At 57.3% G+C, this 214,593-nt stretch overlaps 74 protein-coding genes and 1 non-coding gene across 75 annotated transcripts; 38 read left to right on the top strand and 37 right to left on the bottom strand.

Annotated features, from left to right (window-relative positions):
- Window positions 1-632: 632 nt before the first annotated feature.
- MYCTH_2130688 (uncharacterized protein) lies at window positions 633-1,106 on the top strand (the record flags this gene model as incomplete). The annotated part of the gene is made up of 1 exon (XM_003666722.1): window positions 633-1,106. One exon carries the CDS (start codon window positions 633-635, stop codon window positions 1,104-1,106), a length of 474 nt encoding a protein of 157 aa, XP_003666770.1.
- A 625-nt stretch (window positions 1,107-1,731) lies between these two features.
- Window positions 1,732-3,407, top strand: MYCTH_2311755 (uncharacterized protein). The gene has a single exon (XM_003666721.1). The coding sequence runs from the start codon at window positions 1,910-1,912 to the stop codon at window positions 3,134-3,136; it is 1,227 nt and encodes a 408-aa protein (XP_003666769.1). The 5' UTR covers window positions 1,732-1,909; the 3' UTR covers window positions 3,137-3,407.
- A 317-nt stretch (window positions 3,408-3,724) lies between these two features.
- MYCTH_2311754 (uncharacterized protein) lies at window positions 3,725-6,219 on the bottom strand. The gene is made up of 2 exons (XM_003666720.1): window positions 5,998-6,219; window positions 3,725-5,941 (listed from the first exon to the last, which is right to left on the bottom strand). The coding sequence occupies exons 1-2, from the start codon at window positions 6,177-6,179 to the stop codon at window positions 3,955-3,957; spliced, it is 2,169 nt and encodes a 722-aa protein (XP_003666768.1). The 5' UTR covers window positions 6,180-6,219; the 3' UTR covers window positions 3,725-3,954.
- Window positions 6,220-6,548: 329 nt separating this feature from the next.
- MYCTH_2311751 (uncharacterized protein) lies at window positions 6,549-7,610 on the top strand. Its single transcript, XM_003666719.1, has one exon. The coding sequence runs from the start codon at window positions 6,687-6,689 to the stop codon at window positions 7,494-7,496; it is 810 nt and encodes a 269-aa protein (XP_003666767.1). The 5' UTR covers window positions 6,549-6,686; the 3' UTR covers window positions 7,497-7,610.
- Window positions 7,611-9,876: 2,266 nt separating this feature from the next.
- Window positions 9,877-11,048, top strand: MYCTH_2316512 (uncharacterized protein). Its single transcript, XM_003666718.1, has one exon. The coding sequence runs from the start codon at window positions 9,914-9,916 to the stop codon at window positions 10,574-10,576; it is 663 nt and encodes a 220-aa protein (XP_003666766.1). The 5' UTR covers window positions 9,877-9,913; the 3' UTR covers window positions 10,577-11,048.
- A 2,906-nt stretch (window positions 11,049-13,954) lies between these two features.
- MYCTH_2316511 (uncharacterized protein) lies at window positions 13,955-16,350 on the bottom strand. The gene is made up of 3 exons (XM_003666717.1): window positions 15,776-16,350; window positions 14,633-15,567; window positions 13,955-14,526 (listed from the first exon to the last, which is right to left on the bottom strand). The coding sequence occupies exons 1-3, from the start codon at window positions 16,311-16,313 to the stop codon at window positions 14,269-14,271; spliced, it is 1,731 nt and encodes a 576-aa protein (XP_003666765.1). The 5' UTR covers window positions 16,314-16,350; the 3' UTR covers window positions 13,955-14,268.
- Window positions 16,351-22,540: 6,190 nt separating this feature from the next.
- MYCTH_2113426 (uncharacterized protein) lies at window positions 22,541-23,376 on the bottom strand (the record flags this gene model as incomplete). Its single annotated transcript, XM_003666716.1, has 5 exons — window positions 22,541-22,851; window positions 23,010-23,040; window positions 23,176-23,180; window positions 23,250-23,271; window positions 23,323-23,376. 5 exons carry the CDS (start codon window positions 23,374-23,376, stop codon window positions 22,541-22,543), a joined length of 423 nt encoding a protein of 140 aa, XP_003666764.1.
- A 9-nt stretch (window positions 23,377-23,385) lies between these two features.
- On the bottom strand, window positions 23,386-28,602 carry MYCTH_2311744 (uncharacterized protein). The gene is made up of 3 exons (XM_003666715.1): window positions 25,824-28,602; window positions 24,739-25,767; window positions 23,386-24,657 (listed from the first exon to the last, which is right to left on the bottom strand). The coding sequence occupies exons 1-3, from the start codon at window positions 28,346-28,348 to the stop codon at window positions 23,571-23,573; spliced, it is 4,641 nt and encodes a 1,546-aa protein (XP_003666763.1). The 5' UTR covers window positions 28,349-28,602; the 3' UTR covers window positions 23,386-23,570.
- Window positions 28,603-29,931: 1,329 nt separating this feature from the next.
- On the bottom strand, window positions 29,932-32,393 carry MYCTH_2311737 (uncharacterized protein). The gene is made up of 4 exons (XM_003666714.1): window positions 31,996-32,393; window positions 31,574-31,790; window positions 30,220-31,496; window positions 29,932-30,144 (listed from the first exon to the last, which is right to left on the bottom strand). Exons 1-4 carry the CDS (start codon window positions 32,123-32,125, stop codon window positions 30,062-30,064), a joined length of 1,707 nt encoding a protein of 568 aa, XP_003666762.1. The 5' UTR covers window positions 32,126-32,393; the 3' UTR covers window positions 29,932-30,061.
- Window positions 32,394-32,792: 399 nt separating this feature from the next.
- MYCTH_2311736 (uncharacterized protein) lies at window positions 32,793-34,078 on the top strand. The gene is made up of 4 exons (XM_003666713.1): window positions 32,793-33,105; window positions 33,236-33,485; window positions 33,554-33,646; window positions 33,893-34,078. Exons 1-4 carry the CDS (start codon window positions 32,842-32,844, stop codon window positions 34,042-34,044), a joined length of 759 nt encoding a protein of 252 aa, XP_003666761.1. The 5' UTR covers window positions 32,793-32,841; the 3' UTR covers window positions 34,045-34,078.
- On the bottom strand, window positions 34,022-36,466 carry MYCTH_2311735 (uncharacterized protein). The gene is made up of 4 exons (XM_003666712.1): window positions 36,020-36,466; window positions 34,694-35,960; window positions 34,546-34,630; window positions 34,022-34,492 (listed from the first exon to the last, which is right to left on the bottom strand). Exons 1-4 carry the CDS (start codon window positions 36,230-36,232, stop codon window positions 34,183-34,185), a joined length of 1,875 nt encoding a protein of 624 aa, XP_003666760.1. The 5' UTR covers window positions 36,233-36,466; the 3' UTR covers window positions 34,022-34,182.
- A 957-nt stretch (window positions 36,467-37,423) lies between these two features.
- On the top strand, window positions 37,424-39,197 carry MYCTH_2311732 (uncharacterized protein). The gene is made up of 4 exons (XM_003666711.1): window positions 37,424-38,076; window positions 38,231-38,385; window positions 38,496-38,856; window positions 38,910-39,197. The coding sequence occupies exons 1-4, from the start codon at window positions 37,656-37,658 to the stop codon at window positions 39,080-39,082; spliced, it is 1,110 nt and encodes a 369-aa protein (XP_003666759.1). The 5' UTR covers window positions 37,424-37,655; the 3' UTR covers window positions 39,083-39,197.
- A 114-nt stretch (window positions 39,198-39,311) lies between these two features.
- Window positions 39,312-40,053, bottom strand: MYCTH_2121306 (uncharacterized protein; the record flags this gene model as incomplete). The annotated part of the gene is made up of 2 exons (XM_003666710.1): window positions 39,312-39,491; window positions 39,607-40,053. 2 exons carry the CDS (start codon window positions 40,051-40,053, stop codon window positions 39,312-39,314), a joined length of 627 nt encoding a protein of 208 aa, XP_003666758.1.
- A 1,541-nt stretch (window positions 40,054-41,594) lies between these two features.
- On the bottom strand, window positions 41,595-43,115 carry MYCTH_2311727 (uncharacterized protein). Its single transcript, XM_003666709.1, has 4 exons — window positions 42,949-43,115; window positions 42,856-42,892; window positions 42,167-42,778; window positions 41,595-42,063 (listed from the first exon to the last, which is right to left on the bottom strand). The coding sequence occupies exons 1-4, from the start codon at window positions 42,949-42,951 to the stop codon at window positions 41,660-41,662; spliced, it is 1,056 nt and encodes a 351-aa protein (XP_003666757.1). The 5' UTR covers window positions 42,952-43,115; the 3' UTR covers window positions 41,595-41,659.
- Window position 43,116: 1 nt separating this feature from the next.
- Window positions 43,117-44,162, bottom strand: MYCTH_2311726 (uncharacterized protein). The gene is made up of 2 exons (XM_003666708.1): window positions 43,565-44,162; window positions 43,117-43,504 (listed from the first exon to the last, which is right to left on the bottom strand). Exons 1-2 carry the CDS (start codon window positions 43,932-43,934, stop codon window positions 43,458-43,460), a joined length of 417 nt encoding a protein of 138 aa, XP_003666756.1. The 5' UTR covers window positions 43,935-44,162; the 3' UTR covers window positions 43,117-43,457.
- A 179-nt stretch (window positions 44,163-44,341) lies between these two features.
- Window positions 44,342-46,055, top strand: MYCTH_2311723 (uncharacterized protein). Its single transcript, XM_003666707.1, has 3 exons — window positions 44,342-44,711; window positions 44,795-45,357; window positions 45,421-46,055. Exons 1-3 carry the CDS (start codon window positions 44,591-44,593, stop codon window positions 45,748-45,750), a joined length of 1,014 nt encoding a protein of 337 aa, XP_003666755.1. The 5' UTR covers window positions 44,342-44,590; the 3' UTR covers window positions 45,751-46,055.
- A 497-nt stretch (window positions 46,056-46,552) lies between these two features.
- MYCTH_2071899 (uncharacterized protein) lies at window positions 46,553-48,316 on the top strand (the record flags this gene model as incomplete). Its single annotated transcript, XM_003666706.1, has 3 exons — window positions 46,553-46,978; window positions 47,114-47,323; window positions 47,468-48,316. The coding sequence occupies 3 exons, from the start codon at window positions 46,553-46,555 to the stop codon at window positions 48,314-48,316; spliced, it is 1,485 nt and encodes a 494-aa protein (XP_003666754.1).
- Window positions 48,317-48,700: 384 nt separating this feature from the next.
- MYCTH_2071270 (uncharacterized protein) lies at window positions 48,701-50,011 on the top strand (the record flags this gene model as incomplete). The annotated part of the gene is made up of 3 exons (XM_003666705.1): window positions 48,701-49,193; window positions 49,296-49,471; window positions 49,676-50,011. Coding segments are annotated over 3 exons (1,005 nt in total), but the record flags the coding sequence as incomplete, so codon positions are not given.
- A 1,743-nt stretch (window positions 50,012-51,754) lies between these two features.
- Window positions 51,755-54,910, bottom strand: MYCTH_18938 (uncharacterized protein; the record flags this gene model as incomplete). The annotated part of the gene is made up of 1 exon (XM_003666704.1): window positions 51,755-54,910. A coding segment is annotated over one exon (3,156 nt), but the record flags the coding sequence as incomplete, so codon positions are not given.
- A 1,198-nt stretch (window positions 54,911-56,108) lies between these two features.
- MYCTH_2113417 (uncharacterized protein) lies at window positions 56,109-58,731 on the bottom strand (the record flags this gene model as incomplete). The annotated part of the gene is made up of 4 exons (XM_003666703.1): window positions 56,109-56,567; window positions 56,801-58,295; window positions 58,352-58,385; window positions 58,437-58,731. 4 exons carry the CDS (start codon window positions 58,729-58,731, stop codon window positions 56,109-56,111), a joined length of 2,283 nt encoding a protein of 760 aa, XP_003666751.1.
- Window positions 58,732-59,007: 276 nt separating this feature from the next.
- MYCTH_2130669 (uncharacterized protein) lies at window positions 59,008-59,852 on the top strand (the record flags this gene model as incomplete). Its single annotated transcript, XM_003666702.1, has 4 exons — window positions 59,008-59,062; window positions 59,185-59,318; window positions 59,488-59,735; window positions 59,789-59,852. 4 exons carry the CDS (start codon window positions 59,008-59,010, stop codon window positions 59,850-59,852), a joined length of 501 nt encoding a protein of 166 aa, XP_003666750.1.
- Window positions 59,853-62,334: 2,482 nt separating this feature from the next.
- MYCTH_2311719 (uncharacterized protein) lies at window positions 62,335-63,768 on the top strand. The gene is made up of 3 exons (XM_003666701.1): window positions 62,335-62,574; window positions 62,661-62,991; window positions 63,135-63,768. Exons 1-3 carry the CDS (start codon window positions 62,448-62,450, stop codon window positions 63,589-63,591), a joined length of 915 nt encoding a protein of 304 aa, XP_003666749.1. The 5' UTR covers window positions 62,335-62,447; the 3' UTR covers window positions 63,592-63,768.
- A 2,334-nt stretch (window positions 63,769-66,102) lies between these two features.
- MYCTH_2311715 (uncharacterized protein) lies at window positions 66,103-67,172 on the top strand. The gene is made up of 2 exons (XM_003666700.1): window positions 66,103-66,806; window positions 66,863-67,172. Exons 1-2 carry the CDS (start codon window positions 66,340-66,342, stop codon window positions 67,071-67,073), a joined length of 678 nt encoding a protein of 225 aa, XP_003666748.1. The 5' UTR covers window positions 66,103-66,339; the 3' UTR covers window positions 67,074-67,172.
- A 950-nt stretch (window positions 67,173-68,122) lies between these two features.
- On the bottom strand, window positions 68,123-69,085 carry MYCTH_2311713 (uncharacterized protein). The gene is made up of 2 exons (XM_003666699.1): window positions 68,867-69,085; window positions 68,123-68,620 (listed from the first exon to the last, which is right to left on the bottom strand). Exons 1-2 carry the CDS (start codon window positions 68,931-68,933, stop codon window positions 68,253-68,255), a joined length of 435 nt encoding a protein of 144 aa, XP_003666747.1. The 5' UTR covers window positions 68,934-69,085; the 3' UTR covers window positions 68,123-68,252.
- A 153-nt stretch (window positions 69,086-69,238) lies between these two features.
- On the top strand, window positions 69,239-70,951 carry MYCTH_2311711 (uncharacterized protein). The gene is made up of 2 exons (XM_003666698.1): window positions 69,239-70,209; window positions 70,284-70,951. The coding sequence occupies exons 1-2, from the start codon at window positions 69,669-69,671 to the stop codon at window positions 70,820-70,822; spliced, it is 1,080 nt and encodes a 359-aa protein (XP_003666746.1). The 5' UTR covers window positions 69,239-69,668; the 3' UTR covers window positions 70,823-70,951.
- An 851-nt stretch (window positions 70,952-71,802) lies between these two features.
- Window positions 71,803-75,699, top strand: MYCTH_2311710 (uncharacterized protein). Its single transcript, XM_003666697.1, has one exon. It carries the CDS (start codon window positions 72,303-72,305, stop codon window positions 75,303-75,305), a length of 3,003 nt encoding a protein of 1,000 aa, XP_003666745.1. The 5' UTR covers window positions 71,803-72,302; the 3' UTR covers window positions 75,306-75,699.
- A 1-nt stretch (window position 75,700) lies between these two features.
- Window positions 75,701-77,459, top strand: MYCTH_2311708 (uncharacterized protein). The gene is made up of 2 exons (XM_003666696.1): window positions 75,701-76,299; window positions 76,513-77,459. Exons 1-2 carry the CDS (start codon window positions 76,204-76,206, stop codon window positions 77,350-77,352), a joined length of 936 nt encoding a protein of 311 aa, XP_003666744.1. The 5' UTR covers window positions 75,701-76,203; the 3' UTR covers window positions 77,353-77,459.
- A 335-nt stretch (window positions 77,460-77,794) lies between these two features.
- On the bottom strand, window positions 77,795-80,706 carry MYCTH_2311706 (uncharacterized protein). Its single transcript, XM_003666695.1, has 4 exons — window positions 80,602-80,706; window positions 79,881-80,532; window positions 78,385-79,811; window positions 77,795-78,311 (listed from the first exon to the last, which is right to left on the bottom strand). The coding sequence occupies exons 2-4, from the start codon at window positions 80,191-80,193 to the stop codon at window positions 77,811-77,813; spliced, it is 2,241 nt and encodes a 746-aa protein (XP_003666743.1). The 5' UTR covers window positions 80,194-80,532; window positions 80,602-80,706; the 3' UTR covers window positions 77,795-77,810.
- A 413-nt stretch (window positions 80,707-81,119) lies between these two features.
- MYCTH_2071028 (uncharacterized protein) lies at window positions 81,120-82,385 on the top strand (the record flags this gene model as incomplete). The annotated part of the gene is made up of 2 exons (XM_003666694.1): window positions 81,120-81,922; window positions 82,064-82,385. 2 exons carry the CDS (start codon window positions 81,120-81,122, stop codon window positions 82,383-82,385), a joined length of 1,125 nt encoding a protein of 374 aa, XP_003666742.1.
- Window positions 82,386-82,450: 65 nt separating this feature from the next.
- On the bottom strand, window positions 82,451-84,127 carry MYCTH_2311703 (uncharacterized protein). Its single transcript, XM_003666693.1, has 4 exons — window positions 83,876-84,127; window positions 83,787-83,807; window positions 83,433-83,663; window positions 82,451-83,276 (listed from the first exon to the last, which is right to left on the bottom strand). The coding sequence occupies exons 1-4, from the start codon at window positions 83,895-83,897 to the stop codon at window positions 82,516-82,518; spliced, it is 1,035 nt and encodes a 344-aa protein (XP_003666741.1). The 5' UTR covers window positions 83,898-84,127; the 3' UTR covers window positions 82,451-82,515.
- A 969-nt stretch (window positions 84,128-85,096) lies between these two features.
- Window positions 85,097-89,148, bottom strand: MYCTH_2311698 (uncharacterized protein). The gene is made up of 4 exons (XM_003666692.1): window positions 88,101-89,148; window positions 87,829-88,042; window positions 86,378-87,777; window positions 85,097-86,317 (listed from the first exon to the last, which is right to left on the bottom strand). The coding sequence occupies exons 1-4, from the start codon at window positions 88,907-88,909 to the stop codon at window positions 85,438-85,440; spliced, it is 3,303 nt and encodes a 1,100-aa protein (XP_003666740.1). The 5' UTR covers window positions 88,910-89,148; the 3' UTR covers window positions 85,097-85,437.
- Window positions 89,149-89,623: 475 nt separating this feature from the next.
- On the bottom strand, window positions 89,624-91,369 carry MYCTH_2311696 (uncharacterized protein). The gene has a single exon (XM_003666691.1). The coding sequence runs from the start codon at window positions 91,125-91,127 to the stop codon at window positions 89,694-89,696; it is 1,434 nt and encodes a 477-aa protein (XP_003666739.1). The 5' UTR covers window positions 91,128-91,369; the 3' UTR covers window positions 89,624-89,693.
- A 2,956-nt stretch (window positions 91,370-94,325) lies between these two features.
- On the top strand, window positions 94,326-100,582 carry MYCTH_117495 (uncharacterized protein; the record flags this gene model as incomplete). The annotated part of the gene is made up of 13 exons (XM_003666690.1): window positions 94,326-94,476; window positions 94,581-94,603; window positions 94,986-95,328; window positions 95,393-96,123; window positions 96,182-96,369; window positions 97,040-97,089; window positions 97,359-97,825; window positions 97,896-98,036; window positions 98,088-98,795; window positions 98,858-98,985; window positions 99,068-99,450; window positions 100,119-100,294; window positions 100,370-100,582. The coding sequence occupies 13 exons, from the start codon at window positions 94,326-94,328 to the stop codon at window positions 100,580-100,582; spliced, it is 3,702 nt and encodes a 1,233-aa protein (XP_003666738.1).
- A 20-nt stretch (window positions 100,583-100,602) lies between these two features.
- MYCTH_2311689 (uncharacterized protein) lies at window positions 100,603-105,591 on the bottom strand. The gene is made up of 3 exons (XM_003666689.1): window positions 105,055-105,591; window positions 102,771-104,975; window positions 100,603-102,719 (listed from the first exon to the last, which is right to left on the bottom strand). The coding sequence occupies exons 1-3, from the start codon at window positions 105,234-105,236 to the stop codon at window positions 100,985-100,987; spliced, it is 4,122 nt and encodes a 1,373-aa protein (XP_003666737.1). The 5' UTR covers window positions 105,237-105,591; the 3' UTR covers window positions 100,603-100,984.
- Window positions 105,592-106,480: 889 nt separating this feature from the next.
- Window positions 106,481-108,630, top strand: MYCTH_2097168 (uncharacterized protein; the record flags this gene model as incomplete). Its single annotated transcript, XM_003666688.1, has 3 exons — window positions 106,481-107,311; window positions 107,395-108,195; window positions 108,347-108,630. Exons 1-3 carry the CDS (start codon window positions 106,978-106,980, stop codon window positions 108,628-108,630), a joined length of 1,419 nt encoding a protein of 472 aa, XP_003666736.1. The 5' UTR covers window positions 106,481-106,977.
- Window positions 108,631-109,345: 715 nt separating this feature from the next.
- On the top strand, window positions 109,346-110,751 carry MYCTH_2311687 (uncharacterized protein). The gene is made up of 3 exons (XM_003666687.1): window positions 109,346-109,663; window positions 109,989-110,372; window positions 110,493-110,751. Exons 1-3 carry the CDS (start codon window positions 109,489-109,491, stop codon window positions 110,627-110,629), a joined length of 696 nt encoding a protein of 231 aa, XP_003666735.1. The 5' UTR covers window positions 109,346-109,488; the 3' UTR covers window positions 110,630-110,751.
- Window positions 110,752-111,410: 659 nt separating this feature from the next.
- On the top strand, window positions 111,411-113,139 carry MYCTH_2311684 (uncharacterized protein). Its single transcript, XM_003666686.1, has 2 exons — window positions 111,411-112,057; window positions 112,155-113,139. The coding sequence occupies exons 1-2, from the start codon at window positions 111,564-111,566 to the stop codon at window positions 113,050-113,052; spliced, it is 1,392 nt and encodes a 463-aa protein (XP_003666734.1). The 5' UTR covers window positions 111,411-111,563; the 3' UTR covers window positions 113,053-113,139.
- Window positions 113,140-114,761: 1,622 nt separating this feature from the next.
- Window positions 114,762-115,371, top strand: MYCTH_2071219 (uncharacterized protein; the record flags this gene model as incomplete). The annotated part of the gene is made up of 2 exons (XM_003666685.1): window positions 114,762-114,923; window positions 114,988-115,371. 2 exons carry the CDS (start codon window positions 114,762-114,764, stop codon window positions 115,369-115,371), a joined length of 546 nt encoding a protein of 181 aa, XP_003666733.1.
- Window positions 115,372-117,494: 2,123 nt separating this feature from the next.
- Window positions 117,495-119,863, bottom strand: MYCTH_2311680 (uncharacterized protein). Its single transcript, XM_003666684.1, has one exon. It carries the CDS (start codon window positions 119,617-119,619, stop codon window positions 117,619-117,621), a length of 2,001 nt encoding a protein of 666 aa, XP_003666732.1. The 5' UTR covers window positions 119,620-119,863; the 3' UTR covers window positions 117,495-117,618.
- Window positions 119,864-120,409: 546 nt separating this feature from the next.
- MYCTH_2311679 (uncharacterized protein) lies at window positions 120,410-121,608 on the top strand. Its single transcript, XM_003666683.1, has 2 exons — window positions 120,410-120,835; window positions 120,956-121,608. Exons 1-2 carry the CDS (start codon window positions 120,444-120,446, stop codon window positions 121,284-121,286), a joined length of 723 nt encoding a protein of 240 aa, XP_003666731.1. The 5' UTR covers window positions 120,410-120,443; the 3' UTR covers window positions 121,287-121,608.
- Window positions 121,609-121,684: 76 nt separating this feature from the next.
- MYCTH_2311677 (glycosyltransferase family 1 protein) lies at window positions 121,685-123,502 on the bottom strand. The gene is made up of 3 exons (XM_003666682.1): window positions 123,381-123,502; window positions 122,731-123,142; window positions 121,685-122,642 (listed from the first exon to the last, which is right to left on the bottom strand). Exons 2-3 carry the CDS (start codon window positions 122,896-122,898, stop codon window positions 121,905-121,907), a joined length of 906 nt encoding a protein of 301 aa, XP_003666730.1. The 5' UTR covers window positions 122,899-123,142; window positions 123,381-123,502; the 3' UTR covers window positions 121,685-121,904.
- An 842-nt stretch (window positions 123,503-124,344) lies between these two features.
- Window positions 124,345-126,575, top strand: MYCTH_2031268 (uncharacterized protein; the record flags this gene model as incomplete). The annotated part of the gene is made up of 5 exons (XM_003666681.1): window positions 124,345-124,473; window positions 124,559-125,383; window positions 125,463-125,926; window positions 125,984-126,306; window positions 126,421-126,575. Coding segments are annotated over 5 exons (1,896 nt in total), but the record flags the coding sequence as incomplete, so codon positions are not given.
- Window positions 126,576-127,557: 982 nt separating this feature from the next.
- MYCTH_2311673 (uncharacterized protein) lies at window positions 127,558-130,185 on the bottom strand. The gene has a single exon (XM_003666680.1). The coding sequence runs from the start codon at window positions 129,983-129,985 to the stop codon at window positions 127,730-127,732; it is 2,256 nt and encodes a 751-aa protein (XP_003666728.1). The 5' UTR covers window positions 129,986-130,185; the 3' UTR covers window positions 127,558-127,729.
- Window positions 130,186-130,372: 187 nt separating this feature from the next.
- MYCTH_2316497 (uncharacterized protein) lies at window positions 130,373-131,502 on the bottom strand. Its single transcript, XM_003666679.1, has 3 exons — window positions 131,412-131,502; window positions 130,998-131,223; window positions 130,373-130,742 (listed from the first exon to the last, which is right to left on the bottom strand). Exons 2-3 carry the CDS (start codon window positions 131,221-131,223, stop codon window positions 130,714-130,716), a joined length of 255 nt encoding a protein of 84 aa, XP_003666727.1. The 5' UTR covers window positions 131,412-131,502; the 3' UTR covers window positions 130,373-130,713.
- Window positions 131,503-131,956: 454 nt separating this feature from the next.
- Window positions 131,957-133,670, bottom strand: MYCTH_2084531 (uncharacterized protein). Its single transcript, XM_003666678.1, has 2 exons — window positions 133,382-133,670; window positions 131,957-133,296 (listed from the first exon to the last, which is right to left on the bottom strand). Exons 1-2 carry the CDS (start codon window positions 133,633-133,635, stop codon window positions 132,036-132,038), a joined length of 1,515 nt encoding a protein of 504 aa, XP_003666726.1. The 5' UTR covers window positions 133,636-133,670; the 3' UTR covers window positions 131,957-132,035.
- Window positions 133,671-134,175: 505 nt separating this feature from the next.
- On the top strand, window positions 134,176-135,711 carry MYCTH_2311667 (uncharacterized protein). The gene has a single exon (XM_003666677.1). The coding sequence runs from the start codon at window positions 134,439-134,441 to the stop codon at window positions 135,621-135,623; it is 1,185 nt and encodes a 394-aa protein (XP_003666725.1). The 5' UTR covers window positions 134,176-134,438; the 3' UTR covers window positions 135,624-135,711.
- An 87-nt stretch (window positions 135,712-135,798) lies between these two features.
- MYCTH_2072733 (uncharacterized protein) lies at window positions 135,799-137,477 on the bottom strand (the record flags this gene model as incomplete). The annotated part of the gene is made up of 4 exons (XM_003666676.1): window positions 135,799-137,025; window positions 137,104-137,138; window positions 137,209-137,327; window positions 137,401-137,477. 4 exons carry the CDS (start codon window positions 137,475-137,477, stop codon window positions 135,799-135,801), a joined length of 1,458 nt encoding a protein of 485 aa, XP_003666724.1.
- A 1,102-nt stretch (window positions 137,478-138,579) lies between these two features.
- MYCTH_2311665 (uncharacterized protein) lies at window positions 138,580-142,556 on the top strand. The gene is made up of 3 exons (XM_003666675.1): window positions 138,580-139,366; window positions 139,532-139,643; window positions 139,704-142,556. The coding sequence occupies exons 1-3, from the start codon at window positions 139,029-139,031 to the stop codon at window positions 142,194-142,196; spliced, it is 2,943 nt and encodes a 980-aa protein (XP_003666723.1). The 5' UTR covers window positions 138,580-139,028; the 3' UTR covers window positions 142,197-142,556.
- A 431-nt stretch (window positions 142,557-142,987) lies between these two features.
- Window positions 142,988-144,175, top strand: MYCTH_2113390 (uncharacterized protein; the record flags this gene model as incomplete). Its single annotated transcript, XM_003666674.1, has 4 exons — window positions 142,988-143,256; window positions 143,298-143,523; window positions 143,585-143,972; window positions 144,129-144,175. The coding sequence occupies 4 exons, from the start codon at window positions 142,988-142,990 to the stop codon at window positions 144,173-144,175; spliced, it is 930 nt and encodes a 309-aa protein (XP_003666722.1).
- A 153-nt stretch (window positions 144,176-144,328) lies between these two features.
- Window positions 144,329-145,787, bottom strand: MYCTH_2145474 (uncharacterized protein). Its single transcript, XM_003666673.1, has 2 exons — window positions 145,270-145,787; window positions 144,329-145,202 (listed from the first exon to the last, which is right to left on the bottom strand). The coding sequence occupies exons 1-2, from the start codon at window positions 145,529-145,531 to the stop codon at window positions 144,514-144,516; spliced, it is 951 nt and encodes a 316-aa protein (XP_003666721.1). The 5' UTR covers window positions 145,532-145,787; the 3' UTR covers window positions 144,329-144,513.
- A 194-nt stretch (window positions 145,788-145,981) lies between these two features.
- On the top strand, window positions 145,982-149,497 carry MYCTH_2311660 (uncharacterized protein). Its single transcript, XM_003666672.1, has 2 exons — window positions 145,982-149,184; window positions 149,278-149,497. The coding sequence occupies exons 1-2, from the start codon at window positions 146,120-146,122 to the stop codon at window positions 149,456-149,458; spliced, it is 3,246 nt and encodes a 1,081-aa protein (XP_003666720.1). The 5' UTR covers window positions 145,982-146,119; the 3' UTR covers window positions 149,459-149,497.
- A 546-nt stretch (window positions 149,498-150,043) lies between these two features.
- Window positions 150,044-151,503, bottom strand: MYCTH_2311659 (uncharacterized protein). The gene has a single exon (XM_003666671.1). The coding sequence runs from the start codon at window positions 151,418-151,420 to the stop codon at window positions 150,179-150,181; it is 1,242 nt and encodes a 413-aa protein (XP_003666719.1). The 5' UTR covers window positions 151,421-151,503; the 3' UTR covers window positions 150,044-150,178.
- Window positions 151,504-152,534: 1,031 nt separating this feature from the next.
- On the bottom strand, window positions 152,535-154,652 carry MYCTH_2311655 (uncharacterized protein). Its single transcript, XM_003666670.1, has 6 exons — window positions 154,150-154,652; window positions 153,799-153,943; window positions 153,258-153,661; window positions 153,101-153,128; window positions 152,829-153,029; window positions 152,535-152,742 (listed from the first exon to the last, which is right to left on the bottom strand). The coding sequence occupies exons 1-6, from the start codon at window positions 154,449-154,451 to the stop codon at window positions 152,593-152,595; spliced, it is 1,230 nt and encodes a 409-aa protein (XP_003666718.1). The 5' UTR covers window positions 154,452-154,652; the 3' UTR covers window positions 152,535-152,592.
- A 976-nt stretch (window positions 154,653-155,628) lies between these two features.
- Window positions 155,629-157,966, top strand: MYCTH_2311651 (uncharacterized protein). Its single transcript, XM_003666669.1, has 7 exons — window positions 155,629-156,006; window positions 156,094-156,353; window positions 156,417-156,489; window positions 156,558-156,727; window positions 156,812-157,027; window positions 157,184-157,285; window positions 157,382-157,966. The coding sequence occupies exons 1-7, from the start codon at window positions 155,951-155,953 to the stop codon at window positions 157,777-157,779; spliced, it is 1,275 nt and encodes a 424-aa protein (XP_003666717.1). The 5' UTR covers window positions 155,629-155,950; the 3' UTR covers window positions 157,780-157,966.
- On the bottom strand, window positions 157,966-158,779 carry MYCTH_2311648 (uncharacterized protein). Its single transcript, XM_003666668.1, has 3 exons — window positions 158,545-158,779; window positions 158,371-158,481; window positions 157,966-158,313 (listed from the first exon to the last, which is right to left on the bottom strand). The coding sequence occupies exons 1-3, from the start codon at window positions 158,746-158,748 to the stop codon at window positions 158,242-158,244; spliced, it is 387 nt and encodes a 128-aa protein (XP_003666716.1). The 5' UTR covers window positions 158,749-158,779; the 3' UTR covers window positions 157,966-158,241.
- Window positions 158,780-158,887: 108 nt separating this feature from the next.
- Window positions 158,888-160,198, bottom strand: MYCTH_2070572 (uncharacterized protein; the record flags this gene model as incomplete). The annotated part of the gene is made up of 1 exon (XM_003666667.1): window positions 158,888-160,198. A coding segment is annotated over one exon (1,311 nt), but the record flags the coding sequence as incomplete, so codon positions are not given.
- Window positions 160,199-162,962: 2,764 nt separating this feature from the next.
- Window positions 162,963-163,959, bottom strand: MYCTH_2311647 (uncharacterized protein). Its single transcript, XM_003666666.1, has 2 exons — window positions 163,431-163,959; window positions 162,963-163,287 (listed from the first exon to the last, which is right to left on the bottom strand). The coding sequence occupies exons 1-2, from the start codon at window positions 163,549-163,551 to the stop codon at window positions 163,121-163,123; spliced, it is 288 nt and encodes a 95-aa protein (XP_003666714.1). The 5' UTR covers window positions 163,552-163,959; the 3' UTR covers window positions 162,963-163,120.
- A 671-nt stretch (window positions 163,960-164,630) lies between these two features.
- MYCTH_2311646 (uncharacterized protein) lies at window positions 164,631-167,376 on the bottom strand. Its single transcript, XM_003666665.1, has one exon. It carries the CDS (start codon window positions 167,075-167,077, stop codon window positions 164,852-164,854), a length of 2,226 nt encoding a protein of 741 aa, XP_003666713.1. The 5' UTR covers window positions 167,078-167,376; the 3' UTR covers window positions 164,631-164,851.
- A 912-nt stretch (window positions 167,377-168,288) lies between these two features.
- Window positions 168,289-171,042, top strand: MYCTH_2316492 (uncharacterized protein). The gene is made up of 4 exons (XM_003666664.1): window positions 168,289-168,510; window positions 168,582-168,617; window positions 168,692-168,935; window positions 169,142-171,042. The coding sequence occupies exons 1-4, from the start codon at window positions 168,494-168,496 to the stop codon at window positions 170,543-170,545; spliced, it is 1,701 nt and encodes a 566-aa protein (XP_003666712.1). The 5' UTR covers window positions 168,289-168,493; the 3' UTR covers window positions 170,546-171,042.
- A 2,591-nt stretch (window positions 171,043-173,633) lies between these two features.
- Window positions 173,634-177,219, top strand: MYCTH_2311641 (uncharacterized protein). The gene is made up of 5 exons (XM_003666663.1): window positions 173,634-174,278; window positions 174,355-175,374; window positions 175,453-175,689; window positions 175,748-176,210; window positions 176,286-177,219. Exons 1-5 carry the CDS (start codon window positions 173,889-173,891, stop codon window positions 177,020-177,022), a joined length of 2,847 nt encoding a protein of 948 aa, XP_003666711.1. The 5' UTR covers window positions 173,634-173,888; the 3' UTR covers window positions 177,023-177,219.
- Window positions 177,220-178,139: 920 nt separating this feature from the next.
- Window positions 178,140-179,051, top strand: MYCTH_2316490 (uncharacterized protein). Its single transcript, XM_003666662.1, has 2 exons — window positions 178,140-178,712; window positions 178,842-179,051. Exons 1-2 carry the CDS (start codon window positions 178,492-178,494, stop codon window positions 179,020-179,022), a joined length of 402 nt encoding a protein of 133 aa, XP_003666710.1. The 5' UTR covers window positions 178,140-178,491; the 3' UTR covers window positions 179,023-179,051.
- Window positions 179,052-179,754: 703 nt separating this feature from the next.
- On the bottom strand, window positions 179,755-181,622 carry MYCTH_2311637 (uncharacterized protein). Its single transcript, XM_003666661.1, has 5 exons — window positions 181,512-181,622; window positions 181,168-181,389; window positions 181,079-181,106; window positions 180,505-181,021; window positions 179,755-180,437 (listed from the first exon to the last, which is right to left on the bottom strand). Exons 2-5 carry the CDS (start codon window positions 181,344-181,346, stop codon window positions 179,821-179,823), a joined length of 1,341 nt encoding a protein of 446 aa, XP_003666709.1. The 5' UTR covers window positions 181,347-181,389; window positions 181,512-181,622; the 3' UTR covers window positions 179,755-179,820.
- A 653-nt stretch (window positions 181,623-182,275) lies between these two features.
- Window positions 182,276-182,730, bottom strand: MYCTH_104380 (uncharacterized protein; the record flags this gene model as incomplete). Its single annotated transcript, XM_003666660.1, has 4 exons — window positions 182,276-182,302; window positions 182,385-182,466; window positions 182,529-182,560; window positions 182,638-182,730. 4 exons carry the CDS (start codon window positions 182,728-182,730, stop codon window positions 182,276-182,278), a joined length of 234 nt encoding a protein of 77 aa, XP_003666708.1.
- Window positions 182,731-182,988: 258 nt separating this feature from the next.
- Window positions 182,989-184,013, top strand: MYCTH_2311633 (uncharacterized protein). The gene is made up of 4 exons (XM_003666659.1): window positions 182,989-183,086; window positions 183,147-183,278; window positions 183,342-183,409; window positions 183,470-184,013. Exons 1-4 carry the CDS (start codon window positions 183,069-183,071, stop codon window positions 183,660-183,662), a joined length of 411 nt encoding a protein of 136 aa, XP_003666707.1. The 5' UTR covers window positions 182,989-183,068; the 3' UTR covers window positions 183,663-184,013.
- A 1,324-nt stretch (window positions 184,014-185,337) lies between these two features.
- On the top strand, window positions 185,338-185,967 carry MYCTH_2311631 (uncharacterized protein). The gene is made up of 3 exons (XM_003666658.1): window positions 185,338-185,505; window positions 185,605-185,667; window positions 185,725-185,967. Exons 1-3 carry the CDS (start codon window positions 185,410-185,412, stop codon window positions 185,872-185,874), a joined length of 309 nt encoding a protein of 102 aa, XP_003666706.1. The 5' UTR covers window positions 185,338-185,409; the 3' UTR covers window positions 185,875-185,967.
- A 749-nt stretch (window positions 185,968-186,716) lies between these two features.
- Window positions 186,717-187,624, bottom strand: MYCTH_56516 (uncharacterized protein; the record flags this gene model as incomplete). Its single annotated transcript, XM_003666657.1, has 3 exons — window positions 186,717-187,133; window positions 187,200-187,403; window positions 187,520-187,624. 3 exons carry the CDS (start codon window positions 187,622-187,624, stop codon window positions 186,717-186,719), a joined length of 726 nt encoding a protein of 241 aa, XP_003666705.1.
- Window positions 187,625-188,632: 1,008 nt separating this feature from the next.
- Window positions 188,633-189,679, top strand: MYCTH_2316489 (uncharacterized protein). The gene is made up of 2 exons (XM_003666656.1): window positions 188,633-189,061; window positions 189,302-189,679. Exons 1-2 carry the CDS (start codon window positions 188,907-188,909, stop codon window positions 189,462-189,464), a joined length of 318 nt encoding a protein of 105 aa, XP_003666704.1. The 5' UTR covers window positions 188,633-188,906; the 3' UTR covers window positions 189,465-189,679.
- Window positions 189,680-190,103: 424 nt separating this feature from the next.
- MYCTH_2071905 (uncharacterized protein) lies at window positions 190,104-191,959 on the bottom strand (the record flags this gene model as incomplete). Its single annotated transcript, XM_003666655.1, has 3 exons — window positions 190,104-190,678; window positions 190,757-191,846; window positions 191,906-191,959. The coding sequence occupies 3 exons, from the start codon at window positions 191,957-191,959 to the stop codon at window positions 190,104-190,106; spliced, it is 1,719 nt and encodes a 572-aa protein (XP_003666703.1).
- A 541-nt stretch (window positions 191,960-192,500) lies between these two features.
- Window positions 192,501-193,934, top strand: MYCTH_104386 (uncharacterized protein; the record flags this gene model as incomplete). The annotated part of the gene is made up of 3 exons (XM_003666654.1): window positions 192,501-192,558; window positions 192,704-193,295; window positions 193,385-193,934. The coding sequence occupies 3 exons, from the start codon at window positions 192,501-192,503 to the stop codon at window positions 193,932-193,934; spliced, it is 1,200 nt and encodes a 399-aa protein (XP_003666702.1).
- Window positions 193,935-194,191: 257 nt separating this feature from the next.
- On the bottom strand, window positions 194,192-194,935 carry MYCTH_2130620 (uncharacterized protein; the record flags this gene model as incomplete). The annotated part of the gene is made up of 4 exons (XM_003666653.1): window positions 194,192-194,308; window positions 194,397-194,585; window positions 194,654-194,766; window positions 194,836-194,935. The coding sequence occupies 4 exons, from the start codon at window positions 194,933-194,935 to the stop codon at window positions 194,192-194,194; spliced, it is 519 nt and encodes a 172-aa protein (XP_003666701.1).
- A 1,649-nt stretch (window positions 194,936-196,584) lies between these two features.
- MYCTH_t194 lies at window positions 196,585-196,679 on the top strand. Its single transcript has one exon. It is a non-coding gene; the product is annotated as a tRNA-Ile (tRNA).
- A 581-nt stretch (window positions 196,680-197,260) lies between these two features.
- Window positions 197,261-199,260, top strand: MYCTH_2311624 (uncharacterized protein). The gene has a single exon (XM_003666652.1). It carries the CDS (start codon window positions 197,348-197,350, stop codon window positions 198,971-198,973), a length of 1,626 nt encoding a protein of 541 aa, XP_003666700.1. The 5' UTR covers window positions 197,261-197,347; the 3' UTR covers window positions 198,974-199,260.
- Window position 199,261: 1 nt separating this feature from the next.
- MYCTH_2311623 (uncharacterized protein) lies at window positions 199,262-200,123 on the bottom strand. The gene is made up of 2 exons (XM_003666651.1): window positions 199,745-200,123; window positions 199,262-199,654 (listed from the first exon to the last, which is right to left on the bottom strand). Exons 1-2 carry the CDS (start codon window positions 199,869-199,871, stop codon window positions 199,329-199,331), a joined length of 453 nt encoding a protein of 150 aa, XP_003666699.1. The 5' UTR covers window positions 199,872-200,123; the 3' UTR covers window positions 199,262-199,328.
- Window positions 200,124-203,382: 3,259 nt separating this feature from the next.
- On the bottom strand, window positions 203,383-205,618 carry MYCTH_2311619 (uncharacterized protein). Its single transcript, XM_003666650.1, has 3 exons — window positions 205,046-205,618; window positions 204,912-204,991; window positions 203,383-204,851 (listed from the first exon to the last, which is right to left on the bottom strand). The coding sequence occupies exons 1-3, from the start codon at window positions 205,286-205,288 to the stop codon at window positions 203,714-203,716; spliced, it is 1,461 nt and encodes a 486-aa protein (XP_003666698.1). The 5' UTR covers window positions 205,289-205,618; the 3' UTR covers window positions 203,383-203,713.
- A 2,935-nt stretch (window positions 205,619-208,553) lies between these two features.
- MYCTH_2113368 (uncharacterized protein) lies at window positions 208,554-210,514 on the top strand (the record flags this gene model as incomplete). Its single annotated transcript, XM_003666649.1, has 7 exons — window positions 208,554-208,631; window positions 208,704-208,706; window positions 208,832-208,914; window positions 209,370-209,616; window positions 209,913-209,962; window positions 210,211-210,278; window positions 210,372-210,514. The coding sequence occupies 7 exons, from the start codon at window positions 208,554-208,556 to the stop codon at window positions 210,512-210,514; spliced, it is 672 nt and encodes a 223-aa protein (XP_003666697.1).
- Window positions 210,515-214,593: the final 4,079 nt, after the last annotated feature.

The raw sequence follows: 214,593 nt of genomic DNA, 5'->3' as shown, positions 1-214,593 counted from the left end.
AGGTACTTTTGTTCTTTCCTGAATTTACTGGAACAGCCCCAGCCTCGTCGTAGTGTAACAGCTGTTGGCTGCGGCGGGTTTGAATTCCTCCTGCTAGGTACATGCATGTTCGGTGTTCCTGGCGCCTGCGAAGCACGCCGCCGGTGTTGGGTCTCGGATCAAGATAGAGTTGTCTTGAAACTGGCCGGATACAAACTCGGGCCGGGCCGGATGAATCCGGCCCTCCAATTCACAACCCATGCATGGGTAAGTTTAGCGTGTCACTGTTGGTGAACCTGCATCTGTCAACCTGTTGAGCGGCTGTGGGGCTGCCGCTGTACGCAAGCTCAGGAGCCAACAGAGTGATTCATCCGGGAGGCGGCCCGGGTTGAGGCTCAACTCGCTGCAGGTCTCGCCTGGTTTCTCAGTGTCAAGGGGCAACCGTTGCGGCTCGCTCATGGCGCGGGAGCCTTCTCTGGCCCCGTTTGACGTTGCGAAAGCGCCGTATCGAGGGCCGGAAAGCGAGGCCGGCGAGGCCGGCGACTCGGGAGGGAGAGGGTGAGAGGGTAAGAGGGTGAGAGGGGGAGAGAGGGGAGGAGAAGGGGGAGTGGAAAGCGTTGCTGCGATGATTCCGTTCTCTATAAGTCGAGGCGATGGCCCCGGAGAAACATCTTGTCTTCCTCTCTCCCCAGACTCGACATTCCCAACACCCCAACCTTGAAGACACTCTGGCATCCCACTTCCCCATTTCACAGGCCTCGTCCCTCTCGTCGACTCGCAACAACCCAAGAGCAGCGCACGCCTCACATTCTACAAGATCCAGTTCCTCACCCCGATCCGTCACCATGGTCAGGTGCAACAAGTGCGGCAAAGACGAGACCGAGTACGCCGTCCTCGTCGATACCTTGGTCGCCTGCACCTCCCAAGGCTGTGTCCGCGGTTACAAGAAATGCAATAGCTGCACCTATCTCAACGGGTACATGGTCAAGTGCTGTGCTTCCAGCGACTGCGCGGGCACGGGCAAGAGGGAATGTGTGTCCTGCAGTGGCACGGGCACAAAGATCGTCAAGATTGCGTGCTCCGGAAAACACAGGAAGCGGACGCCGCCCCCGGGAGGCTATTCTTAAGGGACAGCAGGACAAAGGACCGGCTCAAGTGGCGGACAGCCTCCCCAATTCTGCTGGACGGGGTGGAGGACTTGATCTGTCTGGGATTTTGAGCGGTGTAATCAGGCGTCTTTTTGGTAGCAGAGGGGGGAAGGACTGTGTGGGCATCCTGTTGAGCTGGACTCGACTTGACGGCTCATGTTAGGTTCTAATTAGGGGCGCTGTGGAACGGGGGCTGGCCCTTGGGTTCCGAGAGCTGTGCAGGCACTGAGGCCATAAAAGCACATATGATCTAGGTAGTAACTATCTAGAATCTACTTTGGTTTGTGTGTGCATCAGAACTGGCCCAAACCCAGGGTCTTCTCCGTCTCTTGACTCCTTTCCCGTCTTCCTTTTTCCTTCCTTTTTTGTTTTCCGCTCTCTTTCCCTCTTTTCCCTTTTCTCCTCCCCTTTTCCCTCCCCCTTTCCCCTCCCTACCCCTCTTCCTTCTCTTTTTTTTTTTTTCAAAAACAAAATCAACTGGTTGATGAAGATGACGATACCATGAATTCCAACAGCTGCGTGGTCCATCCCGGTCATCTGTACCACATTGATGGGCGCCATTCCCCATTGGTCAGCCCGGAGAAAGGTGCTGCCCGACCAGGAGGGTTTGTGTGAGGCGCTTATTCCCGCCAAGGAAACCCATAATTAACTACCTTTCCCCTCACTTTGTCGACTGACCAGACCTGAAAGTCCGTTCATCATTCAACCGCCCCGCTCCTCTCTATTACCCATCCACATCCACAGCCTAGCAGATCCGGGATCCCGGCATCCGGATTAGCAGAATGACGCAAGAGCCTTCTCACCTCGGTGCTCTGCCACCCGAATTGTTTGACAAGATCTTTTTCGAGCTCGACACGATCCGTGACCTCGCCAACTTCATTGTCACTGCGCGCTTCGTGTACCACCGCTTCAGCGCACGGCGGCAAACCATACTCTTTCGCGTCCTGCAAAATGAACTAGGCCCCGCGCTGCCCGATGCCAGGTTCCTGTTTGTCTTCCCCTATTCGGACCCAACGGACGAGGTACTATACCACGAGTGGATCTATGTCATGGCCGGCGTGTACCGGGACATGCTGGCAGGTGGTGAAGGACACGGCGTGCGAGGCTACCCTGGCCCCCCTACCGTTGAGGAGCTGACGGAGCTCTGCCGGACACTCCACCTGATCAACTTCATCACCGACACATATGTCACGGCACAGTTAGGGTCGTTCGACCTGGCCGGTGGAGGAGGGACCCCAGCGACAGCACCCCTCTCGCGCCCAGAGCGGTGCCGTGTAATGCGAGCCTTCTACCGCCGCCAGATCGTGAGCAACGCCTGGGCCTCGACGAAGCGTCCGGCGCATTGGGACGACCTGGACTCGGATGCCTTCAGCAACACGAGCACGGAGCAAGGCCGGCGCCTAGGTTTGTTTGCCGCCTTCGACCCGTGGGACATGCAGCAGATTGACCATGCCGACGAATTCATCACGCACCTGTGTTGCGCGCTCGTGCTCCGCGCTGCCGAGGTGGCGGCGGCAGGAGGAGGGCGCGAGATTTCGCCCCGCCAGTTCGGCAACCTCCACGCGCGCCTGGATCACCTCGTGCGGTACCTGCGAGCACACCGAGGCGTCGCCAAGGCGGCCATCGGTGACTTGCAGTCAGGGAAATCGCCCCTATATTACGACGAGCGCTGGAGAAAGAGTTCGTATATCCTTACCAGCTGCTCCCTCTGGCGTACTGCTGGCAGGTTGACCGGTCGGAATCCTTCCCGGACCCCATCCTCGATAGGCAGGAGCAGGATGGTTTGCCGATGGACTACCTTGCCGGGGACGGCCCCGGCCAAGTACCATTTGGCTGGTCGGATGCGTTGCGGGGGCGCCATGTCCGCTGGTATGGCGCCGGGCTCTCTGGCATCCCCGGGCTTCCCCCCTGGGAGAGCAGGCAAAAGAGCTCGGCCCATATCTGTGCTATCGACCTCTGGAGACTCTCCGGCTTCGCTCTGTGGGACCGGAAACGGGTCGAGGCGTTGAAGAGGTTGAGCAGGTTCGAGGCTCTCCAGACGGGATTTGTCCTGGACCGCTCATGATGTAATTAATTAGGGGCAGCCGACTCTGTCCCAAGATGACTCTGATGGCTTCTTCTTTGAAATCCCGCTCGCCGGCGGGCCCCCTGTGATGCATGATGCAGAACTGTGTGATGTCTGGGAGGGTTAATTATCAAGGAGCCCAGGCGCGCGAACTCGGTCACGCGCGCCTCCTGACAAATTTGCTGGATCTCCTCGAGGACCCTCTAAGTCATGGCCATTCCAATCACTCACGTCATTCTCTAATGTCGGAAGAAGAAAACCAAAGCAAAGGATACTAACTTACCTTAACCGGAATGTAGGGCGGTCTTCAAAGGGGGGTAAATCGGCGAGGCCACTCGAGAGCGATCTCACGCCCTCGTCACCCAAGGCTGCCAGGCGCTGCTATGTTTTCGGCTGTTGATTCGATTATATTTGCCTGTGCCTTCTGTCCACTGATTGTCCTCTTAGGCCGTAGAACTTGCCCGTGCTGCTGTCCCCGGGCCACGGATATCGTTGCACCGTCCACTCTCAACCACGTTCAGGTGTCCTGAGAAAGAAGCCAAGTCTATCGCAGGCTCCGAGAATATCAGAATAGCTAGACTACAACAAAACAATTATCCAAGAACCCATGTCTATCGAGTATACGCAGCGGGTATCCAGATCGTTAACGAAACCTAACAGCTAATTAGACCTCTAATTACATGCTCTATTATTTCCTACCTTGTCCTTGACGTTCATCCCATCTTCGAGACTCCTTTTTGCTTAGATGGGCCAAGCCAACTGCTACCCCTTGTTACCTCTCTTCCTCGCCACGTTCGTCGCGGTAGACTTTGGCTGGCGCCCTCGCAACCTAGTGCTGGGTGAGAGAGGCACCCGTTCTTTTGAGAGCTTCCGACCAGATCGTCGGCATGCAACGTCAGTGGCGTGCGGATGTGTAACAGCAGTTCCAGAGGGGCCTTGGCGAGCGGCAATCCGAGCGCTTCGACGAAGCTTGATGGTATCCCCATGCCCGTTCCCGGGCGGCCGCGACAGCGTCTGGCCAGCGATGTCCCTCGTATCGGCATTGATGCTCTTTTCGGCCACCGATCGTTGCCCTGTTGCCTGAGATTGAGATGTCTCCATGGATCGTGACAGACAATTTTTGGATATATCGCTCATCCCCGATGTGGCATAAGAAGTGGGTTTGTTGCTATCGTTTCGGGGCCGCTTCAAGGGCCGTGGATGGTTCGTGTCATCATGCCCGCCGCGCTTTGGTGTTCTTGCTCTCGCAGAAGCTCCGGTATCATCTGCCGGCACACTGGGTTCATCTTTCTTCCGCTCCGTAGGCCCCCCGACATCCGTGTCATCATCGCTCTGGTGGGGTTTGCTCCTCTTCGCGCCACGTCCAGCGCGCAAGCCGTTCGATTCGTCCAACTCAGCCTCAATCAGGGGCAATTGTTCGAGGGCCCACTGCAGCCGAACACGCTGGCGATATATGTTCCTCTCCTCTTCTGCGTAGTCCCACGTTCCTCGGACGAAATCCGTGATGAGATCGCCCCGTTTCACGAGCGCCTTGCGCGCCTCCTTCGCCGCGACGAGTCTGGAGTGGGCTACTACTAATCTCCGTTTCCGCTCCTCCGTAGTAAGCCTCGAGCGGCCAACCTTGGCTTTTTCGGTCTCTGCCAAAGCCGCTTTGGCTACTCTTTCGGCAGATGTTACAGCTTTTCTGGCTTGATCTTCTTCTGCTTGGAGCCGAGCGGCGGATTCGATCGTACGCACATTCTCGTCCGTCTCCCCGGGCCGCAACACCCCTGATTCCACCAGCTTCTTCCAGGCCTCCTCGTACTCTGGCCGCAGGCGGTTGATGGAACGCTCGTACCGATCGTACCACGCGTACTCGTAATTCAGGTATTCGATCCACGTTGTCAACTTATCTTGGCGTGTTGGATCTTTGTCGAGCTGGAAGTCTCGCGTGAAGCCGTGTTTTCCGAGGCGGCGCCTGGCCTCAGCGACGTATTCGGGAAATCCGCCCCGGCCGTGGTCTTCCCGCAACCAGTAGAAATGCTCTAAGTTGCGCCGGTATTCCGCCCTGTTAAAATAGACCCTGAGCGACTGCCGATACTCGTGCTCTGTCATTCCCGGCCATTGGACTCCGGCCTCTATGTTTCGCCGTTTCTCCTCCTCGAGAAACGCGGAGAACCCTGCATCCCCATCGTCGACTCCCTTTTCCTCTTGCATCCGCAAGAACTTATCCCGAAGCTTCTCGAGATACTCTCTCTCCGACTTTTCTAGGAATTTCCGTCTGGATCTGCTCAAGCTTGCAATCTCCTCTGTCTCTCTGCGCCATGCCTCCTTGGAGTACGCAGCAAACTCTTCTTCCACGTTATATATGTCCCGATTTTTTTTCTGCCAATAGCGAAATCTCTTCCAAGTCGCCAACTGCACCACGAACACTTCCGCGTAGGGTATTTCGAGATCTGGATTAGGCTGCCATGGCAGCAGGATCTCGCGGTGTCCTTCAGGGTTATTCAGAACCTCCTCCAGACGACTGATGGGATACACCGGCCGGCCGCCGTCCTTGACCAGCTCATGGTAAGCTCTTGTCTCATCTTGCTTTGTCTCCTCGAACTTGTCACATATGACCGTAGGGGATCTCTCGTAAGACGGTGATCGAGATGTAGCTATTGGCAGCGCTTCTTGGTTGTCAGATATCTCGCGTAGTCGTGCGGTGACCGCGTCCAAGTCGACTGGCCGAGACTGCACCTCGTCATTCGCCTTTAGCGCCGCAGCCCTACATATCTGTCAGCGAGAAAAAGCGAAAATGCTTGGTAAGGAGTGTAGATGCACGTTAATCGCTGAGCTAGCTGGTCGCGCTGTTCTTTCGCCAGGTTCTCCCAGCCTTCGCACTCAAGGTCGAAGCCGCCGTCAGCACGGCGATTCTGCTTCATGTACTGCACGAGCTCTTCATCGTTGAAGGAAAAGATATCATTGACGGTCAAGTTCGAAGCCATCGGCTCGAAGGATGGCATTTTGGCATTGCGCGACACAGGACGCGAAAGGTATCAAAATAATTGCTGATCGCTGGGGAGTGCTCTGAAGAGCGGGGGACCCACCTAGATATGCTTGAACGGGTTGGCGTGCTTTGCTAACGAGTGGGTCTATCACAGCAGGCAACCACAGCCCAATCTCGGAAAGTGCAACATCGGCTGGATTTGAGACGGACATCTTTCAAGTTTTCGTCCACTCACAACGTTAAGAGACGCAACAGAAATCCCAAGCATTGCATAAACCCACAGGCCTTCAGGACTTCGTAGACACACCACTTCCGATAGACCAATCCGCGTAAGCGCTCCGGCCGCCAGCTACGTGGCGTGCATGAGGCATTTCGAGTCTGAGGAGATGGTGGGATCGGTACAGCACAGCCCGACCGTCCAAGGGACGCGAATGAAAAGGGCGTTATTGAAACATCTGCCTGTTACATTTCCACCCGTCCAGCTCTTTTCTTTCCTTTTTTAATGGTAGACCCGCAGTTCAACATGGAGGATCCCGATCTCATCGCATGCCTGTATCCCTTTGTAGATGGCGAGGTTGTCGGAAAGAAGGCGAAGAAGGTGATCGAAGCGGGGGAAAAGCGACACCAGTTCATCCCTCCGCGGTTGTCTGAAGTGAATGAACAGCCCCAGCTCAGTCGTAGCGAGAGGGAATCGACGCCACTCGAACGGCCGCGCGAAGAGGTGCCGGCGTACTTTTACCACCCGGGCCTGGAACTGCGGTTCAGTCGCGGCCCACAAACTCCTTTTGGCTTCGTGTTTGGAACGGACGAGAATTCCGACATCGTTCTGCCCAAGAGCATATCTACCATCAGCTTTCATCATTTCGCTCTGACGTTTGACGACCACTACCGCCCAATCGTGAAGGACCTGGGCTCCTCTAACGGAATCGAAGTCACGTATAACTCTCGAGGCAAAGGAAATCGCAGCAATTTTATCTGGATTATCGGCGGGCACCGCATCCCTCGATATACCGAGACCATTGTTATCAATGTCAACAAGGACCTCAAGTTCCAGATTGTTGTTGCCCGCCATGACATTACCTCGCCACAATATATCGACAACGTCAACCGGTTCCGTCAAGGGATGGCGGACGCAGGGAATCTGTTAGGTCGCCTCGACCTTCGGAGCCGCCCGCAAACCGAACGCGCCAGCGGAGCCCACACGCCTGGCACAGGTCCCATCTTTCTAAAGAAGAAGCTCGGCGAGGGAACATTTGGGGTTGTGACACACCTCTGGAATGTTAGCACCGCAGAGGAATGTGCCGTGAAGGAGCCGTCAGCTCGGGCCATTTAGAGGAGATGGGTTAGGCCCGATGAATGGATGGAGGAGGCTCGTATCATGAAACGGGTTTCGCATGTAAGTACCCCGACGCTCTGGCGCTACGGTTCTAAATAAGTTGCTGCTAGGACCATATCGTGGCACTTATCGGCTCCGACTTCGATCCGCACCCTCGATTGCACTTCGAATACGTTCCTGGCGGGACCCTGGAGGATTATCTAAATCTCTCCACTGGCGACTGTCTACAGATTCTCCGTCAATGCCTTTCCGCGCTGGTATACCTCCACGGGCAGGAGCCACCAATCGTACATCGGGACATCAAGCCGAGCAATATTCTTGTCCAATATCGGCATTCCGATGGCATATTCGTAAAACTTGGGGACTTCGGTCTCTCGAGGGAGGGTCCTGATCCGACAACAATCTGCGGCTCCTGGCGGTATCTTGCCCCTGAGGTCCATAACGAACATCAGAGAAGAAAGGACACAAGAGTGGCCCGCTACGACAGAAGGAGTTACACTCTTGCCGTCGACATCTGGTCGCTTGGGGTGACAGTCTTGGAATGTGTCTATGATCTTCCATCCAGCAATGCCACCGGGGTCCTTTGGTGCGAAGAGATCGTTGAGAAGCTCCAGCAAGATCTCAAACGCGATCCAAATGATCTGAGACAGGTCTTGTGCGACGCGATGGTGATCCTGCAGCCGGAGCTACGAGGAACAGCCCAGCATTGCTACGGCCAAGTTCTGCCCCTTGTTAACTCGGCCCAAGATCGCTCCCTGACGCCGACCCCAAGCCGGCCTGCACAGGGGTATCGGCAACCAGGGAGCGCATACTCCGTTGAGGATCAGCAAACAGAGCCTCGGCAGGACACGCATAGGGCGAGGACTGGACCTTCACAGCGCCCTTCCCTGGACGAGGATCCGGCTGAGATTCGAAGACTCATAAGATCTGATGGCCCCCCTCCCGACAGCGTCGTGTCACCACCTACACGGAAGAGGACAAAGGATTCCCGGTCATCTAGCGATAGAAACACGAAGCGACCCGCCGTGAGCAGTCAATCGCCACTACCGTCCGAGGTGTTGGACGCGCTCCATCCGCTTGGTGGTGGGTCTTCACTCGCTGCACTCATCGGCCAGGAGGTGGCCGATTCAAATTTCTCGACCACTCGATCCTCGACCCCGCGGGGTGTACGAAACCCCGTCGATGACAGTCCAAACAGGGCTCAGCTGTCAGAAGTCTACTTGCCAGAACCTGACCTATTACATCTTGCAGGCGAGAATGTTTCTGTGCAAGCTAGGGCTCAAGGTGTCGCACCAGCTTCGACAGACAACGAGAAAGAGCTGGCTGCGAGACTGCTCCTTGAAATCAGTCAAGGAGGCTGAGGGCGAACGCGAATGTTCCTGCCTTTATCGGTTCAGCTGGTAACTATTACCTCTAATAGTTGATACGGCTAGCTCCTGCTTGGCGGGTGGTGACGACTCCATGTAGGGTGGCTGAATTGTCAATGCTTCAAAGTTTCATTCTCGTCACGATGCGGAGCGCTATCCAGGTCAAATGTCAGCGGCAGCAGTCTAACAAGTTGATATTAGGTGTTAAATTTTGGATAACTATTAGTAATTTCCTAAGTATTCAAATCGATAAGTGATGATAATGAACAAAACCCTTGCCGCTTCCTTGTCACTGCTTAGAAGGCCATTTGCAAGAACAATGAACGGAAAGTGCAAGATATCGAGTTTCTCTGCGGCAGCCATTTCTTTCTTTTGGAAGCCATCTGATTACAACTGTGTGGATAACGAGGCGTGAAAAAACAAGCTAGCAAATGTCAGTCAGGTCCGAGAGTCCTAGTCCATCATGTCACAAACACCCTAGGCCTGATTTGAAGGCGGCGCTCTGCGCTGCGTTCTTGCGTGTCAGCATGGCAGCTTCCACGGGTTAAAAAGGTCGAGAATATTCTCAGTCGGTCCTCATCAGAGCAATCATGTTTTTGGCCCCTTGTGTGTGCTAAGATTCTCGCAGCAAATGATTGCGTAAACCAAGGATTCAAAACGGGCTTCCTTCGCTTTCTGGCCTATAAGGTTCACAGGGCGGTATAAGGTTGCCTCAGTTACTAACCTGGGACGGCGCTAGTGTTGCAACACAAATTAGAGGCCGCTTGGGATGATGACGCGGCCGCAAGCCACTGCTCACGAGATTGGTTCGCCAGCCACAACACCACTCAGAAGCCTTCTGGCGGCTTCAAGTGACTCGGTTGTATTCAACGATAATAATAATAATCTTACCTCCCCCTCTCATCTCTTAGTTTTTGTGCTTTCAATGACGATCCCCAAAACCTAGCAGAGGCCGGACACTCGCCGGTTTCCACTATTAATTAAACAATAAAATCAGAGAACACGTCCGAGAAACGGGAAGAGAGGCAAAATCACAATTATCCGAAAATGGTTTCCGACAACTCATCCAAACCCTCCTCCTCCAGAGACATGTTCGCGGTGACTCCGGACGACGATGAGCAGCCCCCTCCTTCCTACGAAGCTGCCGTCTCCAACGGGTCGAATTTTTGCCCAACAGACACCTCCGTCACCACGTCAGCAACATCATCGACAAACCTGACCCTACCCCGGCAGAGCAGCACCAGCACCACTCCTATCCCTTCCCCTTCTCATCCTTATCCCCGGAACAACGGCATGTCCCCCCTGCGCATCCCCCACATCGACAGCCACCAACAAGGCTACCGGCCTCCGCGACCCATGATGTCGCCGTCGGCATCCTCGTCTTCTTCTTCCCCTTCTTCCTCGTCCTGGCGTGACGGGCGCGACGACGACGACCACGACCAGTGGAAACATTTTGGGTGGCAGATGACGCCGGAGCAGCTGGCGGCGCTGGAGGGCCAGCCGGGCTGCTGCTTCAGCACGCGTGGCGGGTGCTGCTTCAGCGACCTGGGCGGCTGCTTCTTCGGCGACACGGGCGGCTGCTGCTTCTCGAGCAACGGGGGCTGCTGCTTCAGCGACCGCGGGGGCGCCTGCTTCAGTGATCGCGGCGGGTGCTGCTTTGCAGACCGGGGTGGCTGCTGTTTCGGGGATCGGGGCAGTTGTTGTGGTTGATTCTTTGTTTTTGTTTTTATCGTTTTTTCTCTCTCGGAGGTTTGACCGGGGCCCTTTTTTTTTTTGCAAGGTGGTTGGGTTTAAGGAAGGAAGGGATATACGGTGTCATAATTACCCCTCAAGGAGTAGGGTTGTTGGATGGATTTGAGAAGGTATGATGATTTACCTAATTAGTTGCACTTGGCTCATTCAAGCAGACGGAGTTACTCTGCGGCATGGCCTTAGGCCATCGTTTTTTTCTTGGAAAGTACAACGTCTTGTACGTGAGGAAGGGGGAAGGTGCCTGGAGATATTTGAATTCTGGCGTTTGGTTATACCCCGCGTTGGAAGGGATTATCTCACAGAGCTTGCGCAACTGGAAGAGCCTCCCAGCCTTCGAGTTGATGTATGATTATACATACATGTGACGGATTCATGTACGCACTCGAGATGTTCTTATATCCAGAAATACCTGACAAGCTCTCCCCTCCCCCGCGCTTCTCCTCTGCTCCCTTTCATCCCAACTCCACACACCAGCGCCGAATACTCGCTCCTCACCCCCCAACGCTCATAATGCCAACCTCCTAGTTCTTCTTCCACCCGGGGCGAAGCCAGTGGCGCAGCGGTCAACCACAATTTGTGGGCGCCATCTGGAACACCACACTGTGGATCGTGCTTATCAACAAGTCGTCCCTGGTTTCGACTCCCGGGCATTTTCCATTTTTTTTGGATACTTTCCGTCTTTCCTCCTCGTCCACGCATCCGCTAGTTACCTGCTACCAGCTACCTAAGAAAGCTTCAAGACAAAAATTCGGCACAGTGCAAGTCAGTTGTATGGCTCACTCCTTAGGTACGGAGTAGTACTGAAATATCGAATCCTCCTCCACTGCGAAGAAGGGCTGGCCCCCGCTCCAATCCAAACACAAAGGGCACAATCCTAGCCATCGCCGTCTACTTTCATTGCCTACTGTCGTCCTTCTTCACCCTTGCACTGCCTTGTTCTACGGGGCAACTGTGTGTACTTTGCATCCAGCGGCGTGGGGGCTAGTGGTGGTGGTTTCCCGTGGCTGATGCCTCTCACAGAACACCCCTAGAAGCCGGGATGTCGGAAGCCATCGGGTGTATGTGCATTCCTTCTTGCCCTCCTGCCGGTCTGAGCACTCCGCGTGCCGTTTCGACGGCTGATACCCGCACCCGCACTCGTAAACGCGCGATTCCCAGAGACATAATTAAAACTTAGCAGTGGCTAAATGGAGGCCACGTAGACTCCTGAACATGAAGATTAACTTAGCGCCAGGCACCACGAGAATCCTTCTATGTCTCCTATGGTACTCTATCAAACAAAGCGGGAAGATCTGACGAGCATGATCACATTACAACTTGAATCAGATGTCGAACCTGTTTTGAATCAACAGCCTTACCTTGCGAACGGTCATCATCAGTGTGGCACATAGCATTTAAATACAAGAAGGCGTCGATTTGAGGGCTGGCACGCCAAGATCGTATACCTGTGTACTGTTCTTGTTGGGACATACACTGCCGGTGACCATTGTCAAGGTGCCTTCACTTGAGGGCGTCCATCCTGAGCAATCAACTTACGCAATGCTTTATTGCCTTACCTAGGTTGCTTCTTCTTATTCCCTCTTAGTCAGATTCTTCTCCAACCGAGTTATCTTGTCTATGTTCTTGCCCGTTTTAATGCCCTTTCTGCTACGTTCCCCCCTGCCTTTCATTATTTCAATTTGATTATTCTTCAAGATGTATTCTGCTCTCTCTTTCGCCCCAGCTGTCCTAGTGTCTCCTCTATTCGCAGTCTGCTCCACCAATGACCGGAACCGGCCCCGAAGAGGTGGGGCCGATCAAAGCTTCCCTAAGAGGCAAATCCTTCGGCCTTGGCACCTATTGTGCTCCGTTGTGCAGGCGGAAGAAGATGGATCCGGTTCGTACTATAGCTCCGAGAAGTCCCCACCCGGAAGGTATATGCTACATGAACAAGGTACGAGCGCAGTACACAAGGCCGGCGCCAGCCACCACCTTCCCAGATGGTGTTGGACCAATCTCGAGGACGTTTGTTGGTCACCATCAAGAGTAACACCGGGCAATGTGCAATTTTCAGTGCCTAGAAGAACCACGGCTCACCGAGAGTCCAGATAACGTTAGGTCCCACAGATGGTGCGAACGGACTTGTGGGAACATGGTCATTGTAAGGAATAAGAACAAATGGCAGACTGCAACACAAGACTTCGTACCAACCTCAGAGGCCGAGGGAAACAGGGGCAGGGAGATGGACGGATGGCATAATTATGAGTGATGGGGGAATGGGAGACGAGGGGAGAGATTTTTGACATTAATTACAAGTCATGGCTTGGAAAGGTTACCTAAGTGTCAAGATGGCGATGACTTGGCTCAATTTAAAATACTAGGCGCATATTGCAGCACTTTGGCCATTCAGCGGAAAGCCCCCTAGCCTTTCGTCGGCGTCGATGTGAAGGAGCAATCACGCCTCAGTAGCATCTCAGGTCCATTGCAAATGGTGTGAGACGGCATTGTTTGGAGGAATGTGTCTCGGAGGTGTGGTCCCAGCTGCCTGCTGGGAGGTGCGGAGCAAGACCGTCTCCAGTGCAGTCTTGGATCATCAGCAGGAAGCAGTAATGTCGGCGAAGCAGCCGCTGATAGAGCGAAATCGTGTTAAAGATCCCAGAGGCTCTATCAGCGTCGCCTCTCGCGCTCCGGATAACGGCTTCTCAGTCGTCATGTTCCCCAAGGTAGGAGCTCTACCGAGCCAGTGCCTTGGCCGAGATGATGTTCGACTCGCACGGTTACCAACTCCAGCTCCGGCCAGCAATCCACCGCAGAGGAACTTGCTTCCGAATGACTTTCATGCTCTATTTCAAAACTCTGGCAGCCTAAGAGGGCACGAAACCCGCAATTTTAAGAAAGAATGAGGTCGCTAAGATGTGGAGCGACAACGTGTAAAGAGGTTGAAGTCATTGGGAGGGGAGAAGGCAATTTGTGAGCGTGATTGGCCGTACTCACTTGGTTGCTCTTTCTTGGTTGGACTAGCATGAACAGCGCAACCTCCCGCCGCAACCCTCACTCAGGCCCTTTGCCATCACGAGGGAAGGCAAGTGATAAAAAAACGGGCCACGGCATTCCAATTGATTTGACCTCAACACGTACCTTAATTATTCCCTACATGGTCCAACGATTTGTCACACACGGCCCGATCCCGCAACCTGAACGAAACATGCCGCACCGTAGTCCACGCGGCGACACACCCTGCAGCGTCACGACCTCCGGGGATTAACAACGCAGATTCTTGGCAAGACCATGATCACCTTTTCAGCATTCTTCAACCGCAAGGAAGCCACCTGTCGAGACAACACGGAATGGTGAGAGTTGGGGGTGAACGGGCAAAGCCACCGATCAATTCATTCCAACATTGGTATCAAATAACTAACGTAGCATCACGATCCCCACCGCTGAAAAATACCGATCAACACTCCCACACCGCCACACCCATTTTCATTGCGTTTTTTTGCCGCTTGCCCTGCCAGCGACAGACATGACAAGGCCGAGTCATAACTACCGCCCAACAAAGCAGGCCAACCGAGCCCCGATCATCAAATCATCATGGCACACACACATCCCTGCCCGAGACGATGCGTGCCCCACTGACCCCGGAACCGACCAAAATAAACGAGATTGCGTGTTTAAACAAACAAGGTATAGAACATCCTCTTGATCGGCGACATGGCCGCAAGCTTGGCGCGGTCGGCGTTGATGGCGTCCCAATCGAGCTCGCGGCGGCCGGTGTCGAGGTCGATCTGGTCGAGGCGCAGCCAGCCGGTGCGCTTCCACAGGAAGCCGCCGATCCAGAAGACAATGACGACGGGGAGGGCCAGGTACGACTGGAAGAATCCCTCGGCGTCGTTGGTACCGCCTTTGACGGGGCAAATGGCCACAAAGAGCTGTTTTGTTTCGGAAAGGGACCAAGTCAGCCCGGGCCCGTCTCGTCTAGTATGAAAGGGAAAAGGAGGAAGGGGGGGGGGGGGGGAACGGTGGGTTGGGGCTTACCTGAGCGAGGAGGGTGAGGATGTTAAGAGCGAGGCCAAGGTAGGAGCCGTAGACGCCGCCGACGGCGCGGAAGGGGATCTCCTCAAGGCTACGGCCCTGCTTGGCCCAGGCGCTGCGGAAGCGGATGTGAGCAAGGCAGATGGAGCCCCAAGTGAAGAGGGCGGCGAGGCCGGACAAGGCTTGCAGCCAGGCGAAGACGGTAGGGCCGTCCGAGTGGAGATTGACGTAGGCGAGCGGGGCAAAGGCCAAGATGGCGACGACGGACCAGAGCGGGCGGCCGGAGCGGTCAATGTAGCTGAAGATCTTGGGGGCGTAGCCCTGCTGGGAGAGCGCGGTGAGGGTGCGGGAGCCGCCGTAGACGGCCGACACGCCGATGGAGAGCACCGAGACCAGGATGATGACGTTCATGAACGAGTCGTAGCCCTTGAGGTTGGCATAATAGCCAACCAGGACGAAGGGGGAGGCGGCCACGTCGACGTAGGGATTGGCGTTCTCCGAGCCCAGTAGCCTCGGGTCGTCGTGCGGGATCAGCAGGCCGACGAAGAAGAGACCCAAGATGTAGAAAAGGGTGATACGCCAGAAGACCTGCTTGATGGCACCGGGGAGCGACCTCAGCGGGTTCCTGGCCTCGGCCGCGGCGAGGCCGACCAGTTCGGTACCCGAGAAGGAGAAGGCGGCCGTGACGAAGACACTGCAAAAGCCGCGGAAGCCGTGGGCGAAGGCACCGGGGTTATACCAGGTGTGGGCGCCCGAGTAGTGGTCGTAGCGACTGCCGTCGGGACCGCCGCCGAGGACCAGGACGAAGGCGAGGATCATGAAGACGACAATGGCGCCCAGCTTGAGGACCGATGACCAGAATTCCTCCTCGGCGTAGCCCAGGGCACCAAAGACGTTGACGATCAGAATGGCGACGAAGAAGACCGTAATCCAGACAGCTATCAGGAGGGGGGGAGAGAGGAAAAAAAATAGCAAGTCAGCATCGGTCGTGAAACACCTCTCAATAACCAACCCCGTTCCCTGTTCGCATCTCCTTTCCTTCGCTCTTCCCTCACGCACACACACACACGCGTGGGCGCGCGTGCTATGTCTCTCTTTCTCTCCTTCTCCTTCTTCCGTTTTTTTCGAGGTGGTTGGTCTACTCACCGACACTGATCTCTTGATTCCAGTACTGCACCGTCATAGCACAGACGGTGAGTTCGAGGGGCAGGACGACAGCCCACTGCATGACGTAGTTCCAGCCCATGGCGAAGCCCCAGGAGGGGTCGATGAAGCGGGTCGAGTAGGTGTAGAAGCCGCCGGAGACGGGGTACATGACGGCGAGCTCGCCGAGGGCGTAGACGGTGTTGAACATCATGACGCCGATGATGAGGAAGTCGAGGAAGAGGGAGCCGGGCCCGCCGTCGGCGAGGGCCTTGCCGGAGCCGACGAAGAAGCCGGCGCCGATCGAGCCGCCGATCGAGATCATCTGCATGTGGCGCGTCCGCATGGACCGGTCGAGCGTGTCGACCACGCCCCCGCCGATGTCGCGCTTCTGGAACGAGCGGAAGTTGAGGCCATTGCGCGTGAAGAAGTCCTCCTGGTCGCGCGGCTGCAGCGCTCCCTCGCGCACGTCAAAGGCCGGCGGGCTCGTCACCTTCTCGGGCGTGTGGGAGCCCGCGTCCCCTTTTTCTTCTGACGACATGGTGAAGAGCTGTGCTGGGGCGGAAAAGGGAATTGAGGGGTGTGAGGATGGAGAGTGGGAGGACGAGGGGGATTACCCGCGAGAGAGAGGGAGGGACGGGGATTTATATTAATCAGGGCTCAGCTGGACTGCTGGTTTGCTTTCTCGTGTGGTACCGATGTTGCGGCTCTCCTTGTCACGACCCCGGCCGCCGGTTACGTGCACCCCCATCCAGAGAGGGGACGAGATGAGAGAGGAGGGAGAGAGGAACGAGTTGGGTCTAGCAAAGGGGGATTGGGCGGGATCCAGTGGCACGGGAGGGTACTCTCCAGACCAGGGTAGGTGTGCATCGCCGGAGTGCGTGTATGTATCGTACATACGTGTGCGCTGTTACACACTAAGAGCAATTGGACAGCGGAACCCGGACGGCCAGCCGAAAGCAGAGAAAATGGCTAGAAGCCTCGCCGAAGGAGCTAAAGGGCCAAGCGTTGTCCGGGGAGAGTGGGCCAAGGCCCTCGATGGAGAAGGAGCTTTGACAGGCGGCCAATGATCTGAGGTCAAGATTGGAGAAGACCGACGAGTTAGGCACATGCTCATCCCCGCGAGGTGGCGGAGGGGCAGTGCCGTCGGTGCCAGCGGGTTTGCATGCTAGTTATTTCGTAAAGTGTACGGATACATATACTACACAAGAATACACTCTACACTAGTACAACTAACCGACCTAAACGGCATGCGGCATGCGAAAGAAAAGAGAAGCGAAATTTTTTTTTTTTTTTGGGGGGGGGGGGGGGTGGAGAGGGGGAGCGAGGACCTGACGAAGAAGCGGCGTGAGCGGATATCCGGGCAGACGATTTTTGAGAGTGGCAGAATGGACCGGGACAGGTTGCAACGACAACAAGAAGGGGTAACGTTAACGAACCGTCGTGGTGATTCGTACGTCGGTTAGCCTGAGTCCAGCAGTCCAATAACCAGACAGCAGGCCTCGAATCGACGGGGTCAATGATCGCCGTGCTGCATTTGCCGTGTCGGTCGCCCAGTCTGGTTGGCGCCCCGGTAACAAAAGGGCCAATGACAGTAACTGCCATGTAATATCCAGGTTCCGTTTCACAGCCATGCGAAATAGCGCCAAGCCGGGCGGTAGGTGTCTTGGTGTTGTCGAGTTGTCTCTTGCGTCGTGTAATCCGTACGGAACACATAGAAACACTTACGGAACATCGCGATAACTTGGGTATGTACATACAAAGCAAGAACTCAACGTCACAGATGATGCTGCTGAAAGGTTCTTATTCGCACGTTGAGATGGAAGAGCTGCTCGCAATGACGTCGTGTTTCGAGAAGGCCTGAGGGATAACTGCGCTGGATTGCAGACCATCTCGGTTGGCCTGTGACGACGAAGCCCGGCCGTCCTTCTTTGCCATTGTCACCGCTCGGTCAGGGTACCCTGCTTCCGCTACGCCACTAACAAGCTTTAGCGACCGCCGTCGTTGCACGACAGGCCAGAAACGGTTGCGGCCTTTGGGCAACGGCGACGCCGTTGATGGTCATCGCAGGCATATGGCCGAGTCGGCGGTATCCCGGTGCGGCTAGCGTATCAGCATGAAGACTAATGTCTTGTGTACTCGTAGTGTAATGTAATCCGTACACTACTGATATCACTAAAAACAACGGTTACCTGTGTATTCCACACCAGGACACAGAGTGGCCGATTTGCCCGCCATATTGCGGGCGCCTCCGGCAGCCCGGCGGGCCAATCTTGCCGTCTGGGGAGAATGCACCGAGCGATGGGAAGGCAGCTGGATCGGCTGTCATTCGTCAGTCGTCCGGCAGCCCAAGACGAGGGCAGCTTGGCGGGCTTTGGAATCCCCACCAGCTTCCTAACGTAGAAAAGCTTGGTCGCAGGCCCTGGTCGGCCTGGCCAGCGCTTGGCTGCGGGTGGCGGATTTTTTTTGGCTATCTTGGCCCCAGCTCTGGGTCCAGCTTTTGGCAATTGCGCGCAGGATTCCAAGCTTATCACCAGAGTGGAGTTTCTACGGAGTATTGGGGGATGTTGGTCGCGTTATCGGTAGATTCCGGGCGCTCCTTCTTGCTGGAGTTTTCACAAGTTGATAAGGAACGCAGCGGTGCAGATAGCAGATAGGCAGCATAACGGCGAAATTGTTATCGTATCTCTCCGAGTTGTGGCGCCCGCTAGTGGTCGGGCTTTCGCTTGCTCCCGCTGACTGATCATTCCGTGCCTGCAGCAGTTGTATTCCGGGCGCTAATACGGATAACTCCCTGCAAAGATCTGGCAGGCGCTCTTACCACATCCCCGACCGTTCGAGTCCGAGAGGGAGAGAGAGCAGGCGCGCTCGTGACTCTTGCTGGAGAGGGATCGCACCCTGGTCCAAGCAGGGTCTGCACGGTGGGGGTTTCGATAGTTAACGATTGCGGGGAAGGCACGTTGGCGCCCCACAAAGAACCCACAGCGATCTGACCAGGGGCGGGGGTTGTTGCCCGTCCGAGCCAGCTTCGCTTGGCAGCCCCCTTCGCTGAGCTTGTCAGCCTGGAAGATGCCGCAGCAGCAAACGTCGCAAACCTGATCCTCTCTTCTGAAAGATCGTGGTCGTCTACTTGCAGTGTACTGGCCACAGAAGAGAGCGAAAACCATGGTGCCTCAGGACACCAAATGAAAGGCAGCTGCTATTAGGGTCAAAGGGTGAAGCGCCGGGAGACCTGCCTTTGCGAGAGATCAAGATCGCCCACCCCAACACAAGCATGTTGTTCTCCAACGTGGCATCTTCACACCCATTGTCTCCGTACATTACGTTACCTCTTTCCCTGGAAATAGTGTAATACTGCTCCAAAAAAAAAGACCTGGTCGTTCTCTACATACCAGAGAGTAGGGATAGTGAATCGTATGCCTGCAGGAGACAGGTCGTACTGCGTAAGCTGACCACTGACAGACACCCTGAGAATCTGGGCATCAATAGTTTTCTGAAAGAGGCAAGCCCAATCGAGGCGAGCTTAACTCCCTCGCCTCAGCCGCAGCGTCCCCTAGGGCTTACAATCAGGGCGGGCCTCATCGACAGCATCAGCGAACAAGCACACGACTCGACATGATACCGCGCGCAACAGCCCAGCACGTGTTGGGGTGCATCACCTTCTTGCGCGCATGAACCCTTGAACCACCATCTCCACTTTCGTTTCCGTCCTAGGTTTGAGGCTTCTTTTTTTTATAATGAGGCCACGCCAGTCTTGCGAGTCCTGTGTACACTAGCGCGCACTAAGGAATATTCCTCGGTATACAGAAAACGGTACGATTGGTGTTCTGGTCCGATTCCAGGTGATCGATCATTCGAGCATGATTGCCACTCACGGGCCACCCCCAGTCTCTAACTAACAAGCGCAACTGTTCATCTCTCGGTTTGCTGCATGGATCACGTGCCTACACTATGAGCAGAGTCGTACGCAACACACAGTCCATGCGCATACAACGGGGCCCATGCGACGGTACTCCATCGCCTCCCGCAATCCCACGCAACAACCCCAAAGATAGAGATTTGAGCCTTTGAAACCCTTGGTTCCAATTTTGATAGGCGAAGGAGGGTAGCGTTGAACCCGGTCGTGCCCAGCCAGCGGCAGCGTTCCCTCGAGTGCAACGGCATCTACTACTATGTAGTACCCCGTACGATAGTAGCCTACACTACGCATGCACACTCCAGGGGAGTCTGGGATGGTTTTCCCCTCGAAGCATAACGCAGCTAACGGCATCTTGGCTGGGTTGGTGTGGTACTAACCCGGCGGTCACCGTCGGTTGAAGAAGGTTCATCGCATTCGTTCCGCCCATCCATCATCTGACACTAGTCCTACTGTGTACTGCGTCAAGCCACCAAAATGACAGAACGCGGCATTTGCCTCGAGGCAGGCAAAGACAAGCGTGCGCCCCTTTCCCGGAGGATACTAGCGCAAGCTCTTGTTCTGCAAAGTTCCTGCTCCACACGCATTATCTCCCCCGCATTCCCTCCCAGGAATAGCCCCCCGTGCCAAGACCAGCCCATTCTGGAGGGAGGGAACCTCGGCATGGGGCCACTGACAACCCCAGTCAATGGCGGAAGCGACGCTCAACTTGCGCTGGTCCGGATCCAGGATACCGCGGAACTCGAACCACAACCCGCAGCAGGGTGCCCCAACGAAGTTGTCGGACCAGGCCATTGTCATTCGAAAGCAAGGCCGCCGTCGACGCTGCTTACGACGCGCTCCATACTCCGCGCCCGAAAATCATTAGAGTCTCCGAGCGCTACCGATCTCAACTACGTCCGTACACCACGCTACGCTGCGTTCAGGAAGTTATCCGGCACGGCAGCGGCATTGGCGGCCCAGCGCGCTGTTTGGCGAAGTCGAAGCTGCCACAGGCTTCCTCGGTTCCTCGCAGTACTGTCAGTAACTTTCCTCGCAGTACTGTCAGTAACTTGGGGGTTTGCTCTCTGACATGTTTCCGTACAAGTACACCGTACATGGAGACATGCTTCCTGCCATGTGCTGCGAGTGGCATGACCCGAGCTCTCAGACGCAGTGGTTCCCGAAAGTGACGCGAAGCGATCCGCAGCCGTCGATGCGCGGTTTCATCTCTTGGAAAAAAAAAACTGTTCCAAGATTTGGTTCTCGAGCAATCACGTCGGTTCCCGCCCGCCTGGATGGTGAACGGGTAACCGCGTGTGGTTTCATCGATCGTGTTTTCTGCTGCAGGTCCGACTTGAGACGACCTGCACGATTGACAAGCAGGGGATAACCACCCAGAGACAACCTGGTCGATGCGCAGTTCCCCGCCCTCACCAAGATCGTTCCGCACTGCCTATTACCAAAACGTAGGAGGATCGTCCAGGCTCGGTATATCTGGCATGCTAGTTGTACCTACATACACTAGCGCCGTCCCGAGGGGCCAGGTCGAACCACGGCAACCGTCGGAGACAGAGAACAGTGTTGTAGGTATGCACATACATACCTACCGGCACATACCGTAGGTATCCGTACATACTCCGGACGAGCCCAACGGCCCCCGCTGTCCATGTGCCCCGCGCGCCCCTGAAAACGTATCCTACCTCGCTTGGGTAGGGCACCATACCTTCTCCGTACTCCAAGTACATTCCATACATGCAGTCACATGGCAGGTATACGCCATGGATGGCTTCTGTATACACACCACACCCTTCCCGCCAAGCGCCTGCGGTTGTAAGAAGGTGAGACGAGCTAGTTTATTGATGGCGCCGGGCATGGGGGCGAAACTCGCATAGGAAAGACCGGATATCGAAACACCATGCCGTCTGATAAGAGAGACCTAATTAAGTGCCTTGCTGCAGAGAGAGAGAGCACCACGTGCATGGTTCCCGCGTGTGATCTCGCCATACTCCGTACCCGGTCCAGGAATCATTCGATGCCAGCTCCCCCAGTTCGTCAATGGCGCGGGGGATCGCCCGCTAGATGATGAGAAAGCTTCTCACACGTGGGCGGGAGATACGACGCAGCGGCCCCTGACAATACCGCCGAGCTTAAGAGCATGATTACACAGAAGTCCATGCTGGTGTACATCCTCGGGTTGGGGTGCTGTCTCACGATCGCTTGTTCCCGCAGGCCATCTCCTTCCAGAAGCCGAGGCTATGAGATCGCTGGCACCACCCATAGGTCACACCTATTAGACACCATGGCAGGTCAGCATTGGTGAAGGTTGAGGTGTCAGAATCAGCCACGGCCAGTTTTAGAATATCTCCGATTTGTATTCACCCGGGGCGCACACCGGTGTCTCATGTCGGGCGTTCTGGTGTTACTGCCACACACGGGAGCGGGAGCAGATTTGAAAAGAGAAGGCGGCCGTTGATAGTAAGTTGCCGCTTCGCTGTTGGCAACGCTACAAGTGTACAATCTGACTCCTATCCGAAATTCAGTTAACTGACCAACTGCGATGTGCTTGAGTTCGGTCTGCTGATGCCATAAATACTACATCGCAAGCCACGCCGAGATAGGTGTGCGCACCGTCCTGCTCAAGACAGCGGCGAAGGCGGGGGTGGCATTCCGAGCATGAGGGTGCTTGTCTCGGTATCCTCATCAAATTTGCCTCTCGCACATACCTAACCATCGTACCCGTGAAACTCATAGCCCGCGCTGTTGCCGTGTTTTTAATCAAAACATAACCAGCCCCCCACCACCCCTATCTTTTCAATTTTGATTTATTATTTCATTTATTTATTTATTCCTCCTCTTCATCCTCCTCCTCCTCATCCTCCTCCTCGTCTGCGGCCGGGCTGCGTCAGCACGTCGACCACGCTCGGCCGCGTCTCCTTGCTCAGGGGCGCCCACGACCCGCCCGGGGCAAGCAGCGGGTTGGTCATGACGCAGTCGTGGTGGGCGAGGTAATAGTCGCGCAGCGAGGCCGGGTCGTCGCAGAGGGCGCGCCAGAGGAGTGTCTCCAACTCGCGCGCGGCCCCGCGTGGTTGCGCTTCGAGATGCTGTCGAGCCGCGCGTTGGAGCCCATCGTCGTCGTCGAGGACGACGACACGTGCGGGCCCGAGCCGGGCGTGTGAAGACCCTAGAATGATTGAGAGAGGGGAACAGACGCGACACTCGGAAGAAAAAGAAAAAAGAAGAAAGAAGAAAAAAAAAACGAACGAGCGCACATCTCCAGTTACTTTTCCCACCTGAAAACAAAGAACAGGGACTAGTTAAGTGACGAGAAAGAAAACTGACCCTCGTCAGGTGTAATTAACCGGCACAAGCCCTAATTAATTAGTGCACATCGACTCCCTTTCTAGCCTCTCCCCGCCGGTGTCTCGTAACACCTCACATGGAGACCTGTATAACACGCAAGACTTCAGCTCCGGCGGCGCCAGCCAGCCAGTTTGTATGTACATACATACACTAGAGAAACAATACGACATTAGCGCCCGTCTACCCGCTCTGTGCTCTCTCTAAACCGCGGAGACCCACCCAAGCGGTTGGCATTCCAATGCTAGTAATCCGTATGTACAGTACAATGATAAATCACCCCGGTGTCATTCACAGCAGCGAACGCAAAAGAAAGAAAAACGACTCCAAACCATGACATCACCCCCATTGCTGGTTGTCAAATCATACATCCCACCCCATTGGCTGCCCAAAAAAAACAAGACCAACCGTTTCAGTCCAACTCCCTAAACACCGTTCCACGGCCGTCCGCCCCTTTCACCCAAGCTACTTCTTCATGCGTATTATTGGACCAGTTCATCATCTGTTGGCACTCGACCACTGAAAATGCTTGTTCGCCACCTTCTAGGCCTGGCTCTGCTGCCCCGCCATCCTCTGATCTTCCTCCATCATTCCAAAACTCTGACTCGCCCTTCTTAGATTACTCATCAGCCGCTCAACCAGGGCCGCGTTATCTTGCTGCCCAGCCTCCGTCGGGGAGACAGCTGTCCCCTGTTGGACTGGTTGCGGCTCGGGCGCTGGGGTCCAGCGCCGTCCATCTGATGACTGATGCGCTGTAGAACTTGGTGTCGGGATCGCAGCCTGCGGTGACCGCTGAGAAGTCGTTCCCGAACCAGCGTGGCTGTCACCGACTGGTGTTACTTGCCCTTGCTGCGGCGAGGCGGCCGCCGGGGCCTGCGTGGCGCCGGAGTCTGGAGCAGGTCGGGGTGATGCTGCCGCTACGGGGGCCGGTTCTTGAGCTGGTGATGGCTGAGACGCTTGCTCATGAGGTTGGCTAAGAGGCGACGGCTTGGAACCGCTCGGCGACGCGGTGGCCATCTGCCTTACGTATGGGGGCAATGGAATCGGACTATGGCTTTGTTTCGTAAACACCGGCTTTGCCTGTGCTGAGGGTTTCGGTGCCTGAGAAGGTATTTGAGTAGGAGGCTGCGATGTCGCTCGCCAAACATGCTGGGTAGGCTGGCCCGGTTGCTGCTGCTGCTGCTGCTGCTGCTGCTGCTGCTGCTGCTGCTGCGGGGCAGCGTATTGTGGTCGGTTGGCGGGATGCAGCCCTTGGCCAGGCTGCCTCGCCTCGAAAGGTTGCCCGCTAGGCATGCCCGGCGTGCTCGGGGCTGCGTATCCATGATTGTGATGTGGTGGTGCCTGAGTGGTAGGCGCTGATGATGGTGGAGGCTGTGGTGATGGAGATTGCGAATTGGTGGCCGGCGGCCGAGGGAGAATCTGCGCATATGGAGCGTGTGCCGGTGCCGAGTTTTCGAGGCGCGGGCGAAGAGGCTGTAGTAGAGAGGCTGGCACCTGCTTGATCGGAGCTTTACTGGAATCCCCAGAAAGGGCCTTTTGCGCCTTGATCAGGAACTCGCGGAGGTTCCCTTCGTAGCCGTTTGTGAAACCACCCCATTGCCCATACGGAGTCCGGTATCGCGACGAGTCCCTACTCAGCATGTCAGCACCGTCGGGAAGCTACGGCATCAAGTAGCCTTACCTATTGTGGTTGACTTGGAAGAAGGTATACTTTTGGTACGCGCTGGCATATGGCTGTCTTCCGGCTCCTCCAGGCTGCAAAGCGCCGACATTTGGAGATCTCAGGGCTGACGACGTCATTGGAGCAGCCGTGTCTGTCGATGAAGGCCAGGCTCTTGACTGAGGCTGAACAATATGGCCTGATTTCATGTGAGCAGGGGGCCAGGATAAGCCAGGAAGCTTCGGGAATCCATTACTACCTCGGACGGGCGCGAAACGATCCGATAAATACGGTGCTGAGCTCTTGGGTTGACCATCCAGAGCAGGTGGCTGATACTGCTTGACTTGAGGGGGGGGTTGATGCAGCTGCAGCTGCAGCTGCTGCATGTGTTGTTGAGACTGCAGGGGAAACAGGTGTTGTTGGAACGTCGACTGCGGCTGCGCTTGCGGGGCCGCTTGTTGAGTCTGAAATTGCTGGAACGCTGGGGATGGTGAAGGTGTGCTGACAGCAAAGGTGTGAGAGGTATAGGGAGCAGGTTGTTGTCCAGTAGTCAACCCAAACGGAGTCCGCGGCTTGTAGACATAGGCCTTGTCCTGCTTGCCCGCAGCGGCGCCGGACACCCCCCCAGCAACGGCGGGATACCCTGGATACGCCCCGGAAACCGATGGCCCGGCCTGAGGAACCAGGGGCGCCCGCATCGGAGGTGGCGGCTTCGGTATGGTGTCCAGAAAGTTTGATTTGGGATTGTGCCTCCGCTGCGATGGGTCCTCGGTATATTGGGCCTTTGCCTCGGTCGATGTCTTGCCCAGGTAATGCCAGACTTGCTGCTCCCGACTGAGGTCGACCTTGACCTGGTCCGGGTTCTTGGTGGCATCACCAGTATGGAACTCGGCCCAGGTGTATCCGGGAGCAAACTCGTCATCCTTCCTGGGCGCCTCATCAACGGCCCGCTTGGCGTTGATCTCCTTTTGTGCCTTCCTGGAGGTGGGCATCGGAATCGCATTAGGGGACGCCTTGGGAAGACGGAAGTCAGCTGGATCGGGCAAGAGCAGCCACTTCCATTGGACTTCGACTCGGTCACTACATATTGTTAGCTCGGGCACATACACATAGGAAAACCATGCCAGACGACATACCCATTGGGAATGATATCAAGAAGGAGCGTCTCCTCGTCAGCGCGGTTCTCCACCACGACGCCGGCGAATATTTCGCCACGATAGTACTGCAGCTGGCAGATATCGTTCTTCTTGAGGGCTTTGGCGGCCGCGCGGAGCTGTGGGTCGTTCTCCAGAGCATCGCCATCCGCCTTCCTATCCCTCTTGGTCCGATGGAATCGGCAGCTGAACTCAAAGGCCTGTTCCTTGTATTCGGTCCCATCCGCTCCGAATACCGGCACTTCCTGCTCTTCCACAAAGACTCCAGCTGCAGCGGCACAAGTGGCGTGGTAGGCTCTCGGACACTTCTTCTGCGAGCACTGGAAGCACGCTCCTTTCTTGGAGCGGCAGTAAAGGCACTTGAGTTCCAAGCGCGCCTTGTCGATGCCGGCCACGTTGGCGACAATCTCGCGGCCATCCACCGTCTCGATATATGTCTCGGGCAGATAGAGCGCACACATGCGGTGAGCCTTCCGGCCATCATCTGTGGGCATAATCTCGGCCCCTGGAATGTCGTTGGGGCAAAGACAGCACGGCGGTTCGACGTGCGGCTTGAGACGCAGACGAACCTTCTTTGTCTTGGCCCGCGGCTCCTTCTCGTCTGTATCGCGCTTGCGTTTCCGGCCCGGGGCTTTGACTCGGACTGTGTGGCTCGAAGGCGGGCTGGGCAGACCCGTTTCCTCTTCCTCGTCATCTTCTCCCTCCTCTTCGTCCTCCGTCTCCTCATACTCTGTCTCTTCTCCGCGGAGTTTGCGTTCGATTTCATAGACATCGATCCAAACACTGTCCTGCGCCTGAGCGCACTGGCACTTTTTGGCAATCTTGGCTATCGGCAACCAGCTATCCAAGGCGAAGTTGACGGCCTCGGCGCAGTTGTAGCCAAGGTTGAATCCGGAGTGGTACCCGTACGGATACGTGACTACGAATTCTCCCGGGTATGAGACGCACTTGTTGACAGTGATGTTATAGTGCTGCTTGAGGTGTGACGGAGAGATCAGGAAGCCCTTGTGCCTGAGGAACTGATCGCATGCCTTCGCTTCGGTCGGCCAGATGTTCTTCATGGCGGCCTCGAATCTTCGGGCATCGGCTTGGGAGATACTGTACCATTGCTTCGGAGCGCCAAAGTGGAGGTAGTTGATGCTGTAGAGATCGACATCCTCCAGATGCCACGCGAATGTTGCCTTCCACATGCCCAGGTACAAATATGCCGTGTTGACGCCCGGCACCTTCGTTCCAAGGACATCGAGCAGGTTGGGCAACTTGTTCAAGTTCCACTTATCGACCGAGTCGTGAAAGAGAGTACCCGGAAGATCCGCCCCGTACAGGGGCGGAGCGTACGTGAGCGTCTTCCAGTAAATCTTCTCCAACTCTTCGCAACGTTCTGGGGTGAACTCGGAGGTGTCCATCCGGTAATCCCAATCCTTGAAAGCCTCCTCGTCAATCATGGCCGAGCCTTCGCGACGGATGTATTTCCGACGAGCGGAGACGGATTGGGTCTTCGGTTTGGCCTGTCGCGCAGATCCCATCCTGCGCACCGCCCCAGGCGCATCCGCATCCTCGCAGTCATCTTCGTCCATGCCCAGCTCCCCTTCCACAGACTTTATCACCTCTTCCTTTTCGGGGAACGGCGATACGGGCGTCATGGGACGATCCTCCGGCTCTTCGGACTCTTCCTTTGCGGCACGGGCAGACCGTCGAGTCGCCCTTCCTCCTTTGCGCTTCCTGCCACGGGTCGAGGTGCTGGTAGTTCGGGTGCTGGGTTTGCTGGGATCGGCAGCAGCACGAGATCTTGTGGCAGGCTTCCTATCCGAGTTTGCGCGGCGCTCGCCTCGCCTCGCAGGTGGTTGGTGCTCGCTTTGCTCGCAAAGCTCCCGCCACTGCCGGAGGTTGTAGGTGCGCTGGTGAAGGATGTTGACCTGGCGGTAGGTTCCGTTGGAGCCCATGATGTCTTGCTTGATCGGCTCGCGAACCCGGATCCGCTTGATCAAGTCGTCTATGGGCGGCAACGACTGCTTCCACTCCTCGGGCGCAATGATCTTGATGATGCCGGATTTCATGCCGTATTTGTCAACCTTTTCCATCTGCATTCCATCTGTTAGCGGGGGGCGGTGCCCGGTGCAGATACGGTCTGTGAGTCGACATACAAAGAGCTTAAAGTCTTGAAACTGTTTCATGGTCGGCTTGAATACGGGTACCGTGCCCGACCAGTGATCGGGAAGAATCTCGCCAATGTCGTCGTCTTCCGCCTGCGGCTCAGTTCCCGGTTCAACTTTGGGTTCCACCTTTGGTTCGGCTTCGAATTCGCCCTTGAGTTCGGCCTGGAGCTCGCCGTCCAGCTTGCCGGCGACCTCATCGAGGTCGCTCAGCTCCGAGTCGCTGCCGTCGACGTCGACAGCATTGTTACTGTCCGGCGGCGAATGCAGGGCGATCGGGTTGGTGCTGTCGGTCGACGGTTCAACGTCCATAGCCACGGCGGGCGCCGCAGCGCCAATCGCTTCAATGGACATTGTGCCGTGTGCTACATGCGTCCGATGTTTCTGCGATGACGACTGTCTCGAGATGCAATGGCGAGGCAAGCCAAGGGTCGAGTCGTCGTATTACGGATCGACGAAGCGCCGAGCGTCTGCAACTGCCGAGTTGGAGAATGGCAGGTACGAGATTGGGGATCTGAAGAGTCCAACTTTTTGTCGTTCGGATAGTAGGCGGGGGCTGGGGGAAGGTCGGCTGGCTTGCCGATGGGTCGATTTGGGATGTAATCTGGGCTGATCGCTTGCTCCCTGGCAGGGCCTGCGCAAGGGGGGGATGCGGGTAAGCTCCAAACGGGAAAGGCGCTGGGGCGTCTGGTTTCAGCGGGCAGAGCGCTGTGGCTCGTGCCACTTACTGCTGACGGGAACCGCTTTGAATCGTCGCAACCGCGAAGCTTGGTGGCTTGGAATATCTCTCAGCAGTGGTTAAAAACCATTAAACATACTCCATATTATCCGCTTCCGAGAAGTATCTTGGATTTCGAAGATTGATGTTTCGAACAGGCTGTGCAACTCGAGAAATTGGGCTTGAAGTCGCATCTGGTTTCGGGTCGAATTGAAAGAGGGGGGGGGGGGGTTTGAGCAAGCAAATGCAATCATGGCAGGGTTCTTGCCACCTGCTGTGATCAAGTCTACTAGTAGAGCGCGCTAAACCTGATGGGGTAGGCGTGAAAAGAACGTTTCGTCGACAGAGGCCACGTGATTGGCCGGAAAGCCCAGTTGAATCGCAGGTAGAGCCATTTGTGAGATTTCTGTGTCGGGACAATGATTTCGCTCTTCATACTTAGGAGCCAGATGGGCATAGGAGAGCCTCATTTAAGATGTAGGATGTCATTTATTGAACAAACGATGATTGAAGTATTCCTTACCCGACCCTTCTTACCGGTTTCGAACGGAAGAAGTACCCTACTAGAGAAGTGGAAAAAGTACCCTTCCAGAGAACCAGAAGGAAAACCAAAGTCACTCTTACTTGCAGTGCATCGCGGTGGACAATTCTCTGTTTTCCATACATACACCACACAAGCTCAGGTGCCACAAAGGTCGCGACGAAAAAAACCTAGAAAAAGAAAACCGAATTCGACAAGTTGCAAGGCTCAGCGGCAGCCTGTTGAGCTAGCGATCGGAATCTCGAGATCGCAAACAATGGAACCAGACGTCTTGGTGTAATGCATTCCACTCGCTGTATCGCTCGAAAAGATCAATCGCTTTGTGCATTACTGTGTACTAGTACACTAGCTAGAGTCCAGCGATGAAAACTACAAATCATGTTTGCTCCAGATTAGATAAGATCCCTTTGACCAAGCACAGTTCGACTGCCCCTGAGCCGGCCGCTGGGGCTGCCGGAGAGCCAGGTGCCGTGTGGGGGTTCACGACCGATGACCTGCATGACAACTCCGCCCTGGCCGGGCCCAGCCGGCTCCGGGAAGATACCTAACCCAGAACCGGTCGTCTCGATCCAGAACTGGACGTCTCCGTTTTGGAAACACGCACTCAACCCCAACTGACAGTCGAGGCAAAGGATCCTTTCGTTGTGTTTTGTACCATCTCAGCAATCCAGTCTTTAGAGACACGGAAAAAAGAGCTCTGTTGAATAGCAAGGTAACAAGGCGGCAGCCCAGCACCAAGGTACAAGAAGAGAACAATATAGTAGTAGTATATCATAGGCTAGCACAAAGACATCGCAGACATTACGTATCATCGCGTACTCGGAGGCTCGGCGCCCAGGCCAAGAGCCTCAAAGGCAATTAGGATGCCGTCCACGGCTAACCATGCAATGCCTATTGTCGACCGGTTAGTGCCTGCCGCGCCTAAACTAATTACTCGGAGCCCGCAACAGGACGAGGGGCACTTACCAGCGTAGACGACCAGTTTCGTCACCACCTCCACGTCGTACCTCACCCGCGGCTTGACCAGCTTGGAGAACACCTCCCTCTCGTCCAGCTCATCCTCCTGGCTGAGGCACGGATCCGCCCCGCTTACCGCCTCCGCCGAGCCCTCAGACGTCGGGCTGGCCGCTACAGTCCCCGTCCCCATCTGCTTTTCGAATTCGGCCAGCCTCCCCCCGCTCTGCACACCCGAGACCTGCGAGCACTCCCCATCGGCCGTCGCCTTCTCCCGCAAGCTCCGCGAACTCAGCTTCCCACGAAGTCCCCGGCCGCCGCCGTCGCTCTCCAGGCTCTCCCTCCTCCTGCGTTCCCGGTACGCCAGCGTCTCGTAGGCATCTGCGGCGCTCTGCGGGCCGACACTGACGGACCGTCCCCTGCCCGGCCCGCGGAAACTGCGCACCAGCTTCGGCAGGTCGCTCACGTTCGGCAGGACGTTATCGTCCCGGAGATGGAGGGGCACGTCCTTGTACTCCGAAGCCGGGACGAAGAAGCGCCTGGGCAGCGATAAGCCGTGCGTCTCGATGACGCGGTAGAGGTGCGGCAGGAAGCGCAGCAGGGTGGGCTTCATGACCTCGCGCCAGGCAAAGATGACGGCGACGCCGAAAATGAGACGGGCGATGGCGCGCTTCCAGCCGAGCGCCGACAGGTTGAAGGTGGCGTCCGGCCCGTTGTAGACGGCCGCAAAGGGCGAGTAACGCGCAAACCGCCAGGTGCCCACTTCCAGGCCGATCATGACGCCCGCGAAGGCCACGCTGTCGTCGAAGCAGGGGCAGTCGTCGGCGGGTTCTGGATGGATCCGGACCAGGACAATGATGATGAGAGCGATCGTCAAGGGCGCAATGTAAGAGCTCGAGTATAGCCAAGCTTCGACGCGGGCGGCAAAGTAGAACTCGATGAGGGAGATGGCGGCGCCCATCAGGGAGCCGACGATGACGTCCAGAAAGCCGTGCATGCCGCAGTACAGGCGACCGATGACGATAGAAAAGGCGTAGAAGTAGGCGAGGATCTCAAGCGCGAGGGTAGTGGAGGCGGAGAAGGAATTAGTATCGCGGTGCAGCATAAGGATGCCGTAGACGGCGACCGACACGGCGTTCGCCGAGTGGGTGGAGGGGAACCCGTATTCGAGGGCGGCCGAGCCGGACATGGTGATGCGTTGGAGTGGCGGGGAGAGCGGGCGCGGAAGCGAGCATAGATCTTTGAGGAATCCGGTGAAGAAGACGCCGGTTGCGAGAATATGGACCAGTCTGGAAAAAAACGTCGTCAGCATCTACATAGCCGACTCTGGTTCGCAACTCGTTATCTGCTTCTTCTGCTTGCCTACCCCTTGCCGAACTCCGGAAAGCCACACCAAAAGAGGACGGGCAGCCCGATCATGAAGAATGTGTGTGTCCCGAGATTGGCCGTAATCGCAAAGTAGCTATCAAGGGCGGGCGTGCGCATCGAGCTTTGGAGGGCAGCAAGGTACGGCGTCTCCCATCGAATGATCGGCAGGAGCCGCTGTCGCAGGTTGTACCGCCATTTTGGAAGCGCTCGCCTGTCTGGACGTTGATGTCAGCGGCGTTTATCATTGAGAGTCCCGAAAGTAGGCGTGCTGGTTTCTGCTGCCTCGAGGTTTATTTCGACGCGGGGCAAGTCAAGGAGGAAGGGAAGGGGGGGGGGAGGGAGGGGGAGCTTGCGAGGGGCGACAGAACGGGCCCGCTGCCGAGGCTTCGGCGCTCAATTGGGGGCGGAGGCAAGACATACAATGATGCAGGCTCTTCAATCCGGCGTCGACGGCCCCGTTCTCTTTCGTCGGCTCGACAATCGCCGGTGGTGTGGCCTTCTCGGATGGCCTCGCGCCACCAGAGGTAGCGCTGTTGTCGGACGGACTCATTGGGGATCGGAGCCGTGCCGAGGTACTGCGTAAGGTGCCCACTGATTCGGTGGCCCCCTCAGAGTGTGCAGTGAGTTACCTTGGCGGCGCGCGAGCGAGCGAGAGAGCAATGGCAGAATTTGGCGTGCGATGGCAGCAATTGTGAGACATTGATTGTTGCAGCCACGCGATTCCCCGACTCGACCTGAATTCAGAGACCTGTGCGGATAGGTCAAGTGGTCAGAATCGGTGCTTGATCAGGCGAGGTAGTCTTTAGGTAGGTCCAGCCCCGAAACTTGGAAGGGACAGCCCCCAAAATGCAAGCTGGCCCGCACCAGGACAGGGGTGCAAGGCGTTCCAATTTTCGCCGCCCACCTCCCAAGCTCAGCATACCGGCACGTGCGACAAAGCTGATTCGCTTGCGCCCGAAATAACGTTAAAAACACCCCCTGTTCTGCCCCTGAAGTTGTGTGCGCGTAGTGTAACGCTAGTGTCGACCCTCCACTATAGTACACTACCGTGCATCAACTGATGAGGGGTGGGGGAGGCTCGGGCGGTCAAGCACGTTGGAGTACGCTATACTCCGTAGTATTCTCGCTTGCCCTGCAGTTGTATGTACATACGTACCTACGCGAAGTTGGGGCGAGGAAAAAAGAAAAAGAAAAAAATTCCCTACATAGTAGGTAGCAAAGAACGAGATCGGGAACTGAAAGGACTAACAAGGCCAGATCAGATCAATGACAGTGCTCTCTCTGGCCGGAAAGAAGGCCGTCGTTACCGGCGCCTCGGGCGGCATCGGTTTCGCCATCGCGTCGCGGTTCGCCCAAGAGGGCGCCAGCGTTGTGTTGGCGGGCCGGACGAGGGCCAAGCTTGAGCGGTCGCTGGGAGAGCTGCAAAAGCTTGGAGAGCCGCCGGGGTCGGACCGGTCCTCGCAGTTGCACCGCATCCACTGTTTGGATGTGGGTGAGATGAAGGAGTGGGAGGGACTAGTGAAGGAACATGTAGGCTCTCTGACATTATTTATTCACTTTTGACTATGCCATGTTTCTGTTTCTGTTTCCTTGAGCCTCGTCCATATCCAACCCGTTGCAGAATGGAGAGCCGCAGAGAAGCTGATATCATGCACTGCAGAAGGAGATTGACTTCCTGGTCAACTGCGCTGGACAGTCGCAACACTCCCTATTTCTTCGCACCAACGAGGAAGCCGCCCAGTCCCTGCTGTCGACCAACCTGCGCAGCGTCATCTTCGGGTGCAAGACGGTCGCCAAGCAGATGGCAGCCCGGCGGGCAGGCGGGTGTATAGTCAACGTCTCAAGTTTGCTGGCCTACAAGGCAGCCATCGGCACCTCCATCTACGCCGCAACCAAAGCGGGCCAACTAGGTAGGTAGACATCATCGGTTGACCCTCTAAGTGAGCGTCTCAGTACTGACTCGTTCCATGACCGGCAGGCCTGACTACTGCTCTCTCTCGGGAGCTAGCCCAGCATGGTATCCGCGTCAACGCCGTTGTGCCGGGATACATCGACACAGATATGACCGAATGTGAGTTCTCATGCTTCTCATTTGGTCCCCCCCCCCTTCCCCCTTCCCCGCCAATTCCTACAGTAGTATTCTTGATAGTATCTTTGTTGTTGCCTATGGCCACGCAACCCCAGTAATCATCCTTAATTGCTCCGTAAAGGAGCAGCGCCGCTATCGCCAAATCTGGGGACGCCTCAGCTGGTTTCCTGTCGATCGATACGTGTGCCCAAGCTAATCATACACATCATCACTGTCGCCACGCAAAAGCCCTCGCGAATAAAACCGAACTCGAGAAAAAGATCCCCTTGGGACGTTTCGGGACCGCGAGCGAAGTCGCCGATGCCGTCGCCTTTCTCGCCAAAAACGAGTATGCAAATAACTGTATCCTCAACCTGGACGGTGGGTTGAGCGCGGTCTGAGTGGTGGCTGGCGGGCGCACATTCATGTTTGGTGGTGTTGGTTGGTCTCTGGCAGGTCCCTGGGCCGCTTACGACGACGCCTTGGCAACTTCGCTCACGGTCCGCGATGCCATTCTGCTTCGTGACTTGCCACCTCTCTCAGTCATCGTCAATGACGATGGCACCCCCGGCGCTATCGTCGAGGACAACGACATCGCCATCATCCTCAAGGTTCGACGCCGAAGTCTTGGCCTTCTTGACGGAGGCGGCATCCTCTGTGCCTTCTGGATGGGGGCGCTTAGCCGGTAATACTTCGGCTACCGCTTCGCTCTGTTGCCTGCTGCCGCTCTGGGCGGAATGTCCGTTCTGCCCATTGCATTCTGGCGCAGGAGTTTTCTTGGGTTTTGTTGGGATCTTGACCTCCTCAGGCGAAGCGCGTTTGATCGGCTTGTCCTCGAGAGGCTCCTTGCTATCAGAGGGTCAGCATGGCAAGAAGTAAGGATGCGGCCAATGGGGGCGTACGCTTCTTGAATGGCGACCACTACGTTGACAAAGGGATCCTCATCGTCCTCGTCTGTAATGGTCAAGAAGGAATCTGGCCCAATACCTATTTTACGCCATATCGTTAGAAGATCCCGGAACAGCTTCTAAGCAGTACACCGGTGCTTACCAAGCTCGCTCAACTTCTTGCCCAGGTTGTCCGTCTCATCGGGGTCATACAGAATGCCGACATCATTGCTGATCGAGATGTCTTTCTCTCCGTAACCCAGCTGGAGCTTCAAGAAGTCCTCCACGAGGTCATTGAGCGTTGCTCTCGACAGATCGACGTAGGCGCGAGTCTGGAAAACGCCACAGACAGGGCAGTCCGGGTTCGGCTCTCTGGACTTGTCCGATGCGAGGAGCCGGGCGGGTGCAAAAGGCGTCAGGAATACCTCTTTCGCCTTCTCGTACTCGCCCTTGAGCACCTTGAACGCCTCGAGCACGCAAAGACCTGCCACGATGGCATTTGTCGTCGCGATGGCAGGGATGATATTGCCCGCCATTTGTTTGATGTCAAACTTTGATTTGCGTTCGATGCCAAAGATCGTCGACCTGATATTTGCGCTCGCGGCGACAAAGTCCAATGTATCCTCGTCGTCCTTGTCAAACGTAATGGTGGCGTCTTGCGTGGCGCCGTCGGGGCCGTTCTTGATGTCGAGGACACGCTTGCTAAGCCGGTCAAGACTATCGTTAAAAACGACTAGGTTCTCTTCCAGCGACCAGATTTTCTGGTCGTTCTTCAGCACCGCATCCTTCGCCGCCGTCGCTTCGGAGGCCTTCTCCAACAGCTCCTTATAGTTGAGCGGCTCCGGCGGCTTCCTCGTTTTCCACATATCCTCCATGGACCGCAGCCGGACAATATCGGTGTTGAATACCTTATCGAAGAGCATCTCGTGGAACTCTGGACTGCCGACGGATTCGCGGATTTTCCTCAACGCTTCCGACTCTTTCTTGAGCTCCTCGATCTCCTTGGCGTTGTCGGCATCCAAGGAGTGGTCAAAGGCCGACTCGTCTTCGCTCACCCCAAAGACCTCGTTGAGAAGATAGCTCTTGCCCCAAACTATGCAGTGGATTGGTTGGCTCGGTGTGCTGCGGATTGTGCAGACGGGAAACGACTTGGGCGTCTCTTTTGGCGAGCAGTCGTAGCACGCCGTGACGCCCTTCTTGATCACCTGGACCTGGCCGTTGAAACCAGTAGTTCCGCTCTCAATCAGTGGCACGTCGGCCGCCAAGCACATCTTGTTGACGTGCCTACGGGCTTCCAAGTTGTCCAATGCGTTAAACACTATCCTGAAGCTGCCGAACCAATCGATGCTGAACTGGGCGTCTTTAATGTTGGCATGGTGCGCGACGATCTTGACCGCTGGGTTGAACTTTTCGGCGACTTCCTTTGCAACCTGGCATCGAATCGGTTAGCCCATGCGGAACTGGAGCGACGGGCGCGAGGACGCCATACCAATGCCTTCGACTTCTTAATATGTTCCTGACGGAAGAGGAACTGCCGGTTAAGGTTGCTGAGGTCGATTGTGTCGAGATCGACAACGTGGATCTCTCCGAAGCCGGTCAAGACAAGGTTTTTGAGGAGTTCACATCCTATTCCTCCGGCGCCGACCATCAACACGCGCGACTGTTTGGTCTGTGTTAGCGGCAACCCCGGGCCAAGCTCCATCTCTGGATGACGTCGCGGGGCAGCATATGCGATGAAGGTCTGCTGGATGGGAAAGAAGTCGGTCGAAATGAAGAGGAAGTGTAAGATGCGGCGCGATCCAATTAGGACCAAAGAGCGCAAGGGAGTAAGAAGGGTTGATGCTGTATGTGGAGGGGCGTCTTCTACCGACGGAGGGGCGCCGCGCGAGTAGTTGTCTGGGATTGAATGCGAGAGCAAGAAGCCATGACCTTCCAGGTACCCACCTGCTTGACATGCGCGTTCAAACCGCGACCGAGCGATTGCGAATTAAAACTGTCGCGGGCTCGAGATTGTGCAATGACTGGCACCACGGGCGCAAGCGGCGCAACAGGCGTTGCGCTCCCTTCAACGCCGACTGCTGGGTCCATGATGCTGTGCTCCCAGAGAGGAAACCACAGTCGAGTGGAGCTGAGAAAGGAGGGAAACGGCTTTCGGAAAGAGATTGCAATGCTTTCTAAAAGCAACCATGGGAATTGCTGTTGCCCAAGGGGAAAGAGTCGAATTGCCTTAGCTGCGCGACCCTGTCGCGGTGGCCTTTCACATCCGCGGAGGCAGAGCAAGGCAATCAACCGACTTGAATGGTCGGCTTTCGAACGAAAGAGGGTCCCCAGATCCCTGCCGACCCGGCAGCCGCAGCGGAAGGGCGCCTGATTGATTTGTGGCCGAAGTGATCCGAGCGCAAGACCCGCAGTGCCGCGCCGGCAGCCTTTTGACAGATGTGTGTAATCCGTAGAGTACGCGGAATCTTCCGTACTTCGAACCTCACTTACTCATGTATGTACGGGTTACTGTAAGGTTATAAATCTCTTATCTGTTGGAAATGCATGTTTGGTCCCGTCTCGGGGTGCCCTGCCGTTTGTGTTTTGTAGTCCAGCTGCCGCCAGAAACCAAGGGTTTCGTTTCTAGTGGCATTCTTAGTTAACTGGTCGCCCTGCTGAAGCGAAAAATCCACCCAGGAACCGCACAGTTTTTCCTGTGAGGCGAGGGAAGGTGGATGTTCCGTACCTGCAGGATGTGTTTGTTGCTTTTGGGCGACGCCCAGGAACAACACCATACCTGGTGTCATGCTCACACGACAGCAATCTTTTAGAAACGCTCGAGGTTTACATGATGTACAATATGCTCTAGGTAACCTTTTTGCATAACCTCCTTAAAAAATGACATTTGGCATCTGTTCTTTCTACACTACGGCGTAGCCCACTCACGCAGAGCGGTTGCTTCGCGAAATCTCAGTGCACGCACGGTTCACCCCTTTTTTTCCTCCATATCAAATTCATCTTCTCTCGTCGCCGTCTGTCACAGAAGACTCAAACCAACCCTTTCCACACCCAAATAAACCCTTTTTCTTCCTCGCTTCGGACGGCTTTTTTCCCCTCTTTTCTCACGTTCCTGCACCGCTGCCAAAATGTCAGACGACGAACCCGACCATGAGCTCCTCGCCCTCCTCCGGCAACACCTGCAGGGCAAGCTCACGATCGAGGAGGAGCCCGAGACGGGAGTGCTAGAGGGGGCCGAGTTCGTCTACGACAACAGCATCGACGTGTCCATCGACATGCGCTCCTGCAAGAACGCGGCCGCCGCCATCTACGAGCAGATGCAGCAGAAGCAGTACTCGCCCGCGACCTGGTCCACCCACGAGCTGCACCCGGACAGGCATGTGATCGGGGCCGAGGCCGCCGTCGCCTTCGTCTTCGTCATGGACCTGCTGAATTTCTCCTTCTGGTCCGACCGGTCTGAGACGGAGCGGTTCGCGGTCGAGTACCGCGGCAAGCGCTGGACGGGGTACTGGAGCCTGGTGGCTGGCTTGCAGCGGGCGCTGGAGGAAGGTAGGTCGCTTTTTCTGTTCGTCCTGCCGCGGCGGTTGCTTGCAGCGGCACTTGCAGCGGTCGTGGGTGTTCCTGCCGTTTGCTTCAGGTGCTTCTTTTCAAAAGGATGGATCGGAGCGAGACCCTAATTGATTCATTTTCACGAACAAACAAGGCATTCCCATCACCGACCCCCATTTCTGGCAAGATGAAGAGGAGTGCACCCTGGATGTCCTGAGGCATGTCTTCCGGTCTTGTACGGATGAGGAGATGCCCCTCCTGGCCGAGAGGTTAGCTTGCTTGCGCGAGGCAGGACAGGTGTTGTACGAAGTATGTTCTTAGCCCTTAGGTGCTGCCGCCGTTTGGTTTGTCTTTGCCTTCTTGTTCGCTCTTGCGACCACCGGGGGAGGGGGGGAGAGAGATCTGACACGCTTGCCCAGAAATACCAGTGCCACCCCGTAAACCTGGTAGAGGCGGCCAGGGGTTCTGCTGCGCGCCTTGTCAACCTGCTAGCCCGGGACTTCAGTTGCTTCCGCGATGAGCATCACTTCCCGGGGCGACGGGAGCCGGTCCGCATCCTCAAGCGGGCACAGATTCTCGTCGCCGATCTCTGGGCCTGCTTCGAGGGAGAGGACTACGGGGAGTTTCGGGACATTGACAAGATTACCATGTTCGCGGACTACCGCGTTCCTCAGATTCTCAAGACTTTGGGATGCATCTCCTACAGCCCACCGTTGGAGGCAGCAATATACCGCAAGGAGGAGATACCACAAGGCGGGTCTTGGGAGATGCAAATACGGGGTGAGCAAGTACGTCGCCGGTTGCGCATGAATGTGGCGCTGACACTTTTCCAGCCTGCAGCATCTGGTGCGTAGAGTTGCTACGCAGAGAAATCGTCAGACAACATCCCGGAACACACATAAACGCCATCCTCCTTGACTTCTTCCTTTACGACTCGATAAAACAGATGGAGCAAGAGGGAACGGAGCGCAGTCCACACCACCGGACAAGGAGTATCTGGTACTGAGCCGGAGTTGCTAGATTCTTGAGCGAGTCTCGTTGCTACCCAGTTAGACTAGACGGTTAGAGGTACCCAGTGCGGATAGAGCCAGACAAAACCTCCCAGGAATCAAATGGAAAAAAAAAAGCAAGTTAGATGAGCCAGTTCCCTTTCAACTCCAAAACGCCCACCGCCCTGAAGGGAGGAGAAGAAAAAACAAATATTGTCGTCATCCGAGCCCTGCCTGATCGCCGTCTTAGACCCCAACCGACCCAACGGCAGCCGAGTTCAGCAGTTCATCCATATGTGCCTTCTCAATCGCCGTATTTCCCTTGGCCTCTTCTTTCAGGAGCACGGCGAGCACCTCGATAGGCGGGTTCAGCCCCAGCCTCTGCGCACGCTGCCACCGCTTAAGGCGAGTAATACCGACACAGGGCTGTAGCGTCAGGAGCGTTAGCAAATCCATGGACGACAACCGCCAGGTCGATACAAAAAAAAAAAAAAAAAAAAAAAAAAAAAAAAAAAAGGAAGAGAAAAGAAAGGAGACGTACCCCGTATTGTGAACTGACATCAAAGTACCGCAGCACCTTCTCCCCGGTCGTCAGACCCTCCGTGTGCTTTCTGTGCACCGCTTTCGCCTTCCGGCTGTTCTCGATTCCGTTCCAGTACCGCTCGATCGCTCGGTCGGTGATCTTGGCCGCTTCGATCTCCGCCTCTGATGCTCCCGACGCCGCCGCTACCGCCGCCGGCTGAGCCTTCTGCAGCTGCTCGTCATCGCTGGGGGCCGGTGTCTCCTCCTCCTTCTCTTCCTTCTTCGGCTCCCGTTTGCTGGCGGCGGGCTCGGGCGACGGCTCGGGGATGTATTCCTTTGCGCGCGATGGCGACTCGTACGCTTCTTTGCCGGTCTGGATCGCCTTGGTGACCTTGTGCTTGAAGCTGAGGGTCGATTGCTTGCCGGCGCCGGTGGACGACCGGGTCGATCGGCGAGTGATGGGCATTGCGCAAGTGACGTCAGGTGGAAGTTGTTCGACGGAAAATGAGTCTGGGGCAGAGGGTTCTGCTAGTCTAGAGTCGAGTCCAAGGTTCGAACTTGGAACTGCCAAATGCCCAACTTTGAGGTTGGGGATGGATCAATCATCAATTGGAGCCCCAGCGTCGCAAGTTGCCGTGAAGGGCTGCGATTGGAATTGCAGCAAGGCTTGGCCCGTCAACGCAGGCCGCTGGCGGGGCAACGTGCTGTCACGACCTCGGCGCCAAACCACGTGACTCTCTGTAACGCTTTTTTCTAGCAATAACTACGGAGGTTGGCCCCAAAAGTCCACCCCCCAAGGCATGCCAAGCCCAGGCTGCTGACAACGTGCGAAGTACATACACAATCTTGTTTATACTGTAATTTCTATTGCAAATTGATCTCCACCCGCACATCTGGGTTTTTCCCTGCCTAACCTTGATGCCAGAGCCTACGAATCTCCCAAATACAGTAGCCGTGATAATTCTGGAGCGTTTTGGTAAGCTGTCTTTCCAAGGTTAATAGACCTACTCTAACTAGCTCAGTACCGACAGAGCCTACTATGGCTAGAGAGTCCGAAGTGCCCGCAATGCCCGAAATGCCCGCAGTACCCGAAGTACCCGCAGTACCCGGAGTCCCCCCGGGCATGGCAAACATACCACTACACCTCCTCCAGGATTCTGAATCCTAGCGCGGTACTTGCCGCCAGTGGCTTTTTTGGCGCAGGACCCATGTACCATGCTAGGATTCAGAATCCTGGAGGAGGTGTATTGTCCACGAACACAGGCGTTGACCCGAGGAAGATAGACTTCGTTAGGGAGAGCTAGAGTATCTAATACGTGGAAGACGTCAGGGACAGACTTAGAAGTAGTTAGGCCAGAGGAAAGCGACATAACTGCTGGTAAATTGACCTCCTTTGATTGCAAGTAAAATAGCAAATTGAATGCTGTTTCAAATGCTTAAAATAAGCCTAGTTTTGAAGTGTTGGATAAGTCTGAAAGTCGGGTTGGTAAAAAAGTGTGCAAGTGTCTATTGCAGTGTCAGCTGACTATACTGTATGCCAAGACCTTGGCATCCTGGGATGGGGGGTGGACTTTTGGGGCCAACCTCCGTACCTGTAGTCGGGCGGGCACATCTAGGTGCATGATGCCTTGGCAGCCACCCAGGCAGGCAAGCATTGGAACAGCCCAATCGCTTTAGATACTTTCTTCTGCTTGCAGTTGATCTTGAACGCGTGCATGTGCTCAGATCCCTGAGGACGCGGCTTTCGACTTGCAACGCACTTTGCACGGGCAGGCTCTCGTGCAGTTCTACAGAGTGCCTACAAAGTACCGGGTGCTCCGTCACGACCCCTGCAAATATACACGGGAAAAATACGCAATGCGGGAGGGAAAGGAGCAGAATTCTGGCCAACATGATACTACATAGACAAAATGCTAATAATGGCAAGCAACCCTTCTTTTGACGAAAGGGGAATCTGACCGGGCGTTCGTCTCTTGCTTTTCTCTATCCCATCTCGAAGCCACAGGCGACGATGATGTCTAGTCGGACTCTCGGGCAGCCCTAAGTAAAGATATGAGACTTCTCACCAACGCTCAAGACCCGGTGGCCTCCCTGTAGAAGGTGATACTCCGGCTTGCCCCTGCCGCGCAAAACATCTCGCTCTTCCCCATACCAGGTCCCAACGCCCGCTCTGTCTTGGGCAGCCACCTCACACTCCACAAGGCCGACTCCGTCTCGCTGTGCGTCGCCACGCACACGCCGCGGGCCACATCCCAAACCTTGACCTTGCCGTCCAACGCTCCGGTGAGGAGATACTCACCCGTGTCGTTCCAGTCCAGCGAGGTGATCCACGCGGGTCTGCTCGTCGGTGTCGTAAGGTTGCCCACATGCTCTCCATGCTCCATGTCGTAGATTGCAATCACGCCCGCGTTGCCTGCCGCCGCAAGACGTTTGCACCCGGGTGAGAAGGCAACCGCCCTCACGGGTTTCGCCAGACCTGTCATGAACACGTTAGCAAGCCAATCGACATTCCCCCCTCTTCCCTTTCCCCGGGGGCGGGCAACACAAAGGGGGTGGGAGGGGAGGGTAAGAAGACCTACCAGAAAGCGAATACACCATCCTCCCCGCATCGTTGTTGAACACGTACACCGCGCCGCTCTCGTGCCCGCTCGCCGTCAGCCGCCCGTCGCGGCTCAGGTCCACGGCCATGGCAAAGCTCCCGCCCCCACGCGCCCCCGTCTCGTACGTCTGGATCCTCTCGCGCGCCTCAATGTCCCACACGTGGATCCGCCCGTCGCTCGTCGTGCACGCGAGATAGCCCTCGTCGGCGCTCAGCGCCACCGCCCACACGTCGCCGCCGTCAGTCTTGCTGGGGGGCAGTTCCCAGTGCAGCTTCCATTCTTTCTGCGAGGAAGCGTTGTCCTTGATGTTTCTGTTGTTGTTCTTGTTGTTGTTGTTGTCGCCGTCTTCGGCAGGGTTCCCATAGGTCCAGACCTTGATCTCACCCCCAAAACCTACGCTGGCTGCGACGGCGCCGACGCCGCCGCGCGCTGTGCAGATGTGGTGGCACCCGAGCTTGTGGGCATTAGGAATGGTTTGTTGGAGGGGGAAGGTGGCGTCTGTGGTGCCGTGGACACGAAGGGATGAGGAGCCGCTTGCGGAGAGGAGACAGGTCGGGGTAGGGGCGAGCGAAAAGATATCTGACGGGTGGGCTGTAGGGCGGTCCGGGTCAGTAACGGAGAGCTCGGGTAGGGAGAAGGAATTGGATCGCGGGGCCGCATTCGCGCACCTTCGTCCACCGTATGCGCGGTGAGGTATTGTTTCGACTGGGGGGAAAAGTCAGCAACGGTTCTTCGTTCCGCGAGTACAATAAGTCCCTTGCCATTGTCACCTCTCCATAAAGGAGCCTTCAAATAAAAAAAAAGAACCAGCTGTGGTTCGGTGCTCGATTCAAGAAGGACTGCGGGGTGCAAGGTTCCATACGAGGTGCCTGACAGCTTGCTGCAGTAACAATGGTGGGGTAATCGCGCATGCCACAGGTGTCAGAAGACTTGCGGTGCACTTGCGATCAGCAGTTACCTATGTACTACAATACCTACACACAAAGCACGACACCAATCCTTGTCTAGTAGGCATTTCCTGCTGCTGATTTTATTCTTTTTTTCTCATTGCCGGAATGGGTGGAAGTGGACAGCAGCCCTTTCCCACAACCACAAAAATTCGCACACAGACTCATGCTCGTAATGTTACAGTATATGTACACCAGACCTCCGTCAATGCCTGTACACAATTCAGTGCAAAGAAGTTATGGGCTGGTTCCCTGGCATAAACTCCATTTCAGCCCGTGTCCACATCACACTGCCTCTACTCGTGTCGCCCAGACCCCCGACTTCAGTGAGCGTTTGCCCGGGCCTCCTTGTTCATGAAATCTCTAAGCTCTATTTCTCCCGGTCAGCACAACATCTAGTCGGTGTGGGACTGTGACCAGCTTTACTTACTTCTGGCGCAGTTCGGGCAGAGGTAGTGCATCCTCTTGACTTCTCCGCATGCGGGACACTTGCAGAGGGAGGTCACGTCCTTCAGCGCCTTGCCCGCCATCTGCCTGTGCCTCTTCTTCATGTGTGAAGTCTTCTTTTTGGGCACCGCCTTGAGGATCGACTCCCAGATGCCTTCGAGGATCGATGGTAATGACGGGAGCCCAAGCTGAAAGCCGACGGGAATGGCGAGGGTGAGGGACGGAAATAGGGGGAGCGAGAATTGTCGAACACGGAGCTGTATCCTTGTCGTCGATAACAGCGTCGGCGCTAGGAGTCGTGGGAAAAATGAGCTGGATGAGGCCATCCTCATCACCGGCGCCGTCAACGCCATTGTTCTTTCGACCGCGTTCGGAATTGGAAAATCGGATTGGCGTCGAGCCGAGTTGAGTAGTACGTGCAGCGAGGGACTCTTAGCTCATCCGAGTCCCCTTGGTTCTGTAATTGCCTTGCCTGGTAAGAGGATACTACCTCTGCATGCCCTCTTGTCGTCGTCGTTGTCCCGCCGGGTGTCGTGGGTGGATCGTGGTGTTGTCCGAGTTGCCCAGAAAAAATGTCGGCGACTCGATCTTCCCAAACTCAAAGTTCAACGTGCCGAGCAGGGCTGGCACGGTCCACCAGCGCTCAGACGGTGCTGCATACTACTCCGTAGTAAGTTAACCCGTTCAGGCTTGTCCCTGGGGCAGGTCCCACAAGCCAATCACGAGCAGTCCACTTCCCTCCCCTTTTCCCTAGCCAGCTCGGCCAGCACCCCTGGGAAATTATTGCTGGACAGAAGCGGCTTTCGCGAGGGAGGTACGAAGAAATTCCCCTTCAACAAACTCACCGACCATACCCAGTCGACCTCAATTCGCTGCCACCGGATCTCGTCACTTCCCGACTCCGACTTTCCGCCTTGTTTCGACGCTTCGAAACGAGCGATCCTTGCTTTGCTCTTCGAATAAGTCCCGTGTTGCAGCCGGTTCGCCCAACCGCCAGCCAAACAGAAAAATGGCGTCGGTGCCTCCCGCGACAATCTACCCCCAGAGCCATGTCGGTTTCGACAGCATCACGTCCCAGATCGAGCGCAAGCTGCTCAAGCGCGGATTCCAGTTCAACATCATCTGCGTTGGTTAGTCCATCTTCATCCCTCACCTGCTTAGCTGTCAGCTCCACTCTGAATACGAGCTGGGATTGACGTGTTTCGCGTTGCAGGCCAGACTGGCTTGGGCAAGTCGACACTGATCAACACCATCTTCGCTTCGCACCTTATTGAGTCCAAGGGCCGGCTCAAGCCGGACGAGACGATTCGGTCGACTACCGAGATCCAGTCGGTTTCGCATATCATCGAGGAGAACGGCGTCCGGCTGAGGCTGAACATTGTCGACACCCCCGGCTACGGCGACCTGATCAACAATGACCGGTGCTGGGACCCCATCGTCAAGTACATCAAGGACCAGCACTCTGCGTATCTGAGGAAGGAACTCACCGCCCAGCGTGAACGGTACATTCAGGACACGCGCATCCACTGCTGCCTGTTCTTCATCCAGCCCTCGGGCCACTCGCTCAAGCCGATCGACATTGTCGTGCTGAAGAAGCTGTCGGATGTCGTCAATGTCGTTCCCGTCATTGCCAAGGCCGACACGCTCACCCTGGAGGAGCGCCAGGCGTTCAAGCAGCGCATCAAGGAGGAGTTTGCATTCCACAACCTGAAGATGTACCCTTACGACAATGACGAGTTTGACGAGGAAGAGCGTGCTATCAACACCCAGATTAAGGTTGGCTTTGCGAGTTTGTGGGGTTTTCTGTTTTGGTGGAGCCGTAGCTGACACGTTGGCCAGAACCTCATCCCCTTCGCCGTGGTCGGTTCCGAGAAGTCCATCATTGTCAATGGCAAGCAGGTCCGGGGTCGCCAGAACCGGTGGGGCGTCATCAACGTCGAGGACGAGAACCACTGCGAATTTGTCTACCTCCGGAACTTCCTGCTCCGGACGCACCTCCAGGATCTCATCGAGACGACTTCTCAGATCCACTACGAGACGTTCCGCGCCAAGCAGCTCCTGGCTCTCAAGGAGAGCAGTGCACAGGGTCACGGCAGCAGGCCGATCAGCCCATCTGCCGAGCGCGAGATGAGCCGCGGCTCGCAACGGGTGGCCATGAACGGTTACTAGGTATCCAGGTCTCTGGAAGGCTCCTCGAGCCAAAGTGCGTGTTTTTGACGGTCGGATCTGTCCCGAATAATTGATATCCCGGCAGAAGCAGTGCCAGAGTCGTCGACAGCTGCAGACGGCGTCTGAGGCTCGGGTCGTGGGGGAGCAACAGCGTGGCGCAAATCGATGCGGTTTACAGGTCATACCCCGCTTAGCCTATGGTGTTTTACGTCTTGTTGGCAATCGTATTCCGTTGGTTGGCTTCATTACCCCTATCTCCTTTCTAGTATCCGAAGCTCCTTCGCATCTCTGCTGCCACTTTCCTTTTTTTTTTTTTTTTTTCTTTTCTTTTTTCTTCTCTTCTCTATTCGCTAATCACCCCAGCCCTCCATGCTTAATAGAGAGAGCTAGTTAGTTTTCGATACCTAACGGAATGTCATTGTTGTCAGAGGATTGGCAGGGGATTAACCCGCAGGAGTGCACCCAGCGACTGGCAGCCGTGTTACCTTTGGTAACTCACTACCAAACATTCAAAGCCTTCCACCGAGCAGCTCTTCCGGTGTGCTCCCACTTGACTTGGTGGTGCCACAGCATCGGGGTTAGGGTCCACCGAACACTTCAGTTCACCTCTCCTCAACGCGTCCCCAAAACGCGTCTGCAAACCCGCGTATTTCACTTCTTCCAAAATGGTTCAAAGGTATCAGCCGGTTGCTCCACACCCCTCACCACCACACTACCAAAACACCCGATACATCTCACTCATGTCAACACCTAAGCATACCCGTACCGCTTCCCACGGCGGCCGACCAGATTCAACACCAAAATGCCCACATCCACATTCCCAGCAGAGGGGGATCATCCCAATCACAATCCCGTCGTCTCCCTCGACCCCTCTAACCCGCTCGACCCTCGCCCGCTCATAGCCGACATCCTCCGCACGCGGTACTGCGTGCCGGGGTCGGTCTTCTTGGTCGAGTCGGTCGAGCGCTGCATCCCGATTCCCCACCCGGACGAGGACGGTCTCCGCGGGGACGGGGACGGCAGTGGAGCAGCAGCAGCAGCAGCAGCACGACGACGGCGGCGACAGTCACGACGGCCCGAGCGCACCGTGCGGCTGCTCCTGGGCGACGGGGAGCTGTGCATCCAGGCTTTTGTGAGGGGCGAGATCCACGGGTTCGTCGACGGCGGCAGCGTGTATGAGGGGTGCTATGTCCGGCTGGATCGGTTCTCGCTGGGGGAGGAGGAGCTGGTGGAGGAGGCGGAAGGGGAGGAGGAAGAAGAAGAGGTACCCGACGACGGGATGGGGGATCCGGAGTGGTTGGAGAGGCAAAGGGAGAGGAGGAGAAGAAGGGCGGGAATGAGGGACCCCGGTGGGACGCGGAAGAGGGTGGTGTATCTGGTCGTGGGCGATATGGTTACGGTCGGATGGAACGAGGAGTATCTGGGAATCCTGAGGAGGGAGAGGGAGGAGAGGGAGGAGAGGGAGAGGAGGGAGAAGAGGGAGGAGAGGGAGAAGAGGGAGGAGAGGGAGAAGAGGGAGGAGAGGGAGAAGAGGCAGGAGAGGGAGAAGAGGGAGAAGGAAATGCATTCGCAGGTTGGAGAGAAGGAAGAGGCTGGACAGGAAGGCGGAGAAGAAGGCGTCGTTTCCCCGGCCAAAGCTATGGGAAAGCATGCTGAGCAAGACGTTGAGGGGGAGGCGGGAGAGTTTGAGGACGAGGAGGATGACGAGATCATCGAGCGGCTGATGGATGTCGAGGAAGGCGGCCAAGCTAGCAGCGCGGTCGTGGCAGACGAAGCTGCCAAAGCACATGCTCCCGAGATCTCCGGAACTGTCTCTGCGAACCCCGCCGAGAGAGAGAGACCAGACGAATCCGACTACCTCTCCGATTCCGACTCGGCTTTTGAGACCCTCGTAGTGTCCGCCGAGCGCGTCACTCAACGCCGCATCGCTGTTGCCGCTCCTCCGGATCCCCGAGAGGAACTCGGAGCTGCCATCGTCAAGCAGAACCAAGAACACGGCGGCGAAAACGAAAGCCCTGACCATCTTCAACCACGTCCACACCAACCGCAACCGCAGTCTCGACTGCAACCGCAACAAGCCAAACCCCAAGCCGTCACAAACCCCCGTCCGTGGCTCCCGACCGACGCCAGGCAACTGGTCAAGCTGACCCCCCTCTCCCAGATCCCGCACCTCCCGTACCGCCAGAACTGGATGGTCAACGTGCTCGCGGTGGTGACGTCCCTCTCGGGCGTTGAGCCGTCCTACATCGGCCCCTCCTTCCGGCAGCGGACGGCGCGGCTCGCAGACATGAGCACGCCCAAGCAGGTGCACCTGTCGGTCTACCTGGACCCGGAAGAGTTCACGCCAGCCGAGGGCAGCGTGGTGCTGCTGCTCGGGGTGAAGAACCACCTGTTCGAGGGCGGGTCGCTGAGGAAGTACGTCAGCGACCGCCTGGCTAGTGGCCAGAGCTGGTGGGTTGCGGACCCGGGAGAGCTGGGTTGGTGCAGGGCCGGGGTGGAGAGGTTGAGGGCTTGGTGGAGGGAGAAGCAGAGGGAAAATTGGGGGAGGGGGAGGGGGGAAGGATGAAGGCCCCCAAGGCTGGAACAACTTGTCTATTCAAATCTCCTGGCCAGCCTCCGGGCCGGCCGCCGACAAGACGCTTTGTGTTGCGCAGGTGAGTGAGCGGCGACGACGGGGTGGACGCTTACAATCAGGGTTGGTCTGGCTTCATTTTCTGAAGCGCACATACATTGGGATTGTCCCAAAAACATCCGGCTTTGAGCCCCTTCTTCTTTCTAATGCCTCCTTATTCCGTCCTACGCGCTTACAGCTTACAGCTCCTCTCAACCCTCCTCCATGACCTGCCAATCTTCTACTGCCGCCTTCATTCCGCGAGCGCTGCTCTTCTCTCCTACCACACGCCTTTTCTTTACTGATACCAGTTCGAGACCAGCAGGCGGTCGGAGCGAGATGGCCAAAAACCATAAGAGGGACCTCGTCACAGCCGAGGCTGTCATTGGCGTGGCGGAGCTGGGCATCATCATCTTCGGGTTCCTCTACGACGTCAACGACCTGCGTAATGCGGCCCTCGTGAGCAAGCGGTTCTACAACGCTGCACAGCCCTATCTCTGGGCCGCCATCACCATACCATGTCTCTGCATGCACCCCAGATGGCGCGACCAGCATGCCTTTTGGGACCGGTTCTCATCGTTCCTCAAACGGAACACGCTCTCGCTCTGCGTCGACATGCAAAAGATGGCACCCAATCTGTACAAGAGATTCACGGCCGGGAACAGGCGCTGGGAGTCGCACGCAAGGAACTCCACCCGGTCCGTTCTTAAGCGCGGCGTGGACGAGCTATTCAGCGGGCTGAGGGAAACACTTCTACGCGCGGAACGCCTCCGCAGCTTCTCGGCGCGGGACGTGCCCCGGGTGCTCGACCTGCTGATCCTTCTACAGCGCCGTAGGTGCACTCCCCTCTCCCTCTCCCTCTCCCTCCCCCGGAGGTCGCTTGGCGGCGACAGAACTTGTGTTCTGACCCGTCTGTATGACAACGCGCAACCAGACCGCGCCGAGATCCAGTGCGTGAACATCACAGCTTCCAAGCACGACACCTTCGGACTCCTCCTCCTTCCCGCTCACGACGCCCCCCATTGGAGGCAGAAGGTGTGGCTCAATCCGGGACTCACGGTGCCCCTAGCCAACTCTATCAACCTCGGCCTCGACATCGGCGTGGCGCCCGTCTTCAGCTTCCCGAACCTGCGCGCCCTCTCCCTTAACAACCTGCAGTACGATAACCGCTACCCATCCCCTTACTTCGACAACCTCGTGGCCGTAATCAAAGGCTCGCCAGGCCTCACGTACCTCGAACTCTCCCTGCGCCACCACATCGGAGGCCTGTCACTGAACGGGTCCTTTTGCCCTCGCATGTACGGCCTTCCCGAGTACGGGCTCCAGTGGGACCCCAACCACGCCATGCGGTCGCTGTGTCTGCAGTACAAAAGGGCCGGCGGCAAGCCCCTCGGCCTGCGCACGCTGACGCTCGGCTACGGCTTCGAGATCGCGGACAACGACCTCAACAGGGCCATCACCCCGGCCGGCGTCCCGCACTACCTGGCATACCTCACCAACCTGAAGGCCCTCGAGGGTCTCCACCTGGAGAGCCTCCACGACAAGAACAAGAGCCATCTCCGCCGCCTGAGCGACCGCCTCGGCTTCTCGCTGATCTCATCCGTCTCGGCGCCCTACGCGCGCTGCCTGACGGGCCTGCGCAAGGCCACCTGGCCGTGGAAGGGCGGGTGCCTGCTGCAGCACCTGGCGCATGGGCACGAGCAGCACCTGCGCCAGCTCGTCCTCCGCATCGACCCGCCGCCGCCCCGGGACTGGGGCGAGGCCGAAGGGGGTTACCGCACGTGGGTCATACCGGAGCAGTTCCAACTCGCGGCGAACGCCTCCGGCCCGCGGCTGAGGGGGCTCGTCCTGCCGACCGAGTCGATGTCGCCCCGGGACGGGCTGGCCTTCCTCGCCTGCTTCCCCTCCCCCTGGCTGGAGGCGCTCGAGTCGCTCAGGATCCGGATGCCGCCGCTGGTCGCCGGCGACGAGGCCGGGCCCAGCCTGCGGGAGCTGCGCGGCCACCTCGTCAAGATGCGACACCTCCGCCACCTCTGGCTCGCCGACGGGCTCGGGACGTGGCACAACAAGCACAACAAGCAGCAGCAGCAGCAGCAGCAGCAGAAGCCGGGCGCCGCAGGCCGCCACGTCGCCGAGCCGTACCCGACCGCGTACTGGTTCCGGTCCCTCTCGGCCGCCATTGCCGCCCGCTGGTGTCCACAGCTCGCCTACCTTCGCATCCTCGACCGCGCCTGGCGCGTCACCGGCACGCGAAAATATGTCATCCTCCACGAGGTGCCCAGGGACCGTCTGGACAAGGACATGCCCGACGACTTTGACTTCCGCAAGCCCGAGGCATTCCCAATCGGCGAGAGACATTGGTGATGTATTGATTTGACCTTTCGTCTTGGTTCTGTCAGTGGTCTCTTTTTTTTTTTTTTTCCCTCCCTTTTGCATCACGGCTCGCGGCCATCTAAAAGATAGTCGATATGTTGGATCTCGGATCGAATTGGGCTGTGAGATGGCATTGCATGTATTGGCGCGGGGGGGGGGGGGGGGGGGGGGACTGTCCAGTTTCAGCCTTTGGCAATAATCATGTAGACTAGACTCCGCGTACCACACGGTACCCATACGAACGTATGTACCTCTCCTGACGATGGGCACCACTAAAACATCCTCCCACCTTTCCGTCATTCCGTCTACAGTACCCGCGAGCGACAATGTCACACATTTGCTGACAGCTGTGCGTGCCATCGAGAAAAGGCGTTTCAGATTGTAAGCAGTCGATATATGTGGCAAATGATTGTATGATTGTATTTCTAAGCCCCCTTTCCCCCTATACACCGCCAAGAAAACCGTCGGGTATCGTAAGACTCTGAAGAGGCCCTGTCTAACGTATGAAAGAGAGAGAAAGAGAGAGAGAGAGATAGAGAGAGACAGAGATATGCCGAGAGAGAGAGAGGGAGAGAGATGCGGACAGAGAGATGCAGAGAGAGAGAGAGCTACCTTATGCAACAGACCCTTCGCTGGGATCGCACCAATGCAATGCAATTGAATGAGCAAAGCAAGACAAAAAAAAGCACAGCGGAACGAACCCAAGGCAAAGCAGAAACATCTCTCCCGTGGAAAAAAAAAAAAAAAAGGACGGCCGGCCGGCGGCAAACATCATGTGCTACCGCCGCTGTCCTCGCCCGTTTCCCCCTCCGGACTACGCAGGCTTCCCGCGCGACTAGGGCTCCGGCTCAGCCCGCCCACGGCCACCTCCTGGCTGACCACGGCCGGGACGGCGCCCGCCTTCTGCCGCGCCGTGTCGGCGGTGGCAGCAGCAGCAGCAACATCAGCAGCAGCAGCGTCACCGGCGTCACCGGCGTCGCTACTACTCCCGCCGGCACCGGCGCCGCCATCCGCGCCTCTTCTTCCCTGTGCCGCGCGCCTCTCCCCCTCCACCGCGCGGGCTCTGCGGGCCTGGAGCTCGTCCCTCCTGACCAGGCGGCGGAGGGCCTCGCTGGCCTGGACGAGGCCGTCGATGCTGATGGCGTGGTTGGTCATCTGGTGGTTGATGTAGGTGTAGACGGCGGCGGGGCTCTCGCAGCGGAGGAGGGCGGCCTCGTTGAGCTTGAGGAGGGCGAGGGCGACCTGGAAGAGGAAGGCGCCGGCGTCGGCCGGGTGGCAGAGGACGACGTCCCAGACGCGGAAGAGGGCCTCGGCGGAGAGGCAGTCGGTGAAGAGGGAGAGGAACCACTGGAACGTCATGGTCTCGAGGTCGATGGCGAGGGCGTCGAAGTGCGCCGACAGGCGCGGCAGCACCTCGCGCACGTACTGGCGCAGCACCGTCTGGTCCGCGCGCGACGCCAGCAGCGAGTGGTCCAGGTAGTGCGGCGGCAGGATCGTCTCCACCATGGAGCACAGGATCCAGAAGGCGTCCTCGGCCGACGGCGTGATCAGGAGGAGGTTGGCCACCACCAGGTTCATGCCCTGGCAGTAGCCCACGTCCGGGTTGCGGCGCGAGTAGGCGAGCAGGACCTCGTGGAGCTTCTGGACGCCGGGCCCCTTGCGGAAGAAGATGTTGTCCGTCAGGGTGCGCGTGATGTCGGCCTTGATCTGGGCGACCACCTGCGGGTCGTCGCTGGTTTCCGGGCGGGCGACCAGGGAGGCGTAGTGGCCGGGGATGCGGAGCGCGTTGGCGCCGCAGCACTCGGACCAGATCTTGGACCGGTAGGCGACGGGGATGCCGCCGAGCACCAGGGAGCGGAACTCGCTGGCTTTGGCCCGGCCGATCTTGCCCTGGATGCCGAGGCTGGCGACGCCGATCAGCTCGCCGTCCCCGATGCGCGTCTCGGGCATGACGGCGGTGGCGCGCTGGAACCGCGCCTCGGCGGCCGCCGCCGCCGCCTCGCCGTCGCGTTTGCGCTCCGCCCTGACCTTGCGGAGAAAGTCGTTCCACCTGACCGTCTTCTCGCGCTGGAGGGTATCGTGCAAGTTGTTGAGGTTCTCCAGGAGCAGCCGGACGGGCTCGGCGTCTTCTTTCGCGAGCGTCGCGGGAGAAGACTGCTGTTGTGGCTGCTGCTGCCGGTGCTGTTGCTGATCGGACTCGGAAACGGGCTGGATCTCGCTGTCGCTTGGCGTTATTGCGGCCGTGGTGGTGGTGGCGGACGGCAAGAAGCCCCTGTCCTCCGACACGATGCTCGGCGACTGGCCGGGGGATTTGGGCGTCTCGGAAGCCTCCAACACCTCGACACCCAGGGCGCTGATCGAGGGCGTGTGAGAGAGGAGTTCGGTCGGGAAGGTCGCGATCTTGAGGTAATCCTGCCATCTCTTGGGCTTCGCTTCCTCGCGGGGCTCTTCGGACGAGCCGGGCGTGTCGGGCCGGCCGTCGCTACTGACGCTCACATTTCCGCTGGCGTTGTCCTCCAGCACCACCGGAGACAGGCCGTTTCGGCCGTGGACCATCTCGGCGCGGCTATTCTTCTTCGCATGGCGGGCCATTTGAGCCGCCTCCCGTTGGCGCTTCTTCCGGCGCTGATCGTAGATGAAGCCGAAGCGGTCGGTGAGCAGGTCGGCGCCCACGTGGTTGTTGTAGAACTGTGTCAATGTCGGCGGCTGGGCCTCCGCCGGGAGGATCGTGTCCATCTCGACCGGACCGTAGTTCTGGTGGTGCGACGCAAGCTGGTCACCTCCAGGCGTAGGGGCCATGGTATCCCAGCGGTCTTGGGTGAAGGCTCGCGGCGGCGGGACATCGATGGGGCGGACGGGGCCGGCTGGTCGGCGCATTGCCATCAAGGCCTTCGGGCCGCTGCTCTGAGACGACGCGGCACGGACCGAGCCGCCGGCGTTGAGGCTCGAGCTCGACGGTGTCCTCGTCGCGGCCCCTGACTGGGCACTGCTCGTGCGTCCGCGAGCCTCGCCGTCACGCGCCGTTGACCCTCCGCCCGCCACCAGCCGCAACGCCATGCTCGCCAGGGACGGTTTTCGGGAGGCATTGCTCGAGCCGATGCTGGACGCTCGGCTGGGACTCCGCACGGGCAGGTCCTCTTGGGGCGGAGTGAAAAGGTCTTCCTGCAGGGCCGGCCGTCGCTCTGCCGGCGTGGCCTTGACAACAGCGGGTGGCTGCTTGCTTGCCTCTCGCAGCAGGCTATCTGCCCGGCCGGACTTCTTTACCGTACTGCTGCCCCAAAGGTAGTCCTTCCACCCGCGCGCCGAACCCTTGGGAAGCTCAGCATCCGTGTTAACCGGTAAGGGAACCGAGCTTGAACGGATGGTTGCGTCATCGAAGACGTGGCTTGAAAAGGGATGATGCCTCATGTCTTCGGCCATGGCATCCGTCACGAGGTCCGAGATGCCTTCTCCCGATGCCCGTCTCGAAGCCCCGTTGGCCTTTGCCTGCTGCTCCACGGCTCGCAGGCGCGTCTCGAGATCCAGGCTGGACAGGCCACACTCCAGAATGATCTTGCGCAGCGCCCGCTCCCGCTCGTCGGCCCGCCGACGCAGAGTCGAGATCTGGGCATCTCGCCGGGCAAGGTCCTCGGCTATCTGGCGCACGAGGTTGACGGCGCCGTGGCGGGCGATCAGGCGCTCGATATGCTCGTCATCGGCGAGGTGCAGCGCTCCGGGGATGTTGCGTGATGGCGGCGGCGCATCGTCGAACAGGGCGCCGCGCGCGGGGGATACGACTGCGGTGGCGGTGAGGTGATCCACAATCGCAGACGGCCGGGCCCGTTCCTGGTGACCGTTTCCCTGCTGCCCTTGTCCGTCGCCGCCCTTGCTCTGCTCCGGCTCCTTGGTGTCACCCTGTTCCGGGACGGCCAGGCTCTGTCCCGATGTCTTGCGTGATGAGGTTACCGGCGTCGTGTCGTCGTCCTCGCGGAAGAAGTAGCTTCTCTCTTCGCGTGGGGAGTCCGGGGAAAAGGAAGGAAACGAGGTCAGAGACTTGTCGGACGCGGCGATGGACGACGCCGAGCTCGGGGGCTGTGATGTCAGCCTCTTGCGGGCGCGAGCGGTAGACCGGTGACTCCTGATCGAAGTGGCCGATTGATAGGATATAGAGCGCTCAAGGGGCGCTGCCGCAGAAGACGAGGAAGCAGCTGTGGTCGCCTCCATCTCACCGCGTCAAGATGTCGCATCGTCTTGGGTGGGTGTCTGTGGGCGGCGTTCCTGCAAGCCGCAGAGTTGGCCAGAGTGGGCAGAGCGGGGAGAGTGGAGGATATTTGGTTTATTTTCTTTTTTTATCTTTTCCCTTTTGTTCAGAGGTCTTGTTGCGGATCACCGGCTCATTTCGGCGGTTTCGTCTGATCGAAATTTTTAAAAGTTGGTGTTTTGAGAGAATGGAAAAGCGGGCGGAGTCTGCGAAGACATTTGGGATGATGAAGTCGAGAATCGGGTCGCAGTTGTTTTGCCGCGGCGCAGCTTGGTTAGTGGTGTTGCGCTGTTGCACGATCGTGTCACGGCACGCCAGCGGAGGACTGCCGTTCATGCACTCACTTGCTCCACTGTCAGCCCGCCCTGCAAGCCTGCCTCGTTCCTCGGGGCCTAGTGTAGCCCCGCGGTTACCTGAGCGGCGGATCTGCGCCTGGGTCATGGCTGGGTCCCAGTACCGGGAGATGCGTGATGTGGGCGATATTTGATTGGGCGAAAGCTGCAATCTTGTTCAACAGCGGCCCCGCGCTCGTTCCAGGCTGTTGGAAGCTCCCGCATCTCTTCTCCGAAACACCCGACCCCAAAGCTCCCAGCTCAGCTTCCCAACTATATACACACACTACAAACCGCCCTCGCATCTCGCCAGGTTATAGATGGGACTTGGCCAAATAACTGGCTTGTTCCTCTAAAAAAATTTTATCTTTTCTTTTATCAACTCTCCCATTTTTTCCTTGTTGCCTGTCCTCTTTGTGGGTCGAAGAGTACCTAGTATTACGAGTTTCTAGAGCCCAAGGTGAAAGCCAAAGAAAGCGTTTAACAGCAGCGACCAGCTCCGACCAACTTAAACCGCAACACCCATCAAGCATGAGACAAGCCAAAAAAAAAAAAAAATACCTACCATACACCTTCACGGCCTGTATGAATCTATGAATCCATCCTCGTCACATCCATCGGACCCCCTCCGTTCATATCCCTCATTATTTTTTATTTATTTTTTTTTTTTTTTTGCCCTTCACTACATTCCAAATTCCTGATGAACCCCTCCTAGACCAAAGGAGATGTTGTTCTTGTTGTTTGCACCACCTCGCCATCCTGTTTCCCTAATTCTTGCAGCCGCTTCTGGAACCGGACCTCTCTAACGCGCTTGACTCTCTGCACAACCGGTGTTGGCACCATGCCCGACATTTGACGTTCTGGACACGGCAGACACCATGGTATCCTCCGTGGCCGTCGCGTTGCTGCTCTTACTCGTTCGTCGACTGACGACAACCTCGGTCCCGGCCCGCGCCGTGACATCGGCATCTGCATCGGCATCGGCATTTCTGCAGACGCTGTCGCCATGGCAGCTGCCGCTACCCACCACCGTCCCCGTCCCGCTCCAACTGCCCCAGCTTTCCCTCGAGTCAGGCTGCCGCTGCGACTGCCCGGCCGCGCCGTCTCCGGGTGGAAATTGCCCCGGGTCAGGAGGATACGACGGAGGCGGCCTGCCGTGATCATGGTAGGAACGCTCCGCGTTCATGTCGGTTCCGTTGCCCGCCAGCGGAACAGAACTCGGCGTCCCGAGTAGCCTCGGAGGCGGGCTCGTCCAGCCATCCTTGGCCCCACGGAGCGAGCCCGGCGGCGAAACGGGCCCGTGAGGATCCAGGGGAGAGGGGGAATTTCCTTAGGGTTTCCTAAGGGTTTTAGTTCTTCCTTATTAGGGAATAGATCCGTAGGGACATCCAAAATAGTAGTTAATGTAAAGACTTGGGCCCCCCTTTGGCAGTCCTTTTCCATTCTTTTAGAGTACTAGAGTCAGGCTATCTACCCCTTGGCCGCTCCCCTCACCGACGACGGCGACGGCGGTGGCAGCGACATGCCCGCGCCCTTTGGTGTCTGGGGGAGCGTCCTCGAGGGCGGGGGGCTCAATGGCGGCGGAGGCGTGCTGGCGCTCCCGTCCCCCACGAACCTCCTCGCAACCACCTTGACAAATCCCGGAGCATCTCCCTTGCCATTCCCCCCCGCCCCAGAACCACCACCACTACTACCACCACCACAACCATCACCATGACCAGAAGCACTACCAGCAGGCGTAACCAGCCCGGGGATCTCCAGCATGCCCTCGTGCGGCCGTGGCGGCCGACAGGGAGACGACGGCGACCGCGGCGTTGGCGGGTAGGGCGGTGACAAGGGCAGACGGCGAGACGGCGGCGGGGGCGGGGGCGGGAGCGGGCTCGCCGTCGCATCTCGTTGGTGACGGCCCCTCCCCGTCTCCGTCTCGGTCGGCGCCTGCCCGGTCCCGGGTTGAGAAGGCATGGCGGTCGAGGTCCCGAGCCTCGACCTCGGCGGCCGCATCGCCTGTGCGCCGCCGTCGCTCCATCCACATCCACGTCCGTATCCATCGCCATCAGCCGTGTAGCTGCTGCTGCTGCTGCTGCTGCTTGCACTCCGGCCGCTGCCACGGTTGCTGTTGTTGCCGCCGCTGGTCGAGCCGGGCACGGGAATTGCCTTGGTGAAGAGCAACGAGGCTGATTCGTCCGCCGGGTCGGTTCGTGGCGTGGATGCTCCTGTTCTGTGTTCGCTGCGCGAGATGACCTTGTTGGTTGCTAGCGAGCAGTTCGGCGAGGAGGGAGAGACTGCGCCTACCCCTGCACTACCACCACCGCCGTTGCCGCCGCTGCCGCCGCCGCCGCCGCTTAGCTGGGGTGTGTATGCGGGTGTCAGCGGTGTTAGGGGAGGGGAGGGGGAGCGACTGCCGGGGCGCAGAATGGAAGGGAGGAATTTCCGGTCGCGGAGGCGGAGAGGCGGCGTGAGGGCGCCGCGCGTGCCGACGGCCAAGCCGACGGGAGATATCAGCGGGGTCGGCGAGCCGGCTAGGCCGGCGCCCGGAAGATGGTCGTGCCGGGAGCGTAGGGCGCGATCAAAGGACTCTTTGCGCTGTTTTCGCCGTCGTAGCCAGACAAACGCGAAGCAGACGAGCAGCATCAGGGCGAGAGCCGAGCAGACCGCGATCGCGGCCCTGCCCTGCCCGGTAATGTTGGTACCGGATGTCGTAGATGCTGCGGACGGCGCCGGGCTTGCCGTCGCAACCGAGCTCGCAGATTCGCTGTGTGAAGCTTGTATCACCAGCGTCGAGCTTGGCTGGGCCGTTGTTGTTGTCGTGGTTAGCTTGGTCATGCTGGCAGATGTCGCCGGCACCGCGGGATCTGGTTGTCGTCCCGGGGTCGCCTGGGACGCTGACATGACGGTGGCCGAGCAGATGCTCGACATATCATCTGCTTCCGTACTGCATTTGAAGCCCGGGGGCGGTGGCCCGGGATTGAATATGGAGTAGAATCCGATGCTGCAGGAGACTGGTGAGCCCCCTGTGCATGTCTCTATTGACATTAGAAAACTCACTTCTGGCAGGTGTTGATTATGAGATCGACGGAAGCTAGGAAGCAGACTTAGCTCAGCCATCGTGACCCGACTCATGCCTACTCACGGTCTTGTCCGAGCCCCCCATCCAGGTCAATGGCCACTCCGCAGAACGTCGAGTCGCACCAATAGAGCGACCAGAACTCTTGAGCCGCCACGCCCCTGTTGAGGCTTCCGCACCCTTCAGCCCACCCGTTGCTCCCCTCCCACCCATTCAGCACTCCTCGTAGGAACTGGGCCCTACAGTTGGCCAAGCACTCGTGGGCATCGCTTTGCTTCGCCTGCTGTATCTCAGCCGCGTTGACGTAACACGGGCAGCCAACGCCGCCGTCGGTTTTGGCATTCTCTTTCGTTTGCCCCATGTCGAATGAGCCCTTGTGGCCATATAAAGTGCTTTCAGCAGTCACTGACCGGGATCAGCTTGGTTGGTGACGGGTGACGGCAAATGTGGTGAAATTGCCCCGAGCGGGGACGGGGAAGGGGAGCGGAAACCTTCTTGTCGGGAACAAATGAGGAATCGCAGGCGGATAGGAAGAGTAGCCTGAGGAGGAAAGGGATCCAGTGAACAGCAGCGGCGTTTCCGGCTTCAAACGGCACCAAGGTAAAACAGAACCGTCAGGGTTCAACAGCCACCCGCCATGCGAGACATACTCAACTTCAAGGTCGGGGGCGCTCTCGGTCACGGGGGCGCGAGTGCACCAGCCCGAGACTTATATACCCCAGCATAGCCCCGTGCCTCCCGAGGGACAAGTCGGCCTTCTCCAATGTCACCATGTGCTGAGCCGGTCTCCTGAGCTGAGGAAGAATCAGCTCAGACAAGTCCGCGCTGCAGCACCATGAGGGGGCACCAAGCAACACGCCACCGGACGGGGGGCCAACGCGAGGGGGGGTAAAGCGATCGCCTCCAAACACAGCACCGCGCATCAAGTACAACGGTGATACGTGGGATGTATGTACATACAGTGTGCAGGTGTAAGCACAATGGAACGGTTAAGTCAAACCTTGGCCAACCAAGGAGGGGGCGCGAAAGAGAAAAAGGGGGGGGGGAGAAGGAGAAGAGGTGCAGCTGGTTGGAGAGCGCAGATACAACCAAAAGTACTACGCCGACGGGTGCACAGTATATCTCCTTCTCCTTACGAGCGAGAAGAGATACGCGCGTTACACGTCCCCTGCACCTCCCCGTCCAACCCCATGACTTCTTCTCCCTGAAGAGGCAACGAGAAGAATGGGGTGCTCTCCGTCGCCCGCCCGCAACCTTCCACCTTCCCGGTACGAGGCAGGAGACGGAAAGGACCAAGAAGACACCCAGCTGCAAGTGTCCGCATCAGGCCCCTCTCATGCCATTCTTTGTGGTTGTCATCTTTAGGTATGCTTGTGCTTGTGACTCACCTGAACGCCGGCCAATACTGGTTCTCATAGGGAGAGGCGGCTGCAGGTGACGTCCATACCGGTCACTTCCTCCCGCCCGGGAACGGCCCGCTGATGGGAGGGCTGAGGGCCCGATCCGCTGAGGGGTCCCGTTGTCGACAACCCGTCCATCGGACTTGGGGAACACTCAAGCATGGCAGATCAGGCGGTGTTTGGACCCGGCCAGAAGACAAAATCCGTCATGCTCCCACGGTCCCTTCCGCATCGTCTTGTCACCGCGAGACCCATTAGCCAAAACATCGCAGCTTGTCGAGGAGCCTGGAAGCACTTGAAGCTTCTGTCGTAGACGATGCTATGCCAGAAACTTAGGGTGTAACATGTCCAATATATCGTGTGTACGGAATATACACGTATACACCGTACACGCGATCGGGAGCTGCATCCCCTAGCGCGGTTTTCTTTCTCGCCGAGGAGCAGCTGAGGCCTTGTGGTACTGAGTACCACAGACCCCCCTTGGGGCGACCAGTGATCTCTGCCGCGATATACGAGCGAGGACTTGCCGAGTCAAACGTGGTACCGCAATGTTCCAAACGGGCCAGTCTCATGTGTGTGAGAATGGGTTTTTTGCGGTTTGTGTCTCGAGCCGTGCAGCTGTTTGCCTCCTAGCGCTGTCCTGCATCCGCCAACGAGAGAACAAGCTGAGTGTTTGTCCTCGAAGCTCTCTCTCTCTCTATTTTTTTTTTTTTTTTTGGGGGGGGGGGGGGGGAAAGGACCACGCGAACAGCCAGCTGAGTGTTTTCACCGACATTTTGATATTGGTTAATCGTCGCATTGCATTACATGGAAGTATATCCTCTGGGCCCTGTCTCGTCCGGCATACTGTCGAAAGAGGTCGATCATATGCAGTCGGCCTGCGGCGGACCATGTGGAGGCTGAGGCTGGAATTCTCGAAGCCCAGCCGTCAGTCAGCCTGGCGGAGTTTTCGACGGCTTGATACAGATTCCATGCGTCTACCCGCATGTAACGCTCGAGCGACTGGCTAAGGCGAGAAAGGCGAGGGAAATGGGTGGCCAGCAACGCTCGACCGTCTTTTTGCGGTCAAGCCATCCTTAAGTATATTTCTCGATACGGACTCGCTTCCATCGAGCAAGATCGTTTTCCCAACTCCCGGACCGGGATTGTAACCCGAAAGACCTGCAGAGTCCTCAAATACGAGGAACCTGTCCATACGCTGGGACAAGTCATTCTCCGTTGCGTGATGTCTGATCAACCCGCAAACAAACCACAGCAGATACGTTCGAATGTGCTGCCACTTCCGCCCAGGAACAGGATGGAGATCTGTGGTGTGCGTTGGCTCCATGAGGATGACCGCCACCAAATGTAATATCGGCCGCCACGCCATATTCGTCGTATGATAGGAGTTGAGCTTCGGTCATGTCTGGGTATGTAGACGCACATTAGGACCCTTGGATGCGTGTCTCACTAGTTCATGGGGAGAAGTCGCAAACAGCCCCGGAACATGGACGGTAGCCATTCGACAGGAGCCTTGGCGAGAATTGTCGATGCTCTCATGGACTGAACATACTGTCAGATTTAGGTCTGAAGGGCAGAAATAACCGGAGCTGGCCTTGGTCTTCTCATACCTGTTCACTGTATGTATGCCTTTGAAGGAGCGAGATGTGACGAGAGGAGCTGATCGCACCTAGAAGGTCAATGTTCTTCTCCACAACCTCTTTCCTCTCCAATATCCCGTGATCATCGGCCGTCATTTGAGCTTTCGATGCATGCAGTCTGGAAACCTCTCTGCCAAATGCTGAATTCGTTGAACACCACTCAACAGTCCATTCCGTCACAGGATCCGATATATGAAGAGGCTGACAGTTAACTGCTCGGCCAACAAATCTGTTACAAATTCGACTCATTGAGCGCCACCCCATGTCGATTTCGGGGATTGTGTGGTTTGCTTTTGCGTGCCCTTCCTCCGAAGACCTGTTCGCATTGACGTTCGTGTTTGAGGTTCTATGCCAAAGAGGATCTCCACCGTTCATAGACCGCATTCCCAAGGTTCAGTCCTCTTCGCTTTTTAATGGCGAACCATTGAGTCGGGAATCTGTGATACTTTTCGTTTTTTTTGTTGCCTCGCTTCCCCCAACCTTTCACTGAAGCATCATCAAACATGTGTAGAAGGGGAGTACAAGAATATTCACTGTCTCTGAAAACTGCTAGGTCTCTTCTAGAGACACTGGAAAATATGGAGTTGACTATATCGTGGTGCCCAAAGGAAAAAGAAAAAAAGTTGGAAAATAGTGATGAAGGAGAAGAAGAAGAAGAAGAAGAAGAAGAAGAAAAAGGGACTAAAGGAGAGAATGAGCACCTCGAAAGGTACGAGTCCACTCATTCAGGGCAGGAACGATATGTGCTGCAGTGAGACATACGTTACGGCCGAGGTGACAGACGGTCAACCTCGGCCCACTCAATTTCCCCGCGCTTTCAACCCCGGTCTGCGTGGCCCGGCCCGAGAGATATAGGGAAGGCGCGGAGAGCTCAAGTTGCAAGTTACACGGGCTTTAAGCCCGAGCTTTATAATAATTGATTCAATTCCCATTTCCAAGGAACCAAAAGGTCCCTGCATTGAGTCTCGACTCTGTTTCATGTCCAAGTCACATTAACAACCCACTCCCCACCCCGCTCCCCTAGTAAGCCTGAAACAATGTCCGACAGAGCGAAGCGTCGTGTTGAAGCCATTGGCAACCAGCTCTCTGGGAGCTCCATCCCGGCCATTCACAAGGTCGCGCCCAGTGGACCTCGAGTTGCCGGCAAAGTGGTCATCGTCACTGGTGAATAGCTACCTACCTACCCAACACCTCGCAATTTGCAGACAAGAAGGAGAAGGGGAAGCAAGACTGACCGGGAGGGGCCCAAGGCGCAAACTCCGTCCTGGGCATCGGCCGGGCCTCGGCGCACCAGTTCGCCGAGCACGGCGCCAGGGCCGTGTACCTGTGCGACTACGATGACAGCAACCTCGAGGCGCACAAGCGCGAGATCAACTCGCTGTGGCCCAAGGTCGACGTCCACACGCGCAAGTTCGACGCGGCCGACGAGAAGGCGGTGAAGGAAGTGGTGGACGACGCGCTCGCGCGGTACGGCCGACTCGACGTCTTCTTCGCCAACGCCGGCATCGTCGGTCCCCACGCCGTGTTCACCGACATTGACGCCGACGACTTTATGAACGTCTTGCGTGTGAACTCCCTCAGGTCCGTTTGTTTGACCCTCTCGCTCTCGCTCCGCATTCTCCCCCCCCCCCCCCACCCCCTTTTCTTCTCTCCCTTCTCAACCAACCCTGTCACCTCCCAAACATTCCTATTTGCCCTCACTATCACTAACCAAATCGTCGCAGCGTCTTCCTCGCAGCCAAGCACGCCGCCCCGGCGATGCAAAAGACGTCGGCCGACAAGCCGAAGCCGTCGGGCAGCATCATCGCGACGGCCTCGGTCGCCGGGCTGCGGTCCAACGCCGGCAGCACGCCTTACTCGGCGTCCAAGGCGGCGGTGGTGTCGATGGCGCAGACGGTGGCGTACCAGCTGGCGGGCACGGGGGTGCGGGTCAACGCGCTGTGCCCGGGCCTGATCGAGACGGGCATGACGGCGGTCGTGTTCGACGCGGCGCGGGCGCGCGGCACCGACGGCAAGATCGGCCAGCTCAACCCGCTCAAGCGCGCCGGCCACGCCGACGAGATCGCCCGCGTCGCCCTGTTCCTCGGCAGCGACGAGAGCAGCTACGTCAACGGGCAGGCCTGGGCCGTGGACGGAGGGCTGAGCGCCGGGCATCCGTACGTGCGGGGGAGGTTGGGCTGAAGATGGACAATAGGGGGTTGAGAGGGGGGAGAGAGTACGCGATGGAACGAGGTGGGTCTAAAGGATATTCACAATATGTATCTAGTGTATGACCTCTGCGTACAAGCCTATATCCCGTGTATTGCTATCTCCTGGAAAATATAGCGCTCGCATTTGTTAAGAAAGGCAAGTAAAATGTGTTTTACCGAGTTGCTTGTAGAGCTAAGAGGCTCCTATGCTTTTTACAAGTGGCTCTTGGGTGGTTGGATGTAGAGTCAACTTGAATGGTTCCTTCAATCTCAAACCGGAGAAGGCATCAGCGTGTGTCGGACATTTCGATCAAGAAACATCTTTAGCTCTGACAGTGAGCGCTTTTGGTGTATATGTGTACTACTCCGTAACTACACTATATGTGCATGCTTACATACAGAAGAGACGCCGCAATCCCCGGTCACCCCCTTTCCGCGGGTTGTGAAAGGGTCGCTGTCTCGTGCAGGGGGATGAAGGGGGGGGAGCGGATCCGTGCAACGACGCCAAGTGTCCCGATCCGGATGGTCTCTGGAGAGCGCGGGATGAATCACACATTCTAATGTGGGTCTAATAACTACTACTGTAGTATGTCGTCGACTCTCTGGGGTGCATGCGTCTAGGGTTACATTGAGGTCAGACATTGCGGGTTTTGGGTTTGGCAAATGAAAGTTGAATTGCTCACGTTAACTAATTGATTCCGGGAAGAAATGTCCTCGTGCGAAGCTCGTGACAATTAGGTAGCCAAATTCGTTCATTTCCGCTGGCGAGGCGGCCGCTGTGCGGCGGGGCTGACCCGGACCCGGGGCCTCGGACACGATGACGTAGGTCGTTTCCAGTTATGCTGACACAGCAAAAGCCGCATTCAGGGACAGACCGCGCAATGAAACGGAACGCGGCAGTGGCCAGATCTTTCCGCTCCCTCTTTTCCACCATGAAGGCAACAGAAACTTAGCAACCATTACCGAAACAGACGTCACATCGGGCACTTCATCGAGGGGCACCGAGTGTAGCATAATCCTACCTTTGAACACAACACTGCCAGTGTATTCCTTATACATACATAAAATACTCCGTACACTACTTGCGTAATCCGTACTTCGTACATAATACACAGGAAAAACTCGGAGTCCTCATCGGACTCCAGTGACGAAGATAGTTGGGATCTGCAGTTCGCCCCCCGCCCCCCGCCCCCCCAAACAGCAAACCCCAGCCCTACACTCCTTACACTAGCGTACTTCGGCTTTCTCGTACACACGATGTGTATGCGCGAAGAAGGCTGGCTAGCCACGTTGAACCCTCAGCCGCCAGTCGATCCTAGTGAAGCAATGAATGTGGAGATTTAGAGCGCACGAGAGCAGCATTCTGATCGCCAAGAATATCTACACTAGTGTACGCTTGTTGGAGTAGCGTACAGTACAAATGGACTCCTCGCAAGTGTTAGTTAGTGTACTGCGTATACTACATCGTATACGGGATACATGGTCCGGGAGAGACGAGCAAGCGAAATTCAACGACCATGGTGGTTGTCTCGAACTAACGACCTCTGGTGGATATAATTGATGAAATTGAGTGGATACCTTCTTCGGGGTGGTAAATTGGCTCAACTTGGGACTGTTCTCACCTGTGATGAAATGTATCCTGTTGCTCGCGGTGGAATACGGAAAGTACATACATACATACAAGTACGGACACGCAGTACAGTTGATCAGTGTGTCTCCGCACCTCCGGTACCACGGCCTTTGATCTGGTTTAGCGTTGCATGATCCCGGCCTGTGTTCTGATCGCCCGTCCTGCATGCATGTGGCTCAAATTTGACTATGCAACGAAAAGGCGCTACGGGCGTTGGAGCTCGAGTGGCAAACCACCCATTCATCCCACCGTGCCCGCCTAGCACAAAGGAAGTGTGGTCCCTCTGCTGATCCGCTCATCAAGGCGTCGGGGAAGAGGAACGGAGAGGGAAGAACGTTGCAGCCTCCCGGGCCCACGCACTTAACTCTGGCGTGAGGTACTCCGTAGCGTACGCGGCCGTCTCTCAAGCAACTCGCCGTGGCTTGCCTGTTTCCCAAAGCAGTTTAACGCGGCTGGAGCCCAGTGTCCGGAATGCAAGCCCTTGGTGTGTAAACGGTCTTGGGAGGACCCCCCACTCCAAACGCCCCTGCAAGCCACCCTTGTGCGTCTGCCAACAAAAAGCCCGGCAGCTTGTCCTCTATCATCAACAACGGTCCGCTCCTCTCTTACGTACGCTCTCTTTCAACCATCGCACCCAACCCAGGTCCTTCGCTTTGTAGCAGACGGGACAGAGTTCGCTTGCTTTCCTTTGGGAGTCTCGGGGAAACCAGCAATCTGCACCTCGCTTCCGAGCACGCACTACCTTCACACCTTTCAAGACACTTTCGAATCACCTGTTCATCTTTCCACCATGACCGGTTTGATATAGCCAGATGCGGTCCTCACACTGAGGTCCATTTGGGCTGTTCAACTGCCCAGGAAAACCTACTTGTCTTTCTTCTTTCTTTTTTTTTTTTTGCGTTAACGGCTCGACCGTAAGATTCGCCCTCGCCAGTTCGCGGCCGTTAAATCCGGGCCATCCGAGAGCTCAATCCGACGCGCCGCCTCCTGGACACCCACACCCAACCATTTCCTTGGGCCGGAGGCCCTGGCCGGACCCGACACTGCCTACCTTTCAACCCCAGGCCGCAGTCTTGCTCGCTATCACCGAGAATCTCGGGGTAGCCGACAATGACCAGCGGCGAGAAAGTGGTGTCGAAACGGAGCGCAAGACACTACGTCGAATACGACATGGAGGAGCAAATAGAGGACTGCCACGAAAAGCGATTGGTAAGGACCGAGGAGACGAGATCCAATGGGCGCGACAGGCAAAGCCCGACCTCGACCTCGACTGCCGCGCAGAGCAGTCAATCCAGCCTCGAGCCGTCGCCAGTCATTCACCCAGAAAACCTCCAATTAGAAGCCGATACCTTGGATTCGGCGCTTCCAGGGAGAGACAACGTCGGGTTTCGAGATGCTTTCCATCCGCCAACCGGGCAGCAGCAGTTTCCTTACTCCATACATGAGCTCGAAAAGAGCCTCCCCACCGAAAGCCGACCGGCCAATTTCGGCATCGTCGTGCCCGGCGTCTATCGGAGTAGCTTCCCGCAGTCCGAGGACTACGCATTCATCGAGGGCCTCAAGTTGAAGACCATCGTGTATGTCATCCAGCATCTGCCGCTCTGAGAGCCTCGACACTGACGTGATTTTGCAGCACGCTGGTGCAGAAGGAGTCTCCTCAAGGCTACGACGACTTCCTCCACAGGAACGGAATCAAGCATGCTGTGTTCGACATGAAGGGCACGAAAAAAGAAGCCATTCCAGTTGCGACGATGAAGTCGATCCTGCGCATCGTGTTAGATCGCCGAAACCACCCTTTGCTCATCCACTGCAACCATGGCAAGGTCAGTGCCGGCGTCCCCTGACCCGTACCGGTGCACCCGGCCGTCCTTGACTGACCTCCGCTCAGCACCGCACGGGTTGCGTGATTGGCATCATTCGCAAGCTCTCGGGGTGGCACCTCAGCCACATCATCACCGAGTACAAGGCGTTCGCCGAGCCCAAGACGCGCGAGTGTGACATCGACTACATTGCGGGCTTCGAGCTGGCCAACATCTCGGGTCTATTTCGAGACGCGAGCCCCTTGCCTTTTCGAACCAGCGGCTTCCTGAGGGCCGTCGTCTTCACGGCCGTCATGCTCCTCGTGTGGCTCATATCCGGGCCCAAGATGGCCAGAGACAGAACAATTCCGGGGCCGAGGCGCGAGTTGCTGACCGAGCGATGAAGGCTGATGGCAAAGCATCACCTGCGCGTCGTTTAGTCCTTGCGCCTTCCGCATCTCATTTTTGCTGTCTCGATTTGACCGGAAACGACAGTTGTTCATCCCTTTCGCCGCGAAATTTCTCTTTCATATTATCTCGAAAAAATGTTTTCCGGCAGGTATTACAGGGCGAGCAGATCGCGGGAAGGAGAGGAGAGAGTGTGGATGTTTATCCAGTATAAACTTGGCTGGTTGGTCGGCTGTGCGGACCGTCTAAACATAAAACACATTGCATTGGGGTGGAGCGGGGTGCACACATAGAGAGGAGCGGGATTGGGCGGAGACTATCAAGTGCTGAGCCGTCTCCCTGGCGTTCAATGGCTGGCTTTCATCTTCTTTGTTTTTTGTCTGCACGGGAAGCTTCTTTGCTGTCCCTAGGCGACCTGTATACTATACTATCTTGATAGGGTGCGATCCTTCGGTCTCCCTGGAACGGGGAGTTGTCGAGGAATTCGTTGTTGGTCACCGGGTCTAAAAAAAAGTACATGGCATTATTAATACAGCAACATGTCGTGGTGTTCTCGCCATCTAAAAACGTTGCTCACAGGTGTTGTTAGTACTTTTGCCAAAGGCTTTAAAAGAATCTCCATTCCTTCCTTCCCTTCCCTTCTTACACTAAGTAGCCTTGCCGTGTTTCTTCCCCCCAACCCCCCCCCCCCCCTTTTTTTTTTTTCCTTTTTCTTTCCGCCCGTAACCTCAAGACTACACCACTTCAATAGGTATCGCATCCTCCCAGCTTATCCGCCTCCCTCAGCGTGCTCTAGCGAGCGATGAACTCCGTTAATTAATCCTTATACACACCCCACCGGTTCAGCTCCCTCCTCTCCTCCTCCTCCTTCTTCCTGTCGCCGGTGGCATACGTGTAGAGCCCCGCGACGGTGTTGGCGACGCCCAGGCCCACGGCGGCGCCGCGGACGACGCCGCGGAGGGAGAAGCGGCTGCGCAGCGAGGCGGGGCGGCGGCGCGCGGCGAGCAGGGCGTAGACCCCGGACCAGGCCGCCGTCATGCCCGCGCCGTCCGTCTGGAACCCGGCCAGGGTCAGGTAGCTGCTGAAGACGAGCAGCGGCGGGAAGAGCAGCGGCAGCGGCTGCAGCGGGCGCGCGTGCAGCGCGATGATGAGCGTCGTCAGCGTCATGGGGGGTATGGCGGAGGCTGTTTTTTTGGGGGTTCGCGCGAGGGACCGCGAGAAGGGCCGGGAAGCGATCTTTGGTCAGTGGCTTGTCGTCGGCTCGTCGTCGTCGTCGTCATTGTTATTGTTGTTGTTGTTGTTGGGTGGGAGGGAAGGAAAAGGAAAAAGGGTAGAGGAAGGGAATGAAGGCTGCGAGGACTGAAGGAGGGGTTGTGCGTAGCGAGGAGCGGGAGGGGAGAAGGGGTGTTCCTGAGGAAGGGGTAACTCACTGCCCCATGCTCTTAGTTGCGATCCGACGGTCACTCGCGGCTCGGCGTCCTTGTCCGTGGGTGCCATCTCGGCAAACGGTTCGGGTGTTGTCCGGGTCCGTTTTAGTTAATGGCGAGCAAGTAAGAGAGTGTAATTGAGTGCCTGGAGGTGCTCAATTGGTATTTGGTAGCCTCATCGAGGCTCCTTAGACAACCTCGTCTCACTGTCTTTCGTTTTGGTGAACAGTTTTGAGGGCAGTGACGTCGTAAAGTGCAGTCTTATCTTATCAGTTCCGGTATCATTATGACTAAGCGAAACCCCTGTTGGGTCCCCACAGATTCTGGACTGGACTCGTCAAGTTAGGTGTACGGAAGCGCACGGACGCGTGGGTTCTGGAAACTGTTTCATTGTTCAGTGTCCTGCAGCCAAAATATCGGCGCGGCTCAGCCATCGCCAGAGTGTTCCCGGAGCTTCGCCCATCGCAGAGCCGGCTTTATTCTCTGGCCAGACGTCTCCTGTGATTGCATCGCTGCGACTTTTGCGCCCGCGGGCTCCACGGGGGGTGCGCATTTAGGGGTCTGCAGTCTGGAACCGACCGACCGCCCGACGGACCAAGACGACACGCTAGCCAGATCCGAGAAACGGCGCAACAGACAACACCCAACTGCGGTCTCTCGTGTCAGTATCGTTTTGCAGTGTACCGGCCTCCCTATTCCGGCTTTTCCGCTCGCTGAGATCATCCCCTCGACTGCCCTCTCTCTCTCTCTCTGTCTCTCTCTCCGGCGCCTACTCTCTACACGTTTCCTCCACCGACCGGGCACCATGCCCGACGCCTCCGCCTCCGGGGCCTCGTCGTCCCAAAATGACGCCTCCGCGCGCAACCGGCGCGAGCACAACCAGGGCAATCAGGAGCGCAAGTACACGGCCGAGCAGAAGGCGGCGGTGCTGCGGATCCGGCGGTGCCACCCGACGGCCTTCTACGAGATCCTGGAGCTGCAAAAGACGTGTACCGATAGCGAGATCAAGAAGGCGTACCGCAAGCTCTCGCTGCTGACGCACCCGGACAAGAACGGCCACGAACACGCCGACGAGGCATTCAAGATGGTGTCGCGCGCTTTCAGCGTGCTGGGCGACAAGGAGAAGAGAGAAAAGTACGACCGGTACGGGACGGACCCCGACAGTCGGTTCGCCAGTGCCCAGGCGCAGGCTGCGGAGAACCCCTTCGCCGGGTTTTCCGGACGGAGAGCCGCCGGCGGCGGCGGCGGCGGCGGCACTGGTGGTGGGTGGGGTGCAGAGGAGATTAGTCCGGAAGAAATGTTTGCGCGGTTCTTTGGGGGTGGTGGTTTTGGAGGGCCTTTTGCAGGTGGGTGATCATGCGTTGTTCATCATTCCTGCTGCCGGGAGGTCATAGCTGACTTTTGTTTTTCGATTCTCTAGGCTTTGACGGCGGGCCGCAGTTCGTCTTCAATTTTGGCGGGCCGGGAGTTCGGGTGCATCAGTTCGGCGGCCCACGACCACGGGGTCGGCCCCGTAACCCCGGACAAGAGGAGCCGCCGAGTGTGTGGAGCAATCTTGTCGGGTATCTGCCCATCATCCTGCTCCTTTTCTGGCCAGTCATCTCCTCCATCTTCTCGGGCGTCTTCTCCTCGACGCCGTCAACGCCTAGCATGGTCTTCGATGAGCCGCACCCGCCACTGTACACGATGGAGCGCACGATGCCGCACTTCAAGGTGAAGTATTACCTCAACCCGGCCGACGTCCACTCGTACAGTCAGTCCAAGCTGTCATCGCTTGACAAGAAGGCCGAGGTGGTGCTCGTGCAGCAGCTGCGCCTCAAGTGCGATAACGAGATGGCGCACAAGCAGCAGCTACGGAACGCGGCCCAAGGCTGGTTCTTCCAGGATCCGGAGAAGATGGAGCTGGCGAATACATATGACATGCCCGCCTGTCGTAGGCTGAACTCGTTGGGGGTGTGATGGGTGGAGGAAGTAATGTTTGAAGCTGGCTGGCTGGGATTGGGCGCTATGTGATTATGGCTTAGAATTTTCTTTCCGCTACGATTAGTCGGCCCACGATTCTGGCCCTTCTGGCGTTGGAGGATATTTGCATATACAGCGTGTGTGAGGTTCCTTGGCGACCGTCGGATTTCTTTCTACCATGATAATTGACGTTGCATAGGAGAGCTAGCCACAGCCCGAGAGTGTCCAGCGATACCCTGCAGGTCCATCCGCCATCAATTGTTTGACCCTACATGTGCGCTGAATCGCCCGATGCAGTGGTTGTGCGGCCCTTGAAGTTGACGAGTTCCATATTCACAGGAAAGAACAGAGCAGATGGAAGCGCCCCCTTGTAGAGATGGTGGTTTACGAAACGCAACAAGAATCTCGGCCGAGGCCATAGGTAATCCGTATACCACCGTATACCACCGTATACCACCTCACATAAGGTAATAAATAATGTGACAATGTGATGGGATATCTTAACTCTCGCCTCCGCTTATGTTCCTTGGCCCATTCTGTATCGGCGGAAGTCTCGCACGATATTTAGTGTATCTTTACGCATGTGCGTGCCAGGACGGAAAAGACGCGCGTTTTCAGGCAAAAGTAACTCGAGGTAGCAGCCACCTTTGCGGCAAGTATGAACTTCCTACGTAAGGTACGTAAAGTAGATTCGGTGGTACTGCATACTGCGAGCAGCTACGAGGGGGGGTTCAAAGTTACGAAGGGCGGGAAGCCTGAAGGTGACGAAGCCTGGGGGCCGGCTCGAGCTTGGCTCTGTCCGATTCGCTGAGGCGCCCGCACCCCACACAGACTGACTTGCCTTTCTAGGATTTGCCCCACTATTTCCCAGCCCGCTCGCCAACTTGGATGACGCGGGGCGGATCAACCTTGGAGAGGCGGCGCCGTGCTGCAGCAGCTACGCTAGCAGGATCGCCCATTACCAACCGCCTCGAATAAACAGAGTAAGCTCACAGTGATCTGCTCAATTCCCTCAAGACTCGAAATACGGAGGTTTCTTGCTTTCTCAAGCGCTTAAGAGAGATTTTCGGCAGAATCGGCAGTGCGTTGCACCGTCCTTTTTGGAGCTTCGATCTTCCAATTGCCCGTGCCATTACTTAGCACTCACTATCTAACACCCAGTTCTACCAACTCCAACACGACAACAAGCTCTAGCTTTCACAGATCATGCGGCCCTGTACAACAGCTCGCTTGCACACATGATAGCGACTTTGATTTTATCATCCTGGAAACCCTCTAATTCTTTCCTCCCCTTTCCGCGTTCTCCATAGAGAGCGCCGAACCAGTTCCGCGCCACCGTCCCCGAGCTTGGTGCAACGAGTATCGCAGCCCCACTCCAGGCTGCCTCCGGCCAAACCTTCGTTCGGCAACATCTTCTCACAGACATCTTCCTTTCCCTGTTTGGACGCTGGATTTAGACGGCAATTCGCGCTGCAATATGGTGACTCGAAAACCGCTTCCTCAGTCCGCTGCGCTTGATCCGACTGTCCCGCAGCAGCAGCAGGCGCAGGATGCATCGGCCCCGAGCAGTACCGAGAACGATGCGATATGGGGAAACGGAGACGAGCAATACCAAGGGCAACAAAGCACTACAAAACCAGAAGCCGGCATACCGGGCTCTTCGAAACACGGCGCCACCGTGGCCTCTTCCGACCTCGGGAATGAGGGCACTATCTGGGCTGAGGGAGCGTCCACACTCAATACGGTAGATGTGAGCCAAGTACCAGCGGTGCTGCGACCGGGCGATAGCCATGGTGTTCAGGCAAGCACGGCCCAGGGAGGGACGTCGGAAACCAGTCAGGACACGCCGCCGGGACCAGCAGTCCTTTTGCCAGGCGGAGGCTCCAGACCCGAGACGAATCCGTTCAAGAGAAAGATGTCGCTGAGTGCGTCTGGAACTAGCCAGGGCCAGCCGGCAACGTCGTCAAGCATCCCACCCGTGCCATCCGTTCCAGTGGCAGACTTCTCGCAGCTGAGCATCAACGACTCGAGTACCAGTCCTTGGCAACCGGCCTTGGATGGGGGCAAAGATGTAACCTGGCCGGTCCCGAGAATGGAGGAGCAAGATTCCATTGCAGGAAACGTTTGGGACTCGGCTGTGCCATCGAGTCAGCCAACCCCGAGACTGGGGTCCAACTCGCTCGCCTTTACGTCTCCGCCATCAGAAGACGCTTCTGCTGGGTGGAGTGAGGAGGCTAAGGGGCAACCCCCTCCGAGGCCGCTTATCACCACGGCCGACGACGGGGTTCTCGATGATACCAACGTCTGGGATGATCTCAAGCTTTCCGACAAAGGAAAGGACGTCTCTCAGCCGCCGGCGATACCGAGCAACGGCCCTGCGGGAACCGACGATTGGAACCTCATTGATATGGAACCAGAACCGGAGCCCCTATCGAGACAGAGCACGTGGGAGAATTTCAAAGATGAAGATACCGCAGGTAAAGAGGCTCCTGCAATAGAAGCGCGCTCAGAGGAGGCCCCGAAACTGCCACCAAGGAATACCGCAGAGCGGCCGCCGGCCGCGCCCCCTCGGCCTGTTGATAAGTCAGAAACTTATCAGATCAAGAACATCAACTGGCACGACGAATCGGCTGCCAAGAACCCTCGGACATCGCCAATTCTCGTTCAGAACGCCAACGGACCCTGTCCCCTGGTCGCGCTTGTCAACGCGCTCGTTCTGACCACCCCGGCGGACAAGACCAACACGGCACTTGTTGAGACGCTTAAGTCGCGTGAGCAAGTGAGCCTTGGATTGCTGCTGGATGCCGTGTTCGACGAGCTCATGTCCGAGAGACGAGCGCAGCCCGATGTGCCTCTACCGGATGTCACCGAGCTGTACGAGTTCCTCAAGGGGTTGCATACGGGAATGAACGTCAACCCGCGGTTTATCCCGACCCCGGAAGTCGTCTCGGCGTTCAAACGGACGTCGCTCACATACCTCCATCCTACCGAGCGCGCCGACATGATCCCTGGCACCTTTGAACATACGAGGGAGATGGCTCTTTATTCGACTTTTTCCATCCCGCTCATCCACGGGTGGCTACCCTCCAAGGACGATGCGGCGTATGATGCATTCTCGCGACAGGCGGGTTCCTATGAGGATGCACAGAATCTGTTGTTCAGGGAAGAGGAGCTGGAAGAGAAGTTGTGTAACTCCGAACAGGGTCTCACACCGGAGGAGCAGCAGATATACCAGGATGTCTTGAGCATCAAGTCGTTTCTGAGCATCTCAGCGACGCAGCTGACAAAGTTTGGATTGGAAGTCATCAAACAGGCCATGAAGCCCGGTTCGGTCGCGATCCTCTTTCGCAACGACCACTTCTCGACTCTGTATCGACACCCGCAGACGCTGGAGCTGCTCACGCTCGTGACAGATGCCGGGTATGCCGGGCACGCTGAGGTGGTATGGGAGTCTCTGGTCGACGTCAACGGCGAACGCACCGAGTTCTTCTCTGGCGACTTCCGCCCTGTCGGTGGTGCGCCGCAAGGCCAGCCAGGCCCGTCCCGGGATGCCGTACCTGACCACTGGGCGGACGCGGCGGACACTGACAACGATGGTTGGGATACGGTGCAAACGCGTCACGGTCCTACGGTGCGACAGGGCGCCTCCACCGAGGGGCCCCTCTCCGCGAAGCATGAACAGGAAGACCGGGATCTCGCGCTCGCATTGCAACTCCAAGAAGAAGAAGACGAGCGCGCGCGCGCTGAGCGCCGCAGGCGTGAGAGTCTCCTCTCAGAGCAATACATTGAGCAGCAAGGCGGCGGCGGCGGCGGCGTTGGGCAACGAGGCGGTGCTAGCCGAGGTAGTGCTGGTCGTGGCGGTGTTGGCGGCGGGCGACATGCCTCTTATTCCAGCCCCTCCCTCTCGTCACCAGCCAACGCTCCGCTCGCTGGCGGACGCCGGCCGACGCCCGCTCAGCCCCGTCTCGCGTCCGCGTCGACCACCACCCACTCGGTGAGCGGAAACATCAGCGGCACGGGTAGCTCCGACCGGCCACGCCCGACAACCCAGACCGTCCGCTCCCTCCTCCCGCCCCGCAGCTCCTCTACCGCCGCCACCAGTACGACGACGGTGCCGCAAACGACACGAATGACGCACCGGCCCGCCGATCAAGAGCTCGAGGAAGCCCCTCCGAGCTACGAACAAGCCGCGAGGCAACAGCCGTACATCCCGCCGGCAGGCCACCCCGCCCATCCGGGCAGCACCAATGCAGGCGCCGGCAGCACTGCCACGGCTGCAGGTGGGCGGCCACAGCCGCAGCAGGAAGGGATAGGGCCGGGCGGTCGGAGCGGCCCGGGTAGGTATCAATACCCCGGCGCTGACGGACGCGGTGGGTCGCAGCCGCCAGCGGGTTACCGGAGAGGGGTACCACCACCTGCGGGCTCGCCGATGCCCGTTTCTGGAGGCAGCGGAAGGGACAGGGACTGTGTGGTCATGTGAGGTCGAGACTGGGGCGGAATAGAACAGATAAGATAGAGCAGAGAGCAGAGCCGTGCCGGGAGTAAAGAAGGTAGATGGTTATGATATCACGAGATCTGGCTCTAATTTTTCTCTTTTCTTTTCTTTTCTCTTTTTTTTTCGATGGCTATGGTTATGTTATGCACAGCAGGCTTTGATGGTTCTGGAAAGGGTCTCGTGATGTCAGGGGTTGTTGTCTAGCAAAGGGCTTTAGGGTCTTGTATGATGTATGTAGGCTGGGGTTTGGCGAGTCCTGGCACCACTTCACCAGCAGCGTCTTGGGGGGAATTCGGTACGGCCGAGAAAGAGACTCCCAGTTGATAAATGGTTCTTCTCATACTAGAGAGCCATGGAATATAGACAGGTCTTGTTTGTGTAATCTGTCCTCGCAGGTGATTTTTAATAGCAAGGGCGAGTGCAGGATTGGGGTCTGTGAGCGTCGAGTTGGCGGTGCGTAAGCACGGATATTGGCACCCGGAGTACTGCTGCAGCGCAAGGGCTCTGTAGGTTAGTGGGGCATCACACCGACACACTACATCCCCTACTACTCCGTACGCACGGCCACCGATCTGGGCCGGCGACTCCCCGACATCATTCCCTGGTCCTTTGCATGGCCGGGTACCTACAATACCACTTTACGCGCGCGAATGGTGACGGGTCAGGGTACGGTCTATTCAATATATGGAAAGGACTCAACGGTGCTCAATCCTTCCGTGCCTTCAAACAGGAATTCGATTCTGTTTTTTTACATCCCTAACAAGAGACCAACACCTTTTGTCTCGACATTTTCCCCCCACTCACGCAAACACACTCGCTCATTCGCACGCACGCACGCACGCACACACACACACGAGCACGCGTTCACACCATAACCGCGACCATGGCCACGTCGACCACAGGACTCATTCCCAATTGGTTCCCACCGAACCGTGAGAACTACGACTTCATCCTCTCCATTTGGAAATGGATGCCTGTGGTAAGCAAGCAAGCAAGCAAGCAAGCAATCAATCAACCAACCAACCGACTCGAGCACCTTCCCATCCTTTTCTCACTGCACTTCGCCTTGTTCTCCTTAACCACCCCCTCCCCGTCCCCTTTTATTTTTTTTCCCCCCTCAAGGGCATCATCACTAATGCAAAACCCACCTCTTTGCCCTCGGGCGCGGGGGAGAGAGAGAGAGAGAGAGCAGGTCGCTTCGCTGCAATGGGTGATACCGTGGTACGGGATGGGCAAGACGTCGGTGGACTCGCGGCTCAACCTGCCTGGGCGGGTCGGGTGGCTGACGATGGAGGCGCCCGGGTTCCTGACGCTGCTGTACACGATGGGCACGCTGTCGGCGCAGGTTGAGGGGTGGGAGGGGGAGGTTGAGGGGGCGGGGGCGGCGGTCCCGTACGAGAACAAGGTGCTGGCGTTCCTGTTCGTGCTGCACTACGCCTACCGGGCGCTGCTGTTCCCCTTCCTGCAGCCGTCCATGTCGCCGATCCACCCGGTCGTCTGGCTGTCCGCCGTCGCCTTCCAGCTGACCAACGGGCTGGCCATCGGCGCGTGGCTGGGCGGGTACGGCCCGACGACGCGCGCCGCCTGGGCCGCGCAGCTCCGGCTCGGCACGCCGCAGTTCGCCGCCGGCCTGGCCGTCTTCTACCTCGGCCTCGCCGCCAACTACTACCACGACGACGAGCTGCGCGAGATCCGGCGCCGCGCCGCGCGGAGGGCGCGCGAGGCCGCCCGTAAGGACGGTCCTCCCCGGAAGAACAAAACGGCCGGGACGGTGGTGGTCGACAAGCACTACGAGATCCCGCAGGCCGGCCTGTTCAAGGTGATGCTGTACCCGCACTACTTTTGCGAGTGGGTCGAGTGGTTCGGCTTCTGGATGGCGGCCGGCTGGGGATGCCTGCCCGCGAGGTGCTTCCTGTTTAACGAGATCGCGGCCATGCTGCCCCGGGCCGTCAGGGGCCGCAAGTGGTACGCGGAAAAGTTTGGCGAGGACAAGGTCCGGGGGCGCTGGGCCGTCATCCCCGGGGTTTGCTAAAGGGCCGAGGGATTGGGTTGGCGTGGGGGAGGAGCTAGAGGGAAAAGGTTGGAAGGCGGACTCAGGCTAGGGGTCAAGCAACCCGTCTCGTTGCTTGAACGAGTTGTTCCGAGATTATCCGCCACGCCTGGGTGCCTCTTGTTCTTGCTTTCCATATTCACGACATCATCATCACTGCAGCATATTAAGCCAGCTTCGAAAATAGTAGGAGAGATGCCGTACTTGCTAATCGTTAGTAGAACAAGACGAATGGAAGAAAACAGACATAGAAAAATTTACACCGCTGCGGAGGTATACACTCCCGACGTGATGATCAGCCACAAAACGCCACCCATGCCATCCGACCGGTCCCTATCGTCTCAATCTCTCAAATCTTGGTGGGTACTCGTGAATCCGCTCGGTATCGATTTCCCCTACCAACTTTAACCAACCCCCACCCCCCTCCTCCTTTTCAAAACTCATTCATCCCTTTCCCCATTTCCTACCTCGCCGGTGCCCAGTACTGTTATTTGCCTCGCAGGTGCTGGTGGCGGGGCGGGCGGCGGTGGACTCCCGGGCCCGGCACTCTCACCATCATCACCGCCGGACAATGGCGGCATCGGCAAGCCAGGCTCTATCGATTTCTGGGGCTTTGGCACGGCCATGGGCCCGGGCGGCACCGAGATTCGACCCTCAAGCTTCTCGCCGCGCAGCACCTTCTCGACCTCGGCGCGGTCCAGCGTCTCGTACTCGACAAGGGCCTTGGCGAGCAGGTCAAGCTCGGCGCGCTTGGAGACGAGCAGGGCTCGGGCGCGGGCGTACGACTCGTCGAGCACCTTCTTGACCTCGGCCTCGACCATGGCGCGCGTCTCCGAGCTCAAGCGCTCGTAATCGCGCAGATACTCGACCGGGCCCAAGCGCTCCGACATGCCGAGCTGAGCCACCATCTGCCACGCCGTGCGGGTGGCAGAGTCAAGATCCTGGACGCGGGAGTTAGCGCACATTCCCATTCTGCACAAGAGGATCGATAGGGATATATGCAAAGGCACATACCTGGCTGACACCACTAGTCACAAACTCGTTTCCGTAGACAATCTCCTCGGCGACTTTGCCGCCCATGGCGCGGTCGATGAGGCCCAGGTAGTCACGGACCGAATACGAATACTTGTCCATCGTCGGGAGGAAGGCGGTATGGCCGAGGCTCTGGCCGCGCGGAAGGACCGTGACCTTGTAGAGTTCGCCCGCCGTGTCCTTGGAGTAGTAAGCGACCAGGGCGTGGCCGGCCTCGTGGTAAGCCGTCATCTCCTTCTCCTTGGGCGTGATGACCATGCTGCGCTTCTCGGCACCCATGATGACCTTGTCCTTGGCCCACTCAAAGTGGGCTTGCATGACGGCCTTGGCCTTCTCCTTGCTGGCATGGACGGCCGCCTGGTTGACAATGTTCTCGAGCTCGGCACCAGACAGGCCCGAGGTGCGGGCGGCGATGGCCGCGATGTTGACGTCGGAGCCTATCTTGATTTTCTTGGCGTGGTGCTTCAGGATGGCGATCCGACCGCGGACGTCGGGCAGAGACACGTGGACGTGGCGGTCAAAACGGCCAGGGCGGGTGAGCGCCTTGTCGAGAGACTCGGGGAAGTTGGTGGCGCCCAGGATGATGACACCGCTATTCTGCGCGAAACCGTCCATCTCGGTGAGGAGCTGGTTCAGGGTCTGGCGAACGTAGGTTGCGTCGCGCGAGTTGCGTCTGCCGCCGATGGCGTCCAGCTCGTCGATGAAGACGATGGAAGGAGCCTTGGCCTTTGCGGCATTGAAGAGCTCTCGGACGCGCTTGGCGCCGACGCCAACGTAGATCTCGTCGAACTCGCTGCCAGACATGTAGAAGAAGGGAACGCCAGCCTCTCCGGCGACGGCGCGAGCCAACAGGGTCTTGCCCGTGCCCGGGGGGCCAACGAGGAGCACGCCCTTGGGCAGCTTGCCGCCGAGGTTGCTGAACTTTTCGGGGTTCCGCAAGAATTCGACCAGTTCCTGGAGCTCCTCCTTGGCCTCGTCGCAGCCGTGGACGTCGGAAAAGCGAGCCTTTTGGTTCTCGGCCTTGGGATCGATACCGTCAACCTTGCTCGGCCGCTTGAGGCTAGTCATACCCTCGACAACCATAGTGACCAGGACGAGACTCAGATAAGCGCAGAGACCAAACCACAGGAGAAACTTGATCCATCTCAGAGCAGCGGTGCCAAACGTTTCGTCTACGATGACGTGCAGAGGACCGTTCTTGCTACCGTTGGAACCCGTCGAGAATGCCATGTTGCTACCGGAGCGGTGGGCGGCCACAGCCTGGCCGACCGCCTGAAGCTTGCTCGAACTGAGACCGGAGGAGGCATTGGCAGCCGCATCGCCGCTGGCAGCCGGGCCGGCCGTGCCGTTGATCATGGCCAGCGCTCTCTGGTAGGCTTCATCGGCCGCTTCGTTGGTCGCAAACCGTCCTAAATCACACACACGTTAGCATCCGGCACTTGGCAATCGAGTAACGCAGCAACCACTGTCTGGCCTACCGGACTGATAGCGTTCAACAACAATGGCAGGCATGTTGGCCTTGAGAAGAAGCTGGTAGAACGAGTTTTGAGCGGTGGCGCTGTGGGGATTCCGGTTGGCGGCAGCCTCGCGGTTGGCGAGGAGATCGCGAGGAATCCCGCCGGTGCCGAAGCTTCGCGACTGGAAGCCACGAGAGGGTTGCTGAAACTTGATCCAAGGGAACTGCTGCACGCGGCTGGGCTGGTAGGTGCTCATCGAACGGAGGCCGGGAAAGGGTGCCAGGGGGGGGGCCATCAGAGCCGCATAGGAGCGGCGCATGAGAGGGTTCGCCATGGCGAGCGAGCGTGAAGACGTGTTCGCTATTTCCGAGAAGATGTTGGTAGGGGATGCATCGGCGAAGCGACGGTCGAGGAAGCGTGGGGTTGGCACCACGTCCCGGAGGAAGTCGGGGAGCTCAGTCCTGGTCCTTGCTATCGGGTCGCCCTGCGCACGCAGCGAGGAGTCCTCTTGGGCCTTCGCGAGAGTTGCCGACGATGAAGGCCGATGGGCAACGGAAGTACGGGGCGGTCGGGCGCGGTTCGGAGCTGGGGGGTTGTAGGTAGCGCCTTTCCAGGGGATTAGTAGCGTGTTCGCAAGTGACGGCCACAGATCCGAGGTCGCCGCTGCGATACTCTGCCACGGAAAAAAAAAAGTCAGTACCGAGTCGTATCAAGATAGAGCGGTCGAGTGCGGAAAACGTACCGGCAGCCCACTTGCGTGGAAAGCCATGGTGTGGTACCGCTCTTGCCCGCAAAGTCGGTCGGATGCGGGATGCGCGATGCAAAAAGGCAGATGATGCAAGGCCCATCTGCCTGATGTTGGGGGAGAAGCGGACTGGCGGCAACTTCCAGTCTTGGCAGAATGGCCACTCCGGGTCGGGGTCCGATGCACGTGATCAGGCGTTGGCCCCGGCACGCCACGCCACGGCCCCCTCAAGTCGCGTCTGGAATCATCGCAGGCACTGTACGAAGTACGGAATAAACCGAACCTTATTACTCCGTACTTTTTTGTATTACTCGGTACCTCTGAGGAGTGAGATTCTTAAATTGACGAGCAACGAATGAGACGCAGACGAGCTGAAGGGACGCAACCATCATATCGCGGCAACGAAAGTTAAAGTATTGGATTTTTGTTGAAAATAGAGTTTTCTTCATTTTTCTTCTTCCCCCCCCTCCCCCCCCGTTGCTGTTGCGATCATTCGTCAACGATAATAAGTCGCGATGAACCGGTCAATTGAGCAGACGCTGCTCTCTCTGCTCCCCACCCACAACTCGGCCCTCCCACAACCGCTCACGGACCTGGCCTCCTCCCTCCTCGCCCAGTCACGGAACCGGGCCAGCACGCTCAAGGCAGAGGAAGAAGTCGCCCGGCTCTATGCCTGCGCGCACCTGGCATGCGACAGGCTCAAGGTCGCCCTCGACCTGCCCCCAATCGAGCCGCGGCCGCCCATTCCTCCGCGCATCTACAAGCGCCTCTACAACCACCTCGACAAGATCCTTCCCGCCTCTGCCTCCACCCCGGGCCGCCACACCCCAAGCGGCACCCCCCTCGGCAGCGGTCGCATCCGAACGCCTAGCGCCAAGATCCGCGAACAGCAGCAGCAGCAGCAACAACAACAATTACTCCTCAACGGCTCCCCCCTAGCCAGCAAGTCGCGGACGACCCCCAGCAAGGAGCGATCCCTCTCCGACCTCCGCGCCCGGGCCGGCGCCGCCGCCACCCCTTCCAAGGACCGCACCCTCTCGTCCGCGGGCGGCGGGGGCGGGGGGCCTCCAAAACAACGCCGGGACGACGCCCTCCCCCCGTGGATACGCCCCGCCCTCCGGTACCTCCTGACCAAGCTCGGACCGGCGCATATCGGACCCGTCGTCGCGTCCGGGCTGGAGTCGGTCGTCGCCCCGCGCGGCCGGCTCACCGACGACGGCTGGGTGCGCGCCCACCTGGTGGCCGTCCTCGGCGCGCTCTACCTCTTCGTCTGGCGCGGCGTGGTCTGGCCGGCCGGGCGGGAGGTCGAGCGGGAGCGGTACGTGAGGATGCGCAAGGAGGTCGCGTACTGGCTCGGCAAGGCCAGGGAGGAGGTCGTCGTGGCCGTCGTCCCCTCTTCCGGCGATGATGATGCGGACGGGGATGATGATGATGACGACGATGATGACGACGACGCCAGGGGGTGGGAAGGGTGGGAAGAACCCTCGGTGAGGGAGTTCGATGCTGCGGCCGTGAGGGGCGCGAGGCACGGGTGGTTCGATATGGACTGGGTCGACGGGGTGAGAGACCTGGCGGACAGGGAGGAAGATAAGAGGCGGAGGGCGGAAGGAGGCGACGATGGCGGGGAGGGAGAGGGAGAAGAGGTGGTGGTGACGCAGATCCGGAGGCCGGATACCATGTTTCAAGAGCGTTACGACTATCTCTCGGAGAGGAAGAGGAAGGCGTATGCAGAATGGAAAGAGGGGTTGTTGAAAAGGATCAAGGAGTTGGAGGCGCGGTAGTGGGGAAGGGGGGGGAGAAGGAGGAAAAAGAGGGAGAAGACAAAAGATCTAATGCTTTCTGGTCTCTATCTCTCTCTCTCATTCTATTCACTCCTACTGGACACGACACACGGCTCCCACCCCTCCTCCTTTACGCGCCATATTTCTTCAGGCTCTTGATCGTATCCACCACGGACTCCTCCAACGACCGATACTTGATGCCCAACAACTTGTTCGTCTCGGAGTTGTCGAACCGGAACCTCTCGTTCTCGGCCGGCAACTCCCCGCCCTTGGTCTGCTCGGTCGGCAACCGGTCGGCGTCCTCGGGGAAGTTCTTCCGGGCGATCCGCGCCAGCTCGGCGTTGCTGAACAGGCCGGCGGTCACGAACAGCCTCTTGCCCCCGGCCTCGGGGATCTCCAGGCCGGCCTTGATGTGCGCCTCGGCCACGTCCCGCACGTCGACCCAGATGACCACCGGCCCGGCGCTCGGCACCTCCTCCCTCCACTTGCCCCGCAGGCAGTCCACCATCCGCTCGTTGCTCGTGTTGATGGCGTCCAGGCTGGCCAGGTAGTGCACGACGGGGCCGAAGACCATGGGCGGGTTGACGGTGACCAGGTCGAACCGGGCCCCGTTGGCCGGGTCCTTGACGAAGTCCCAGGCGGCGCGCTCGGCGAACGTCTTGCTGGCCCGGTACGCCGTCGACGGGTGCTTGTGCACCTCGTCCAGCGTGACGGGGTTCCAGCTGCGCTCGGTGAAGGTGTGCGACGGGTCCCGGACGTGCGCCTCGTCGACGATGGCGGCGAAGGACGACGTCACGACGACGCGCCGCACCGTCGGGGCCGACGCGGCCACGGCGCGCAGGATCGACGTTGTGCCGATCACGGCCGGGTCCAGGAGCTCCTTGGGATCACCTAATTGGGGAGTTTAGTTAATTAGCGCGCGCGCGGTCTCTCTCTCTCTGTGTGTGTGTGTGTGTGTGGTTGGAAGGCGGCGAAATCTTTTTGGGGAGGGTTGATTAACTGATCTTGAAATGGAAAGGGGAAGTCGTATGGGGAGGGTTGACCAACTGAACTTGAAATGGAAAGGGGAAGCCGTATGCAAGACGACCTCGAGGTCCGGGGTCTTGACCACCTCGTCGAAGGCATTTGGCTGGGCGATGTCCGGGACTATGGCCGTGACCAAATCGCCCGAGGCAACTTTCTCGGGGTAGGCTTCACGAATCTTGGCGGCCTTCTCCTCTGAGCGGACGGTCGTCACGACGCTGTGGCCTTTGGCGAGCAGCTGCTCCAGGATGTGGGCTTGTGGGTTGGGTTGTCAAGTCAGTCGAGAACTGGACGCGGTTGCTTTGGCAGGGTTATCTGGCGGGTAGGCTGCACCAAGGCCGGTCTTGTGATGCTTCGGGGTATAGAATTCTCACTTACCGGCAATGAAGCCGGAGCCACCTATGATATGAGACGACCAAGTCAGCGACGGAGCTCCAAATCTTCGCCGCCTGGAGTGCCCTGCTCACCTGTCAAGAGAACCTTGGTCATATTCGTAGTCTTAATTTCCGAAGTTCGATATGAAAACAACGCCTTACAGGCCCGATTCCGAGAGCAAATAATTATACCGAACCAAGCGTTGACCAGGCTCCCATTTATATACCCCGATCACCATCTTAAAGCCCCGCTTCTCTGCCCCTCTTGGTGGTGGGGTTTCCGCAACATTGATTCCCGGATTCGCAATCCCCGTCGATTTGACGCCACTTAACGCCGGGTTGCCCTACTTTACACCGTCCGTCCCGAGTCCCGGCCCGTCAGGATACCCGGCTGACTTGCTCGAGTTCTCAGTCCGACATAAACTCCGGGAGCGATAGGTTAACTCCGAAATGCTTGGCTAGCTGACTGTGCCGTTTTTATCAAGCGGGGATAATAGAATCACTCGTGCCTCGTGCCTACTAGTACGGGAACTGTTGATTCTCCATTGGGGCGAATAGAGCGGAAGGCGCGGGCCATTTCTTTTCGTGTCCATCTACGTCCGTATATGTGTTTTTTTTTTTTTTTTTTCATCAAATGTCCGAGTCACCGTCAGAGAACTCCCGGCAAGCCTCCCTTTGAACGGACGAGATTGGCGTTCTACAGCAGCAGCCAAGGGAGGGAGGAGGGTGGCGCAGGAGGGTGAGTTGCTGAGGACATATGTATGTATGTACAGTACATACATAGTATGAGGCGCTGCGTATGTGTGGGCGTTGTTTCCGACCCGGATTCTGTGTAGGGCATGTGGCGCCGCTGACCGAGTTGTGCGTGCACGTCGCGACTCATCCTCCGCCGGGAGGTGAGGGCGGGGCCCGAAAGAGAGCGATGGGGATCACCAGCTTGTGGAATGGAGTTCATCATGACGGGCCGGGAAGGTCACAGACAACGAGAGTCGACAATCCTAAGAGCGTGTGCGAAAACTTGGTGGACGGGCCGGCGTCATCACCTCGGAGTTCGACTCCTAAATGGTTTGATGCAATGTGTAACGGCTGCATTAAGGTGGCAGAAGTTACCAGCCGGTCACGATGAGAGTACATCTGTGACTTACTGCAGTGTCGGTTTGTGGCGATGATTGCGAATGAGAGACAGACGAGAGACAGACGCAAGTTCTGCCGACGACGCGCATGAGGCATGAGTCATGATGCATAAATACTACGCAGTAGGGTGTTGGGAGGAGGAAGTCCTGATTCCTACAGAGGTCAGGGCATATGGCGAGCCTCCTTCTCCGTCTTAATGGCACACCTAGCAGTAACATCACAACTACTCTGACGATCGAGTTCAGCGGAACAAGATCAAACGTGTTTGACTTGAGTGGCTCCGTACACAAAAGTCTGTTTGAGCCCTCTCTACATGCAAATGCAATACGCGAAAAGGATACCTTCAAGGACCCCGCCCGCAACTCCCGAGTTCCAAAGGATGGAATATGCGGGCCGCTGGCCTACGAGCTCCGGTATGACAGACACCATACAAGCCCGACCAGGCCCAGCCGAGCGACAACCATCCCATGGCTCATCGTGACCCCAAGCTCTCAGTCGATCTCCCCCCATTCGAGACCAGCTCATTCCGTCGTGTCCATAGCATCATCCCCCATGGCCTTGGCCCTCCTCCTCTCCGCCTTCCACGCCTCGATCCGCTCCTTCAACTCCACATCCGGCACAACGTCTTCGATGGTCATCGGCTGTCTCGTATACGGATCCTTCGGATCACTCAGCAAGTGCTGCGTGATCGTCGACCGGTCAACAACATGCCGCGACGGCAACCTCACGGGGTCCGTCATCAGGATGCCCATGATGGGGTCTTCGAACTCGGGTGGAGCGTCGTCGTAATCCATGTCGGCGCGGTCCAGTGCCTCCTTCGCGCTCTCGATCTTCGCCGAGAGCGCCTCCCACGCCCGGATGTCCTTCTCATCCTTCAGGTGCTTGTTGCGGAGAATCTGAGCCGTTGTGATCATGGTCGAAGGCTTGTAGGAGCGGCCGTCGGCGGCGACGGCTTCGATGAAGGACGTGGATGAACCGAGGTTGAGGTAGATGTCGACAAGCTCGGGGAGGAGGGTTTTGGGGTTGAAGAAGTACTTCTCGGGATTATCGACCTTGAGCATCTTGGACTTGGGTCCCGTCAGCGTCTCGAGATTGTAGTCGAGCATGCCAGCCAGGCGTTGGACGATTTCCGGCATCGTAAAAGCCTCGGTGATGGTTGTGGTGAACAGCTTCATCATGCTGACCGTTTCATTGGCGAGTTGCATGTATGAGGTGGCTTGGCCCTCGGCGGTCCGGAGCTCCTCTTCCGCTTTCTCGCGATCCTCTTGCGAGAGGGTTGGGTCTCGAAGGCGGGCCTGCAGATCGTGAATCTTGGGGAACTTGCCGAGGCCCTCGTCGAGGACATAGGTCGCGTCGTTCATCAAGAGGTTGACGAAGCGGACGAAGAAGGCGCGGTTCGATCTGTTCAATGTCAGCAAAAGAACCCGACAATATCCCCCTAACACCGAGGTGCCAACTCACTTGCTAGACTGGACCAGCTGCTGCCGGTACACGTCGTTGGTCCAGATGCACTTGATCACCATGAAGATCTCGTATCTAATGTTGAACTTGTCATAGAATGCCGTGTGTGCACCCGTTGACTCGCACTCGATGTAGAACTTCATGATCGCGTGCAGCAGATAGTCGTTTGCAAACTTGGTGTTGGTCATGAGATCGCCCAAGACGCCCTTCTTGAGGTGGTATGTCGGCCAGGTACCGTGGGACAGCAGCGTCACGAGCGACGACTTGAGATAGGGGTTCCTGATGTACTCGGACGACTCCAGGAAGGTTATGCAGAGCGCAATCATCTCATCGCCGACCGCCGAGAGGATGATCTGCGGAATGTAGCGGAAGACAAACTTGAAGTTGTCGACCACGTCCTGCAGCGCGTACTCCGGCAGGCACTTGAACGCCTCGGGCTGGTTCGCAGGCAGCGGGAGTTTGAGTGGCTTGTCCGGTGTGTACTCGGTCTGGCTGGCAACTCTAAGCAGCCAGATGGCGACGTAGCGCATGAACTGCAGCGACCGGCTCTGCATCTTCTGCTCCAACAGGATACCCTCGATCGAGTACTTCATCGCCATGGACCGCTCCAGCACGCTAGTGTGGCGCTGGATCGCCGCGTCCAAGATCCGGAGCTGATCCGGTCGGTTGACCAGTTTCTGCCGCTCCGCCTCCATCATGGCGAGGTTCTTCTCGAAATGCTTGATGTTCCTGTCGAGCGTTTTCAGCTTGGAGTTTGCTGCTTCGCTGCCATAGTGATGTGCCGCCAACGTCAAGAAGAAAATTTCCGTGATGAAGTTGGACTCCCCCTCGAGCTTGTTGGCATAGAAAGCATCCGATTGCGCCTGGTCCGCGTTGAGCTTTGTCTCGTCCCTGATGTCCACCCTCGGGTTCCTCCTGAAGTAGTCGACATCGATCCGCCCCACTTTCGAGAAGGTGCTGTCCATGAAAGGCTCGCACAGCGTGTCGAGAATAACGGTCACGTTGATCATGAAGCCGTCCGAGGAAACCTCGTTCGGGTCAACCTGCATCGCACGCCTCTTGTGGTTGGTGTTCATGATGTAGGCAAACCAGTCCAACGTCTTGTTTCTCGCTTCGGGACTCGCTCGAATGAAGGCGTTGATGATCGTCTTGAGATCCGCCTGGTGTGCTCCCAATGTCATCTGCAGCGCATTTTGCGATGTTTGGATGCGGCCCTTGTCCATCGTCCTCGGTCCGGCAAAGTAGACCGTTGTCACCTCTGGTTGGAGCGGCGATATCCTGAAGAAGGGGCCGAGGATGGTGTTCTTCTCGATTCCCGGCGCAGACTGTGCCATCTGGAAGCACGGGTGCTGTGCCAGGGCGTTGAGCAGGGGCGGGAATCTCGAGTACGTCAACAGTGCCTGACGAGGTCAGCAACAGCGACGAAAAGCCTGGGCCACCTGACCACTCACGTTGACACAGGGCTTGTAGTCATCATTCATGCTCATCGTAGCCAGCTTGGCGCTGATGTCGGCCATCGCCTTGGTGAATAGAGGCGCGATAGAATCATCGTCCTCGATACGGGCGACGGCCTCCGCGAAGAAGTCCAGGCATAGGCCGTCTTCCGACTCGACCTCCCGCAGCAGATACGGGACCAGCGTGTCGTGGAGAGCGTTCGGCTCTCGGCTTGAAGGTCAAGAGCGTCAGCACCAAGCTGCGCAGACTCGTCCGGACCCAGACTCACCTGAACAACTCCGGCACGGTCAATGCGAAGATGCAGTTGCTGAAGCATAATCGCCTGGCTTCCTTGAGGAGCGCTTCCTTCTCTGGTGCCGGGCCGCGAAGCACTTTTAATGTCCTCACCACCCGCTTCCAGCACGGCAGCAAGTAATCCAACAGCGGTCGGTCGTGCGGCACCGCCGTAGCCGCCTCCATGATAGCCTCCTCCAGCCTCCCAGTCGTCAACTTGAGCGGCGAGCCCTCTTCCGCGAGCTCCGCACTGAGGTTCGGCAGGAAGGCGAGCTTGTGGCCTTGGCTGTCCGTTGTGCGGTTGGGATCGACCGTGCAACGGAAGATGTTGGACAGCACTCGGTCTGCGTAGTCCTCGATCGTTTCCTGGGCGGCTGGAGTGGTCTGCTTCTTGGGAGGCGCCGACGCTGAAGGCTCGTCAACATCTGATGCCTGCCTCTTAGCTCGGGAGCCTGCGTTGTTGGCACTACCTGGTCTGCTGCTGCTGGCGCTGCCGGTGCTGTGGGGGGTTCCTGGTGCGGGTGCAGGCGAGACGTTGATCTTGGGCCTGCTATCCCCCGGTGCGGGCTTCTCGGCCTCTTTCGACACCAACTTGCCGTCCGCGGGCTTGGATGTACTTTGCCGGGCGGCGGCAGGTGGTGTCTCGGTGCTTGGGGAGCTTGCAGCGGGCGTGCTTGAACCCGGGGATCCTCCAAGCTTCTCCAGTCTCCTTCGGCGGATCCGCTCCATCGTTTCTCTGTCGGGCGCATCAGGCGTTGATGTCGCCGGCGGCGGCGGTTGCGGCTGTTGTTCGTTCGGATCCATTTTCCCTGTTTTCGAGAGAAGGAATATGGACGAGAAGCCCACAGCAAAAATCGAAAGATTGGACCGGCGTAAAAGTCGACCTCTTTGCGCGGAGAAACTAAAGAGTGTAAGGTGAGGAAGGGAGGTATGTAAGATCGAGACGGAGTGAACCTTATGGCATGGCGGGGCCGAAACCGAGCTCCAGGCTGAAAGGGCGCTATCGATTGAAGCCTACCGTCCCTGCGCTGCAGTGAGCGGCGTAACTGCCAGCTTGCCCCTCTGGTGTGGGACAGAAGCAGACAGATCCCTGGTAAAGATTGGCCAAATTACTAAGCCACAGTACAAGATGCTTATCGATAGAGTAGCCTGCAATCCATCGGGCGAGCAGCTCTGGAGGCCCATATTACTTGAACCCTGGTTAGTTAGTTGTATCTGCCGTCCGAAGTTGTTTGACGAGATGAGTTGAAGTTCTGCCTCTCATGATCTCTCTGCAAGCGACTGAATCTGCTAGGGCTGGAGACGCGTATTTTACATACATCCATGTGCATTTCAAAGTAGCCTCACAATTTAATTCTCACACGGACATAATTACCCAGTCCCTGGTACGGAGTACACACCTGAGAGCCCCTCTTTGCCTGTTAACGCCTTCCATGAATGATCCGTAGCCTATATCATGACCAAGATCCTGCAGCCAAACTCCCGAGGTATTCTGTCCGCCCACCCTCTTTTCTTTCCCAAGAACTCCAACTCCAAAACACCACTCAAGCAACCCACAAGACCATAAATTCTGAGATCCGACCTATCTTCATAGCCTGTGAAGACTTTCTCCCCTCCCTTCGCTGTGCCGGCGGTTGTCCCCCGGGTATTGGACGCTGCTGTCATCGGAAGATGCCGGCCGTACGCTGCCGTTGCCGGTCCCCTGAGACAGCCCGGCATTTGAGGAAGATCCCGCGGTCGACCCAGCACGCTGTTGCCGCTGTAGGCTCATGAGCCAGGACATGTGCATGTTAACGATGCCAACCTTGTTGCCAATCTCGGCAAGCTGTTCGCTGAAGTGTGTCGCGTGTTGTAAGATCAGGTGAGACTGGCGCGCATCCATGTCTATAGACTGCTGCCGGAGCAACTCAAGTTGCGTCTCAAGCCGCTCGAACTGCGCCAGCATGTAGTCCTCTGGCGAGCCTCCTGTTGCACCGTCATCCGCTGGGTCCAGGGAAACGGGGACGTTGTTATTGAGCGTGATGTCCGGGGCGTTGGAGGCTGCGGCGCTGCGCGAGGAACCAGCGACGGGCGACAGGCCGCCTCGCGCCGATAATTGAGTCACCCGCGGCTCGCGTCTTCTGGCCTGGGCAGCTTCGAACCTCGCAAGCCTTTCGGACAACTCGTTGATGATCTTCCGGTCCTCGGCCTGCTTCTCGATCAAACGCCCTAACACTTCGAAGCTGCACTCGCCGCTTTGCTCATGCTCCTGGACGACTCCACGCTTTCCTGCCACCTTACACCCTGCCGTATGCCACTTGCATTGTGCATGGCCCTCGAGGCATTCTTGTGTCCGGTGATGGACCAGAGTGTGGCGCACGATACCTCTCCCGCAATCCGGGCACTCGACGATAGCGCCGTCGCACTCAAAGTTGTGGTGCCCATCGAGCTCTGCAAAGGTTGTTTTCTTCTCGCAGAACTCACAGACGACATCTATGTGCAAGCAGCCTTTCGCGGGGGAGGCGTCCCGGCGCGCGATGAGCTGGGTACAGTTGGAATCTGGGCATCGCACCAGGCTGAATTCGCAGCGGCGCTCGTAGTGAGCCTCGAGGAGCTCGCGGGGGCATTGGTGGTCACAGCCTTTATTTGGGCATTTTACCTTGAGGCGGTCCAGCTGGTCTTTGACGATCAAGGGAAGCCGCCGATAGTCTCGTGTTTTGTTGATCGGCTGGCGGTCTATCGGGCACGTTGGCTGTGTCTCTAGCGCTCGATTGATACACCCCGCGCAAAAGGTGTGGCCGCAAGGTGTTGTGATTGGTGAGTAAAAGGGTGTTTTGCAGACTGGGCAAAGGAGAGTCTCATCGACAGGGTCGATATACTCGAGAGCCTGGTAGTCAAGCTTGATGACGCACGATCCGTTTTGTGACGTGTCGGCCATAGCGCTGCTTGGATGCGGAGAGGATACTCTGAAAAGCTCGTCATCCACTGAGACTCGGAATGTTACTGTGAGCCCTTCGTCTGGGGTATTCGGAGGCGGTGCCATGGTTGTGGCTCTCTAGGTTTGAAGAATCGGTCGACTGAAAAGAGACGCCGAGGTCGGGAACAACAGCCCGGAGCCCCCCAGTCAGCCGCCAAAACGGCAGTGTTTGAATCGCGGGAAGTGGTTTTCAAAATGTTATACAACTGTAGGGCACATTCCGCGCATCGTAGCAGGGAAAAAATAAACTCGGAGAGACGGCGGTAGGGAACCGTGATTTCGGGACCGATGATGAGGGACGAACTGGCAGAAGCAATGGTGTTGGGGGAACAGGGGTGCAAGCCGAGCTGCCCCCAGCAATTTGAAGGAGCCACTCAAGACCCCGCCAAATCGGAACCAAAAGCAACCCCACATCATACGCTGTATGTAATCCGTACATACATACATACCATCTGCTGCCTCTTTCGGCAGGATGCAAAACTAACAGCTCACTGTATAGACTCGACGTATGCGGGCCACTGTTATTAAAGAATGACAAGACCGACCAAACAGTATGCGAGTGAACATTTGTCAGAGCTCACAGTCATTGCAGGCTCCATTTTCCATGATCTTCTCAAGCTTGAGGTTCCGTGTACTACTACGAAGCTGGTACTTCACTACCACTTGCATGTCAGGCTTGGCCAGTGAAGTTGAATGTATGTACATACGTCGGTACTGTACATCGTCAGGCCAAGAGCGACTCCCAGGATGGAGGAATCCACTTAGCGGCTTAGACATCGCCGTATCAGAGAGAATATCGCGTATCTAGAGATGAGAGTTTGTACATCTAGCGAACCATACCAAATCTCATGCAGTGCTTAATTTTGCCCATTGTTGGAGTAGAGTAAACACCCACCTATGCCCGAAGGTCCAGAATTAGTTGAGTTGTCAATGCCACTGAACATGGAAACCCACCAAAGCATAACAGAAGCATGTCCATGCCACCAAATGCAGTAGATCAACACCCAGAGAAGATGCCACAGATTTACCAGTGTTTGATGTCTTCCCTAGCCGTAAAAGTGGTGGCTGCTCTTCCATCTTTATCAAACTTTCTTTTTTCCCCCATTGTATTACCCTTCTCCAGCTGAACCAATCTGCAATTGTTCGTCAAAAAGTTTCATACGTGGATTATCTGTGGAAGTTTTGAACGAAAAACAAAGGGAGTCGACTTGTACATGTATGTACATACATACAATGCTGCTAGTAGAACTAATATACAACGGGGCTCGTCCTTGAGTGTCCCAATCACGGTCCAGCGGAAGTCGCTGGTGGCGAAACCAATGGTTCTCCTTTCGGCATGGCGTGGGCCAATCCTTACCATCATCGTTAGGCTAATGAGTGTCTACTTCCACGGTGTAGAAGCTGTGGAAGTTGTACGCATGCGACCGCTGGAGAACAAGAAGAAAGCTGCAAAGCAAGTTTGGATGAATCATCAGTTGGTGAAGTTTAGAAGGGAAATTGCGTCGGGCTTCATGATTGTGTGCAGGTGGGCCGGATTATCATTTACCACAGGATCCCAAGAACAGCCTTGTAATAGCCCCCCCTAAATTGTATGTATGTATAAGCTAATAGATATGTCGGGCCCAATGAAGGAGCTAAATGGAAAAAAGGCATTAGTTCCATAACCGGTATAAACCATTCGTGAGATAGAAGATTTTCATCGTGATGTGATTCCTCGAGATAGGTTCGGTTGCATTTTGATTCCTTGCTCTTGCAGTGATTCGTACTGGCAATCGGAATAAAGGTTTCCGAATATAACCGTATCCTTCAGGTGCAGCGAACAACGTTCTTAGAGTGTCGGGAAAGATGGCTGGGTGGAACGAAGTAGCACTTTCAACCACAGCTATGGGCTGTCGTGTCTCAGCGCGTTTCGCAAATCAGTACATGCAAAGAACAGCTAAAATAGCGCGATTTCCGCAATGTGTATATACCGTACCCATCAATTTAAACTGTTCATACAGTACAGCACCTTCGCTTCCGTTTCGAGCACTGAGTGATGTTGGTGCTTTCAGCCAAACCCCAGACGGTACACTCCAGTGGTCGAGCGTATCTCACAAACTCTGCCTGCTCATACCTTCGCGAATGTATGTGCGCGCAGTGGTCGAAACATTGGGGTAAAGGGACGGGTATCGATCTGCCAGCTAATAATTCCCAGGACCGTCCCAGGCAGAACTGGCACCTGCAGAAAACCAAGCCATCATCTGCTGACCAAAACCCTTGGCCGGCAAGCTGACGAACACGAACCTGGGGACTAGCCAACCGAAAAGGGAAACAGCTCACACGATGCTAAGGTGACTCGATGTGACGTACGAGGGGCGTTCTTCAGGTAGAGTTAAGAATTAAGGAGGAACTCGGTGTGGGCGATTCTCAGAAAATGATTTCCAATCGAGACGCTCTTCTGGACAAAAGTTTTAGGCGCGAGTGATGATTTGCAGGCCGACAATCTTCGTGTTGTGGTGGCTTCGAGACTGTAACACTAACAGATTGTGCAGTACAGTTTACGAGAGTATTGAAGCTGGGCTTGACGGGAGATCCACCCGCCCGAATGGAAGGATTCTGGGCCGAGCTGAGCCGTTCCACGAACCGCGGCGTTGGGGCCCCACACCGTCCCGCGGTAGCAACTAGAGAGGTGGACCCTCTGATGGAAGTCGCCCCGCCTGGCACGCCAGAACGCCCGTGGTCACCCGCTGCGCACGAGGTGAGCCTGGCCCGCGCAGTGGAGGAGGTGGAGAGCGATTTCTCGACTCGAGCCACAGCAACCGACTTGTCGTCCATTCGCACACGACAGCCCACGAAACATGTAATGCGGCCAATTCCACGGCGCAATGCATTCTATACCCGTACGGACATTATAGCAACCTCAGGCGACGCGACCGTTCTTGCCACAACTCTATCTTGGCCGACGACAACCCGCGGACAATTGTCACGAGCAGCCGAGACAGCAGGCGCAGAAGGTGCAGCAGGGGACCAAGGACGCGCAACAGCAGCACGGCAGCGGTGCAGAGCACCTCTTTTTGCTCGCGGCGGACACAGCACCAGGCAGCAGCACTAGGTAGGCAGCACGGAAGCGAGCAACAGAGCACCAGCCGCCGCGTCGGAACGGCCATCGAATCGCCGCCAATACCTGCGACGAGCCGTCGGCCCTGCTCAAATGAGCTGCGAACTCGAAGCCCCGTTGCGTAACGTCGAGACCCAATGGGAACCGCACCCACTATATCGTCGACAATGACGGCAACCGAATCCGTGAAGAGGACGTCCGGCAAGGAGGACAAGGCGCCCTCCAAGCCCGAAAGCGAGTCCAAGGCCAACCAACAGCATGCGCCTGCCGCGGACAACGCTCACAGGACTCCCAAGAAGCGGCGCAAGGTAAATCATGGTGAGTGACTTGGTGGCACCTTGTCTCGGCTGCCCCCGGGGCGTGTTGTGCGTGTGTGTCTGTCTGTCTTCGCCAAGCTGACTCGGCTCTCCTCTTTCCTGCAGCTTGTCTCTACTGTCGTCGATCTGTAAGTCACCGATCCCAATGCGCTGGACGGACGTGCAGAGCACAGCACCCATCCAACATTCGGCCCTCGGTCTCCCGGGCCCCCACCCCCCAAGCGCTCTCTGTTTCGCGGATTGCGCGACTCTGGCTACTGTCGTCGATGAGAGAACTACGCAGGGGGCACACAAGCTTCTTCCCAGCCGGTTACGGCAGCAATATACAAACAAAAGTCGTTCTAGTGGCTAACCGTGTACTGCTACTTAGCACATGACCTGTGATCTCGTATGTGCCCTCCCCTATCCCACATCCGCGGCCGTTGTCCCCCCTCCCCCGCCCCTTTTTTTTTCTTTCTCCTCCCCATGTACACGGCCAAACGTTAACTTGCGGTTGTGTCTTGTAAACAGGAGAGGCCGTGCACGAGATGCATCAAACGTAATATTGGTCACCTATGCCATGACGAGCCCCGCGATCACGATTCGAAGAAATCCAAAAACCTCGCCCCGTCCACCGCTCAGGAATCTGGGTCGCAACAATCCGACCTAGGGCAAAGCGCTCTCAACCAGAATGCCGGCGCCATGAGACCGCCTTCGTTCGATTCAGCCATGGGCAACGGACCAGGGCAGGCGAACAAGGCCGGCAGCTTCGATGCCGCGGCATTAGCAAGCCGGAGTGGTAACCCCCTCCAGCTCGTGCAACCTACACCGGTGTCCGGCATGGCGGCCAATTCCCTGGGCGGCATGGGTCAATGTAGGTGGCCTGAACCCCGTTGAGTCTCCGAGGCGCGCACGAGCTGATGCTTACCGTTCCGCAGTTCCCAGTCTCTCTGATGCCTGGCTTGCTTCGCAAAACCCTTATCACGACATGCACAACTTCCACTCGAATTATGTGATCTCGCCCGAGGTGACGAATGAGTTCAACCTCTTGAATGATTTTCTGCAGACCAGTCTGCTTGATGACACGGCGATCCTGGCCGATGACCAAAACCAAGCCGACACCGCCTCGGGGTTTCCCAGTAGCAGCAACACCATGCTCGCACCGAGCGCGGCCCAGGGATCCTCCGCGTCCGCGCCGAATGCCGAGCAGGGAAAGGCCATCTCCCGACCTGCCAGTGTTCTACCAGCGGATAAGACGCGGGCATACTACCTTCAGGCGGCAGACCCATCGGGCAATGCGCCAGAAGAGCGCATGCGCCAGGTTCTGCAGGCCAAATACGAGGCTGGCCTGTTAAAGCCGTTCAACTACATAAAGGGGTATACCCGACTTCAAAATTATCTAGCTAGCCACGTGTCTGCCTCTTCAAAACAGAAGATTCTCAGACAGCTCGACCGCTTCCGGCCTAAATTCCGAGAAAAGATCAAGGACCTTACCGACATGGACCTGGTTCTAGTCGAGATGTGGTTTGAGAGGACGCTGATGGACTACGACCGCGTGTTTGCGAGCATGGCCGTCCCGGCGTGCTGCTGGAGGCGTACGGGCGAGATCTTCAGAGGGAACAAAGAGATGGCCGAGCTTATCAAGGTGCCAGTCGAGGATTTGCGAGGCGTGAGTCAAACCTGTAACCCCTCTAGATGATGATGGCCCATCGCTCACCCGTCTCCAGGGAAAAATTGCCCTCCACGAGATCTTAACCGAGGAGTCGAACGTCAGGTACTGGGAGGAGTTTGGGACGATCGCATTCGACCCTGCCCACGACACGCTCCTCACAGCCTGCTCGCTTAAAAGTCCTCAAGGGGGGAAGCCCGTCAACTGCTGTTTCTCGTTTAGAATTCGCAGGGATGAGCACAAGATGTGCGTGTTATCCACCTTTCCTGCCGTCGCTGGTTGCTGACTGTTGCAGCCCCTGTTTAATCATTGGAAACTTCCTTCCCCACGATCCTGAACCTGACCAATAAATATATACGTATCACCGGCATCGCGGACAACGGACCATCGCTACCAAGCGCCGGCCAACCCTCCAGATGTCCTGTATTTTGGGCTCTACAGGCAGTGTTATCGCAGGAGAACTGCCTCCTCCGCAGTTCTGGGAAAATGAATGTCTCCTGCAAGGATGTATGTATCTGCATTGTTTGGGTTTTCTGGCGCATTTGAGGATACCGGGGTTCGTACAGGGATACCACATGGCATTCCACGAAAAGGGCGGTTTGCATTCTCAATCAATCAACACGGGGAAAAATACATGAAAGACAGAAAAACACGGTTGCGAGGCCATTTTTTTCCGGCGGGTGGACGTTGCTCTCATCGCACCTTCCCCGGATGGTAGTCGGTTGATACTGGACATCCAGGGCAGAAATATCCACTCCCAGGTTGTCTCCCTAGTTGCATCTCGCATATTCTCCTCGCAAGATTCTGTCCTCGCCCCATATCTCGATGTTCAGCAGATCCTGATTGACTCCTTGGCATCTCAAACGGACCTGTCAACCATGTCTCAACATGCGAAGCCTTCCACACGAACGGGTAGACACTCCTCTCAATCAGCAACTAAATCGCAGAAAATCGAAGCAGCAGTCGGTATGTTTCACTTCTCTCCACGCTTGTCATGCCACCGTTTTCCTCCCCATCGAGCCGGTTCTCCTGGCCCTCGGGCTCCATGATCTTTCCTTTCAGATCGAGATGGCACCCTTCCATTTGTTTTCTTTATTTTATTCCAATCAACCCAGACCCTTCACGCATCATTTCAACTATAGGCCACATCCATCAGCATCCCGCCTATTTATCTCTTGCAAAGAATCATTGCTATCGCCGCGGCCCCCGGCTAACTAGAGACTAAAAACGATCAGAGTTCGCGGTCCGCCTCCGCAAGATCCTCCTCTCCGCCACGACGACCCCGGACGAACACGATGCGATCCTCCTCGCTGACGCTCCGTCCCTCATCCAGGACGCCGGGGAGCACGTCAGCCAGCTGCACGTGTGTCAGCAGACGTACGTGCCGGGCGTGAGCGGCGATCCGGAGATCGACGAGTTGGCGACGGGCCTGTGGAATGTTTGCACCCGCCTGGGGCGGGCGCTGAAGGATGATCTGGGGGATAAGGAGGACGAAAGTGCAGAAGAGGGGGGAGGTGGTGGTGTTGTGGAGGGTCGGGACGGTCAGGGAAATGCAGAGGGTATCAGGAGGCTCGGGAGGTTGTACCTCTACGGGCGGGTACTCGCGTTTCATCTGCTAGGAATAGCGAGGCCGAGGGAGAAGGGGCGAGCTGGGGTCATTGTGAGGCTGATGAAGCTTGGGTTGAAGGTTGTGCGGGATTGTGTTGGTAAGCCCATTTTGCTGGCCCTGTGGGGGGAGAAGCTGACATTGTACATACGTAGACGCCAGGGAGCTCAAGATTGCTGGGCAAGTGGTGCAGACGACCGCGGACTATAAGGAATGGCTGCAGGACATGTCGAAAAACCTTCCGGATGATGAGGCTCGGGAGTGCCAGTGTTTAGAGGTGGAATACTTCATCATGAGAACAGCAATGGTATGTTTCCCCGCAAGTGCAGCTGGGGAGGTAGGTTGCTGACTGCTTCAGTGCTGGGTCGAGAATCGGCTTGACGTCGCCGAGCACATGTACAGCAAAGCCGAACGTTTTCGCCCATTTCTCACCCCCGCCTACGCGGAGCGGCTTGCCGACGTACTCTACGAGATTGGGAAGTCACTCTCTGATAGGAGTGATTTCACGATTGCGGTCAAGTGGTTTGAGAGGGCAAGCGATGTGATCAATAGTCAAGAACTCGAACATCTCTCTCGCGAAGGCCTTGAGCTGCGGCTTGCGATCCTCCAAGCGCTGGTAACCGCTCTTTTAGGCTCCAATACAACGGATGGATTCGAGAAAGCCGAAAACTATGTCAATCTAATCGAGGCTGAGGCAGGCAATAATTTTGTTGTCTCTCTGCTCAAGCTCGAGCTGCTTCGAAAATCGCCCTCCGAGGTCTTCGATAGCGAGGCGTACGGCGATGTCTTGCGTCACATCATACGGAATTTTGCCTTTTCGGAGTCGGCGTTCAAACTGATCATGCATCACATCCGCAAGCTACATGACAAGAGCCCAGGATCCGGATGTGCCTTGTTAGATGACTTTATCATGACATTGGGCAACGCGGAGAAAGACGAATGGATGGAGAAAGCGGTGGTGACACGCATGTGGATGATCACAAACCAGCGGGACTCCGTAGAGACGATAAACGCCGTACAAAACGTGCTAGGGTGTTTGGGGAAGCCGTTAGGCCCGGAAGCAGCCGTAGCAGCGCAGGCGGTAGGCAACCCCAGTTCTTATGAGAGTTCGTAGCTAACGTGTCTTAGTTGCTTTGGAAGAAGTTAGAATCGAACTACAGCCAAGGGAACTATGACATGGCTGAGAACTGGTGTCATCTTTCTCTTCATGATTCGTTTCGGAACTGCGGAGCTGCAAACAGGTCGAAACTGGAAAGGTAGACTGCTTCCTAGACTGTTCCGCAAGCGAAGACTGACAGCGGCAAGGAAGTTACTCTTGTGCGCACTTGCAAGGAACAGCTTAGATGCAGCGGCATCTATAATTCACGGAATGTCACCGCAGAGCCGGAAAGAACCCATGACAGCCTACCTTTCCTTCAAGGTCGCGGTCCGCATCGAAGACCGAGCCCTTGCCGAGGATTGTCTCGAAACAGTAACTCAAGCGCCAGATCACGTTGACTATCTTGGAGCCTGCATAGCAGAGTCCCAAAAGGCTGGTGACATTGTCTGCGCCATTGCAGCTTTGAAAAAGCTCCAAGAAAAATACGAGTACACGGAGCCGAACCCCATACATCTTCCGGCTTTGTTCCGTTGTACCATCCGTTTGTTGAACTTGCTGGCCGAAAGACCGGGAGTGGACATAGATAGCATTGTGAGCGATCTTTGCGAAAGCTTTGAATCTGGTACAGTATTATTCTACTTGTCCTTGTGCTGTTCTTGCGCTGATTGTTTTCCAGTCGTCTCAGCTCTTGATCAGCAGAATAAGATCAGCTCCACTGGAAATAAGTCGTTCACTGTCGACGAACTCGAGTGGTTCAGCAGGAATGCATACAACCTGGCGCTAAAGAATACTGCCGCATGGGAACTGCGATCCGTCGTGAGGATGCTCACGGCATGTGTCAACATCATCAGCTATTTCCCCTCGGACATCAGCTCCAAAGTCGAGCTGGCACTCAAGCTTCTCTTCTCCCACTTCGTCATCTCGTCGGCCCTGATCGCCTTGGCTCGGACAGAAGATAATCTTGAGAAGCAAAGGCAGGATTATGCTACCATGCGAAAACATGTTGCGGCATTTGACTGTGAGTTGCCGGAACACCTGTCTCAGCTGGACGAGCAATGCAGGGATGATATGCTCCGGAAGCACGCGACTCTTCTTGCTTTTGACTTTGAGGCGGCCATCACTCTGCACCAGTGGGACGATCTCAGAAGTATTGTGCAGAGAGCAGTGCCTTGCAAGAGTGTTACGGCGCTGCAAGCCATGGCAGACTGTTTACTGAGAGCCAAAGCTCCAGGTCAAGGTATCATGACTCTTTCCCATTGGAGATGCATGACAATATGTTGACAACATCAGTTTTGTACTCGACAATGCGTAAGATAGTAAACGAAATCTGGGCTCTCGAGCGGTTTGACGCAGTTAAACTGGCAAAGTACACACGGTGCCTGTTCCAAGCAACCCTGCCGCTAGACGACGGCCTCGCCATGAATCTGCTGGACGAGGCTTGCAGCAAGGCGAAGGAGTTGCGTGAGGTAAGTGGGCTTTGTTTTCCTCCACATTCCTGTTGCTCCTGGGGACGGCTCTTGTTGACTGACGACTCCAAACAGAGCAAGGCCAGCTGGCCCGAAGAAGAGCTGGAATGGATGGCGACTACCTCCTTCAACCACGCCATTGACTGCTACAGCGCTCATCAGGCCGAGCGTGCCAAGGAGTGGGCTACCAAGGCAATCAACCTGGCTCATTACTGCAACGATGGGAGGCTGGAAGAGATTCTGCAAAACAAGTATCTGCGGTTGAACTTGGACGGGGACTCGCGGTGAGCTTCTGTTGAGTGGATGAAGCTGTATACTACCAGTTAAAACATACGCTTGCGTGACCGAAATACTCGAGAGTTGGCGAGATTACAGTCAGCTTTGGGCCGTGATGGTAGACATCAACTAGAGGCTTAAAATGCATGTACGGACGTTAACGAAATGCCTTGCCGATTGCAATTTTCCAAACTTCTCTCATATACTAAGACAGTGGCGCAAAAGATCAAAAGGCTTACGGTAATTATGTACTGTACATACATTCATATCAGCTGTACCAAGTTGAACATGAGCATTCACAACCGAAAGCAGCGCCGGCTGTTGTACCAAAGAAAGGCCGTGTTACCAAGCCAGGGAAAACAACCTTAATCATCATCACTGTGTGCCCTGTTCCCTCCATCTCCTTCACCTTGGTTAAATAGCGATGAAGAAGCTCATCTCTCCCTCCTTCGCCTTCACCCGCGCCTTCTCGACGATGGGGTCGACACACGCCAGCCTGATTCTCTCTGGCGTCGCCGGGCTCTCCAGCCTCAACAGCCCATCTCCATCCTCCCCTTTCGAATCCACGCCCACCTTGGCCTCCACGCCGTACTGCGCGCGGGCCGCCTTGAGCGCGTCCCGGATGGCAAAGAACACGGCACTGCCCATGAAGAGCGGTGGCTCGCCCACGCCCCTGCTCCGCTGGATTGTCCGCAGGTCTTTCCACTCGACGTCCTTGAGAATGCTGACGTTCCACACCTGGGGGATGTCCCGGAACGAGGGGATCTTGTAAGCGCCCGGGCCGCGGGTGAAGAGGTTGCCCTTGAGAGGGCCGTTGCGCAGCCAGAGGGATTCCTCCATGGTGAAGAGGCCCATACCCTGGACAAAGGCGCCCTGAATCTGGCCGTAATCGATGGCCGGGTTGATGGACTGGCCGACATCCATCTTGACGTCCGCCCGCAGGCAGGTCCAGGAGCCCGTAAGGGTGTCTATCTCGACCTCGGCAGCTGTTACGCCCTGGGTGAAATAAAAGAACATCTTGCCCTTGTTCTCGCCCCAGGTGTAGCCAATCTCTGGAGTCTTGTAGAAGCCTTGTGCCGAAAGGTTGACGCGGTCAAAGTAGGCCGCGTGGGCGAGCTCTTTCATGGTTGCCTTGGGGCCGAGCTTGGCTCGGTATGGGGCTAGGCGTTCGTTGAGCTGGGCGCAAGCATTGTAGATGGCGTACCCATTGAGGTCAGAGGAGGCGGACGCGGCAGTGGCCGAGGCGTTGGCGACGGTGTTAGTGGCTGTTTCGGAAATGTAGACGTCTTCCATGGGAACGTTGAGAGCTTGAGCAGCAATCATAGTCATCTTGGTGTGTAGGCCCTGGCCCATCTCCGTGCCGCCGTGGGCGACAAGGACGGATCCGTCATGGTAGATGTGGACGAGCGCGCCAGCCTGGTTAAACCAGAGGGCCGTGAAAGAGATGCCGAATTTCGTGGGAATGAGGGCGAGCCCGCGCTTCCGCCACTTGTGCTCAGCATTGAACTTGGTGATGGCCTCCCGGCGGTTGGCGTAGTCCGCCTCCTCCTGGACCTGCTTGTACATGAGGGGCACATGCCAATCGGTCAGAGGCTGGTTGAAGTGCGTGAGCTCCTCCGGCTTGTACATGTTGATCTCGCGGAACTTCTCGACGGGCATGCCCAACCGGTCCGCGACCTCGGACATGTACGTCTCGGCGATGAACATTCCCTGAGGCCCGCCAAACCCTCGGAATGCCGTGTTGGATACGGTATTGGTCTTGCAGATGCGGCCGCGCACGTGGATATTGGGAATCATGTAGCAGCCATCGGCATGTGTCATGGCACGCTCGCACACGGCGGCGCTGAGATCCCAGGACCAGCCGGCGTTGTTGAAGACGTCAAGATCAAGGGCCTGGATCTTGCCGTCCTTGTTCACGCCTACTTTCCATTTCCCCAAAAAGGGATGTCGCTGGCCAGAGGTGACAATGTCTTCTTCTCGTGTGAGCATGCAGCGGACCGGCCTGCGGGTCTTCTTTGCTGCCAACGCGAGAATGGAGCTCAGTTGAATCGATCGAGTTTCCTTGCCGCCAAAACCTCCGCCCATTCGCTTGACCCTGACCACGATCTTGTTGCTCTGGACGTTGCAAACTTGTGCGGCATATGCTTGGCTACTAACAGTTAGCGGCCACTCATGATTATCCCAGACAGGGGAGACTGACGCTTCATTGGGGTTTTGTGTACTCGACCAGATCTCCATTTCGCCATCTTCAGGCTTTGGGATCACAACCGAGGCGTTTGTTTCCAGATAAAAGTGCTCCTGTCCGCCCATCCTGGCAGTCCCGGTAAAGACGTAATCGCACTTCTTGAACGCTTCCTCGGGATCGCCCTTCTTGATCTCCCTGAAGTACTCAAAGAAGCTCTCTTTTTCAATAGCCTCTTCTATTGTGAAGATGGCGGGTAGCTCCTCGTACTCAATCTTGACGGCACGAGCACCCTCGGCCGCGCGTGCCGCCGAAGTTGCGAGAATCAGACCGATGGGCTGACCAGCCGTGTACACTTCGTCTTCGGCGAAAAAGGTCTCTTGGAAGTGAGGCGCACCCCAGCGGTTCGCCCGGGCGCTCGGCATGTCGTTTTTGTCGACATAGTCTACTACACCGGGGATTTCGAGCGCCGGGGTGAAGTCGACTGACTTAAGCTTGGCATGCGCTTTGGTCGAAAGAACAAGGCAGCCGTAGAGCTCGTTCTTCAAGGGAGGGATGTCGTCCGTGTATTGGGCCTCGCCAGTCACTTGCTTCAGGGCGGCCACGTGTGGGTTGGACTTCCCAACCGTCTCTTGCATGTAAGCTGCAGCCACCGTGTGGTCTTCCTTCCCGGTGGAGATGTCCCTCTCAAGCTCCGGGACGGCTTCCGCATCGGCGTCTGCCCCGAGCGACTGCATAACTTCATGATAGAAGCGGTAGAAGAAGCCGAGAGCTAGCGACTTCCTGTACGAGGCCATTCCACCGGGGACGCTAAACTGGAGGTCAAAATCCCGACCAAGAGCGTTCATGGCCCCTTCGAGGGTCTCCAGCTCTGCAAACTTGCGTCCGATTAGGTACGAGTTTGCTTGCTTAGCCGCCACTGTTGTTGGTGCCATGCCGCCGTAGACAAGGTTGGCCTGCTCGACAACCCCATCAAGGCTCAGACGAACTCTCAGAGCCGATGTGACAATCGCAATGTCATCGTCCTTCCGCTTCGCTTGTTTGTAGGCTCGGAAGAACTCGTTCTTCTCCTGTGTGAGCGGGATGCGGATGGAAGCGAGGACCGCGTCGGCAGGCAGCGCTGTTCGGCGATAATCCTTGAAGAAGTCGGCCATGGGTATCTCAATGTCCTTCTCCAGAGTCTTTGCAACCAAGACAGCATCCGCGGCCATGAAGACGGGGTTCAGGTCAGAGATGGGGGACGCGGTGACCAAATTTCCGGCTGGTGTGCCGACATTCCTGATCTGCCTGCCGGCGAAGTATTTGAGCTGCTTGTGGATGGCTTTGAAGATCTGGCCCCGGGCTTCTCCGTAGTGCTTCAGAGCCTCCTGGCAGACACCCTCAAGGTCTGTTAGCGTGATGTTGCCGCCAATCTCCAGGTGGTCCTCATTCAAGGAGTACTGGCGCAACTCCGGGATGTCCCCCACGTATACCGAGACGGGATATTGCATGGCCTTGAACTTAATTTCGATTTGGGTCTCGGTGCTGCCGCCTATAATCTTGGAGTCCGGATACACGCTCTTGATCTCGAGTAGCTGATCCAGGGTCACCGGGCGAAACCATTTCTTGCGCTTGTTCCCGAAAGCCAGCGGCTTGAACGCATGCTTCTTGAGCGCCGGAGGGAAGATGAGCTCCGTGTCCGGTTTGTATTCAATGAAGCCTGGAGGAGTAAACCTCTTGATGGGCTGATCGTCGACACCGTCCACCTTGCCGTCTTTGCAGCATCCGCCGCCATTGCCGTTCTCCATGCAACACCCGCTGCCCCCGTTCGCCTTGGCGTTCCCGCACCCATTTACCGCCCCTGCCCCTTTGCGCACGCTGAACGTCTGCGCCGCGTCGAGAATTGGCCGGTACCCGGTGCAGCGACACAGGTTCCCGTCAAAGGCCTCCTCGATATCGTGCTCGGTCGGTGCGTCGTTGTTCCGGAGAAGGGCGTACAAGCTCATGACGATGCCCGGGGTGCAGAAGCCGCACTGCGAGCCGTTTCCCTTTGCAATGCGCTCCTGGGCCGGATGGGGCCGCTGAACGTTGCCGATGCCCTCGACCGTAATGACATGCTTGCCATCTATTGAGGCGAGCGGGGCAAGACAGGCGTTGACGCTGGCATGGTAGATCCGCTTCGTGGTCGGGTTGTACTGCGAGACGACAACTGTGCAGGCGCCGCAACCTCCTTCGCTGCAGCCACTGTGGGGGGGAGAAGATAAGTCAGCATTATCATGATGTAGGATTGAGAAAGGCGGAGGCGGGGAGCCTGTCGACGTACAGCTTGGTGCCCGTCAAACCAATGCCCCGGAGGTATTCCAGTAGTGTAACCTCGGGATCAATGTCGTCCAGCACCACGCGGGTACCATTGAGGTAGAAGCGAATGGTGTCGTCGAAGTCTGTAGTTAGTGCCCCGGGAGGCACTTTGGCGGGCTGCTGGGGAAGAACAGCGGAGGGAGTCATTGTGACCCTATTCCCCGACTGCAAGGTCCCTGGATTTGTGCTCGTTGAGACCCCACCCGGCAAGTTGGTAGTTGTTTCTCTTGGTAAATTAACTTCACGGTCGTATTCCTCTTCGAAATCCGTGAGTGTGTGGCGAGATGGTTTGCCAAAAGCTGGATGGCAACGGGAAACAGCGGCTGATATATATTGATATGTAAGGTAGGTACGGTGGGTATTGTTATGTACCTAATCAGTGCGAGAGAAAAGTGCCCCGTCCAGCGCGCACTTTCAATGCGTCCAGCCGATACAGTCGATAGTTACAAGTTGGAGACGCGAAGTCGAATTCAAGTGGCGTCCCCTCCTGGGGGGTTTGCCATTTGGGCTTCGATAGGTACTTATGTTGAACGTTATCTCGACTCCTTGCCAAAGAGCGACTGGCAGATGACGGCGAGCCCCGCATATTCTCCGCTCCTTGCCTGCCCGATCAAGCAAGTTGGAGGCAGGGCAGGGATGCGGCTCGACCCTTCCCGCTGCAAGCTTTCCCAGTTGCGCCCGTCGTAATCCAGATAGAGGCCTTCTTAGAGGTTGCCAGTCGCTTGGCTGACTGGGTGCTTCCCAAGCTGCCTTGACGGAGCTTATCGGGAAGGTGGGGTAATCCGCGACCTGCCCCGCTAATCGAGTTCCAGGCACTGAATAGTTTCGGCAGCCTCCGACAGGCGCCAGGCGCCGTCGGATAGCGGGACCGTCGGGCAATTCCATTACTACTATGTACATACCTTCCCTAACCCTGCGAAGAGCTGGGGTTTATTGAGACATTCTCGACATAGCATTACGGAATTCTTTGACAACTGGGATGTCGTGCGCTATCACTAAAACTTCTCGAGCCATTTTTCTACTCGTGCCTCCGCTTCTCGGGTTCTTCGGGTGGTTTTTCTCGACATCCATGGATCTGAGTCTCCGACCTCACGCTTGTAAGTCACTCCCCCGGAGCTTAACACTTGGACTCGGTTTGGCTAACACAGGGTTAGGGTTAAATTCCAGACCGATCACAAGCACGGATAGTTCCCCTCACAGGCCGATGTATATACGGATTCCGTCCGTAGTCTTCCCCACCAACTTTCATCCCCCTTCCGGCACCCCAATTTACAGTTCATCTTCGAGCAGCCGGGCAATGGGCTCATCCGATGAACGCGCAGTCCTAGCATGACCTCAACCTCCTTCCAGCTATGAGGGCCGATCAACTTGATGTCGCCGAGATGTAGCTACGATTGACTCCAGCCAACGAAATACCACTGAAGAGCGTGTCCCACCACGGCTCGTTACACATACACGGTGTTTTCGACTAAGAACAGCCATAATCCCGTTCCCTTGATTGGAAACCGGGCCCAACGGATCTCATGGCGATCTCTCCTCAAACATCGCCACAAGGGGATGTAGTGCATGCACTCTCGGTACTACATGGTATACACCAAGCAGACGTTGAAGCCGCAATGGGACCCATGTGTCCCTTGCCCCTCCTTCTCCGCGCCTGCCTAGAAACTGGGAAAATAGAGTCCGGCTATTTAACAAATGCCGCCAGCGGCTCCAAGGCGGACGTCGGGAGAAGAAGACCGGTGTCTCGTGGCGCCAAAATGCCATAACACGTCGAGTATCCCCCGCCAACTGCCAATTCACACCCTCCTCTCTCTCCGTGTTGTGAGGTTGATCGGAACGAATCGCAAACAAATCGCGAGCGGATCACGAAACCTCGAGCTCAGCCAAGATGCAGCCCCAGTTCTTCAACGTTGTCAACGACGAGCTGCGCAGCAGCAGCAACATTCACCGGGTGACGGACCCGCGGACCGAGGAGGAGCTCTGGCCGTGCCCGATCGCAACCACGCAGGACTTTGAAGATGCCGTCGCCGCCGCACAGGAGGCCTTCAAGACCTGGTCCCTGACTACCGTTGAGGAGCGCCAAGCGCTGCTGGTGAAGCTCGCCGACGTCATCCGGGACAATGCCGAGGAGCTCGCCAGCATCCTCATGCGGGAGACGGGCAAGTCAAAGATCCTGGCCGACATTGACGTCCAGGCGGGTATCGCGCAGGCCCTCTACTACTGTACGGATAGGAACCCCTTCCCCTTTAGGTGCAGCGTACTGACCCAATGCCGTCGTTGAACCGCGGCCGGCCCGGTTTTCCAGCCCAAAACGCCCTCACCGACGAAGTGCAGCACGAGGACGAGCACCAAAAGGTGGTGGCGACCCACATCCCGTTGGGCACGGTGGCGGCCATCTGCCCGTGGAACTTCCCCCTGATCCTGTCCAACATCAAGGTGGTGTCGGCGCTGGTGACGGGCAACTGCGTCATCGTCAAGCCGTCGCCCTTCACGCCGTACGCCGTCATGAAGTGGGCCGAGCTCAGCCGGGGCGTGCTCCCGCCGGGGGTGTTCCAGGTGCTCAACGCGGGCGCCGACCTGGGGGCGGCCATGACGGCGCACCCGGGCATCGCCAAGATCAGCTTCACGGGCACCATCGCGGTCGGCAAGAAGGTGCTGGCCGCCTGCGCGCCGACGCTCAAGAAGGTGACGCTCGAGCTCGCGGGCAACAACGCGTGCGTCGTCTGCCCGGACGCCGACCTCGACCGCGCCGTCCCCGCCGTCGCCAGCGGCGGCTTCTTCAACGCCGGCCAGGTCTGCGTCGCGAGCAAGCGCATCTACGTGCACGAGAGCATCTACGACGAGTTCCTGGAGCGCCTCGTCCGCGAGGTCGAGACGAACTTTGCCATCCAGGAGGACGGCCAGGCGCCGAGCGTGTTCGGTCCCTTGGACAACAAGGCCCAGTACGAGGTCGTCAAGGGCATCATCGAGGACTGCAAGAGCAGGGGGTACAACGTCGTGACGGGCGGGCAGACGGACAAGGTCAGGCCCAAGGGGTTCTGGCTGCCGCCGACCATCGTGTCGCGACCGTCCGAGGACTCGCGGCTGGTGCAGGAGGAGCAGTTTGGTGAGTTTTCTTCTTTTTCCTTTTCTCTCTCTCTCTCTCTCTCTTTTTATTCGCTCCCCCCCTTTTTTTTCTTCTTCTATCCTTTTGCAGTTTTTTTCTGGTTTCCTTTCTTCCCTTAGACAACCAACGGCTGTTGCTGACACTTCGACAGGCCCCGTCCTCCCCATCCTCTCGTGGTCGGACGAGGACGACGTGATCCGGCGCGCCAATCTCGCTAACGCGGGGCTGGGCGCGTCGGTCTATTCGTCGGACCTGGCGCGGGCGGAGCGCATCGCGCGCCGGCTCGAGACTGGCAGCGTCTGGATCAACCAGTTCGAGCGGCCCAACTTTGCCGCCTACTTCGGGGGCATCAAGGACAGCGGGTTCGGCGGCGAGATGGGCAAGCAGGGGCTGCTGTCGTACTGCTACACCAAGTGCCTGCATTACCCCAAGTAAGATTAAAGAAGGAAGCCGCCACGGAATATGCACGGCGCGGTGTTTCTGGAGAGATGTACTATGGTTGGGAAGCGATGCATGCGAGCACGTTGACGTTGTGGCTCCTGACTCATAATGGAGTGTAACTAGTGCAGTGTGCTGAACGTGTGTATACATGTATGTACAGTACATGTATGTGTGTACATATTACGTACATACATAAGGCACACAGCATCGTGCTTTGCTTCCGGGTTGTCCGTGTAGTTGGGTTCTCATTCCTGTCTCTGCCGTGTCTCTCCCAACACGTGGAGCAAGCGGCCAAAGGAATGCGTGTCGAGGCAGTATTGCGTTGCGTTCGATGTTGCGGTCCATCACTTTGCACGACACTTGTGTATCTTGTCGATCACTCCACGAATGCAGCAAAGCTCGTATGTGTACACTCCACGTCCTAAATATAAAGGCCACGGGCGCGGGTCCGATGATGTCAGGGTTGAATACGAGATCAATCGGCAACCGGGGCCCAACAGGGTCCTATCAGGATCGAGGAGCTGCAGCCACGCACCCAACGACCGGGTTCTTGGCTCTTGGCTCCTTCTTTGGCAAACAACAGTAGAAGCTTTTTCCCCGACAACGCAATGGATAGGTAAGCTGGAGGATCTTCAAGCCGCGCCACAAAGCGGGATATCCTTTGCTACACACAAGTAACTAGTGTTAGACTAAAGTGTTCGTAGTGAAGTGTCAGTGGAACTATAACTATAAATATTCATGAGATGACGGATCATCCGACGGCGCCCTCGAGGCCGCGTGAAAGCTTGTTCATTTTCATCGACTCTGTTAGACCCCAACAATAACAACAACAACAACAACAACCGCTCCAAAATGAGGTTCGCCGCCCTCCTTACTGGCTTCCTTGCCGCGGCGCAAGCCGAAAAGAACTACTTCTTCCGCTACTCTGGCGGCAACGACATTATCGACCACCAGCGCCTGCGCAGCAACATTTCGATTCAGCACACCTCCCCGGGTGTGACCCTGCCGCCGTACAATCCAAAGGACCGTAAGTTACATGTTTTGTTATCAAGTAAACCCACAAACGCACAGAGAGGGTGTGATGAGAGAGAAACGAAAAAAAGCAAGGAAGTGAAGTGAAGTGAAGTGAAATATTGTCTGAATCGTAATAAGAGGAGGAGGAGGAGGAGGAGGAGGAGGAGGAAGAAGAAGAAGAAGAAGTAGAGCGTTGGCTTTTTCCAAGTCTATCACAGTCAACTTCCCAAACAAAACAAGCCTCAACAACACCGTCGCGAAATCAACATGAAGAACCTGGGCACGAACCTATACTGACACCATCCCCTCCCCCCCCCCAACCACCCTTCGGTTCGCAGACTTTATGCGCCTCTATCCCAACGCGACGGCCCACCCGCCGGCCGTTGCGCTGGTGATAGTGCCCACCAACCCACACCCGCCGCCGGTGCCGGGCTACTACGGGCTGAGCGACCGCGAGGGCGTGCCGGACGCGTACCGGCTCGTCTATTCGTACCGCCTGGACGAGGAGGGTCCCGGGTTCAAGTACGCCGGGTGGCGGCTGCGGCCGGCCGGCCCCGGCAGCGAGCCGGGCACACTGCGGCTGCGGTATCCCATCGGCGAGGGGCGTGCCGCGGCGGGCGAGGAGGAGGAGGAGGAGGAGGAAGAGGAGGGAAAGGGCGGGCACGGCAAGTGGAGGTGGATCGCGGTCAAGGAGAAGGATGGCGATGGCGACTATGACAAGTGTAAGTTATTTTCTCTTTTTATGATCAAAAAATTAAAATTAAAAAGAAAAAAGAAAGAAAGAAAGAAAGAAAGAAAGAAAGAAAGAAAGAAAAAGAAGAAAGCAAAGCTGACGTTGATAGGGGTGCCCTGGTACGTCAAGCGGTGTGCCGCAAACGGTGCCGTGTTGGCTACCTGGGACTACGTAAATGTCGATCTGGAACTGGTAGAGGCCAAGGGCGCTGTCAACTCGAGCGCGCCTGGCGGCGTGAACGAGTAAAGGGGGGGGGAGGGAATAATCGGGTTCAGGTTGGCTTTGTCTCTCGTTTCGGGTGACTAATGAGTTGGAACTGCAAGACGTAGCAACGCCGGAAAAGAAAAAAAAATGCTTTCTTCTTGTCGAATGCTCTTTATTTTTTTATTTTTCATTTTTTATTTTTATTATCATTTTTTGGCACATTCCGCTTCCTCATCCCGATTCCCAGAATGCCCGTACTAAGTATGGTAATCCATACTCCGTACGGATTCTTACACTAGACACGCACCTCCATCGCCGCCCGATAGCCCGTGCCGCGTGGGCCCGCCAGCGCCGATGTCTCCACTCTGCCCCGGAGTTGGAGGGCATCGTCTCCGCGCGGCCCCAGATTCGCCCGGCCGCGGCGCTGCGCCGCCCGATTCTATTAACTTCACGTCCAAATATTTCCCACTGTTAAATTCCAATGTCTAATATATGTTGAATTGCCACTCCCAGCTCGAGATCACCCGAGCTCGAGGGTCATGATCTCCTTGCCCCGAATCGAGGAAATGCGAGTGTCCGCCCCCTCGTTGCTTTCATTAGTCAACCCAGCAAAATCCCCAGAAGGAAAGACGGAACATGCAAAAGTCCAATTCGCCGTCTCGGACTTCCTCGGCTGGTGGCAGCAGGTGTCTGTCGATGTATGCAAGTGCACTACCCCTGGAGGGGATACGGAGTGTTGTGTACCTCGGCACATGCACATCCCCGCATCGCGGTACTAGTAGAATGTGGAGAGAGCAGATCCCCGAGACAGGGGTGGAAGCACATGCAGCAACGACCATCCCGTTTATAAGAGACTTTGATTCTTTCATCTTTTATCTTGTTACTTCTCAAAGCTTTGACAGTCTCCCCTTCATACCACACAAGCTCACCTTGGGAGAGTCCCGGGACGGAAGGAAAACCATACAGCACCCACACCATGGCGCCCAAACAGAAACAACCATGCTACGTCCTCGGCGTGGGCATGACCAAGTTCATCAAGCCGCGCGGCAAGGTCGACTACACCGAGCTGGGCTACGAGGCGGGAATCAAGGCGATGCTGGACGCCCAGATCTCGTACGACGACGTCGAGCAGGGCATCGCGTGCTACTGCTACGGCGACTCGACCTGCGGCCAGCGCGTCTTCTACCAGTTCGGCATGACCCAGATCCCCATCTACAACGTCAACAACAACTGCTCCACCGGGTCCACGGGCCTGGCCATGGCCCGCAACCTCATCTCGGCCGGCGCCGCCGACTGCGTCCTGGTCGTCGGCTTCGAGAAGATGATGCCCGGCAGCCTGCAGACCTTCTTCAACGACCGCGAGTCCCCCCTGGGTACCACCTACGCCATGATGGCCAAGACGAGGGGCCTGAGCAAGGCCCCCGGCGCCGCCCAGATGTTTGGTAACGCCGGCCGCGAGTACATGGAGAAGTCAGTCTTTTCTCTCTCTCTTTCTCTCTCTCTTCTCTCTCTCTGTGTTTAATTCCTTTCTTACGTCATACTTACATATCCAACGAAAGCACAACAGGTACGGCGCCAAGGCGGAGGACTTTGCCGAGATTGCGCGCATCAACCACGCGCACTCGGTCAACAACCCGTACTCGCAGTTCCGGGACGTGTACACGCTCGAGCAGATCCTGGCGTCGCCCAAGATCCACGAGCCGCTCACCAAGCTGCAGTGCTGCCCGACCTCGGACGGGGGCGCGGCGGCGGTGCTCGTGTCGCAGGCCTTCCTCGACGCGCGCCCGCACCTGCGCGACCAGGCGGTGCTGGTGGCGGGCCAGTGCCTGGCCACGGACGCGCCCTCGCTCTTCTCCGGGAGCGCCATCGACCTGGTCGGGCGCGAGATGACGACGCGCGCGGCGGCCGCCGCCATGGCCGAGGCCGGCGTGACCCCGAGCGACGTCGCCGTCTGCGAGCTGCACGACTGCTTCAGCGCCAACGAGATGTGCCTGCTCGACGCCCTCGGCTTCGCCGAGCCCGGCCGCGCCCACGAGCTGGTCCGCTCGGGCGGCATCACGTACGGGCCCGGCCGCAAGGTGCTCGTCAACCCGAGCGGCGGCCTCATCTCCAAGGGCCACCCGCTCGGCGCCACCGGCATCGCCCAGTGCGCCGAGCTCGTCTGGCACCTGCGCGGCTGGGCCAACAACCGCGCCGTGCCCGGGACCAAGTACGCGCTGCAGCACAACCTGGGCCTCGGCGGCGCCGCCGTCGTGACCGTCTACCGCCGCGCCGACGGCCGCGAGGCCCCCGTCCTCGACTCGGCCGCCGTCGGCAGGATCAACAAGCAGGGCTACAACCCGGCCGTCGAGGCGAGGGGGTTCACCGCCGAGGAGGCCAACCGGGTGCGGAGCAAGCACAAGACCAACGACTTTGCCTTCACCGCCACCCTGCCCATGATGAAAGCCGCCCAGGCAAAAGTGTAGGTAGCTTGTGTTAGCTTCCTTCTTTCCTCTCCCTTCCTCCCTCCCTCCGAACGGGGACGGGAATAATCTTGCAAGCATGCGCAAGGGATTGTTGTATTTATTTATTATAAATTTTTTTTTTTTTTTTTTTTTGGCAGCGGCATCGGTGTAGGGTCCTTTTGTTGGAAACGTCGTCCAGAGTGCTTCCGGCAATTTCAATCCTCAGAGCTCTCGCTGGCAATGGGTGAATGGTGCTCTCTATTTCCAAGTCTGCGTAGCGGTCGTGAATACTTGTTCTTTAGAGAGGATTTGACCGGGGGTACTTTGCCTGGATGTCATCCGCGTCACACACCCTTGCTGATCCGCAGCGTCGTACCGAGGAGAGTGCTGAGTATGTACTGTACGGAATATGTATGTATGTACATACGTCCGTACATTGAGCTATTGATGGATTGAAGGGCCCGCCGAGGTGCAAATTGAGGAACTCGAGCCTGAAAGGAACATAGCGCCCTCGACTGCAGGCCTGTTTCTTTCTTTTTTGTCTTCTTTTCAAATTTTTCTCTTGTTCTTTTCTTTTTTCCATCTGTTTTCCTTTGCGGTGGCCGTGCGCTGCCTCTTACCTAGTGTAGAATGGTTCGGTGAACTTGAAGCTCCTCGCGGGACGATCACACACTTCCAAGCAACAGGCGGCAGGAACGAGCCCCCAGTGATTCATGCGGTACCTGCCCGGCGGCAATTCCGACGCGGACCGTCCTGCAAGGCCAGTGGTTAGTTGCCCTTGAGCTTCCATTCTTCTCTCGCCAACCAGATCCTGCCTTCTGGCACCTCAAACTTCGAACGGGAACTTCCATGCGGTGGCTTGCATCCCACTCCGTGCGCTGCATCTCAAGCTCATCCAATCCCGACCCAGAGAGCCACCCGCCTCCCACTCTAAACACGCTCGCCTGAACTTTGGCAATCCATTCATGGCAACCACGTTTCACGGCCGCTCCGTCTCCAGTAAGAATACGCCGTTCGAACGACAGTCAGCAATGGCAGCTGTATTCTCTCGGTACCGAACCGCGGCATCAGAAGCTTGCGCTATTCTACGGAACTTCCACCTCTTGGTTTCCATACGCTCCATTTTTCCTTTTTCGTCATCTGCTCGGTTGTGCCTGTTTTGGGTTGGGCAGATCGAAGGCGAGCAAGCTACAAAAGTTCCCGTTCCGACGAACAAGGGAGCCCATGTCGTGCCCTCGCCATCTCCGTTGTCCATACCAGGCCCACGGGGGCTGTTGTTCCATGGTGAGACCGTGGATCGTGGTCGGGACCAAAGTAGCTCTGGCTGGGCAAACCCCATGGCATCTGGCGCAAGTCCATGGCTGAATACTTGTAGATCGGGCCCAAGGCTCACACTCACTCACACCCACATACACACCCACACGCCCCAAGCAGAACCACAGGCGTGTTCGAAGAACACACCTCCCTAGTCCTGGCAGGAGCCCACCCATCCGTGGTTTCGGACCCGTTCCGATCCGCCATGCTGGCTATTCACACCGTTTAGCCGCTCTACCTCGGCGAGCCCGTCGTCCAACTGCCTGTTTGGTTGGGCCAGCCTTAAGACTTGGGAAACCACCCCGCATCTGAACCGTCCCTGTCATTTCTGTTTTGGTTTTCCTTCGTTCTCTTTTATTCTTCGTTACAATTAGGGGATGTGCCGAGTGTAAGATGCTCTAACTGCCTCTCCCAACATGGCTGGTCCGGCTGCCGACCTCTCTCGAGGGCCAGTCCTTCTCTCCTTCTCCCTGGCCACGGCGAGCTTTGCCATGGCCACGACATTTGTTCGCTTCTACGTCCGACGGAGCCTCTACGGAGGTTTCGGGACGGATGACTACGTGAGCGGGGCAGCAACAGTGAGTTGGGACTGTAGAAGAGGCATACGGGGAGGGCGAGGACGACAACGCTAACTCGACCCAGCTCGTAGCACTGATAGCCACGATTCTCGGAATACTCGAGGCCACCGCGGCGAGCGGAGAACGGGCCGTGCAGTTCGACGTAGCAGGACGGCCGTGGTATCTGATCAGTGCCACGCTCAGCAAGATCTCGATATGCCTCTTCTTTCTCCGAGTCTTGGGAAGGGCGCGGCAATGGCGCACTCTTCTGGCTGCGTTGATCGCGATAATGGCCATCATCACCCTCGCCTTTACCCTATTCACCTATCTCCAGTGCCGGCCGTTGGAGAAAGTGTGGAAGCCGTTTGTGACCGGAAGCTGCTTGGACGCCAGCATCCGCATGAACTTTGCTTATGCCCAAAGCGGTAGGTCGTTTTCTCTTGGTCTGTCTCGGCAGACACTGGACTGATAGCTCTAGCGTTTTCCGTCTTCTCTTGGGTTTTTCTCTGCCTCTTTCCGGTACTCCTCCTCCGCGACATCTCCCACGGCGGCGAGCCCACCTGGCCGTTCTATGCCGCTTCCTTTCTGAGCTTGTTGTAAGTCTACCAGAAGCCGCCTTCACCACCCTTCCCGCTGTTGACACCCTTCGCCAGCACCGGGATAATCGTCATCGTCCGTATTGCCCAGGTCCCCTACACAATGAGCACTGCCATCTACAACACCCACTTCTTCTCCGCCTCTCTCATGGCCAAGTAAGTCCATCATCCTCTTTTTCGTCCGACTCATTCCCACCGGGCCCACCCCACCCCTATTTGCTGACGTGCAACCCGGGCTATCAGTCTCGAGCAGAACTTGGCCCTGACTTGCTCCAACCTCCTCACCTTCGGCCCTCTTTGCTCACCTTCCGCAACAACAACCACCACCAATCCCTCCTCCACCTCCACCTCATCCACCAGCCGCTCCCGCCCCAAGCACCATCGCCGCGGCCCCTACAACTCCTTCTCCTCGTCCGGTACCCGTCGCAGCGCCAAACAGAGGGATGGCATCCCGCACAGGACGGGGAGTAGCCGGAGCATTACGCGGCCCGACACGGCCGATAGCACCGCGACCGGAGTGGGCGGTCTTTCAAGGGCCGGCTCGCGGCCTCCGTCATCGTGGGAGGAGGGAGAGGGCGGGGCGGCCGAGCCCGGAAAACGAGGCGGCGGCAGCAGCAGCAGCAGCAGCAGCAGCGGTGGTGCCGACGGTCGCCAAGAGGACGTCAGCATCGTGGGGAGGATGGCAAGCCTGCGCCGCGGCCGTCGTGCAGTCGAGGGTGCCGGGGCGGCGCGGCAGGCGTGGGGGGTGCGCGGAGACGGGAATGGGGAGGGCGAGGAGGAACGATGGGGTCATCATGGTGGCGGCGACGAGGCGGCGGCCGGAGATATCGACCTCGAGGCGTGGCCGCGGGGCATCATCAAGACGGTCAGCGTCGAGGTGGTGGAGGAGGTGAACGAGGAGTATGTCGCCGCTACTGCTGCTGCTGCTGCTGCTGCTGCTGCTGCTTCTGCTTCTGCTGTAGCGACGGCGGATGGAAAAGGGAAGGCTAATAATAATGGTGTTGTTGCGGACGATGAGGCGAGGGCGGTGCCTCGGAGCAGCAGCGCCAGCGCCAGCGCCAGCACCGACATCGACACCAGCACCAGCACTGGCAGCAAGGGTGTGGGGAGGAACAGCGTGGTGATCGTGCCCGGGATGGTGGCTGCAGGGAGACAGCCGAGAGCCGCGGGAGCAGGCGGTGTTGACATCGCGAATCGGGGGAGCGGCGGCAGTGGGATCGAGCAGGATTGGGAGGCAATGTTCCGGGCTGGGCCGCCGAGGTGACGGGTCATGATTTCTCGTTTTCTTTTTGGTCTTTGTCTTTTGGTACCATGCTTGGTACGCCGCATCAAAGCTGGTACGTACTCGTTGTCTGGTCTGGTGCTTTGTTTCGTTTTTGAGATCCTTCATTCCTTTAGACGGGCTGGTTGCTTTTCTGGTCATGTTGCGCGAGGCGTTCGTGGCAAGAGTTTCTTTCACACAATCTCGGCATCTGGAGAGGCAAGGATACCACTTGGCGTTGGAAGAGATACAAATCGAAAAAAAAGGGTTGGCGGGGCTCTGGTCACTCGTTTGTGACTCCGAAGAGATCGATTAGATGTGCTTTGTTAAGGGAAACTGATGCTGTGATAGATCGACCGACTTCATAATTCAATTACTACCCCAAGGCCTGTGGTTCAACTTGTGTACGTGAGTCAACCTTTTTCACTCAAGGTTGTTTCTGATGGACCGACAATATCCTCGGGTAGGATGGATGACAGACACACGGAGCCCAGAGAGGGCGAGGATGGAGAAATAACTCCCTCTATTCATGCTGCCGCAGTTCCGTTCCTGATGAATCTGGTCTGCCATCTCTATATATAATACATACATCATATGCCAAGACACCCACATTATATATATTTATCATACAAGTCCGACCCGCCCCGCCTCGCCCGATGCTGATGCCACAATATGGTCGACCACGTTTGTTTGGTAATGCTATTGTACACGGTGTTGGGAGCGAAAAGGAACATACTCGCTTCGAGCCTCCTCCCCTCCCCTCCTTCCTCCTTAGTTACGGACATGCTCCAACCTCCAACCTCCAGCCTCCAGCCTCCGACTCCGCACCCAGCCGCCCGGGGACCCGGACCCCCTTTTTTTATTTGTTATTATTATTCAGCAGACTGCTCAGAAAGTCAATCATGAACTGCTCGTCGGCCTCGTTCAGGGTCCAGCGGGCCTTGAGGGCGTCGTAGACGTCGAGGACGCGCTGGCGGGTGGAGCAGCGGGCGAAGGCGCGGAGGGCCCAGACGGCGAGCCAGGTCTTGATCTCGATGCCGGCGGCGCCGGCGTCGACGGCGTCCAGCAGGGCGTTCCAGATGCCCGTCAGGCGGCGCTCGCTCCAGGGGGAACGCGGGTAGCCGCCGTGGTGGGCGAAGGCCTTGAAGAGGGCGAGGAAGATGGCGTGGTGGAGCGGGATGCGGAAGAGCTTCATCTCGTCGAGGAAGGCGGCCGTCTTGGCCAGGTCGCCCCGCTTGACGCCGTAGTGGTTGACCAGGATCCGGAAGGTCTGCAGGTCCGGCGAGAGGGGCGCCATGCGCTGCAGCGCCGCGCGGGAGGCCGGGTGGCGCCGGGCGATCTTGGCGAACATGAGGAGGGCCTGGGTGATGGCGCGGTCCGAAGGGGGGGTGCGCACGGGCAGGGGGGTGTTGTCGCCGCCGCCGCCGCCGCCGCCCCCCTCGTCGCTGCTGCTGCTGCTGCTGCTGCCGCTGCTGCTGCCGCTGCTGAGCGTGGCGGCCTTCATGCGTTCGTACAGCCGTTCGGCGGGGGCCTCCTCGCCGGACCGCAGCAGGCCCCCGATCATGGCGTTGAGCACGACCGTGTCGATCATCTCGCCGGCCTTGACCATCTCCCGGTAGGCGGCGCGCATGCCGCCCGTCTCGTGCTTGAGGCCGAAGAAGTGGATCAGGCTGGTGTAGTGGTAGCGGTTGTAGTAGTGGCCGCGCGACTCCATCTCGCGGTAGATCATCTCGGCGAGGGTAAAGTTGCCGGCCTTGCAGGCGACGTCGAAGAGGATGTTGAAGGTGACGTTGGTGGCCTTGATGCCAGCCTCGACCTCCATCTCGCGCCACAGCTTCAGGGCCGTCTCGACCTCGGTCTCGGTCACGGTGCCGACGTACTTGCTGGCAAAGGCGATGGCGCAGTTCCACTCGGCCGTGGTCAACGGGATCCCCGTGTTCTTGACGTCGGCAATGACCTCAAAGTAGCGCAGCATCGACCGGGTGTCGCGCTCGTCGGGCTGGCCGAGGGCGCGCAGCAGCTGGTGGCGGAAGCGGGCGTGGATGTAGAGCATGCGCGGCTCGGGGAGGCGCCGGTAGATCTCGTAGATGTGGTCGAGGTCGACCTTGTGCGGGCTCCGGAGGCGGTTGAGCACGGCGAAGCGGAGCTCCCAGAGGATCTTCTGCTCCTCTTCGCCGGCCTCGATCACCTGTTCGAGGGTGGGATATTCAAAGTCCTCGGCCGTGCGGGCGAATGAAAATTTTGGCACGTCCGGCTGAGCGTAGCCGCGCATGTAAGGGTCGCGGAGGTACTGGAGGTAGTCCTCGACAGCGCCGATCTCTTCGTCATCGTAGGGGTCGACGAGGGCGAGTAGCTCCTTTTGAGTGTAGCTCGGGCGTCTCTTCAGTTTGGCAGGCGGCGACTGGGGTTGTGGAGGGTCGGCCTTGTTGTTGTTGTTGTTGTTGTTGTTGTTGTCGTTGTCATCGTCCAGCTCCAGATCTGGAGACGTTTCGGCGGCGGCGGCCGTGTGGTTGGCACGAGTAGTAGTAGAAGTAGTAGTAGTAGCAGTAGCCTCAGGTATTATGGAGGGCCTGGGAAGGCTGCCAAGGGGGGTGGTTGTCGAGACTCGGGGCGTCGAAGGGTTCAGGCCGGAGCGGTGCTGTGGCGCCAATGATCTGGAGCTGGAGGCCAGAAAGGTGATGGGCCGTCGCCAGGCCGTGCAACAACCGCCGCGGAAGCCCTGCACAGGCCCTCCACCGAGGCTATGAGCGGAAGTTGGAAGGGATGCGGCGGCGGCGGACCGATTCGACGACAGCGACGGGCGGTGCAAGAAGAGGATCGCGCCGCATATCGACCCGTCAATTCGGCTGGAGACTCTCATGAGCTGTGGTCCAACATGGTGATTTGCCCGTCAGCCCAGCCTCTCGCCGCGGGGTATCGCAAATTTCAGATGCGCGGTTCGGAGGTGTTGGGGAAAAGAGGGCGTCGTTGGCGTCGTTGGCGTCGTTGTATCCCGGGGGCCCGAAACCGATCTCGATACGGATGAGAAAAAGTTAAGTCCCAGGCCGCGGGAGCTTATCGCGGCCATGGGGCGCCGAATGGAGCATCTGGAAGAGCAGGGGTCGGTTGTGGGCCCGTCAAGGCCTGGTGGGGTAGTAAGTGGACGTGCATAAAAATATTTCTGTAGTGCTTGGTTGATCGGTGTGGGACAAAGTTTTGGCCGGCACTGCTTCGACTTTCCTTACAACAGTGTACGGTGCACGAAATCCATTACCTCAGTGACCCAGAGGCCCGGCCCCACACCGAACGCGGCCCGAGCTGGGAAATTTTGGGAGCGCGCGATGGAAGAAGCCGCAGCTCCACATTTGCGAAGTTGCGATCTTGACCGGCCAAACGACATCTAACCAACCGCACCTCGAACGACGCTTCTAGTTGGCCCCTTTGCGAAGAGGACGGCACCGGGTAGAAGCGGCCCGATACCGATGGTGCCGCCATAGATCGATATAGTTCCCGGTCGAGTTCAATCGGGGCCCTCCGAACGCTCCCCTCGTCGAACTCTCGATCACGCCGCAAACCACTCCTTCGAGGTTCACAGCATATCGACACAAAAGTCGGAGAGAGAGAGATAGAGAGAGAGAGAGAGAGCCCAATTCGAGAAAAGAACAGAAAAAAACAACCCCAAAAAAAAACTCAAAGCCGGAAACAATGGTTCGCGGCCGCCAATTCCGCGCGGCGCGCGTCCTCGAGACCGCCGAGGCACAACTGTCCAGCTCCATCGTCAGCAGCAAGCCCAACGTCGCCGCGCCGTGGGTCCGCGCCCTGCGGTACATCCCGCCGGCCGAGGTCCTCACGCGGCCCTACCCGATCCAGCACACCGAGCCCAAGGACCGCGGGCGGGCCCTGCACCGCCCCCGCAACCTGTTCCGGCCGACCCGCATCGTGCACCCGGAGGACGAGCTCCGGGCGGACTTCTACCGCGACCACCCCTGGGAGCTGGCCCGCCCCAAGCTGGTGCTCGAGCTCGACGGCAAGGACGCGCGGTACCGCGACTGGAGCAAGGGCCTGCGCCAGCCCGGCATGGTCCTGAGTGGTGAGAGGTAAGAGAGCTCTAGAAATATGAAGGAGCGGAAGGGGGGGAGGGAGAGGAAGAGAAAGAAACAGGGAGACAGGGAGAGAGAGAGAGAGAGAGAGAGATCGTCTGCTAACTGACAAAACAGCGTCGTCCAGCGCCAGCTCTGGCTGATGGAGAACCGGGGCCTGTCCAAGGCGCGCGCGTACGACATTGCGCGCAAGGAGTTCTACAAGCTGCGGCAGATGGAGCAGATTGAGCGCAGGATAGCCGTCGAGGAGGCCCGCATGTACGGCGCCTACTTTGGCAAGACCGACCTGCAGGTTGGCATGGAGCTTGAGGACGCCGCGTACGAGAACTGGAAGAAGTGGGCCACCGAGGAGATCGCCAAGCTCGAGGCCGAGCGGACCGCCGCCTACAACAACGTCGTCGATGCTCCCGAGGAGAAGAGCCTGTTGGATGACGACGCGGACCTGTAACGCAACGGAGCTTTGGGGAGGAAGGGGTTTTGGGGGAAGGAAAGGGAGGGTGGAAGCCGCCTGGGCTACCAGGATGCCCGTGTATACCTGTATAAAAAATGTTCATGATAGGCAACAATAGACGCTTGTACAGTCCACAGTTGCAGACAGCTGGCCTATTCAGCTGTCTCGTACTCATCACTAAGCGCCAGCAGTTGTGAGGTCGTGCTGGGACTCTGAGAATGTATAACCAGCCAGTGGATCGCAGCAAGAGTGCAACGAGCCTCTCTAATTGAGGCCTTGAAAACTCGAATGAAAACAAAACCTTTTTGGAGTGCAGGCGGTCGCCTGAGCCTTCTTGACCCCTTTCCTGGCCACTGAGGTACCCTCCCCCTGAAGAGCTAAAATCAAGACGAGACTCCCTTGATCCTTATCTCCTAGACGCCGCAGGCTTGGTTTCTCCTCGCCAGACTAGTCCCATTTATCATGCACTTCTGGCTGCTGCATTCCCTCCTCATCCGCAACCCTCTCGGCCTGTTTTCCCGATCCTTCGCCATGCTCCTCCCCGGTGCTCGGCGGCGGCCGCAGCCCCAGGCGGTCCAGGACCGACTCCATCGGGGGCCACTCGACGGGGGGCTGCTAGCCCGGGGGCGCGAGGGGGGCGGCGACGCGGCCGACGTAGACGGCGCCCGGGGTGCGGCGGGCGAGGTCCTCGTGCTGGACGCAGAACATGTCGGCGATGCCGGTCCGGCGGAAGAGGCGGCCGGTCAGGCTGAGCGAGCGGGAGCGGGCCCACGACTCGACGTACACCATCTTAAGGCGACCCTCGGGTACGAGGTAGAAGAGCTTGAGCAGGTGGGCGACCAGGCAGACGACGAATCCCGTGGCGGGTCCATTGGTGACGACGACGTGCGGGTACTTGAACTGGGCGCCGTGGCGGGAGGCCGGGCGGCAGTCGGGCTCGCGCGTGAGCGCGTTGACGGCGTGGATGGCCGTGCTGAGGCAGCTGAGCGGCGCCGTCCACAGCGGCTGGTGCACGCGCCGGGCGCGCGGGACCCGAAAAGCGTCGACGGTGCCGGCGCGCGGGTCGCCGGGGGGCAAGCAGCGGCGGATGAGGCACTCGAGCTTGATGAGGCGGTCGAGCGAGTCTTGGTCGCCGGTGGTGACGAGGTAGCGCCGGTGGGCATTGGCCTGGGGCACGAACTTGCGCTTGATGGTCTCGAGCATCTCGGAGGTGTGGCCGCCCGAGCCGAGTATGTAGAGGAAGTAGACGGCGGGGAGGCCGGCCGTGTTGGGGGTCGATGGGTCCCGGCGGCTGATCCAGCGCCTACCCGTCTCCGGGCGCGGATGGGCGCGGCGAAGGGAGACGTGCCGCCACTGGGGGAGGGGGAGGGGGAGGAAAGTTGAGTGAGACAAGTGTTTTTTTTTCCCGGAGTTGGGACGGGGATGGGGGGGCCAGACTCACAATCACAAAGCCGACAAAGACGTTGACGATGGCGACGATCCACGACCAGGACAGAAGGAAGAAGCCCGCCGTCGAGAGAATGGTGATGCCGATGAGACCGATATAGACAAATAGGGCAAAGCGGTCGGGACCAATGTCCGCGACCAGTTCCCGGATGAACTCTTCCATCTCGGTTTCGGCGTTCGAACTCGAGTCTGAACCTTTCCGGTTCGAGGATTGCGCTCTGATGCTAGGATCGACTGCCGCAGCCTGGAGAGACTCTTTTGGCCTGGCCTTGTCGTCGGGATTGTTGTTAGGAGATGAAAGCTCACCACGTTCCTGGCCGTCTGCAGTGCCATGTTGTTTCGAGTCCATCGCATCGTCGCCTGTGCTCTGATGCGGGGCCATCTGTGCCGAGATGTGATGTTGCCGACTAAGCGGCGAGCATGTAAGCCGCGGGCGGCTGATGTACTGGATGGTGCTGATCAAGCCGCACAGCCTGCCAACTCACGACTTAATGTTGAGATGGAAACCCCGTATCAAGCGGGTCGGCTCAGGGGTAGGTGAGCAGGAGCCAGCCACCAAACAAAGCAAACAAACCAAGAGCCACTCCTCAGCAACGTGCTGAGACCACCAAGGACCAAACAAGGATAAAATCAGGAATAAAGTACCTCAAAAATGCGAACGATTAAAATAATGATATCGAAAGCGACCCAAGTGAAGCAGGATGGATCACCACCGGCTTGTTGTTTCTCCTGAACCGCGCTGCGAGACTGAAATGCAGGGATCTGAGAGGCCTATCGCCAGTTAATAATTGAACAATGAATTGAAACACAGTTTGGGACGGCTCACTCTTGATCGTGTGTGTGCAAATTAGAGACAAGAGTCTGTTCACCGGAATGCTCGCCAAAAATTGAGGCGAAATGCGCACGCTCTACGGCCCGTTCAACACCGAATTCCAGATATCGCAGGCCGGGGCACTAGGCTCGACCAGACAATCAATTGGCTTGTGGCTTCGAGGAACCGGAATGTGCCAATCACGTTTTGATCTGATCGAGACTAGGACCAAAGACCAGAGACAAAATCCCTACGTCAAACCCGTATTTTGAAAAAGAAAGGGAAAGAAAGAAGGAAAGACAGACGGTGTGATTGATGAGGTCGAGATTGGTATGTGTATGTACATGATGTGACTGGAGATGCTCACAGCCCGCGATGCCCTTTCTGCTCAATTGCCAGGTGGTAGTTACCTAACTATTTCCCACTTACACAGGCCCTGTCTTTCCCGATTTGCCAAGCAGACCCGGGCTGTTGCGCAGCGCTCCTGGCCAAAGCGGCTTTGTGAGATCACCTGCCCCAGGGGCTCCAACCAATTGGGGTGCTGTGCACCTTGAGGTGCAACACACCATGCGCTGAAAAACACGACCGCCCGGCAGAATCTTTGCCTAGCAATTCCCGTCACCAGCGCGGCAACAACGACGAGACAGCGACAACAATCAGCAGGCGCTAGTACGACCACGGGCCCCCTCAACCCCCCCCTCAATCCCCCCTCCCTTACCTACAAAAAGTATTATTGTTACGTGCGCCGTCGTGCAGCAGGTCTGCAATGCTCGCACCCTCGGCAGCACCAGCAAGAAGATGCCGCGACTCTATCGCAACCGCTACCTGACGTGCTTCTACTGCGGCCGCAAGACCTCGACTCGCTACGATGGCAAGACGCGCCGCTTCGACTGTCCCTTTTGCGATGCCACAAACTACCTTGACGAGGTATGTCGGTCGCGATTTGGCCCGGCCCAGCCCGGCCTCGCCCGGCCTCGATAAGATCAGCAGCATTGACCCCGCAGGTAAACAGAACGGCGACATCACCGACCCGCCCGTCGCGACCGAGACCGAGTCCACCCCGCGCCAGTTCGCCGCCGCCCGCCCCTTCTCCCCGCCCTCGAGTCCGCCGGCCAGCGACGTCATCTTCTGCGACACCTGCCTCAAGAACCAGCATCTGCTAAACGCGTCCCTAGCCCAGTACCTCCCCGACCCAGACGACCCGGACTACGCCGAGCGCGAGAAGGGCCTCTACCGCTTCCGCAGGAATCAGGAACGTCTCTACCCCCAGATATGCGAGCAGTGCGAGCCCAAGGTGCGCCAGCGCCTCGAGAAGGCCCAGTACACGGCCAAGACGGACCTCCTGCGGCGCATGCTCGACCGCAGCGCCAGCGCCAGGAGCCGCGTCACTACCCGGGGCTGGCCTGAGCGGTTTGATGCCGCGGGCAGGTGGCTGTGGATCGCTGGGTTCGTCCTGCAACTGGGCTGGCATGCCGTCGTGGTCCACAGCCTGCTTTCGCAGTACCTGATCTGGTCCGAGGCGGACGATGCCCAGTTTACCTTCAGGTTGCTGAGGATATGCGGGCCCCTGGTGGGAAGTCTCCCGTCCGACGAGCGGCTGCTCGGATGGAGCAGTCTTGCGACCATCCTAGGCGTCTGGTGGAACCCCCGCTTTTCCCAGGTCTATAGGGGCTTCAACAGACACATCAACGGAGTGTCGAAATGGTACTGCTTTCAGGCTATGGCCGTCGGCCTGCGTGTTTGCCTGCGGAGGATAGACGGTCTGACGACACCCGACCCGGCGCAGCTGAGCACACAGACAGCCGCGCACGCTCTCGCGCTGACATTTGCCTTGCTGGTAAGCATTGCCCCCCGGGGTTTCTTCCCCCATCAGCAAACCAAATCACCATGAGACATTGCTGACCTCCCCTCACCAGATCCTGACTCTCGCGCCGCGCTGCATCCGCATCAACATGGCACCCCTCTTCGGCACCCCTCATACCACCCAAAATCCGCTCCGTGACGACCCCCCCGAGCCCTCCTCCACCACCTCCCGACACGACGAGACAAAGACCATAGCCGACCTCCTCGACGAGATCTCCCGCTCTCCGGTCTCGCCCACCCCACCCTCTCCGACACCAACCGACGCCTCCTCTCCCTCCCTCCCCCGGCGCCGCGCCAACGCCCTGCCGATGGGCCACAACCACACGCAGGCCGCGCAGAACCTGACCGCCTCCCTCCGAGAGATTGACAATCTCCACCTCAACCTCTCCCCGCGCCGCCAACCGGCCGCGAGCGCGTGGGGCGCAGGACGCCCTTATTCTTCCTTCTCACGCTCGTCACCCCCTCGCTCGGCACCGGATCAGGGAGAAGAGGAGATGGACTGGTCTCCCACCCCCTCGTCCGCGGTCGCCGCCGCCGCCGCCACCACCACCACCCCAACGACGCAGCCGCCCAGGTCCAAGTACCGCGCCTTCAACACCCAGGGTGGCCAGCGCGCCAACCAGCCCTTCGGCTCCGCCCCGACCTCGGACGAGAAGGCCGCCTCCAAGCCCTTCTGGTACCGCGTGCCCCCCGCCCCGACGACCCCGGCGCAGCGCGTCTTCAACCCGCCCAACCAGCCCCGCTTGCGCCCCAGCCCGGTCGAGGCCACGACGCCGACTCCCTCGTTCCGCTTCGGGCAGCAGAGGGACTCCTTCGCGGGCGGTGGGAGCGGGAATAAGAAGGGACTCGGCTTTTCGTCTTTTTCGTCATCGTTGTCTTCTGCTGCTGGTGCTGCTGGTGATGGTGGTAATGGTGCTGCCAGGGATAACGATGCAGAAGTCGACGGGAGCTGGGGGGAGGAGCAACAGCAACAGCAACAGCAACAGCAGCAGCAGCGGCGGCAGCAGCAAGACGTGACGTTTGCCGAGCCGCGCTTCTTCGCCGAGATGCTCGGCCGGGCTCCCGGCGTGGTGAGCGAGGAAAGGAAGAACGACCCGCGCAACGAGCTGTCGGGCCTGTTTGGCGAGTCGTTCAAGCTGACCGAGGAGGAGAAAAAGAGGCGGGGGTGGTGGCCTCGGTTTGGGCGCGGCGGGAAGCAGGGGAAGAAGGAATAATTTTTTTTTCTCTAGGTGATCGTTGGACCGAACTGTGTTATTTTCGTTCGGTTTTTTTTGTTTTCTGGCATGGCAGGCGGCCTGATGCTTTTTCTTTTCTCTCTCTCTCTATACTCATTTTACGGTTACCGGTGCTCGGCGGTTTCCCTTTCTTCATGGGGCATGGTTGGGGTCTCTTGTTTTCGGGTTCGGGTGGTGTTTGGATTGCATTGCATTGCATATTGTTGTATGTACAGCACATACATGGGACGGCGGGTCGTTTGGGTAGAGAGAGAGAGAGAGAGAGAGAGAGAGAGAGAGAGAGAGAGAGAGAGAGAGAGAGAGAGAGAGGCAGCGTCGCGCAAGACCACCACCATTGGCACCAAGGAGCATGCTCTCTTGTTGTCTATTTCTATCATCATGATGCAACGGTTATTCAGACGCCTGCTGTTCCTCGCATCATCTCGAGCGATAAACCGCACAATGGAAACCTGGAGCGAAACGATTGCCCTCCACCACTTGTGACCGTCCATGCCGTCCATCACCAACCCTCATCCCGAGCCAAGTCCAGTCAGTCTCTTTGTCTCTCCTCATAATTGTAACTCTACGCAACTCCCTCTTTCATCAGAGCCCGTCACCGCCAACGGCCGGGTTGAGGCCGAGTTTGAGGCGGAAGGGCCAGATTGACGCTACGGTTGTGGCGGCAGTGGTAAATGCGCAGGCTGGCTGGACTTGGTCTCTTTCCGCCTCCGGGTACCAGATGGGTTGCAGACCGGACCGCATGACTCGATGGGGTGTGAGGGTCGCTTCGCTCGCTGCCACTTCCGGGCTCCGACCGAGGGAGGGGTATTCCTAAGTGTGATGATGGACGCGCCCGGGCGGCTGACCAGGGGAAAAAAATAATCAATCTTCCCTCGCCAGTATTAACATGACTTTCCAAAGTAGTCCGGTACCAGCCCCCAGGAGCATATATATATATATATATGCGGACCAAATCAAGGGAGGCATGCCGACTTCTATCACACACACGCCACAAGACTGACATCAACACACCCCGATAATCCTCTTCCCGTTTCTTCGTTATCATATCATGGGCTCGTTAACAAACGTAGGTAGGCATAGATCGATCACTTGATCTTGCTCATGATGGTCTCGGGACCCCTGACGACATCCATCTGGGCGGCCCTGGCCTTGACGGCATTGAGCATGCTCCGCTCAAAGTCGTCGCGGGAGCGGAGCACGGCCTCGACCCAGCTGATCTGCAGGTCCCAGTAGGCGGTCTTGAAGGCGGCGAAGGTGTCCGGGACGGCGTCCTTCTCGACCGAGAGCAGCTGCAGGAACGGCTCGGTGACGCGCCAGGTCTCCTTGATGGAGTTGGCCACGGCCGGGTTGGGCAGGCTGTTGAAGAAGTCGAAGGCGGTCTTGAGGTCGTCGAAGATCTTGTCCTGGAACTGGTCGACGCGGCGGAACTTGGCGCCCTTGTTGCGCACCGACGACAGGTAGCGGATCAGCAGCTCGTCGGCGAAGATCTCGATGAAGATGTCGACGAGCGAGTGGTGCAGCACCTGGCGGTAGTCGCCGACGTACTCGTCAAAGGTGGCCACCATGCGGGCCATGGCGGTGCTGGTGTACCAGCGCGGGGTGAAGAAGTCGGGCATGACGGTCTTGAAGTCGACGGCGAAGACGAGCTGGGCGAACTTTGTGATGCACCAGGTGCTGAGGTCGAGGTAGCCGTCGCGCAGGGCGGCCACCTCGGCCTCGGCGCGGTCCATGTACTGGGGCGTCACCAGGGCGCCGAACTTCCTCTTGAAGTCGGACAGGTAGGCGAGCCGGCCCTCGTCCTCGTTGTCGTCGATGCACGCGATCTGGTCGTTGGCGGTCGCCACGAGCCAGTCCTGCAGCGGCTGGAATCCCTCCAGGTCGCCGGCCTTGTCCGTCTCGTAGCGGGCCGCCTCGTCCTCGAGCATCTTCTGCCACGACTGCTGCCGCTGGCGCAGCCGCTGGAACATGGCGTCCACGACGCCCTCGGCCACGTCGGCGCGCTTCGAGTTGGCGGCGGCGTCGAGCTGGCCGCGCAGCATGCGCCAGAGGTCGACCAGGTTCTTGGTCCGGAAGTAGCCGTACTCGTCCTGGTCGAGGTTGCCGCCCTCGACGTTGCGGTCGGCAAAGTCCTTCTTCTCCTGCGCCCAGATGCGGCCGATCCACTCGTCGAGGAACTTGATGATGAGGGCGCGGAAGTCGCGCACGAGCTCGGTCTCGCGGTTGTCGATGACGTGCGGCGTCAGCTCCTCCTGCTTGAAGCCGAGCTTGTTCATCTTGCGGTAGTACTTCTCGGGCCAGCCGACGATCTCGAGCGTGTGGGCCGAGCTGGTGTCGGGGTCGTCGATGATGCCGACGAGGAAGTCGTGCATCATGCGGTGGTAGATGTCGGTCCACGTCTTGAAGATCTTCCACTTCTTGGGCATCAGCTGCACCATGCCCAGCCTGACCGTGTTGAGGTCGTTGAAGTACCACTTCAGGCTCTTCTCGAGCTCGGACGGGTCGTTCATGAACCGCTCCCTGGCCTGCTCGAACTGGCCCTCGCCGATCTTGCGGATGCACTCGAGGAACTTGTCCTTGTATCCGCGCACCGTCTTGGCGCCGTCGGTGATGCTCTGGAACCGGGCGGCCATCTCCCTGTGGTCCTTGAGCGCCTCCTGCAGCGCGAGGACCCTCTGGTCGCTCTTCTCCTCGGCCTCGATGACGAGGGCGAAGCGGACGACCAGGCTCGTGTTGTCGGCGACGACGAGGTTAATCAGGCTCCGGCCGATGAGGCTGATGTGCTCGTCGAACCACTCGATGACCTGGTCGAGGCGCTCGAAGTAGTCCTCGAGGGTGGACTGCAGGCCCGGGTCGTCGGCGCGCTTGATCTGGTCCATGGCGTCGTCGCGGATGTTGCGCAGCTGCGTCAGCTCGTAGTGGACGGGCAGCAGGTTCGGCATGTTCTCGGCGTCCTCGTCGTTCTGGCGCAGCATCTCCTGGATGGCGTCGAGGCGGTCGTCGAAGGTCTCGAGGTTGCGGCGCATGGCCTCGACGGCGCCAAAGTTGCGGTGGGCCTGCGAGACGAGGTTGATGGTTGCGAAGTCGGTGATCATGTTCTGCGACTCGGAGCAGATCTTGTCGATCTTGATCATCTCGTCCTTGATCTGCTGCACCGTCTTCTGGCCGTCCGTCAGGCCGTTCATGCCGGCCTGGGCCGTCTCGAGCTGCTCGCGAAGGCCGGCGCGCAGCTGCGAGTCGACGGCGGCCTTCTTGCGCCCGAACTCGGCCTTGAGCCCCGCGATCTTGTCGAGGTCGTCCGGGTGCCGGAGCAGCTCCGACAGCTTGACCGGCGGCACGTCCATGCTGCGTGGTTGCTCTTGTGTGTGTGTGTCTCAGACCATCTCGGGGCCTGCGTTTGGTGCGTCTTCCGCAGGAAGAGCTGTCGAGTTGTGGGGGGCAGCGATCAAGTGTGAGAGCAGTGTGCGAATTCGTGTGCGAATTGTGTACTGTACTGTATGAGTCGCCGCGCCTGCCAGAAGCTGCCAATAATGAGTGAGTGGTTGTGCACTGCGGTGGCTGTTGGAGTCCGTGCGTGCCCAACCTCTGCTGCTGTGCTGCAGGTGAACTGCTGTGCAGTGCTTGATGACTCGGACCCCCACATCAGCTCTGAGCTCGAGGGCGAGATCCGAGGCTGCAATGCGATAAGTCACTCGGTTACGCGAGGCACTTTAGTTATGTGATAGAGGAATCTCAAGAGCCCAACAGCCAGACCTTGGTTTTAGGAGTCCCGGGGCCTTGGTAAATTCTCCTCCACACAATGGCAAATCTTTGAAGGCTCAGGTGATTAACGAATGCTCTGTACAAAGTCGAGTTACCACTCCTGCTACATCACCAACATTCTCTCCTCCTCCAAGACATATGGTCGACCCAACGTGCTGGATGTACCGTAGCAACTCAAGGAAATATTTGTCTTTTGATGTCTACTCTATCGAGCCCGTATGATGTACAGACGTAGCCGCCCTCTGCCACAGAGCATCACCCAACACCCCATAGCCCTCCTAATCGAAACACCCGTCTCAAGGCGGTTGGTTTACTTGGCGGGGTGGTAGGTCTGCCAGACTGTATCACCATTCGTGTCAGCATTCTCTCCATTCTGAGCCCATTCGTACCATCCCTCTCCTCTCTGCAGCACCCTCCCGGCTCTCTCCCGATCATCATCACCAAACCCTCATCACCCACGCATTAAGCAACGCAACGACAACAGCACCCTTCTACCGCCCGACCCGCCACCCACCGCACTCCAATGCGAGAGCAGCAGAGTGAAATGAAGAGACGCCGAAAAAAACACACGAGAAGAGACACAAAAAAGCTTACCGGCAATGCCAAAGGGCAGCCCGAACCCGGTGGCCATGAAGGTCCAGTACCAGAACGCGAATCCCTTCTTGCGCGGGTTGAACGGCAGGTTGGATAGCGGGCCCTCGGGGTAGTGGTAGGGCGACGAGAGGCGGGCGCGCGTCGTCGTGAAGGCGCGGCGGGCCACGAGCTGGTTGGCCGCGGCGCTGGCGGCGCCGGAGGTGCGGAGGGTCGCGCGGGCGAGCATCTATAATATTTTTTTTCTTGTTCAGCATCGGAGGGAAGACATCACATCAGTTCTCAGGCGGCAGCACAAGGCAGGTATGGGAGGGGCGCCGGGTTCTCGGCGTCGGTGCGGGTTTTAAGATTCCGGCGGAAGGGAAGCACGGCTGACGACGACTCAATTGGTCGTGGAGGACGCTACGGAATTCGTACCTTGATTGAGTGAGTGGAGTTTGGGGGTGGTTGTGTTGGTCGTTCAACCGGGACGAGTGCTGGTGGTTTGAGTTGAAATCGGGAGCTTGCTTTCGGCTTGTGACGCTAGCGATCCGGAAAGTTGACGCTCGGATTGGGAGCTCGGCCCAGGTGGTGTGACTTTCTGCGCTGCTGAGGGATTGACCCGCCGAAATGGCAGGGCAAACTCTTGGCGGGCTCTTCCCGGGTTGATGGTGGAGGGTTAGGGTTGAAAGAATCAAGGCTTCCCCTCGAGGGCGCTCATTAGAAAGGTTCACAGCCTAATTATAGTTATTAAACTCCTGCAATGGATCATTACTGGAGACGTAGTGTACACGCATCCTTCAAGCCGTTTGAAGTGTGAGCCTTGGGTCGTGACTGTTGTGCCTTGGTCACTTGACCGCTTCATACATTACATTATGTACGATAATAAGGAGGGGATGTACTGTACCGTACGTATGTGATGGCTATCCGGACTTTGAAGCAAAATTGCGCTGCCTATCTGGCAATAGAACATCTTACAAATCATTCTCAAATTACCAAGTCTATTATTACTTTGTGTACCAGATGGGTTATCTCCCAGCTTCGAGGCTCAACAGACGCCTTCTATTTCAGCGTCACCAACTCCTCCGCGCTCGTCGGGTGGATGGCCACACAGTTGTCAAAGTCAGCCTTGGTAGCCCCCATCTTGACGGCAACGCCGAAGCCCTGCAGAATCTCGCCGCTGCCGAGACCCATGATGTGCAGACCGACCACCTTCTCCTCCGGGCCGACGCAGACGAGCTTGTACGCCGTAGGGGCCTTCTCCTCGGGATCCATCATGGCGTAGTACAGGGCGGTGAAATTGGTCTTGTAGACCTTGACGTTCTCACGCCCGTACTTCTCGATCGCCTCCGGCTCCGTCAGGCCGATCGCGCCAACCTCGGGGTGCGCAAAGACAACAGAGGGGATGTTCGTGTAGTCGAGCTTTGCTGTCCTGAACTGCTCCGGGCCAAAGAGGCGCGCAGCGAGCCTCCGGCCCGCCGCGATGGCCACCGGCGTGAGCTCCCACCGGCCCGTCACGTCGCCGAGCGCATAGATGCCGTCGACCGTTGTGTTTTGGTATTCGTCCACGACCACGTGGCCCTTCTCGTCGACCTTGACGCCAGCGGACTCCAATCCGAGGCCCGCCGTCGCGGGGGTGCGCCCGATGGCCCAGATGAGGTGGTCAACGTCGGAAACGACGCCCTCGTCGTCCCCCTCCTTGTAGTGGATCGTGAGCTTGCCCGTCTTCTCGTCCTTCTCCACCTTCTTGGCCTGGCTTCGCTTATGCACCTTGACTCCGAGGCGCTCGTACTCCTTGGTCACACCCTCCTGGATCATGGGATCAAAGTGCCGCAGGAAGGTGTCGTAACGGATGAACAGGTGTGTCTCGACGCCGAGCGCGTTGAACATGCCCGCAAACTCGACGGCAATGTACCCGGCGCCGACGAGGGCCACCTTCTTTGGCAGCGTGTCGATGTCGAAGAAGCCGTCGCTGTTGGTGCCATATTCGGCCCCGGGGATCTGAGGCGGGATGGTCGGGTTCCCGCCCACGGCGATGAGGATCTTCTTGGCATTGACGACGGTCTTGGTGCCATCGTCGAGCGTCACTTCGACCTCGTTGCGCGAGAGAAGCTTGGCCCAGCCGTGCACATATTCGACCTTGTCGTTGGCCAGGTTGCGCTCGTAGATGCCGTTTAGTCGCAGGACGTAGGCGTCGCGCTTCTGCTTGAATGTGGTCCAGTCAAAGGGGGCGGTTTCTTGCACGTTGAAGCCGTACGACTTGGCGTCGTGAAGCGCCTCGGCGATCGCGGCGGCGTTGAAGGTGACCTTCTTGGGAACGCAACTGGCCAAGTTGTTAGTTAGCACTCCGGGGGGGCCGCGGTACATCCATACAGAGCTACCTCCTAGCTGAGGTACGCCGTACTTACCCCACGTTGACGCATGTCCCTCCTAGCCGCTTGCCCTCAATGACCATGGCCTTGGCCCCGTATCTCGCGCTGGCTGCACGAGCGGCGCCGAGACCTCCGCTGCCGCCTCCTATGACGAGGAAGTCGGTCTCCTTGGAAATTGGGGCCATGGCGAGCGATGTTTGCGCAAAGTGTCGGGATAATGTCTTGATTCGGCCTGCCGCGGGTATGGACGGAGGTAGAGTGCGTCTGGCCAAGAGCGAAAGAGGTTGCATGGGAGACTTAAATCTTGTCTCTGCGCGAGGCAGAGGGGTATCGCGGGGTGGAGGGGCTATATACCTGCCTTACTACGCAGTAGGTACTTATCAGGCACGGATGTACGGATAGCGTGGGCAGCGTGACAAATTCCACATGCAAACTTGCAGGGAACGGCGCCTTACAATTGCGCAATCCCACGCTAAAGCTTCGGAGTCGCGAACAATTTGGAATTTCAAATCTGATCACCAGAATCGGATGAATCGGCCACCACGGATCGAATGGCAAAACCGGATTGCTCAGTCAGCAGCTATTGGAATCAATTGAACCAAAGGTTAACGAATCGAAAGATCAATCGAGCTTCGGTATGAAGATGGACCCACTTCTCCGAAGTGCGGCCCGGGATTTACCTCCGCTGAAAGGCGGGCTGTTTCGTAAGATGAGTGAGGTCACAAGACATCTTTGATCTGGGCTGGATGTGTCACAGCAGCAGCAAGAAAGAGAGGGGTCCCATATTACCCCGTTACGTAGTGCACCAAACTCACCAGGGGGGTGGGATTGTTTACTTTTGCATTTTCAGGAACAATCGTTGATGTATGCTGCAAGAAACGGCATGGGTTTTGAATATTGAAATTTGATAACACACTACCCATTTTCAGTTTTCTAAGTCTTGCCCTTGATGTGACAAGTCGGCAAAATTCAATTAACACTTTCTGTTTCGCAACTCGGCACTCGCACACCTCCGTAGCAACTGTGTTTCCATTCCTCTATCAACCACTCCGTCGGCCTCTCAGTTCCCTTCTTACTCACCAAACATGGCACCATGACCAACAAACCCCTTCTCGGCGAGACCGCCCTCGTCCTCAGGACCCTCTGCTCCTCCTGCGGTCTTCCCAAGACCGGGCCCAAGCGCGTCCTTGTCCAGCGCCTGCGCCGAGCTGCCAGGCAATTTCAGCCCATTCCGCCCGAGGCCCGCATCCTCAGCATCGACCTCGGGCTCAAGAACTTTGCCTATGCCCTCCTCAGCCCAGCCGCACCATCGAAGAGGAAACAGCCCGCGGGGGGGTCTAGCATTGACACCCCCTTGAACTCCCCAGTCCACCTCCACGCCTGGAATCGCCTAGACCTAACCCTCCGCTCACACACTCAGAGCACCCCAAACAACACCCGACGCCAACCCATCGCAAGGGGAGAAGGGAAGGAAGTGGGGGCAACAGCAGCAGCAGCAGCAGCAGCAGCAGCAGAAGAAGAAGAAGAAGAAGAAGAAGAAGAAGAAGCCTACTCCCCAGCCGCGCTGTCGGCCCGCGCCGCGCACCTGGTCAGGACGCGCCTGCTCCCGCTGCGGCCGACGCACGTGCTGATCGAGCGCCAGCGGTTCCGCACGGGCGGGGCCGCCGCCATCTTCGAGTGGACGCTGCGCGTCAACTCGCTCGAGGCCATGCTGCACGCCGCCTTCGCCGCGCTCCGCGGGGTCCGGGTTCCCGCGCAGCCGGGCGAGGACGATGACGGCAGCGGTGGCGGGGGTGTCGTCTGGAACGGGGTCGTGTGTTCGGTGCTGCCGAGGGCGGTGGCCGGGTTTTTGTTCCCCGCCGGCAGTGATGCCGTGTTGTCCGTGCAGGATGGGGAGAACGTCGGGGGGAAGGAGAAGAAAAAGGCCGTCGGGGCGGGCGCGGCGTATCAGATGCTGAAGCGGGGGAAGGTGGATATGCTGGCGAGGCATCTGAACGACAGACGGTTGATTATCCCGGCCGAGGGGCAGGCCGAGGAGATGGTGCGGTTGTTCATGGCCGGGGCGGAGAAGAGGAGGGAGGGGAAGAGGAGAGGTGGGAGGAGACGAAGGCAAGAAGGGGTGGAGGAGACCGAGCGGAAGGACGCGGAGGCGGAGGAGGAGGTGGTCGCCAAGCTGGATGACTTGTCGGACGCCATGCTGCAGGGTATGGTGTGGCTACAATGGCAGAGCAATCTCGAGGCGCTGATTCGGGAGAGGCCGGCACTGTTTGACAACTAAGGAAGAACCGACGTCGTTATGGCGATTGGGGGTTCTGCGCATTCGGGAGACGCAATCGCAGAGAGAATTCTGGTAGACGAGATGTAGAATTATATTGGGCGCTCCCTGCCCTCTTTCCCCCCCTTGTAAAACAAAAATTAGGGGTATCGGCCTCCCTTTCACAGCACTGCCAGGGCTAGTCGCTATAATAGTAATCATCATACGCGCCCTCCTGTCGTTGGGTGCTCACCCACTCCTCGCTCGCCAGCCCCTTCATCATCCTCCGCTTCAACCCCGGCGCGTCCTTGTGCCAGTCACAAGCGTAGTCACACTCGGGCACCTGTTCCTCCCCAAAATACCGGCAAATCGCCGCGTGCCGGCAAGTATTCGTATCCTCGCAGTACTCGACCAGCCGGCTCAGGCTCTCCAGTCGCGCCTGCTTGTTCTTAGCGCTGCCCGCCCCGCCCGCGCCCGACCCCGGCCCGTCTCTCATCACCATGTTGCACACCCGATCTCTGTCCTCGCGAGCGTAGTACAGGAAGCAGTAACTCGCGTTCCCGTCGCGCCCGGCCCGGCCGGCCTCCTGGTAGTACCCCTCGAAGCTCTTGGGCAGCCGCCAGTGCACGACGAAGCGGACGTTCTCCTTGTCGATGCCCATGCCGAACGCCGTGGTGGCCACGATGATGTCGTACCCGGGCTCGTTGGCGATCCAGCGCGCCAGCGTCTCCTCCTTGACCTCCTTGGGCAGCTTGGCGTGGAAGGGGCGGGCGCCGATCTCGTCGCAGCGGAGGGCGGCCGCGAGCGACTCGCACTCGTCGCGCGAGAGGGTGTATATGATGCCCGGCACGTTCTCGACGCGCTCGCCCGTGGCATCGAGCTCGCGCTTGCGGTCGGCGGCCGCTCGCCGCGAGTAGACGCCCTTGAGCCAGGTGACGAAGTCGTCGTAGCGGTCGTTTGCCTCGTCGCTCGTGAATCGCACCTCGAGGTGGAGGTTCGGGCGGTGGGCGGTCATGGTAAAGTTCCGCAGCCTCTCGGGCGTCTTATCGAGCCCGAGGGTCGACAGAATGTCCCTGCGGACCTGCTCGTTGGCCGTGGCCGTCAGACACATGATGGGCACGTCCGGAAACGTCTCGCGGAACCACGAGAGCCGCTTGAAGTCTCTGCGGAAGTCATGGCCCCATTCCGAGATGCAGTGGGCTTCATCGACGACGATGCGGGCGAGTTCCCTCTGCTCGTGCACAAACTTGAGCCGCTCGCGGAAGCGGTCGAGCGAACAGAGCTCGGGGGTCACGTAGAGGAGGCGAGCACGAGGATGGCCAGTAGCCAGATCCTGGTATATTCGATCCCGCTCCGCCAACGAGATATTGCTGTTTAACGTGCGGGCGTCGACATTGGCTGCGCGAAGGGTCTCGACTTGGTTCATCTGGCGTACATACTCTTGTCAGAATCGGGATGTTTTCCGGGGTGCATGTATATATCCCTGGACTTGGGGCAAACCTACCATCAGACTCAGCAGAGGCGAGATGACGATTGTGACTTGACGTGATCATCAGTATGCTCCCTAACCTGACTGCACAACGTTTCAACGTTTCGAACGAACACATACTGCCCCTGTCTATCACGGCAGGCAGTTGAAAGCACAAACTCTTGCCGAACGAGGTGGCTGCCTGCACAAAGACATCTTTTCCATCGAGGGCGGCGAGGATGATCTCGCGCTGATACGGCCTGGTTATGCACTCGTCAGAATTCTTCCCCCTCCTAACGAAACCGAAAACGGGTCAGCCGGGATAATGGATACCTGAACGCTGTTTTGTTGAATTGCTGCCGGAGGGTGAAGTCAATGTCCTGCAGCGAGTCACTCCTCGCGAGAGGCATTGTCAACGGAGTTTGTTTGGATTTCTGATGCCGCTCCTATACAGCATGGCGTCCTTATTGTCTTCCGAGGAAGCTACTGTTCTTTTTCATGTTTTCGAGCCGCCGTGCCAGTGCCCGAGCGAGTTCCTGACCCGATTTCTGCTCTTTTCTTAAGGTTTTGGCCTCAGGGCAGAAAGAACTGGACTTGAACAGGTCAATGCACAGACGTCCTCTTGCGGCCCTTTTAAGTTGCGGTTGGAATCAGTCTTGTTGTTGTCGGCCCTCCTTGACCTTTTTCAGTACTCGATCTCTGGGAAAGACCAATGAATGACAGGGGCCGCGCACTGCAAGATGGACCAGGAAGAGGGACATGGCTCAGGGTTAGGGATACCTAAGGTAGGTATTATGTCTCTTTTCGTTATCTGCCTTGAAGTTCAAACTGAGTTGTTCCTAAATCGGTGTGACGACTTTCAGCATACATATTTATGGAGTGATTTCTCGGCCATTGGGGATGACACGAGGACTACACTACGGAGTGATACAAGTGCATACGGAGTATGGATGTCCGCCTTGAGATGCAAGTCACAGCAGCGCACAACAGGTGAACCAGTAAAATCACCTCCAGAACCGACGGGACTGTACAGATTCGGAGATCCGGGGTTGCTAATGGACGTCTCGAAGTGAAGAAGCACCCAATCGACGCCAGCGTCTCGAGAACCTTCCACACCCGGTCCGCGTCTGTTTCGTTTCACATGGAGGCTATCGCGTTTTGTGGTCGCGCAGTCCCAGATTTGACGCTCTTCAGGGCCAATCATCGCAGCCCTCTGTGATCTCAATGGCGCGCCTCCTGCTCTGGGGGAGCGTGCCGTCCTCGTCCCTTGCAGCTTTTGCAGCACGCAAGGCGTTTGGCGGACTGGTTAGGTGCACGCCCGTGCTCGAGTCAAAAAGACTCGGCGCGGGCCACAAAAATTGGGGCCCTCGACGTCCCATCTGGGTCTGAGTGCAGGCGAAAGGACCCCTGTCAGTTTAAAACATGCACCCCAAACGGTGCGCGTATGGCGAACCCCCCCTCCCTAGTGTTCGGAGTACGGATTAGTGCATGTTGGGCGTTCTGCGACCTGACATGGGCCCGAGACGGCAACCTAGGAACCCAGGAAGTCAGACAAGACGAAAGCAATTGTTGAACCGCCAGCGCACTGAGAACATCGATCATCGATTCCCATCGACATCACCGCTTTGGACGACGGATTCGAACGCCCCGCTTGCTGTGCCTTTTCCCGGTCGACCTCGTCTTCACCGCCTAGGTTCTCTCCTAGTGTAGGAAGCCCCCCTTGTCCTCCCGACCGCAAGGAGGCTGGTCTCGCCATGAACCCATCCGACCGGCTGTCACCACTTCGCCCACCGGCCTGAAAAAAAAAATCCATTATCCCGACCGTTTAGTTTCGGGGCATTGCGAAAGAGAGGCACTGTCAGATCACGAACTTTCAAGGTCTCGCTACTGCTCGCCTCAATCCCGTTGGGCCGAGGACCAAAAGGACATTGCTTTGGGGGGGACCATTCCGCCCGGACTCGATGGACTTCCCCCGGGGACTGCCCGACAATCCGGCACAGGCCCGTCGGGCTCGTGCGGCCGCAGAGCTTGCGAATCCAACACCCCCCCCTCCGGTTCCCAGTCTTCGAGATGTGCCCTCATCCTCAAATCTTTCGGCAGGGCAGCCCATCTCTCCCAGCCAGGTGCTTGCGCTGGCCCGGGAGGCGATGCGGGCTGCCCATGAGAACGAGGCCAAGGCGGCCGAGGCTAGCGGGGTCAGCAACACTCTGAAGCCCGGCCTTACCATCGACCTGAGCAGGAAAAAGATACAAACGTTGCCGGAGGAGATTGTCGATGTGATCAAGGATGAATTGGAACGGTAGGAACCCCCTACTCGGTCTCTCCCCGTACTCGGTCTCTCCCCGTACTCGGTCTCTCCCCGTACTCGGTCTCTCCCCGTACTCGGTCTCTCCCCGTACTCGGTCTCTCCCCGAAGGGTTTTTTTTTTTTTTTTGTTTTGTATTCTGACAATGCGCCGAAACAGGCTCGCGCTGTCGCACAACTACCTCCAGACCCTTCCTGCGAGATTCTCCGAGTGTACCTCGTTGCGTTACCTCAACGTCAGGCAGAACAGGATAAAAGAATTTCCCCTGGCAGTAAGTAGCACCAGCTGGCTGCGGCTCTGGAAGACTCGGCGCTAACTGAGCCATTTCTAGCTCTGCGATCTCAAATCGCTCGAGATCCTGGATCTCGGCCGAAACCTGTTGCAAGTTCTGCCGCCCGAAATCGTCAAGCTGTCGTCCCTCAAGGTACTCTCGATACCGAAAAACAAAATTACGCATCTCCCACATTGCATGGCCGACATGCCGTCGCTCTCGGTGGTTAAGTTGGAAGGAAACCCGCTGCAATATCCGCCGCCCGAAGTCCTACAGGTGCAAGGGGGAGGTGGCCAGGGCGAGGGCTCCGGAAAAGAGGGCGAGCTGACAGAGGTCGCTGCGGTCATCAAGAAGTTTCTCAAGCAGGAAGCGAGTGGGCGGGCAGAGTCACCAGGCGACGGTGCGTCCGAAGGCGCCGAAACACCACGACCAACGATCAAGAGGGTGTTTAGCGGCAGGTTCCCGATCAAGGTCAACGGCAGCGATGTCCCCGACCTCCGGTCGCCGGCGCTCCCGCGGCCGCCGCCAATCCCGACTCGCTCTCATTACCGTGGGCTTTCGCAGCACAACACGGCACATCGCAGGCCCGGAGTCATGCCGTTGATAATCGGCAACCCGAACGAGCGGCTGCGCAGCAACTCGGAAACCATCATACAGACATCGAGCCGAGAGCGGTCTGAGAGCAGGTCACGGCGCATGGGCATGGTGACCAAGAGGTCGGAGCTTAGCACGCTGGAGGAGACCGAGGTCAACAACCGGTTCAGCCATTACCGCGGGCTCAGTCACGGCTCGGCAATGCAGGGCAACGGCACGTCCACGCAAGTCAGCAGCCCGAACATGGGCAGCCCGGCCGAGCCGGCGTTGCAGCGGCCCGTCTACATCCGAAGGCTGTCGGTTCTGCCCGAGAGGCGGCGCGAGTCTAAGGTGTTCGACCCGGTCTTGGAAGCTGCCAAGGGCATTCTCTACTCGATATTTCAGATTCATCCCATGATCCAGACACTGGTCGGCCTGACCAACGACGACGCTTCTCGCAGGTCGAATCTCGAGATTGTGGTGTACAACACGGCGGCCCATGTCGAGCAGCTGGAGTACGAGATCCAACGGCACGACCAGGCAGACGAAGGACTTGGCCAGAAGGAAAACGAAAACGTCCAGCGAGCCTGCCTCACGCTCATCAACGCCTATACGCACGTCTGTTCGTTGCTGATGAGCAACGTCGACCTGTTTCTGGACAACGGTGACCCACGATACATCCGGACCCTGTTGACGCAGCTCTACAATAGCATTATGGAGCTGCGGGTGACGTGTACGCGAGCTGCCCCGGAAGGGAACCATCGGCCCACTCCTTCGTTCAGTCGGCTGGATCCCGGAGAGACGATCAAGCCTCATTCTCGCGAGCCCTCGGTCACGCCTACTGCCGACCGAATGCTGAATCGGTCTCGGAATGGCGCCTTTGTTTACAACCCGAGTAACCTACGTGTTGCTACAGACGTCTCGATGCCCTACGTCAACGGCTCTGGCAGGTCGGCGATGGCGGGCGCTGCCACGCCGAGATCGGGTGAGTCCTTTGCGTCCACGAGCACGACTGGCATCCGAAATTTGTCGGCAGACTTCACCGAGGAGGACCGCATGTTTGAGAGGATATTCCTCTCCCTCCAGAAGACGACGGATCTGGTCATGCAGGTCCTGCCCACATTGAACACTCAGTTCGCGTCCTCGATGCGGAGCTGCGCCGCGCAGCGCGCCCCGGACCACCGGATCCAGTCTTGGAAGAAGGTGATCTCCAAGTGCAGCACGTCGATCCAGCAAACCGAGGTCCTCAAGGCCCGGCTGTCCTCGATCAAGCTCAAAGAACCGGGAATCCGGACGCAGCCGTCTTTCTGGCGCCTCTGCAACAGCTTCATCGACTCGTGGTACGTGCTGATCAAGAACATCAAGCAGCTGCAGAACGACGTCCAGCTGCCCGTCGACACCAAGGCCCGCCTGCGGCCCATCCAGACGAGCATGAAGGACACGTGCGACCTGATGATGTCCTCCCCCTGGGCCTACCTCCTGCGCCAGCCGGGGCCAGAGCCCATACTGTCCCCATATGGCGGCCAGATCACCACCACCCCGGTGCAAATGCATATGCCCATGACGCCGCAGAGCGCGGCCCTGGGCCCCGCCGTGCAGGCCACCGTGCCCTCCACGCCGCAGAGCGCCTCCTTCACGATGGCGTTCTCGGGGGTGTTTGACCGCGGCCGCTCCGATACGCTGCTCTCGTCCACGGGTGGCGAGGGCCGCGGCGGCTTCGGCGGCGGCTTCGGCGGCGGCTTCGGCGGCGGCGGTGGTGGCAGCGGGTTTGGGAGCGCCCTGCCGTCGCGGAGCGGGACCATGAACTCGAGCTCGACGGCCAGCCTGACCGCGTCGAGCGTGAACTCGATGAGCAGCGTCGGGTCGTCGCACGACGGCGTCGTCACGCCGAGCTCGGCGCTGAGTCCGGGAGGCGGACCCCTGGGGCCGCTACCATTTCGGTTGAACGGGGGCGGGAATATGAAGGTCGGAGGGTTCTAAGGAAGGGAGGCAACTCTTTCCTCCCCCACCCCCCCTTTTTTTTTCCCTTTCTCCAGCCGCCTTCCCAATGGGTGGAATGGCTTGTGAGATGTGATGATACCGGTGGATGGGATGGGGATGGGTTGGACTGGGAAGTGATTTTCATTTTTTGGAATATGTTGGCTGAAATACTCCTGCGCGAGGGGTTTTCGTACCAGCGCTTTCTCTCTCAAAAGTGGTGCATGGCGTCGGGGCATATGGCGTCGGGGCATGGGGGGTTTTGGCTGCATGGGATGGATATCCGTAATGTCTTTGCTAGGTTGGATGCATAGTTGGCTGGGCTGGGCTGCAATGGGAAGCATATTAGTGATTTTGTGTGTTGATTAAACAGCCCGTGATGGCTTGTACTACTGTCAGTAGAAGCGCATGTGTCCTGAACAATGTGGAAGCGCCTGATGAGGGCAAGTTGATTCTTACACAAAGTATCAATATGGGCTTGGACTTCAGAAACGGCCGCCTGAGAGCCGCGCACCACCAACTCGTCACATGGTTGGTCGTGTGTTGATGCAACTATGGATTGCGGATTACACACCCCGCATTAACCCGTTACTCGTACAGTAATCCGTACATATATTGGCTCTCCCCCGCCATCTTGCAGAGGGCACGATTGTCTTGTGGTGAGATACAAGATCCGATTTCGCCCCGAGCCGCTCGTGCAAGTCTTCAATTGGGTTCATCTTATAACTAATTACGGCGTCAACATAAATGAAACACAAGAGAACGAAATAACGCCATCAGAAAACAACAATAAAATGACATCCCCGGCAGCGCCTTTTCGCCTCACGCCGGCGTCGATCGGTCCTGCTCGGCCAGTGGCGCCATCAGTGACCAACACAACGGCCATCGCCTCCTCGCTATCGTCCACGGACGAGGATGTTCAATCTAGCGGTCCGCCAAGGAGACGACGACCCTTGAGTCTCTTTTCATCTCTCCTCTCGGGCTCCACGGCCGCGAAGCCGAGGACTGCAGTTTCCGCTTCTAGCACCCCCTCGATCGCCGCCTCCTCCGTCTCCGTCTTTGTGTCTACATCCACTAGGACTGCAATAACCTCCCCTCTTGTAGCACCAGGCAGCACCGCCACCACCACAACCACCACCAGCACGACCACTACTACTACTACCACCACCACTACCACTGCCGCATCCGCCACCTCGGCCAGGACTTTCCCGAGCTCGTCCTCCCGCATCGGCACATCCGCAGCCCCAACGGCAGCAGCAGCCCCAATCACAACCCAGCCGCCGCCTCCACCAACCTCAGCACCCACCGTGCCCTCCGCATCACGACCACCGTCACGGCACCAGCAGCACCAGCAACACCAGCACCAACATCACCGCTACCACCACCGCCAGGCTCCCGCGCCGCAGGCGGAGCAGGTGGCGCAGGCGCGGACGGCGGTGCTGGCGTCGATCGGGAACCTGCTGGACCGGGAGCTGGCGACGCGGGCGGCGCAGCTGCACGCCAACGGGGCGGCGATCGAGCGGCAGGAGCGGGAGGTGGAGCGGGCGACGGCGGCGCTGCGGCGCGAGAACGACCGGCTGGGCCGGCTGGCCGAGACGCACGCGCGCCGGGTCAAGGAGGTCGGCGACGTGCAGAACTGGGCCGAGATGCTCGAGCGCGACTTCCTCATCCTCGAGGAGACCCTCCGCCTCGTCAACGACAACAACAACGAAGAGGCCACGGAAGGGAGCGAGACCGGAAGCGAGAGCGGAGATGGGAGCGAAGGTGGGAGTAGGAGTAGTGAGTGGGGGGAGGGGGAGAGGGAGAGGGAGGATGGCGAGGAGGCAGAGGAGGAAGGTGAGGAAGGGAGCGGGAAAGGGAAAGGGAAAGGGAAAGCGAAAGGGAAAGGAAAGAAGAAAGTTAAAGACGTCGCAGAGGGCGATGTGACAATGGCAGATGGGCCCGAGACGGTGCCGTTGCCTGCGTCGCCGCCGTTCGGATAACCGAGACAGAGTATAACGGTTGAAGTATGAAACGAAAAAAAAAAGAAAGGAAAGGAAAAGAAAGAAAAAGAAAAGAAAAAAAATGGACGAATGAGGTTCCGAGGGACGGGAGTGGTTTCCTGGTCCAGCCAAAGGGTTGGTTCAAGACAGTATAAACTTATGGTGACAATCATTGGCCCCTCCTTTGAATTCCCAGTCCTGTTAACGTACAGTCATCTTACTATGCCATCAATACCATTCAGTTCAGCCGGGCATCCCGCTACGGCAATCCCGGCGCCCTATCGTACACGTACACACGACCGAGAGTCCCCTTCCATCTCAAGCCCCCGGGGGGCAACTCAGATCAACCCCGGCAGCATGGTGTACCGCTTCTTCTTGTAGCGGTCGCCAAACGCCTCGCGCAGCGCCTTCTCCTTGTCGCGCGACCAGCTGCGCATGTAGATGATGCCCGTGCAGATGAACAGCACCACGGCCCAGCTGCGGCTGATCAGGATGACGCCGACCCAGGCCAGAACCTCAAACATGTAGTTGGGGCTGGTGACGAGGTTGCTGCCGATGCAGTTCGGAATCCCCTTCTCCGTACCGCCGGGCTTCCGCAGGCTCGCCAGGTGCTGGTGCACGATCCAGTTGCACGCCTCGCCAATGGTAAACACGGCGAGACCGACGTAGTCGAGGAGGGTTAGCTCGTCGCGGGCGGCCAGGCTGTTCGGGGCGTAGATGTCGAGCGAGCAGAGCAGGCCGGCCATGAGCCAGTAGAAGGCCGAGTTGCGGACAATGTTGCGGGCCGGCATCGTGTTGGCCGAGAACTTGTGCACAAAGATGGTCTCGTACTCGCGCTTCAGGAAGTGCAGGTGGAACAGGGCGCAGAGCAGCCATTGCACCTGCGCCATGGGCGCCTCGGCCGCGGCCTTGTCGACAAAGGGCAGGATGCCGTAGATGTACGGGCGAAGGAACGGGATCAGGACGTGGAAGATGATCGGACCGAAGTACTCGATAACGTAGACGGTGCGCCATGCAACCTGGGGGCCTGTAACTCGTCAGGACTTGCTGGTCCTCTCTCAAGGTTACAACCTTTTGCAGCGGGCTAGCCATACCCAGATCTTTGACAAGCAACTCGCCCGCCTTGACGACGCCGGCTTCATCCCGGAGGAGAGCTCTGCGATTCTTCAGGAACTGCTTGGACACAGGGTCGTAGAGACCGAGGCGGTTGAAGTCCTTGACGCTCGACTCGCGGGCAATCGCCTTCTTGGCGTCCTCGACGGTGGCATCGTGGGGCAGCTCGATCGAAGACGGAAGCTTCCGGATGGGCTTCTTCGGCGCCCGGTTGCCGACCTTGAGCGTCAATTTGGTCGACATCGCGACAAGAAGGCAGTGTGGTGTGCTTGCGCTTGGTTGGTTTCAATTGACGCGCAGCGTGGGAAAGCAGGCGTCGGAAGAGCCGGACAAATACTGCTTTTTCACGGTTCGGAGATGGGAGGAAACCAGCAAACTCCAAGTTGTTTACGATGTACTCAACATTTTCTGAGATGTGGGTCCCCTTGTTGCCTCGGATCGGCCCTCAATTGACCCACAAGCCTGCGGACCGGGCTCCACGGCCTCCGGAGCGGCGGGCATGGATATCCCAAAGCCGTGCTGCTATCAATGAACGGAGTACTCCGTAGTTACCAAGTAACTAACTTTTGGCATCAGAAAGCAGTTGATGTTGCTTAGGTAATCGTTGCCCGGTCTCCCACCGCCTTTGTTTGGCCCGCAACTTGGTGGGTCAGTATCTGGCAGAAAGCGGGGAACTTTAGGCCCGCGACGACTTTTTTCTTGATGTTAGCACTTCGAACCCTCCCACTCCTGCCGTGTCGGAGCGAATTCGCCCAAACTGAGCGCGCACTCTGCTTGCGGTCTATCCATTCCGACAACCCCAACCCGCAGGATTGTCGACCAGCCTGGAGGATGGATGACCTCTTTGCCGTGTTCGAGGAGCAACCTCGCGCCTCCAAGCGCAAGGCCGACGCCGATGCCGACGCCGATGTCGAAATGACCGACGGCGTCGGCAACGGCACCAAAAACGGCGACCAGACGGCAGTCAAGGACGAAGATACGGCCAATGCCGCCGATGAGCAACCATATGGGGATGGGCAGGGCCCGAGCGAGAGCAAGCGACGGAAGAAGGAGGACGAGGCCGAGCCGATCATGACCGACACGTTCGAGACGGCCGAGTCGAGAGAGGTCAACGCGGCGCAAGGCTTCGCACCATCGACCGACCAAGGCTCGCTCGTCCTGTCCCACAACATCCAGCATCAGGTCGCCCTGCCGCCCGACCTCGACTACGAGTACATTCCCCTCTCGGAGCACAAGCCACCTGCGGAACCGGCCAGGACATACCCCTTCAAGCTCGACCCCTTCCAGGCGCTGTCCGTCGCCTCCATCGAACGCGAGGAGAGCGTGCTCGTCTCGGCGCACACCAGCGCCGGCAAGACGGTCGTTGCCGAATACGCAATTGCGCAATGCCTCAAGAAGAACCAGCGGGTCATCTACACCAGCCCCATCAAGGCGCTCAGCAACCAAAAGTACCGCGACTTCCAGGCCGAATTTGGCGACGTGGGCCTGATGACGGGCGACGTCACCATCAACCCGACGGCTAGCTGTCTCGTCATGACTACCGAGATTCTGCGGTCCATGCTCTACCGTGGCTCCGAGATCATGCGCGAGGTCGCCTGGGTCATCTTCGACGAGATCCACTACATGCGCGACAAGACCCGCGGCGTCGTCTGGGAGGAGACCATCATCCTGCTCCCGGACAAGGTCCGGTACGTCTTCTTGTCCGCCACCATTCCCAACGCCTTCCAGTTCGCCGAATGGATCGCCAAGATCCACCGCCAGGCATGCCACGTCGTCTACACCGATTTCCGGCCCACGCCTCTGCAGAACTACTTCTTCCCGGCCGGAACAAAAGGCATCTACCTCATCGTGGATGAGAAGGGCAACTTCAAGGAGCATAATTTCAACGAGGCCATGGCCGCCATCGAGAGCAAGAAGGGGTCCGACCCGGCCGACTGGAGCGCCAAGCAGAAGGGCCGAGGCAAGAACAAGAAGACGAACAAGGGAGGCGAGGCGCCGGACGAGAAATCCGACATCGAGAGGGTCATCAAGATGATCATCAAGAGGAGCTTCCAGCCCGTCATCGTCTTCAACTTTGCCAAGCGCGAATGCGAGCAGCTGGCGCTCAAGACGTCCAATATGAAGTTCAACGCGCCAGACGAGGAGCAGATGGTCGAAAAGGTCTTCGAGAACGCGCTGCAGCAGCTGTCCGACGAGGATAGGAGCTTGCCTCAGATATCAAACATCCTCCCCCTGCTGCGCAAAGGTATCGGCGTCCACCACTCCGGCTTGCTGCCCATTTTGAAGGAGACCATCGAGATTCTCTTCCAAGAAGGCCTGATCAAGGTCTTGTTTGCAACCGAGACCTTCTCGATTGGCCTCAACATGCCCGCGAGGACCGTCGTCTTCACCCAGGTCACAAAATGGGACGGAGTCCAGCGGCGGCCGCTGACGTCGTCCGAATACATCCAGATGGCAGGCCGAGCCGGCCGTCGTGGTCTCGATGACCGGGGTATCGTCATCATGATGGTGGACGACAAGCTCGAGCCCGACGTGGCGAGGAGCGTCGTCGTCGGCCAGCAGGACCGGCTCAACTCGGCCTTCCACCTCGGCTACAACATGATTCTGAACCTGCTGCGTATCGAGGCCATCTCGCCCGAGTTCATGCTCGAGCGCTGCTTCTTCCAGTTCCAGACGGCCTCCAGCGTGCCGCAGCTCGAGCGGGAGCTCGCCAACCTGCAACAGGAGCGGGACAGCATGATCATCCCCGACGAGGCTGCCATCAAGGATTACCGGAGCATCCGCCAGCAGCTGGAAGGCTATCAGAAGGATATGATCGCCGTGATGCAGCACCCGACCTACTGCCTCAAGTACATGAAGAGCGGCCGGCCGGTCGAGATCGAGACACCCAAGGGGACATACTACGGCTGGGGCGTGGTGCTGGACTTCAAGGCGCGCAAAGCGCCCAAGATGGGGGAGCCGGATTATCCGCCGCAGGAGGCGTACTTCATCGACGTGCTGCTCAAGATCTCGTCCGACGACAGCGCGGAGAGCCCCGACCTCAACGGCGACACCGCCCTCAGGGGGGACGCCGCGGTGCCCGAGGGCATCTACCCGGCCAAGGCGGGCGAGAGGGGGCGGTGGGAAGTCGTCCCGTGCCTTCTCAGCTGCGTCAAGGCCCTCGGCTCGCTCCGGCTGCACGTCGGGAAGCAGCTCTCGTCCAGGGACGAGCGCGACAGGGCGGGCATGATGTTGGAGGAGGCCAAGCGGCGGTTCCCCGACGGCCTGCCGGTCGTCGACCCGCTCGAGAACATGGGCATCACGGACGAGTCGTTCAAGAAGCTCCTCCGCAAGATCGAGGTGCTCGAGTCCCGCCTGATCGCCAGCCCGCTGCACAACTCGCCCCTCCTGGACGAGCTCTGGCAGAAGCTCGAGACCAAGCTGGCGCTGGGCGAGAAGATCAAGGAGAAGAAGCGGGCGATCATGAAGGCGCACAGCATCGCGCAGATGGACGAGCTCAAGTCGCGCAAGCGCGTCCTCCGCCGGCTCGGCTTCATCAACGAGGCCGAGGTGGTCCAGATGAAGGCGCGCGTCGCCTGCGAGATCTCGTCGACCGAGGGCCACGAGCTGCTGCTGGCCGAGCTGCTCTTCAACCGCTTCTTCAACGAGCTCTCGCCCGAGCTGTGCGCCTCCGTCCTGAGCGTCTTCATCTTCGACGAAAAGGTCGAGACGGCCGCGCTCAAGGAGGAGCTGGCCAAGCCCTTCCGCGAGATCCAGGCCCAGGCGCGCATCATTGCCAAGGTCAGCGCCGAGAGCAAGCTCGAGGTGAACGAGGACGAGTACGTGCAGAGCCTCAAGTGGCAGCTGATGGAGACCGTGCTCGCATGGGCTAACGGCAAACCCTTTGCCGAGATTTGGTATGTTTTTTTTTCCTTCTTCTCTTCGTCCTTCTTTACACCCTTTCGCTTCGCATTCTGATGATGATGATGATGACTAACCCGCATGTGTAGCAAAATGACCAACGCATACGAGGGCTCGCTGATCCGGCTGTTCCGCCGGCTCGAGGAGCTGCTGCGACAGATGGCCGAGGCGGCCAAGGTTATGGGCAGCGAGGAGCTCAAGGAGAAATTTGAGCTGAGCCTGTCCAAGATCCGGAGGGATATCGTGTCGTTCAACAGCCTGTACCTGTAAAAGCGGGGAAAAAGAAAAAAGAGGTGCTTGGCAGCGGCCTCTTTTTTTTTTTTTTTTTTTTTTTTTTTTTTTTTTTTTTTTTTTTTTTTTTTTTTTTTTTTCATTTTGCATTCGGTTTGGCGTTCGGGGGGGTTGGGGGGTTGCGGTTGGGACGAAGACGAGAATACCATGGACTTTTTACGGTATTGTTTCATGTCAGATAGATACTTGTAGGCAGCTGTAGGATTCATGCTGGCCGTGACGGTGTCGGGGCCGGGAGAGAGAGAGAGAGAGATAGGTAGGGAAGCTCTCTAGCTGAGCTGCGCGGGGGAAGGGTGGAAGGGGGGGATTGAATGACACCCCTTGCTCGGCCACGTCAAAGTGGTGGTGCATTCTTCTCGCCTGCCCCCGGTCTTGATCCTTCTCGGGATGGCTCTTCGGAATCAACACGGCCGCTGGACAGCGCGCCATCTCCCATCCTGTTATTGTTCCAATCCGCTTGCTATTATGATATCAGGGGTATCATCGTAAAACAAAACCGCTAACAGCCCAACCAAACCCTCTTGGAGAACATGTAATCCATCATACGCAGACAAACACACAAACACAGCAAACACCCACCTGTTTATTACATTTGTTTTTCCACCTTTTCTTCTGGCCCACATCATACCACAACGGTAATTAAATGCGCTTCAGGAGACCGGCAGGCAAGCAACCAACGTACGTGTGCGGCAGCTCTTCTCACCCCTCGCCCGTCAACGCCCTCACCAGCCCGACCGAGACGCTCAGCAAGACGCCCAGGATGACAAAGGCCTGCATCGACTCCGACCACAGACCGTCCTCCTTGCCAAGCCAGCCGATGACCCCCAGGGGGAACATGAACCCGATCAGCATCCCCTGGATCAGGGGCCCGGCGACGGCGCTCACCGCAAACGCGTCCTCCACCCCGTCGGCATCCCCGCCCTCGCCCGCTTCCCCACCACCACCACCACCACCACCACCACCACCACCGTAATAATAGCCATTGGACGAATCGGCGGTTGGTGGCAGCCGCTGGAACCCGCCGCCGTCCAGCCAGGCGTCCTCCATGGAGCGGAGGGTGTCGGGGGAGGGCATGGTGTCCGGGGTGAAGCGGGCGGTGTGGATGGCGCGGAAGTGGGAGCGGAGGGTGGCGATCTCGGCCGGGGTGAGGCCGGCCTGGAGGAGGCGGTCGAAGCCCGCCGGCTGCTGCTGCTGCTGCTGCGGTCTCGGCCTCGATCTCAACCCCGACCCCGACCCCGACTCGCCGGCTTCCGAGGGGTTCTGCTGCTCGTGCTGGGGGTGGCGGTCGAGGCCGGTGGTCGTCACCGAGAGCTTCGGCGTGGTGGTGGTGGTGGTGGTGGTGGTGGTGGTGGTGATCCCCGGGGCGGTCGCGGCCTCGGCCTCGGCGGCGATGTCGACTTCCGGGAGGGGATCGCCGATGCTGCAGTTGATAAAGACGCGCTGCTGTTGGTGGTGGGCGCCTGCCGGGGACTTGCCCTTGGGGTCGGGATGGTGGGAGAGCGGTGGTGGCGGGGGCGCCTTGAGGACGGCGCTGAGGACGGCGGGGTCCGGGAGAATGCGGCCGTTGTGGATGAAGCGGAGGCGGGCGCGGGAGGCCTGCGCTGCCGGGGAGGGGGTTTGCGCGCCTGGCGCATCGCCGTCGTCCTCCTTGTCGCTCGCTTCCGCTTCCGCTTCGGCGTCGGCGTCGGCGGCCAGGCGGCGGCGGATGAGATGTTTGAGCGCAACCACGGTCGTCTGTTGCGGCGAAGGGATTTCGAGTTGTATGTCGGGCAGGGCGATGCTGAAGCGGACGGTGATGTGGAGGGGCGGGGGAGCGGGCGGGAAGAGCAGGGCGGGCGGAGTGCGTGAGACCCGAGGTCGGCCGTCTTGGGGAGGTTTGGTCGGAGGAGAGGAGGACGAAGAGCTCGCCCGAGCGGAGCTACCGCTCTTTGCACCGCTCATGACGGATACGGGCCATGCGCCGTCGATTCCGGTACGATGCTATAAAATGATGGGGCCAGGCCAAAAAAGGTTCAGAGTGGCCCAAGAAGAGGAGTTCTGAGCGAAATGCTAGCAGTCATACATAGATATTTTTTTATTTTTCCTTGTTTTGGAATCGTGCAACTGCTCAATATGACGTCAACATCGGCCTGAGGAATTTAAGATGCGCACGCAGTCGATCAAGTCGGCGGGATCGGCATGAGGTTGGATGATTGCCAGAGTTTAAGGAGCAGGTCGGTTCTGCTCATGGGCTGCATGATTGGATCGCCTGCTGTCGCAGCCAAGAACAGTTCTTGGAGCTTCCCCAGAGGTGCCCACATTGGAGCCCTTGGCATGCATTTCTCAGGGCGGTAGTATGCAACAAAACGAACGACACTGCAACGAGATCTGAATTCAGTTGGTGTCTTTTTTTTCAGGAAACTAATCACACCATCCTTAGCGCTCCTTCCCACACTGCCATTTGCGGTATCATCTCATAACCTCATCTCATCACCCCTTCTTCGTGTTCCAGTGCTCCATACCCGCTCCTTATTCCCTCACTACAAAAATGTAGCTTGCCTGAGAAGTCCCACAGTAAACTGAGCGGACAAAAGTAGACGAAAGGACGAAAGCCATGCTGTCGAGCAAATATTGTTTCGAGCAGGAGGATGTGGTAAAAAAAAAAAAAAAAACAAAAAAGGGATGGAGAGACAGACAGGAGGGAACAAAAAACGGGAGACACTTGAGGCATTGGGCGGCTTTACATGAGCTGGTACCTCTCCCTTCCGAACCTGCCCACGCCGTACCTGTCGAGGAACCTGGCGACCGCCGTTCCGCCGCGCTTCCTCCTGCGCCCGCTCGCGCTGCCCCTGCTGCGCTCGTCGAGGCTGACAAGCACGTGGTTAATGAAGCCCTCCCACGCGCCTTGGACGTTGTCGTCGGTCCGGGCAGAGCACTCGCCGTAAGCACTGGCGTCGACCTCGGCAGCCACCTGTTGCCCCTGGACGCCGCCGGCGTTAGTCAGGGCCATTGTGGGTAAGGAGAAGGGAAATGTGTGAAGGAAATGTGCAAAACGGAAGAGGAGAAGTACGAAGGGATGAAACAATAATTATGAATCATCTCACGATTGATGTGTCCCAAAAAAAATTTTGCAGCTAGGCGGGACTTACCATCTCGGCCGTAGCCGGCTCCGCGGTTGGCAGGAATGAGAGGTTCAGCGCCGGAAAGGCCGGACGTAGGTCGCGCTTGAGACCGAGCACGAAGATGAACTGGTCGTGTAGGCAGGCATTAAGCTTCGGCTTCCACTGCGGCCCACCGAGTCAATGACTCCCAATCGCAACCCCAGTCATATATCCCTGACAGGAGGGGAGAGGGGTGGGGAATCACGTACCACATCCGCAACATTTCTCAGATTGTCCTTGCTCTCGAGGCTGAAACAGATGATCGCGGCGTGGAAGAAGGTTGAGAGGAGCGGGCCGGGTCGCGCGCCGGCAACAATGCCAGGAAAGTCCCAGAGCTCGACGTTGACGGTAGATCCGTCGTGGGCACGGACGGTGACAAAACTAAAATCCGGGACGAGAGAGGTCGAAGTCTGAACCGGCATATTAAGTTACATTAGCGATCTGACATGTTAGAAAGGATGAGAAGACGGGAGCTACTCACCGGAACGAAAGGTCTGCCCGCCAGGCGACTGTTTAAGGGTGAAGCTGAATTAGTTCTACCACGTACCACAAGTGTCCGATCTGTGGGAAAAGTACACAAAAATGAAGCAAATAAAGAAAGAAGAAAAAAAAGAGAGAGAGAATAAAGAAAGACATACTTGAATAAGGCCGTCTTTCCGGCTCCAGAATCCCCCACCAAACACACCTTGACAGTCCGTGACCCGGACACCTGCACCCGCTGCTGCGCCGTCGTCGCCGACGCCGGAGATGACGACGACAATTCAGCAGCCGTGCCGCCCGCGTCCACGAGGTGCGAGAGCAGCGGAGCAGAGGGGCTGGTTCCAGACGGGGCCGCAAGGAGTGCCGGGATGGAGCTTCCGCTGCTGCTCCTGCTCCCGCTGCTGCTACCGTTGCCGGTGGTGGTGGTAATGATGGCGCCGGTGGTGGCGGCCCGCGGGCGGCCCAGGCGTGGAAAAGTGCGCTGCAGGACGGCACTGATGCGGCTCCGTTTGCGTGCGGGCTGGTTCGGCGCCCCCGTCTCGTCTTCGTCGGCGGGTAGCGGCTGAAGAACGGCGAAAACAAGGGGTAATGTGTTAGCTTGTGGCCTGGGCTGAGGAGGAACAAGCAGGCGATGGGTAGCGTCTTTTTTTATTTATTTATTTATTTATTTATTTTTTCTTCTCCAGAAATCACACTTACCGCGCTCCGCTTGCCTCCGGCCCGGGCATTCTCGTGCGCATCGTGAACGGTGTCCTCATCTGTGGTGCTGCCGCGTTGGCGAATGGCGGGCATGGCTTCCTCTTCTTCTCGCCGTCCGAGGGACAGCGCCTGGAGTTTCCCCAGCCTAGAGAGACGAACAAGGTCAGCTGGTTATTTCCCTCATTTTGTCTTCCTTTGCCTTTTCTCCTTCTTCTTTTTCTTTTCCGCCCTTCGCCAGTCGAGTAGGTTCCTCCCGTGCGCCGAACCCCGGCCTTTGACCACCGCACACTCGCCCAATGCGCAGAGAGCCAATGAGTCGAGTAGAAGGAAGAAAAAAAAGGAGACACTTACCAGTCCTCCATCCTCGGCGAGGCCTCAAAGTGCAGTTGGCCCTGCCCGGCGAGGTACGCCCGACCCCAGAGGCCGCCGGTGCTGGGGGAGGTTGGAGCGGCCACGATGCGTGGCCGCACCGCGCTGTCAAAGGTAAACTCGAAATTGCGGTGCCCGCTAGCACCCGTGATGCCGGTGAAGCTGGGTGCAGCCGTGCTGGCCTCCCGAGTGCTTGGAGTCTCCCGCCGGTGCATGAGGCTGCCCGGCTGGGCGCGTCCTCCCTCCATCTGGAGGGGAATCGGTGGGCGAGCAGGCTGCGACATGGCCTTATTTGTTTCCTTATCTTGTTATTTTCCCCCTTCTTTTAGGAATATCAGGAGAGAGCAAGCGGGCGAGGGCGGCCAAGTCTTGGTGGTGATGGTCTTGTCGAAGAAGAAAAAGACGGCGCCCGAATTGGAGAGAAAGAGAAAAAAGGTCACGTCGCGCTCGATCGAGAAAATGCGCGTTCTATTCACCCACCGAATCCAGTGCTCGCGAGGAAACAAAATGAAGGCATGGCCCAAGCGCCATTTCGTCGGATATTGTGATGTTCTGGTTGACCAGACTGATGCAGGCTTCGGTGTTCAGATGGCCAGGAGGAATGGAATGGCCAGATATTCCTCCCTGGGCGCTGGACGAGTAACACGGAATAGTGTATTAGCAGCCGGGATGGTTTTCACAGCTCACTGAAACGACGTTCAAATTCCAGAAGCAAATAAATGGAGAGGTGGAAAGAACACCAAACGGTAGACGTTCATGACTTATCAGATTCTATGAGAGTAGATGCCGGTAGCTGGGGCTCCCAAAGAAGCAACCCGGATCATGAAAAACCATTACCACAAAACAATGCAACGCGCGTAAAAGGGCCAGACTGCTGAGGGTTAGTCATAGTGGCCAACCAGAACTTGCACTGTGGAAGTCCTGGTCATCTATATAACCTTTTTTGGGTCTCTGCCTCTTTCCCACTCGCGTTTTCGGACTAGGCTGCTCGTGAATATGCTTGCTCGGGTTCGATATTGATCTGTAGGCGCACGCGCGGTATAGATATCATGGACCAGGCCAAGGACCAAGGACTTTATTTGAGCCCTTTTCCTGCAGCTAAATTCATAAATCCCCAAATAGGTAATGAATCATGATGCTGCCTGCGTCTCGATTCTGCTCCTTCTTCAGCTTCCTCGGGCATCAACCTCCTCAGCCGATTGCAAACTCTCTCTTCCCCTAATAAAACAACATCATGTCCTGCGCACAATTTATCTCTAATTTTGGCATAGATCGGCCCCCCTTCACGAGCTCCGAAGAAAACATCATCCGAATTATTCACGAGGGTTGGGTGATATAGCAATATCGGGGCACGCTCGGTTTGATGCATGTAAGACAGTCGGACCCTTAAAAGCACCAAACGTGGAAGGTGCCAAGCAACGAGCCAGTCCGGCCCCGCGGCCGGCCGATTGCGCCATAGCATGGGGACCCACCTCCCGAAAGCAAGAAGGGTTCGAGTTGCCGATGACGGACGAGCACGGCCGTCTCGAAGCGCGCAAATCCCGGGTCCATTTTCCGAACAGCGCCGAGCCAAGTTATGAGTGTAATAACTCCTTCCCTTCTCTTATCATAGTGGTAAGAAGCCGGTCTGATGAGCTCTCCGTTCCTGGTTCGCGCTCTCCTACGCCGACCGCGACCCCGACCCCGACCCGTGGCTTCCGCTCTCAGTCTCACTCTCACTTCGGCTCTCACTCTCACTCGCGTTCCCTTTCTCGCGCGACGACAGTTGCACACCACGCCCGCCATGACTGAGAAGCTGAAGCCCGCCGCCCGTGTCTCGGGTCGGCGCCAGGATGTGTGGTACGTTTTATTTATATAGTCTTACGTGATGAGCTAGCTCGCTGTCGTTTCATGGACCATCAACGGGCTGATCTTCACATTCGCCAGGAGCATCATCAACGAAGCTGCCGCCGCCTCCCCCAAGCAGCCAATCGTCAACATGGGCCAGGGATTCTTTGGGTACAACCCTCCAGACTTCATCCTGAACGCCGCCAAGGAGGCTCTCAACCGGGTCGAGTGCAACCAGTACTCCCCCACCAAGGGCAGGCCGCGCTTGAAGAAGGCCATCTCTGAGGCCTATGCCCCCTTTTGGGGCCGGAAGCTCGACCCAGACACCGAGATCACCATCACCACGGGGGCCAATGAAGGTCTGTATGTCCCGAACCCCTATCCCTTCACACGAGCTAGGCTTGCTGACCCAGGACCTGCAGGCATGTTGAGCGCCTTTATGGCCTTTATCGAGCCCGGGGACGAGGTCATCGTGTTTGAGCCCTTCTTCGACCAGTAGGTGCCCGAGGGACAGCGTTCGAGCTGAGAGAATCAGATGGTTCTGACCCCCCCCTCTCAAACAGATACATCAGCAACATCGAGATGCCCGGCGGCAAGATTGTCTACGTCCCAATGCACCCACCCAAAGAGGGCAACGTCAAGACCCTCTCGGCCGCAGAATGGACCATCGACTTTGACGAGCTCGAGCGCGCCATCACGCCGCGGACCAAGATGCTCGTCCTCAACACTCCCCGTACGCCATCTCCACCTCGCACTAACGTTGTGTATCCAACGATGAAGAGAAATGAACCACGTGCTGATGAAAAAAACGTTCCAGACAATCCCGTCGGCAAGGTCTTTTCCCGTGACGAGCTGCAAAAGATCGCCGACCTCTGCCTCAAGCACCAGATCATCATCCTGTCCGACGAGGTCTACGACCGGCTCTACTACGTCCCCTTCACCCGCATCGCCACGCTGTCGCCCGAGGTCGAGCAGATCACCCTGACGGTGGGATCTGCGGGCAAGAACTTTTATGCCACAGGGTGGCGCGTCGGTGCGTTTCCCTCAGCGCTTACGCCTCCTCCTCCTCCTCTCTTTCCTTTTCTCCCTTTTCTTTCCCCTCTTCTGTTGTGCCCTGTCCCCAGACTTGTTTAGCATCATGGCGATTACCGATCAGATCAACTCACTCCGTACGCACGCACGCACGCAGGCTGGCTCATGGGCCCACCACACCTGATCCAGTACGTCTCGGCCGCCCACACCCGCATCTGCTACTCCTCCGTCTCGCCATTGCAAGAAGCCTGCGCAATCGGTAAGTGGTTCCCCTTCACCACCACCACCACCCCTCTTTCCTTTTTTTTTTTCCTTCCCTCTCCGTTTACTAATTGTTTAAAAACGAAATTATTAGGCTTCGAGCAAGCGCCGGCCCACAACTTCTGGGAGGAGTCGATCGCCTCGATGCGCCACAAGATGAACCTCTTCAACGCCGTCTGGGATGAGCTCGGCATCCCCTACTCGGAGCCCGAGGGTGGCTACTTCGTCATGGTCAACCTCTCGGCCGTCCAGATCCCCGACAGCTACCCCTTCCCGCCCCACGTGGCGGAGCGGCCTCGCGACTTCAAGCTGGCCTGGTTCCTCATCCAGGAGCTCGGCGTCGCCGCCATCCCTCCCAGCGAGTTCTACACCGACACCAACGCCCACATCGTCGAGGACTACCTGCGTTTTGCCGTATGCAAGCCCGACGAGGTGCTCGAGGATGCCAAGGAGCGGTTGAGGGGGCTGAAGCCTTTCCTGAAGAAGGATTGATAAAAAAAAAAAGAAAGAAAGAAATTGTGGGATCGGTTACCTACGGCCGCTATTAGACTTTTTATTTCAATCTGACGGACTCACATGGTTTTGGGACAGCTTCTTCAATGCCTTGCCTCTCGACATACGTGACCGCCGTTCGTGAGCCTGTAATGTGTCACATTTGGTTCAGTACTGAGCAAGGCCAATCGGATCGGAACGCAGAGGTGTAGTTATCTCTTCCCTGGCTACTATTTATGCTTCTACACCCCTCGTCTTTTCAACCCTGCAGCGCTACTAAACAAGAAAGACCGGCAAAGGTGTCTCCCCAAACATCACCTCCCCCTATCCCCACTTAAGACACCGTACGAGTTCACTACTTCCAGAGACCACAATGATAAGCCTGATCGGTGAGAATACAATGTCCGATTGTGTCATCACCAACACCGTATGGACGCAGCTAGAGAGTGCTCGATCTTTTGGTTACGTCTCAGCAACGCGGCTCTCCCAGTGCATCAGGAGGTCCGCCCAGGTGAGTGACGCAGGTTCTAGCGGCTGTGGATCGTTTCTGTCAGATCAGAGAAGACAAACTCTGAAGAGGAGGGGTCTTACTCCAGCCCTCATGAAGCGGTCAGAGGCCAACGGCTCTCCGTAGATAGATTGCAAGTTGCGCCGTTTATCAGTGGTTTTGAGGGATGCTGCCGATGAGGGCAAGGGCAGCGACTACACCTCTGTTAGCTGATGATATACCCCAATCAATCATCCAGCGAAAAGAGAAAAGCTCACCGGATACACAGGATACATCTGTGAATGGACTGTTCTGAGCCGCTCCAGCTTTGCCTGGATGATGGAGATCTTCTCTCTAGCCGTGCCAGGCTGCACTACCACCAGCACGATCAGCAGCGCAACGATATCACCCACCTGGCTACTCAGGCCTTGGTGTATGAGGCTGCTAAGCCTGTCTATCGTCCGTTCCACCGTCTCGACCATACCCCTCACCGCCCTTGTCCAGACATTGTCAGCTGTCTCCTAGGCGAATTGGAATATTTGTTTTCGCGGGAGGGGGGAGGGGGGACACTCTCCCAACGGTCAGGTGAGAAGCCCCTTCATGTCGCAAAGACCCAACACCTTAGAAAGAACTTTTGACATACCATACGTATTGCTGAGTCGACTCAGCATTCCGGCGTCTCGAGCCCGTGGGCGGAATCCACATCAACCCACCGGCAAAGTTGATCTCTCGTGCTTGCTTGATGTACCAGCAAACGTCGCACGCCGCCTCGGTGAGTGCGCGCTGCAAGAAAAGAAGACTCAGAGCGGCGACGTCAGGACTGCCAACATGGTCGCCGATAGGCTCGTCGTCCAGATATTTAAGCACAGTCATGCAACATTTGAGATAACCACACGATATTTCCGGCGAGCAGTTGGGGCGTCCGACGACCATGGGGCGGTAGAGCGCCATGAGGGGCAGCCGAAGGTGTAAATCGAGGAGAACTCGGCGCCGCCACTCCCTGTGTTTATGCCCTTTTCCAAGGACATGACGAGGAAAGGTCTCATTGATGTCGTCAAGCATCTTCTCCAGTTTGGCGCCAACATCGAGAATCTCGCGATGGTCGTCGGCTGGGTCGAGTCTGGCGAGGAGGTCTGCTGCTTGCATACGAAGGGGAAATGTTTGCGCTGCGTAGGCTTGCAAGTGGTTGTCTGTCGCCTGATCGAGCGGCTTCGATTCCGGCAGGGTCCGCGCGTCAGCTGGTATGTCTGCGTTGTTCAGGTTCCTGGGAGGGTTGCAAGAGTAATCTTTGTGACCGAGCACAGGGGTCCAATTATGGGCCAGAGATACGTAGAAATCCATTTCCATGATTGCGAACCACAGCCTGCGCCGGCACTCCATATTGAATTCTGAAATCCCGGCCAGGGCTGAAGGATCCTGATGCAGTCCCAACTCCATCGCCATTCTGACCACGTAGCTGAGCTGCGCCCATGCAGCTCCTTTCTGAGCGCCAATGGTCCACTGTGCGAGTAATAGCAAGAGCTCTGTCTGCAGAATGTATGGATCGAACACCTCCCTTTTCCTCAGACCATCCAACCAGTCCCGGACCAGAACACAAGCCGTGGGGATATGGACGCTGCAATGGCTCTGGGTTCCGGTGCAAAACCGAGATGCGAAGCAAAGGATGCAAAGAAGGCGGGGAAGAAAGGCGTCGTTCTCAAGGTTGCCGCCCCAGTACTTTTTGTACTCACGCCCGAAAGAGGGCTTGTGGACAATTGGAAACATGGTCTCCAATACACTAAAGTAGAAGTCGACGAGTCTATCACATACTGGTCGAGGAGGCAGTATACCAGCCATTCGCTTCTGAATGGGCACAACGGACTCGACGTGAACCACGAAGGGTTCAAGGGCCTTCTGATGCACTCGCTGGAAGGTACGTTGCGCGTCCGCCAGTGCACTCAACTGGTCCAACAGGTTGGTGGCCTCGGGAACTGTTCCAATCACCTCTCTGGTCTCGTAGAACTAAATGCCCGATTAGGCTCTGATACATGGGCCATGACAATTAGCGGAGCACTCACAGTACCAAGCACCTTTTGGATAATAGGTGTCTCTGGGCGGCGGTATGCCGGTTGGTTCCTGACGAAGTGGCGCCGGGGTCTTTCAGACGGCAAGACGGGATTGTGGTGGGTCGACGTTGTCTGCTCCAAAAGGAGCGACTCCAGCAGCTTGAGGCGGGCAGCGATGTCATGCTCCCCGCGAAGATGCGTCGGGTTCGTAAGATGACGAATATAATCCGGGTCAACGCCATAGTGACTCTGCCCGCGGGAACCTCCGGCCGGGGTTGCCAGGCCCTGTGAACCAACGGAATGGCTGGGGCCCAAGGCATAGTGGCTTTGCGCAAAGTGTTGTGGAGGGACATATGACGGTTTCAATGGGCGACCAATGTGGCCTTGTTCCACATTGGTGGGCTGTCGCTGAAGAACTATGTCAGGCGAAGCAGTCAGGTTCGCTGGAGCTTGGGGGCGACCATCGTCCAGCACATGACGAGCGTGCTGGAAGGCTACCCCCTGGAGGCCTATTGAATCCGCGGGCGTATGGGTGTTGGTATGTGCCGAGCCATAGGGGGTCTGCTGAAGAAGCGTTCCGGAGGAATCCGTGAGGTTTGATGAATCACGAATATAGTTGCCTCCTGCTCTTTGAAGATTCTTCTCAAGCCGTCCCTGGATGGTATCGGTCAGAGTTAATGGGCGAGAGACATTGCTATCATCCATTCCCCGGGGTTTGAGCCGAGATTGTTTCGCGGACTGTCCGCTGGACTCGCTGTCCGAGACATCGGGGTCATAACGCGTTCCCGGTTCGCGGTATCTGCACACCCGTGGATGTCCTCGACATTGAGAACACGGGTCCTGACGGTCACATCGTAACTTGCGCCTCCTAATTCCGCGTCAGCGTGGCTAGCCCCGATAAACAAGTAGCGACACATCTCACCTGCATTCGATACAAGACTTGACCTGGCGCGGGCGTCTAACCTTGTTATTCCCATATGGAGCTACCTGAAGGGGCGCGGGAACTGTTTTCTGTTCCGGCGGTCCGCTTCCCGATCCCGGGGGTTCGCTCTCAGATCCAGCCTCCATGACCCCGGGACCGTAATTGTCACAGACGCTTTTTAGCTTCTGGGTGAGCTAAGGAGTGCCAGTTATGTGATGTTTCATAGGGAGGAGTCGTGCATCGATACTGTGCTCTCTCGCCGTTGATACAACCGGCCTTCCATGTGTTGACAAGAGATCGGGGATGGTCGTAGATTTCAGATGGAAATTGACGCCAGATAATGCGCCAAACGTGCCATTGCTGTTATAAGAAAGACTATGAGTTGCCTGGGGAGGAGAATGGAATTGACGCAATGTTTAGGCCATGGCGGCCCAGCATGTGGGCGTGCAAGCCATGCATTTGTGCAAGAGCCGTCAACGGGATTCGGAAGGCACATCACAGAGATGACACCATCGGGCATTGGCAATCTCAAGCAGCAAAGTTTGATCCCAAATCTGCACTGTGAGTGGATGTCTGCCGGCTCGGTCAACTTCAGTGCGTGCAGAATCCTGTCGGGGGCTCGGAAGGCGCAGACACACAGGCGGCACCTTCACACTCTGCAACGTCCGTTCGCTCACAGCAGAAGGCGCAACTTCTTTGGTACTTTCCTCCCTACTTACCTATCTCAGGCAAATAACATGAGATACTTCATTCCCCCAGCGTAAATGTTATCCGGTTCCTACGTAGGCTCCTGGCGTACCTACCACCATGGCAAAGGTTAGAGACATGGGGCGTAGCTGCTCGGCATCAACCTCAGCACCATGCCAAGCTGAAGCCCGAGGGGATCTGTGAGTCCGTATACCGACGGATACCGCAACGCTATGATCGCGCCCTTTTCTCGGAGCCGAACCTGCATTCCGCCGGGTTGTGACATCAGAAGACGTCGGTATATGCATCAAAACGCTGCAACCCGACGCTTCGTGATGGAGGAACGTAATCTGCTTTCTTTGCCCGGGAGGCGAGCAAGCCACGCCTTCGTTCCCTTCTTTGGTTGGCTTCTCTCCTTTTTTCTTTCCTTTATATTCTTTCTAAGCAGCGTTTGATGCAACATATGTGGCAACAGCTCGAATAGGGAGGGCACATCGCCCGAGTCTCACTTGAAACTCAGCTGACAGACCAACCCTGCCACCAGATATTTCTATCACCTGCCTCTCGCTCCTATTCTCGCATTTTCCGGGAAGTGGATAAAGGCCGCCTCCCAAGAAGCTGCTTTGGTTACCCTGGGGTATTTGGCATGATTAGTTCATCTTTATCCATGTAGCAGGGGACGCCGCCATAGTGGTCCAATTTTGTGTAACTCGTTTGATGGATCCACGTTTCCCTATAGTTAGCTCGTGCTTTGGGGATCTGCTCAACGGAAGGCGTAGAAGTCAGGTTGAAACGCCCTTGGATTCCTCCATCGGAGCCCTCTGTTGAATGTGCCAATTGTGCGCATACTTCACCATCAGCCCATCTTCGGCGCGGGCTGGACATCCCGACATCTACTTCTGCGGGTCTTGACTGGGATGTATCGAGATCCAAAGCGGTCGGGCATCATCGAGGTGGAAGCTTGGAGAACAGAGCTGAAGTGACGTCGTGGCGCTCTTATCACACGTCTAAACCTTGATCATTGCGCTTCAAGCAGCCCGCAAAGAAACGGTCGTGGCATGCCATACCCAGCACCGTGTTTACCTTGAGATCCCTGCGCAGGAAGTTGAAAAAGAAAAAGGAACCCGGAAAACCACCGGCCCAATGCTCAGTAAATGTCCAATAAAAGGAAATTCTTGTCCTCCAACCAAGCGAAGCTCCCTACTCAGCCGGCACCTCAACGCTCTGCGCGACCCCGTCTGCCTCACCGCTGTTGACCTTCTTCCCGGTCTTGGCAATCGTGCGCAGCACCTTCTCGTACGGCAGCGACTCCTCGGCGATGACGGTGGCTGTTTGAGACTCGAGCGAGACTTCGAAGGACTTGACGCCTGTTTCCCGCCGTTCAGTTGTTTAGCGGTTGCGCAGACAACCGAGGGGTGCGATTATGTTTTTTTTTTTTGGTTTTTTTTTTTTTGGGGGGGGGGGGAGGAAGAGAACGAGAAGAGGCAGGTTAATGGTTGCCCGGACGCACCTTCTAGCTTCTTGAGAACACGCTCGACAGCGCCGGAGCAGCCGCCACACGACATGCTCACGTTGAACTGGTACTTGTGCTCGCCGGGGGCGGGGCCAGAAGCAGCGACGACGTCGGCCATTGTGTCTATTTCCTTTTCCGGTTGGGTGTAGATTCGGGGTGCCGAGAGCAAACGAGTGGTGCGATAGCGGGGTTCTCGGGGTTGCGACGGCTCGAGCAGTGTTCTTTGTGAACAGGCGATGATGTAGGATTTGAGTGTGGTAACAGACGCTCTGGGGCGATTCGGAGCGGCCAACACGCGGGTATATAAGGGGTACCTAGTCGGTGGAGCTGGACGGCCGTTCATCAAGGTCAAAGAGGGTGTGATGGTTTCGAGTCCTTGAGGCGGATGTGCCCCGCGACCTTGTCGGCAGGGCGGGGTCCGCTGCGCTGCGGTCTCGCAGCGCTATTTTAGCGGCGGAAAGTCGCCAGATTGCGACAACTGTGCCCGAACGGCAACCACACCAAGTCCGGTCATTGTGCCACCGAGGCAATTGCGCCATTTGCGCCGCGGAATAAATTGGGTGCTTCATTAATAATGTATTTGGTGACGTCCCGCCTCGTTCCTCACCCCAATATCGGCCACCTGTCCGAACAGTGGCGGCGGTGCACCAGGCTTAGGTACCGCACGGAAGTACTGTATGTATGTATGTACATACATACCTACGGATTAAGGATTGCCTCCCCTTGCTTACCAATAGTTTCAGGAGACACAAGCTGGGACTCAACAACCGACTGCGTCAGGTAAACAAGAGTCTCAATGCCGGGCTTGTGCCAGGTCCTTCCACAGTGTCACCGGCCTCGTACAGTATAGTACGTCTTTATCTTGGGGATGCAAGACCTCCACTACCGCCGCAGTAAGAACGTGTTTCATGATGACTTGTCGTGGAGGCTCAAGCGTGTTTGCGCCTTGGACATGAAACGTGCTCACCATCCTGGCCCATTGTTACATCTCGAGTTGAACCTGCCCTCCAAGTAGCCTAAAACAACGCCTAAAACAACGCTGCCAAGCCCTTCCGTTCCGGGCAGAGATGCTCCGTTCCTGTTCGCAATCTAGGGTGTGGGAAGCTGCCGCTTTGCCGAGCAACGCCTGCTAAGACCGGTGATAACGATGTACTCCGTAGATGGTTCGCGAGCCACATTGCAGGGGCCCATTCTCTGATCGAAGAAGATATGCATCGGACACGCACATTCGGATCAATGAACCACGGAGGTTATGCTTTTATTTAAAACTTTGCGGGCCCGTAAACCCCATCTCCCAAGGCCCAATCTCGGTATATCATCTGCCCGACCACACTGTTACGGCTAGGTATATACATACTCCCGCAACATACCGCAACATACCAATCATGCCACACAGTACGGGGCGTTGAAGCCACTACCTATCCTCTATCCGCCTCATCTCCATACCCTCCTCCCTCGAAATCGTCCGGGCCCTCGAACTCGTCCACGCCTTCGAAATCATCCTCCTCTTCCCAGCCCTCCCCCTGACCCCAACCCCCGGGCATGCCGGTCGGTGCTTGCCACTCCTCTAGCTGATCGACCACCTCCAAGTTCCCGTTCATGACGTATCTCAGGTAGTTCATGATCCCCGGCGCCGGCGACTCCCTGGGCAAGAACCGCCTGCGCTGCTCCGCCTCGGCCGCGGCCTCGTCAGCCGCGCCGTCGTCCTCTTGCCCGTCATCATCGACGCCGTCACCACCCGCCTCGCCGCCGCCCGCGAGGTGCGGCCGCCTGCGCACGCGCTCCTCGACCTCGCGTTCGATCTCCTCCCGCAGCCGCGCAATCGCCGCGCGCATCCCGGGCAGCTGGCCGACGGCGGAGCGCGCGCGCTCGGCCTGGGTGACGCGCCAGGGCAGCCGCTGGGTCTCGGACGAGAACGTGTTGGCCTCCTCGGGCGGCGGCAGCGGGTCGAAGTCGAAGTTGGGCACGGCCGTGTGCAGCATCCCGCGCGGGACGGCCGACATGAGCGCTGGCGTGTTGTCGAGGTAGATGAAGCGGGCCGTCGCCAGCGAGACGGCCGGTGGAGGGCCCAGGGCGGATGCGTAGTTGGGCGGGATCGATACGGACGCCGCGGCGTCCTGGAGGAGGCTAATGTGCTGCGGGGTGTTCCAGAGGTCCTTGGCGGTGTGGATATAGAGTTCGGTGTGTAGCGCCTCGTCTTCGTTGCGCGGCTGGATGCCCCAGATCGGTCTGGGGGTATCCAGGTTGAGAGCGCTAAAGAGGGCGCAATAGAGCCACGGAAGAGCTTGCATGCCCTTGATGAGGGTGGACTTGGCCGCGGCGGTGTCGCCGAGCTGGAAGTGGGCGAGGGGGAGGGTCTGCTTGGCGTAGGTGCTGCTTGCGTTGGTGAGGGCGTCCGAGCTGCAAAACTTGATGAACCACTTAGCCTCGAGGGCACGGATGGCAAGGACGTGGATCCAGTTGATCATGCCGTAGGGGTCGTCGTGGTTGATACTCAGGAAGAGCTTGGCCCACTCGAGTGCTGTCCGGTAGGTGCCCTTCAGCACTAGTTTTTGGATAAGGTTGTAGCCGGCCAGGTAGAACTGGCGGTTCTCAGGTCTGGAGAAGCTCATCCTGGCCTGGCCCTTTTCCAGCTTCTTGCGGAACTCGCTGAGGCTGACCCGGCCAAAGGTGAAGAGGGCGCGCTCGATGAGGTCTGCTGCCAAGGCAGAGTTTTGATCCTGACGAGCGACCTTGCTCACTTGGATAAGCGAGGAGACGTGGTACGGGTACCTGTACAAGAAGTGGACGATCTGCATGGGGTCGTACATCTGGACCAAGCCGAAGAAGCTGCCTTCCAAGGCGTCGTAGGTTTTATCGTGTGCAAAGGCGAATTCGACTTCGTCCTGCGATCCCTCGGTGACGCGAATCATCTTAAGCCCCTGAGCCGTGCCGCGGGGCCAAGTCTTCTTGCCGTCAATGAACGGATTCGTGCGCAAAATAGTGTCAAACATGCTCTTGTTGTTCTGGGACCCCTGGCCTGGGTGGGCAGCGCGAGCACTGAGGAAAGTCTCAAGGTCGACATTCTGGGGCAGCCCGCGCTGTCGGTTTTCCTGAGTGCGCTCCTCAACTTCGGCCACGTCCATGGCCTTGCCAAAGACCCTTCGCATCTCGTTCACGGCCTTGAGATGCTGGAAGTTGATACGTAGAAGCTCGTTGAGCTCGTTGGCGGATTCGCCCCCCGCTGGGGTTTCGACAACATCACCCGGTTGCTGGGACTCGAGTTTGAGCTCTTCAAGCACCCGGTCTATCTCATCGACGGAGTCGCGCTCGTCTTGGGCTGGCGCTGGCTGCCCGGCCTGTTTGCCTTTCTTCTTTTTCTTTTTCTGCTTCTTCTTGGTCTTCTTGGCGGGCTCTGCCTCTTCCACTATTTGCTCCTGGTGTGCTGCCTGCCGAGCATCTTCCTCGTCGCTCTTCTGGTCCTCGTCATCGTTTCCATCGTCGCCCTCGTCTCCTAGAGCGGCAAACCCCGAGAACATGTTGGCCCGAGGTCTTGCGACGATCGGTTCATCCTCGGATTCTTCTTCACTTTTATCGGCAGCGCCATTCTGGAGGCTCAACAGCTCTTGCTGTTTCCGGATCTTGCGTAACTGTCTGCTGGCCATGATAGCTCGGTTTGCAAAAAATACGTTTAGGCGAGATATCGGACAAACGGTTGATGCGTAATGTTGCGAGGTCTCCTTTGGGTGGAATGGTGGGGTATGGAGGGGTTCAACACGATGGGTCAATGTGACTTGGTTTCGATCCTTCGACAAGGAATGCGAAGGGTGCGACAGGCAGTCAAGCATAGACAATCATCTGTTGTAGTACGTTTGCCCCTATAGATACCGAAAGGTGGCAAAAATATCAGGGAAACCCAAAGTACGCTGAAAAGCCTCGAGTGCACTGAAGGCTTCGATCGTCATATTCATTTCGCCGAGAGAGTCATCGCCAAAAGACGAGTGACCAGCAATTACACTCAACCACAGCAGCAAAGCACGGACCATCTATCGTGCCTTTTAAGTGAACTGGAGCAGACTACGGACGTATCCGTAGTGCATTCGGTAATGGGGATACGGATTACAGAATACGGACTACTCTGCGATACTCCGTACGCTGATTATCGGCTGCTTCCTGGGCCAACATGTCCTCAACTCACTCTGAACCCAAGTTGAAGCCGAAAGAACCTGCACAATGCCAATGAATCGTTCCCCAGTCTTTCAGGGCAAAACCGGCTTACCGAACGCTTAATGCCTCCTCTTCCAGACATCACGGCTCACATCATTAAGTGATAGGTATCCGAACCCTGCGGTGGCCGATGCTATTTTTGTTTATAGACATCTTCGCTCAAAAGCTGTGTATAACAGATGGAGAACCTGCCACCAATGGGTTACGGCTGTCCAAAGCAACTGCATGAAAACCGTTAGTACGTCGTGTCGCCGGGCGTTGGCACAGGCTCCTGCTAGTCGAGGGTTGACGGGGAATGCGCCTCGAGAGATTGAAGCGAACTTTTGCATCTGCGCACTCCAACTTTTTCCATATCCTGACCATGCGCTCAAATGGGCTCCTATTCTCGTAAGGGTTCGCCCGAGATGGCTCGTTTCTTGTCTTACAAGCGTAAGAGATGCTACAGGCTTGCGTGATGTAGTGTACACTTTTTTACGAGTCGCCTTTGACCCCCGTGGCTACACTGTGGCAGTGCAATGGGAACCCGGCTGAGCTGAGTGCACGGGCCAATTTACATTCCAGGCGAGAATGCAGGAGGCTGAAAAGATGCTGAATTTTCATAGGTTGTGCATCCTTTTCGCCCTTACCTTCCTCCAACCTCGAAACCCAACAAGCACAAAACTGCCACAAATCATGGTGCGCAACGCGCGAGCCACGACCGCCCTTTAACCCAAGCTATCCTGCCTGTCTCCGAGGAGACGTTGTCGATTTTTAATCTCAATTTCGATACATATTCAATACCCGTGTAATCTCGATCCTCGCGCGTTGGCGCCGAGTACCCTGCATTTCGCCACGAGCATCTTCGACCTGTCAAGATGTCCGAATTCATCGGGTTCGTTCACGCACCGGCCGGCACTTGCCTTTCCCGGCCCGCCAGACGCTAACTACTCATCGTGTTTGCAGAGCCAGAATATCCCTCATATCCAGGAGCGACATTCGGTAGGTGACAATACCCAAGATCCTCGCTCCTCCCCTCTTTTCAATCACCTTAGGCTAACAATTGCTCTTTCCAGCTATTCTGGCACTCTTCATAGCATCAACTCGGATGACTCGACCGTCTCCCTTGAGAATGTGAGGTCATTTGGAACCGAGCATCGGAAAACCAATCCCGACGAATTTGTCCCGCCATCGGACCAGCTCTACGAGTACATTGTCTTCCGTGGCACCGATGTCAAGGACTTGAGGATCGAAGAAGGTCCAGCGCCCGTAAAAGAAGAGAAGCCGCCCGCAGTCCCGAATGATCCAGCGATTCTTGGCGTAAGTCTTACCTTGAGTCTCCCCACGCCCACCTCGACCCTCAAATGATGAACCATTACGGATGTAAAACTTGATTGTCTGAAATGCGCAAACAAACAATGTTGAGATTTCCGTTGCCTTCCTTCTGAACAGAGGCCTTGAGGTCGATCTTTTCAAGCACAACGTTCTTTGGGGTGAGAAGAGTCGCTAACATGACTTTGTCCCAGGCCCGGCCCCGTCCCGGCAATGCCGCCCCTGGTCTGTCGGGGCCGGTTGGACCTCAAGGCCCCCAGGGTCCGCAGGGTCCGATCGGTCATGCTGGTCCTCAGAACCAGCAAGGCCCTCCGCCTGGCGCACCGGGATTCGGTTATTTCCCCCCTCATATGTCCGGATGGGGTCGCGCTGGAGCGCCAGGTCCTGGCCCCGGCCCGTTCGGTGGCATGCCATACCCGCCTCCGGGGTGGTTCCCGCCTGGGCAGGAATTCCCCCCCATGGGGCACGGCCCGTGGGGCCCTTATCCGTTCCAGCCTGGGCCCGGTGGCCACCCAGGAGCACCCGGTGCGCCCGGTGCTCCTGGTCAAGGCCGACAGTCTGCAAACCAGACTCCCAGCAATCAGGGTCCAACACAAAAACCGGCTCCAATTGGTCCTGCCGCCGACAGGACGCCTACTACCCCCTCTCAACCAGCCAGTGCCTCATCTGAACCAAAGACGGCGGACCTGGCGCATATGCAGCCGGCTGCTGCCGCGCCACCCCCACCGCCGGTCGAATCGAAACCCACGGTTGAGGAGGTCAATGCCACGGCTGCGTCGATTTCGAACAAATCACCGACAGCTGCCGGCCAAGCCGCCTCAGTTCCGACCGGCCCCAAGGGCAACCGCCCTACGCAGATTATGCCAGCTGTTCCTCTCCCGGCTGCTCTCACTGCCAAGGTTGCCCAGAACCAGTCCGGTCCCAAGCCACTTGCCGACCAGACCAACACGGCTGCCGCCGCCGCCGCTTTGAGGGATGCCACACAGGCCGCCAAGGATGCTGTAGCGCGTGCCATGGCGCAGGTCGACAGCTCCGCTACCACCTTACAGCAGGCGGAAACTAACGGCGTGGATAATTTGACCAAGCGGGTGAACGAGATGAGGATCAATGCTGCTCGCTCTGGTCAAAGCAACCGGGGCGGTCGTGGCCGCGGCCCTCGTCCCGCCAAGGTTGAGGTTCCTGATACAGACTTTGACTTTGCTTCGGCCAACGCAAAGTTCAACAAGCAAGATATTGTTAAGGAGGCCGTTGCCAGCTCTTCGCTTGGCGAGGCTGGTTTGGCAAACGGTGCTGATCCTGAGGCTTCTGACGCCATACCTCCGGCGGAGCCGGCTTACAACAAGAACAAATCGTTCTTTGACAATATTTCGAGTGATTTGAAGGACAGAGAAAATGCGGCGCAGCGGCCCGGCGGAGCTCATTGGCGCGGCGAGGAAACGCGCAAGAACATTGAGACGTTCGGCCTGGGCAGTGTTGACGGGGGCCCGCGCGGCGGTTTCCGCCGGGGACGTGGCCGTGGACGCCGGGATTACCGTGGCGGCCGCGGCGGCAGTGGTGGTTATCGCTCTCGAGGGCCCCAGACAGCGCCTTCTCAGTAGTTCCGCTCTTTTTCTCGCCACATAATCCCGGATCGGTCTCGCCCGAAGTGCGACTGGCGTTTTTGCTGTACGACTAGTCACTTACACATGGTGTTCGGGACTGCTTTTCTATTTCTTTCATTGGCGGCGGCACAAGGCTTCCAGTATCGTTCTTGTTTTCTGGGCGGGGAGTTGGGGCGTGATGACGATACGAAACGGAAAACATGCTAGTATGGCTTTAAGGGGCTGGCGAATCTGGGTTTCATGCTGCGCTTCACATGATCTGGGGCAGCGATGCCGGAGGGGAAATTGACACCTGGGGCGCATGGGCATGCATATCGCTGACAGCCTGGACAGGCATGGGTTGGGCAGGGTTGCTGGGTAGATGCAACTGTGGCATCAGAAGGCAGTTTGGCCTTTGGAGCTCCGGTGGTAGCCAACCAGCAGCGCAGGTAGTTCTATGAGCTGGTTGAGCATCACCGGGTACGAGACGTTCACGATCAAACCAACAAGACATTTCCCAATGGACACGTCCGGCTTCTGTAGTATGTAACTGCTCTTGGTCAGGTCGGTGCAGCAGTGCAGCATGATTCAGAGACTCAACCTCGAGTCTTGTCGCCCCTCCGCTGAACTTTTTTGATCGGCCCCGGCCGAGGAAACTCTGATGGCGCGAAAGACTTCGTTCTCGTTGTCGTTGCAAGTTGGCCGTCTATTGCAGGCTCAACTGACGCGACAGCGCGACATCGAGACGGACATCGTCTGAAGCTGATTCAATTTCTCTGCTCGTCAGGTAATGTCACACTTTTGTTTCTCTGCCGGTTGCCGCTGCATCTGCACCCATACGCCTCAAGAACATCGACATGTCGTAATCTAGTGTATAACTGCGTTTGCATTTTGATTGCACCAACGGTCAACGGCCATCGTGAGCAATCCCGATGGCTGCACATCATGCGCAAAGGGCTCGGTTAGGGGTATCCATTCCAGCCCCACAAGATGAATGGAGCGGACCTGATGTGCATTCCCTTGCGGATCGGCTTAATGAAACGGAACGGTAAATCACATCTCCCTCTCGTGTACGGCTCCAAGCACAGTAAATCCGCAACAAGGTCGTTTCAAGCAATTTGTTGTGTTTATGCTGCTCTGACACACGACACAAGCAGTGTACCGTATGTACGGAGTACTGAGTGACGGACGACTACGTGCACGCTGTTGACAGGAACTTTTGAGATTTACACACTACTAATACTGCATGATCAACGTGATGCACGCGGTTCTGTGCCAAGCTGAACTGGGTTAGCAGGGACGGTGGGGAGCATCCTTGCCTGCTCGTGGTGAACCGCTGTTCTCTCGAAGGGGGATAGGAAGAAGAAAAAAACGTTGGTTGACACGAGGAAGATCGGTTCGAACGGCGAAGAAGACCGCTGGATGGGGCCGGGCCCCCCTCCCCCCCCTCTTGGGTGCTGCGCGCGGATCGCCTGTTCGCAATTACCCATTTGGGACGTGGTGGCCGGACTTGTCAAAGGCGACTCCGCAGCGCTTTCCTTGCTCGGGTTCGTTCCCTGATGAGAGGACGAGCAAGCCACCCACTCTGTTCCCTCATCTCGTCGAATACCCAAAAAAACGGTGAGCAAAGCCGGGAGCCCGGACAATGTCTGGGTCTCTTTTCTGGCGGACCCGACAGACTGGCTCAACGAGAGCGGGAGTTGAGGATCAGTGTCTTTACTGTCTGAGTTTCTGGTGCGCGTGGCGTTATGCAAGGGCAGCATCACGAAAGTGGTAAAGTAGTTGGTTATCCGTACTCTGTAGAGTACACAGTTATTCCGGACATACTCTGTACTATGACGCTACACGGCTCCGCAGTTACACGGAGTGCCCGAATGACTTGTATGATTATCCCACACACTTTGGAGCCAACCCCTGAGCATGGTCCAATCTGAGCTACGGTTGCACTCGGTAGGTATTCCGTTGCAACGCCGTTAAAAAAAAACCGCAGATTCCGGGTTGCAGCTGCGGCAAATGATGTTCCTGTACTCCGTATCCCACCCTCTATCGATCCAATGCATTGGGCGGACCGAAGAGGCTGCACTGCGGCTACACTACATATGTGTCGGAAGATGCCATGTATCAATGCGCGAATAAGAGTTGGGCGAAATCTGCAGGCACAAACGCAGCTCTGTTTGTGTAGTGTCAGTGCCACAGCACAAAGTGAACGGAAGGACCATTCAGGGGTCCTTGAATTAAAGGAACCGTCTTAGTAACTATCAGCCAGGACTCTGCTTCCAGAAGACCAGGTTGGGGAAAAGTCCAAGTACCAGAAACTTCGTTTGCCCGATTGTGGACCGAACACAACCTCTTTTGAATCCGCCCACTGGCCCTCCCTTGCTGACAAACTCTCCACAGACTTGTTCCGAGCCCCGAGGGAATGTACAGAGTACCTCAGCAACTCGCTCAAGCACGCGAAGTTCAATATCTTGGCGCGCGCGGGCCTGCTCCTGCCCCTGGCTAGGGGGCCCTGCAAACGCGCTCGTGCGGTTTAGCGCCTCCACCTTATTTCCCCAAATCCCCGTCGCCGGCCGCAATTACCCGAAGCTGCTTGGCTGCTGTTGGACCTGCAGCCTGCTTTTGCTTCTGGGCCCTCCCGCCTGTGTTGCAGCGAATTGGCGAATCCATCCAGCTGAGCGAGGCGCACCCCAAGTGCCCTCATTTGCTCCCGTTTTCCCCATCACATCCCACCACCTCCTGGCCGCCACATTTTGGGCTCGACGGACTCTGAGTTTGGTCCTCCCTCCCACGGCGCTCGGTCCTTCTCTCTTTTCCGAAGCCTTTCTTTTTCCTCTTGCCTCTTTTTTTTTCCCCTCCGACCGTGTGACTCTCGTGAACCTGAGATTTCCCCTGCCCTCATTCCCCGCGCCCGTGTTTTTCCTCCTAGGGACAACCCAGCAGCGCGTGGGTAGCACCGAGAGCATCAAACAGCGAGCCTGTTCGTCCTTGCTCTCGCTAGCGCATTCGTTTGTCTCGGGAGGCCGAAGCTTACCTTGATTGCGCCGTGCCCCTTACTCAAGTTGCAATTGCTTTGTTGCTGTTGCCCGTGGCTCTTTTTTTTTCTCTCCCGTCGTCCTTTTGACCTCGTGTTAACAACGAAACACGCCCGGAGCTTGTTTCCCAGAGCCTACGCAAGCCGATCATCGCATGGCTTGCTGTGGTTTCTTCGATTAATTCGACCCGCCCAGACGAGTTGTCAACCATCGAGACATTGTGCAGCGGTCGCAGCGGGGCCCGAACAGTTGGTGACGAAAATCATCTGATCAGCGAACTTAACTACACAGTATTCGGTAGCCTCGGGTGTCTCCAGCACACCGCTGAGATGCCTCCGTCGCTCAACACCCACGCTTCCTTCTCCCGTCCGCGGACTAGCGACCGCGATGCCCGCCCCGTCACCCGCGACCAGGCCGACAGCAACCTGATCATTCCGAGCCGGACCTCGTCTCTTCATTCTCGAATTACCCAGCCGATTCCGTCGACGCTGAACATGAAGCCGCAGCAGAGGACGCCCAAGACGCTCACTCATGCCTACATGGTCTGCGGTGTCGGCCGCGAGCCGTCGCAATGGGTGAAGGCGCCGCCCCCTCCGCAGGGAAAGATTGGCCACATGAAGGGTGCCGTTCCTCAATTTTGGCTGCCCGAGATCCTGGGGAGCAGCCCGAGGTTGGAGCAAGACAATGAGATCGCCAGGGCTCTGCACGCTGCCATGAGGGTGAGTGGCTTGCTCGAAACCTTGGTTTTCGGTACCCTTGACCCGAGCAGCCTTGACTGACCAATTCTTATTCTAGGCCTGCTTCCCTCACGACGTCGAGATTTGCACCGGCCGCACCCAGCCTCACTGTGTCCATCACGCTTTCGTCCTCCAACAGGACTCGTCCCACACGCTCTACGGTATCTGCCTGCGCGTCTGGTCGCGCGCCGACGAGAAGCGGGCCGAGACGATCCGTGAGCTCAGGAGGCGGACAGAGCCCGACTTCTACGACAACCCGGAGGAGCAGTACTGGATCCCTTACTGCTTATCGTTCCTCTCGCGCTACCCGCTCTACAACCTGCTCGGCGACTATCTCCGGGGCATGTGGATCCACTGGAACAAGGCGACCAACCTCTTCCACGCCGAGGAGGTCTCGCGGATTCTGAGCTTCCCTGCTCCTCGCCTGAACGATCTGGTGCGCATCGACATGAAGGACTACGCGCTCTGCTACCAGTTCCCCTCTTCGCCCACCGGCTTCCAGAACTTCGCCATGTGGCCGTTGTTCTGCTGCCTGTCAATCCCCAACATCGTCGGCGTCATCGAGGCGGCCATCTCGCCTACCCGCCGCATCATCTTCGTCAGCCACTACCCTGCCATGCTGACAATGGCTGCCGAAACTGTCCGGTTCTGCGTCCGCGTCTACGAATGGAGCGGCCTCTACGTCCCCGTCGTGCACGCGCGCCATGCCAAGGATCTCGTCGAGGAGCCCGGCCCGTACATCCTCGGTATCACGGCCGAGTGCAGGTCGCTCTTCACGGCGCCCAGCGACGCCCTGGTCGTCGATCTCGACCGCAACTTTGTCCTCACTTCCAACCCGCCCACCGCCCTCACGCCCAGCCAGCGCAACAAGTTTGTGACGAGGCTGACCCAGGCGCTGAATGGCGACGTCACGCCCTCGGGCGTGCCCCAGCACCTTCGCTCGGCCTACGGCGGCGGAAAGCTGGTTCCGGCCGGTCAGATTATCGTTATGCGCGGTGAGGTCGAGTCCATCCAGGACCCTGAGTGGTGGAACCAGGATGCTGTCATGGCTGTCATGGACCACGTCTGCGAGAAGATTGTAAGTTGCATCCCATTAGTCGGAGTAATGGGAGGATGTTTCCAAAGCTTGGATGCTGACTTGACGTTTTTTTTACAGAGCCGTAACACGGGTCTAAAAGCCGTCTTCGGCGGGTCTGTGAAGAAGCCGCTGATGACAAAGGTCTCGATGAGACACCTCAACGAGATTGTCCGTGAGCGGAACCAGTACTCGAGAGACGCGCTCGAGGCTTGGCAGGACTTCATCAACCTCAAGGGCCGGCTGGATACGGAGCTCAGCAAGGTTACCAAGAGGAATAACTACCTCAACGAGGAGTTGGAGAACTGGAAGCAGCAGGTGAGTGCCAACAAGACGGGGATGGGAAATGACTCTAGGCCTGCTAACGCGCTCCTAGTTCCTTAAATTCCAAGCTTTTGCCGACACTCTCACGAAGGAGACCCAGGAGCTCAAGGTCAAGATCGAGGGGCACAAGCGCGAGAACCGCCGCCTTGCCGCGCTAATCGACCAGCAGAAGGACGATGCAAGCAGGCTCTCGGCCCGTCTCGCCGGCACCGAGAAGCAGCGCGACGATGCCCTCGAGGCGCTTGTTCTGCAGCAGGAGATCGCCGAGGAGCTCGAGAGGGAGCGCAAGAGGAACAGGAAGGAGCTCAGCGCTCTGCAGCACACCAACATGACGATTGCCCGGCAGCGCGACGAAGCGCGCCGCGTCGTGCTGCACCTCCGCAGCTTGATTTCGGGACAGCACCACCACATGGAGCACCTCGTCAAGACACTGACGTCCCCAGAGGAGCTTGCCGCCGAGATCGAGGCCGGCTTTGCCGCCCAGGAGGAGGCGGAAGCTGCCGCTATCGCCGAGCGTAGGACCATTCAACCCCCTATACCCCCCCCCCAAAAAAAAAACCAAATCGCGACCGCGACTAACAGTTGTCCAGGCGAAGGTATGGAAGAGAGCGATGCCCGGTTCATCAAGAACCTCACGCTCGCCCGCAGGCGGATTTCGACGCAGACGTTCATCGACGTGGCGGATCGCCACCTCAAAGACAAGACGGATGCCATCGCGCACATCATCCGCAACATTGCGGAGCAATGCCAGGCCGCAGTCGAGGGCCTGCAACTCGCCCAGGACGCCGAGCTCGGGAGGCCTCAATCGTCGGCTTCCAGGGCTCGGGACTTGTCAAAAAGTAGGAGAGGGAGTTCTCTCTCAGTCGCGCCCAGCGATGACGGTAACGCCTCGTCCACCTCGACGGCCACGTCCGATGTCGGTGACGATAGCAGCAGCGTCACGCTCCTCCGGCCCCACAGCGGGCGGACCTCTAGCATCCCACCCACACCGGATCTCATTCCCAACCGCAGCAGCACTAGCATGTCTTTCGCGAGCACGACGGCCACGACCCCTGAGCGAACCTCCCAGCAGTACCTCCTCCAACTTCACGGCGGGGGAGGAAACGGACACGGGCAACAGCAGCACGACATCCCCACGAAGATTGTCGAGGACGACGAGGACGTCGATGACCTCACCCCCGACGAGCGCGTCGCCCGTGACGCCGACGAGGGCAACCCCATCCCCGCTCCCCACCCGACGGAGTCGGGCGTCGTGGGTAAGCAGCCAGAGAGTCTGATCCACCGGCTTTCGGGCGCGCGCATCTCGGCGCTGGGCAGCTCCCGCTGAGATGCTCCCCCCCCCCCCAAACAGAGCTCGCGACCGAGTTCGGAATGGAAGATGAGATGGGGAGGGAGAGAGGGAGAGAGTTGGAGATATGAAACCTGATTGGGTGGGGTAATAGTAGTGCAAAGGCAAGTCGGCAAGGCAAGCTGGAATTGTTTCCCTTACATCTTTTTTTTATATCTTTTTTTTAAAACCTTAGGATCCTTGTTGTAGTGGTGCGTTTTTCTCTCGCTCGTTTCAGGTGTGGGATCTGTGTCTTTCTCCCAAGTTCTCATTTATACCACTTTTATACCACTTTCGCAAGCAAGGCGGGGTTGATCTACTTCTTTTTCTATCTAGTTTCGATGTCTTTCTTCTTGGAAGCTGCTGAAGGTGCCGAATTTTGGGGGTGATTTAGTTATGACAACGACAACGACGGAGTGTTGCGTTCGAAACAAGTGCTCGCTGCGTGCTGCTTCTTGCCTGTCGGGTCTGTCTGTCTGACTGCTGCATCGAATGCGTTGTAGCGAATGATGACTTTAGTAAGATGTTGCTTGGGCTGATATGTTATCATCCTGGTCAACTGCTGAGGCTGGTTAGTGTTCTGCTTGCTAGTCGAGAACACTTTCATCTCAGCTAGCGTACCGAGTTTTGAGTTTAGTTTGGGCTGTCCTTCTTTTCTGGACTCATCGTTCCGCCCCTTCCTACGTATACCGCGCATATCTTAATCGATGCCACACGTAGGTTGTGACCCCTGAGGGTGTGTGGAAAGAGCGTGCAGCGATCTAGTGGAATGCCCGAACTGGCATGCGCTGTTTTTAAGCTGTTGATCTTGCTTTGTAGAACTTAGAACCCTGGACACCGAGACAAGTCAATCGGCTTCGCACAGGATTCGGTAATCTACAAAACCTCCCTCTAAAGGACCCGGCCGATGATGTGGTGAGTTGTCACGAGGATAGTATGGATAATTAAAGCCTATATAAGTCTCACGTGACTACGCTCCATGCACGCGCCTCGAAAGGGGCCCGTGTTCTCGGAAGCGCGCCCTTGGTCTGACATTCCCCGCATGTCGCGAGACACAACTTCCCCCAAGGGCCTCACACTTCGCAGAGTATTCTGTAATCCGTACAACACAAAGCTGTCTCTGCAATAATTAACCACTTTATCTCCCCAGTCACAAATACATTGGATTGACGAGCTCGCCCTAAGATCACCGCAGTTTCGCTCCCGAGAAGTCACACAAGCTCTCGGAAAGCGGGCACAAGGCAGAACGGCAGGAGAAGGGAACGAGACGAGGCGAGACCATGGCAACCACCACGACAGTTTCAACAACAGCAAGAGCAACAGCAACAACAACTACAACTACAACGGCAGTGACGGCGACCGCAACAACGAGGACAGGAACACGAACAAGAGCCACCACCACCCGGACCGCCCGGACCACCCGGACCACCCGGACCACCCGGACAAGCACCAAGCCAACAACAACAAGGATGCCGCCGCCCAACAACAGCAGCAGCAAGATCCCGCTGCCCCCGCCCCTTCTCGCCTCCCCGCGCGGCACCGCTTTCGAGCGCGCCGTCTGGAGCCTGACCTACCAGATCCCGCGGGGCTCCTTCAGCACCTACGCCCTGCTGGCCGCGCGCCTCGGGTCGTCGCCGCGGGCCGTCGGCAACGCGCTGAGGCGGAACCCCTTTGCTCCCGCGATTCCCTGGTACGTCTCCCCTTTCTTTGGTTTTCTTTTCTTCTTATCTCGGAAAAAAAAAGAAAACAAGAAAATTGGGAAGTGAAACCAAAGACACGGGGGCCAGCTAACAAGAAGGGAATATAACTAATGAAACAGCCACCGCGTGGTAGCAACGGGCGGCACGCTCGGCGGGTTCAAGGGCAAGATTGGCCGGCGCGATGGCGAGGGCATCACGCTGGCCGAGAAGCGGGCGCTGCTCCGCAAGGAAGGCGTCAAGCTGGAAGGGGATGGGCCCAATGTTCGCGTGCTGGGGACGCCCTTCGCCGGCTTTGTTTGACTGCCCGCTTCTCCTCCGTGTCCGCGCTTCTAATGTTACGGAACAAGAAGGGTTGTTGTCTTGTCGGCGTCTAGGTTCGCAATCTTGCACTTAATATGAAGAATGAACGGGCTTTTCCTGATGGCTTTACTTTGATTGTGCAGTTTGCTATTTCTACAAGTCGGTAGTTAAGAAGGAATCGCGGGTTTACTTAATATGTAGATTACTGACCCCATCATCCCCATCAATGTTGGAATATAGCATGGCAAACAACTCACACGGAACTACACACACTCGACACTCCTCATCATCAGACGTCAGCCAACGTGGCCCACGACATGTCAATTGTCCCTATGGTACACCCCGTAGACCCGGTTGACCCGCGCGCCAGGCTTCTTCGCAAAACCGTCCCTGCATCCCGAACGCCAGCAAACCTCGTCTCTTTTTTTTCGTCCCTGTTGATCCCAAAGTCATATGCCCCACGCCTTCCCTTGATGCTCCGGGACGGTCGCCGCCCTCAAAACCCAAAGGCAAAGATCGCGCCCACCCCCCCAATAGTTTCCCCTAGTTTTACATACAGCGGTGTAGCTTTTTGTTCCCCCGGCAGTGCGTGGCCCAAAAGCAACGATTATTCTCATAAATGAAAAAAAAAAAAAAAACAAAGCATATGCGCTTTTCAGAACGCCCAGTGATGAGTTGCAATGACGAAATCCCGCCGACAAACCAGATGCGAGACAAGATCAAGCGAGAGAAAATCCCTTGTATGTGCGCGTGCGTAAATTCCAAGCGGCGGCTGAGGAAAACGAGCGGACTCCTGTTCTAGTGCTCATCGCCGCCACGACGGGGCCGCGAGGGCAAGCCGCCGCGCTGGCCCCCACGACCACGCCCCCGGCCCTCGCCACGATAGCCGCCGCGGCCACGGTAACCGCCGCGACCGCGGTAGCCACCACCCTCACGGTGGCCGCGGTTGCGGCCCGGCACCGATTGGAAGCCGTCGTCTGCGGCAGCCGCCGGAGCGGCCTCCTTTTCCGGATGGTCGTCGGCCCACGATTGAGCGGGTGCGGCAGCGGTGGGGGCCGGAGCGGTCTCCGTCTCGCTAGCCTCGCGCGGGACCTTAACGTCCACCCACTCCGGCGAGGAACTCGGGTCATTGTCGCTCGCGTTCCACTGGCTCTCCCCCGCAGCGTTGGCTGCCTCATCGGCAACCTCGGCGTTGCTGGGAGCAGCGCTGCTCGAAGACGCCTCCACATGGCCGTTGGTCAGCTGAGTAGCGGTGCAGTCATCGACCTCGGTCAGGGCGGCGTTGGCGACGGTCCGGTCGGTCTGGGGTTCCTGCTTGGACTCGGCCGCGGGTTCGGACTCGGTCGACTGCGGAACGGGCTCGGGCTGGGCGAACGAAGCGGCATAGGCAACGGCGACCTGCTTGACCTGGGCGACTGGAGGGAACGGTGAGCACTTTGCTGTCCGTTGGAAAATAACAAGAGTTTTGCTATGGAAACTTACAGGTCGTCTGCAGTGTCTCCCCAGTTGTGCTGCGCGTCTGCTCGTCCGCGCCCTGCACCAGCTTCAGCATGGTGGCAACGGCATTCTCGTCGCCAGAGTAGATATGCAGCAGGACACCCTCGAGCGCCATGTTCTCGTCCGCCGTGCTATCGACATCCTCGGCGCGGCGGGCCGCGGCAAGGCGGAGGAACTGGGAGAGGATGAGAAGGTTGTCGTGGAGTGACTTTTTGACGTCTGCTTCCGCCTTCTGGGTGAGCTCCGCCACCAGGTCGGCCTTCTCCTTCTCAAACTTCTCCGTCAGGTTCTTCTCCTGCTCGGCCAGACGAGCGCGGTAATCCTGGTCGACCTTCTTGTGCTGCGCAAGCTGCTCCTCGAGCTGGAACAACTGAGCCTGCAGGGCAGGCTTCTTGAGGTGCGCGGCCTTCTGGTCGGCATTGATAATCTTGGCGGCAACGAGTTCGTCCAACGACTTGCCATTGTGCTCGGCGATGATGGCGTCGATCCTGGCCGTGTTTGTCTGTCACGGGGCGGTCAGCCACGATAGGTTGCGCGCGGCCGGCCGCGGTTGACTTACAATCTTCTTGGTGATGTTGCGGATGCTCCTGGGGTCCTCAGTTAGCAATGCGGAACAAGAACAGGTGTCTGTACAGCTGGTAGACTTACTTCTGCAAGTCGCGAATATAAGAGTTCTCTGTCTCATCACGGCCCTCGCCCGCAGCAACGGAGGCAGGGCCGGTCGAAGGCGCAGGGGCGGGGGACTCGGTGCGCTCAGCCTTCGCCTTCTTCTTGGCCGACTTGGACTCGACCGGGGCTGGGGGATTCTGGATGTCCGAAGCTGCCATGTTGGATTTCGTAGAGATTATTGGGAGCGAACGCTGTTGCGGTCTGAATTGGGATTCGAAGTCGTTGGTTTACTTCACGTCAGTGGCCAACCAAGACTTTCAAGTTCCTCGGTCGCTCAAGTTTGGATGTGAATTTACGGAGGTGGAAGGACGGGTAGCGCTGACAATGGAATCGAACTGTCGGGGTGTTCGAGAGCAGGAAGTGGTCAATTGTTGGTGGAGAGAAAGCGCGGATGCTGTTGGGTTTGTTGATTCGGTTGGCTTTGAGAATTTTTGAGGTGCCTAATGGTGCTGGTGCCGCAGCGATTCGGCTTCCTCTGCTGAACACGGGCCACCCTAGCTGCCCCCTCGGCGATTGGCCGCAATTGCAGGTTACAATACAGTTGGGCAAGCTCACGCGGAATGGGACAGAACCAGTCGGAAACAAAGAACAAAAGGCATCTTCAGTCAGTCCAATTGGTTTGCTGTTAACAAACTGCAAGAGCCTAGGGCTTTGTCGTATTCTCTACACTACTCGATATATCATGCCATCGTTCTAATTAGCTCTCGTAGTGTTAAGCCCGAGAGAGAACCCAGCCAAAGTCTCCCTGAGTGCATCGTCATGATCAGGTTGCCTCCTCACACCATACCTTGCTTGGTGTCGCGTGCCCGACGGGACAAGATGGGTCACCACACCCCTCGCCACTACCAGGTAGTGTTGGTGGCCTGCACTACATACCCTGTGTGTATGCACTGCGTAGTAGTGTATCCGTACACTAGGCGTGCTCCGTATGCTGCACTAAGGTACGGCAGTGCCTGCAGCGTCAACCTCCAGATTTAGCCTCACCAGCATTTGATGGGCCATCGTTTGGGGATCTCGAGATGTTGGTGGCAGCCCGCTGGGCGTCGTCTCGCTGCTCATTTCACCATGCCACGTGGAGGTGTCTGTTTCATCCCCTGAACCTGGCAAGCGAGTCCTAGGCGATAACCGTGTGAGCTGTCTTGCTCCCAACAACACGCCCCAAGGGCGACGGTGCACTGCACTGAACGGTAGCTTACTGCGGTCACCTTCCTCACGCTCCGCGCCGTGATACCTCGTTCGCCGCCTTTCTTGGCCTCAATTGCCGCCTCTTTCATGAGACTAAAGAGACGATGTCAGCCAACACGATCCCGGCCGCATTTCTGTCCGGACTCTCTTGTTACTTTTGCATGAACAGCATGTAGTCCAAAAACATCTGAGTGACAAGTTGTTAGTGAGGAGGTACCTATGGCATCGCGCAACGCATCCAGGTCGGGGGTGTAGGTAAGGTACCATGACATCAGCGTTCTTGCTCACGTTGCAATTCGAGTGAGCCTTGACAATCTTTTTGACCGTCGCTCGCGGGTACAGCTTTTGACCTGGCATTCTGGATCTTTGCGAATCGTTTAACTGGGGTAACAACAGATTCAGATCGCTGATGTCAACATTTCTGTCCGCGCACGGCGGTATTGTTTGTGCAAGGGATGAGCTCGGGGTTGGCGGTTTATTTGTCTTGGAGCACTCTGATTCGAGATTAACCAATCGGAGGATGACCGACTGAGGCTGGGGCATATGCTTCGGCAGGATGTGGACAGGGTTAGGGTTCCACCTTTCGTTCACCCTGCCCCGCCAAAGAGATGGAGCCTTGGACTTGCCCAAGTGGTGCCTCGCGCCCCAAAGTCTGAGAGGTTGATTGCGCTCGTTCAGCCACCAGCTAGCAGAAAATGCTCAGCCGACGGATGGTAAGGCTTGTTTGATTTCAGGATTGGGTAATCTCGAATTGCTGACAATGCGCTGCACAGCTGACGAAGGAGGAGGAGGAGGCCATGGGGGACGAGGTCGAGGTCCGTCGCGAGGACCAAGACAAGATCAACAAGTTCAGCCGCCTGCACCAGCGGGAACTAGTAATAGAAGAGGAGCTCAAAGTGAAGAATGTGGGACACCAAGCGAGAAAGGACATGGAAGTCGGTTAAGCGCTCAGCTAATCGTGGCCATAGAAAGAGAAGGAAGAGCTCGACGACATCACGACAGAGCTAGAGCTGGCCGACGAGGACGACACCGTTCCGTGAGTCTACGTGGCACTATTAAGAATAGTAGAGAAATACGCATTCTAACAAACTCCCAGATACAAGATTGGGGACGCCTTCTTTCACATCCCACTACCGCAAGCCCAAGAAATGCTCGGGGTCTCGACGGCGAAGTTAGAAGAGGAGATTGGAGAACTAGAGGAAAAGTTGGGCAACATTCGGGAAGAAATGACGCAGCTGAAGGTGGAACTGTACGCAAGATTTGGGAAAACTATCAACCTCGAGACTTGATCACACCAATCAACCGCCGTTTCCCACTTGGCCAAGCTCAGGGACGACCCTAAGGCCGAAGCTTCCTAGCCCAGATATTCTTCGGATGGCGGAGAGCGACCAAGAGTCTGCTGGATGCAAGGAGCTGTTGTCAACGATTTTGGTTTGCCAACGGTCAAACACCGTCACGCCCCATTTTGTCAGCGTCTCCGTTCCTGATCTACCATGGGACGCCTTTGCAGTGGCTCACCAAACCATGAGTGGTCGCGACCTTCTTGTAATACCTTCCAACATAGCCTTGGGCTATCTAGAACATCCTGGATAGCTTGAATCCAACGACGAGGGACTCTTTGTCGCCATCTAACTCACAGGGCAGCCGAGTTACGTTTTCAGCCCATCGGCGGGTATTTCTTCCTTCTCAGGGTCAAGTACCATTTCTTCTACAACGCAGTCGACCTCACCCATAACACTACACACCTGCATCTCTGTATGAGTGGCCTCTTCACTCTTCCCAACTCGGACGTGGCTGAACATGCCATGCCAGAGCTTGACAATTTGGGATAATCACCTAAAAGCGGTTTTGGACAGCCTCGAAGGTGAGGAGCTCTATCACAGGACATGCTCTCAAACGTAATGACACCATGGTTTTTGGAACACAGCCCTCTCCTTTTCGAGTCTTGGTGCGACTTCGAGGAAGATGGGGATGGCTGTGCCAAAGTGCCTTGTGTCGGGGCAGCAAAAGGACCTTACCCAGTTAGCTCCACCGCGAGCGTCCGCTTTGTGCGACAAGTCGCTGGATTCCGAGGAGAGGGGTTGATTTTCGGGGAAAGGGAGTCGACCAGCGGGGAGGAGTGTTAGATTGCAAGGGGGGAAGACGTCTGGATTCGGAGTAAACAAAGAACTAAAGGAGCTGCCTCAGATAGGCTGTTGCATTTGCGGTTCATATTAAAACAACTGTTCCAGCATATTCCAACCAGAAAATCATTTTCATAATAGCAAGAGTCTGAGAGGCTGCAAAGAGTTGAAACCCAACGGGCCCTTATGTGTCCAACCACCGCTTGTTCTGCAGGAGGAACTTCATGAAAAAGGCAGGCTTTGCAAAACTTAAAATATATCAAACCGTGCAAGATGGGGTAATTAGGAAGAAAAAGGTCTTGGTGAGATCAAGGTGACCTATACTACTTGTCTGTGTATCTAAAGCTCTTCTTCACTATCTTGTGGGCCACAGAAGAAGACATCAAGTGCAGCTCGCTGACCCAAGCGCCCGGGAGCCACACAAAACAAAGTATACAGCCTAGTCAAGCTGGTTACCTCCTCTGGGATCATTCATTTCAACAAAGACATTCGCAGTACTCCGCACAGTGAGTAGAGGGTACGGTTCCCGTCTGTCCATCACACTCACCTCGCCGCAAGACGAAATCGGGAATCGATAGGTAACCCCTCCTCAGCCGAAGATGAGCCAACACTTCCGGCACTTTGGGCAGTCAGTTCCATTGGTCCGTAATTTGGGGTCCGAAGGATTAAGCAATCTGTCCGAAACAGCGCTGCATCTCTTGCATCGGTCAGCAATAGGGGAAAGGGGAGAGTGGGCTGTTGCTACAGCAACCTGCGAGGGTTAGGGTTTGTGTTCCACGCAGCAGCAAGGGCACTGCTGCGGGGGCTTTCCGCCAAGAACCAGTGGTGGTGCATCGCGCGTTGCAAGGGTCGTCGCGGGTTGATGATGATGAAAGAGAGAGACCTTCCAACCTCAAACAACATCGCCGCAGGCATGGCATCCCAACAACGACCGACCTCGGTGGCCGACACCAGGGAGAAGACATACTTTGAGCAGCAACGGGAAGAGTTGATTGGGGAAATTGCTGCAGTGAGTATACTGCCTAGTCTGCCTAGTCTGCCTAGTTTGGCCGGTCCATAACGAAGCACTCTCGGAAAGCGCGAGTGCTCGCTAACAAGCCGAGACTAGAACTTTGAGCATGTGCTTGCCAACATCAACAAATTGAACAGGTCTCTTGAGGCCGTCATTGCGGTGCGTTGAAAACTCGTCATTGCTTGCATATCATGCTGTCGCCTAACGGTCCGTTAGGTCGGCAATGAGTTCTCGTCAGTTGAAGCACTCTGGTCGCAGTTTGAGAACGTCATGGCCAAGGATCCAGAGGAGAGCGGTGAGAAGTCGGAGGAACAGGGAGACGCCCCTGAGGGATCTCGTCAGGTCAAAACTGAAGGGAGCGAGTAATGACTAGATTGAGACCAGATTCGGATACGGCATGAATGATAAATGATAGATTGATACCAAATCCAATTGCCAGAACACATCCTACGACTGAATGCACACACGACTTTCGTGTTGAATGTTGTTTCGATATTCCCTATCCCCTACTCCTAAACAGCAAGCAGAACGACGGGTAGTCTAAGCTTAGCTACGCCATCAGGTTTAATTGGGATAGTCGCACACAGAATCCCGGACAAACCCTCGACTATCCCCCAATCCTCATGTCCCGAACTCCCCCACTCCGTTCCCCGGCGAGAGAGCACACCTTGGCTTGCAATGATCTCGCTTGCCGAGAGCTCAGAAAGCCCCTGTTACCGTCCCATTCATCCGCCATCCATCCATCCATCCATCCATCACTCATGGGTATCGCATCCCTTCTAAAACCCTAGAGCAGTTTCACGAAGAGAAGGCATGCTCCAGTAATACATCAATGTCCAATACCCATAGTCAAGCCATCCACATCATTCCATCAACCGCGCCCACAGAGAGAAGAGAAAGATGACGGCAGTAAACGAGGAGTAATAAAAGCAAATCCCAGAAACAGTCGCCCGCTTTGTATGCCTCGCCATTGCCATCGGTAGGATCGTGACCGAAAGGAAGATTTGGAAAAAATGAGGCTGCTGAAAGAACGAGGAAGGAAGAGAAGCAAAAAGAGGAGGGGAAAACCAAATCAAAGCAACAACAGCGCATGTCGTGGCGGCATCATGCATGCATGTAGTTAGTAAAGTCGTCAATCTCCCAGTTCCAGGAGCCCTTTCGCCCGTGTCTCGAGTGAGAGAGCTCCCCCAGCCATCCCCCTTCTCCCCTCAGACCAACGCGCACTTTCTCTTCTTCTTCTTAACAATCGGAATCGGTACGCCATCGCTCCCGAACGTTATCCCGCTCTTGAGAGCCGTGCTGCCCCTCCTCCCGATCCCGAGCCCACCACCGCCCGAGGAAGCGGCGGCGGCAGCCTCGGCCTCGAGCATCTTGCGGTCGTTGGCTACTACCGTCAGGATGGCGCGCTCAAAGATCTCCTCAACGCCCTTCATCTCCTTGCTGCTGCACTCCATATACTGCGCGCCCATCTTCTTGGCGACGGCGAGGCCCTGCTCCGTAGTCACGGGCGTGAGCCCCTGTGTCTTCAGCATGTCGATGCACGTCTTCTTGTAGCGCAGATCCGACTTGAGGCCGACGAGGATCAGTGGGGTGTAAGGGCAGAAATGCAAAACTTCGGGGTACCACTAAAGAGAAAAGAATAGAATGTCAGCCATGGCTGCTGGTGCAAGAAACGGGGGCCGGAAACTGACCTTGTCCATCACGTTCTCGAGCGAGTTCGGGCAGTCGATGGCGAAGCAAACAAAAATGAGGTCGGTCTCGGGGTACGAGAGCGGGCGTAGCCGGTCGTACTCCTCCTGACCGGCGGTATCCCACAGCGCGAGCTCCACCGTCTTACCGGTGGGCGGGTGTATAGGGTACGTGATATAATTTTCGAAAACGGTCGGAACATATTTCTGCCCCAGATCAGAATCAGCCGATGGCCCATTATGTTATCTTACACGCCTCTCCAAAAAGCAACGAAAAACAAAATCGGCCCTATGCGATCCGACGACGGCATTACTGTACTCACCTCCGGAAAGTATCCTTGGCTGTAGCTGATGAGCAGGCAGGTCTTGCCGCAGCCGCCGTCGCCAACCACGACGATTTTTTTCGAGAAGGCCGGCCCTTCAGTCATGGCGGTGCCCGAGGATTCCCTGCCGGTCGAGGTGCTGTTCACGGTGCTGACGGTTCCGTCGCTTGACCGTGTGCCGCGCGTTTCCCGCCGCTGCGAGTCGGGCCTTCGTGAAGCGCTGCTCTCGCTCCTCTCGTGCATGTATGTCGAGTTGCGATACTGGTAAGACGCCATGGTGTGGGAAGCCAGTGGTTTTGTCGGGTTGTTTTTGGGGGGTGGAATGTTGGGGCAAGCCACCGGTTGGAGGCGGCGCTTCCTTGTCTGCTTTGTCGGAGCAAAAGAAAATGCACCCAATCGATTGCAAATGAAAAACACCGAAACACTGCTCTGGATATTGCCCACCCCGCCTGGATGATGTGTCGTGTCTCTCCGGTCTCGAATCGATTCAAAATACGATAATTCCAGAGGCGATGCAATTTGTTGACTCGAGGATCTTTTTTTTCTCTCTGCAGTTGATGCGTTGGTCAACAAGGGATCAATCAGTGGAAGTGATGGGGAGCGGATGAGCTGCGGCCTGCGGGAAAGTAAACGGTCGGCTGGGCAACCATCCTGGCGATCTGACTGATGACACAACCGCGGGGCTAGGATTGGCAGTGGGACCCCGCTGCAACAGGACAGCCTGGACCGCCTGGAACATGGCACAAGGAAGGCACTTCCTTTCGGGTTACGGATATCCAGGTCATGCACGGCAGGCATGCAGTGTGAGCAGTTACCTTGGATGGACTTGGGTATTTGGCAACAGTATTCCGTAGACTCTTTTATAATCCCAAAACTTTTATCAAATTTCCCATTCACATTCTTCGCCTCCAGCTCCTTTTCCTTGTCTCTTGGGCACGGAGCAAAGTCACTCACTGCCACATCCATCCGGCCCCCGCTGTGGAGTTTTCAGCTGCCTTGTTCGCGCTGGCTAGTCGGTTTTGGGCAATGCTCATTCGGCAGCGCAGTTAAATACGGATTAACTACAGGGGGCCGAAATTTTCACGCGTTCCCAAGGTTTCCGAACCAGACAACCAAGCTTGCGCCAAAGCTTGTTTGGCCAGTTTGTGAATGTCATGATAAACAACATCCAACCAGCACCTTAATGTCATCAAGCGCAAGACCTCTTTGCGCATGATCAAGGCCCAGGTCGCTTATCGGGCTTCAATACCAGAAACTAGTTTTCGCTCCTGCCTCTTTTAAGTCTCCCTCGACTTCTCAGGTTGGCTGGCTGGCAGGTGGCACCAAGTACAAAATTTTTCCTTCCGGCGAAGTTCCTTGGGTCAGCTCGCCGTCCCCAGCCAGGACCATGGCAGACAGCAAGTACATCACGCTCGTCTCGAGCAACGGCTTCGAGTTTGTCGTTCTGCGCGAGGCCGCTCTCGTCAGCCCGACGATCAAGGGCATGCTGAGAGGCGGGTTCCGGGAGGCCCAGACAGGCGTGTGCGAGTTTCCCGAGATTAGGTACGTGACCGCCCATGTCATCATTTCTCCTATTCATCATACGCAACGACAATGATGATCAAAAAAAATTCGCTGTGTTCTTTCCGACAGACCGCCTTTCCTAGCGGAGGATCTGTTCACCGCCCAGGAGAAGACCGGACTGCATGAGCGTCATCTACACTTGATCTGACCGCACAGCTTGCCCTTCCATGTGTCGATGTTCCTATGAACTAGCCCGGGTTATATGCTAACATGTCCCAGTGCCCATGTGCTCGAAAAGGTGGTAGACTACTTTCACTACTGGTACCGCAACCGAGACAAGGAGAACGTGCCCGACATGGAGATTCCCGTGGAAATGTGTCTGGAACTCCTCATGGCGGCCCACTTTCTGAATCTCGAGTCCATGCCCACATCCAAAGCGTGACTGCAATCATGAGCAGTCTTTCAGGCGCAGCTGTCTTCTTTCTTGCTCCTAAACAGCGGGTGCTGTTTTCATCAGCGGCTCTAGAGCTTATTGGTATGGGTTGGCTGGCAGGCGTTCCGGAAATAGGCGTCACGGGTGGAAACGGCTTAGATAAGTCATTGAGCGGAGCGACCAGATTCATGAAACTGGTCAAAAAGCTCAAGCTGAATGGGCTATGTTTTTGGGTGACATTGCCATTGCATGCCTTTGCGACTTCGCATTCGCGCCTTCTCCCCCATCTTAGCATATACGTCTCGCCTTTTCTCCTCCATGGGCACGACGTCTAAAATAGATGGAAGATGGACACCGTCCTCCACGATCTGCTGAGCTCGAGACACCCACTGAGTTTACGCTTTATTCGAGAGGAGACATCTATCATGTAGCACGGACATAACTGGTACTGTTTTGGTTGTACGGAGTACTCTCAATCTGTTTATCTGCGGTGAACCATGATCGGACAGATAGCACCACAATGCTTAGCCGCCAAATTGGGCATCAACTATAAGGACTTTTGTTATTAAACAACTACTTTCCGGTTTTGTAATGACCATTTTGCAAAACTTTCCAAAAGAGCTTTCGACATTCATAACAGAACTGCAGTCAACCCCGTCCACGCCCTCTCCCACCACCCCATCCCCTCCCGCCGCCGCGACCACCACCCCATCCGCCCCTTCCCCCTCTCCCGCCGTCACCTCCTCTTCCCCGCCCACCCCTTCCGAGACCTCCCCGGCCCCCACCGCGTCCTCGTCCGCCGCCGCCGCCGCCATACTCGGCCGGCGCCGGGCCGTTCTCCATCCTGAGCTTCCTCTCCTCCTCGGACGCGTCCCAGTAGTTGACCAGCCCGAGCATGTCGCAGAAGGCGGCCGTCTGCGGGTTGGTCCACTCGCGCGGCTGCTCGTCCGTCATCTCCGGGTCGATGCCGGGCCGGTGGGCGGGGGCGGTGACGGCGAAGTTGTCGGGCACGTCCAGCCGGCCGGCGGCCACGACGTGCTCGTCCACCCAGGCGCGGTGCTCCTCGATCAGGGCCCGGTAGCGCTCCTCGCCCTCGTCGGGCGGCGTCGCCGCGCCGCGCTCGCCGATCCGCACGAGCGGGTGGAACGCGCGCACGATGGCCAGCCATTCCGGGTCGTACTGCAGGCGCAGCTTGCTCCCCCTCCCCGCTGCTGCTGCTGCTGCTGCCGCCGCCGCCGCCGTCGACGCCGTCGCCGACGGACGCGAGGCAGCGGCGTTGTCGCTGGGGTCGGCGCCGGCACCGGGGATCTCCATGAGCTGGAGGAACTTGCGGCCCGGAAGGCACTTGTCCAGGGCGAGGAAGCGGGTCGTGGTGTTGGTTATGCCGGGCGGGACGGGCTGGCCCGGGATGGAGCGGTTGGAGGACACCTGGGCGCGCTTGGCGAAGGCCTCGGGCAGCTGCGCGCGGAGGGCTTCGGTATCTTGGGTTGTGGTGTTTTCCCCGGAAGGGGATTGGGGCTTGACGGCGGGCTCGGCTGCGGCTCCTGCGGCTGCCGTGGTTGCTGCTGTCCCTTCCGGGGGATCTCCGTCGTTGTCTGGGTCGAGGTCGATCTCATCCGGGTTCGCATCTGCAACCGGCCCTGGGGCCGCTTGGATGCTTTTGGCGCGCTCGTCGCTTTCTTGAGTCCCCTCGGGGGGCTGAAACTGCTTGATAGCGGCGAAACGGCAGTGCATATGGGCCGAAAACCAGTATCGCGGCCGCAGCCTGTCGAGGACATACTCGGCAGCGGGGCTTCCCAGTGAGCCATCGCGGGACTCGGACTCGAAATGGGGCTTCATCTCGAACAGGCGCTTCCTGTTCCCGTACTTCTCGATGGGACGCGGCCAGTCGTGGCTGATGCCGATATCCACCTGGGTACGCAGCTGCAGCAGCTTGCGAACGTCAATCTCTCGTACGTGGTAGAAACTCTTGATGTCGTCGGCGTTGAAGGGCAGCCGCTCGTGGTGCTGCTTCCGGTAGTCGAAGCCCTTCCAGATGCCGCTCATTCCGGCAATACGCAGCGGACCCAGGCGGAGCACGTTGGCGGCGCCCATGTAGTAGATGTTTGGAGCCACCCAGCCGCCGTAGTACAACTCCCAGAGGTGGGACGATGCCTCGTGGTTCCCGCCCACGAATATTGTTAGATAGGGGGCTCTGCGGGCGCCGCTGTAGTACTCGTGGAAGTCGCCCAGCTCGCGATACTTTACGGGCACCGACATGGCGTTTAGGTCGGCGGCGTTGCGAGTAGCCTGGAAGTCGCCGCCAATGATGAGCAGGTCGACGCCGTCCCACTGGCGCTCCTTACATGACCTCTCGACGGCCGCGTAGATGGCATTGAGAGTGCCGTGGCCCTGGATTTGGTCAGCGGAAGGCACACACACGACTTGCTCTCGGGGTCAGATTCGCTCACGCAACCCTCTACTGCGATGCGCACGCCGCTGGTCTCAGACGTGCTACTTGACATGATGAACAGCCAAGTAGTAGCAGAAAATCCGGTTCTTGTTGTTCCTGGTAACTGAGCGCTCCAAATTGTCAAATGCTTTCAGACGTGCATCTGCGCTTGCGGCGGACTCCAGTGGTTGTTGGATGAGATGGATCCGAAGAGCTGAGCTTGACCTTGGAGAAAATGATCATTTGACTTTTTGAGTTTGGATCGGAGCAGCGCATCTGCAACCTTCTTCTTCCGCCAAACATACGAGCTAAATATCTTTTCAAAACACCTATTCCGACATCCTTTGTCATGAGCCATGCCGAAAACACTGGCCAAGGCTCTTTCCTGTTGAGTACAGCATTCTGCCTCTGATTTTTCAGCTTGCGCCTTCTTCGCAGTCGTTTCCGGAAACACAAGCCAAGTGCGCCACCATGCGAAGCGTGCCCGCTCGCTGTCAAAGTTCCCTCAACACTGCAGCTTCAGCACGGTGCAACCTGGAAAACGCCACACAAGCGAGGGGTTGAATGAATGTTTGCGTCGCCGAGCACAAAGAGAGCGCCATGATTGTCCGGAAATGGATTTCCCGCCTCTCTCCGCTTCCCAAGCGGGAGGTTTCGATGGCGACATATTAGGTAGACTTTCATTGCTAGTTTGCTCCCGGCCTTTTCATACGAGAGCTCTCTGACGACTAGGGGGGGGACGGACCTTTACCATCACCTACCATCATATTCGCCGTCCTTGGCGCCATCATCGCCAGTACGCATCATCGTTACCCAGGAAAGTCCCTCTTTGAATCCTTCACCTTCAAATGGCTCCGCTGGTGCCCCCCAACCGCGTCCCTTTACCCCCTTCCCTCGGGTATCGAGCGCTTCTTCGTTGATACACCGGGCGGCGAGATCGAGATGCTCTACGCCCGGTCGCAATCCTCTCCTCCTCCTCCTCCTCCTCCTTCTTCTTCTTCTTCTCCCTCTTCATCGCCGCCATCACCCGGAGACGACACGAGCGAGGATACCCCACGCCCGTTTCTCTACTTCGTCCACGGCGGCATGGGCGGCGCCTGGGTGTGGCTCGAGTACATGCAGTTCCTGGCCGCGCGCGGCGTCCCTTGCTACGCCGTGTCGATGCGCGGCCACGGCGGCAGCTACCACCCGTCCTTCCTGCGCATGGTGTACGCCACGACGATGCGCATGCTGGCCGACGACGTGCTGGCGGGCCTGCGCTGGGTGCAACGGAAGCGCGAAGGCGGCCGGAGGGAGGCCGTGCTCGTGGGCCACTCGAGCGGGGGCGGCCTGTGCCAGTTACTGCTGGCGGAGAAACAGGTGACGGCAAAAGGGTTGGTGCTGGTGGCCTCGGTGCCCGGGTTTGGGTCGTGAGTAACTCGTCCATCCTCTTTTTTTTTTGTCCCGGTTTGATGGGTATGTATGGTTGGGGATGTTTGCTGGCATTCCTCATTCACAGTGACCGCGTCTATGAGAGCTGGAAGATTCTGGATCCTTGGTTCGTCCCCAGGATGATCCTGCATCTCTGGCACCCCAACTCGCCTCTGTCCCACCCGGCATTGACGAGGAGGGCCTTCTTCAGCCGAGAACAGACTGATGCCTATCTCGAAGCATTCCAAGACAAGATGTGCGCGTACGAGAGCCTCGCCTCGGCGCTGGGCATGATTAGGCCGTTTATTCACCAGCAGAGCGTCCTGTCGCAGGTTACCGGCGGGAGCACCGGCCAGGGTGTCATGGTTCTGGGCGGCGAGCTCGACAGGATCATGAGGCAGCCCATCATGGAAGACCCTGTGCACACGTATCGCACGACTTACAGCAACATGGTTCAACAAAACCAGCTGCGGGGCGAGGACGCTGAGGTCGTGCCTCTCACAGGAGAGGGAGGTCGCGATAAGACCGGCCACGGTGTCAGGTACTGCCTTGTACCAAGGGCTGCACACCACCTGATGAACGAGGTGACATGGGAGGTCGGAGCCGAAAAAGTTTTGGCCTTTTACGAACAGCTCTGATGCTCGTAGCCGTGAACTAAGACATGACTGTGAGTTCGTACCGCGTTATAATATTGAAAGAAGGATCATGCTACTTCTGGGCTATCTTTGGCGTATGGGCTTCGCGCAGCAATGCAAAAAATAATCCCGATACATGACCTGTTAAGCCGTAATCTGTACCTTAGGTATACTTGTGGTGTGGTGTAAGTTCAAGGGTTTACGCACACGCACAGCATTTGTTGGGGAGGGACTCTGGTGGAATGGGATCGTGCAGATGCTTAACCAGCCGTCATTTCGTAGAGTTCCTCCCACATTCGGCTCTGGGAGATCAGGCTTGAGATGTATTCGAGTCCTCGGGCCAGTGAGGCGGCCTGCATGGACGGATTGAGAAGGAGCTAGCAGCCCAGAGGTGAGGTTGGTGGCTCTATCAGTCAGCACAAAAATTCCATGACGTTCGATCTTCTACATCGGTTGGTATCATACCGGGAGTAGCAGGGCGACACCTGTCCAAGCTGTCGCGGCATACGGGTTGGAGGTGATGACGGCGCCAATGATGTAGTCGTTGGCCCGACTGATGATGCCCGAGACGGGTTCGGCTAGGTCCTTGACCAGGACCTCATTGCTGCCGAAGCGCAGCTTCCAGCTATCACGATTGACCTCGTCCATCTTGCGCTGAAGGAGGCCCGTCATTCTTTCCTTGGGACCCCAGTACCGATCACGGAGACCAGGTCCCCGCAAACTTGAAGCTTCTTCTCATACTCCAGGATGGCGCCTTCCTCTTCCTCACGCAGCTTATCGTACGCCAAGTCCCAGAGCTTGCGGATCGGCGTATCGTCGAGCGCCTGGCTTCCGCCTGCGCCTGCGTGGTCGCTTGGGATACTAACATTAATCCTGGATCTGGCAGCTTCCACTCCCGGGCCACTTTCAGCTTTATTGCCCCTCGATAGGGCGCTCGTCTGCGTAGCACCTACCTTATCCGTAGAGTGCCCGAACTTCTGTCCGAACTTTTCCCTAAGTCCCATCTTCAGTATAGAGAGGAATAGGATGGCCTCGATGGCTCCCAGTTGCGGGAGTAACCAAATTGCTCGAGTAAATGGTTCGTCTTGGCGAAGTATGTAGGGAGTATGGCTTGGGTAGGCGGAAAGAGAGAGGAGGGGTGGTAGTGGTGGTAGTAGATTGTTTTTCGTCTGTTAGCTACCCTCTAAGCAGGTCTTAGATATATATACGACGGCAGCAAGGTATAGCTACAGTACATTTTGATGACCAGGGAAAACCGTAGCAATGCTTTAGGCAAGGCTTAGACGAAAACCCGGTCGTTAGGTAACCCATTTCCATCTCCCGATTTCCATCCCCCGATTTAGGACTACTTCCTTACAAGCCTATTTCCTCTACACCCCTGCCCCTTTTCCTCCTCTATGGTTGCCTCGAGGGCCTCTCCCCCCGAGGTTATCCCTCCGCCGGATTCGAAGCGACTGTCGTTACTAACCTAAGTGTTGCTAGCACTTGAGTGGTTTGACTATGCTAGGTGCATAACCTATTACGCCGGGCGAGTAGAGAGGAGGGGTAACGCTGTATGAAGGAACATGGGCCGGGGCCTGCGGACGCGGCTGCATGGCTGCCGCCCGATGGGGCCGTCTGTTTCACTGAAGGAGGCCCAATAACGATCTGATGTACATATTGTACATAGGTCCGCACTTAGTAGCATTGGCTTTCCATTTCTCGGCACCTAACCAAAAGGTTGCCCACTGCTCCCAAACATTGGCAGGGAGCGTTTCCCCGACCCCAACCCCCATACCTCCGCAGCCCGGTGAAGCGGATGGGCCACCCGATAACAGCTCATCAGGATCAGGACCAGTCCACGGATCGGGCCCCGGGTCTCTGCAACGGAGGAGGTTGGGTCGATGGAGGTGTGAGCGGGCGTACCCGAGCACACCCCCAGGAACCCCGGGCGCGGGGGGGGGGGGAGAGGTTTGGTGGGGGGGGGGGGGGTAACGGTCTCTGAGACACACAGAGGAAGCACAGGCACATAGGAGCTCCCCGACCAGGGAACCATCCCTGGTAAAACCCACCAATTTCAACCTACCAGGGTCCCAGCTGCACCGAGATAGAGATTAGAGGGAATGTGGACGCTGAATCCTTGAAGCGGGTATCCTACGGTATACATGGGGCACACACTCCGTCATACCTTAGGATCTCCCCCGGATACCGCTCTATAGGGCGGAAGCGGGTCCGAGGGGCCCGCCGTGACCGTCAAGCCCTCGGTAGATCGTAAGGAGCAACGTGGAGGCGGCGAAAATATGAAATGTCGTCAAAGACAACCCTCGTCGGTTACTGTAGAGGGGTACCAGGGCCAAGCCCCAACATCCCCCTATAACAACAAACACTAAGACGACAGAGATAGAAGGTATTGCGAGGGATAGACCAAAAAAGCCAGCGGGGGCCTGGAAGGAAGGGAGGCTTTTGGTACACCGCGACGGAGAGGAGATCTGATGAGTAAAGTTTTGGCACGGAACGAATCTTGTCATCTAGCCACACAATATAGCCGTGTACCTCTACTCGAGAAGGCTTAATGACCAACCAACGATCTTAACAATTGGCGGTCTCTTTCATTCTACCACCACCCCTTGCTTTTGTAGCTTGATATTATTCACATCACTTGTAACAATACCGAGCCCGATTAGCTCAGCTGGTTAGAGCGTCGTACTAATACTGGTTCCGCCTGTATATGGTATGCGAAGGTCAACAGTTCAATCCTGTTATTGGGCATCGTCCATATATTTTTCATGTTTGTCCATGGTAATTGCCGTTTGCAAGCTCCTTTTTTTTTTTTTTTTTTTTTTTTTTTTTTTTTTTTTTGGCGGGTGGGAGGGGAGAGGGGCGGGAGTTGGGAAAGGATGCGCAAATTTGCCAGCTTGACCTAAAAGTCCGTATCTGTTGAGGTATCACCACTTCTCTTCCGTGCATTTGTATGTACAAAATCTTGTACAGTGAGAAGCGAAGAGAATACGAACTCTGCTGCCCAACTCATCAACGCGGCATCGAAGCGGTTGAGGTGTTTGGTTCAATATCTCTGGCCTAACGCACCGAGGTGGTTAGGCGACTTCTTACAAAACGGCGCATATATGTACAGAGAGTAGCGTAATGCGTACTGTATGTACAGTACATACATACAATACCTTCTTCGTACCCTCTATCGAGATTGTGCGAGGCTAGCGCACCTTACTTACGTACTATAGTCCGTACTCTGTAGCACAAGATCGGCTCCACTTACCGATCTTACTTACCTAGTACATCAGGTATGTATGTATGTACATACATTGGAACTGAATACGCTACTTTGTACCGACTGCTTGTGTATGCAGGTAAGGTATGTACAGTACATACCTCGCTCAACTAGCCAGTCACCCCGACAGTATCATTCGCTCTTCTTCCCGATGCCGCCTCCGAACAAGATAGGTCGGCCTCCAAAGCAGAAGCAGAATGCCCTCCAAGCGGCAATCAGCTCCTGGCTCGATTCACTGCCCCCCGTCCTCGTTGAGTCCATCACGGAGCGAGTCGCTGCCGACGCCGGCGCCAACGTTGACACCAAGCGACTTCTCTTGGCCGGTGCCCCAAAGCGATGGGTGGTATACGAGCCCATGGTCCTCTTGCCCAGCGGCAGCTTCACGAACCAGCCCTGGCCAGCCCTGCTGTCCTCATTATACCCGTCCCAGAGAGAGGCCCTCTGGACGGCCATTCTTGGCCAACTGTCGCCCACCAACAAACCTCCCCTGACTCACTTGGCCATCAACGAAGGCATTCCACTGCACCTCCCCTCTCAGCCGTCCGGCACGGAAGGGGATGACAACCCGGCGGGGGAGGAAGAACACAAAGAAGAAAACCTCCTCCGCTCACCCACCCGCCTGCAACCGCTCCACGGCTCCTTCGGCAACTCCTCGCCACCGGCCAACCCCACGCCTTCCGACTTTGACTCGGCTTTCTGGGTAAGCACGAAGCAGAACGGTCTCGTCCAGACCTGGGCCCCGCTGCACACCATGTTCAGCCGCGGCAACATCAAGGAGAAGGCCCGCCTGCTCTCGTTCCACCACCGAACCAGACCCGGACCCGGATCCGGATCCGGACCCGGAACCCGATCTGAGGCGGGCCAAGATGATGCACCACCCACAGCAAAGACGATGACGCCCCCCCAAGCACCAGCAGCCGACCTCCGGGGAGGGGGAGGGACGACGAGGAGCATGGGGAGCAGCAGCAGCAGCAGCAGCAGGCGACAGCAGCGGCAGTACGCGGTCGACCTGTACGCGGGGATCGGCTACTTTGCCTTCTCGTACGCGCGCCTCGGCCTGCGCGTGCTCTGCTGGGAGCTCAACCCGTGGAGCGTCGAGGGCCTGCGGCGCGGCGCGGCGGCCAACGGGTTCTCTGTCCGCGTCGTCGTCCCTCGCACCCCGCATCCTGCTCGTCTTTCTTCTTCTTCTTCTTCTTCTTTTCCCGGAGGCGGAGGCGGAGGCGGAGGAGGAGACAGTCGTCATCTCCTCGACGTGGAGGAGGAGGAGGAGGAGGAGGAGAAGGAAGAGGACGTCCTTGCTGGCGACGAGCAGATCGTGGTGTTCCTGGAAGATAACCGGCACGCTGCCGGCCGGATCCGGGGTTGGCGCGCACGCAGCGGCGGTGGGATAGAGGTGCTGCATGTCAATTGCGGGTTTCTGCCGAGCAGTCAGCCGGTCTGGAAGGACGCCTGGGGGATGGTGGTTAGCGGTGATGGTGGTGATGATGGTGATGATGGTAGTAGTAATGGCGACGGAGCGGAGGGGGGAGAAGGAGACGGCGAAGGACAGAGCTGGCTGCATCTGCATGAGAACGTCGGGGTGGCGGACATTGAGACACGAAGAGCCGAGATTCAAGGGCTATTTGACGGGTGGGCAACGGAAGAGAATCGGAAACAGGGTGCGGGCGGACGGAGGACGGCCAGGGTAGAACACGTCGAGCTGGTCAAGACGTACGCGCCGGGGGTATGGCACTGCGTGTTTGACGTGTCTATTACTAGGTCTAATGCCGGGAGATAGGCCCTTGTCCGTGTCGAAATCATTATTACCATTACGTATTCGTTTGTTCTGCGCTGTTTAGCTATATGGTTTTATTTGCGCTGCCGCTGACACCGGCTGCAGTCCCCGTCACTCTCTCCGAAACTTGGACGGGATGTTCTCCTCGATGATGTTCTGCTTGCTGAGCGCCTCCAGCCGCTCCTGCTCTGCTTCCATCTGCTCGTGTTTCTTAAAGTGCTCGATATCCTCCGGATGCGTGAGGTCCTCGAGCTTGGTGTTCTCGCCGTGGTACCTTTGAACAGGTTGGTCAGCCACCCTCTCCACCCGGACACTCCCCCCCCAACCGCCACACCCGATAAGCAGTTAGGTAAGGCACTCACTTCTCCCAGTGGTGAATCTCGTACTCGTACTCGTCGTCGCCGTGGTGTCCCGGGCCGGTGCCCATGTCCGGCAGCGTCTTGCCCTCGACCTCTATGACGTGGACGAACTCGTCGCGGCTGACGACCCCGTCGCGGTTGGTGTCGAGCAGCTTCGTGATGACGCCCACAATCTCGGCCTTCCTGTCTTCCGTAACGTGCTTGTTCGACTCGTCCATCAGGCCGTAGGTCCGGAGGATCTCTTCGCCGTCCCAGCTGCCATCGCCATCAAAGTCGTGCAAGGCGAAGAAGGACGCAGCGTCGAAGTCCGCCGCGTGGTGCTCCTCTGGAGGGGAAACTTCAAGTCAGCAAGCAAACTTCCCCGCTACGGCGCCCATTGCGCGACATCATCGAGAACGCCACCAGACAGACATACCAGCCATGTGTTTCTGCATCCAGCTCGCATTTTCGTCGACGACCGGCCTTTGCGACCCGCTGCCGTGGTCGCCATGGCCGAGCGCGCGCCCTGCCAGAGCGGCGACGATGATACCAGAGAGGCGCATGCTATGTTTCCCGATTCGGCGTTCTCAATGTTAATTGGGCAATCTCGGCGGCGCGGCCGTGAACCTTTTTTGCGCGATCTCGGTCTGGCGTGTTCCGCTCTCTGGTTCCAGCGTCTGCCTTACGAGTATGCGGATATTGAATGTTGCCCCACGACTACCATATAGTAGGAGCGGACGTTGATGTTTCCCCGTGCCAAGACCCCGGCGACGTTCTGGGCATCGGCAGCTTGGACCAACCGGACCCTCTGCTCGGTTGTTCCAGGCCCTCGAACGGACCTCCTCCGCTGATGTGCCCTCCAGGGACGAGAACCGACTGATCGGGTGCTCGGGGTCCACCCGATTGACTTACACTAGTGTACATACAACATCCAGCACCACATGCACTGGGGGAGCTGTTTGACTCTGATGTCCCAACTCCCATCGTTCAATTGATGGGGCCAGGGTCGGAGAAACGTTACATAGCACAGGCCGAATGGTGCGGAGTCGTGTACGGATTACATACGTGTTACGGAGTAGTTGCTCGTACGATGGGTGTGGACGATCCTTGATAGCTTCGGCCTGGCAGGGAGGATTATCTACCGCCCCAAGGTGCCGCTCTCCAGTTGAGGCTTCTCTGGTACCGATCACCGTGTCTTTTGTTGTGTAGCTTCAGCGGGGCGCTGCGCACAAATTCGCATTTCCAGCGCTTGCCCCGCCGCCTCGGCGCCTGCTATCCATCAAGATCAGCAGTGCTTGCGAGCTGGCGGCACGCTTCGGCCAATCACGAGCGAGAACTTGCAATCGTGGCCAGCCATCTCGTTGCACTAAAAGCCGGCTTTGTTCAGTGCCGGTGGAATGGTAACTGCATGTGAATGTGGACTCTATTAGTGGTCGAAAGGCGTCAAAAAGGCGCAGAGCCCAGGCGTGTTTTTGAAATACCTAGTGACGGGGAGGGTTGATTGTTTCATTCTCAGCACTTCAAGATGGCCCACAACTTGCAACACTGGAAGAAGAGTCAGCAAAACTACTGCCGATGTATGGTACGCAAGGCACTTACAGCCTCTGTTCCTTGCTGGGGCTCTTTCCCAGCTGCCCTTTCTTCACCCTGCCCTTTCCTCTCCCGCTTCTTCCGAGTCCTGCAGCCAGAGCCGACAAGTTGCAGCGGAACAAGACGAACCGCCGCGCCACAGACTCACATCGCGCCGTCATAGTCCAAGGATCGGTTGCGTCTCGCCTGAAGCGCGCGCCAGAATTCTTCCAGAAGGGAGAAAATCTGGAACTGAGCCATCTGATCTACGCACCTACGGTTGCATCAGCGTCTGTCCCTGTGCCCGTGTCTGCGGCCTGCGGCCTCCGCTCATTGAGTCGGATCGCTCAACGGAGCACTGCTTGTTACGCAGTCCTTGCGACTAGACCAGTTCATTCCCACCATTGGCCCGCCCGCCAATTTTGCCCCGTCCACGCCAGGCACCGCCGTGCAGCCGCCTCGCAGCAGGACGAGACAAAATACGAATCCAGTGGACACGAGCAAACGGGTGCCCAGGCAGCGGCATTGCAAGGGGATGCGGTTACGCAGCGGTTAGCGTATCCTATCCGGCATCGTCGAGCAAAGTTCACCCGTTATACTTGTGTCCATTCCACTTTCTGTGGAGGGACATCCTTCCAGACCTGCCTTGGTCAGAGAGGCACGAAGCACTGCGGTGGGCTACCTCCCGGCCGCCATCAACCGCTTTCCACCACCAACCATCGCATCACTTGTCTACTAACACTACCGAGCTGCACAAACCCTCATCTCTTCTACAATTGCTTGGCTCCGTCGCCGGCTAAAATTGCGGTTCCTCTCAGTGCAACTCTTGACTCGAGCTTACACCAACACACCACACCGTCCCTCATGCACTTGGCCACATGGCTAAGCCTTGCCATCTATGTACGTCAGAGAAAAGGGAAAGAGCCACATCTAGTGCAGTCTGCATCTGAGCATCAGGCAAACGCCCCCTGATCTATCTCTTCCTCCCTTCTCTAATCCTCCAGTCCTTCCTTCCTTTCTCATCTTTCTTCCTCTCTTCCTTCCTCCCTCCCTTCTTCCTTCCTCCCTCCCTTCTTCCTTCCTTCCTCCCTTCCTCCCTTCCTTCCTGCCTCCCTTCTTCCTCCCTTTCTTTCTCCCTTCCCCATCCCCCGGTTCCCCCGTTTCCCCTTTCCTTCTCAACTTTTCCTCGACCTATCCTGTACATCCGTCTCACCCCCGGATTAGACTCACAGCCGGGTCCGGCAGTCTCACCGTCTCTGTACCGCGTACTGAGGGAGCTTGGAGACAGACCGCCGACCACGAGACCACGCAATGCCGTTGCACGATGGCTTTGGCACCCCTCAAATATGGGTTTACAGCACCAGTCAATCGAAGGTCTCTCACCTGTTGAAGAATCGGCGGGCCCAAGCGACTCCCCTCCTCGTTCCTCCCCTCTCTTGCCTCTTCCTCCTCCCTTTCCTTTCTGATTATCCAAGTCACTCCTGTAAAGAACTGAAATCGAGAATTAAAAGAGCAGAAACCACACCATATGTTCATATTCTTTTCGACCTCTCAACTTGTCTCCTCAACTACCCGATTATCACTAGTCACCCCAACAGTTTCAGCACTTAACTTCGTCCCATACCATCCCCTCTGACACGCCCTCAAACCTCCATTGTTGACAGTCCTAATAAGAGCCGCTAGAACCGGACTCAGCAAGGCACGACAATTCATGATGAGCAGTCATTGCTGGGCAAAAACTGACCGGAAGCGGGAGAGAAACACAAAACTCGGTCGTTCATTTAAAAAGCTCAACATCATTGTTCAACATCTTTAGCCATTTCATTCGACACACCTTCCACCCGTTTTAGTCACATGCTTTTCGTGCACCACACCGGAGCTGTCTCTTGCCAACCGACATGCAAACCAACGAACCAACAAGCAAACCATAAGACAGAGGCAACGACGACATATCGACCAAGACCTAGGACTCCTGCCCCACCCACGTCGCTTGTCTCGCCCCTGCTCTGTGGGGAGGATGTCGAGACCGACAACGGTCCCGGCATCTCTCCACAGGAGCGTCTCAGGCAAAAGAAATCGGGACAGCAGATGAAAGCGGGTCAGCGCTTGACATGAAACTCGCCGAGGATAGACAAAGAGCAAGCGAGGACAACTGGTGAGACAATGTTGAGACATCGTGTTCACCAGTTATGTCTGGGGAGCTTCTCTTTTCTTTTCCACGCGAACATCAAGGAAAGAGGTGTTTGGCACTCTGCTGCGCTGAAGGGACGCCAACCAACAGCCTTCCCGCCCGACGACCAGCCCTATCCATCCATCCGTCCGTCTGTCCGTCCGTCCGCCCGACCGCCCATCACCCGATTTCTCACCCGAAAATCGCCATGAATAACCAGCCAACCATGTCATACTACTCCAGCCAAAAACAACACATTGAACCAGAAGCATAAGCCATAACCCGACGATTTGACATGAACAAACCTTGATGATGAGGATGTGAATGGGGCAAAGTGATGGTACACGGGTTCAACCGGCAACAAGGCAGGCAGTCCCGGAATAGAAGAAAGGGGGTATTGACATCAAAGGGATAAGATATAAGGGTGAAGGGTTAAAACGAGGGGGTATTGATGAATTCAAAGTGACAGGGGATCAAGAATATACGAGAAGAAAGGAGAAGGAGCCAGGTTGAAGGTCGGAACAAGAGGCCGCCAACACTGCGATCGATGCTCATGTCATCTTCGGCGGAGCGACAGCAACGACGCAGCAGGCGACAACACCCAAAACGTGGCGAGAAAATGCGAACGACGGTGGCAATAACGGCAATGACGGTCATAACACCCGCTCACATACTCTCGATTCTGGCACTCGGCATCTGCATCGTGGGGTCATCAAACTCGAGCTTGGGTCCCCACGGGTCATACATGCCTCCCGACCCGAACGGCGGCAGCGAGCCAATGGTGGCCACCTCGACCGGTGACTGGTATTGCGCGCTGTCATACCACTGTTCCTGCTCTTGGGGCGGTTGCTGTTGCTGTTGCGCTTGTTGCGCTTGTTGTTGCGCTTGTTGGTGGTGATGGTGGTACTGCTCGGGCGTCTGCTGCTGTGGGCCTCCTTGGCCTTGTTGATGTTGTTGGTGTGGCTGGTGTTGTTGCACAGGCTGTACGGTTGCCGTGTGTGACATTACCTGCGCTGCTGCTGCCGCCGCCGCCGCCTGAGTAGGCGGGAGCTGACCCTGGAACGCCATCATCTGCGGGCCCTGCTGGGCAACAGAGCTAGTGGTGTGCAGGGCGTACGCCGCTGTCTGCCCCGGCGGGACGTGGGTGTAGAACCCCGCGTCTTGTACTGAGGGACTTCTTCCTGACGCCGCCGAATAGCTGCCTGGACTGCTGTTTGGTATGCTGCTTGCCAGATCGGGCGCGTTGGGATAGGACGGAATCTCAAGCGGGAGCCGTTCGACGCCCTGCCGAGGGACTTGGGGATGATATTGCGGGTGCTGTGGAGCGGCGTGTTGGTTGGTGTTCATCGTCGCCACACCCGGATTGTTTTGGTCCGGCACGAAGTAGTTGTGATGCGCAATGCTTCCTGTTCGTTGGAGCATTTGCACGCCCGGATGTTGTTGCTGGTGCTGGGGGTGTCCGTGGGGTTGAAGGGGAGACTGGCCGAGGTGGGGAGCGCCGTGGTACTCGGCGCCGCCGCTGGATGATAGGCTGTGCCGGTGAGCATTATACTGCTGTTGCAAGCTGTAGTTGTTCATGTGCTGGCCAAAGTCGGCAAACGAAGCTGCTCGCTGGAGCTGCTGACCGGTCTGGCCCATGATGGGCCCCTGGTGCGACCGCCAAGACATCGCGGTATGGCTCTCAGGAGTTGGAGGTGCACTGTCGCTCCCGCCATCGGATATCATGTCGTCCAGCTCAGGGGAATGCGGTCCCCGTTGGTGAGTCCGCTTCCAATGCTTTACCATCGTTGTCTTCCTACAGAAGCTGCGGGTCGGGTTCCCTGGTTAGTGCCGGGCCCCTGACAAAGAATGAGGCGAGGCTTACCTCTTCGAACACCCTTGGTGATCGCACCTATACGGCCGTTTGCCTGTATGTATCCGGCGATGCCTCGCCAAGCTGGATGACTATCCTGAAGTCAGTTTCCAAAGCACACAGAAGGGTCGAGAGAATCCGCGTACGTCTGAAAACCGCTTTCCGCATCCCTGATGCTTGCAGTGGTGCGGCTTCTCGCCGGTGTGTGTGCGAGTGTGGACCGTCAGGGCGCTCCTCTGGATGAAACTCTTCCCGCAGTCTTGGTGGTGGCACTTGTACGGCCGCTCGTTCGTATGGATCCGATAGTGTCGTTGCAAATCGGACTTGCGGTTAAAGCCCTGGTGAGGGGTTAGCTGCTGGTTAGCTGCTGGCTGCGTCAACGGCGGCATCGCCGCTGCGAGAACAAGCGGCGGGAGGCGCGAGTACGCACCTTACCGCACCCTTCCCAGTCGCACTGAAAGGCGCGAGCTGCGGTGGGTTCGTTGTCGACAATCTCCATAACTTCCATCTCTGGCGACTTTGATGATCCTGGTTTCCAGTGGTTAATATGCCTTGCCGCTCGAGGATCGGTGCGCGGACGGGCTGGGACGGGTCGGCTGCGCACGTTCTCTACTTATAAGAGCGTCACCGTTTCGCCTCCGGGAGGGGGGTGGTGTGGAGAGATGGCGAGCAGGGAAAACCAGGCGGCAAGAATGGCCTCAGCATGCGGGGGGTGGCTCAACGGGTTGCTGGCCTGGAGCCGCACAGGTTTACCGGTCTGTGTGGCTACCCCGGTTCGCGGAGGGATGTCCGAGCGTGATCTCCCTGAATGCGACCGGATTATGAAGATTCCCGCGACACCTTCGTGCAAGCGCCGGAAGGGCTGATGGTTCCGCAGACGAAGATCGACCCGAAACCAAGGACGACGGTTGAGTGAGAGTTAGGCGATCTTGTATCGCAACGAAAGGTGTGATGGCGGCAGCACGAGCACCGTGGAAGGGGACAAGTGCTTTTGACCACACAACTTTGTTGGGGGCGAAAGGACACGATGGACTGGCGAAGCCAAGGCTTTAATTCAGTGAACTCCCAGAATGTCGGCAACGGCAAGACCGGCGACGAACTGCGCCAGCACCCCAAGTAAACAAGTGACGAAATACCAGGCCTGTCACGTCAAATGGTGATGAAGGGGAGCGGATGTCTGATCTTAAGGAGTCAGGTGAAGGTAAAAGGCTGAGAGAAGGGAAGCGGACCGCGGGAGGGCCATGGAGGGGTGTGACTAGCTGGGCGAGGGTGTGGTGTCTACGATAAGCCGGGGGGGGGGGGGGGGGGAATGACGGCAACGGGTGGCCAAGCCTTGCATGACGGGAACAAGAAGTACCTCGTACCTTTGCTTATTTGGGCGTCGCTTTAATGCTGCAAGAGCGCGGACACGGAGCTAATCCGGCACGTTGGGAGTCCAGGTGTCAAGCGTACGCCAGGTTTCAGACGGGGGGGTGTGGCGGGAGATGAACCACAACGCGCTCCGCAGATCCCCCAGGCTAGGTGCTGCTGGCAGCCCTGTTGATGCCTGAGTGCAGCTTTGTTGCAGGTGCAGGAGCTTTGGCTTGTGACTTAACAGGTACGTCGTCGACTGCCGAACTAGGTGGCCAGGGGCCGTGAGTTGCTGAAAGACCGAGCTCGAGTGCTTGGCGGGTTCTTGCGCTTCTTCGCTCTCCAAAAAAAATGCTCGGGACGCCCGAAATTCCGTGTGACTAATGACCCCAGGGAACCCGGCGGCCGGTCCAAGAGTTTTTGGCCGGCTACTCTTACAAGTGTAAGAGAAAAGCAAAGCTATTATCGACGGAGTGGAGGTCCGTAGACGGTTAGCCGACGGGCTCCCGCTAACAAACGAAAAAAGGTCCCGGCTTCTCGTCTCAGCTGGGCGTATTGTGGTTGCTTCTTGCGGAAAGCGGGGAGCCGATATATTGGCCGAGCACGAAGGGAAGCTGGAGGCCGAGATAGTATTCCATGTATCGCGTACTGATTCTTGGCCCTTGACGGCCCCGGAAGCCCAACCTCTCTACCTTTTAAACGGGAGGGCGAGCGGCCGAGGGTTCGGGTGGGGTATTGTATGTACAGAGAAGCAGAAGCCGACCTGGGAACAGGGTGGTGTCGGCACCGGACCAAACGACACGGATAACGGGTTTGGTGGTTTTCGTCGGCGCAGGGTTTTCAAGAACCCTGGGGCACCGGCGATGCAATATAAACGGTGTTACTATACCTCGGACCCGTGTTCCACGCTTGGCTAGTCCGCCGGTTCGTGGTGTGGGGAAGGGGGGGAGCTAACGATAGCGGCGCGTTACGACGACGGGAGGCGATGGATCGAGAACAGACGGCACGGCAGTCTGGGCTCTCGATGCTGCGGGCTGCTAGCCTCCAAACCACAGCACTGCAACCTCGAATAGCTTCTTCCTTCTCCCGGTCGCAGTGAAGTGCTAATTGTGTAGAGACGGGCGGGATAAGGGGCGCCCAAGCTCCAGCTGTCCGGCAGGGGGGCTGCTGGTATTGATGAAAATGCTGCTGCGCGCTACAACCTCCGGCCAGCTCGATGAGGCTCTAGGTGTGAAGTCACTGCTAAACCTCGGTGAGCTGCGGTGGCCGCCTTCTTGGTGCGCTTGTCCGTTGAGGATTTGGATGTCCGCAGAGGGGAGATTGGAGGAAAGAAAACAAATTAGGATTAAGAAAAGAAGGTATTAGTGACGCTTGGTGTGAGTGCAAAGGGCTCGATCTACTCCCGGTTGCAGCAGGCCCACGATGAGAACAGCCTGACTGACGCGCAGCTGGCTCGGGTGCGAGCTGCCGGCGCAGTTAAGTGCCCGCGGGAGTAACGTGGAGGGCAGGATGTCGGTATGCCGGTTCTGCAGAGCTATCGGGTCGCCCTCAAACGGCTATAGTAGTGTAGCGCTGACGATAATTGTGTCGTTCGGTTCGGGATGGCTGCCAGTGCCAGGTCCAAAATGGAGAGTGAGCGTGAGCATTCGCCCGTAACCGTAATTCGTACCTGGGGGGGACCTCTTAAACGAAGGATTAGCGAGGCCCGGCTGCTGCTGTGGAAGCAGGAGGGCTAGTGTAGTGTAGTGTAGCCAAGGGTGTACACTACTGCGAAGGGTCATCATAGTGTAGGGGGGAGGGGGGCACCCTGGCCGGCTGATACTCTCCCGTCCTCTTACAAATTTACCCGAGCTTTCCTCGAAAAGGTAACCGCCGGCGCCATGATCGACGAAAAGGGTGCCCCAGATGGCGAGGAACAGGAAAGGGCCCAGCTGATTTGGCTGCCGTGGGGATGCCCTGCCTCTGCCTCACCAGATGCAGCTAAGTTACAGAGTACTCAAGTACATACATACAAGTAGTTTTGTGCAAAGGTTGGGCTGAAGAGGAAATGAAAAGGCGTTTGGCCTTCCCTCCGTTGCTGTAACCAGCTCCTGAGCGGCACCGCATGGCCTGTTTGTCGCGGGGCTCATTCACCCATGGGTGCACTAACAATGGAACGCGCTGTGTCAGGCATGCACATACAAATCACCTACGGAGCATTCCCTGGGCGAAATATGACCGTCTTTCCCGTCAAAACGCGATATGTGGGAATGAATGGGTGGACGTGGTCGGGACGGCTGGCGGGCGTGGCTTGTGTTGCTCGCGATGGGAGGTCCAGAGTACGTATTCTACAAGACTAGAGGCGACAACCCCAGGAAGGGCGCGCGGGAGAGAGAGAGACAGGTTCGTCCCTTCCAGCGGTCAGTGAGACAAGCCCGTTGCGGGAGGGCAGTATCAACCTAGTGTATGTACTAGTATGTATGTATGTATGTACATACATACAGTACCTCCATGGTGTATTGTGCTTACTAGTCCTCCGTACGGATTACAGCATGCACTTTCGCTACATAATGAACCGTGCTAACACTACTAGTACGGAGTAGTACTACCACATACACAAGGGCAAGAAGCAGCAGCCACCAAGCAGCCCAGTTGGCAGCGGCGGCGGCAGCAGCCCTGAAGACAGGTGCGAGACATGCGGGAAGGAGCGAGAGACGCACACCGCTGGCCCTGGTCCTTCTTCGTCCCCCCTCCCCCTTCCCCCCGGTCGGCGCGGGCTGGCTGCTGCTTTGGAATTGGCGAATGGGCAGACTGCTTCAGAAGAGAGGCCCTTTCCCCCTCTTTTTGCCCAGTCGGGCGGGGGGGCCTATCGAAATCTGGTTGAGCAGTCCATTTGCTACTGGGCTGCTTCGCACGGACTTTGCGATGGCAACTTCGCACCCTGAGGCCCCCACATGCTGTACCCCAGGTACCGACCGGGGTGCGGAAGGGTACCTGCAACTCAGCAAGCCGCAGCTCCGGCCGGTGTGCTTCGAGGCTAGGGGTATGTAGTGTACATTTGGTACTTGCAGACGCTAACGTTCCTAGAAGGCATGGAACCCCAGTCTAGCGTCCGGGGGCCCGCTGCTGGACCGGTTGCAGGGGGGGGGGGAGCAGCGGAGGGGTGGAAAAGGGAGAGATCCCCTGGGTGCTGCGGTGGAAGCGAGAAGCCGAGGAGCAAGGGTCAGAGAACAGAGAGACATGCCCGGATGCCCATGTGTTCGATGCCGCCAAGCCAAATAGGACGGAAAGATCGGAAATACACTACACCGTAGGCCAGCCACAAGCGCGCGGTGCTGGAACGAGGAAGAGGACGAAGCAGCCTGAGGCCGGAAATAACGACGGCCTTGTGAGAAAATGTCCCGAGTTGGGAAAGAAAGAATGGGCATGTGTGGCGGATAGGGCCTAGAAATGCCATACGTGCCAGGAAAACGAGGCATGGATGGGTATTAGGTGATAGCTAATCCACCATGATTCCCAAGGACACGAATCAGTCACTAGAAGGCCAGAGGGGCAGTTCCGATCCTGCCGGCAGTCCCATTTCCGGAGATTCGAGTCGTCAAGGCCGTTACACCAGTTGCTGTTAAACCCCTCCCTTCTTGTCATTCCACATCAGTATCCCAAAGTCTCTGTTCAATATTACAGTGCCGTCGCAACTGGGGGATGAATCTCGGCCTGAGTGCGCAGCAGGGCAGGTGCGTGATATCGCGCGCGGTACGGAGTATCAGCAGATCGAAGAGCGGGCGCTCCCCCCGAGTTTGAACCAAGTTGCGACAATGAGCTGCGACCGCCCTGCCGCAACGCACGACCACATGTGATTCGAGGAGCCCGAGGGGCAAGAGGCAAGGGGATACTGCTGTGCCGGTGCAACGTTTGGGGTTTAACCAACAGGTGAAATTTTTGCTTTTTTTTTTTCGACTTCAGGTACTGTACCCAACAACAGACGCAAATGCGAGGGCCCCCCAAGCCAGAGTCGGAGAATGGATAAAAAGAAAATGGAGGCTGTCTCCGGTTCCAAGTGCGACGCTCAGCCGCGGCGACCTCCACTGTGTTGTTTTCGTTGTTCTGGGGGATACACAGACATGATGGATCTGTGTGTCGTAGAACTGGAGCACAAGGACGGGACCGACCACCGGAGAGCTGGATCTTCCCGGTATCACCTAGAACGCGTCACCAACTCGCCTCACCTCTACTCCCTCGACAACCCCACCCCCCTTCCCGGTGAAATGCGAATGCTTCATTGGTAGATCAAGCTGCGTCATACTGGATACCTCCGACGAAGCTGGTGACTTCAACGTGATCTTGTCCTTTTCTCATCTCCCTCGTTGTTATCTTAAGCAAGCGGGATGATGGCGCGCGGATGCCATGGCCCTTCCACACTGGCCCCCGACATGCACGCCAGTCATTATGGCCAACTGCATGCGGCTAACCAGGCAAAAGCATCAAGCAAGCAGGATATTTCTCGCAGTATGTACACTACCATAGTGTACGTGTAGTTATCGCATACACTCGAGACGGAAGACGAGCGGGCAAGGGCAGAAGGTGTGGCGCTCGATTGCTGTGGTTCGCCTCAGTAACCGCAAGGATGCCTTGACCTTTTTTTTTTTTTTTTTTTTTGAGCATCGGACTTTTTCCGGGCGCCAAAGGCATCGTCCCGTTCCCGTCTTTGATGATCCCGCTTGGTGTCCATGTAAACCATGATGCGGATCGTCGCGGTTTCCCAGCCTTTCAGACGCCGTGCCTGTGGCTGATACTTTCCGAAAGAGCCTAAAGAATATTTATCTTCTTCCCGTGGGTGGCCGGACTGTCGTCACTCGTAGTGACTTCCCCCGCTACCCCCCCCCCCCCCCCTTCCTCCTCCTGCGAGCCTCCCGGCATGTTCTTTTCCTTCAGGGAGAAGCGCAAGTAATACTCGAGTTTAGCGGTGGACGGGGCTGCGAAAGGACAACATGCTAGAATCAAGTAGATTGTCAGATCTGGGAGTTCTCCTTGCGTGCACGTGTTATTGTTTTACCAAGTGGCCTTAAATCACGTAGGCTGCTGCGCACCGACAAGGAAGGCGTCACACAACGATCAGATAGCGCACGCCCTACAGCAGCGCTCGAACCTTTTGATTTCGACCAAACCACAGTACATTGCCTACAGTTGAAGCAAAGGCGCATTAGATGCTTGCACATACCTACCTACATATGCGTATGTACATGCACGTAACTTAAGTAGATGCGCTGCAAGGGATTACCGACTGCATCGGCCGCCCTGCAACGCCTCGTCGTGCGATTGGCCAAGACTTGCCTGCCGGGCCAGAAGACCAACTTGCTCTTCAACGTTGAAAAAGGTTTAACTAATCCGTACCTGCCTAGCCAGGCATGTACCATGGTCTCTCCTTGAAGGGACCGAATGCCGTGATCCAAGGTTGCAGTTCTCCGCAGGGATCAACAGGGTCTTTTCCGAGCCACTTCGTCGCAGTTTGTCATGAAATGGAGGCCACATCGGAGAATACCAAAGGCATGCATGTAGTGTATGCAAGGTATGGATGTAGTGCACAATGTATGTACTAGGTAGACAGCCTCGGTTTGCCCGAGACAAAAAAAACGGAAGTATTGTGTCACGTACACTCTACTCAGCAACTAACCTGTACCATACAGAAACACAATACGAATTCAAAAACGACCCTGAATCTCTTTCAACCGGGTTAGCAGAGGTGCTAGCGAAAAGTGCAATCTAATCTCGTATTCGGGAATATTTTGTCATATTGACCTGATTTCCCAACTTACAAGTAGGCACCGTATACACTTGGGAGTGAATTCGGAGCGCTCGAGTGTATATGTACGGATATGCTATGATATGTATGTACATACATACATACACTACGGAGTACTACTGTGCATACGAGGCGGCGGTCGCCGTGCGCTTGCCACGATTGTCCAAATCTGGGGAATCCCTGTCGATGCAGTTAGTGTACTGTTTTTATGCGACAGAGCGGGATCGTCAGACGAGGATGGCTCGCAACGGACTTTGAGTGGCCCAATTTCTCGGCCCAAGCATCTGTGAACTTGCTGACTTGAACGCTAACAAAGGCTCAGGTTTGTCGGTGAACGTTAAGGCAGCGTGCGCACTCGTAGTGTAATCGGGAATCGTCCGTCCGTCTGATGCCTATTTGACAGCTGCAATGGAGTATGTTGCACTACCGGTTGACGGCGGTGAGCGGTTCCTCCAATGCCAGTAACTGTCGTCTGCACAAGTAGAGTGAAGAGTTGGTGGCCCAGTGAAAATCCGAGATGGGATTCTGGGGTAATTTAACCCATGCTCATTGGAGAAGAAGCAGGCCTAGCAGCCAGGAGCTGCAGGACGGCTCGGCTTTCGACCCGACCGTATGCGTGTACATCGAAATAAAACAGAGGAAACAAACCTATATCGAGGTCCTTTTCCTTTCATCAGGGACGGATTGGCCTACGGCCCTTTTGACCGTTTCGCCGCGGCGGTGAAGCTGGGAAAAATTGGGTCTCGTTGTGGAGAAGCAACGCAGTCATGGCTTGTCTACACAGTATAGTAAAAGCACTAGTGTACTCCGTAGGGTGCTAGTGTACATGGTACGCTACCTTACAGGGGGAGCTATCAATCCCGTCTCTGAAATTCTTTAGGCGGGGCTGTTTCATGTTCCGAAACATGTTTCCGCAGTCTTTCTTTCAGCCCCAGATTGCATCTCTCCCAGGGAAGCCACTCAAGATAGAACGCGCAACGAAGTGCTTGTTTTAGCGTGGTGCGCATAATCGAAGAAGCACTTCTCTTGTCAATAAAGGAGCTCAGCGCTGGCTGGTAGTCTATGTATATACATACCGAGTTGTTCTAGTGTACAGAGAGTAAGCAAGTCGCAGATCTCGGCAATTCAAGACTTCCATGTGCTTCCAGATCCTGCCGAGAGCCGAGAGCCAGCTGCCCAACTGAGATCCTGGTGATGTCTGTGCGCGCCCGGTGTGAGCTGCATTACACTAGTGTAGCCCTCTTGCAGCGGACACCGCCATCCCCAAGGCCCACACATACAAGTATATACCAAGGATGTAATCCGTACATACATACCTCGTCGAACCCCGCTGTTCGACCGTTTGCGGATGTCACGATGCCAACGAACTAGCCATGACCTTCGACAGTTAAAAAAAAAACGACTTGGTTGGCTATAATCGCGGGAAGGGAGCAGCCAAGAAGCGTGGCTCTCGGCAGTGAAGTCGCACTGTAATGCAATGCGTGCATAATCATCCGGGAGACTGCCAGAGACTAGGGAGACAGTGAAGACCAAGAGCGGCGACGCGATGCAAGTGCTCTGCCCTGCCGTCCTCGTATGCACAGGCGCTTTCCTGGCCTAGTGGAGAAGTACCAATGCCATTCTCGGTACACTAAGGCCAAGATTAGGTTAGCGAAAGGTTGTGGTCTCTCCTCGTGCTGCTCCTGCGCGGCATCCTGCAGTGCATCAACGGCGGGACGGGAAGGGTTCTCAAGCGGGGTCGGCCGCTTGACGGGATCAAGACGGACAGAGTCAACTTTGCCCTGGGCCGTCGTGAGGTGCGATGGATTGCTAATGTCTGACACACCATGAGCAAGGAGCGGAAGTCATACGATATCACTTGGGAAATATCCCGTGGTGGCAGTCACATTTCTCGTGGCCCCTAGATCGTCAGCACGAGTTTCCACGTTTTCAGGAATTCCTAAAGTGTAGCCCCGATTACTGTACCCCCCCCCCCCTCCTAGTCGATATTACACTAACGTGGTGGAGTGCATATCGTTAGGCTTTACTATACTAGGAGTGTAGGATTGAAGGTGCTACTCCGTAGTGTACACTAACGGCTGGAAGCTAGAAGGCCCGATGCAACTGCTCGGCCCTTGACGTTGCGATTAACAGTCCTCGAACGTAGAAGGAGGAATAGCGTCTGAGCACCCGATCGGTGTGAGGTTTACGAGAAAGTAATCCATATGTTCAATCAAGCGCCCGTAATGACGAATTATTTCTTGTCACCTGTATAAAATACAACCGGAGTGTTTGTTACCGCGAAATCTTGTACCAAGCCAAGGCAATCTTTGTCGAGACTGGCACCAGCACCCCAATTGACCCCACTATCCGTTCCCCACATTCGGGCGATCTGCTCCCGACCCACAAGAAGCAGGGAGTCGAGGCCCTCTGCTGTTACTACACTACACTACGGAGCACCCCATACCCAATGCCTATCCATCGCATGGAGGTTGAGCCCTACAAGGAAATCTACACATGCACGTCGGGACGTTTTCGAAACACCTCACCCACCTGTACGACCTCCTGAGGATACACTAGTGTAGA

The sequence above is a fragment of the Thermothelomyces thermophilus genome, chromosome 7 (genome assembly GCF_000226095.1).
Source record: "Thermothelomyces thermophilus ATCC 42464 chromosome 7, complete sequence".
In the NCBI taxonomy this organism is placed as follows: Eukaryota; Fungi; Ascomycota; class Sordariomycetes; order Sordariales; family Chaetomiaceae; genus Thermothelomyces; species Thermothelomyces thermophilus.
The sequence above is the reverse complement of the archived record's forward strand: the minus strand, read 5'-3'. Positions and strand labels throughout refer to the sequence as shown.

Excerpts from the sequence above, each read along its gene's own strand:
- MYCTH_2311723 (XM_003666707.1), top strand. The coding sequence starts at position 44,591 with ATGGCGTCGGTGCCTCCCGCGACAATCTACCCCCAGAGCCATGTCGGT. Across the intron at positions 44,712-44,794 it reads GTTCAACATCATCTGCGTTG|GCCAGACTGGCTTGGGCAAG; the intron begins GTTAGTCCATCT and ends TTCGCGTTGCAG. Across the intron at positions 45,358-45,420 it reads CTATCAACACCCAGATTAAG|AACCTCATCCCCTTCGCCGT; the intron begins GTTGGCTTTGCG and ends CACGTTGGCCAG.
- MYCTH_2316511 (XM_003666717.1), bottom strand. The coding sequence starts at position 16,313 with ATGTCGTCAGAAGAAAAAGGGGACGCGGGCTCCCACACGCCCGAGAAG. Across the intron at positions 15,568-15,775 it reads GAATCAAGAGATCAGTGTCG|CTGTCTGGATTACGGTCTTC; the intron begins GTGAGTAGACCA and ends CCCTCCTGATAG. Across the intron at positions 14,527-14,632 it reads TCCTCACCCTCCTCGCTCAG|CTCTTTGTGGCCATTTGCCC; the intron begins GTAAGCCCCAAC and ends GAAACAAAACAG.
- MYCTH_2311673 (XM_003666680.1), bottom strand. The coding sequence starts at position 129,985 with ATGGACGTGCCGCCGGTCAAGCTGTCGGAGCTGCTCCGGCACCCGGAC.
- MYCTH_2311689 (XM_003666689.1), bottom strand. The coding sequence starts at position 105,236 with ATGACTCCCTCCGCTGTTCTTCCCCAGCAGCCCGCCAAAGTGCCTCCC. Across the intron at positions 104,976-105,054 it reads GGTTTGACGGGCACCAAGCT|TGGCTGCAGCGAAGGAGGTT; the intron begins GTACGTCGACAG and ends TCCCCCCCACAG. Across the intron at positions 102,720-102,770 it reads ACACAAAACCCCAATGAAGC|CCAAGCATATGCCGCACAAG; the intron begins GTCAGTCTCCCC and ends AACTGTTAGTAG.
- MYCTH_2311633 (XM_003666659.1), top strand. Across the intron at positions 183,279-183,341 it reads AGGAGCTCAAAGTGAAGAAT|AAAGAGAAGGAAGAGCTCGA; the intron begins GTGGGACACCAA and ends TCGTGGCCATAG. Across the intron at positions 183,410-183,469 it reads GACGAGGACGACACCGTTCC|ATACAAGATTGGGGACGCCT; the intron begins GTGAGTCTACGT and ends ACAAACTCCCAG.
- MYCTH_2311651 (XM_003666669.1), top strand. The coding sequence starts at position 155,951 with ATGACTGAGAAGCTGAAGCCCGCCGCCCGTGTCTCGGGTCGGCGCCAG. Across the intron at positions 156,728-156,811 it reads GCTCGTCCTCAACACTCCCC|ACAATCCCGTCGGCAAGGTC; the intron begins GTACGCCATCTC and ends AAAACGTTCCAG. Across the intron at positions 157,028-157,183 it reads TGCCACAGGGTGGCGCGTCG|GCTGGCTCATGGGCCCACCA; the intron begins GTGCGTTTCCCT and ends GCACGCACGCAG.
- MYCTH_2311710 (XM_003666697.1), top strand. The coding sequence starts at position 72,303 with ATGGTGACTCGAAAACCGCTTCCTCAGTCCGCTGCGCTTGATCCGACT.
- MYCTH_2311711 (XM_003666698.1), top strand. The coding sequence starts at position 69,669 with ATGCCCGACGCCTCCGCCTCCGGGGCCTCGTCGTCCCAAAATGACGCC. Across the intron at positions 70,210-70,283 it reads TTTTGGAGGGCCTTTTGCAG|GCTTTGACGGCGGGCCGCAG; the intron begins GTGGGTGATCAT and ends TCGATTCTCTAG.
- MYCTH_2311727 (XM_003666709.1), bottom strand. Across the intron at positions 42,779-42,855 it reads CGCGCATACGGTGGACGAAG|CCCACCCGTCAGATATCTTT; the intron begins GTGCGCGAATGC and ends ACCGCCCTACAG. Across the intron at positions 42,064-42,166 it reads GATGGTGTATTCGCTTTCTG|GTCTGGCGAAACCCGTGAGG; the intron begins GTAGGTCTTCTT and ends TGTTCATGACAG.
- MYCTH_2316489 (XM_003666656.1), top strand. The coding sequence starts at position 188,907 with ATGGCAGACAGCAAGTACATCACGCTCGTCTCGAGCAACGGCTTCGAG. Across the intron at positions 189,062-189,301 it reads TGCGAGTTTCCCGAGATTAG|TGCCCATGTGCTCGAAAAGG; the intron begins GTACGTGACCGC and ends AACATGTCCCAG.
- MYCTH_2311706 (XM_003666695.1), bottom strand. The coding sequence starts at position 80,193 with ATGGCGAACCCTCTCATGCGCCGCTCCTATGCGGCTCTGATGGCCCCC. Across the intron at positions 79,812-79,880 it reads TGTTGAACGCTATCAGTCCG|GACGGTTTGCGACCAACGAA; the intron begins GTAGGCCAGACA and ends TGTGTGATTTAG. Across the intron at positions 78,312-78,384 it reads TGACTAGTGGTGTCAGCCAG|GATCTTGACTCTGCCACCCG; the intron begins GTATGTGCCTTT and ends TCCCGCGTCCAG.
- MYCTH_2311637 (XM_003666661.1), bottom strand. The coding sequence starts at position 181,346 with ATGGCAGCTTCGGACATCCAGAATCCCCCAGCCCCGGTCGAGTCCAAG. Across the intron at positions 181,107-181,167 it reads TATATTCGCGACTTGCAGAA|GAGCATCCGCAACATCACCA; the intron begins GTAAGTCTACCA and ends TGAGGACCCCAG. Across the intron at positions 180,438-180,504 it reads GGAGACACTGCAGACGACCT|TCGCCCAGGTCAAGCAGGTC; the intron begins GTAAGTTTCCAT and ends CGTTCCCTCCAG.
- MYCTH_2311713 (XM_003666699.1), bottom strand. The coding sequence starts at position 68,933 with ATGGCACCCACGGACAAGGACGCCGAGCCGCGAGTGACCGTCGGATCG. Across the intron at positions 68,621-68,866 it reads GCAACTAAGAGCATGGGGCA|CCTCCGCCATACCCCCCATG; the intron begins GTGAGTTACCCC and ends CCAAAAAAACAG.
- MYCTH_2311659 (XM_003666671.1), bottom strand. The coding sequence starts at position 151,420 with ATGAGCGGTGCAAAGAGCGGTAGCTCCGCTCGGGCGAGCTCTTCGTCC.
- MYCTH_2311732 (XM_003666711.1), top strand. The coding sequence starts at position 37,656 with ATGTCAGACGACGAACCCGACCATGAGCTCCTCGCCCTCCTCCGGCAA. Across the intron at positions 38,077-38,230 it reads GCAGCGGGCGCTGGAGGAAG|GCATTCCCATCACCGACCCC; the intron begins GTAGGTCGCTTT and ends CGAACAAACAAG. Across the intron at positions 38,857-38,909 it reads TTGGGAGATGCAAATACGGG|CCTGCAGCATCTGGTGCGTA; the intron begins GTGAGCAAGTAC and ends ACACTTTTCCAG.
- MYCTH_2311684 (XM_003666686.1), top strand. The coding sequence starts at position 111,564 with ATGGCGCCCAAACAGAAACAACCATGCTACGTCCTCGGCGTGGGCATG. Across the intron at positions 112,058-112,154 it reads GGCCGCGAGTACATGGAGAA|GTACGGCGCCAAGGCGGAGG; the intron begins GTCAGTCTTTTC and ends AAAGCACAACAG.
- MYCTH_2311677 (XM_003666682.1), bottom strand. The coding sequence starts at position 122,898 with ATGGAAGAGTTCATCCGGGAACTGGTCGCGGACATTGGTCCCGACCGC. Across the intron at positions 122,643-122,730 it reads TCTTTGTCGGCTTTGTGATT|TGGCGGCACGTCTCCCTTCG; the intron begins GTGAGTCTGGCC and ends CCCCTCCCCCAG.
- MYCTH_2311737 (XM_003666714.1), bottom strand. The coding sequence starts at position 32,125 with ATGAGTCCGTCCGACAACAGCGCTACCTCTGGTGGCGCGAGGCCATCC. Across the intron at positions 31,791-31,995 it reads ATTGAAGAGCCTGCATCATT|ACAGGCGAGCGCTTCCAAAA; the intron begins GTATGTCTTGCC and ends ATCAACGTCCAG. Across the intron at positions 31,497-31,573 it reads TTTCCGGAGTTCGGCAAGGG|ACTGGTCCATATTCTCGCAA; the intron begins GTAGGCAAGCAG and ends GTTTTTTTCCAG.
- MYCTH_2311623 (XM_003666651.1), bottom strand. The coding sequence starts at position 199,871 with ATGCGCCTCTCTGGTATCATCGTCGCCGCTCTGGCAGGGCGCGCGCTC. Across the intron at positions 199,655-199,744 it reads GATGCAGAAACACATGGCTG|AGGAGCACCACGCGGCGGAC; the intron begins GTATGTCTGTCT and ends TTTCCCCTCCAG.
- MYCTH_2311665 (XM_003666675.1), top strand. The coding sequence starts at position 139,029 with ATGGACTTCCCCCGGGGACTGCCCGACAATCCGGCACAGGCCCGTCGG. Across the intron at positions 139,367-139,531 it reads ATCAAGGATGAATTGGAACG|GCTCGCGCTGTCGCACAACT; the intron begins GTAGGAACCCCC and ends GCGCCGAAACAG. Across the intron at positions 139,644-139,703 it reads TAAAAGAATTTCCCCTGGCA|CTCTGCGATCTCAAATCGCT; the intron begins GTAAGTAGCACC and ends AGCCATTTCTAG.
- MYCTH_2311680 (XM_003666684.1), bottom strand. The coding sequence starts at position 119,619 with ATGAGAGTCTCCAGCCGAATTGACGGGTCGATATGCGGCGCGATCCTC.
- MYCTH_2311755 (XM_003666721.1), top strand. The coding sequence starts at position 1,910 with ATGACGCAAGAGCCTTCTCACCTCGGTGCTCTGCCACCCGAATTGTTT.
- MYCTH_2311624 (XM_003666652.1), top strand. The coding sequence starts at position 197,348 with ATGCCGCCTCCGAACAAGATAGGTCGGCCTCCAAAGCAGAAGCAGAAT.
- MYCTH_2311667 (XM_003666677.1), top strand. The coding sequence starts at position 134,439 with ATGACCAACAAACCCCTTCTCGGCGAGACCGCCCTCGTCCTCAGGACC.
- MYCTH_2311715 (XM_003666700.1), top strand. The coding sequence starts at position 66,340 with ATGACCAGCGGCGAGAAAGTGGTGTCGAAACGGAGCGCAAGACACTAC. Across the intron at positions 66,807-66,862 it reads CTCAAGTTGAAGACCATCGT|CACGCTGGTGCAGAAGGAGT; the intron begins GTATGTCATCCA and ends GTGATTTTGCAG.
- MYCTH_2145474 (XM_003666673.1), bottom strand. The coding sequence starts at position 145,531 with ATGTCGACCAAATTGACGCTCAAGGTCGGCAACCGGGCGCCGAAGAAG. Across the intron at positions 145,203-145,269 it reads GTTGCTTGTCAAAGATCTGG|GCCCCCAGGTTGCATGGCGC; the intron begins GTATGGCTAGCC and ends GACGAGTTACAG.
- MYCTH_2311703 (XM_003666693.1), bottom strand. The coding sequence starts at position 83,897 with ATGACCAAGGTTCTCTTGACAG. Across the intron at positions 83,808-83,875 it reads GACCAAGGTTCTCTTGACAG|GTGGCTCCGGCTTCATTGCC; the intron begins GTGAGCAGGGCA and ends CTCATATCATAG. Across the intron at positions 83,664-83,786 it reads TGGCTCCGGCTTCATTGCCG|CCCACATCCTGGAGCAGCTG; the intron begins GTAAGTGAGAAT and ends CCAACCCACAAG.
- MYCTH_2311744 (XM_003666715.1), bottom strand. The coding sequence starts at position 28,348 with ATGTCCATTGAAGCGATTGGCGCTGCGGCGCCCGCCGTGGCTATGGAC. Across the intron at positions 25,768-25,823 it reads CTTGATATCATTCCCAATGG|TGACCGAGTCGAAGTCCAAT; the intron begins GTATGTCGTCTG and ends AACAATATGTAG. Across the intron at positions 24,658-24,738 it reads TATGCCAGCGCGTACCAAAA|GGACTCGTCGCGATACCGGA; the intron begins GTATACCTTCTT and ends CATGCTGAGTAG.
- MYCTH_2311655 (XM_003666670.1), bottom strand. The coding sequence starts at position 154,451 with ATGTCGCAGCCTGCTCGCCCACCGATTCCCCTCCAGATGGAGGGAGGA. Across the intron at positions 153,129-153,257 it reads GGAAAGACGGCCTTATTCAA|TCGCCTGGCGGGCAGACCTT; the intron begins GTATGTCTTTCT and ends ACCCTTAAACAG. Across the intron at positions 153,030-153,100 it reads CGGGCAGACCTTTCGTTCCG|ACTTCGACCTCTCTCGTCCC; the intron begins GTGAGTAGCTCC and ends ATGCCGGTTCAG.
- MYCTH_2316490 (XM_003666662.1), top strand. The coding sequence starts at position 178,492 with ATGCCGCCGCCCAACAACAGCAGCAGCAAGATCCCGCTGCCCCCGCCC. Across the intron at positions 178,713-178,841 it reads TTTGCTCCCGCGATTCCCTG|CCACCGCGTGGTAGCAACGG; the intron begins GTACGTCTCCCC and ends CTAATGAAACAG.
- MYCTH_2311647 (XM_003666666.1), bottom strand. The coding sequence starts at position 163,551 with ATGGCCGACGTCGTCGCTGCTTCTGGCCCCGCCCCCGGCGAGCACAAG. Across the intron at positions 163,288-163,430 it reads TGTTCTCAAGAAGCTAGAAG|GCGTCAAGTCCTTCGAAGTC; the intron begins GTGCGTCCGGGC and ends GGCGGGAAACAG.
- MYCTH_2316497 (XM_003666679.1), bottom strand. The coding sequence starts at position 131,223 with ATGCTCGCCCGCGCGACCCTCCGCACCTCCGGCGCCGCCAGCGCCGCG. Across the intron at positions 130,743-130,997 it reads GCTGCCCTTTGGCATTGCCG|TCTGGCAGACCTACCACCCC; the intron begins GTAAGCTTTTTT and ends ATGGTGATACAG.
- MYCTH_2311641 (XM_003666663.1), top strand. The coding sequence starts at position 173,889 with ATGCCTCCGTCGCTCAACACCCACGCTTCCTTCTCCCGTCCGCGGACT. Across the intron at positions 174,279-174,354 it reads CTCTGCACGCTGCCATGAGG|GCCTGCTTCCCTCACGACGT; the intron begins GTGAGTGGCTTG and ends TTCTTATTCTAG. Across the intron at positions 176,211-176,285 it reads AGCTGCCGCTATCGCCGAGC|GCGAAGGTATGGAAGAGAGC; the intron begins GTAGGACCATTC and ends ACAGTTGTCCAG.
- MYCTH_2316492 (XM_003666664.1), top strand. Across the intron at positions 168,618-168,691 it reads ATATCCAGGAGCGACATTCG|CTATTCTGGCACTCTTCATA; the intron begins GTAGGTGACAAT and ends TGCTCTTTCCAG. Across the intron at positions 168,936-169,141 it reads ATGATCCAGCGATTCTTGGC|GCCCGGCCCCGTCCCGGCAA; the intron begins GTAAGTCTTACC and ends ACTTTGTCCCAG.
- MYCTH_2311679 (XM_003666683.1), top strand. The coding sequence starts at position 120,444 with ATGGTTCGCGGCCGCCAATTCCGCGCGGCGCGCGTCCTCGAGACCGCC. Across the intron at positions 120,836-120,955 it reads ATGGTCCTGAGTGGTGAGAG|CGTCGTCCAGCGCCAGCTCT; the intron begins GTAAGAGAGCTC and ends CTGACAAAACAG.
- MYCTH_2316512 (XM_003666718.1), top strand. The coding sequence starts at position 9,914 with ATGGTTTCCGACAACTCATCCAAACCCTCCTCCTCCAGAGACATGTTC.
- MYCTH_2084531 (XM_003666678.1), bottom strand. The coding sequence starts at position 133,635 with ATGCAACCTCTTTCGCTCTTGGCCAGACGCACTCTACCTCCGTCCATA. Across the intron at positions 133,297-133,381 it reads GGGACATGCGTCAACGTGGG|TTGCGTTCCCAAGAAGGTCA; the intron begins GTAAGTACGGCG and ends CAACTTGGCCAG.
- MYCTH_2311719 (XM_003666701.1), top strand. The coding sequence starts at position 62,448 with ATGTCCGACAGAGCGAAGCGTCGTGTTGAAGCCATTGGCAACCAGCTC. Across the intron at positions 62,575-62,660 it reads CAAAGTGGTCATCGTCACTG|GCGCAAACTCCGTCCTGGGC; the intron begins GTGAATAGCTAC and ends GAGGGGCCCAAG. Across the intron at positions 62,992-63,134 it reads TTGCGTGTGAACTCCCTCAG|CGTCTTCCTCGCAGCCAAGC; the intron begins GTCCGTTTGTTT and ends AAATCGTCGCAG.
- MYCTH_2311646 (XM_003666665.1), bottom strand. The coding sequence starts at position 167,077 with ATGGCCAGCAGACAGTTACGCAAGATCCGGAAACAGCAAGAGCTGTTG.
- MYCTH_2311736 (XM_003666713.1), top strand. The coding sequence starts at position 32,842 with ATGACAGTGCTCTCTCTGGCCGGAAAGAAGGCCGTCGTTACCGGCGCC. Across the intron at positions 33,106-33,235 it reads AGGGACTAGTGAAGGAACAT|AAGGAGATTGACTTCCTGGT; the intron begins GTAGGCTCTCTG and ends CATGCACTGCAG. Across the intron at positions 33,647-33,892 it reads CGACACAGATATGACCGAAT|CCCTCGCGAATAAAACCGAA; the intron begins GTGAGTTCTCAT and ends GCCACGCAAAAG.
- MYCTH_2311687 (XM_003666687.1), top strand. The coding sequence starts at position 109,489 with ATGAGGTTCGCCGCCCTCCTTACTGGCTTCCTTGCCGCGGCGCAAGCC. Across the intron at positions 109,664-109,988 it reads GCCGTACAATCCAAAGGACC|ACTTTATGCGCCTCTATCCC; the intron begins GTAAGTTACATG and ends TTCGGTTCGCAG. Across the intron at positions 110,373-110,492 it reads CGATGGCGACTATGACAAGT|GGGTGCCCTGGTACGTCAAG; the intron begins GTAAGTTATTTT and ends TGACGTTGATAG.
- MYCTH_2311735 (XM_003666712.1), bottom strand. The coding sequence starts at position 36,232 with ATGGAGCTTGGCCCGGGGTTGCCGCTAACACAGACCAAACAGTCGCGC. Across the intron at positions 34,631-34,693 it reads CAAGAAGTTGAGCGAGCTTG|GTATTGGGCCAGATTCCTTC; the intron begins GTAAGCACCGGT and ends GGCGTAAAATAG. Across the intron at positions 34,493-34,545 it reads GTGGTCGCCATTCAAGAAGC|CAAGGAGCCTCTCGAGGACA; the intron begins GTACGCCCCCAT and ends ACCCTCTGATAG.
- MYCTH_2311660 (XM_003666672.1), top strand. The coding sequence starts at position 146,120 with ATGGATGACCTCTTTGCCGTGTTCGAGGAGCAACCTCGCGCCTCCAAG. Across the intron at positions 149,185-149,277 it reads AAACCCTTTGCCGAGATTTG|CAAAATGACCAACGCATACG; the intron begins GTATGTTTTTTT and ends CCGCATGTGTAG.
- MYCTH_2311754 (XM_003666720.1), bottom strand. The coding sequence starts at position 6,179 with ATGCCATCCTTCGAGCCGATGGCTTCGAACTTGACCGTCAATGATATC. Across the intron at positions 5,942-5,997 it reads CAGCTAGCTCAGCGATTAAC|GGCTGCGGCGCTAAAGGCGA; the intron begins GTGCATCTACAC and ends ACAGATATGTAG.
- MYCTH_2311708 (XM_003666696.1), top strand. The coding sequence starts at position 76,204 with ATGGCCACGTCGACCACAGGACTCATTCCCAATTGGTTCCCACCGAAC. Across the intron at positions 76,300-76,512 it reads TTTGGAAATGGATGCCTGTG|GTCGCTTCGCTGCAATGGGT; the intron begins GTAAGCAAGCAA and ends GAGAGAGAGCAG.
- MYCTH_2311698 (XM_003666692.1), bottom strand. The coding sequence starts at position 88,909 with ATGGATCCGAACGAACAACAGCCGCAACCGCCGCCGCCGGCGACATCA. Across the intron at positions 88,043-88,100 it reads ACCGTGCCGGAGTTGTTCAG|CCGAGAGCCGAACGCTCTCC; the intron begins GTGAGTCTGGGT and ends TTGACCTTCAAG. Across the intron at positions 86,318-86,377 it reads CAGCTGGTCCAGTCTAGCAA|ATCGAACCGCGCCTTCTTCG; the intron begins GTGAGTTGGCAC and ends GACATTGAACAG.
- MYCTH_2311631 (XM_003666658.1), top strand. The coding sequence starts at position 185,410 with ATGGCATCCCAACAACGACCGACCTCGGTGGCCGACACCAGGGAGAAG. Across the intron at positions 185,506-185,604 it reads TGATTGGGGAAATTGCTGCA|AACTTTGAGCATGTGCTTGC; the intron begins GTGAGTATACTG and ends AGCCGAGACTAG. Across the intron at positions 185,668-185,724 it reads CTCTTGAGGCCGTCATTGCG|GTCGGCAATGAGTTCTCGTC; the intron begins GTGCGTTGAAAA and ends ACGGTCCGTTAG.
- MYCTH_2311726 (XM_003666708.1), bottom strand. The coding sequence starts at position 43,934 with ATGGCGTTGACGGCGCCGGTGATGAGGATGGCCTCATCCAGCTCATTT. Across the intron at positions 43,505-43,564 it reads CTGCCCGAACTGCGCCAGAA|AGCTTAGAGATTTCATGAAC; the intron begins GTAAGTAAAGCT and ends CGGGAGAAATAG.
- MYCTH_2311751 (XM_003666719.1), top strand. The coding sequence starts at position 6,687 with ATGGAGGATCCCGATCTCATCGCATGCCTGTATCCCTTTGTAGATGGC.
- MYCTH_2311696 (XM_003666691.1), bottom strand. The coding sequence starts at position 91,127 with ATGGCACCGCCTCCGAATACCCCAGACGAAGGGCTCACAGTAACATTC.
- MYCTH_2311619 (XM_003666650.1), bottom strand. The coding sequence starts at position 205,288 with ATGCCGCCGTTGACGCAGCCAGCAGCTAACCAGCAGCTAACCCCTCAC. Across the intron at positions 204,992-205,045 it reads GCGGAAAGCGGTTTTCAGAC|TCATCCAGCTTGGCGAGGCA; the intron begins GTACGCGGATTC and ends ACTTCAGGATAG. Across the intron at positions 204,852-204,911 it reads CACCAAGGGTGTTCGAAGAG|CTTCTGTAGGAAGACAACGA; the intron begins GTAAGCCTCGCC and ends CCCGACCCGCAG.
- MYCTH_2311648 (XM_003666668.1), bottom strand. The coding sequence starts at position 158,748 with ATGGTCGAGACGGTGGAACGGACGATAGACAGGCTTAGCAGCCTCATA. Across the intron at positions 158,482-158,544 it reads AGATGTATCCTGTGTATCCG|TCGCTGCCCTTGCCCTCATC; the intron begins GTGAGCTTTTCT and ends ACAGAGGTGTAG. Across the intron at positions 158,314-158,370 it reads ACCGCTTCATGAGGGCTGGA|CCGCTAGAACCTGCGTCACT; the intron begins GTAAGACCCCTC and ends AACGATCCACAG.